The sequence below is a fragment of the Osmerus eperlanus genome, chromosome 27 (assembly GCF_963692335.1).
Source record: "Osmerus eperlanus chromosome 27, fOsmEpe2.1, whole genome shotgun sequence".
NCBI lineage: Eukaryota > Metazoa > Chordata > Actinopteri > Osmeriformes > Osmeridae > Osmerus > Osmerus eperlanus.
The window spans coordinates 1401567-1689924 of record NC_085044.1 but is presented as its reverse complement, the minus strand read 5'-3'; the positions used below and the strand labels follow the sequence as shown (position 1 = coordinate 1689924).

At 42.9% G+C, this 288358-nt stretch overlaps 2 protein-coding genes across 7 annotated transcripts in view; one reads left to right on the top strand and one right to left on the bottom strand.

Annotated features, from left to right (window-relative positions):
• Nucleotides 1–69351, top strand: part of opcml (opioid binding protein/cell adhesion molecule-like) — a 159259-nt gene extending 89908 nt beyond the window's left edge. For all 3 annotated transcript variants that reach the window (XM_062453095.1, XM_062453096.1, XM_062453094.1), the window contains 6 exons: nucleotides 29049–29284; nucleotides 39147–39272; nucleotides 66728–66862; nucleotides 67288–67408; nucleotides 68060–68211; nucleotides 68634–69351. In XM_062453095.1, the coding sequence (XP_062309079.1) occupies nucleotides 29049–29284; nucleotides 39147–39272; nucleotides 66728–66862; nucleotides 67288–67408; nucleotides 68060–68211; nucleotides 68634–68734 (871 nt within the window). In that variant the 3' untranslated portion in view covers nucleotides 68735–69351. The remainder of the gene's footprint in view (nucleotides 1–29048; nucleotides 29285–39146; nucleotides 39273–66727; nucleotides 66863–67287; nucleotides 67409–68059; nucleotides 68212–68633) is intronic.
• An 8235-nt stretch (nucleotides 69352–77586) lies between these two features.
• On the bottom strand, nucleotides 77587–261252 carry ntm (neurotrimin). 4 transcript variants are annotated; one of them, XM_062453236.1, is made up of 10 exons: nucleotides 261049–261252; nucleotides 134915–135005; nucleotides 101425–101657; nucleotides 93328–93453; nucleotides 85039–85167; nucleotides 84372–84492; nucleotides 83740–83891; nucleotides 83379–83414; nucleotides 80828–80884; nucleotides 77587–80448 (listed from the first exon to the last, which is right to left on the bottom strand). In XM_062453236.1, the coding sequence occupies exons 1-10, from the start codon at nucleotides 261107–261109 to the stop codon at nucleotides 80342–80344; spliced, it is 1113 nt and encodes a 370-aa protein (XP_062309220.1). In that variant the 5' UTR covers nucleotides 261110–261252; the 3' UTR covers nucleotides 77587–80341. The 4 variants fall into 4 exon arrangements, with proteins under 4 accessions (XP_062309220.1, XP_062309219.1, XP_062309221.1 ...); XM_062453235.1 differs by lacking the exon at nucleotides 261049–261252 and having other exon boundaries at nucleotides 134915–135557; XM_062453237.1 differs by lacking the exons at nucleotides 80828–80884; nucleotides 261049–261252 and having other exon boundaries at nucleotides 134915–135551.
• Nucleotides 261253–288358: the final 27106 nt, after the last annotated feature.

The window sequence follows — 288358 nt, the reverse complement described above, 5'->3', positions numbered from 1 at the left end:
TAGGAGCATAATGTATCAAGGAATATTTTAACTTGGGACATCTGGTTTGTATTTCACTGTAAATCCAAAGCAATTTACCCTATCAACCATACCAAATGATTACTTATTGCTTATATTCACCCATCCCTCTCTGTGAATTAGACTGCACATCAGAATATTGCTTGTTGTGGTTGTCATTCTTCTTCATGACCATGAATTCACACATTGTTTACGGCATCTCACGAGATTCGTTGTTTATCTTTCACGGACAATGACCAGGCGTTCAATATTTACTTATCTTGTCTGTAAGTCTGTTTAATATCTGCAGTTACGATTGGTATAACGACTCCTACGTGGAAGAAATGCTTCACGGTCCTGTTACAGCTGGATGTAACCCTTTAGATAAATAAAAGGTACAGACAAATGTGTGATGGTGCATTCAGGGCACCTGAGAACGATCTAAACACACGTCCATCGAAACCACAGAGGCCAGTCAGACCAATTAGAAGAGAAAATATGATAATATACAGTGTCACTTCATTACGAATATTTTTGAAAAACATTAATGATTTGTAACGTTCACCATACCCATCTATTACATGTGCATCATTTCTTTCTGTCCCGATACATGGGGGAATTTCATGTTTGTATGACTGTCTTTCACATTGACCTGTTACAAGGTTCTAATGGGTTTAGTCCTTGATGAATGGAAAACTAAAAACCATTACAATGATTAAATGCACATATCCTTTTGCCATATTGATTGTTATTGTAACAGTAACTAAAGCCTGTGTTGTTAGTAGTAATTCAAATCAGAGAGTATAGTCAATGGGATCATTATTTATGATTGCAATTAGCTCTCTCCCAGGAAATTAATCTATCTCCAAAGCCAATTTGTAATTGGCTTTGTGCATTATTCAGCTATGGTTTCTACTGCATTTATTTTCCTCCTGTATATTTTGGAATAATTGCAGGAGACATGGTTTCTAATTTGTGAAATGAAAACTGTATGAATGTTCTACAAAATTCACTTAGCAGCAAACCGATCGTTTTGTGAGGTATTTTGAGAACACTCCAGATTGGAGTGCACATTTAGAATTACTTTAGAAACACTGATAGTGTTACGAGAGTCAGATGGTTGAGCGGTTAGGGAATCGGGCTAGTAATCTGAAGGTTGCCAGTTCGATTCCCGTCCGTGCCAAATGACGTTGTGTCCAAGGCACTTCACCCTACTTGCCTCGGGGGAATGTCCCTGTACTTACTGTAAGTCGCTCTGGATAAGAGCGTCTGCTAAATGACTAAATGTAAATGTACATGCTGGTCCCAGGTGTAGAAAATAGAAAATAACCAGCCTGGTACAGAGGCCTTGATGTATGTGATATGGGAGTTTTTCCTTGTCTTCCTTGAGGGTTTAGGTTGGTTGAGGGGCAGTTCTATGGGTGTATGTGAAGCCCTCTGTGACATTGCTTGTAAAAAGGACTATACAAATCAATTTTGATTTTATGTATGTAATACAGGATCTAAAAGTTATTCTTTCTTTTAGATGAATCTGCATCTTAATGTAAGTTAACAGATCATTCCCTAATTGACCGTCTTGACATCTACACCTGACAACTGTCAGACAATATCCCTCATAACTTGTAATAAGTGCCATGATAATAACTTTGGAAACCAGCAAACCACAAAGCAGGCTGGTGTAGTTTCCTCTCATTTATATCACCTTTTTTTAGCTTTTTCATAGCAATTACAGTTAAGGAAAAGCTTCCAGATCCTGACTGCAGGCTTGAGGATATGAATAGCACCTTCTGATCTGATTCACAGCTGGTGGAAAACAAAAGGACGCAAAGGGAATTACGGTTCCACTTACAATCTCCCTTATTTCAAACTTTTGTTGTTTGAGAACCCATTGTACCTTGTTGAGAATGCACGGGCCTAGTTTAGGATCACTCGTGCTTATTGTAATTGTGTTGTTTGTCTGTTGTTCCTACTTATTGTTGTTTTGCCCTATTTGATGATTTTGTACAGCACTTTGGTCGGCATTGGCAGTTTTTAAATGTCTCTATAAATAAACTGACTTGACTTGACTAACATGGGTTAAAGCCCGATGTAGAAGACCCCAGGAGGAACCTGGATCTTGGGGGGAAAGGGGAATTAAATTGGTCAGATTAAGGAGCTCTGGGAAGTATAGACCTGGATACACCGCTGCTGATGCCTTTCACTCCAGGATCAGAGGAGCGCGAGCTACATAACATTTAAGTTCTTGTGAGGTAAGACTGCGAACCAGGTTAGGATTTACACTTTGATGCTACGCCTGGCTCCTCTCGTATAGGCTCCAGAGTAGACGTTATGGCACCGTAATACTATATTATTGAATAAATTACACCCAAATTGATATAAACTCGGAATAATTTTACCAAGCTTTCTTTGTTGGTAGAAAATATGCATACATTTTTTGATTTCTTTATTTAAAGGGACAACGCACATGAATCAACATGAGCACAGAGTTCAACATGTTAAGTCATCACATGCTACATTTAGTCATTTAGCAGACGCTCTTATCCAGAGCGACTTACAGTAAGTGCAGGGACATTCCCCCCCGAGGCAAGTAGGGTGAAGTGGAGATCCCATCTGTTACTGATACTGGAGATTGCACACTCATACACAGCAGTTTTGGTATTCCTGGCACAGGTAGAAGAACAAGTATGTGTTGCCTCTTGTATTGGGGGTCAGGTGGTTGAGCGGTGAGGGAGTGAGGCTAGTAATCTGAAGGTTGCAAGTTCGATTCCCGGCCGTGCCAAATGACGTTGTGTCCTTGGGCAAGGCACTTCACCCTACTTGCCTCAGGGGAATGTCCCTGTACTTACTGTAAGTCTCTCTGGATAAGAGTGTCTGCTAAATGACTAAATGTAAATGTAAATGTATTTAATTGACCCAAATTTCCCTGACTGAAAATCCTAGAAAAGCAAGTGACCCTGTAATGAACCACAATACAAACTAGAACATCTAGGTTGGATTCCACAGTGTGGATAGAAAGCGTAAATAGAAAGCCTTTTTTCGTCTTCAAACATACGTCAACCTCTATTATCGTGTGTTGTTGTGATCTTAAGGTGCATCTATAGGGTGTGTTCATTAATTCATGATCAATGTCAGGTTCAATCAGCAATGTGGAATCTCTTTCAACCAGGTATAGAAGTCGAAACATCTGAAGAAAGGGTTGTTGAGTTTTGTAAAACATCTTGTGATTGTGAAGCCATTTGTATGAGGTGTACTGGAGGAACATATCTCAAGACACAATTAGACTTGGATGTACGTTCATGATCACAGGAAGGGGTGAACTGCAGACAGGGACGAGAGCACATAGCCCAAGCTGTCTGCCTTTTCAAGAAATATGGATCGCTTGACTATCTGCATTACCTCTCACTGTGCTGTTGTGAGATAATGAGTGGTTATGCAATCTTAATTTTGATCATGGCATTTGTTTACACAGAGTCCATGTGCATCAGTCTGATGTGAATTCAGTACTGAACATATCTTTGAAGTTTGGGGGGGAAAACGAACTTTGATTCAGCATTAAAGAGCCACCAATTAAGATAATTAGCAATTTCCATCTGTCATGTCACACTCCCAATCTATAAAACATATTTTTCAGCAAATATTCCGAGAAGAAATGTCTGGAAAAGGATACCTTGGATGAGGTACAAAACAACAGTGTAAACAAATCTGAGTGGGCCTTGCTTTTAACCCACCTTTTCATCTCCGCAAAATGTATCTGCCCAACAATTAATGAGACTCTAGGCTCCTGGAAAGTTGGGATGAAATAAAACATATGACTTCAATGCCATTATTCTACATTTGCATTCCTTTGAAGATAAGAGGGTGTATGCTTCTACATTGCATATACTGGCTGGGAGTGCCGCGCAAATTATGACACCTCGTTCCACCTTTCCCTGGACAGATTGTATTGCCGCATTGATAGAAAGTGCAGTTTTATATATTTGAAGGACATGATTGCGACTCAATTTCAACGAACATTGTACCGTGACAATTTAACAATGCAGCCTATACAGAAAGCAGTTTGCAGCTAAACGTTAAAATATATAGTACTGACTTTGAGTCCTGCTCTCTCCTTCGCTGGCAGTTCGATGTCCCTCACTTGGCATTGGAAATAATGAGAGCCATAAAAGGCAGGTTGTTTACAGCAACCCCAACATCACCCTATGAAATGTATTGCTTTCGAGTGGAAGTGAGACTCAACCTTCAGCTGAGGTCAAAGGTATCATGTCCATCAAGGTTTAATTAGCAACGGATTTCTCCTTGTGGAGAGATAACAATGCAATGCTTAGGCAATCTGTTCATAATGCACAATCCTCAATCCATAATGTCAATCCTACTCAGTTACATTTTTTGATTTTGATGAATAATTGGTCGGGAAAGTCGCTTCGCAGTGGGTTCGTAGCTTTCCTAAGTCAATCCCATATTTCCCACCAGATAAATCTTGACGTTGTGATTGGTCGCTGTGAAGTAAAGAGATCACACAGAAGTGCCAAGAATGTAATTTATACCTTTTCTGACAAACCTTCTGCACGGTATTTGCAAGACTGTAATTTGGTTCTCTTTGCAGCCAGCAAATACCACTGCCACTCACATTTGAGGTTAAATTAATGCACATTCATACTTCCACTGGTTTTTAATGTAGATGCATGAACCAGGTTTTTAAAATAAATGATTTTCGGGCCATGGAGAGGTCAGTGTTGTGCTAATGAAAGTGTTCTTTAAACAATTAATGATGTCCTTGGAATTTGGGTAGTTTCCTAGATAATTATATTGTCATTGCCATTGCATTTCGTGTAAAAAACACATGATGGCAATTAAACCCAGACACCTACCCACCGTCATTATCTACCGTCGGCTCGTCCGACACCCTGCACATCGACGGCAGAGCAACTGCAACACAGTCGCAGCTTTGGTGGGAAAAAAAAAAGAATGGAAGAACAAAGATGAGAAACTTCTTATCGGCGCAACACAAGGTCCTTCCCCCCCCCCCCCCCCCCCCCCCTTCCTGGCAGCCGCGAGGATGCAGTTTGAAGTGGCCGCCCCCTGCCCCGACGTGTCAGTGTGAGGGATGGCTCCAGTCGACCTGCTGGGGGGATCTCTACACATCCGCCCAGAGAACGAACTCCGAGCTCTCTCTCTCTTCCTCAAGATGATCCCATCCATGGAGATCTAGACTTAAAGGAGAAGAGAGAGAGCGAGAGAGTGAGAGCAAGAGAGACAGAGAGAGAGAGAGAGAGAGAGAGAGAGAGAGAGAGAGAGAGAGAGGGAGAGGGAGAGGGAGAGGGAGAGGGAGAGGGAGAGGGAGAGGGAGAGAGAGAGAGAGAGAGAGGGAACTTCACGGGGAGAGAAAAATTGTTAGGGCTCCATTTTTTTCTTACCGTTCATGCAGTGCAGTCCTACAGACCTTGGTGTGTGTACTAGAGGAAGCCATGAATAAAAGATAGGAGTCTCCTTTTAGGAAGGAAACATGATAAATAATATGGTAATTTGCTGACAGGTGAGATGCTTTGGAAAGGTGCCCTCGATAGATTAATACCAGAACAGAGGCTGATAGTGGTTTAATTAATCATGGGGTGGCCAGTCTCTGTGCCCTTTGGTTATAGAGCCTGTATTGGAGGAGAATCTATGGCTGGGAAGGGGCAGGGGTGTGTGGTGTTGTCCTCAGTGGAGTGTATCACACACATTTGTCTGCCTAAGGGGGAAGCACATTTGTCCTGCAAATAATAGTGCTTCCGAACCGAAGCGGCACATCTGATAAAATTAGCAGCAGGGCAAGGGCAAGCTATGACACCTTCATGACTTGTCTTACTGTTTGCACCGAAAAACTTTGTCTGAATTTGCCCATCTCTGCTCTACATTCAGACTTTTGTCTCTTGCACAACCTTGCACTTACATTTCGTTGCACTGCACTGTTTTGCACTTTGCACAACTATTTAATCAGTGCTTCAGTGTATCTATTTATTGCCCTACGTATCCTTACAACGCACTCTTGGACTGGGAGGCTAGTCCTATTTTAAAAGCTGTTACTGTTTGTCCTTGAGAATTAACTATAAATGTGTATTTTTTTTAATTTTAATTAATGATATTTTTCATCCTTCCCAGAGCCACAGCACCTACATACATTATATACAGATACCAGTTTGGAGACACTGTAGAAGTGAATGTCTACATCCTAACTGAACTTTCTCTGTTGTCAGCAGTCAGGCACCATTGGTTTCCTGGGCCTGTGTTCTGAGAAATTAAATATTAATGCACGGCGGTTACATGAAAGTCACGGCAAGCATCAGATCTACTCGGATTCCAAAACAATAAGCACACGCCGCTTATCTGAAACAAGCAGGTTTTACAGTAAAATAACGTGACGTTCCACGAATATGAAATCCGAGGGCTGTGTCAAGACTATCTTTATTTCCGTCGCCTGATGCTCATTACTGCAGAGGCTTGGTGTGTTGTGCGGTGGTCACAGTTAATTTCCTGATTTGCGCTGAACAACAAAAGAAAGGGTATGTTTAGTATCGACGTGGGAGATGGTTAAACAAAACAAGTTGGCAGCATCCTAAATTATTTACATTCTTTAAAGTGTGCTTGTGTTTGAAGCTCGTCACAATAGGTGCTGGTTCTGGAACACCCGAACAAGAATGAGATCTGAATTCCGTTGCTTTATTCTCCTTCTGTGACTCAACACACTGTGTATGTTAGGATGGTTTACAGGGACAGGATAACGGTTGGAAGCTTCATCATGATGATAACATACTGTATGGGTAGATGTGCCTGAGGGCTGGTCCCCTGTGCAACATCACGCGTGTCCCGAGCCTGCAGACGTTTCTCATACATCGCACATATTACATGTCTTGTATCGATTGAAAAACAAATTTACACGTAGAGTGTATTGTTTTATCTCCTGTTCATATCGTTGTCAGAATACATGAATACAGCTGTGTTTTTTGTTGGTGTACATGTGGTAAGCTTTTGTGTGTTTTTTGGGGGGGATGAGTTTCCAAGCCAGATGAGACTGTGCCCAAGTCCACATGTGGCAGTGTCCTTGCTGCCTGTCCCAGTTGATGATGAGTTAACCGTATGAATGCATCTACAATTCACCCTGGTCCACTTTCAGCCAGCCTATTGGTTTGTTTGAAACCCATTTCCACATGGGGAATAGATGTGCCTGCGACCAGATGCTTCAATTTCAAGACCAAAAGACAAAAAAAAAGAAAAAAAAGAAAATTGGACTGAAATCATGCCTCCATCAACTTTGACATGTCAGTCTTACAGATATCGATTTCGAGGATGTCTACGACCTCTGAAGTACTTTTCGGAGCTTTGTAGAAACATGGTAAATATCATCAATCTCCGTGTTCAGCGTTGTACAAGGTTCCCAGCTGGTCTCCACTCTCTAATCAATGCTGATCTGATGGTCCAGAGCCATATGAAATCACATTCAATGAGTTTTCTTTCGCTTGACTGCAGCTGGATCCGAAACAACACAACTCTTCCATTTCTTTTGTTTATTCTGTCAATGCTTCACTTCAGACACTAGTCTGGAGTGATTTATATTATAATGTTTCTTATAACATGATCAAGTTGGTATTCAAACTGGTTGTTAGAATATTTAGAAAACCCTGGAATTTTGCGTTTTGTTCAAATAAATTAAATTCTCGTCAACATTTTGTATAGGTTGAATGTCAGTGAAGTTGTTCAATCAAGTAATTCACTGATAAAATGCTGTATGAAAAATACAGAAAACTATTGAGGTTCTTGTGTGTATTTCAACACACTGCTAGTAGTGTGTAGAGAGAGAGAGAGAGAGAGAGAGAGAGAGAGAGAGAGAGAGAGAGAGAGAGAGATGAGAGAGAGAGAGAGAGAGAGAGAGGGGGAGGGGGAGGGGGGGGGGAGGGGGAGGGGGAGAGGGAGAGGGAGAGGGAGAGGGAGAGGGAGAGAGAGACCACCTTTGGACGATCCTACAGGATATAGTTCTCCTTTCCATCTTAGGCATTAAACAGTTCTGTCTCTACACCAATAAAGGACAATAATAACCTAAAATCTGGTGAACAAGATTCTCACGGTCTCATACACAGGTCACAACCCACTTTTACAATGTAACTTTAAAAGATACCTAATGCTTGATTATTTTAAAAAGCACAATTCTTCACCAATCCCAATTTCGCATATAAACATTATAAGCTACTGTTTGAAATATGGACTCGACGGCCCTTGATTCAGTGCAATGACTGATGTGCAATGGTAGATTCTGACATTTTTATTTTATGCCTTCTTTTATGAGCCCTCCTCACGGTACTCTGCAGATGAAGTTATCATCGCTCAGCGTGACTAATTTATGAGAACCCCTCCAGGGTTGTGCCCCTCTGAACCTTTTCAAATTGAAAACTTACGAGTTTAAGTGGGTCATAAGGACGTTGTCTTGAGGAGAAGGACATTGTTTTTCAGAGACAGATGATGGATATCGACAGATAAAGATGCAAATTTGTGCAGGTTCACTGCAATTATTTCACCCAATAGTAGTTACGATGACAGAATTTATGAGAAAGTAGTTCTCATAAAACTATCATGTAACAGTATATTTAAATCTGCTGTACGGAATGTATGGCCGTTATTACAATTTTACGACGGAACCCTCTTTTAAGTGTCATGTTGACACTGGCTATTTTGGCAAGTTATTCACATGCTAGGCTAATACAGGTAGACTTATATTATCTTTTACTTCTAATTAAGTTTCATTTTCACACTGTAGCTGAGTTTTGTTAGGGGATTAAAAAAAAAAAGGCTGAGAATTATTTAACGTAAAAACATTGACTAATCAGTTACTCTCCGGTGCAAAAATCAATGTTGTGTCTCCAGAGTTTTGTTTGAAGGAGTCTAAACTAATCAGAACGGCTGTTTCCTGTGTCAGGGGTTGCTGGGTAGCACAGTGCTTTCGATTAGGAGACAGTGGCAAAGATAGATGATGGGAATATCACAGACCAAAGACATATTCAAGTCCATGTCTTTCCCCCAAAAAATGAAATGAGTGGTCAGATGGCTGAGCGGTTAGGGAGTCGGACTATTAATCAGAAGGTTACCGGTTCGATTCCCGGCTGTGCAAATGACGTTGTGTCCTTGGGCAAGGCACTTCACCCTACTTGCCTTGGGGAGAATGTCCTTGTACTTACTGTAAGTCGCTCTGGATAAGAGCGTCTGCGAAATGACTACATGTAAATGTAAATGAAAAACACATGAAAAAACTTTTGTAACCATAACATCCTTTTGTCAGAGGACTTCATTATGTTTACTTCATGTGAAACCCACTCAGCTTTACTAAGACACCATTTAAGATTGTCGGATTCCAGTTGGACAATTCTTAAGTTTTCATGAGATGAGCCGTGCAGTGACCATTCAAATTTGATAATAAAGTTTTGGCAGAGAGGTGACACTGAATGCAGATGTACTACTTGAATCGGCTAATAAAGTTTTGGCCTACATCAAAGCTGCTAGATGAAAAAGGAGCCCTAAAGACCATATTGACTGTAAATCCGTGCTTGGCACCTTAAAACAGATTTCTTTCTTTGGAACAAAGTGCTGTTGGGTTGTGGTCAAGTTTGGCTGATTGATTTCTAAAGCCCTATTTCACATGGATACTGTTGGAGATCTGTCTAATCTATCCTTAATTAGCGCCGCCTGTCACTGCTAGCGCTGAGTGAATTATAAGATGTCTTAAGTTGTACAAGTCTCATCACAATTATGGAAATATACTCACATGCGCTTGCACTTATGAGAGACACATCATTAAATAAAAAAACATTTGTGATATCTTATTTTATTTTATAAATGTATAGAGCAAAACCATGAAACTGCAGTTTTCTAAGTGCTGCTCTCTGCGGTTCCCATGAGATTTCAAATGGCGCAGGAGTTTAGAGCACTGCCATCTTAGAGGAATGTTATGCATTTTGTCACAAGCAACAATACCTTATTCAGACGTTTTAAAAACAGTACTTAGAATCCATTTAAATGTTTCATCCAGGAAGTGGAGAGTGTTTGTTTGTGTGCGATGTCTTTCACTGCAGAGTGATGAAATGTGTTTACAAAACGATGTGAGCCCCAATCGCCGGAGAACATATGTCTCCTCCATGACTTCAAAAGCCCTCCCTGTGTCGGTCTCTGTTAGTTGACCTTCTTTCATTTAGTGGCATCGTACTTAAATCACATTTGACAGGTTTCAAAAATGTACTCCAATGACCACTGAAGAGTATTAAAATAGGATTTCAGGCTGCTGAGGGTCGAGATCTCGTCGACAGCAGGTCTCAAGAGAGCTGCTGTCCTACTGACTGGGTCACTCAATATTGTCCACCAACTACAGTGTTTTGGCTCTGCAACACTTTAATAAATAATTACATTGGATAAGTTCTACAATCAGTCCAAGGTGTGTGTGTGGGAGGGGGAGAGGGAGATAGAGAGACAGATTATGCATATCTATCAATATATCCGTTGCATTTGTCTCATCTTGGCTACTGTGCGCCGGTCTAATGGACTATACACATTAGAAACTGGATAATTAAGCATAATGGGCAAAGTGAGCTAAGAGAGATTGAACGGTTTTCTCCATCTGTATTTGCCAAGAGCATTCCTGTCCATTATCGTTTCACAGTTGTGCAAGAGGGGGCAGATTCAGACTGAGAACTTGATGGCTCCATTCATATGCCCCCCCCCCCCCCCCCCCCCCCCCACACACACACACACACACACTATTCCTGTGACACATTTCAAGTTACAGCCAGAGGCTAAACTGTCTAGAATATTTGGCCTGTTCGGTTGATTGTTCACTGGAGAAGCTAACCGATTAGCCGCCAACCGCCATTCATTCCATTGTATCTGCTGTTCCACTGTGTACAGTCGAATGCTGAAAGTACATTGGTCATATTTGGTTTAACTATGGATTTTCTTCATTATCGGTAGTTGTCCTAGATAAAGGTGTGTTATTTCCTTGTGAGTTTAGAATATAGATGTGGACTCAAAGAGGACTTCCACATTGTTCACCATAACAAGTCAGCAGATTATCCAGCAGATTGTAGTGTGTAGTTACATTTAACAGGGAGAAAGACCAGTTCATTGTGGTTGTGCTGTACCAGTCCAACAAGACTGTTGTTCCTGCCTTCATGCATGAGGCCAGACTGTAGGGATTCAGCCAGGTTCTCTCACAGAGCACAGAGAACCTAACCTACACAATGCTCCCATTAACCCAGATCACTTACAAACGATAACACTTATTGTGCATCACTCCAGGGGAAAGGTTTCCCAGCACAACGATATCATGCAATTTTCTAAAGCATACAGATATCAATTATGTTTTACTCTACCTGAATGCCATTGCCCCCCCCCCCCCCCCAACACAAGCTTGTGTAATTAGCCCCAGTGTATATTGAATTGTTTACCAAATCCACTTGAACACATTCCATCGCGTGTTGTTGTATGATGGTAGAATGAATTCTGTCATTTAATCCTCCATCCCAGATCCTCTGGTGTAAGTGCCTGTAACGATGTGTGCACAGACACTCGGGAGAAAGGAATAAAAAGAAAAAAACGACAAAAAGGCTCTCAAAAGCTTTACCTCATCAATCTCACAATGCAAATGCTGTAGCGAATCCATCTGGGCCAGTTTAGCGGAAGTTACGCTGTCGGTTCGAATACAAACAAAGAGCATGATGGGCACTCGGCAGTGGAGACTGCTGTCGATCGGTGGTTGGGCCGTTTTAATGGCGATCTAGAGGTTGCAGGTTCGAATCCCCTTGGACGTTACTTCGGAAGTATCATCTACTACATAAATACATTATGTTAATGATGTGATTATTATGAACAATTATTGTTATTATTATCAATTAGAATGTGCAGGAATGTACAGGCTTACTTGTCGCGAAGGCAGCCGGTCAGTCAGTCCTACCTGACAGTGCTGAACAATAGATGTGTGGAGGCCTGGGCATTAACTTGTTCTTTGTGGTTGAGCAACTCTTTGATTGAGCATAGAAGAAGTTCTCAGAGGCGCTGTGTGGCTGAGTGGCAGTCTCGAAATGAGCACGCCACTGTGCGTCTGTTACCTCAGCTTCACCAGGTCTTCTGGCTTGTTGAAGTTTCTGTTTCTCCTCGCCTGAGAATGTATTTATCTGAGGGTTTTGTTGACAGTTCACATTTCTGTTTCAGACATTCTTTTTTTTCTGGGGAGTTTTTGATGTCTCACTTCAGACTCTGGGAAGTTTAATCCTTTGTTTTTAGGGGTTTGTGATTCAGGTTTAACTGGATGTTGGGATTGTCTACCATCCTCATGCCACTAGTTCAAACTAAAGCTTGGCTTTAGTTGATTCGACTCAAGTTAAGATTGTAAGGAGATGCCAATCCTTCAATCAAAACAATAAAAAACAAGGTGAAATTTGCCATTTCTCACAGCAGCATGGTCTGCTAATGGCCATTTGTCCTGGAGAAGTCTCAAGCCATACGGTTTAAGTCTGCAACTTACATTTAGTCATTTAGCAGACGCTCTTATCCAGAGCGACTTACAGTAAGTACGGGGACATTCCCCCGAGGCAAGTAGGGTGAATTGCCTTGCCCAAGGACACAACGTCCTTTTGCCCAGCCAGAATCGAACCGGCAACCTTCTGATTAATAGCGAGATTCCCTAACCGCTCAGCCATCTGTCTCCCTTCCACTTGTGCTTCCCAGTACACCACCTCTGAACCTGTAGGAGACACGCAGCACCAACCTGTTAACGGACCCTGCGATTACTCTCCTAGCACACGGTGGTTATGTTCCGCCCATTAACGCTAGCTTGGAAGGTATTCCAAATTTCAAACTGTCTCCAATCAACCCTCCCTGACCTTTCAACTGGCAGAAAATCCCCATGTATCTTTGTCCTGGCGATCGGTAGAAGAATAACAGGCCGGCAGATTCATTTCAGTTTCCCCGTAACCACAACACAGCGACGTTTAACGAGCGAGTATTGAAGACTTCAGGGAAGCTTTTATTTCCTCTGACATTGTTATTGCACAATGATGAGCCATTACCTGGACAACAAGCATTTGACTGCAGGTGGGTCCCAGACAGTAACAGTGGAAATCATCTGCAATTTGAAGTCTCCTAGGTAACCCGTAGGGGCACGAGAAATAGCTGTTGTTTCTGTTCCAGTAGTGGCATGGGCCTGGAATTAAAGAGAAAATGAGTTTTTTTTTTTTTTTTTTTTCTCGATTTCTCCCTAATGCCCTACAGCAGGGGTCAGGTATATCTGTTGCAGTATGGGTGTGTTTGTGTGTGTTCAGGGAGCGGAGGGGTAATAAGGGAATGTATTCTGTGTGGTTGTCATTCCCTTGGTATACAGTTGCATGGTATACAAAATGCATGTTTGTGTGTGTGAATCTTATACACACGCGTGTGTTACTCTCGTCAGTAACACACGCGTGTGTTACTCTCGTCCAACCAAGCACATTCATCTTTTTTTGTGGTTCAGAGGTATTGCCCGTTTTATCACAACAGCCTTAAGTGTGTTTGTGTGTGTAAGAGAGAAAGCATTATCGACACAAGCAGAAAGAATACCGTGCTCATGCTGTCATTCTCTTACACCATCCAACATTCTGTCTTTGTGACCAAAGGTTTTCTCTCTATGTACAAAGTTTCAAACTGATTTTTTTTTTTTTATAAGCTTATAAGTTTTTATAAGCCTTTTTTTTGTTACTTTGCTATTAAGCAGATATGATGTACAGTGCAATCTTAAGAATGGCCGATGAAAGACATTTCCAACCCAATTCCTACCTTCTATGAGTCTGTGGCGTGGGCATATGACTAACGTACTAACATGACTAACATTGTGTCCTTGGAAGGAGCAGACAAATGATGTGGGTTTAGGTTATTAGGATATAAACGCTAGGAATCATGTTAAACAGCTGCAGATGTAGTTGTTTTAGAGTGAAGTTCACGTAGCAAACGGGCGGAGGTGTTTCGCCCTGGAATATCCTCAACAGTCAGGTGGCTGAGCGGTTACGGAATCGGGATAGTAATTTGAAGGTTGCCAGCCTCGGGGGGGAATGTCCCTGTACTTGCTGTAAGTCGCTCTGGATAAGAGCGTCTGCTGAATGACTAAATGTAAATGTATTTCTAGTCTTTCTGTCTTTCTAGTCCCTCGATTTCAAAGTGTTCAAAACCTTCAATTTCAGTTCCCTGCTTCTGCGAGGATTTGACTTGATGCAGAGAAAAAGTCCTCCCTCTTCAAATTCCTAACAAGAGGTTTACCTGAGGATTTAGCTCGCCGCATCTTGGAAAATGGGCGCTGGGATGAGTCTCTGGAAGGGGCTGTTATTGAAATGTGGAGCTCAGCAGGGGGCCTACAGATCCTCTGACACCTGTGTGAGCGAGCATGCAGCGGCTGAAGCAACTGTTGTTTGTTTTGGAAAACCGTCGCGTGTCGCTGGCCTGACTCCTGGCAGGGGGTTTTCTTGGAGAAAAAAGACTAAATGAAGACTCTTTAACCTGCTGGAGGGGGAGGGGGAGGGGGAGGGGGGGGTAAGATGATCAGTAAGCCCAGGAGCTTCTCATGTCGAGAGGCCCGCATTAACATGCAAAGCATTCTGGGTAGGGAAGAAGACGCTGCGTTGTTGATTTCTATCGATGCGAGGTTGTGTGTGTGTGTGAGGTTCTGTGTGTGTGTGTGAGGTTGTGTGTGTTTGTCTCTGTGTGTGTGTGAGCCTGTATGTTTGTGTGTCTCCGTGTGTGTGTGAGAGGTTTTGTGTGTGTGTCTCCGTGTGTGTGTGAGAGGTTTTGTGTGTGTGTCTCTGTGTGTGTGTGAGAGGTTTTGTGTGTGTGTCTCCGTGTGTGTGTGAGAGGTTTTGTGTGTGTGTCTCCGTGTGTGTGTGAGAGGTTTTGTGTGTGTGTCTCCGTGTGTGTGTGTCAAGAAACGCTTGCTTTTCCACTGCTGGAACGGACTGCTTGGCCCAGCTGTGTATCTAGGACTGTTGTGACTGACAGCAAGACTGGAGACTCAGAGGCTGTGTGTGTGTGTGTGTGTGTGTCAGTGAGTATGTGTCAATGTTTGTGTGTATGTGTGACTTTTTGTAGAGGGAAGGGGGACATGAAGAGAGAATTTAGAATATGGTTAGTGAGCCAAATGTAATCAGGTTTTCATTTACATTTAGTCATTTAGCAGACGCTCTTATCCAGAGCGACTTACAGTAAGTACAGGGACATTCCCCCGAGGCAAGTAGGGTGAAGTGCCTTGCCAAAGGACACAACGTCATTTTTTGCACTGCCGGGAATCGGACTGGCAACCTTCAGATTACTAGCCCGATTCCCTAACCGCTCAGCCACCTGACTCCCAGAGCTAATATTAAATCTGCTTCTCCTTCCTGAGTGCATGTTCGAATAGATAAACAGATAAGTGACCCTCTGATGGCCCTTATTGTGTAACACTGGGCGTGAGTGGAATTGTGATATTTAAACGTTAACTTAAACTTTTTCATTCGGTTATAGTGACACATGTTTCATCTCTGACGCCGCGAGAGGAATATAGGATGCACAAATCAAGGTTGAACATTAGTGGTGTTACGAAGAGCCATGTATAACCAGCTTCACATGCAAATGTGAATAAATCAACGTTTAAACTGATATTAACTTTAACGTTGGTATGGTTTAAGTCCTGGAAAGGACGCTTTTCACTGCGGGCCAAAACTCAGAGAGGCTCAGATCATTTGGAAATTAAACCCTATCCAAAACAATTCCAAGAAAGACGAGAAATTCTTAATTCAAGCCACAATGCCACCGCCTCGCTATAAATCACATTTCCGATAACAGTGATGGTCGGATGCTTTTTTAAATTGTTCAGGGAAAATGTAAATATAATATTTCTGCTAACCAAACAATTATGAATCGATGTGGAGCGTGAATTCTGCTGCTGTCAGGGTTCTGTCTTGAATCCGTAGCTCTGTTCAGAGCTCACTTAAGATCAAAGCAGAAGGAAATGTATTCCTTAGAACTTATTTTCCTCATTAAAGAATTGTACATCTAAAAGCATTCTATATATCCCTGTTAGAAGGGTCAAGAAACATGTTTTTGATGGATGGCGTGAGATGAGATGTCGAAACGTTTGGCCCTATGGTATCTGCAAGCATCTTTTCAGAACATTTTGAATTGTTTTGTTTAATTTCTTGTTTAATTATTTTGTTGTATTTTTATATTTTCCTGCTCACATTAACACATGTTGAAATGAGTTGGGGATCAATACAGTTGGAAACAAGATCCATTTTTAATGGATTAAACTTTAACTGTTTAATCTATACAGTACATCTGTTTAATTTGCCACATCTCATTAAACTACTACTGTCCTAATGTTAAGCTATTCTTATTTGCTCTAAGCTATTGCAATTAGCACTTATAGTTAGATGCAAGCTGCATTTCATTGTTTTTTTACTGCATTGTGTACAATGACAATAAAGTTGAGTCTAATTTCATTCAATTTAATATAATAACATAAAAAATATACACAATAGTAAACCTCATCTTCTTTTGTATTTATTGAAGGAGAAAGAGGCTTATGCCAGATGACTTGTCATGTCACAGACGATGTGGTTTGTTGAACACAGAAGCTAATGCTTCATGCTGGGAGTTTCTTAGCAATTTGAGGTCATATTGTGTTCTTTCATCAGGACTGCATCTGTGATCTTCTTTGTCTTAGAATTCTTGCACAATGACAGCCATACTTTGTTTTGTTTTGATGTTTGGTCAGCTATTTGCTTCACACATCCCCTGGTGTGTGTGTGTGTATGTGTGTGTGGTTGTCTCTCTTTGTGTGTGTGTGTGTGTGGGGGGGGGCATTTTAGGCTGTGCACTTGATAGATTTCTTGTCACTTTCCAGTTCACCTCTTGCAGCCTCATTCTTCACTAGAAATGGGTAGGTCGTTAACGCCAGAAAAGGAAGACTGCTTTCCAGATAGCAGATGGGCAAATCTTCTTAGCATGCACTCCTGCCCTACCCAGTTAATTGAGTGAAATCTGTTATGTACAGTGTACAAGTGTTGCAGCCCATGCGCTCCCCTTGTAACGAAATCATGGATGCTGTGCTAAGCAACGGCTGGGGAAAAAAGGCTGAAAATGGTATCAATTAATATTCAGACAGATTATGTATCGCCCGTTTATAATTTTCTAGACCCCTCCCTTTCCTCTCCAGCTAATACTAAGGAGACAGAATTTGACAGCTAAGATACAATAGCTGCCCCCCACACACACACAACACCATTGTATGTTTTTGAGCAGTTGCCATGTTTTGACACAATGATATAAGACATTTAGCTATCTATAAATCTATAAAAACGTTAGATTGGTGATGTTGAGAGGAAGTATTATCTTTAATATCACCCTTTCATAGCACTGAAGGCTGCACCTTACAGATTGATTACATGAGGGTGATGCTGGAGGTGTAAGGGTTAATCACATGATGACATAATGAACCAACAGTCTATTAAATATACAGTGTAATGGATGATAACCACAACACATATATTCCACAGAAATACATATTTTCTCTGGTTTTCTCTAGTTTTCCTGGGAGTGTTTCCTTGTCTTCCTCCAGGGTCTTAGGTGGGTTTAGGTGCAGTTCTGTGGGCGTATGTGAAGCCCTCAGTGACACTGCTTGTAAAAAGGGCTATACACATTTTTCCGTCCTTAGTTTTATCGAATATCCTCAACTTTTCTCAGAGGGGATAAATCTCCACCTGCAATTTGCTGCCTTTAACGTTGTTTCTGTGGCCAGTGTGTCTGTAAGCTGCCCTGGCACAGTCTGAATCTCCGGTCCTCGTGGCCCGAGGCTCAGGCTGGCTGCTAGTTATCGCATCCCCTATCCTTTGCTAATTCAGATTCATGAAAGATAAAGAAAAAGCGATAATGTTGTACGGATGATGGACAGCTGTATCAAAACTCCATCAGGTTATCTCCCCTCGGGAACAAGCATCTCACTGCAGGGCCCGCTCGTAATACCGTCACATTCATGCGTGTTAGTGATGTGCCGATTGAAAGCTGAGAAGCCCTAGTGCTGTGAGAATGTCCGTGAAATAAGGTAAAGTCTGGAAACTAAAAACAACAGAGGTGTCAAGCCTGAATAAGGGAGTCACACATGCTCACCGTCGGGGGGGAAGAAAATTACTTTTATAAGAGTTTATTAACAGATGCTGTTGAAGAGGATGCCATCACAGAGTTTCTGACTCGGTGTTGATTAACTGTTTTTTCAAGTTAGAAGAGATGTCTTGGGATTTGTTTTGAGAAGATGGCGTAGGATATTTTCATATGGTACAAACAGTATCTGCATTTGAATGTTGAAGACACATGTTACAATAACTTACGAACTGTACAGTCATTTAGGAAAAACTGGATTTTTGGGATCCATTATTTGTGGATTCTATCGATGTTGTAAATTTCAGCGGAATTTGCTGAAACATACTTAAACAATTTTATGTGTTACATAAAAATCCATAATAATATACTGTACACTTCAAGGTCTGTTTTTACAGTGCCTTTAAAAATCTATTGAAGGACTATGGCAAAGTGGCTGATGATTTTGTGGACCTGGAGGGAAATGTGGAGACTGCCCATGTTTCAATTTGCCACATCCCAGAGAAACATACAACATCTACTTTAATCTGAATTGAAAATCCCCAAACATCATTTTTTTACCAACCAGGACAGGTAATGCTGTTTTCCCCCTCAGTGGGCACAGGTTTGGATGGACTGATAGTGTCAGCGACGAACAAAATGGAACATTTCAGTGCCCCCTGGCAGGATTCAGGGTCTAGAAAGTTCTAGTGGATAATTGTCACTATGGTCTCGTTTATTGCAGGAGTATCTTGTCTATCATGACTCGTATCTTAATTTTTTAATCTTTTAATGAGAATCTCAGAGTATAGATAATGAAGGTGAGATGTACTGTAAGCAACTGCATAACAAATCCGTCCTCCCTGTTAAAAATAAATTACAACAGAGTGAGAGCGGTGAATGTTTTGTTATGCTACAACAATCAAGTTCCTTTACAGGAGAAAGTGATCGTATGCAGTGACAGAGTTATCAACTTAACGGCATATCTTCTCAGAGTTTACTTAACTCAGTGCAGTCCCACTAGACCATGCGATATCCAGCGTACTTTTCACTCAACGCCAAACTGCTATTTCAAGGTTCTTCCAAGACACATGATCCCCTCTGCGCTCAACTGCATCCTTTGTTAGCACGCATACCAGCAGTGTTTAATGATCTTGGGATTGAGTTTGGGATTGTAAACATGCTTCCACACACCCTCAAAAACAAGCTCTTTTCTTTGGAACTCTCGCTGTGCGATTCTTTCTTTCTCCCTCCTCCCATCTTAGCGTAGGGTTGCCGTGCGGCTTACGTTTTCCCCAGGTAAACACCGGTGCACTGGGGTGCGGTAGACACCGGGGCACTGGGGGTTGGTAAACTCCGGTGCACTCAGGTGCGGTAGACACCGGTGCACTGGGGTGCGGTTTTTGGCCTTGTTCCCAACGACATCGCCCCACGCTGCGGTGAGTCATCTGGGGGGTGTGAGAACGGAGATCGGGTGGTCATGTGACCACATACACATTTATTGGCTGGCTGGCCTTCCTGCTTGTTGACAGGGAGGCTGATGGCTGTGTGTTTGGCAATGCCCTCCCTCCCCCCCCCCTTTCCCCCCTCCTCCCTCCCCCCTCTCTCCCAGGTCAATCATCCTCTTGACTAGTTAGCCATCAGTGTGGGCTAAGAGCTTCTGGGGGACTCTATTGTGACATGACATAAATGGAACACTATTGAATTGAAACTGCCTGATGGTTTTCACAAAAAAAGTGGATAGGGGAAAATGCATGTTGATTCGGTTAGAATAATTGCTCCCAATCAGATTTTTTTCCTTTCCCCATTGACGCGCCCAGTATGGGGGTTGTTGCTGAATCAGTTGTCACTCTCTCTGGAGGAGAGCAGGGAAATGGAGAGTGGAAAAGGTATTTTCAGAACGGCTAATCGTGTGTGAGGCATGGTGATGCTCCTCCGTGCATCATCATGCCGCTGGATCAAAACCGAAACCAGCTGTATGACACCGTACAAGGCATAACAACATCTGCTCAGTACCTAATATTTTAATGTTGTACTGTACTGTACTTTATGCAACAAAATAGTGGTAGCACGTTTCACTCTCTCGTGTTCTGTGGGTTTGTGGCAGGTTGTGTGGGTTGAAACGTGAAGGAGACCTGTGAAACTCTCCATGCACACGTTCATCAACACAACAAGACAAACCTTCCAGTCCATCTGTGCTCACATTCACACTTCCTATTTTAGGTTTTCATTATCCATTGTTTATCGTTTATATCCTGGTTTAAAGATTTAGTTCTAAAACGTTCAAAATAATATGCAGGTCCTCCCTCACACCTGAGCCCAAGTAATAAGTCTAACTAATACATTTGTGCTCTGAGGAAAATGTCTTCATGAATATGCATGCATAGCTTGTGAAAGCCACCTGGTTCCACTCACCTGCCCGAGAAAAAACATAATGGTGAACTTAAGCCCTGTGCCATTGAAAGCTGTTAGCTCAGTGTCTAGTTCAACTAGTGAATATATTTTAGATATACAATTCATGTATTGTTTTATCACCATGGTGGGCTTGTATTTATCATGTTCGTTTATCATCTGGTAAGTTGAAAGTTAGTGAAAGTTTCAGTTTACGGTTTGGTCAATGTGCAGTGCAGTTTATGTGTTTCTACACTGTATGTCTAATAATTCTGTCTAATACTGTGTGAAACTTGTGTCTGTAGGAGTTTGAAGGAAGAGAGTCAGTGTTGAGTCACCTGGCTTCAGATTTAGATCAACTAATATGAAAAACCAACATACATCTTTGCCTATTGTAATTTATCATCAGTAGTGGTATACGTTTATCTTCATAGTGTAGAATGGCCTAATTATGCCATTACAAATGGTAAACATTGCACTTGGTCAGACAACGGTGGATTACACACAATGACTACCACAAATCGCCACAGACTACATACCGCACACACTGTACAACTGGATCATCTTTTTCAGCATTGAACAAGACCCTGTATAAAAGATGATGTTTTGTGTATTTACAGCATATGAAAATGTGTTCTTGTCTTTTGGTGTCTGCGACTCTCACCAGAAGAAAGACTCAGATGCGAGCCCTGAGGCAATAACAAACAATAATCTACAGGCAGCGCTGATGGCTAGCCAGAAAGCTATGATCTTCTTTACAGCTGGTTTGTCAGGGAAGACAAAATAAGAAATCCTGCCAATGAGAAATGCATTTCTTTCCAGTATGCATCTCCACGATGTTCAGCTGTGTTTTGTCGGCAACATCGTAGCTGTGAAATATCCCATATCATTTTAAAATGTGTTAATTAAATTCCCATTCACTGACAGCAGTCATGGGGAGATTCGTGTAGAACTAAACAGTTCTTCTGGGAGTGTGTTTGCTAGCCGCTTCCTGGTACATTACAGCTACGTTCGGTTAGTTATTGCGAAAAGCATTCAGCTTCATCTGTAGGCTTCGTTCAGGATGACTGATAGTGAAGAAATGGGTTTTTCCAAAAAAATGAATGAAACTGCTGAACAGAAACTGTTCAGCAGCTTTCATACACATCTGACTTGTATGTGTTTAACAGTTGCTAGACCAACTGTAAGATTCTCATCTAAATGTTATCATCCAAAACAAAAATAAAAAGTAGCTCCTGTCTACAACTCCAGCTTATTGAAAATAACTGACAAGCAGACTGTCTCTGGCTGTGTCACTGTTTTCAAGAGTAAGATTGAAATGTAATATTTATAAGAAAAATAGTCTGTCGAAGGTCCATAACCACCCAATAAGGTAAAGTCGAAAATAAATTATGTTTTTTCTTTTCAGAGGTACAGAATTCCTTTCTAATGTATCTTAGATTGGATTTTCTGAGGTTAAATGCAGAATATTGAATTGAATGCATGAATGAGTGTCTTATCATTAGAGCTCCTTATTCATTTAGATGCCTGTTGCCTTTAAACCTCACTTTCGTTCTCCAGTGTGCATTGAAGCACATATAAGGCTCAAAGGCTGGGATAGTGCAATCAACTGTAATAATAGGGATAATCCTCTGTAATAGGGATTATTCAAAGAACATAAAAAGGCATTTGAGTGTGTTTCCTGCACAGTCGGTACGATACAATCCCACTCAGCAGGGCCCTCCCACGAAGACAAACGACAAAATCTCTTTAAGCTACATTAAAAAAACAAACAGTTGTTTCACTTCTGTGCTTTTGGAGTGGTGTCTTCGTGTGGTAGTCTCAAGAGTTGTATGCATGATTTAAGAATACCTAATTTTCTTCTTCCTTTTATTCATTTCCTCTTTAAATGCAAGTTGTTCACATTTCCTAACACACCAGGCCCGTTGAAGATGGGCTTGATCGTGTTGTTGTTGTTAGCTCTTTCTGTTGCCAAACACAGCACTCTAAACAAGCTACCGCTTCACCTTGAGGGGGCAGTTTCACTAGGACAGTAATGCATGGCATGAGCTCACTGCTTAATATTGCAACAGGGCACTATTATGTTTTGGTGCAGACCGCTAATGGAAGACAAGGGCTCGCCCAGTTTTCCTACTCGAAGGTCATCCTTTAAAACGGTTTTGTTTTCTAATATTGGGAGGGAGTCAGATGGCTGAGTGGTTAGGGAATCGGGATAGTAATCAGAAGGTTGCTAGTTCGATTCCCGGCTATGCAAACCAAATGATGTTGTGTCCTTGGGCAAGGCACTTCACCCTACTTGCTTCGGGGGGAATGTCCCTGTACTTACTGTAAGTCGCTCTGGATAAGAGCGTCTGCTAAATGACTAAAATGTAAATGTAATATTCAGAAAGATGGAGAGCGATCTAGAGAAAGAAAAAGAGATAGGAGAATGAACTTCCTCCAAACAGGAGAAACTTCTTATAGAACACTCAGTAAACATCAGACGAAATAAAAATAGTCTGGGGGGAGTCAGGTGGCTGAGAGGTTAGGGAATTGGGCTAGTAATCCGAAGGTTGCTGGTTCGATTCCCGGCCTGGAAAATGACGGTGTCCTTGGCCAAGACACTTCACCTACTTGCCTCGTTAATACTTGAAAAACACCATTGTTCTTCAAGTATTAACTCCTTCACTTCTGTTTATTTTCATTCACTTGTCTTTCTGCGCCTCCGATTCTTGACCCTTGTCAGTCCCGTGGGCATCAACAGTTATGACAAGCATAAAGACCAAACTTAGTACCCTAACAACTGTCCTCGCGTTTAACTGACGCAAAACTGAAAGATTGTGTTGGGTTCATGAATGAATGCAGATTGTTTGAATAATAAAAAATGTTTAGCATGTAAGGTGTTGAAGGCAAGACAGTTCTGTGGTGTGATCCTCAGCTGGGGAAGCTGTGAGGTGCGACTACTGAATGTTACAGAAGGGCCAGGATACAGTTAAATATGCGTGTTTCCCTTTAGATTCCGCTAGAAAGCGTTACGTTACGTTTCATGGGCAGTCTGACAGCGGACTGCAAGACAAGCTACAAGATCTTAAAATATATTCGCTAGTGAGAGAAATTGCATTCTCAGTGGGGAATTGCATTTGATCAGGTTGATAACCTATATCTATTAGTGTGCGTGTCTCGAAAGAAATTACAGAATAAACCTCACATTCATTATTTCTATGACTGTTTCACTTGCCAGGCATAGACTTGTATCGCGCCCAAACATAGCGGTCTTAACCAAGGACAACAAACACAATGCAAATCCATAGCTACTCAAACTGGCACCTAACACATGCTCAAAAGAAGCTATTGATAGCAGCCGCACTGCATAATCACAGTTCAGACTTATAACCAAATGTAAGGTAGTCATTGATCTTGGAAGCAGCTCAGTACATACAATATTGCAAAAGACAGAGTTGCCAATTAGCCATATTGACAATAACTGATTATTTTAAACAGAATCGAAGACTTTTGTTAGCAAACTGGTCTTTAATTTAACCTGATTATGCTTGTCTGGCGGCGTTACAAGCTTGCCCTGCCTACTTCCTGTGGGACTGGACACTCGTCAGAAAGCGCAAGGCCCTCTACGTCACAAGTGAACTTCCTGAAACCACAATTCAGAGTCAACACAGGGAACAACTGGCTCCAAGTCTACAATATTACAGTTGCGATTATCAACAAGATTTGTATTTACACAGGAAAGGTATTATAATTCACAGACACAGGAGAAGCGTTACTGGAAGGCGAGGTTTGGGGATGTTGATGACACATGACAACGTTTCCAACAGAAACCTATCACTGAGAAGCCACAGAAATATTACTCATGATTGAATTTTGGCCTGAGGCCATCTCTTCTCATGGACCTATCATATTTGTCTCCCCGGGTAAGGAGAGATCATTCACATGTCACCGATGTAATCGGCTCAAAAAAGTTGCTCCCGTACAGTGCTGCTGAAATGTAATGGCAGTCATCAATTCACCTCCAACCAGAAGCCTTGTGATTTATCTCTTTCTTGAACCTTGGTTCACGGATAGCGACAGTGATCTGCAATCACCAGGTCCTCTGCTTGGTACTTGTTGACCTAGTTTTCATATCTTAGAGGTGCCTTTGCAATTATTAACAGGGTGACACTCATGACATATAAGGTTTATCACAGGCATTGGAATATTCTTGCTGAAAGCATGAAGCTACCGTACACACATAAAATAACTTAACTAGTCTAACTTTACCAGGTGCCAAGTGACATGTAGCTTAACTTTGTTTTACTGTGTTACGACTGATTATCCGTAAATGATGAAACCGTAGCAACAGCAAGGCTGTTGTGTGTGCAGCACCGAGGGCCGAATGTCCCAAGGTCATTCAAGAGATCTCAGAGGACAAAGTTTTCTTTTTAGACGTAATTTTGAGACATCGTTTTCAGACTAACTCTGTCACAGATGCTATTACAGATTGACGTTGCATCTTTTTCTCTCTTCCAAGACATCAAACAATTGGATTTGCACTTGTCCATGAACAATGTTCAACGGTGTAGATTTCCCTGTAGTGCCATTAACCAGTGAAGCAGGTGGGAGTCAATCAGTTTGGAAAGTTTAAATGAAGGAGACCATGGAAAGCTGATACATAACTGACACTAGGGAAATGAAATTTTGACGACAGACAAATCAGTCTCTGCATTTTACTACATCAGACTCTATAGTGCCTGTTATAAACAAATGAACATAAATTGATGCTACTGTCACATCTAGTTGGTAATTCACTCCGGACGAAATAATACTGTTGGAGAGAGAGAAGCATTCAATTACAGCTTGAAATCCTAGAGTAAACAGTTTATTTTGTCACATACTGGAATGGAACCACAGTGACAGAGATGGGGTTAGTGTGTGAACACGACAGTGATCCTTAAAGTGCCATTATTATTATTTGTGCTTCATCCAGCCTATCTGCTGAGGTGAATGTTAATATGGTGCAGAAATAAAATAAAATACTTTCTCCACTTTTAACTTCATGTATACACGGTGCATATAGTGTATATGTATGTGTAAAGGCAAGGTAATCAGGAAGATCGCCTACTCCTTATGTACAAATGTTATAGCTTTGCAATTTCAGGAACACTTCATCACACAATAAAAGTATGTTTCACATTATAAATGATAGTTTTTCTTAGATTTTTGAGTTATACTATGCCAATGTTATGTGGCCCTGAGATATACTGTATGGGACATTAAGTGAAAGGGTTTTTTTGTCAAGGAAATGAACCTCCTGCTTGTCAGTCCGTTGAAATCCCAAACATAATTTCGGCCATTTTATCGACTCATTCCACACAAATTATTAGCCTTACGATTGTTGATCCAGATTGCGTGACTTTGCGAGTGTTTATTGAACATGTTAGGCCAGGTACTATATGCTTCGGTCTTGTGGTATCTATTTCCAGTCTGGTGTTTGAATTTAACAGTTCAGACCTCCTCGTAAGGAGAACTTATCATCAAGGGGCACATGGAGGTAGAGCATGCTCGAGCGGGCAGAATATTTTTGATGGAGGTCTCTGGATACAGAATTGATAGGGCCTTCTAAAAACCCGGTGGTTGTCCTCTTCACTTAAAAGGATTTATGGGTGTGCGAGTTCCCAGTCATTAGGGAGGGATGGAGGAGCAGAACTCGGAGGCTTAGCTTGAAGCGCTGCAGCCTGGACAATGAAGGAAACCCATTTCCCAAACCGACATGGTTGCATGTCATTAAAAACGACGCGTGTGAAGTTCAGATGAAATTGTGTTTGTGTGATAATACTTACAGTAGTTACATTTTACTGTATCGTTAAGCCATATATTTTGGCGTAATGTTGCGTGTTTCAACATGGGGATTCTCACGGGTGCAAAATAGTTTACAGTACTCCTTTAGTGTTGGACTAGGAACAGATTCCAAACCTGCATTAGATTAGTCAAGTCTGTGACAACAGAATACTTGGTCTGAGTTACAATATCACACTCTGACTGATCAGTCACAAACTTTGACCCTCACGGTTTCATTGGATTGGATAAGTACAGTGTAATCACAGGGAGTCAGGTGGCTGAGCGGTGAGGGAGTCGAGCTAGTAATCAGAAGGTCGCCGGTTCGATTCTTGCCGTGTAAAAATGACGTTGTGTCCTTGGGCAAGGCACTTCACCCTACTTGCCTCGGGGGAATGTCCCTGTACTTACTGTAAGTCGCTCTGGATAAGAGCGTCTGCTAAATGTAAATGTAATCATTTTGTTTGGACTCTGAGGGTTATACATGCCTTGTCTGTATTCCTAGAGCACCATCACCATGTCCTGACAGGGAACCTCTACTGTGCATCATACCTGATCTATATTTAATAAAACAACTTAAGTTAATTCTCTTCCAATGTGGAAATGAAAGCTTATATTCAGAGTTACAGCAGGATTAAATCACATTGTGGATGGTTTGTTTTATTGTCCATCACACTCGATTTAAAATACTCGACACGTCCATGCTTTTATTTGTTTCCGCTTGTTTTGACAGAAACCTGTTAAAAGCGTTGAATGTTTTTATTTTTTTATCCTGATTGAACAAGGTGAACAATGTCAAACTGACAGTTTGCTCAAAGCTATCTGTGGCTACCACATATGATCTTCGACACAGATTGCAAGCGATTCATTGGTTTTCATGTTCTTGCTACCATTATCTGATATAACACAGTAACATTCAGTGATTGTGTATACACATCCAATACCTTTGACCTTAGTTGTGAATAGAGGAATACTCAATGAATAATTCATACAATACAATTATTAGTACTGTAACATGATTTTGGCCTCATTTTCAGAGAATAGTAATATTCATGACACTCTCACCTACAAGTTCCCAAGTGGAATTTCTGATGAGGCAATTTAGATTTAGCACAAATGCAAGAAGGCATGTAAATGATTCACATGGCTTCAAGGACTTAGATGATTATTTGCTTTGACTATGAAAGAGCAAATATTTCATGGCAGTTTGTAATGTTTTGTTACTTAGATCAGTTCTAATGTTGACTGACTACTACTGTTTTCAAATAAATGATAGTTCAAAGAGGTAGAAGAGAGAGAAGTAGACAGAATAATTTGTGGTATTTTAACTTCTCAATGTGTTAGCGTCTCCTCAACTAGTTTAATAACGGATTACAAAGTTTACAAAGGTCAGCAAGCAAAAACATAGATTTAAGTTCTATGGGCGTATGTGAAGTACTTTGTGACATTGCTTGTCAAAATGACTCTACAAAAAGAAAAGTATATTTGAATCCCAGTTGTGTTTCAAGTTTTTTATTTTGTCTTTAGAGATAAAAACACTATCTAAACATAAAATAATCCACGATTAACCTGAGAATTACAGCAGTGTCCAAGGAGCGTTCCATGTCACACGTTTCTCAAGCCTTGGTAGCTCCCGTGGCATTATCTGATAGAGTGCACTGTACGGCTATATTTGAGCTACTGGTTCTCTCGTGTGGGCCTCTGCTTGGTATGCAGAGCCAATGGAAGGCTTATTATGAGCTTTATAATATTCCTTTACTGAAGTCCATTGGATTAAAGGTTAGGATGGAGGTTAGCATGCAATATTCTGGCCTGAATATAAATGAGATGTTTGTTACCTGGCTCCCTGCCAACAGAGGAACACAGAATAGGCTGTGTCTTATTTATTTGTATTCTTTAAATTGTGTAACAGGTTTGCCAAATGGCCTTGCCACTGGATAATAGGAAGGATATGCAAATGTGGGCGTCCAGTTGTAGTTGGCAATTGTCACAGGTGCTGACATTTAAAGCAGTGTTCTGTGATTGTGTCTGTCCATTCACGAAACGGCCTTGTTTGTGTGGTCCACAAACTGTATGCAGATTGTATGAAATGATGCCTTGAGATGTTACTATAAACAGACACAGATTTATGAGAAACCATAAACTGTGTTATAATAGCATATATACACCCCACCACTCTCTCCCTCCCCCTTGCTTTCCTACCGGATCTATACAAAGACATAATCATCATCAACTGTGAACTGAGCTAAATTTTATAAACGAAGACCAAAAAAATAAATTGACATGCACACTGCTATATCCTGTACAAAGCAGGGAATGACAGTGTATAAGTTTAAACCCATACTTTGATCTGGCTATTGTGCTGTGCCAAACCATTCGCTAAAATCAAACGAGAAATGTTCTGACAAACTCACGTCGGGTCTGACTACTGCATTTGCCACAGTGCAGTAGAAAAAAACTACATGCGACCTTGTTGCTGACAAAGATAGCTTGACGGCACCTGCTGCAATTTCTGTTAACCCAAGCAGCATGCTACCACTCAGAGACTCACAAGAAATGACTGTTATTCTACGGTTTCTCAAGTTACTAGCGTACATTTATGTCATGGATGTGGAAATGTAAATGCAGATTATGAAATCAGTGTCTTTATATTTTGTGTCCTTGTTGTCTTTCCTTCCCCCCCCCCCCCCCCCCCCCCCCCCACACACACACAGATGTACTGTCGACAGCAAGGTATCGCGCGTGGCTTGGCTGAACCGCACCACGATTCTGTTTGCCGGGAGAGAGAAGTGGTCTCTGGACCCCCGGGTGGTGCTCATGGAGAACACGGCTGTCACAGAGTACAGCATCCAGATCATGAACGTGAACGTTCACGACGAGGGCCCTTACGCCTGCTCGGTTCTCACCAACAAGAAACCCAAATCCTCCAAAGTTCACCTGATCGTCCAAGGTAAAATTACGTTTAGACATTTACATTTAGTCATTTAGCAGACGCTCTTATCCAGAGCGACTTACAGTAAGTACAGGGACATTCCCCCGAGGCAAGTAGGGTGAAGTGCCTTGCCAAAGGACACAAAGTCATTTTTAGCACGGCCGGGAATCGAACCGGCAATCTTATGATTACCAGCCCGATTCCCTAACTGCTCAGCCACCTGACAACCTATATTACTTTGTATTTTTGCGTTCAGAAGGTTCAATTAGGCTTTTGGGTCTTCAATTGTATCTCTGGCTCGTTAAGTGACTAGATTTGTTGCGTTTACAGACTCTGCATTTCTGTGATTGTGTTTGTTTGAACCCAGACAGAGTCTCGGTTCAGCTGACAGAGACATGAGCAAACTCGTTTACTTTCCCGCATCAGAATGTTGTAATTAAATGAAACTTGCCGAACGTGACTCGCGGTGATGAAATTAGGATTTAATCTTGGTTTAATTTCAGATGGTTGATAGATATTGATTCAAGACAGAGCGCTCTTCAAAATACCATGGATCACTGTAAGTGAAAGAGCTTGCTAAATCAGCTGTCGATACCAGAACTTGTTATCATTTACAGTGGAATCAATTTTCTTTCATGCTAAGTTTCCAAAAACAATTAACACCATTGCCCTCTAGATGTATTTTGGGGTCCGACCCTTGTGAACACTCAGAGTTGAGATATAATTAGAAATTGAGCTAAGTTAAGTAATTCAGAGTAATTTTCTGTTTTTTATTGTGCCTTTACAAAGCCAAAGTTGGGAGGGGGGAGGTTAACAAATCTTTGGGGAGAAAGACCACCCTTTTGGATTGTAAATAACTGTTGATTTCATTAAAGGATTTCTATGGTTTGAGGTAAACGGAAACACTTGACAATAGAACAAGTTTATCAGCAGTTCATTAACGTTATTGTTTTGAAGTCCTTACACTAATTACAGTGAACAAATACTGCATAATACAAACACAGCCTGGTTAGTTATTCTTACAAGATAAGGTAAACTAATTAGTTTGAGCTTACGTAACAATTAAATTATTAAAACTCCATGAGCGCAGATAAAATGAATGTTTTAAGTTATTTGCAAACACATTATCAATAGAGATATCTGCAGCTTAATGATTCTTTGTAGAATTGTTGTGAAATAAAAGTATTAAACAATGTTCCAGCTCTTCATCGGACGACCAAAAAGTGTCTGCCGTAAATACAGAAGAAAAACACGTGTACATAACACGTTATGTACCTAACCGTTTTTTTTCTCCATGTTTCTATAAAATAATCATATTTAGCAGACATTTGTATACAAAGAGACATACACAGTGGCAATTTAAACCTTCGATCTCTTCATCTGTAGTCAAATACTCTTCTCACTAAGCTGTATCCATCCACACAGAATCCTAAATAAACTTTGGTCATGGACATGATGGCACTTGCCAGGTACACTGTAACCCATAGAGCTGTGGAGGCAGTTCTGACTGTCTAAGTAACTCACCGGATATTTGACTCATGATTTCACATCAACTGGATACCCAGCACTCAAACAGTGCCGGCTTAAATATTTCATGCTATGTTTGGCCATGAAATCCTTTGATATGAAAGGTTTTGGGGTATTTTTGTTACTTGTTCACAATGGCACGATGGCTTTCTTTCTTTTTCTTTTCTTTTTTTGCCTTCCTGATGGAATTGGTTAGGAGCAGCAATAAAACAACATGTTGTTTTGTATCAAATAATGTGTACGTACAGTACACCAGACTGAGTTACATTTAGTCATTTAGCAGACGCTCTTATCCAGAGCGACTTGAGTTGAGCGAGTTGAAAGACAGTATTTCAAGACATTTCTTTGGCGATCTCCTGTGAATTGTGTTCTCTCCGGCTATCTTGTCCGCTTCGTCCTGGAGAACCTGAGATGTCATTTGATAGCTCTTGGGTCTATTTTAGTTGTGGATGACTCCAACCGCTATGCATATCTATGCGGAAACCAGTGTGCATGAAAAAATTGATACATTTGAAATATTGACTATTGAGGTTATTATGTAGAGGACAAAGAATTAAGTTGACTTTGTAGGAGAACCAGACAGGACACTCAAATGTGTATGTATACCAAGGCAAGACTCCGAGGCAAGGTTTCCCTTACACTTGTTTACAATAAGATAAAGAATATTTCATATTTACAAACGTATAAATTCTTTCCTTTCTCTGGGATGTAACTATGTCAGTCTCAATTTTCCAATTATAATGCACAATGCAACCAAAATCATGTTCAGGTTTCATTCCACTGTGTTGCTTTTCAAAATTATTGTGAACATTTAACTGATTACATGATTGTATGCAGACCTGTCAAATCAACTGTCTTGTTCAGAATGGAAGGCGTGCTAGTAAATGCTATAAAGTGTTCTTCAACCTGAATGCTAATTGTTTTTCAAAAACTGCAACTAACAAGGATTGATCACAGTATTTGCATTTGATGTTGTTGAATTGATAGGAAACGTTATTCTATTCTGTTTCGAGGAATGGCATTATGCAAAGCAATGAACATACCTTCATGATAATTCTGTTCTGTATGTGCCTTTCATTACACATAATAATCATTCTTATCTTCATGAGTGTTGTGAATGCTTTAGATGTATATGATATAGCTGTATACTTCTCAAGTAAATAGGGAGCATAATTATAATTCAGAATGTCCTTTTCCAAGCAGGAAGCCATTATTTCCCACACCGAGGTTGAATCTCTCAGAGTTGACTAGATATGTATCTGGCTGGAGTGCACTCTGCTTCGAGTTGGAAGTGGCACACATTCCAGTTCCCTGAAATTGCCCTGAGGTTGTTAGAGAATGGATTCAGTACCCTGCCAATGGAACGTACCTTTATGGCAAGAAAGATCAGGAAGTCTGTGGGGATTGTGGAGGTCTTTTGGTCCCTTCCGCACCCTCCAGCCATTCACCTCTGGACTGCTACTGAAATGGAGATCCATGTTAACTTGCACACAGAGAAGGACTCCAGAGGCAAGCATCAATCAGCCCAGTGACCTTGTCCACATGTCCCCACAGGAATCCTGGGCACCTGCTGCTGTGGTGTCACTACTGAGTCTTGACTTGAAACAACTGCAGTTCAAGATACCGTACCAAGAGGTGTCTGTTCCCCAGGAAGGTTGCCTGCTGAAGTTGGAAGGATTTTCTACATTCGGCTGTTAAGACTGGGATGTGGTCGCCTGTTTGTTATTTATTGGATTCAGTGTGTCAGTCTGAACACCGTTAGGAAATTAGATGTGCTCTGCATCCCACACGATGGATGCTCTGAGAATCCTGTATGTCCAGAACATAGACAAGCACTCAAATGTAACGTTTGTAGTCTTTACAATTTCCTATTGATATGCTATTGTATCAACCAGCCTGGCAGCTCTTGGGCCCTGTGGCAATGTTTGGCCTGAAATAATAATTTTCAGGGGTTGTTGAGCAGAAGTTGTTGGCCCAACTTCTTGTTTCGACTTGGATGCTAAAATGCTTATTTTTCCAGCACCGTTGGGATAGGGTTCCACATATCAATTCAGAGGAGGGAGAGACCAATAGTAAGTGACAGAGCAGATAATGTGAAAATTCTGCTATGGAAAGAAATCTCCTGCTACACCTTCAATTATCCCTTGAAATATTGTTACATTTGTTATGGATAATTAATAGGGATTATTAAAATGAAATGATGGTAATTGGTTATAATGCCATGGTTTTTAGATCAACACATATTCCTAATTTGATTTATTTCATTTATTGTGCAATTACAAGCCCATGCTGTGTAAACTGGTTAAATTCCAACTTTCTTACCCCTCAGTATTCATACGAACATGTATTGTACTGACACGGCCAGCCAATTTGGCTGTTGGGTGTTGATTTTCAATCCAAGCTTCGAGTTAATAAATTAGACTTCTTGTGTTGTTGTGAGATTGCAAGCAAAGGCTGTCCTGGTGTGGTTTGGCTATGAATAACCCTGCGAGCTATCAGAGGGAAACATTGCTATCACACCATTGCAGACAGTTACTCAGATGTGAGAGGAGAGAATGAAGGGGGATGGAGTTTGCGGTCCGGGCATCCTGGGGTGCCAGAAGTTTGCCTGCCTGGCCATATGTTCACCAAGATCCAATTGGGGGAGAGGAGAGTGTTACACATGGGAACGGTTCAAAACAGAGTCACACATCTGATGATTGCACCAAAATATGTGGGTCTATCCGTAAACTGAATTGGAAGATTTTTTGTTCTTTGAAAGTAGGTCACAAACTGATTTTTGAGTTTTTAAAAAGGAGATATCATCAAAGCTGTCAATCATAGCTGTCTGAACCGGGATAATCTGATTGGGTTAGCAATCGCAAGCAAGTTAATTTGACATACGTTTGAAATGTGTGTTATGGGTATTTCTCATGATTATCCACTGTATTTTTTTTCTCCAGATTTTAGATTTGCCTCACTTTATATTTTAACATGGCGAGAGGATTTTTCAGAAACCTCTTTTATTTCATTGTACTCTTATAATTTTTTTTTGTGTGTTATAGTAGTTTAGTTGACAGTTTGTACCATTAGCCTTAGTTTATTGATATACAGCCTTCAGCTCCTAGAACAGACACTACAACTTTACATTGCTCACACATTAGTTTGTGTCTTAAGTGACGCACAATTTATGCTCCTGTGTTTCATTTAGCGTTAGAGACCAGGGCCTGCGAGCACAGCACAGTATAGTACAGCAGGTGAAAGGGGACTTCACTAATCTGTTAGTCGTCTCGGGGTGTTGATGTCGACAGCGAACAGGCTTGGCCTGGACTGCAGGAAGCCCAGCGTGGTCTGATGCTACCCATATTAACCCTCCTGTGGTGGCACTTTCATGTTAATTAATTCCATGCTCCCTGCCTGTCCTAAAGGACCCTGCCCCCTTGTAGCTGACTGTAAATAAATAAATATAGATGTTGTCATCTAATGCTGTGTTTGATATTTTCGCCGACTTGAGGTCTTGTGCACATTACACGTTTTGAACTTCTATTTTGATGTTTATGGCCTGCAGGCCTTATTGACCTCAGCTCATTCAACTACTTTTGAGGAATACATAAAACCTACGTAAAATGAATGTATGGATTATTTGGACGATAACAAACTCGGATGAAACATATTGTGCTATTCATCACATTCGTGTAGGGATCTGTGAGAGGTAGAGTGTCCATCTGATGAAAGGGTACCTGAACTCAATTATAAACACATGCTCATCTCAACCAGCCATTTAGACATGGAACACCACACAGGTGTACAAGAGTTACATAAAACACCCAGAAATGCAGATTATCCATCGAAATGACAATCCGACTAATCGGAAGAAGAAAAAAAAATCAGTGAGAGAACATGTTGGACACACCAGGGCGGCGTTAGATCTCGTGGGTAACCCCTAGATTCTGGCTGCCTTTCCGATGCCCTCTCTGAAACCTATGGCTTTCTCCTAAGCGAAATGTCACAAACAATGTGATGAGTCGGAGGGCAAGAGTGATTCAATTCAATTATGAACCACTCCAAACACTGGATTATCCTCTTTGGTTTCTTCAAGTGCGCTGATGTGACTGTGCTTTTAGATTAGAGGCCCGAGCTCTCTTCACCATGAGGATTTGGCCTCTCAATTCAACGCACATTGGTCTAATAAGCTTCGCGAGTCATTATTGGGTGAAGGAGAAATCTCTTCTCCTTCTCTCGAAGCAAGTAATGAGGCATTTGAAATATTCAGGAAACATTATGAGAATAGAAATTGGAGAGTAGACCCCCATAAGCTTTGCTTCTATAACACATTAGAGAGGGACTTATTTTCCTGTCTCGACTGTTCGGGAAACAATTTCGTACCTGCTGAGCTCTGGGGATGTGACCTAATTCTTATAGCCTGCTTCTCCCATTCACATAATGACATGTTCAATATGAAAACATGTCTCATGTTCCTCTGCTCTTCCTGATGTTGTATACATGTTCTGGTTTGTGTTCGACCCAACATGTTAAAACTTGATGTATTCATTTACATTTAGTCATTTAGCAGACGCTCTTATCCAGAGCGACTTACAGTAAGTACAGGGACATTCTCCCCGAGGCAAGTAGGGTGAAGTGTCTTGCCCAAGGACGTGTCATTCGGCATGGCCGGGAATCGAACCAACAACTTTCTGATTAATAGCCCTCACCGCTCAGCCACCTGTATTCTCCAACATGTCCATCCAGTTTTAATACCAGCACAGACCGAACCCACCACTCACTGCGGCTGGAAGATGCAGTTCTCTAATACAATGGTGATAACTTTTAGAACTTTCTCCTCTACCTGTAATACGTTGTAAGCGGGTCAAATGACCCACTTAAACTGAGGCAGTGAAACCACATTTTATTCCCCTGCCATAAACACAGCCCCATTAATAATGGTATTATAGAAGAGGGGAAGTGGCAATTGCCATACAAATACACGACAATGTTCACTCTGCAGGTTACAACACAAACAACTTAGCTCCATAACCCCCTGGAGGTAACAGCTAAGCAATTACGATAAAGGCCACAAAATGAATCTATCGGCCATGTGAGATTTTAATATTGTGCGAATGTTTAGAGGTCTGTTTAGTTTCCATCCTCCAGGTTTCTGGTAACATCTCCCGTGGGCTTGTGAAAAGTCATGCGACATTCAAGACAAGCTTGTGCTAAAATGTTGTTGTTTTTGGCAAAGATGTTTTTCACATCTTGTGTGGATTTAACTTGACATAACTATTCTTGGAATATACATAATCCATCTTCAACGATTCTTCATACTTTTTGCAACTCGATGAGAGTTTGCAGTTAGATGGGTTAGTCACACAGGCTACACTGCAGTCACAAATGTAATAAGCAGTTCTTTAGCTCCCGTTGCAATTTTCTCCCCCTTTCAACGTGATAATATTTGAGAAAAGGCCTTATGAGTCCCAAATCGGATCTTGGCTGAGGTGTTTTGGAACTTGATAATAACGGGCAACTTTCTGAGTAAGCGCTGCTCAAGCGAACGTCTAATCGCTGATGCTCGCTAACATGTTCAGCCAAGTATCTGGTTTCCATACCAAGTACATTTTCTCAAAATAGTGTGTGTGTGTGTGTGTTGGGAGAAGGTTGTGTGTGTGTCTGGAGGAGGTTGTGTGTGTGTCTGGAGGAGGTTGTGAGTGTGTGTCTGGAGGAGGTTGTGTGTGTGTTGGGAGGCAGGGAGTCAGGTGGCTGAGCGGTGAGGGAATCGGGCTAGTAATCCGAAGGTTGCCAGTTCGATTCCCGGTCACGCCAACTGACGTTGTGTCCTTGGGCAAGGCACTTCACCCTACTTGCCTCGGGGGAATGTCCCTGTACTTACTGTAAGTCGCTCTGGATAAGAGCGTCTGCTAAATGACTAAATGTAATGTAAAATGTAAATGTTGGGAAGAGGTTGTGTGTGTGTTGGGAGTAGTTGCGAGCAACCCTGCTCTTCCTCCCAAATTAGCCTCTTCATCAGCGGCCTCCTCCACAATCTAATTGAATTCCAAAACCACCAAATTCCAAAAAGGCAATTAGTCAATCAGGCACGTTTATGTTTTAGCACACTATTCCATGATGACACTATAACACTTAACACAAAGTTAACAGTAAAGTTTCACTTCAATAGAGATATTGTCATCTTGACCCTAGAACACAGGGAGGCTCCGGGTGAACGCCCCTCGTCTTTGAACTGAGTATCCTGGCAGTTTAAAGGGAGGCACATCCCCCTGTTACCTTGTAGCAGCCAGCAGGTCGTCGGCATGGATTCATTCTTTCTTTCTTCCTACTTACCTTCAAGACCCTGTGTTGTATCCCTCCTCACAGGGTCAGTGTTTAGAGATGCAATAGCTCCATGAATGTGTCTCGGGTGCTCCACGGAATTCACAACAAGCTCCATGTTGGTGAGACCTCGAGGAGGTGCTGTGGTGTTTTCAGAACGAGGTGTGGGTTCGAAAGGCTCACTGACAAGTTATCTTTTTGATGTTTTAGTTCAGCTTTTAAATTAGTCATGAGAGAAGTTTGAACATCAATAATAGATTTGGAGGACATTGGCTGGAACAATGCCTTTGATGTGGATGGATGTCAATGGATCAAAATGGACAGAAACACAGTTTTTTTCACTCAGTGATGTCCCATAGTTCTCATAATCCCCCAAAAGATATTTTGCCAATACTAGCAAACTTGCCACTATTACAACAGTACAGCAACCCCAGAACTGTAATTCTAACAAAATTAGCATTTGCTGTCAATATGTAAACCAACACAAAAGATGGGTCTGTTTATAGCTCATGTGGAACATGAGGGTGGCAACATGCACCTTGATTTGAATATAATTTACTTTCATACCCTGCACCTTGTTAATGGATGGAAGCCAGTTGTTGTGCGAGAATTTTTTTAATATAATTTGTGTTAGCTTTCAATTTAGAGCTGCCATTTGTAACCCCAGGGAGAGAAGCAGAGCTCTGGGTAGAGATCAAGATCTGTTGAGCGCCCAGTGAGTAATTGGATAGTCGTTTATCCTCGTCATTCCTCGACAATACAGGAACTTAAGGTCTGTTAGATAGACATACATGTGCACCACACAGAGAGAACGCTCTACCGGAAAACATCCATATAGGCTACTGTACGGCCCTTTACTTACAGCACCTCCATCCTTTTCCCCCCAATTAATCACATGCAGCGCTCACATGAAAAGAGAAGCATGGACTCGCCAGTACAGGGGCCCATGTTTCAATCGCCTAGCAACCGACATTATCAAGCAAGAGGACTGTCACCTGTGTACCAAACAGACGCCGCTTCATTTATCTCTGTGGGAAGCCCCAGAACAAGGATGTGCACCCGGGGGCCTCCTGCTAATCCAGCCCTCGCTGCCCGCTATTCAGAGCCAGTTAGTCTGTTCTCCCTGCCTCAGATGTACGGCAGAAAACTTGGTTGCCAAAGGTCAGATGGGGTCCAAGTTTCTTTCTTTTTATATAATCAGGTTATTGCCTGATTATATAGCGGTTTGCCGAGTTTGGGGCAATCAGTGGTGCCAGAATCCTTAACCCCAACTGCTTATGCACTACTGGAGAATAGAACAACTTGATGTTGTTAGTTAGGACTCTAGTTGGGCAGTACAGTATAAGCCCATTAAATAAGCAGACAGTACATGAAGCACAAAAAACCTAGTCTAGCAACACTACGTCTGAGTATATGCACGTCATGAGAGGGTAGGAGAAAGTTCTTCAGTGGCATTTAAAAGTAGGTTGAACATTATGCCCCAAATTACCACAATTTGACATTAGCACTGCATGCTAATTAGAGCAGTAAATTCAAAGGTCAATGGGATGCAGAGCTGCGAATCACTCATTGTGTAATCTGCAGAGCCTGCCTGTATCTGTTATCTATCGTAATGATCATGATGTGTAGTAAAGTATCATTATTGACAATAATAACTTGAACTCCTGCTAAAATGTGCACGATTACAGTTGCTTTCTGTACACGACACGGGACACAACAACATTAAAATGTGTTTGAGCTTTTAAACATGAAGTTTAATCTTTTTTTATTATGTCAAATTTAGATATTACCCCGATACTGCATGAGCTGAATATTAATTCATTACTAGATACTACATTCATTATTTGATTTATAAGGATGGAAGACCCAATTATCCAGCATTTATGCGTAAATGTACTGCCTAACAAGTTAATTGAATGTGCATTGCTATTAGAAGTGCCATCACTTTTAGGGGAAGGGAACCTTGTTTGTTAGTCTACAAAAATACTGGAACCCTGTACGTATCGTTTTTCTGTAGTAATGTATGTTATTTTGTGTTCTCTTTCTTTAGTACCTGCTAAGATCACAAACATATCGACAGACGTCACGGTTAATGAAGGCAGTGATGTTACCCTCATGTGCTTGGCAGTTGGTCGTCCAGAACCCAACATTATCTGGAAACATCATTCTGCAAAAGGTAAGATGCTACCCTGTTTAAACTCTAGCATGAGTTTGCTCTTCAGAACATACTCCGAATCTGTTAATAGTTGCACAGACATGACAAATAGCTCCTGCACCCGCATCGTTAAAGAAAACTACCGTTTGTTTTTGTTTGTTTTTTTGCTATTTTGCTATTTTCTGTTATCTTTAGTCTTCCTAAATGATACATGATCAATCACGCGTTTAATTAAGAAACATGTTGGCTGTCATAGCCTTAACCTCATAAACAGATGTGTCAAAGGGATGACATTTTTATCTTGCTAAACTGTTTGTTGTCCCCCCCCATCCATTGCACACCTACCACTTGTTTCACATAATAATCGCCCACGCAAGCAACAGTTTGAATCTGAATAAGTACATGGCTTTGTCAGAGGATTCTACTGTGTTGAACCAGCTTATGATTACTCCTGGAGGTCTGATGTAACAATGTTTGCTGCTGTTCTATTCCGCTAGGGGCTTTAATCTTTTTGCAATAGTGACGTTTGATCAGATTCAACAGAGATAACTCACCTACAGTCTATTCGCTAAGCTCCAACCAACTCTTCTCCTGGTTTGGCTGTCGTCCAAAGACGTTTTTTAAAATATAGTTTGTTGCGCTGTGTGACAGCCTAGGGTGGTAAAACGTGCGTGTGTTGAATGTTATTATTGAAACCTCGGTTAACCTTACACCAAACGCTCCGGTGTGAGTCATGTGCTGCTTTGGTCCCGTCCCGCCCCCGTGTGATCGCACACAGCCCAGATGTTGCCCCCCCGGACGTCGCTAGCGGTGCCAATTTTCACAGTCGGACAGGTTTAAATACCTTAATACCGTGCGGATTCCAGGACTGACCCACAATATTTACCCTAAACTGTTATCTACCGCAAACTTAAATGTGAAATACGCTACGATCACTCTCACAAGACCGTTTGACATAAGAACTGGATGGAAGACGCAGATGGTGCCATTCATAGATTTGTTGTAATGATTAATTATATTGGAAATTAAACTTAAATGTGGACAGCACATTATCGTTGGAATGTTGATCTTGTCTCCTGAACTAACAATGATGGAGGCGAGGACTGTGTTGATACTGTAGGAGTTATTACCAAACTGCATGGATGGACAAGCGAAAGCAACAAAAGCTGCAAATATGAAGAGATGGAATCACTTCTGAAAACCAATATGTGGGCCTTTGAACAGAGAGGGAGGGAGTGTGTGTGAGTGTACGTGTTTGTGTTAATGCCAGCAGACTGGAAAGATGGCAGGTTATCTTACTTGACATTTATGTGAGTATAGCACTAATGAAAAGAAAGAAGAAGTGAGCAATGTTTGGGCCCTCTGGCCTTGCTATGAGGACGTAAATGTTTTTCTCCCAAGTGGCATTTATCCGGCTGGTTTTTCTCAAGTAGGTTTTCTTGTTTGTCACCTGCCATTAATGACCACTCTCCATATATTCATATATTCAAACATAACTTTTTTTTCACAAGTTAATTGGGTGTGCTTTGCCTTCGGCAAGGGCACAACCTTTGTTCTCTCACATATATATTATTATTATTATTATTATTATTCTTTTTTCCCCCCTAAAACTCAGTCAATATTTGGCCTACATAGACAAAGTAGGTGTCAAAAGTTTCGTCTTGGTAGCGATTGAGTTGCTTCTATTGGAATTTACGTTCCGTTGCATGGTTTAGGCTGAAGTTAAGTTTTTGTGGCGAAAAGTGAAGCTAACGGTGGCTAATTTGCTAGCCACAGTCACTGACGTTACTAACGTCACTACGTCACTAACGTCACCAAAACACGCGTGACTACCTTTGGCAGAACATTCGTTTCGCATCTGTTAACTTGGGGGATAGCTAGGCTAACTATAGCTTTACTGCAAGGCAGCTGCAGAAACGCCACAAGCAAAGAGGCCAGGGTGATAACTATTTACTCATTTTACTTTGTTATATGACACACAATTGTCATGTGTAATGTACAGTATAAGCTGATATTATTAAGGAAGTACATCTACTTTCGGAAACAGTAGTCTACTATTTCACTGAAGTATTAGCATCATGACATTAGCCTGTGTTGCCCGGGCAACACATACTAAAGTGGTCTATGATGTAGCGTTATCTGTTTTCAATCGTTAAAATAAACATTCCTCACATATACATTTTCGTTGTAGGGTTTATTCTGACATTAGTAAACGATTTGTTGGTGAAATTACCATTACCTGTGGTTACAAACCAGTGTAGCTCACTGCAACGCTGTAGCTTACGTGAGACACACTACAAAAACATCTACACTACACAGCTGTTTAGGAAGTCAAACGGCGACAGAACATGTTCGGCACTCCCCTTACTTAAATTAAAAGTCTATCTAACTACTAACCTGAACTTCATTGCCACAGCCTAAACGTTGTCAATCTGTTCATGAAAATAATTAATTTCAGCTTAAACCGTACAACGGAACGTTAAATCCAATTCAACCAACGCAATCGCTACCAAGACGAACACAGCAGTAGTCTAGTACTGTACTGTAGTAGTACAATTTACCGGGGCAGCTTCTCCACACAGGGCTATATCGCATTTTGCGTTGTTACTGACAATGATCGCTACCAGTGAGCTTTTCATGAATGAGCGATTTTCCACTAAATAAATGTCAAGCTTATTTACGTTTTGGGGGGCATATTTTCAGTTAGCAGATGGTACTGTTTGAATCGCGATTCCATCTTCTACTGCCGGGTAACGTCGTAGAATAATCTTCAAAGGGGGTTCTTCCAGGGTGATAACTATTTACTCATTTTACTTTGTGATGTGAAACACAATTGTGAAATGTACAATATTAGCTGATATTAAGGAAGTAGGCCCACATCTACTTTCGGAAACGGTAGTCTACTATTTCACTGAAGCATTAGCATGACATTAGCCTCTGTTTCCCGGGCAACACACACTACAGTGGTCTATGATGCATCTGTTTTCAATCGTTAAAATAAACATTTCTCACAAATACATTTTCGTTGTAGTATTTATTATGACATTACAAGTAAACGATTTGTTGGTGAAATTATCATTACCTGTGGTTTCAAACCAGTGTTGCTCACTGCAACGCTGTAGCCTACGCGAGACACACTACAAAAACATCTACACAGCTGTAGGAAGTCAAACGGCGACAGAACATGTTCGGCACTCCCCTTACTTAAATCAAAAGTCTTTCAATAGGTGAAACTATCTGACTACTAACTTGAACTTCATTGCCACAGCCTTAACTTTGTCAATCTGTTCATGAAAATAATTAATTTCAGCCTAAACCGTACAACGGAACGTTAAATCGAATTCAACCAACGCAATCGCTACCAAGACGAACACAGCAGTAGTCTAGTACTGTACTGTACAGTAGTAGTAGAATTTACCGGGGCAGCTTCTCCACACAGGGCTATATCGCATTTTGCGTTGTTACTGACAATGATCGCTACCAGTGAGCTTTTTATGAATGAGCGATTTTCCACTAAATAAATGTCAAGCTTATTTTGGGGGCATATTCAGTTAGCAGATGGTACTGTTTGAATCGCGATTCCATCTTCTACTGCCGGGTAACGTCGTAGAATAATCTTCAAAGGGGGTTCTTTATTCATGAATGAATGCAATGAGTAGGCTACATGCCTGAAAACATCACGAGAAGGGAAAAACTTAAAATTACGTTTAGTCATAGAGATTAGGTCAATTTTTACACCGGTCTGCCAAATATATTCGTTTTGATTCAACGATGAGGCTGCCTCTTGCAGGGGAAATGAGAAGACATCTATTTCATTCTACACTTCACTCGTATTTTCAGTTGTAAATGAGCAGCAAAAAAAAAAAATGCTTTTAAATCTATTTAATCTTTATAAATAATAAGTATGCATTTTCATATAAAATATACAGAAATAAGTTGTAAAAATGTCATTCAAAAACGGATCCCTGTGCAACCGACGCAAGCAAGCACACCCTACAATTTCCCCAGAAATTGTACCCTCTCTAGTTCTAGTTATTCTTTTATTCTACACATCTAGATGTACCGTAGAGCTTTCCTTAAATCAGTGTTCCTCAAGTGCATTATAGCATTCTCGATTCAGAAAGGGAATGCGAGGGAGCTGTTGCCATGGTAATTGGTAGTTATTATTCAACTGTATATATAATTTTAGATCTTCACAGTGACTGCTGTCATGAACATGGAGAGATCTACTTGAAGGGTTACTGGTGCAGAACATACTTCACCTTTCACAGCGAGGATGGCAAATGACAGGAAACCATCGCAGGATATTATTTTAAAAGTGCCCTGTCTCTTCTCTTACCAGAAAACGTGTTTGTTAAATACCGGAACAAGACTGATTTGAAGACAAAGTCTAATCATTTGTCCTCTCACACACCTTGCCCCTATTTGTTCTTCTGTAGAAGAAGTTCAGGATAAGGGTGAAGGGAGGCTGTAATCACTGAGGCCCTGTTGTCATCCAACTAATATATGTGCCTAATCAATCCCGGTTTCAGCTTGATTTAGTGCACTACAAGGCTGTGGCCCCACTTCAATTAATCTGGACACCGTGAATTATTCAACACTGTGCACTTAATCCTTGGCTGCTGGTTGCTAAAAGGATTATACAATGTATGCATGAATGAGAAGAAACACAGCGTTCAAAGGACATTGTAGTGAGCCAAATGGATCGGTTCAAGCCATTAAAATACATAATGTACATATGAATAGGTTACAAGTCCATATTACCTGGACTGTCAAAATCTAGTGGAAAACGGGTGAATACTGCGCATAGTGAGATATTTTAGGGTTTGAGTGTATGCGGTGTGTAGGCAGAGGCCTGCCAGCCTCGAAGTTCCTCTTCCATCTCGACGAGAGACAAACTGCCCTCTCCGTCTCTCTGATACATTGAATCACGAGAAACAACATTGACGTTGTGACAACCCTCGTCAATCACATTCCCGTCAGTCAAGTAGTCCATCAACCCCTTTTTTCTTATTCTTCATAGTCTGTATGTGTTGAGGGCGGTTAGGGTTGTTATAAAAGTTGTCGTTTGTGACTTGAAGCTCCTTGCCCTCTAATTTGGCAGTGTCAGGATGTGATTGACAGTCCCGTGTCACCCGTGATGGATGTCATCGCCTGTTGGCTGGTTTCTGATGAGAGGCAATCAGACTATCATGCAGGGGAAATGTATGGAGTACCATTTGCACACTTATGTCTGTCATGGAGAACAATATGGGAGGCTCACGTTGACATGGAAGTGATGGTGAAATCATTGGGGTGGAAATGGCTAACAGGCTCACTCAAAAAGTTTAGGAGAAGAGTTTTCCCACAGTGAAAGATGGCGGGTGGTAACACCACTGTAAGGAAAATCGATCATGCTCACATAAAATGACCGTTAGCATTTGTATTAGTATAGGTCAAGTTTAGTCTGTTACTGATAACTACTAACCCTAAATAATCTTGCAATAATTAACGATTCTACCAGCATTTTATAGTTGATAGTTGATAGTTTGATGTGGGTGTCTCTTGTTAATTGGCTTATAAGTTATTTGTTAATTGATTGGTTGAGTTATTTTCAAACCCCTCCCACTTGTTGTGTGGGAGGAAGTCTCTGAAGAAGATCAGAGATTAGGTGAAATAGGAAATAGACTTTGTCCTCAGTATTTTATTCTTATAAATGTATTCTTTTTGCCACTGTGCCACTTTTTGTTTTACCTTTTACTTATCTTGACACTGGCACTAAATGGAAATAAACACCTCTTTTTAGTGGACACTGGTTCTCACTGTACTATTTTACTTCAGTCAGTGTTACAGATTTTCAGTTGACAATTACAAAGATGACTACATTTTAGAAAACATACGTTTCGGTATTTCACCAAGAAATGACAAAATGTAAGACGATGCTTCGTAGCCGACAAAAGATGTTAACAGTGATACATTTCTAATGTATCACTGGCTAATGTATTATTGGCGCTTCAAGGTACTCAGGACACCTCCTCCTAACACTTCCGTGTCTCTCTCCGTGTCAGAGTTCACACGGTCCACGCAGAACGCACCGACGGGGGCGTGAAAACTATCAGAGGAGCTTCACGACAGCCGCTGCAGTACAGAGCGCCGGCTGGGCGCCGGCTGGGCGTCAGCTGAGCGCCGGCTGAGCGCCGGCTGAGGCTGAGAATAGGTGGAGCGGGTGTGATGAGAGTGTTAGGAGAAGGTAACAGGACAATGCAGCCTTAGTTGAATCAACTTTGTACTGAATTAGTGTCTCTAAATTAGCTTTTCAGTATCCTGCGCGATACTGTTGTTGTCAGTCAATGTCTAGAAGGAGGCTTGTCTTCTGTAGTGACTCGACAACGAAGGCCAACAACATGATAATATGTCTATTGGATGTATTTGTGGCCATGGGTTTAGTAAGTTCACCATGTGCTTTACTAAAAGCTCCCTTTTCGTCATAATAACTCAATTAGGTACAGCCGAAATGTCCCAAAGCCTTGCTGCAAAACATTATTTTTATAATGAGATAAGATGCCAGCTGTTCATTTTTTGTATGTATTTTTTTGCCAGTCCTTTTTCTTTTTCAAAGCATATGGAGCAAGATTGTATTTGTCAATAATTCATGAGAAATGTATGTGGGTATATTCATCTTAAATACATTAAACCTGCAATAATGTGAAAATAACATTCTACAGGGTAAACAGTCCATTCCAACTCCATTCAAAAGTCTGATTGTTCCTTCAGACACTGGACGACATTCTCTTCACTCAGACAGTTCTCTGCTGTTCACCGCCACTGAGAATTACATTTACATTTAATCATTTAGCAGACGCTCTTATCCAGAGCGACTTACAGTAAGTACAGGGACATTCCCCCGAGGCAAGTAGGGTGAAGTGCCTTGCCCAAGGACACAGTGTCATTTTTGCACGGCCGGGAATCGAACTGGCAACCTTCTGATTACTAGCCCGACTCCCTCACCGCTCAGCCACCTGACTCCCATTACAATTACAAAACTGTATTTAAATTGTGCGAATGTGAAAACGCTTTGACCTGTTACTGTCTTCTGAATTCTTCTAGCTCAGTTTCTCAGACTGTAACTGTGGGGAAAATGTAGGTGAGCACAATTATTAAATAATCCATGCAAACAAGATTTTGGGGGAAATAGAATCTTTTGCAAACAACATCCAATTGTGTTGGAACTTTTGTGTTAATAAGATGATGTACTGTAATCATGGTAGTGTGTCTATGTGTGAACACAAACTATGTAATTTATCACAATTTGTCATTTCAGTTACACTACTTACGCACAAAATACATAGGAGTGTGCCCTACTTTTAAACGATCTTTTAATGATTTTGAACTATGTTGAAAGCATATGACAGACCCCATTGATTTTCCTAATGAGATTCATGTACTGCTCAAAGTTAACTTTAATACCATTATGCAGCGTGTAAAATAGGATGTTTGAAACTAAAGCTTGTGCTCCACTTTCCAAAGAGCACACCTCCCCCTGGTAAATGATTCCCTGGTGCCAACAGAGCAGAGAAAATAAGCGAGTCTTCTGTTGTGGATGTTGTTTCCATAGCTCCTCAAGGCTGCATTGTGTCTTTGACGTGGAATTTTAAACATGTGGTACTTTTCAATTATCACAACTTTCCTCATCTTCTCTCGGTCTTCAAGAGTCGTATGTGCTAGTTACCATGCTGAGTCACGACTGCACAAAGACTGTGATGCAAGAAGATTAATACTGACTGTAGTGTGAATGAAATGGGTTGAGAGAGAGAGAGAGAGAGAGAGAGAGAGAGAGAGAGAGAGAGAGAGAGAGAGAGAGAGAGAGAGAGAGAGAGAGAGAGAGAGAGAGAGAGAGAGAGAGGAAGACCAGGAGACGTAGAGAGACAGGGTGAAAGAGAGACAGAAATAGACTGAGAGACAGAAAGAGAGAGACTGAGAGCTTGTTAAAACCAGAGAAGGAAGGAAAGAGAGAACATAAAGGGTCAAGGACTAAATTCTTAAAAGCTTCGGTTTCCCCCCAGAGGTGTCACTGCCAAGCCTGCTCTGTGTTTGATGCGCCAACCAGAAGACAGGTGCAAAGTGTTTCTGATGAGCTGGGCACCTCCTTATCCGGCATCATAAATCAACCGCAAACACGGTTAATTACTTACCAACTTTCATGTTTAATAACTGAGAGAGAGGAGAGAGGAGGATGAGGAAGGGGGATTGTTACTGCAGGCACATCAGTGTTTCCCCCCCTCCTCCTTTTTCTTTCCAAGTGAACGGAGAGAGGAGCAAGATCTTAGGATGAAAAGTGTGTCACCCCACACACACACACACACACCTCCGCACCTCACACACACACACACACACCTCCGCACCTTAGCCCCTCACACACACACCTCCGCACCTTAGCCCCTCACACACACACACACACACCTCCGCACCTCACACACACACACACACATCCACCTCCGCACCTCACACACACACACCTCCGCACCTTAGCCCCTCACACACACACACACACACCTCCGCACCTCACACACACACACACCTCCGCACCTTAGCCCCTCACACACACACACACCTCCGCACCTCACACACACACACACATCCACCTCCGCACCTTAGCCCCTCACACAGACACACACACATCCACCTCCGCACCTCACACACACAAACATCTCCCAGGCTCTTTATTATGGCTTAATAACATGTCATCTTCAAGTTATTCCTCAGAGTGAATTTCCGAATAAAATGTTGCTAGTTCATCACCGTGTGTCCCATTTCACAGTTGGAGTCAGAGAGGGGAATTTTTTATTTACTGTCAGTGGTAAACAATTGAATAATCGTCTCTTACAAATTTAACTTGTGGACATTATTTCTCAAGGAGGACTGCTTTCAAACGGACTTCTCCCCCTGTGCCTGTTCTCTCTGTAAATGCATTCATAAACTAAATAATTTTAACACTTGTCTGTATTAAGTGTGTCTGTGCTAAATACTGCACGTTCTAATCAGCAATGTACAGCCTTGAATATAACATGGCTCAGGGGCTCTTTTAGCAAAAGGCGAAAATGTTCAAACGTTTTGAGAAAAACTCAATCCTATATCTTCAGAAAGCTAGAATTTTTTTGGCATCTCTGATGTTCTGCTTTCAAGTAAGACGTCTGATTGGACAGGGCCCTCGCAGGAAAGGAAGCCCAGTGTAGATGTAACTACATGCGGTTCAACCAGCACTCATTGTTTTGAGGTTGGACATGGGGAGGGTTGCCATCCATCCTCCAGACCCAGGAGTCCCCTAAGTGAGCTAGGGAACACAGTCTTAGTCTCGACCGCAGGGTGTGAATCCATTAAGGCTCTTTTTTATCCAGTTACATGTCAATACTTTAATCCACCATTGGGCATCTTCCCAGCATAGAAACCACTGAAAAAGAAAACACAGTACCTTACCTCTTTAAACCCAACTACCGTGTTGTCTTGTGGTTGTGTTGTTTTAGACAGGCTTGCTAGGGAAAGACGTATGCATGAAGGATACATCTTACTAAACTTCAACCTGTTACAATAGCGCCCAAGGTGTGATTTGAAATAACATCTTGTTTTTCTGGGGGTTTTCTTGAGGACCTGCATCTGCTTGGAATTCAACATCTCCACTCGTTTTCGTCCTTGGTTTTCTTCATGGCTGCATCTAGCTTCCGTACATAGATGCACAAACTTAACAGAAATCGTGATGAGTGCATTTTTTCATCTAACTTCTATGTTTCTGGGTTCATTGTTGTTTGTAATCATTGTTTTTTTATGTCAGTTTTCTATTCTTTTTTATCCTTGAAAACGGGCACTTACGTGAGAATATTATCCATTTAAAGTGAGTTTCTTCAGAAACTGTATACAGGCCAGACAATATATTGTGCTACTCTATTCATGCAGAAAGTAGAAAAGGTACAAGTTGTTGTGTTCTTAATGAAAATCCAAACAAGGGAATGGCTATCAGCGAAGACTCATACAATTTGCATTCCATATTCCATTCAATCAATTACATTTGATTAGTCTAATATCAGACCATGATGAAAAGTAAAAGCCGTAATCTCCAGACCACTCATCCACAAACAGTATGTACACTTGTATAGACACTTCTATTCAAAGCGACATACAGGGGAAATTTGAACCTGGGACCTCTCGTGTTCTAAATGCTATAACCACTTAGCTATAACCAACCCGATTAAACTCTATTGAAGACAAAGACTTACTCAAAACATGTAGAAAAACACAGTTAAAAACATCTTCTTTTTTACAAAACACAAGTTTACTTTTTCCTCCAGCTGTAAATCCCACAAGTACAGAAGCTTGGTCTCTCCTGGCCTCCTCTCCTGGCTTCAACACAAGGTGTGGTGGAGCAGGGAACCAGACTGGAACCAGGCCTGGTTGGAACTGTTTAACAGTGCACCAGATGCAAAAACAGATGTGCTTTTTTAACGGCACTTATTAATAATGCATCCATCCCCTCCCCTGGATGAGTCTCCATGTCTGCTGGTGTTTAAGGAGTCAGTCTTGCCCTTTTATTGGATACCAAAAAAAATAAAAAGGTTTGGGATACATAGCTGGTTTCTTGGAGGCAACTTTATGAATTCATATAGGAATTTACTGTTCATGCTTTGTCACAGTGATGGCTTGATGGTTCCTGGGAATTAAAATTGTGATGAATTGTCATTGTCATTTATTTACACAAGGGCACCTTTTAACACATGAAATCAAAACAAAAAAACTGATTTGAAATACAGAACAACTGCGCCACGTGAAGCTAAGAAGCATTGATTGACTGTTTGTTTTCTAGAAGGTCATGCATTTTAAATGAACGAGAAGAGTGTTGAAATTGATGGAGGCATTCACCAACTGAATTATAAAGTCAGACTGGGTGGGCGAGGTGTGTGTGTGTGCGCCCAGAGTATTTATTCATCCCTTGGAACTTAGTGTAAGAAATGTTTAGCAGTCACTCATTGACCATGCGGACCATCTTATTACTAGATGGCATCACGTCAAAAAACGAACGATGCGAGGGTGGTTTGTTCAAATAGTTCTTGGAAGTTGACCATTGTTTCCTGTCAGGTCTGGGACTGAAAAACGGCCCGGGACTTTGAAACACAGACCGGCCCACAACCATGTATTATTATCATATATATTTATTTATTTTTGCATTATGCCGCGGCCGTTTGACTGGCTGTTCGGGAAATCTCCCGACGGCCAGTCCGAACCTGATTCCTGTACACAGAGGGATTTATAAAACAAGGGAGACGGTATCAGTGTACACACCTTGAACCATCAGAAAGTTATTTGATGACTTTGCTTTTTACTATGAGCACAGGAGTGAGATTGCAGCCAAATCAATTTGTCATCATACCCCTTCTGTTTGTGTGCCTTAGTTGGAAAGGGCCTCTAGAATGGATTGCTGAGTCAGCTGCAAAAATCATTTTTGCTGCCTGCTCCACAGTGTGTTTCTCTGCCTTCCTGCGAAACTATTTTATTTACATTTCTGGGACAATTACAGGCAGCGTCTATCTACTGGGTTTTGTTTAGTTTTCACATTATTTATCCAAACCTCACTGCAAGTGACTTCATTTAAAAGTGACTCAAATGGCTTCAACATAATTATAGAGTTATCTCGCCATAATTAGGCCATTGTGAAGAAAAGTGTAACCATTTTTCAATATACCACTTGTTATGCTCTGCTGAGGAAGCAAGATTTTTATCATCATATATCAAATTGAACTGCCCCCATTCTGTCAATGTCTAGAAAGCCTCGCCAAGAAAGTGGAAATAGTTTCTTGGCTGCAAATGGTCTTTCTTTCGTTCTTTTTTTTTTTTTGTAGCTCAGACAGCATTTGGGTCACAAGCAAGTGCAAATCCAAGCAAATGTAGTTTTTAAAGAAGACCCATTTAAAATAAACATAATGGTTCACCTCACTCTCCTGCTGTCTGCAACCTGACTGTTAAGATTGTTTCCGTTTTGTAGTTTGAAATTGTAAAACACCTCTGAACCACACAGTGCTGTTAGGTTTCATGTTTACATTGTTTACATAAAACTCCTAGAAATTAGGGAACTTGATGAAAACAAGGAAGGCTTAAATGTCTTAGTTTTTTTATAAGTGTTTCTTTATAATGCTCTGATTATGCTTCAAGTTTATTTCAGTTTGTAACAAGTTAAGGTACAGGTACATGAGCCTTTTTTAGTCCTCTTTTATGTGTTTTAAGTGAATTAGCCATTACAATTCAATTTTCTCAATACATCCAAAACACACATACTTTGGTAATTTCATCCAAATCACACATACACACATACTAACCCCTTTTGTAATTTCCTCTTTAGTCATTTAATCCAAAACACACATACTAACCCCTTTACTAATTTCATCCAAAACACACATACTAACCGCTTTGGTAATTTCATCCAAAACACACATGCTAACCCCTTTGCTAATTTAATCCAAAACACACATCCTAACCCCTTTGCTAATTTCATTCAAAACACACATACTAACCCCTTTGCTAATTTCATATAAAATAATAATTTCCTCTTTGGTAATTTCCTCCAAAACATGCATACTACCCCCTTTGCTAATTTCTCCTTTGTTCATCTCACCCAAAACACACATACTAACCCCTTTGCTAATTTCATCCAAAACACACATACTAACCCCTTTGGTCATTTCATCCAAAACACACATACTAACCCCTTTGGTAATTTTTCGGTCGTTTTCCATCCAAAACACACATGCTGACCCCTTTGGTCATTTCTTCCAAAACACACATACTAACCCCATTGGTCATTTCTTCCAAAACACACATGCTAACCCCTTTGGTCATTTCGTCCAAAACACACATGCTAACCCCTTTGCTAATTTCCCCTTTGGTCATCTCATCCAAAACACACATACTAACCCCTTTTGTTCATTTCATCCAAAACACACATACTAACCCCTTTGCTAATTTCCCCTTTGGTCGTTTTCCATCCAAAGCACACATACTAACCCCTTTGCTAATTTCTTCCAAAACACATACTAACCCCTTTGGTCATTTCTTCCAAAAAACACATACTAACCCCTTTGGGCATTTCTTCCAAAACTCACATGCTAACCCCTTTGGTCATTTCGTCCAAAACACACGCTATCCCCTTTGGTCATTTCTTCCAAAACACACATACTAACCCCTTTGGTAATTTTTCGGTCGTTTTCCATCCAAAACACACATACTAACCCCTTTGCTAATTTCATCCAAAACACACATACTAACCCCTTTGCTAATTTCATCCAAAACACACATACTTAACCATTTTGGTAATTTCGTCCAAAACACACATACTAACCCCATTGGTCATTTCTTCCAAAACACACATGCTAACCCCTTTGGTCATTTCGTCCAAAACACACATGCTAACCCCTTTGCTAATTTCCCCTTTGGTCATCTCATCCAAAACACACATACTAACCCCTTTTGTTCATTTCATCCAAAACACACATACTAACCCCTTTGCTAATTTCCCCTTTGGTCGTTTTCCATCCAAAGCACACATACTAACCCCTTTGCTAATTTCTTCCAAAACACATACTAACCCCTTTGGTCATTTCTTCCAAAAAACACATACTAACCCCTTTGGGCATTTCTTCCAAAACTCACATGCTAACCCCTTTGGTCATTTCGTCCAAAACACACGCTATCCCCTTTGGTCATTTCTTCCAAAACACACATACTAACCCCTTTGGTAATTTTTCGGTCGTTTTCCATCCAAAACACACATACTAACCCCTTTGCTAATTTCATCCAAAACACACATACTAACCCCTTTGCTAATTTCATCCAAAACACACATACTTAACCATTTTGGTAATTTCGTCCAAAACACACATACTAACCCCTTTGGTAAATTTACCAAAACACACATGCTAACCCCTTTGGTAATTTCTTCCAAAACACACATACTAACCCCTTTGGTAATTTCCTCTCTGGTAATTTCATCCAAAACACGCATACTACCCCCTTTGGTAATTTCTTCCAAAACACATACTAACCCCTTTGGTCATTTCTTCCAAAACACACATACTAACCCCATTGGTCATTTCTTCCAAAACACACATGCTGACCCCTTTGGTCATTTCGTCCAAAACACACATGCTAACCCCTTTGCTAATTTCCCCTTTGGTCATCTCATCCAAAACACACATACTAACCCCTTTTGTTCATTTCATCCAAAACACACATACTAACCCCTTTGCTAATTTCCCCTTTGGTCGTTTTCCATCCAAAGCACACATACTAACCCCTTTGCTAATTTCTTCCAAAACACATACTAACCCCTTTGGTCATTTCTTCCAAAAAACACATACTAACCCCTTTGGGCATTTCTTCCAAAACTCACATGCTAACCCCTTTGGTCATTTCGTCCAAAACACACGCTATCCCCTTTGGTCATTTCTTCCAAAACACACATACTAACCCCTTTGGTAATTTTTCGGTCGTTTTCCATCCAAAACACACATACTAACCCCTTTGCTAATTTCATCCAAAACACACATACTAACCCCTTTGCTAATTTCATCCAAAACACACTTACTTAACCATTTTGGTAATTTCGTCCAAAACACACATACTAACCCCTTTGGTAAATTTACCAAAACACACATGCTAACCCCTTTGGTAATTTCTTCCAAAACACACATACTAACCCCTTTGGTAATTTCCTCTCTGGTAATTTCATCCAAAACACGCATACTACCCCCTTTGGTAATTTCTTCCAAAACACATACTAACCCCTTTGGTCATTTCTTCCAAAACACACATACTAACCCCATTGGTCATTTCTTCCAAAACACACATGCTGACCCCTTTGGTCATTTCGTCCAAAACACACATGCTAACCCCTTTGCTAATTTCCCCTTTGGTCATCTCATCCAAAACACACATACTAACCCCTTTTGTTCATTTCATCCAAAACACACATACTAACCCCTTTGCTAATTTCCCCTTTGGTCGTTTTCCATCCAAAGCACACATACTAACCCCTTTGCTAATTTCTTCCAAAACACATACTAACCCCTTTGGTCATTTCTTCCAAAAAACACATACTAACCCCTTTGGGCATTTCTTCCAAAACTCACATGCTAACCCCTTTGGTCATTTCGTCCAAAACACACGCTATCCCCTTTGGTCATTTCTTCCAAAACACACATACTAACCCCTTTGGTAATTTTTCGGTCGTTTTCCATCCAAAACACACATACTAACCCCTTTGCTAATTTCATCCAAAACACACATACTAACCCCTTTGCTAATTTCATCCAAAACACACATACTAACCCCTTTGCTAATTTCATCCAAAACACACATACTTAACCATTTTGGTAATTTCGTCCAAAACACACATACTAACCCCTTTGGTAAATTTACCAAAACACACATGCTAACCCCTTTGGTAATTTCTTCCAAAACACACATACTAACCCCTTTGGTAATTTCCTCTCTGGTAATTTCATCCAAAACACGCATACTACCCCCTTTGGTAATTTCTTCCAAAACACATACTAACCCCTTTGGTCATTTCTTCCAAAACACACATACTAACCCCATTGGTCATTTCTTCCAAAACACACATGCTGACCCCTTTGGTCATTTCGTCAAAAACACACATGCTGACCCCTTTGGTCATTTTGTCAAAAACACACATGCTATCCCCTTTGGTCATTTCTTCCAAAACACACATACTAACCCCTTTGGTAATTTTTCGGTCGTTTTCCATCCAAAACACACACACTAACCCCTTTGCTAATTTCATCCACAACACACATACTAACCCCTTTGCTAATTTCATCTAAAACACACATACTAACCCCTTTGGTCATTTCATCCAAAACACACATACTAACTAACCCCTTTGCTAATTTCCCCTTGGGTCATTTCATCCAAAACACACATACTAACTAACCCCTTTGGTCATTTCATCCAAAACACACATACTAACCCCTTTGCTAATTTCATCCTTGAGAATCTCATAGTAATCTGAATATGCTATACTGGCAGTGTCAATTTCTCAAAACATTTTGATGTCAGTAATATTCATTATTTTCTTCCTCTTCTCCTAATTAACAATTCTGAAACCTAGGGCCAATGTAAAGAACATGAAAGGCTTGCTCTAAACCGTTAAAATTATATTACGAACCCTTCAGGGAATATTGTTAAATATTGTTTTAGGAGTAAAGAGGGAGACAATGACTTTCATTCAATTCATGTCTGGATTGTAGTTAGCTTCTGGCAACATGCAGCATGTTTGATGTGGGAATCTATAGTAGCATTATTTATGGTCTTTTCTCAGTAAAATCGCTCGTAGTCATTTATTTATACCATGTGTCTTTTAAGGTGTTATCTTCCAGAGATAAATAGCCTGACCATATCACTGTAGCAGAGTGGCCCGAGAGAGTCTTGTGTGTCAAGACTGTCTTAGATGTGCTGGGTAGATCAATGGATGATTATCAGTGGCCATTGATGTATTGTTAAACGCATAACCAAGAACACTGCATATTAAATATAACAGAATTATGTCCGGTGGTTATGCATGTAGCTTATGATAGCTCTGGTTAGCTCCAGAGCTGTAGTGAAAGCAACTTGGTTAATCAGCTACGGATACTGATAGGGCAGATAAAGGTCTACGCCTAGACAGCTTTATAAACATTTTTAGAAATTGCTCTCATGCCAATGTTTGAAAAATATTAATACAGTATTGATTATATGTTGTAAAAATTATGATTCCAGGTTGTAGAGGTGCTACATTAATGCAGGTGGTTTTTAGATATATTCCCATTAACACCATGGTGTTGACTGTGCTATAACTAGATTTCAGAAGAAGGGAAGCTAAATCAGACCAATTACTGTTCTTGTGTGCTGCAGCAGAAAGAACTGTTGTTTTTGAACCCCCTGCAACACAAAGCTCAAAAGTTCTCAACACACTGCACTAATTTTGACAAAATATTTAATGATTTTGGTGACAAATTTACCAAATATCACATGAATAAGACAGTTAAATTCTCCACCAAGCTGATAAGCCGACTTGGGTTTGGCACAGGGAATTTCCGGAAGTTCAGAGACTACCAGCCCGCATTTCTCTCTCATTTCTCTCCCGTGTGTTCTTGCTAAGCGAAAGCTCTCTCGGTGACAAGCCAGGGGTGACAGATGTCCTCTCCCTTCCGACGTCCTGATGCAGTCGCCCCCACCTCCTCAGCAGGTGACAGGGACTCTCAGGTCCATCTGAAAAGGGAACACACTGAGATGCTGTCAGACTTTTGTTATAAAAACGCAGGTTCCAGTCACTTACCTTGAAAGTCACAGCCTGTCAACCAGTTGAGGCTAAGCTACTAAAATTCTATGTTTTGTTTTGACTTCAAGTGGGAGACTTAATTGGGATGGTGATTATGCAGTTGAATATGGATTTCACTGTGGGTGCTTTTATTATTTGAAGAATTCAACGTTAAGTTACTTTTATATCCACAGTCCTGCTGAGGAGCCTGGTTGAAGACGTGTGGATTTGAGCCCACTCAGGTGTCGTCCTTTACCAGCAGTGTTGTGTGGTACACTGTGGATGACGTTCAATATTTACATTTAGTCATTTTAACAGACGCTCTTATCCAGAGCGACTTACAGTAAGTACAGGGACATTCCCCCCGAGGCAAGTAGGGTGAAGTGCCTTTCCCAAGGACACAACGTCATTTGGTTGGCATAGCCGGGAATCGAACTAGCAACCTTCTGATTACTAGCCCGATTCCCTAACCACTCAGCCATATGACTCCCCATACGGTTACAATATATATCTTGACTTGTAACTCTAACGAAACAAACAAGCCTATTCAACGTAAAGCACTCGGTTTGTGCTCTGCTGCGGTGCCGAATGCTTAAGAGTTGAAAGATGAAATTGCATTTCGACGGCCTTCTTAATGAGAGCCAACTGTACTCTTGTGCTTGCTTTCAGACACTCCTCTTGGTTCACTCAATAGTCTCTAACCTCCTTTCTCTCTCCCAGTCTAGCCACAACCATTACAATCCCACAGGCTTTGCTACAGTGTCCCTTAACTTCCCCTTTCTTGTAGAATTCAGAGGAAATAAAAAATGTTAATGAACAGTTCAATACACTGTACCTCTCTGGTCCCTGAAGCACTGGCTAATGGGTTGTGGTCTCGGGGGCCCTTCCACCATATTACCTCTCCTGCACCACGTCATTACAGAGTCCTGTTATGCTGCGTTTCACGCGCAATCACTCCTTTTTTTCCATGTTATTAAACCAGTCGCATACCTGATGAAGCCTGAACAGAACATGTTTTCCCAGATCGCATCATTCTCTACCTCTTATCTCAAATGTGTGACTTGGATCCCAGGGTGGGCCTTTCCACCCAGCAGGAGCGAGCCACCGCCAAGCCTCGGCGCTTGAACGCCTCGCTTGCGGGGTTCGTTATTAATTATCATCAGGTGCGATTAACTAGCTGATGCAACCACGTGTCCTGGGATTTCCACTTCCCCCCCCCTCTGGCGTGTTTGGGGCTCCCGGCTCGGTATCTGATAAGTACAGACCTTTTGGAGGGAAACGCAGTTGCCGCCAGCGCTCCCGTCGTCTTTAATTGTAGAATGCGACAAGCATGAAAGTACATTATTTAAAAATATATATGTATATATATACATACATCAGGCTGGAAGTGTCTGAAAATGTATGACGTTTAAAAATCCCAGGACTCAAATTGTTCAGTTACGTCTTCAGAGTCTCATGCAGCTTTGCCTGTTTTTTAGATTAGCCGTTTCCAAAAAACTTACCTGGGAGTTTGCCGGCGAGATACAAATGCTTCTGTGGTTCTGGAGCTTGATCAGGTCATTACCAGTAGTAGAAGAAGTAGTAGAGCTAGAAGCCTTTTCGGTTTGTAAATTGGTGGCTGCTTACGATATACAAACATCCCCCTTTGCTTATTCAAGAACACCACTGGCAAGCCTGTGACACTCACTCAAAAGGACCACACAAATTCTCAAGTGCCACAGCTGGGCTATAAATGTGAATAAATCATATTGATGTCTCCTATTCCTGGTACAAAAGGATGATTCCAAACATGTCTGACCACACTAGCGGAGGAGGAGGAAGAAAAGGAGAGGAGGTAAAATGGATGGCAGAGCACTCTGGAGGGTCTGTCAGGTGTCTCTCTCTCTCTTTCTCTCCTGCTGTTTACACCTCTGAGATGAACCCCTCCACAACAGCCTGGAGACAGACTTCCAATGATACGGTAATCACTCTCCCAGGCATCTCTGGGGGAGAGGCATTATATTAGAGTAATTGATTGGCAGTCAGTAATCAAAACCCAGTTGTAATTAGACCCTGTCTCGTCTATGACTGACTGTCCTAATGAAGATGTATTTATAAATACGCTGGGGCGATTTGTTGTGAGCCAGGCTGGAGCCTGGAGGAAGACCAAGGAAAGGTTTTGAGGATGATGATTGGTCAGCTTGAACAGTGTCACCATGGTGACCTATTACTTATCCACAAGCTGATTGGGCAAGGGGGAGGGTGGTGTGTGGTATGAGATATGATTCACCCCACCAGGGCATAGTAACCACCACTGTTTTATTGGCATTTTGAACAGTTGCTCAATACGCAATCAAAATCATTCTGCTTCTTTCTATATGTCATTAATGTCCCTTGATGTCACAATGTCATTAATCAAATAGACACTTGATTGTTTTTTTTTACCACTAATGACAAGAGAGACAAAGGAAAAGAAAAAATAACATGATAAATGTCACACAATATTATCAGTGTTTTAATGTTTCATGTCTGAAATGCACTTCACCAGTCGCCATCATCATATGGTGTGTGTGTGCGTGTATGGATGGTGACTTGCGATATGCCAATAGTAGAGAGATTCATCTTTAAAAGGGTGTTGCAACAACCACTTCACATACATCTGAATGGAAAGTTTGCCTTTTGGACAAATGATCAGACAAATGATGGGAAATCAGATCAATCTTTTTTTTTGCAGCATGCAGTAGTGATGCAGAGATGCAACACTAAATCAGATGAATACATTTTCAACATAGCATGCCATCATAATCTATCCTACCATCAAAGTACATTCACGTATTCTTTGTTCTACATATACATTATATTCTGTAGAACGAGACATAGGGGTAATGAACGCGAGTTAACACTTTGGCGTCATGGGATCCCCAGTCCTGCTTTGAAATATTTTGTCTCGCAGTGAAATGGGACTGACTGGTGCCCTCACATTACTTCAAGCATAACTACCCCCATATAATGTGTCAGCAGTCCTTTAATTGGTTTACGCAGACAAAAGTCATTGTCGCACTTTGAAAACCTATTATGAGCTATCCAGGGATGATTGCATATCACAATTAGATGTGTTGACAAACATTAATAATGGTCAATGGTTTATTATGAAATCATTAGCGCTCGGGAATCTCATTATGACCAGAATGTCATCCTGTAATGTTTTCATATTCGTTTCCTCATAACGGCAGTGACAGAGAGGTAGAACCACTGCAGGACATCGGTGTCTGTTAGTCAGCCAGGGAAGGGGAAGGGGAAAGGTCAGCGAGGGAGGAGTGAAACTACACAATGTTTCAGAGAAAGGGTTTTAATATGCCAAGAACCGTTTCAATGACAGACGCGGAGCGGAAATATCTTAAATCTGTTTATACCTTGCTCGCTCTGCTGGAACATGGCCTGGGTAAAGAGAGAGTGGTTCTCTCTCGTGTGGGTTCTCTGTGGGTTCCGTTGCCACAAACAAGCTCAGTCGAGCGTTCTTTAAAAGGGATGTTCTGTGAGAGCAGTGTGAAGAGAAAACCATGCATTAGTGATCTTTGAATCGTGCATCATTACATTTAGACATTTAGTCATTTAGCAGACGCTCTTATCCAGAGCGACTTAAAGTAAGTACAGAGACATTCCCCCGAGGCAAGTAGGGTGAAGTGCCTTGCCCAAGGACACAACGTCATTTGGCACGGCCGGGAATCGAACTGGCAACATTCAGATTACTAGCCTGATTCCCTAACCGCTCAGCCACCTGACTCCCTTCATGCTTCCATCATGCTCTTAAACAATACATCTAGGATTCTCCCCAGAACACTTTCAAGTCTTCATACATTGTAGAAATGTTTTTCATTGTCATAACTTCCACCAAACGTATGAAAATGAAGTCCTTCCACGGAGGCAGAGCAAGAGAGAGTTATTGAGACGTTGAAACCAGCCCTATTCATGACAAAAACATTCCCAGTTGGGACCTTTTGTAACTATTGAGCCTGTGTTTGCAGTGCTGATTGATGAGTTTGCCAGGTAGGCAGTAAACATACTTGAACACCTTGTTCCTTCTTCACAAAGCTGTACCGTAGCTCTTTGATGTGGCTTCAGACCACAGTACAATGGGCTAGATTTTTCTACGATTGCCATGACAACCCTGGAACCCTGTTGGACTTGCCGCACACAATGGCTCTGGATGGAAATGACTTGTTTCATCAAGAGTATATCAGAAGCTTAGAGTTGACATCTCAAGCCAGGCTTGAGCAGTTTGAAGCCTGCAGACGTTATTAGCGAGAACTCTTTATGTCAATTTTCAAGGCCCTTACTTTACAGTTGGTCTAACGTCAGGTGAAAGTGTGTGTGTGTGGGGGAGACAGAGTATACCAAGGACAGATGGCAGCTGGGTGAGGGTAGGATAGTGACCAGCTGGGTGAGGGTATGGTAGTGACCAGCTGGGTGAGGGTAGGATAGTGACCAGCTGGATGAGGGTAGGATAGTGACCAGCTGGATGATGGTAGGATAGTGACCAGCTGGATGATGGTAGGATAGTGACCAGCTGGGTGAGGGTAGGATAGTGACCAGCTGGGTGAGGGTAGGGTAGTGACCAGCTGGATGAGGGTAGGATAGTGACCAGCTGGGTGAGGGTAGGATAGTGACCAGCTGGGTGAGGGTAGGATAGTGACCAGCTGGATGAGGGTAGGATAGTGACCAGCTGGATGAGGGTAGGATAGTGACCAGCTGGATGAGGGTAGGATAGTGACCAGCTGGATGAGGGTAGGATAGTGACCAGCTGGATGAGGGTAGGATAGTGACCAGCTGGATGATGGTAGGATAGTGACCAGCTGGATGATGGTAGGATAGTGACCAGCTGGATGATGGTAGGATAGTGACCAGCTGGATGAGGGTAGGATAGTGACCAGCTGGGGAGCATAACACATAACACCGGTTGAGCTTTTAAGAGCATGCAGTCAAGTCGATACAGGAATCAGCAGTTTGGAACAGAAGGGTGGTGTGGTCCTTTTTGCAGGTACGGCAGAAATATGTTCCTCAGCTCTCAAAGCAGTCTGTTTTGAAGGTTCTTAGGGAGAACTTCTTTTCTTCAATATATTGGTTGATTCAAAGGCAAAATGGCTTTAGTACAAAGATGGTACACAAGTAGTTTCTAGTGTATGTATGTCTATAAATAGAATAATTAATACTAAATGTGATCATAAAGAATAATACATAAATTCAATGTGTGCTGTTGGTTCCGAGCAGTTTTGTGCATGCATGCCTGCAAACGCAGAAATTCATAACATCAACGAGAAAATTATAAATTAACTTGACTCACTTCAAAAGTGAGTGTGCAAGTATTGGGTCTGCACATACAGTACAATAAATAATGAGCATGGAATATGTAATCATTTTAAAAGTGTTCAAACCCAGGACTTTCAGAGCTTGGAATCTATATCGTACACAGTTTGAGAAGTTGCTGAATGTCCTCAGGCATTTATGCCTTTGTGACATATCTGATCACAGCAGCTTTTGTGAATGTGAGGTTCAGACAGTTACATTTACATTTAGTCATTTAGCAGACGCTCTTATCCAGAGCGACTTACAGTAAGTACAGGGACATTCCCCCCCGAAGCAAGTAGGGTGAAGTGCCTTGCCCAAGGACACAACGTCATTTGGCACGGCCGGGAATCGAACTGGCAACCTTCAGATTACTAGCCCGACTCCCTCACCGCTCAGCCATCTGACTCCCATCTGACTCCCAGTTGGGTTGGTTTAGACCAGGGGTGTCAAACTCATTTTAGTTAACCCTTGTGTTCTCCTCGGGTCGTTCTGACCCATCAGTCATTGTGACCCACCGTCGTATTGCGACAACTTTACCGCATACAAAAACAAAGTGAAGCATTTTCTTTTAACCGTCGGGCTGTCTCAGACCCCCCACATTGCGAAGGTTAAAAGAAAAGTATTTTTATTTGTTTTTGTATTGGGTAAAATTGGGTAAACACAATGATGGTTCGTTATGAACCTTTGGGTCATGTGACCCGAAGGCAGCACGAGGGTTAAGGGACCACATATTGCCCACTTTGATCTCAAGTGGGCCAGACCAGTAAAATCCTAGCATAATAACGCATACATAACGACAATATTTCTTGATGTTTAAATCATTGGTGAAGGTTTTTGATGATAAACCCTATTTTAAGGTCTTTCTACAATAAACTAGAAACATAAAGACCAAAAACTCAGACATCAGCCCACTGTTTATCTTCCTGGGCTCTCTGCTGATTCCCTTGCTTTGTGACGCGTTTGACGTCAAATGCGTCACAAAGCGAGCAGCGAGCGCTGCTGCCTGTGGCAATGAGCGCTTCTGCCTCTGGAGCAGACATCGCATTTACGCTGTTTTTGAAGCAAATAATGGATCGATTAAAAAAATTACAAAACGTTTGTACTTGTAAACCTGCATATTGTTAATAGACATTTGGATTCGGAATAGCAGTTACTTGCGATTTATATCTTTCTCATTTACAAACTTAGCAAAGACCGGATCCTGCCCGCGGGCCGTATGTTTGACACCCCTGGTTTAGACTGCCAGTCATTCGTCTTGGAATGCTTCAGATTAATAACTGACATGATAAACATTTAATAACCATAGTGGCTTATTCAGTCTACTGCATAGTTCAGTGGCAAAAGTAGAAGACTGTATAACAATAATCACAATTGAATAAGTAATTAGATTTAATTGACACATAACTTCAACCGTTTTTTATCAGCCGTAGCCTGTAACTGACACTGGAGGACAAAGATTAGCTACATTACAAAGTAAGATTGTTGTGCTGGTTTGATGCCAGGATTGAACTGTAAATCTTTTGAGTAGAACTTGGTTCCTTGCCTCAGTTAATTACTACATCAGAACAGGGAAATGCTGAGAATACCTCGTTGGGCGTTTATTTTTAACATCACTTTATTGTTTATGTTGCTGAGGGAGGGAGTGTATGTGTGTAATATTGCAACCCATGTTAATGTTCAGAAAACCAAAACCCCCAGCTCTTAGACAAGCATCAGCGCTTCAGACGAGCTCACCTGAATGTAACGTTGCGAGCCGCTAGTGTTGATGCTAATCATAATAATGTGGCCGGGCTCTCACAAGCCGCCAACGGACACTGCGCTACTATTAAAACGTTGGTGATTTTACTTGCAGATCACATACACTAGCTAGCAACCATTAGTATCACACAGGATATCTGTTCACTAGCACAAATGTGAGCAAATTCCTCTACCTCCTTACTTCCGAGATAATAGTTTTGAACAGTGATAAGGAAAACAAACTTCTTGGATAAACAGAAGATAACAGGCGTGTTCACCTCCTTCAGGTCCACTGGCAGATTAAAGGAGGATTCGATGCTTTGAGGTGTTTGACGCCGCTACACAATCTGGAACAATTGCAGGCAGTCAACCTTACCTCAAACAAACTAGGCCTGAAAATGCACTGGAATTGCACTGTGGAAGCAACATTGATGTTTCACAGTGTGGGAACAGCACAAATTAATGTTACTGTCATTGTCTGTTTATCATTTTAATTAACAGTATCAGAAGATGCATGCTGTTTCATTGGCCGCAAGTGGCATGTAAAGTCAGAAGGGGAATCTGCTACTGTTTTTAGTCCAAACTAAACTTTGCAGTGATCTTGTAACCAGAAAATGTTTAATGGATGTTTTATGAATTACGTTTTTTTATGAAGTGTGTAGCCTATAGCCTAAAGTCTGCGGGCATTTTCGTCACATATGACATGTACATTATGATGCATTATGTTTAGGTGCGTTACCTTAATATACCACCTACTACGTCAAGTTCAAGTCTTTTATTGTCTGATGCACAGAACAACACAGGGTCAGACTGGGCACTGAAATTCTTTGGACAAGACAACGCAACCTGGCATAACATGACATAAGTACTCAGAACATAGATTACACCTATGATAAGCTAACATATGATATAATAAACATCCTAAATATACAAAATAATAAACAATACAGTATACTAAAACTATAATACACATAATATCCTATACTAACCTTATAACCTATTCAAACCTAGAGAGAAGTAGGGTACAATTAGTGCAAATTGCTGATTGTGCAACCAGTTGCTGAGAGTGACAGTGTGTAAAGTGACTAGTGTGAGTGTCGACAGTGTATCAATGTCCATATCAATGTTCATTCAGAGTCATATAGGTAATCTGCAACCGCCAAGGCTCGTTCAGTTTTTTTGCATGTTTGATATAAAAAACATCAATCTGTAGATGGAGAGAAAAAAGATAGAGAAAAAGATACTACTGGAACAGCCTGTGTTGAAACATTTGTCCAACGTTAGTAACAATAGGCTAAACTATAGTTTCTACCATGGAACCTATTTTAATGCAGTGATCTGTCAAAAAAATGTGTAATCCACAGACCATTCTTATGCCTCGAAACTAAGAATTGTGATAATGACTTGCACAGCAGATTAGACGTCAGTTAACAGTGAATTAACAGTGGATTAATTACTGTATTTTTTAAATGTGCCTGATGAGAAATGTGGCCCTAATCCCATTAAGACAGTGCCAGTCATGCATTGACAAAACCAAGAGTCCAGAAAAGACATGCCAAAAAGCTACAATACATCTAAGAAATACCTGCTATTTCATAAGACATATGTTTTATGTATTGTATAGAAATGATTTCCAGTGCATGTACTTTCCACATCCTCAGATGGTGAGGAACTACAATGACGACCACCTCTGTGCTCTTAAACTACTGTGAAGGGTGCAACAGCCTTGGTTGCTAAGACAACTCGTTCTACAGCAGAAAACGTTTCAGCAACCATTAATTATTCTTAATTGCATACCCGAGTTGTTGAATTTTTATGCACTGTTGTGGGGAAAAAAGGAATATATATATATATGGTAGCGTTTGCGACGGGGTGATGTGCAGAACAAGGACCAGGGTGCGTGAAGCAGAGGATAATGCAAAAACAAAGTAAACTCTTCCAACATACAAAGTATTCATTGTCTCAGTGTGACAAAACCACGTCATCAGCTTGTCATGGCCGTATAGTGTGTTGACGTCTGTAGAAATATCTTTTGAATCAAATATGGTCAAGACAATAATCTTAAAAGAACATGATTAAAAACTTTGTAGAAGCCTATGAAATTGATTATACTAAGTGTATAACTCTCATTTGCCAATATAATACGTTGATTGACACATACATAATGAGTTGTCTTGTAGGGTGAATGTTTATAAGACAGAGCAATCTGACTGATTCAGCAGGTTATAAACACGTGTTTATTTGGCTTTGGCCCCCAGCCAGAGCATTGATTTGGCTGGGGTGAGGGCTAAAATACTACACACAGATTCTCCCTCAAAACTGGAACTATTTGAGAATAACCTTGACCATCACTCACACCAACATCGCCTGCAACCATAAAAAGTTAAAAAAAGTAATGGCCAATAACTCAGTTTCCAATTTTTTCTCTTCATAAATGTAGATATGCCTAATGAAAATTTTCAATTATCTGTAATTCCAGTCGCAATGGCCCCACCAGCCCACAGTTGAGTTAAAAGCTCCACACTGATCGGCCCAGAACCTTCTCACCAATCCCAAGTCAGCTGCTGGCAGAGCTGTGGGTCTGAGCTTGGGGAAAATATAATGAGATCTTGCTAATGTAGAGTTATTGTGGGAAGTGACATTTCCCACTGATTAGGTTTAGGTTATCTCTCAAGTAAAGATGTTTCTCTTTCCCTTTTTAGCCACATCATCACACCCAGGCGCATTCGCACACGCGTGCCTGTGCAATTAAACATAATTTATGATGTTTTTCATGAACACAGGCTTCTGATTAATCAATTAGTGCTTATAATTTCATTTCCCCCGTTTTCTATGCTTCAACGCGTCCAGTGGAAAGCAACATAAGGATCCATTTTCAATCAGATCTGTTTGTGAATGTAACCAATGTGGGAAAAGCCAGGGGTAGTTTTCCATCTTTCTCTTACCTTTTCTATGATGTCTTCTGTGTGATGTTCTTGCCTATGACTGATATACCTTTCGCCTTCTCGAGTAATGCAGTTTTTGTTCTTGGAAGGCATGCTGTTGATGCAGCCTAAGCAAAACATGTTCTATTTTTCAGGACATACGTTTGTCAACGAGGGAGAAGTGGTGGATTTGAAAGCGGTGACCAAGGAGCAGTCAGGGCATTATGAATGCATCTCCTCCAACGACATCTCTGCCCCTGATGTGAAGGCTGTCCAAGTCATCGTGAACTGTAAGAACCAAAACTGCACAGAATACACACACCACCAGCTTTTCTATGGTCTGAAATCTTGCCATGTTGTCAGAAATGTCAGGGAGATGTGCAGGACACCGATCTGTTCTGCATGTTTTTATTGGGGTTCTTCAGTGGAGGAACCCATGTGAGGTTCTTTAGCAGAGGAACCCATGTGAGGTTCTTTAGTGGAGGAACCCATGTGAGTGTGGGAGAACACACATCCTCCACAGAGGATGGCCCGTGAGAGAACCTACCTCAGCACCGATAGACTTCAAGCAGGAATTGAACTCTTTAACCTTCTAGAGGCGACAGTATAAACAACTCTGCCATAAAACAATATGTAACACACCCTACTCATCCTAGAGAACTCTTCAAATGATGAAAAATAAAATCCAACCCGCCTTGTGTGATGGTATTCACAGATCCACCCTCGATTTCCAAGGCCAGAAGTACGGGAGCCCCAGTGGGACAAAAAGGAGTATTACAGTGCGAGGCCTTGGCTGTGCCGAGAGCGGATTTTGAGTGGTACAAGGAGGAAAGGAGGTGAGTGTCTTTCTGTTCTATAACTCAGAGTTGAGGGGGGGGGAAGGGGGGAGACAGAAATACAGAGAGAGAGAGAGGGATCTTTTACTATTCAAAACATGGCTCATGACTACCAAGCATTATTATTCTCGCATAATTAGTTTGTCAATGGGGCTGTGTTGCTTGGACAACCTCTGAGCTAGTAGAGGAAGGGGGAGTTATAATGAACAAGCACGCTTTGCAAAGGAATATTGTTCCGAAATGAACCGGCGCAGTCCAGTGAGCCATGGTCATATTAGCGATGCAGCCACTGAGAAAACGTTAGATGTTTGTTGCAGACTTCCGCTTTGTGAAACTTGTTTCTTCTCAGTGACTCAGTACATTCAAGGTCACACGTGATGCTGCACATGTAACAGACTTGACCTTTTCAAGGACACATGGTTTTACGGGCTTTCAGACAGTGCAGTGCACCCACAGTTTTAATGAAGTTATATGGATGTATCTTATGAGGGCGGTTCCTGTAGACTTGGTAGGGTTTTGAACCCTGTATCTAGACCAAGTTGTTGGCATGACACTGCTACTAGTTTGTTTTTTCCTTTCCAGTGAGTCTTAGTTGAAGGTTGAGTGTTTTGACTAACTACAGGGTCTGTGACTTGAATGTGTCTCTTGCAGGCTCTCCAATGGACTGGATGGGGTGAAGATAGAGAACCAGGGTAAACAATCCATGCTGATTTTCTTTAACGTATCAGAAGAGGACTATGGAAACTACACGTGTGTTGCGAGGAACACGATGGGAATCACGAACGCCAGCATCATCCTCTACGGTCAGTCAAAGTTACTGCTTTACAACTTGGGAGTCAGGTGGCTGAGCGGTCAGGGAAGCGGGCTTGTAATCGGAAGGTTGCCAGTTTGATTCCCGGCCGTGCCAGATGACGTTGTGTCCTTGGGCAAGGCACTTCACCCTACTTGCCTCGGGGGGAATGTCCCTGTACTTACTGTAAGTCGCTCTGGATAAGAGCGTCTGCTAAATGACTAAATGTAAAATGTACAACTAACTGGATTAACAAAAACGTATGAATAAGCCCACATAGTATATACTATTTCACGTTGAATTTGTGTTGCAGAAATGTATTTGTCTTAGATCGTTTATACAACAGTTTATTGTAACAATCCCGTTTGTGTCAGTACCCTGTGTTGTGAGGCCTTGCTCTGTGGTTGATAGTGACCATGACTGTCTTTCCTCCAGGGCCAGGAGCCATGCATGACGTCAACAAGGCCGTCCTGTTCCCCCCCTGCTCTCTATGCCTTCTGCTGACTGTTACTTTGTTGTACCTGCTCAAGTTTTGACGCACCAACCTCAAGTTTCTCAGTGTGTCTATCCGCCACAGAGACAAACTTTTAGTCCCGCTAAGAAGACAGGAAATCGCGAGAACACCTTTTGGTTTGCACTTCTCTTTCTTTTCAGCTCTGCGTCTGATTTTGGATGGGCGGACGAGGAGCCGTTGCTAGGGGTGAGGGTGGGCTCGTAACTAAGGGAGCAGCTGTACTAGGAGGTTTGTTTCCTAACCTTTTTGTATGTTTGAAGGGAAGACAGGAGAAAAAAAAAAGTGATGTACTTCATAGTTGAATGATTTTTGCCCAATATTGAGGTGTAAATTCAGATTACTGGTGTGTCATGTCCTGTTAAATATCTGTAATATACCATGTTTTTTTTATTATGTTGACAAAATATGGAAAAAATGCAATGTGATTGTTCAATTTTACTGTATTTTTACAGTTGTATGCAACAAAGTAACAACCCCATTCACTATAAACGATGTTATGTAGAAAATAGTACTATAATTTGAGGCAAAATCATGCAGCAGTGACTACTGTGTTTCCCTGTGTTAAAACTGCTAAAGGCACTAATCAGACATTAGTCACAGTAGACATTTTTGAAGCAGTATTCACCATGAACAGCCAAGCTAAAGACAAATACATTTACATTACATTTAGCAGACGCTCTTATCCAGAGCGACTTACAGTAAGTACAGGGACATTCTCCCCGAGGCAAGTAGGGTGAAGTGCCTTGCCCAAGGACACAACGTCATTTGGCACGGCCGGGAATCGAACTGGCAACCTTCAGATTACTAGCCCGATTCCCTCACCGCTCAGCCACCTGACTCCCTGACAAATGGTTTTAAAGTAAGTGTTGGGACATACGAAGCAATCTGATGGTATAAATGAATGGAGTAATAGAATTAAAAGTAGGCATTTTCCATGTGTTTATCTTACTAATTGATCTTAAAAAGTATTGACATGATCATGATCTCATGCCTGTCCTTGATTTAGGGTCACTGTACAATGTAGGGCACAAAGATCTCAGCTCTAGTCAAAACATGTTATTCTGTCTTTAACAAGCACTGGTTTGTATTTTATTTATTTAAAAAGAAAAAAAACTTGAGGGTTGGTGATTATTACATCAGAAAAAGTTCGATTTTCAGTGTGTGTTATAGCTATGCCATCGGTTTCAAATGTGTTATTTTGACACGTGAAATGTAGTGAGACGCTCCTATTTTTGGTAAATTCTTTATTCACATTGTCGTAATTTATTTATTTCCCCTCTGCCAATCCTTCTTTTAAAAGTTTATTTTTTATGTAAATCATTTGAGCAAATTCCACATAAAGCCTAGTATGTCCCCCATTTACATTAAATGCACAAGCTAATTATTCGACTACTTCTAACCTCTGTCACTATGAACAAGAACAAGTCAAAACTGTAACTGGTTTGATTTAAGCAGCAATGTTCACTTTGTACTCAGCACTAAATTACAGCATATAAATATGGGCTTGTACTTTTTATTGTTGTTCAGATGTGATCTTTGTAATGACACATGTTTTGCAAAACCTGATGAACTGTATTACTTGTAATCGAAGGCTAGGGAGTCACCCTAGACTTCTGTATTGATCAGAGATTGTTGGAAATGCTATTGATGTCAGTAAGTTTGAGTCATTTCATTGTTTTAATCCCCTATTAAAATGTTAATGGTACCAGAGTGTATTTTAGCTACTTTATACATTTGTATTTGGTTAACATTTACATTAAGTGTACATCAACTACCTTGCGCTGTATAGCAGCAACATGTTGCTGCTATAAACTATGTTGATTAGTTTAGAGCGTATATTACTTCACACATTTTAAAAAGTCTCCAAACGTGATGTTAAAATGTGATTAGGTTACATAAAACACACTGATGTATCGGTCATGGTACGTAAACTGGATGACTGGCACTGCATTATTGACAAATGCGAAATTTAGTTTGGAACACGGTAGATTTGATTTAAAAAAGCATGGGGGGAAATCTAACTAATGAAAAGTTAGGTTGTAGACGACTTGAAACGCGAACACGTGTTTATCAAATGTGTATCACAGCCTCCGAGTTGATGAGAAAACCACTGTCCTGTTTTACCAAAAACTATTTTATTGTTTGAACGTTTAATCAAGGTAATTTTTAACGAGCGGCTCTATATTTCGGACGGTACACAAATTGCATTTGTTTGAATCCTAGAAGACTCCACGCATAACTCTGTCGACTATTTTGTTTTACAATGTGGCTACATTTGTATGCGCTGTAAAAACGTTGTTCGTGTAAATAAATAGCCTATGTGTTTTCTGAAATTAAACACTGAAAATGATCGTTCACGAGTCATAACAAGGGGATCGCCTCTTTGTTCTCTTGGCGATGACTCGTGAACGATCATTTACCTCAAAATACGAACATTTGAACCCTCTAGTCTAGTACGAAACATTACCATTTTCCATCTTGCCACGGTGATTTGGAGTGTTGTATAATGCAAGTCATTGCTGGTTGTCGAAGCACTTAGCATTATCCTGAAACTCTGGTAGACAGAAATATATTTAGTCATTTAGATTCACAAATGGTAGTTTGAGGTACTACATCTGTTAATAATTAAAATCATTGATCACATTCATATTACTGGCTACCAACACAAAGCTTTACATCCAAGAAAATGTAGGAACTAAGCTTGAGATTGGAAAATAGTATGTTAAGTAACAGCCTGATCAACCTAAATTTAAACTGCCACAGCAGTTACAAGATTATCATCTCAGGTACAGGCATGACATCCATACCACTGGCAAAATTAAAGTTGTTAGAAAATGTAATTTAAGACACATTAAAGGTGTTAGGAATGTTTATGCAATCCTCTTACAGCTGTGTGTCCTCTGTGGTAGGCTCACTAAACCACATCACCTTCTCGAGTGGAATGACAGATTTATTTGCAGTGTTGTGGGGTAGTGAGGGATTTTGAACACTTCTCAAATCGTTGGCGGTAAGGAGAGGAAGATGTTTTGTAGCATGTTATTAATTCACCACTGGCTATTAACTAGCACAGTCCACTTAGATTTACTTTTTTTGTTTAATTGTGTTCATTACGTGCAACACGTAAGTAAGTAACTAATTAGGGACATCACAACCTTGTCTCGATGACAGCTGTCGTGATGCAGACACCTCACAGCACAAACTATCCATTTGGGGAGAACTGACATGTTCACAATAACAAACTGAAAACTAATTACATGGCAAATCATTTTAAGCAGTCTGTTTTTTATCTGACAAAGTGAAACTGTGAATGTTCGGTTAAATGAGAAAAAGTTACATATCCAATTTATTTGAAGAGATACTGTACGTGAAAAACTTTATTAAATACTAATTACTTTTATTTTTGTTTTTTGTTAAAACCTTAAGTTTGATACCACGCTCAGCTTAACACATTTAATTCCAACAATTCTTTGCTAAAGGTTTTTTGTTTGGTTTTCTTCTTTGAAAAATACTGGCTACCCTAACGAAACATTTGAAGAAATTCCATTAAAGTTGTATTTTTGAAGTAGGCTGAAACTGAGGAGTTTGGTTCCTCTAAAGTGCAAGTAAGAAACGACTTAATTGTTGTGAACTGAACTATATAAGTACTAAGGATCTAGATTTGCACTTGGGGTGTCCGGGTAGCTCACCGGATAAGTGCATGTACCAGAAGGCTAAGGCCTTAGCACAGCGGCCTGGGATTGAATCTACCCCAGGACCCTTTGCTGCATGTCTGTGTCTCTCTCTCTGTGTCTCTCTCTCTGTGTCTCTCTCTCTGTGTCTCTCTCTCTGTGTCTCTCTCTCTGTGTCTCTCTCTCTGTGTCTCTCTCTCTGTGTCTCTCTCTGTGTCTCTCTCTGTGTCTCACTCTCTGTGTCTCACTCTCTGTGTCTCTCTCTCTGTGTCTCTCTCTCTGTGTCTCTCTCTCTGTGTCTCTCTCTCTGTCTCTCCCTCTCTCCTATATTTTCTATCCCTCTACACCGTCTCTATGAAGAAAAAATAAAAGCAGAAATTAAACAAGAACCTCTAATATTTGTTGTACACTTTTTTTTTTATCCATGCAATCTTCATCACTAATAAATCAAAACTTTTTTCAATAATTATGTCAGTCATGTGTTTGTCCCTTAGTAACTGTTGGGATGTCAGTAATGTGAAAACTTTCTTGTTTTCTTTCTCCACATATATGAACATTATGGACATTTGATAATAATTTAAAACAATATTTTTTGAGGTGATATTAACTGCCCAAGCTGCGATGGCCACAAGCACACTTGACAATTTCCTCAGAAATTGTACCCTCTCTAGTTTACAAATGTATTTTACGGTGGAGATCCAACACAATTGTAGTTATTTGTGTAAACAGAAATTCCCATGACTGTCTATTGTACCGTGTCCCACTGTTGACCTAGCTTCCATAACAAATCGCCAAATTACCCTTTCTAAACAATTACAGTACGTTGTGTACACAAACCCAACTCCTCCTTAAATGCTCATTCATTAATGTATTCTTTTCACATGCATTTGGCTTCATGCAAATTGTAGGCTTAATGTTGCTGCGTTTGGTCAACTGGGTCTCTCCTGTGTCTTTAGATAAAGAATTCTACATAGGTTACCAGCCGGGACATAAACACCAGAGGCAGCTGTTTACTTGGAAATTAGAATACGTTAGAATATGTTACACAAAGCATGATCATTCCCTGGATTCAATCCTTTGTGCTCTGAGCACATTCATTGGCCTTGAATAAAAGAATGAGGACCAAGGTAGGTAACTGTCACATCATTAATCATGTTTTCAGTTCTTCCCCAGTGGACCCTGTATGTACATCCTGCTTTTGTTTTTTTGCCTTCTCATATCACGACAAATACAGTAAGATACACAGATGTTTTGTATGATGCAGACTGTATTTTACTGTATATTATGTTGAGGTAGCAACATAGTGATTCAGTGGTAGATATATTTAGATTATTTTCTACTTTCCGTGCATCTTGGTTACTGCCATTGCAACAGCGAGAGAGCACATGAGTATATTTAGGCCTACTAGCCGCCAGTTAAGAGTATTCAGATTCAGCACATTGCTGACACTTCCACACATTACTTTTAACTAACACAGTGGTGAAAAAAACACATGAAAATCATGAGTGTAAACGGATCCTATTAAGGCAGGGAGGGGCTTGTCAAAGGTTAGTCACCGTCTTTATTCCACTAAGAGTCTTATTTAGACTTAGCTGATTTTTCAACACTTTGGCCGACTGGTTATTTTTAAATGTGCTGTAGATATACATCTGACTTTGACTTTCAGCAAGAAGCTAAAAATATTTTTTATCATTTCAATGGTTGCTACAAAGTTCTCACCTGTGCAGTAGAAGGGTTAATGTGCTTTCTCATAGGTGGAATTTAATTTGATATTTGTACTTCTTATTATCTTGGAAAGGGAATGTATTCTGCTAAATTAATTTCCATGTCAATATGAGATGTCAGTTGATCGTGCTAGTTAATTATGCCTAGCCATGCCTGCTAATTATTATACAATTTCAATCCACTTATTCCGCAGAGAATGTAGCTGTGTCCTGACCTTCAGAAGTGGTTTTGGCATAAGGAAATCACCCTGGTATAGATACCACCTCACAATAAAGCACAGAAACGGAATTCGAAGATACATTCATTTCTTAGTAATTTGGAATGTAGGTTTTTAATGTTTTTCCAATCGTTGTCATTAATTAATTGAAGTGTGGGAGTTTGATGTAGGCTACAGCATAGCCATTGTGATCTTTTATAAATTAGTGGAGCAAGCACATTTCTTGTGTTCAATGGCAAAAGGTCACATCTGAATACTGTACCTAAGACATGGCTCTTCTCGTCATACAACACTACACTCAAGTCAGACTCAGTTTACAGTCTTAAACTAAAACAGGACATCCTTTTGCATCCCTCATCTAAGTGTTGATATTGGAGAAGTGTGGCATAACTCTGAAGCTACTTTGCTTTGGGAGTACTGCATTGATCCCCTCTATAATTACTTCACCTCACAGATGCTAATACAAGGAAACTGACTTAAAAAAAAGTGCTTAACTGTTGTGGCACAGTTGACGTTGCAGGTGTCATTTTAGGGTCATTTAACTTTCACTTAAATTTCCTGTGCTTTTGCACCTGTGTCTTATCATACTATACAGACACACGTACACACAGTAAGCCTGTTTCAGTTATTTTTGAAACATACTGTATGACAAATCAAATTTTGGACCACACAGTCTTTTGAAATTTTGATTGTTTGATGGTCTGTTTGCTAAAATCTGGGGCTGCCAAACACAGGAGGAGCCTTTAAGACATCATTAGCACTCACCAAGAAAATAGACAGGCCTTTACCAGTCGCAGGAGAAGAAGAACAACTTGAAAGTACAAATATGAAAATCCTGATTCATCTAAGTGCGAACCCACTCTGTAATTATGAGAAAGAAACCCCACCCTGGTTCCTATCAGAACAGATGGTACTCTCTTTGGTTTTCTTAAAAAAGAGAAAAAAGCTTGACTGTGATCTTCTTACCCACAGTCAGCACCACACAGGTCTGCGATGAAATATTTAGCAGACCAATCAAAAAAATGTACCAGCCGTTAAGATTGTCTGCCTGTGTTGATAAGTAATAATGGGTATAAGGTGAAATCATTTCGAAACGAGGAGAGATTATTATCTTCATTATGACAGTATTTGCAGTAGTTTGATAGTCAACGCTGATAAACATTTAATTAGGTTGTATTATTATATCCATGTTCTAAGCCACAATTACTGTCAAACACATACCAAAAAACAATCATATGTGCAGTATGTTTTGATGCACTACGTAGATTCACAACCAGGCTAATACTTTAGGACTCAAAAGGCAGAGAATGACTACCTGTATTAATTCAATGGCTGTCAGCTGTGCTGTAGTGATTGAGAAGAGTTCATTGATCTCAAGTAAATACAAGCACGAGAACTACTAATTATCTGCAAACATATAGATGTGCACGACTCCACGTTTGAGTTTTTGTACATGTTGCTAACTACACTCTAATTTGAACTTTAATATTACTGGAAAACTGTCTGTGTTGAGGGACGAGTTCTCCCCACGCTCCCTCCCACCCCGAAGTCATTGCTAATTATGATCTACTTTGTTTCTTTCTTTTACATCGATATTCCGATTACCTCATTTGCAGAGGGTTAGCATGAATTAAATATTTGTTCAGAATTGGTTTGAAATTGCAGGATTGCAACTACAAAGACCCATTTTGAAATCCCATTTTTGTTACAATAGTATAAAAAAATTACAATTAAAATACTGTACATTGTGAATGCATACTCCTATATATAATATATACACAACACCCTTATCTGTACTATCCATGAATTTGAAGGAAATAAATATAATTTAGCCAAATCAGAAGCACAAGAAGCTCTCCATAGAAGCTGAATGTAGCAGCGGATATGCCCTTAAAACACACTGCTTTTTGCACTGCACAATACAATCTTGTAATATTTGTATTTTTTGTATTTTTATATTGTAAATTACTGCAACTTATATTTTATTGTATAGTTTATTTTAATCTAATTCCACTTAGTATTGCTAGTTATGTACCCTTAGTATAGTTAGTCCTCATATTTAAATGTTAGATTCCGATATATTTAATGTTTGCACCTTCCTGCCAAAGAAAATTCCTTGTCTGTGCAAACTTTCATGGCGAATAAAACCCATTCTGATTTGCCACCTAGGCCATGCACCCCTGCAGTGATTGCGCTAATTTCGTACTGGAACTGGTGCATGAAAGCGCTTTAAAATATCGTTCATAAACTATTCAGACACTTTTACGTTTGTCCCGTTCATGTGTTTTATACTTAATAAAAATGTATTCTGATTTAGTTTTTCGTCAACCTACACTACCCTAAGCCGTATCCGGCGTCCGCTAGACTAGAGCTAGCCTAGCTCTTTAGCAAACAATTCCACCAGCTAGCCTAATTCAATAACTCAGATTACATCAGCACGATTCGCTGTACTGCAGATAATGTAGGTATCTGCAGGTACAGAGGTTATGTTGTACGTTACATCATGTTTTAGTTGTTTTATTTAACTTAAATCGTTTTAAATTACCGTCTAGAGACACAAAACGAATACGTTATTTACTAGCCATGCCAGTTTTACCTGAACGTTGGGAGGTAGTTGCGACACATACATCTGATTGGTTGACAAACTTGATTGAGTTAAAGCTAGCTATATGACGCAGTTAAACTATTCTTACCAGCAAGGTGCAGCAATGTCACAGGAACGGACCAGTAGGAACCTGGGACATATGTATTCAAATCTTTACGAGATGGCAAACACAAGCAGCATGAAAAATTATCCATAAAATAAATACTTTACACCACAAATATTACTTGTTGACTAGCTTGAACATGCCACATCCAACAAATTCAAACCAAATACATTTGAGTTGGATCTGAATTTCACCATTCAAATTTGAGCAGAAACATTACATTTGGGGATCTGTTTTTTAATTTTATTCATATTTAAATTTTAAAGAGGTGAATTCAAAACCGACGAATTCGGTGGTGTTTACATTTCAATATTAAGTATTCAATGCCTTTTAAAATTCAAAACATTATGTCACTGAAACAAAATTGAGCCAAAAATAAATGGATAAATTGTTTGTCCAGCCAGTTGAGTTCAATGCATTCCACCAGACTTCTGTAATCCTGATAAAAATGTTAAATACATAGGCTACTGTGAATCTCAAACTTCCAATTATGCTGAAGTAGAACAAAATCATGTAAGAGATTACATTAGGGCTCAAAGATGGCTAAAACGAGGCATTTAGATACAACATTTTATTATTGTCAGTCTTAAATATGAACACACAATCGTCAAAAAAAAAATACATGTGAACCAATCTTTTACATTACAGGAGTCAAGTGAGTACCTTGAGTTGACTTGACCAATTGAGCAATTGTTTTATTAGGGAAATGTTTGTGCTAATCATTTGTGATGGATTAATAAGATCATGAAACTCCATCATGTACCTTTGCTAACCCCAAGTGGTTAAGACCCATCTCAACTCAGTGATATCTTAAAATTAAAAATAATTTATTCCCATTGCATATCAAACAAATATCACATCACATCACAAACAGCACTATACTATAGGGTAGGTACAATATAAGCTCAAACTAAATAAAATGATCGAAATAGGTATTTAGAGACGGATGAAGCAGATACTTCCTAGAAGCCCTGAATCCTTTCTGTACATCTGCTTTTGAAACTAAACAAAATTATTACAACTTGTATTGAATCTACCCATAGCATTTTCCTTCAACTTAAGTCCCAAGACAAAGAGAGTAGCTATAGCGTTAACCATCATATCTTAAAACAGACAATATCAGTTCAAATAGCATACTGTATGTGGTGCTGTGGCCAAAATACAAATCTTTTTATTTATTAACATATTTGTTTTAAGGGCTAAGCATTCTGTGCATTGCTGTATCTTCAGTGATATGCGTTAAGATGTTCTCGTTCCTAAACATCAACACTGGCCCCATCATGCAATATGTGAATTTTGATTAAAAAGACAGCATCTATCTTTATCGTAACCACCACTGCTTTGCAAAATCTGTGCCTCTGTATTCTTTTGTGAACCAGATACTCAGACCTGTACATTTGGACAAAGTACTGCATAGGTCTCAAAGCAATCACCCATTAAAGGGAAAGTTCACCCAACAGTCACTTTTACTTGAAACTGCTCACAACAAGGTCTGTGGACTATCTTGAGTAACCGGGTCATGATATCTGGAGAGAGACATTGCTGTCAGGTTTTTCCAAATGTATGTTTTGGGCGCTTTGAGCACCACAAGCAGAGTGCCATCTTGTTCCATTACATTAGAGAGATGGCAGACATCTCCAACCCCTGGAAACTCACAACAAAACAATCTAGATGGATAAACAGCACTACAAGTGAGAGGAAAAATATGTATTTTAGATTTTTGGGTGAACTGTCCCTTTAACCACAGCCAAGCATTTGTCAATGGTCTGTCACCGTTAAGTGTATGTTATTGATGAAATCCACAACTGTTGTGTTTGGTAATATTAAACCCAACACACAAACATTACATTGTTAAGAAGTAGATGATGGGAGATGAACATTCAGGTATCTGACGTACCCTAAATGGAACCTGTAGGATAGTGACGCCACCGCTCATCACGTGATCCGTGAAAACCCTTCTGAATATCGTTTTACGTTTACGTGGCAGTACGCGACACTGTAGGGAGTCTGTCTGGAGATACTGAATGCGTTTAAGACCTCACATTTCACTGTGGCACATGAGCGACAGTCTGGATGAAAGACTGCACAGTCTTAACGTTTCAAATGAGCATGTGTACTTGGCTGTTTAGCAGAACGAAGGGTTTTGCCAAGTCATGGACCTACAACTGCAGCAGGTGGTGTGTTCTTAAGGAGGATTAAGTAGACATACTTATATTGGGAGGTTCAAAACGGTTATATAAATGACTGCCCAATAACCCTCAAAGCCAGGTTATCAACTTACAAAACATCATTAAACAGTGTGGTAGCAGTCTAATTGCTGACGAAAAATGCAAAATATGCATAGTCAGTTCATAGATTGCGGTTGAACACAAACCAACTATAGGTTCTGTTTGAGAGCCAAAGAGTGGAGGACAAAGTCTGCAGTTAACAGTGACGTAGTCTTTGGGTTTTTCTAAACCAACGTTTGTCCCCATGTTTATAATGGACATGGCCTAACTCTGACACACAAATAGTTAAATTAGTAACCATTCACAAGTAACTACAAATAATGTAAATGACATGTCAATATGTTACAACTTAAGAATTATCACCCCGGTTGCTTTTACAAACGGTTGCATGGAAATATATTATTGAAGTTAGATGTTCACATAATAAAAACGCTCATCCATTCTTAACTAGTGGATATACTCAACACCATGAGTATAGCTGTGCCAGCTAAACAGGAATCAAACCAGGCTTGTGCCTAAATAATTACAACTTCATAATATTCCCTTCTTAAAAATAGGAATTAAACTAAGAATAGATTAGCTGAGAAAAAACTTAGAGGGGAAAAAACACAAATCATTGCAGAAAAAGAAACATTTTGACACGTCTTTTTTTCATGACCATAATTGTAATACTTACGTTATGATGGTACATGGAAAAACACATGTAAGGTCATTAGACCTCATGGGGACATCTGTGTTCTTTGCTTACCAATGTACATTTCAGATGCTTGATAATCACCTCACACACTTGCTATAACCTGGTCTCTCATTGAAACTTTGTGATACAAAATGTATAAACAGACTTTCAATAAGTGACACATTTTCAATAAGTGGCAAACCCTAAATCAAACAATTGAATCATACCATAACGGTAAAAAAAAAAAAAGAAAAAAAAAACACATTGTTAAATCTTCAGAAAAAAAAAAAAAGAAAAAGAAAGTGTATGTTACATACTTATTTTATTTAGCGCTTCGACATTATGTAGTAGTTCGGTTTTGCGATTCCACGCGAGAGAAAACACAATCTGCATGAAGACATCCCTCTTCAGACCCTCAGTAGGAAGAGCAGAAAGAGGACAAACACAACACAGTTGTACGTGTGCGTGTGCATTCCCAGAGCCCCGTTGTTTCCATCCTGAACTGTTCTCGGTCCTGCGAAAAAAAGAGAACCAAAATAATACTTGGCCAATTTTACGCAGTCAAGATTGATTTTTCCCATTCTCATGTTTAGACTAGGGGATAGATATATTGACTTGTATCCGCAGATAACAAATGATTTACTGTGTTAGTACTTTCCCAGTAGTCTATAAACCCTCACAAACACTGTCAAACCAAGGAGAAGAATACTCTCTCTTGTAGAATAAAAAACTATTCTCTCACACATCTATTCTCTTACACAACTACTCTCAATAACCTTAGATTTTAGAAGGGTTACGTTTTCTAAGTCAGTGATCTATTATTTTAATTATTCATTGGATGTTTAATCGTTAGATTTGGGTTAAGCGAGGTAATGGTCGTATTATTTACAAACCTGACTGTATTGCATAAGTTTCAGAGCTTGTCAAAGCTAAAGGAGAAGTTGACTCCTCTAGAAAAAAAGGAGACATTCATTTGCAATAAAGGTCAGTGGCAAATGGTGGTTACACCAAAATAAAAAGCAATTTTGCATTCAGCATTATATTGCCCATCATGGCTCCTTCATGTGATTCCTTAACAAATGCAATCCCACCGTAACCTAGCAACCCATCTTTAACCCCCTCCTCCAACTTAATATAGATGGGTGGCCAATATAATTCCACACAAAATTTCAAAAAGGTTGATGGTACATTTGCAAAACTAAACATGAACAGAATCTACATCAGTATTTATTAGTATCATCGAGATCTGTTGAGATAATCAATTCTTGTTAATAACCCCTTAAAGACTAAAGTTTTGGTGAACTCAAAACTAAAAAAGCGCATTCTCAAAGGTGTGATTTTACAGAAAGCTCCTTCTCACTAACAATAAATATCACACTTCGTTAATAGCGCTGCTTAAAGTGCTCCAAGCCCCAACACTGTTTGTTCAGGAACAGATTAATCCTGCAGCTTAATGTTTTAAGCAGGGGTACTTTAGGAGGCAAATTTGCATTGCAACGGCAGCTGTTATCGTCCCTCTTTTGCCGATACGCCTCGTTGACTTGACCTCTTATCATCATCTTATTGTACGATGAAACCTAGACTAGCTGAGTGTTCAGGTCAGCCTTAATTGCAGCTTGGTGTAAACAACCTAATCAACTGCAGGAGAAAAATAATCAGTCTGATAGTTATGGTGGGGCAAGAGGGGCTTTGCCCAAGCGTTTCTGAATGTGCTACAGAGACTGCAATGCTGGTCCCTTACCAAAACTAGATATTTAACGTGAAATAACAAAGCACATCTTCTATCTTTCTTGAGTTTCATGAGTCGGACGATTTCTCTCTTTCGTGACTTTGAAGGGGTCATGTGGTTCACATGGCTAAAGTCCTGTTAAAACAAATATTGCAGCAAACAGGCATTTTGCCTGAGACTGGATTATTTATAATTTTCGCTTTGAAGCTTGGAATACAATGACTTCTAATTTCCCTTGGATTTTATTGAGTTCACTATCTTTTCTTTTGGGACATGTATCCAATTATACTGCCACAGTGGATTAATCCTAATCCTGTATGTGGATAATTAGAATAATAGTGCATTCTAACAATCAAAATCAGAGCCAGTAAGTAAAGTTAAAGGGCCTGGTTTCACTTACTGCAAAAAAAAGAAAAAAAAATAGAAAACATCCAACTGTTTTATTTTGCATCTCAATTTGTGTTTGCTGTTGTTAGGAATACAACCTCACATGAGCCCAGGGTCTAGAACCTTCTCTGTTATCCTCTACAATGTCCAGGAGAGGGACTGCAGATGGCCGTACCAGTGGACGCTCCTCCTAACTACAACCATCACACCCCATAATGCCTACCAACACATCGTTTGTTAAGTATTTGGGGGATTTGGCGTAAAAAATCTTCCACTTTGAATGCCCACTCATCCAGTCAAATCCGTAATAATTGTATTTTACTGTATTGTTTCTCTGTATCTACGTTTCTGTAGCTTTGTACAGTAATGCGTTATTTTCTTATCTTGATTTGAGCTTTGTATCTTTGATAGCCATGTGGTTTTCCAGCATTGCGTTTGAGTTAGATGTGTGACACTGAACTAACATAAGTAACTACCACTACAAGGGACATTCAATACCTGATCTGCCTACTAGTAAACTTTCTACCAGTTAGGCTAACATCTATGGGTGTGGGCCTTGGCAAAAGTAACTGTATGGAGAGCATTCAGTAGCTCTCACTACAATCGCCATCATTCTGTGGTTTCTTCCCAGAAAACCAAATAACTTAGTTACTGTCGCCAAGACGCACATCAAAAGCACACGAACACAGATCCTGACTCACAAAAGGAGAGGTTGGGTGATTTTAATGGATACGTTTCAGACATTTCTAGGATTCACAGACACACAAGTCTCTACTCCCTACACACACACACACACACAACTATTTAACACACAACTCAAACAAATACATTAATATAGAGACAAAATACTTACACAGATGATGATCACATGCAACATTAAGCCATGCAAAAGACAAGACGGTTAAGGTTGATTGAAGAAAAATGGAAAACAGTTAGAAAAGCATTCCTGTTGATTTGGCCATTTCCACAAATGTTTAAATGAGATTCTTCTTCATCAGGAGAAACTAGGGATGCAACATTTCAGAGCAGTCTGAACTCTTTAAACAAAATCAGAAGCAAACAACTGTGTCCAAAAACAGCCGTGCTTCCCAGTGAGTATCTGCACATCTCATGTCTTCAGGCAGTGTGGTACAAATGATCTGGTCCATTTCCTTTACAGGATTACCAACCGAATATCTCTGCCACCTCGGTTTAAGAGGAGAGATGCTCAAAAGGTGCTCCACTGATTTGGGAACCAAATCTAGACTGGGAAAATGGCCGTGTTTATTCATGCTGTTAGTGTACGGTGAGCTCAGGAGTTTAAACACATGCAAGTCCGGAATACTAACCTTGCAATAGTGTTGAGCTAGTGGGCTCAATTACCTCTACAACAGAGTAAAGCAAATATATATATCGATATATATTAAAAAAGCAAAAAAAAACTCAAACATCAAATAAACCTTGGCAGCGTTCTTTGGGATGTCGTAAAAGGCCGGTGAATGCATTAATGGTCAGGCAAGTGTGGTCATTCTGATGTTGATGGTATCATCGATAACATCACCATCATAAATACCATTAAGATAGATTCATGTTCAGAACACATTGTATTCAAATACTGCTTGCAAAGTTAATACTGCTTATAATTGCCTTCTGTTATGTCTATTATACGCTTAGTGCCACTGCAGCTGGACTAGTAACACATGTACTCACCATACAAGAGAAATGTTGTGTTTGAGCTCCCCAGTGTGTTAATGGCGATGCAGGTGAAGTTGCCGTAATCTGATTCAGAGACGTTGAAAAACATCAGTTTGGAGAGATGCCCTAAGTCCTCAATCTCAATGCCATCAAAACCGTTTAGAATCCTAAAAAGGGGACATAAAACAATTATTAAGTTCTTTATTCTGACATTTTTACCTGCAGTAAAGGAACATTGGTATTTCCTTGCTGAAAGGAGTCCAGTACAGCCTTGTATTTATTCAGCTTGTAGAATATTTTATTAATCAGCACAGCATCAAGATACAGTGTACTGACTTTTTACTGGATTCATGATTGTCTTTGACAACTTTCATATTTTGATTAAATTAAGTGTTCACCAGATATGAGGCCTTGTTATTCCATCTCATGGAATATCAAACCGACCATATTGAATTTATGATCAATTATCCAGGCCGATAGTATGTTACAGATTACTTGAGGACGTCTTTAATGTCTCCCTCGATATATAAACATGACCCACAACTGTACTCTGCAGTATCATCACACATTTGACGATGAAATTAACACACATCTACAGTCATTGAGCAGTCTTGAAGCAAATACGCAAAATGAACACAGCCAATCACCTTCTGTCATCTCTGTACCACTCAAAGCTCGCCTCCGGCATCGCATCCGCCTCACACTCCAAAACTCCTTTCTGGCCGAGGGTCACCCCAACATCTCTGCCCTCTGACACGCTGGGGGCGTCTGGAAGAGCAGGAGGGCACAGGGGGGGGGCACGGTTGTCAGAGCAACATGGATGTGAACGATAGGGGAGGGTCACTAAGAGGGTCAATGTGTCAAAGGGAGGGGAGAAGATGGCGAATGACAGAACATTGTTTGTATTCCCTTCAGTCTGTTGACAAAGTGCTGCGGTTCATCAGTTTTTGAATGCTTATGTTGTTTTTTTATGTTTATGTATAATAAAGTACTTTATGTAAGCTTTGGAGATGGATAACCTGGTGCATGGTCTAAATCAGAGCATGTAGTGAAGTGAATAAATCAAAAACATGTCCACTCTTCCAACGTTAAACATATCATTTAGTTTGACTAAGCTTCTACTCTAAACAGACCTGTGATTATTAATGTATGACTAGTTACAATTACATACACACACTTACGTGATTGTTACTAAACAAAATCCTAAGATTCAAAACCGAAACCACAATCTGACTCGACTCCCTCCCTTGTATAAATGACTGAACCAGACATGACTGTACCACACAGACTGGAGGCGAGGCGAGGCTGACTCACAGTTCACCGTGATCTCCACGGTCTGGATGTCAGTGCCGATGTCGTTGATGGCCGTGCATATGTAGGTTCCGGCCTTCTGCCTGGTGATGGAGGGGATCTCCAGAACCTCCTCTTCCGATCCCAGGTCCCCTGAGGAGAGGTGAGGAGGGAGAGGTGAACAGGTTTCCTGTACGTAATCAATAACATGTACCGTACGTTAGATCTTTGGCCTCAACAAATGTTTCCAGGCTTATTTCCCACAGGAGAAGGGAACCAATGTGTATTGGCCATGCATCACCACTCATGTACCAGAACTGCAAACTGGGATGAAACAGCTTTGGAGACGATCATTTTTGCTAGCTCCAACAGCTTTTAACCAAGCCCAGATAATTAATTGATAAGCCAGCTACTTTAAGAAACAGGAAACCTTTTTCAGTGTCTGGCAGCTAACCAAGACCAAAGCTTAAGTCTCAATCAATTGCAGGTTAAACCGGAACATCTACAGTACAATGTTCTGTTGACGTGACGGGTGACAAAGAATCAATCTGTGAAAGATAAGACTGTGTTCCTCCAGTTAAATTCCAGATGCTACAAATCTAAATAATACCTCAAAACAGTCTCCCTCTAAAGATCCATTCAGTTCTTCCCACATGATTTGCTTTTATGGCCATTGTTTTCCTTTAAACACACGTAACAAACCCCACTCCTAGACTGCCACGATTCAGCAACCTAACATTTCCAGAGAAAGACACGACTGGCTGATTAGTGGGAGCGTTCGTGTAACCCTCTACTTCAACCATCATATCAGTGCCAAAACACTCGTGTTCCTGCGTCACTTTCTCTCACATGAAAAAAGTCTACTGACACATCCAGTCGACAAATCAAACACCAAAACCAAGAAAAAAAAGAAAGTGTGTACACTTTTCCCTTGTTTGATTTTAGCTTCGGGGGTAAAGCTAATCCTTCGTGTACAGCACTTAACGTCAAGTACGTGGGCATCCTTTCAGACAACATCAAGGGGGAACAGAAAAGGTCCGCTTCCCCTGTGCCACGGATGACAGTAATAGAATGCGCACGTATTCACTTTGTCAGGTTTCAGAGCGACAGCGACTCGCACCTGGGAGAGGGCTTGATGAGAGGAGTCGCTGCAGAGCTTGCATCAGCTGACAGGAAGCATCGGGAGATCTCCAGAACACACAGGTGCGCGAGTCCCCGCTCTCTCCGTCTCCCTCCCTCCCTCTCACTCCCCTCTCCCTCTCTCTTCTCTTACTCCCTTCTCTCTCTGTCTCCCTCCCTCTTTCTTCTCTCTCACTTCCCTCGCTCACCCCCTTCCTCTGTCTGTTCTTTCAAGGCTACCGTGTCAAATCCAGACACCCACTGCCTCTTAAAACTGGCGGTACTTCTTTTAGGAAGTATAAAGCCACCTGTCACCCCTGGAGGTTCTACGGTCAGGATGCCTCGTTCCACTCACAACAGAAGTTATTAAAATGATTTTTTGATCAGCTATGCTGGTTATACAAATCTTTAGAAATGCCCACACAACTGGTTCAATGCACAAAATACTTCAAGTATTTCTATGAACTCCACCATAATATTTATATATATATATATATATATATATATATATATATATATATATATATATATATATATATATATATATATATATATATAACTACTGAGTTTTAATGAAACTATTATGGAAGGATATGATTAAGAATTGTTACATTATGACTGTTGCTGCTTAATTTTCCTGCAAGTTTCGAACAACAGGGACAAGAGTTTGTTTGGGGTTAGTTACAGGGAGGTATTTAGACATATAGAGGTGCACGACACCATGCCAGACAACCACACACATAACAGCTAATGTACCAGCTTGTTAAGGTTGTGCACAAGGTTTTAATGTAAAAACTACAAAATAAAAACACAAATAAAATAAAAGGAGCTAGTAGGGGCCATGAATGTCAAGACTGGAAGAGGTGTTTACACCAAATCAATGTTCCCTGACGTTTTATTGCCAGTGTATAAAAACCCAGTGTATGGAAGCTTCTCCAACAGCTCTCTGTGTCTTGGAGGGGGGCAAAACCAGGCGTCAGTTTGAAGCTGTATGGCTTGCTTATTGCCCATGCTGGGCTTGTTTGCCCAACGCCTGCTGTGTCAGTAAAGCCAGTGAAAAGATGATGGGAGGTGCCTGAGGGCACAAGTTGACCATCGCAATTTTGCGCGTGGAGAGAGAACGAGAGATCGTTCTCTCAGTCGCGGCAGCGTTTACGAGACATAAACACGCCAAGCTCTCACACACGCGTACACAAACATACTCACCATCTCAAAGTGCTTAAGTATAGAAAGTTTGTTATGCCTGAACAACCATGTTTATAAAAACATGCCTATAGACAGTTTATATAGATAAGGCACATCGGTACAGATCAGGAATTAATTCCATTCTGGAGGAGTAAATGTATAATAATACACATAAGGTAAGAAGTCGTCGAATGATTGCTACACTTCCCTTTCAACAGAACTGGGGGGGAAACGTGGCACCTGTAGGGAACCCATCCATTCAAACCAGGACTGAGGGAGTGTTGTTAAAAGCACAACCTTCTTGTGCCTGTGCCCTCTGTGACACGTGACACACAGAACGAGAGAGGAGGCCACCAGGGAGAACAGAGAGAAAAAGAGAGAGATGGGGAGGGAGAGAGAGGAAGAGAGAATGAGAGGGAGAGAGAGAGGGATGAAAAGAAGAGAGGAGGAGAGTCCCCAGAGTACAGCTCAGCCCCCGCTGGCCTCTCTGTGGGACTTGGAGAGCCAGGTAGCACCCTGCCAATGGGACAGAGAGTGACGACAGTCAAAAAGGATTGAAAACGATAAAAAGATGGAAAGCGATAGGGAAATGTCTACACTGCACTCTCGTGTTCAAAGTTCAAGTCGTTTCACCTTTGATCCAGTTTTGTCCTCCATACAGGGTGCATGCATGTCCTCAACACATAACCTCAACAATATACCATGTTTCCTTCACAAGAAAAACTGAACGAGCCTTTAGAGAGAACATCTACAGATGACTTGGGGAGGTGTGGCACAGCTATTTACCCGATTATCTTGATAGAACTGAGAGGGAGGGGATATGAAAACCAGTGTGAGGAATTTAACGGATGGAATTGCTTTCAGGTGGGATTTGGCACTAACAAAGCCTGTTGCTTTATTGTTCACAAGCTCCTCCTCTCACCGTGGCATTTCACAGAGGGGTTGCTGCAGGTGGCAAATATGCAGATGTCGAATTTATACCGTGTTTTTTCCCCCTCGGTTGATTGTGAGCCTTGGAGATATAGCATTTTATAACGTGCTTTGAAGTCTCTGGTCTTCTTTGATGAAAACAAACAGAGAGGCATAAATATGGCTCGGGGTTTTCAGCGCTGAATGAACTGTAATAAGACAGTACTGTATCCATTCTCTCTTTTACTTAGACGGTTGCGACTGCGGAGAACTCGTTCTGACAGCTTCTCTTTGATTTGACCCTTCACCATCATCACGTCTCTTTTCTGAACTTACAATCCGATATGAAAACCATAGCTGTCACTAATGTTGGGGGGGTTACATATTCTTAGACATTTTTAGCTACATCGTGAGTTTCTATGAGTAACCTGTGGATGGTAAGAATGGAGAATTAATAAATATTCAAGTGAAACGAACCTCGTCACTCCTGACCTCTCTTCCGGTAACCAAGCATTTCTTGTCGCTCACACTTATTTCTCTGTGTTTAGACAGGTGCGTTCTCTCTAACATAGTTAGCAATCTTTGCTACTTTCAAGGCAACCATCTCTCTTTTACTGAAACTCCATCTTTTTCCCCATCCAACACAAAAGCTTTGCTCAGGTAGATGTACTGCATCAGGTGTGCATTACATTCCTGGCGAAACGCGCTATGGTTTGTGAACCTGTGGTGAAAACATTCAGGTATGTGAGCTGGCTAGGTAGTCACAGCTTCCTCTGAATGGATGGGAGCTGGTTGTATTTACAGACAAATTTATCACATGCATTACATTTATCAAATCCACATTTCCTCTCCCTGACCATGACAATCCAAGGTCGTAAAGGTTTCTAGCGAATAAACTTTCCTGCAAACTCTCCTCCACGAGAAACTAATCAAATGCCAGTGAGCTCCGCCAATTTACATTAAGCTCTCAGGCAACGCCAACATTACGACTTCAATGAATATTTCCAATCAAGTGTGCCGACTCGATTTTGGTGGGATTCCACGGCGACCATATCGCTACCCGTCATGTTTGTATATATTAATTTGATGTGGGTGTGACAGGGTTCCGCGTCCAGACCCTGACAGACGTGGCAGTCAGGTAGCGGAGCAGGGGGAGACGCGTGGAACTCCTCTCATCCAGAACCAGCCTCTGAGCGGTCTACCTGGGATACAGCCCCTCCCCTCATCCAGAACCAGCCTCTGAGCGGTCTACCTGGGATACAGCCCCTCCCCTCATCCAGAACCAGCCTCTGAGCGGTCTACCTGGGATACAGCCCCTCCCCTCATCCAGAACCAGCCTCTGAGCGGTCTACCTGGGATACAGCCCCTCCCCTCATCCAGAACCAGCCTCTGAGCGGTCTACCTGGGATACAGCCCCTCCCCTCATCCAGAACCAGCCTCTGAGCGGTCTATCTGGAATGCAGCCGTCAGCAGCAGGATAACACAAGAGCCCAGCCAGGGGTATCTAGGGAATCAGGTGACTGAGCGGTTAGGGAATCGGGCTAGTAATCACAAGGTTGCCGGTTCGATTCCCCACCGTGCAAAATGACGTTGTGTCCTTGGGCAAGGCACTTCACTCTACTTGCCTCGGGGGGAATGTCCCTGAACTTACTGTAAGTCGCTCTGGATAAGAGCGTCTGCTAAATGACTAAATGTAAATGTATACCATCAGTCCTCACAAACACACACACACACACACACATCTGATAGATCACAGCAACACACAAATACACACGCACCAGGCATATGCACATGCCTGATACACAACCGCAACACACACCACGCTCAAACTCCGCTCCACTGGCAAACATTTATTTATGTTTTCTTTTTTTTCTCCCCTGCCATGCTGAAAGACCTTGTAATAACTGGACCTGCACTGAACCCCCTCAAGCTACTGGAGAGAGAACAGGAAAGCTGGAACAGGTGTGGTAAGATTACAGCTCTGAGTGTTGGCTGTGCTGAAAAGTAGGTATACTTTTTGGTGGGGGGTTATGAGATATCACAAATACTTTTTGTTAAAAGATGCATTTCTTAACCTGAAGTAAACCTTTGGATCGGTTCATGCAATTCTATAGAGGAGTAGTATGTTGCAGGAGAGACTATTTATTTACATTTGTCTTTGGTTCTGTATTTACCCTGTGACCTTAAGTATTCTATAGGCCACCGCTGCTGTTTAGTTGGTTTTGATTTGAGCAGAGCAAAACTTTTCTTGCATTTCAAAAGCTTCTTTCAGTTGGGGATTGTTAAAATGTATGAAAAATATTAATATACATGTCAGAGCTTGTATTCTGATCGTGGAGAGCATTGAGAAAGGAAAATTAGATATTTTGATAAACGCAAAACCTCTGAAAGCAGTTTGATTTATATGGAAATGGTTTCCATGAGTTTTCCTGTTTTCTATTCAAATCCATTGCTTTTGATGTGGCAAACTATCAACTCCCACGAAGAACAAACTAGAACAAATCTAGAAGTTGTCTAATGTCCCAGAGTTGATTGGAACTTGAAATCATAAGGGAGGAGCAGTGAGTAATTCCATGCTATGTTTTAAGACAGCGTGGTTTGTTGTTAATTCCCTACGAATGGTTGGATATTAACGTCATACCTATGATTGTACGGGCATGTTTTCAGGTGGGCTGCGTCTTAATCTAAAACTTGTAATTCTATGGAAAAAAAAAGTAATGGATGTTTGAAGCACTAAATGCTGAAATTGATACGGTACACTCCCCTTACCATGACAGTGCAGAGCAACACGTTGCTAAATCTCCTTTCTCACTGTCAAATAGAGGCCTGTTATCATCCAGATTATGTAACAGCTCACCAAAGGATTCTTTTGACAGTGTGCGTGACTCAATCACTCCTAGAAAATTGAGCAAACAATGATGGATGGTACCTACAAATGTCCTAAGGTATGTAATAGAGAGAATACTCGGAAACGGCTTCAAGTGTCTCCTTCCCCAACGTGTGAACACCAAGCAAGCTCAGATGAGAAGGATGACCCCAGGAACAGGTAATGGAATTTTAATGGGGCGCACTTGTCCACAAAGAACCCACAATGTATGTACGGGGTATTATAAAGTAAATTTGCTGTTTCTGATTCTCCATATGCTGCATGTGTGGGGCGAGTGATGAGACTATCGAAGAGAATAACTGAATAAGCAGCTTTTGGTAATTAGACAGAATGGAATCTACTTATTTGTTCAGCTGGAACACCAAGCTCTGGTATCAAGGAGACAGGTTTGAACTTCCAGCTGTGGTGCTACACAGTGTTCCAATAGCTGTAATCTCTTTTATCCACAAAAGTGATCCCCTGTAAACTTGGAATACATAAATACGGGGAAGATAAATTGATTTGGGAACAAAAACTGGATGTTCTAAAATGAGCTTGATCCAAATATTTAAACCTATGGAGAATTCAGTTAAATTCCAATAGATCATTAATGTAAAACAACACACATGCAGCATGTTCTATGCTATGGTATTTCATGTAAAAAAAAATCAGTAGTCGTGAAATAGTGATTTTTACAAACCCTTTGACTCCAACCAGGGTATTCGCAAGGCACTCATCAGGCTACAACTGGCGGTTTTCATTCTCTTGGGGTCAATAACATGTATTATCATCTACTGATTGACACAAAGTGAGGTCGTAATTGCCTGGTAAACACATGCACGTCCTAGAATCTAGCCGAGGCAACCATTCTCTGTTGCCACGGGCACTGCTAGTGACAGTTGATCTTTTCAGCGCGGGCCTGCACAATTACGGCCTCTCCGCCAAAAACACCCGTCGCTTTTACAAATGGAAGCCCATCACAGGCCTCTCTTCCTCACTTATCTCCTTACAGACAGGGCAGTCACATCCTTGTCCTATTAACATTTCAATTCCCAGATGTTTGTAGGGACACAAAGGAGAGGGAGAGGAGACTGCTGGCTCACAACGGTCCTTTGGAGAGCGTTACTCGTTACGAATTCAAGACTCATTCAGCTGGTTAAGCGTGCGCATATCGGGAGGAGGACAGCCGTTCGTTTGTTTTTCACATTCTTCCACGGAGATCAGGAACTGTATTCAAATATATTGAATTTGGAGTTGAATAACAATCAACTCCAAGGTGGACATCATGGCTAAGCGCTCATCTGTAACAGTTGTCTATGCTCACAGATTTGAAGTACGTGAAACACTGCGTTTACCTCAGCCCACCGAAACATCTACTCAATTATCCAAATTAATTAGCCCAAACCCAGAGGTTAGTTTCTTCCCTTACATCTCATTACTCTGAAATAATGATTATGAGACAGGTAATGACAGGTAATGAGCTCTTTCAAAAGTAGAGTGATGCAGTTCACTGGAGGTCACTCGTGTCGGCAGAGAAACACGAGAGGTGAGTACAGTAAACAGTAGCAAAAGGTACACAAGCAAGACAGAAACTGAAATGGGTGTGAGAGGTAATGAGGAGTGAGCAATAAAGGTTAAGTTGAAGGTAAGAGAGAGAATGTGTGTGTGTGTGTGTGTTTGGGGAAGGCGGGGCTAAGTAAAAGATGCAAGTTGGAGTAACAGTCAAGAGGACATGACATGTCTAACATTGGTTTGGCTTCGGGTTCAGTCCTATCTGAGGGAGAGATCAGCTTCCAGCTGAGAGAGGGGTTCAGTCCTACCTGAGGGAGAGATCAGCTTCCAGCTGAGAGAGGGGTTCAGTCCTACCTGAGGGAGAGATCAGCTTCCAACTGAGAGAGGGGTTCAGTCCTACCTGAGGGAGAGATCAGCTTCCAGCTGAGAGAGGGGTTCAGTCCTACCTGAGGGAGAGATCAGCTTCCAGCTGAGAGAGGGGTTCAGCCCTACCTGAGGGAGAGATCAGCTGCCAACTGAGAGAGGGGTTCAGTCCTACCTGAGGGAGAGATCAGCTGCCAACTGAGAGAGGGGTTCAGTCCTACCTGAGGGAGAGATCAGCTGCCAACTGAGAGAGGGGTTCAGTCCTACCTGAGGGAGAGATCAGCTCCCAACTGAGAGAGGGGTTCAGCCCTACCTGAGGGAGAGATCAGCTGCCAACTGAGAGAGGGGTTCAGTCCTACCTGAGGGAGAGATCAGCTGCCAACTGAGAGAGGGGTCCGGTTTCCCACCAGCTTGACACATCAGGGTGACGTCCGCGCCTTCGTTGACCACGAGATCCTTCGACAAGTTGATGATTTGGGGTGGCACTGTGGGGAAGAATAGGCAAAATATACATTTACATTTAGTCATTTAGCAGACGCTCTTATCCAGAGCGACTTACAGTAAGTACAGGGACATTCCCAAGGACACAACGTCATTTTGCACTGCCGGGATTTGAACTGGCAACCTTCAGATTACTAGCCCGATTCCCTAACCGCTCAGTCACCTGACTCCTACCTATATGGCTCAGATACTTAGATAGACTGATCCTGGCACAAACGCGGTATAGATTAATACAACACATCAAGAACGCTTCTAGAGAGCAGAAGTGTACAAACGCATTCCTGTATAACTGTTCAGGCTTCCTCTGACTTACTGAGAGGTCAACGCTATCCTGCCTCAACCCAACCATCACCTCAATCAAAATATGATCGTGGCATAGGCTTGTTCACCTGGAGGGAATCTGGCTTATTAAACACTCCTTGCCTTTTGGCCTGGGTGCACATGGTTGCCCGCTAACCTGCAGTACACTTGCAGATACACTGGAAAAATCAAATCATACAGTAATGAACTCCAGGCGTTTCAAGGCAGAACTGAGATGTTATTACTTGCACAGCGTGACAGGAATCATACAGTCTGATGAGTCCTGATTTTCTCCTGACACCTTCATATGAGATGAAACCAAGAGTTTTAACCCTTAACTGTCATCTTTAGGCTTAAAATAACCGATTTCCTCTAAACAACAAAGCCTTCTTGACGATACATTTTTCTTTCAATGTCAAACATCGAGACTTTTGATAACCTTATTGTATTGGGGAGCCGGGAGGGGGGGGGGGGGGGGGGGGTAAAGAGACACGCTATTTGTTATTCATCAAAACTTTATCGGGGCCAAAACAGTGCCTTGTACTATTTATTTCTTTCCATCTCTTAGACTTGCTTTGGTGGTGGTTGGATACGACTGAGAAATGTGACCCTGGTCGGTGTCCAAATGTGAATAAGGTTTATCCACCGGTCCATACATATACTTTCACTATAGACGCAACAACTTCAATAATTCGCCTTCAAGAAACACGGAGGCATATGCTGCAATTCTAAAAAATCAGAAAGCACAAATATCACCCAGTCCTCGAGCCCAATTTAAGTGATTTTGAAGGAAGGTCCTGAGAGATGTTTTGTTAATGAAGCAAAACAAACTGAACAATTTACTATTATTATTTGCAGTGTAAATTTGTTCAGTTGTTGGTACTTGTAAGTGAAAATGTCCACAATTTCTCTGTTGCTTTGGATAAAAGCTTTGACTAAATGAATACAACTGAAGAAGGTCAGTTTATCAAAGGCATGTTCTATTTCTTTATCCATCATGAATGGAGGTTTCACATGAAGGACAGACAGGTCATTCACCACAAACAAAATCCAACATGTACTTTTTCATCCCTATTGACAGCAAGGTGACTCCCAAACAGAGCCTTCAAATGTTTTGAAAGATGTGTATATTTGTTGGTCCTCTAAATCAATGATTTCCATTTTTGAGAGAGAAACCAACAATATAATTATAATGGCAGCAGTAGCAATATCAAATTAACATGGATAACGTAGATTGCTGCAATCCTTTTGAATAAGCAGTTAAAGGGCTATGGCAAGGTCTTATCCTTTGGTATAATTTATCCTTGCAGAGCAACTTTCACAATGTGACCACCATATGTGGAGAAGGCTACAGTATCAGATTATAAAACAGATTATATACAGTCGGTACACTGTGTATAATGTATATGGACGTGTGATCGGTTTTACCTAAAAGCTGAGGTCATATTTAGCGTTTGTAAGCCTTTTGGAAGTGAAATGAATAAAAACGATTAAGTCTTATTAGAGAAAACCTTGAGTCTGTATCCGTCTGAAGAAAGAAATGCACATTGTGAGAAATTCAATTTCAAGTGAGCCAACATGAACACATTGTATTGTTCCTGAAAGGTTTTTCAGACGTTCAGTAAAAAGAAAGCATATATCCAAGAATAAAGGAGGATAATAACACCCCAGACTCAGGATTCATGTAAAGAAAGCTTGATAATGAATACAAAGTGGAATAAAAAAGTAGCTGTTAACTTTTCTTATCCTCCTCACATCCTGACGTTATCAATGTGCATTCTTCTGGCGAAAAACACAGAGCATAGCCACAAACTCCAATGAAGTTAACATCAAATAAATTCACCAACATCTTAATCTCCAGATATGTATAGTATAACTGTACTCACATAGCATATATGCAAATAGTATATACTTTATATAAACATTATCCAACTGTAAATACATCAAATGCTATTCTACTGCAAGTAAAAAACACTTGTAAACCACAATATCTGTCTTTCAAGCATCCATCATGCGCTTAAAGAGAAGAATGTGTGAAAGTTAACTATTATGAATGGTTAACTGAAGTCGATCCTCATCTCTCCGACAGCCTGTCAGATTGTGAAAAACGTTGCATTTTCAAAGCAACACGACACACCCTATGAACTAGATCTAACTGCTGCATCACTGTTTCAATCTTCTTATTGTCCCATAGGACTAGTTTCGCAGGACTCTCTGACATTAATAATGTATTACATGTTAACATAATCCCTGTTTCTACCCTTATAAATGACAAAGCACCCACAAAGTTAATTATTTAGATGTTATGTCTGCTTATTTGTTATTTCCCGTTACTGATTTTGACCTTGGGCCTTATCCTAGAGGCAACAATTTAGGTATTTGTGTTTGGGGAAATTTTAAACCTATGTCTCCAATGTTTTACTCTAGTTTGCTTAAATATTAATGTTTGACTCTTGAGGACATTATCATAAAACAACACTAAAGGAGATTGAAGGTGCTAACTTGATCATTCATCCCCTCCAAAATGAATTCAACAATGCCAAATTGGCATTACAATCGCAGTTGACTTCAGTTTGTCAACAAACATCACTAAATCTATTGAGACAGACAATAGTTCAATTACTTCAAACGTATTCAGCCTTTCAATGGAATTCTTCTATCTTTACCAACCACATTTTCCAGGCACGAGGATAACCGTTCATGTCTACAGAACCCATTTTTAAACCCAATAAAATGCTTACTGCAAGGGACTTTTCCTTTTATATTGCAGTCTGTCACACTGCCAGAAAAACATCCTGCATAGTGGGTTACCACTAGATTGGTATTCCATTGCTGCCATATTAGGTAAAGCATGTTAAATTGCATTTTAATAGAGCTGTACCCTCCTATCACTTTTGATGGGGTATTGCAAAGCTTCAAAGACTTCCCTGAGTCAACAGGCTGCCATGCTGAATTGAAATATTTTGCTATACAGTATGGCTGCCTAGTTCTAAGACTGAGGCTATCAATGGGTTCCTACACTGAGAGCTACAGGAGGAAAGATACAGTAATTACAAAGATTGAGATTTTCTAAAAACATCATGTGGGTTCTTCCTGACATTATGAAGTGTAGTCAGCAGTACATAATCTAATCTTACAAGGTTGTATTAACTCCTGAACAGTCTGACAAACGCTGGGTAGAACAGCTGACCGAACCGATAGCAATAAGTCGTTCCCATTCATTTACACCAATTACATAGTAGAAACTCCCCATTAAAACATGTCAGGAACTATTTTATTCATGTTGCCATTATACTCAGTTTCAGATCAAACTAGAAAAGAAGTGACAACAAGGAAGACACAAGCAACCACAAGAAAATCAACACAATTATTTTTATTTTTTTATAAATCAGACAATAGTGATCTCCAGCTGGACAACATTGTTGTGTCTCGTGTAAATGTCAGATGATTTGACATTCAAATTATGACCTCTTGAAGGCATTGATTTACATGCAAATTCTGTAATCAGGCAATGCAGATTAGCTGCATGTAATCTGATGCAGTGTGCCACCCACAGAAAACCAGTCTGGTTAACTCACAGAGCATGACACAGAAGTAATCCTACGTTTTACCAACACTCCTTCTCAATGTCGATCACACTGATGTATCTCAGACTTGACTTGTGAGAATGCAGCTTGCGTGGGAATAATACATGCACTATCTCAAATATAATCAATTACATTTACATTTAGTCATTTAGCAGACAATCTTATCCAGAGCGACTTACAGTAAGTACAGGGACATTCCCCCGAGGCAAGTAGGGTGAAGTGCCTTGCCCAAGGACACAACGTCAGCCACCTGACTCCCTATTAGTTCATCGTGAAATTATCATTCAGCAAGTCAGAGCTCTGCAGAGGTTAGTTTACGCTACTAATTGCAGTATTGTTACAGATTTATTTGACAGAATATGCACTGGGAAATACTACTGGTACAGTTGAATTGTGATTCCTTTTGATAATTAAAATTCTATTAATCTCTGATCTTGCGTTTCAAAAGTTGCTTGGGGGATAACTTTAGCATTTACCCGGTGCCCCTAAACGATGTAAAAAAGCAGAATAATGGGGGTGAGACTCCTTTCAAGTTAAGACAGGGAAAGGTACCATGAGCTGCAAACATGTAGGGAATCAGGTGGCTGAGTGGTTAGGGAATCGGGCTAGTAATCTGAAGGTTGCCAGTTCGATTCTGGCCGTGACGTGACGTTGTGTCCTTGGGCAAGGCACTTCACCCTACTTGCCTCAAGGGAGAATGTCCCTGTACTTACTGTACGTCGCTCTGGATAAGAGCGTCTGCTAAATGACTAAATGTAAATGTAATGTATATGTAAAGGCAAGGAAATTTGAATCAATCAGATATGCAACTTCAAATAACTTCTAGACTTGCCACCTAAATGTGGATGCTAGCAGGTACTGTACAGAACACAAAACAAAAATAAGCTTGCTCAAATACCCCGAGGCACACCTGCAACTACTCAAAGATACATTTCAAGTCTCCAAATCTCAAATCATTGACAAGTCTCTGGTGAGAGGAGCTAATTCCAGCCTCCAGGTTACTTCCGCCTAAGCTAACATGATCACAGCAGCGTAGGTGTACATGACAGCACACTGCCGGACCCATGCATCATCAGGAGAACTGCAAACACACAAAGGCCTTCGTCAGCTGTCCTGTGCGTTCAGCAGCGTAACTGTACCATTAAAAAGACACGTGACTATGTAACTGCCACTTACAGATCATCTTGTGCATAACATCATGTGCTTCTGGGTCATCTCCAAGGCGAATTTAAATGCCATCGCCAGATTCGAGCTTTCAACAGTAAATAAATGTTTGAATACATAACGCATGGGGTGTCTTTGATGTCTAAAACTAATTATGTTTCTCAGGTGATGCAACTGCTTGTCGTCTGACACAGAGATGCAGAGCGGTGACTGTGGTGCCTTGCGGTTGTGAAGCTGCAAACTCCTAATCCGCTGCAACACCTAGAGCAGAAGCCTCGCAGCATGCCATGTTGTAAAACGATGACGACATCGATCCCTGGAGACAAGTCAAAACTAGAAGTTTCATTAAATGTGCTCACCTTGAAAGCATTAAAAGGTATAGGCAATGAAAATGTCAGAGAGCACAAATGCCATCTCTGATTTGAGGTAGCGGCTTTGATTTACATGTAATTGAAAACAATTTGTGGATGATCTATTTGCCAAGGCAAACATTGCATTAATTTAATTAAGGTAATGTATTTCTTTATTACAAAGATAATTTCTCTATAGTCAAAAGGACAGGCAGCTTGATTGAATGGCCTGTGATTCACAGTATTTCAGACAGTTAGCATACAGCAAATTCCAAGCCAAATAATAAGGTATGATGTGCTAACAACAATCACTGACAGGTGTGTCATTTTGAAAGAAAATTATCTCACTGTATTATAATATGATATTAAGTGGCCAAGTTACTGTCATCCACCTGTAATCTGATGGGAAAAAATGACAGTGACAAATATTAATTGATATGAAAGGCAATGCTTCGTTTGGTGGGTGGGAAGGTAGGCTAGGCTCTCGCACGTTTCCAATTCTCTCCCGGAGAAAACATGTTTTGTGTGTGGGTTGTAAACACTCAAGATGAGATGCCTCTGTCACCCTCTTATCAATAGAACCTGCTACAAGGCTGCAAAGCAAGCTTCAATAAGATAGCAAATGATTTCATTCTTCACATCCTGTTTGAGAGAAATATGTGAGGCGTGAGATGGTGGCTTGAGAATGCAGAGCCGCTGTATGTCTGACCTTTTCTGTTGAAGTGTTCGGGCGTACTCCCAATCAACCGACTATTCTGTCTTCTTTGAGTTACCAAGGCAACGTTTCTTTTATCTATCTCTACAGGTTTTGTCCTGTCTTGGTTGAATGCTTAACTGTTCATAACTAATAGCCAAATGAAAGGGGGGGGGGAATGTAGGAACAGGCCTAGTTGGTAGCGTGTCTTTTTCACTGGCAGCAGGGAAGCAATCAAGAGGCTGTTAAATAACGAGGCCAACCCCCTATTGAGGCAGTTCCACTCACCGCCGGGTTAACACGTGACTCTCTGTACTTTTTAATCTGTCTTTTAATTAGAATTAACAAAAAAAAATAAAAAAATAACCACACACTTGTCTGATAGGACTTCAGTCAATTAACTACACAATGATCTGAGGATTCCAAGATGACAGATTTAGATAAAGATCAGCGATGTTGTACAGGCCGATGATACAGTCTGTATGGGGCTTCGCTATCACAGTATCTAATCACGAGAAGGGAAACGTGCTAAATGTGTGTTATTGGCTGGAAATGGTAATCTCCTTTCTTGTTTGTGTACAAACCCTGAACCAACAAACTACACTCCACAACCCACAATCTACCGGAGATGGAAACGATTTATTTCATGATTAGTTATTTGCTGATGAGCTTAAGCTGGAAAGGAACCCTAACGCCCACATATTAAGAGTCATCAGAATCCAAACAGACCCGGTTGGCAAATACAGTGACACACCATGCATTGCTTTATTATTCGATGTTATTCAGAAGTGAAATAATAAGGTGGACATCTGTAAACTTGCTTGAATGTTTTTTTGTTTAACTTTCATTTTGATCACAGAACGAGTCATCTTTTCTTATGAGTGACAGTGTCACTGAAATGAAGCAATTTAGCTTCGGCACTCCGCCACAACATCAGCCCTGCAGAGAGAACACCCCACGACATAAAGAACGAACAATCCCAGCTTTGTCTTCCAACTACCCCAAACTAAACATCGCCCACAGCGTCCGGGGGAAAAAGACAACAGCACACTGCATTCATTTGACTTTCACTGTCAAGACACATGGGAATTTATGAATAGACAAGCCATTAAAAGAAGCTGGGTAGAAAATTTGCCTTAAGACCCGGAGCACTCTGCCCCCTTAGCAGCTTGTTCCGCCCCCACGCTCCAATACTCCGAAATGACAGCGTCATCAATCAAATTCACTCAGGATCCACTGATTACAAAAAACACAGCATCACTGAGGACCAATATCATTGGTCACCCCTAATCAGACTATTATCCACTTCATCAGAACATATGGCTCAGAAAATCTTGTAATTAGGTTTAGTGGATTGAGACAAGGCCCTGTGCTGGTGAATTTAGTCTCAAAATTACATTTAAGAGTTTCACAGACCATGCAGTCATCCCCTAAGCCTAATAGAGAGAGACAGATATATATAGAGAAAGACAGAGAGACATAAATATATGTAGAGAGACATGGACAGACAGAGCGAAATATATAGAGAGACAGACAGAGCGACAGATAGAGAGAGACAGACAGACAGACAGAGAGAGAGAGACAGACAGACAGAGACAGACAGACAGAGCGACAGAGACAGACAGACAGAGCGACAGACAGACAGACAGAGTGACAGACAGAGCGACAGACAGACAGAGCGACAGATAGAGACAGACAGAGCGACAGATAGTGACAGACAGAGCGACAGACAGACAGAGATACAGACAGAGCGACAGACAGACAGAGATACAGACAGACAGACAGAGATACAGACAGACAGAGCGACAGACAGACAGACAGGCAGACAGGCAGAGACAACCCACGAGCGTGTTTGTTTACCTAGCACGAGCACGTGCACCGATGTGGTCCGCGGCCGGCTGCTCGTCTGGACGGCGCACACGTACTGGCCCTCGTCGCTCGTGTCCACGTCCTCGATCTTGATGGTGAACTCCTCCTGGCTGAAGGTCACCAGGCTCACCCTGGGGTCCACAGACCACTTGTCCTCGCCCGCGTACAGGATGCTGGAGCGGTTGAGCCAGGCGGTGTGAGTGACCACGTCCCCCTGCGGACACCTGCGGAGGGGGCGGAGGCACGGGGTGAGTGGACGTTAAGTGGTGGGACGACCGTGAGAGAGATGAAGCGCTAAAACGGCCACTGGGAGCTCATCACCGGGTATTGTGGGAGAACCATGTAGGCTGAGGCTTTTACCGCAGCTGCGTGGGTTCGAATCCGGACTGGGCCCTTTGCTGTATGTCTTCTCTTCCCTCTCTCTCCCTGCCTTTCCTGTCACACACTTAAAACTGTCCAATAAAGCCTGGGAAATGCCATCCTTCTCCATCCCCCGAAATCATCTTTCTATTCAAAACACTCGTCTGTCAGACGCAGAGTCTTCCCTGGACTGGAAGCTCTCCAAGACTGATCCAACAGCACAGCTTCTAACTCAGTCGAACCTCTACATTACATTACATTACATTTAGTCAGAACCTGATCTTATCCAGAGCGACTTACAGTAAGTACAAGGACATTCTCCCGAGGCAAGTAGGGTGAAGTGCCTTGCCCAAGGACACAACATCATTTGGCACGGCCAGGAATCGAACCGGCAAACTTCTGAGTAGTAGCCCGATTCCCTAACCGCTCAGCCATCTGAGGTGGACCGTTATTTACCCAGCTAAAGAAAAGACCTAACACGTTTCTCACAGGGAAGAACTGCGCCATCAAGCCATAAAATCAAATGCAGGGAAATGATAAAGGGAACATTTGGTGGAAGGTGAGAGCCGTTTGCTATGTCACAGCTTTTGTCCATGGCATCTGTCACTTGCGCTCCGCTGGTGATGCAGTAGTGGGGGATAATAGTCTGCCAGGGGAGTGTCTGGTGTCATGATGGAAAAAGAAGACAACAGCCTTTGTGTGTGAGTGTGTGTGTACGTGTATGGGTAGGTGTGTGTGTCTAGATGTGTGTGTGTAGGTGTATGTGTAGATGTGTGTGCGTGTGTGGAATCCATAGCAGGTGGCATGTCAGGGCTAGGGACCACACTGTGAAAGAGATGTCTGAAGAGTTAATATGCCACAATAAACTTGTCATCTGGGGAGTCCAGACATATTGCATGTGCTGGGAACTGATGACACAATATTGAAATACATGTCTTGCATAGTCTTGGTTTGTGACAGTGAAAATGCTATGCAAGAGTACTCTGAATTTACATCACAGTGTCTTCTCTGTTCCAAAAGGGACAATGTGTTCTTGGTTGACTCGCTTGGCGAGAAAAATCCAAAGGCTAATTATTTCCTCATGCTACCAATTACTTACAAATATTAATTACGTATCTAATGTAAATCCATGTACGGTGAACAAGCATGAAGCAAAGTGATTCTCAAACTTTGTCAGTGTGTCTGTAATAGCATTAGGAATCAGAGGACATTAAGAGAACCTACAAGGACAGTGCGTGTCCATGTTCCTGTGTGTGTGTGTGTGTGTGTATATGGGGGTGTGTGTGTATGGGTGTGTGTGTATGGGTGTGTGTGTGTTTGGTGTGTACACATTTGCCCATGAAAATTCAATCAATGGGTGACGTGACACTTTCTTGGAGGGGATCCCACAGAACACATACCCTCTCTGCTGATTGGCAGATGTGGTCCATGCCTTTCACTGTCCTCATTTGAGCCACTGTACCTCAACGGGAAAAGCACTTTCCCCAGAAAACACGAGCGACCCTCACAGACGCCACGATACAAGCCTGTCCCCCACAAGCCTGTCCCCCACAAGCCTGTCCCCCACAAGCCTGTCCCCCACAAACCTGTCCCCAACAAGCCTGTCCCCCACAAGCCTGTCCCCCACAAGCCTGTCCCCCACAAACCTGTCCCCCACAAGCCTGTCCCCCACAAGCCTGTCCCCCACAAGCCTGTCCCCCACAAACCTGTCCCCCACAAGCCTGTCCCCCACAAGCCTGTCCCCCACAAACCTGTCCCCCACAAGCCTGTCCCCCACAAGCCTGTCCCCCACAAGCCTGTCCCCCACAAGCCTGTCCCCCACAAACCTGTCCCCCACAAGCCTGTCCCCCACAAGCCTGTCCCCCACAAGCTCCCGCCAGCTCCTGGAACTCTCCGGTTGTTTTGGAACAACACTGTGGCGCTCTCAATGACAAACTTCTCGTCCTGTCCCTGCACTGGCCCAACGCTGGATTTCCCCCCACATCTCCACATGCTCTACTATAAAGAACGCCACTTTGGAACCATTCTCTGCTTCGCTGCACCCCTTGTGAGACCTATTGAGAACCACGATAAATACGAAAAAAGATGACTAATTTATCAGCCCAAAGTCCTTACCTCCTTGTTAGCTGCTGCATGTGCTCTTCATAAACCCCACGGCCCATATCCTGACGACTGCATGATGACTCTGGCCCGGTTCTGGTCCTCGAACTACTTTACTTCACATCCAGTAACCTACACCATCCCGAGGGATTCCAGGTAAGTAAATTTAGCCGATCCCGTCCCCCCCTCTTAGATGACAGAAGTAGTCGTCAAGGGCGCCCGTTACCAGGGGAACCAAAGAAACCAATCCCCTCGATGCAACAGAACGGCATTAAAAGAGTGTTCTCCCACTGGGATGCTGTTATGATATACTGCAGGGAATCCGTCAACGAAACATTATAATACCTTTCTGATGTGCCAAGAACACTGACTATTTTTATACTCCTGTTGAGGAAGAGCATGAGTGGGTGAACCAAGTATTCGTCCCCGTCCCCCCGCGCTCCCCTCTACTGTGTGACAGATATGTCCCGTGGTGACTGTAACCAAAAAACCTCCACCAGGATTTGTGGCTGGTGAGACCTCGGGGGGGTGCCTAGCAGAGGGTGCAAAAAGTCCAAGGTTGTAAGCGAGAGCCTCACAGTGCATTAGGAAGTCCCGGAGGGAGTTGAGCCTCGTCTAAAAATAGAAATGATGTCACCTCAAGTCAACCGTTTGGTCCAAGTGCCCCGCATCTGAATAATAATAATAATAATAATAATGTATTTAGAGCTAGAACTGTTATTTCTTCGTCTGGGAGTCTGAACATTTTACCAATAAGTAAGTAAGCTCACGAGGATCAGAAGTGAACAGGAGGAAAAGGTGCTGGATGATCTCAGCTGTTTCCCTTTGCCCTTCCATCACGTCCTTTGAGCAAAGGAAATATTTTGTGATCTGTGTCACCTTTAAAACATCATTTTACCCTTTTTCTTTATTTGCAGTGTGGGAACTCTTGGGTATAGAGCAAACGCACTGGAGTAAGGAGAGCCCTGGTATACTTTGGTAGTGTCGTTGTTGGCAAAAGCCCTGCTATTGGAAATGCTATGCAAGGTCGTCTGACTGAATGTACCCAAAACCCCTACAAAATCCCCCAGAATGCAACATAAAGAAATGAATAAATATTTCATACCACAGTATTTCTTCTTATCTCTGTTGCACAGACTGCGAGCCAATTTAATCCAAATAAAATGTCAAACCTCTCAATGCCATGAAAGGGGATTCACAGATTCGAGCGGAGGATGTGAAAATTAAGCACTGGAATAAACAACTTCAACCTCTTTCACTTTGCACTCTGATGCAGTAGTGTGTGTGTGGATCATTAAAAATACATGGTTGCTCTTCCTTCACAATTAGAAGGCTATGAGTGGAATTTGTTCACTGTGATGATTAATAGAGTTCATGTTTAATGCTTTCTTATCGTTTGGCTATGTCAGAAGCAATATTTGTCTAGAAAAGACAAAGATGAATTTAGGTTGGTTAATGTGTAGATAAAATGGTCTTCTCTCAACAGGAAGGCACAAAACCGTTTTTAATCTTATACATATTTTAGATTTCGCTGTTGGCGGTTCATGCTCATTCCTTTAAAACCTTTGTAAAGGTATTATATATCGAGAAATAAATGTTTTGACTTAGGTATAATTCTTTTTCAACAGTATTAAATGCTTACAAATAGATACCTTATTATGACATGATTTTAGAAAATGAACTCAGACTGCTTTTCAATCCAAGAGATGTGTGAAGGTGCTGGATAATACCTGTCAAATACCTAAATCTCATCCAAGGATGGTTTGCCCTAAAATATACAACAAGTTTTGTTGGCTAAAAACACATTGTGTAAGCTAATGAGGTCCTTCGAGAGCTGTTTAGCTACAGACATTCCAGTGCTGGTGAAATGTCAAATGTTATATTTTGGAGCGGCCTGCTACTTATCAGACTATTCTGTTCCTTTGCCTTCCTCCTCGTCTTATTCTGTGAAGCCGCTGCGAAATCAACTCAAGCTGGAGGGCAAGGGTCAAGGACCGAACAAGAATTGGGGGCGTTTTTTTCTCTTTTTATTTTATTTTGTTACCAGTTGTAGCTCTAAGTTAACAGTCAATTGAAACATTGCCTTTCAAATATAAATCATGCTAAGTAATCAAATGTTATTTGATTACTTAACATGGGAGTCACTGGGAGTCAGGTGGCTGAGCGGTGAGGGAATCGGGCTAGTAATCCGAAGGTTGCCAGTTCGATTCCCGGTCATGCCAACTGACGTTGTGTCCTTGGGCAAGGCACTTCACCCTACTTGCCTCGGGGGAATGTCCCTGTACTTACTGTAAGTCGCTCTGGATAAGAGCGTCTGCTAAATGACTAAATGTAAATGTTATGTGAGCACAGAATATGGCATATACTATACGTATTTTTTTGTAATAAAAATCAGGCCAACTAAGTAGGACATGGGATCGTTTCACCAGGCCATAACTGAGCTACTGAATGCACAAATTTAAGTACAATAAAATGATGGTCAGCTGTAAAACGATTCACTATAGAACACGAGTGTGTGTTCATACTGGGGTGAGAAGGCAGAGGAAAGGCTGGGCCGTCTTGTCCCCAGACGAGCCGCAGTTTGACCCTTCAATCACCAATCAGGAGACAACAACATTCACACATCCAGGATGTTTACAAGGTTACACACGTGCTCAAACGTGTGAAATAACACGTCAATCTAGGAACATAATCAACAAAATTCTGCTTGCCAATTCGTTTTTAACAACTGAAATGCTCGTTAGGTGAACCGTCTTGAGTTAGGACCAAAAATAGCTTAGTCTTAGCATATGACTAGATTAGAACCACAACAAAATGGTGAGATAGATACCGACTTGACTCTCAGAACTACGCTACCTCTGATCCTCGATCTTCAGCTTTTGTGTCAAGTTTGTGTCGGTTTGGATAAAACCTTGGACACCTTGGACATACACTTTGGGCAAACAGGGCTTACAGTCAGGTCATGATTGCTTTGTAACAAAGAGCATCCACTGTAATCTGTATCTACTGTACATGTCTTGGTTGTTTTAGCCATACAGTCCCTCAGTAAGAATAAAGAGCTATAGGATCATGTCCCCATGGCAACCAAGATGGCACAGCTGTGTCCCAGCTGTTTCTGAACACCAGCTTTGTCCCCGGGGTCTGGAAGGACACAACCATCTTCCCTGTTCCCAAAAGAGTTTGAATCCACATCTGAACATTTCCTGCATTTTCCCTCTCGATTTCCTGTCATACTTCACTGCTTATCCAATCGAAGCAGAGGTGCCCTAAATATATATATTTTAGAAAATAAAAAAGTCCAACAGTTCATGTTTCTCCTGAGAAAGCTGAATGGTTTGAACGACCACCAGAACCTTTTAACAGCAGTGTTTCGGTCACTCATCCAATCAGTCCTCACCCCCTTCAACATCCTCTCCTGAAAAACGTCCTCACCGAGAAAAGCAAGATAGAAAAAGCCGTCGAGCATGCAACCAAAATCACCGGCACCACTCAAACCCAACTCTCAGGCCTTTCCAGTCAGGCGGTAAAGAGGAAGGGAGTCTCCATCAGTAAGGACCCCTCACACTCCCTTCACCTCTCCTTTCAGCTACCATTGGGTTCCTCAAAAAACCTCTAGGCAGAAGAAGAAATTACAACCCCAAAAAACTTCCCGCTTCAATATCCATGTTAATCCAGTGTAAACGTAACGTGCTGTAATTTCACACGAGTATGTTGCATGGTGGATGTGAACCCCTTACCTAGAGCAGATTTCTATCAAAATACGATCGAGCATGTCCTGGCATAGCAACGCAGATCACACAGTCTAGCTTTTTCCCTGCATATGTTGGGTCATGTTTGTGATAAACAGAAGACTGCGTCGCGCTTAACAAGCTCAGAACGTGAAACCCCGTTATTAACCAGACCTTCCTCTCTGCACTTGATCCTGCCCCTAACAACAACACCAAAATATCTGAACAAACGCCTTGAACGCAACGCCTGCTGAAATGAAAAGATGTTCATAACAGACGGCTCCAATAGGGTAGCTCTCACGGCGCGAGCCTGACCCCATCGATTCCCTGCCAGTGACCGCGTCCTTAAACCCCCCGGCAAGGCAGTTTCTCTGTAGTTACTATGGTGATTGCTCCTGCACTCTCGGTGGGGGGGTGGGGGGGGGGTGGGGGGGGGGATGGACGAGCTGCCTTGACAGCTCTGGGGGGGAGGAAGACACCTCCGTCCCCCCCCACCCAATACATTGGCAGGTAATAAGAAGGCTCCAGCCACGGGGCGTCCAGGTGGCTAGCCTGGAAGAACTAGGTCCTAGGCCTTGTGGGAATCTTGACAACTGTGGGATGATGGCAAACAAGTCCTGTATACTTATAGGTCATCTATAAGCCCCCCCCCTGGTAAAATAAGATTTAAAGATCAGTAATAAGTTGCCAACGATACCAAATGACAATACATTTGTAAAACTGCACCAAAAAACAATTGTTGAACAAGTGTTAAATAGGAGGCCAGCACACACTAAACGTCTTCACTCCAACTTACAGCATGCGCTCCAGGATGGAAACAACACAAAACAGTTTATTCCAGCACATTCCAGGGGTCACGGAACTGAGCTAGCATGTTCCAGTCTCACAGGGAGCTTAAATGTAGTGACACTTGCTTGGGGAATTGGAGATTTGTCCCTAAAAGCTGTCTTCAATGCTTTCAGAGAAACTGAAATAGCAAGGAAACATCCACATCCCTGACCAACACACACAGTCACACACACACACACACACACACACACACACACACACACACACACAGTCCCCACTGTACCCCAAATCGACACATCAAAACAGGACAGTTAGCTCACATCCCTACAAATGGTCTGAAGCACACAAACACACACACAAACACACACACAAACACACACACAAACACACACACAAACACACAAACACACCACACAAACACACACACAAACACACACCACACAAACACACACACACCACACAAACGTTAAACACCACCCTGCAGATCAGGAGGGCTGCTTGGCCGGAAAGCTTATGGAAAGCTTATGGAAAGCTTATGGACGTGGCTGGAGGCTCACTGTTGGGACCAGGGATCTGAGAGTGTGTGTGTGTGTGTGTGTGTGGGACCAGGGGGCTGAGAGAGTGTGTGTGTGTGTGTGTGTGAGACCAGGGATCTGAGAGTGTGTGTGTGGGACCAGGGGGCTGAGTGTGTGTGTGTGTGTGTGTGTGGGACCAGGGGGCTGAGAGAGTGTGTGTGTGTGTGTGTGTGAGACCAGGGATCTGAGAGTGTGTGTGTGGGACCAGGGGGCTGAGTGTGTGTGTGTGTGTGTGTGTGGGACCAGGGGGCTGAGAGAGTGTGTGTGTGTGTGTGTGTGAGACCAGGGATCTGAGAGTGTGTGTGTGGGACCAGGGGGCTGAGAGTGTGTGTGTGTGTGTGTGTGGGACCAGGGGGCTGAGAGAGTGTGTGTGTGTGTGTGTGGGACCAGGGGGCTGAGAGAGTGTGTGTGTGTGTGTGTGTGAGACCAGGGGGCTGAGAGAGTGTGTGTGGGACCAGGGGGCTGAGAGAGTGTGTGTGTGTGTGTGTGGGACCAGGGGGCTGAGAGAGTGTGTGTGTGTGTGTGTGTGAGACCAGGGGGCTGAGAGAGTGTGTGTGGGACCAGGGGGCTGAGAGAGTGTGTGTGGGACCAGGGGGCTGAGAGAGTGTGTGTGGGACCAGGGGGCTGAGAGTGTGTGTGTGTGTGCGTGTGTGTGAGACCAGGGGGCTGAGAGAGTGTGTGTGTGCGTGTGTGTGAGACCAGGGGGCTGAGAGAGTGTGTGTGGGACCAGGGGGCTGAGAGAGTGTGTGTGTGTGTGTGTGAGACCAGGGGGCTGAGAGAGTGTGTGTGTGTGTGTGTGAGACCAGGGGGCTGAGAGAGTGTGTGTGTGTGTGTGTGTGTGAGCTTCAGTTAATTGAGCCCCGGACCCACAGCTGAGGCGGGGAGGGAAGAACGTGCATGACCCCCCCCCCCACACACACACACACACACACACACACCAGGGCCAGACCGCTGGGGAACACGCTCGTGCCTGCCTAGTATAAACGCACAGCACGTTGTGAGAGTAAATACTATAAATCAAACTTCCCAGTTTCACGAGGCTTGCTTCTCCATCCCATAATCGTCGCTTTACAAATCCAAGTTGATGAAACGTAACGTAAGCTGTATTTTTATGATCTCCCGCTATTAAGCGGCAACGTAAGACTTGTATTCACTTCCCCTGAGTTTGATAGTCGGTTCAGTTTATTTTTGTCGATACTTTTTAAGCCCCATGTATGTTAGGTTAACTTGCAGCACTTGGTTTTGCACGTTTAAACATCTGGTTAAGTCATCCTGAACAGGAAATACTAACAGGAAACAGCAGCAACAGAACTCACAGAATGAAGTTTTGTATTGTTTTTGTGTTGTTTTTCATTGGTTCACAGTTCAGGTTTTTACTCATGTTTGTTGATGATGGTTAACATACAGATGGCTCCTATTAGTATGCTTTGAGACATATTAAAACAAAAAAAGGAGCCAAAATAACTCAAATAAGTCTTCATTTGCTGGTGAATAGGTAAATGCAAAGGCACTAGAGGCTTGATTCTGTATTTAAACACACACACATACATAGATTTTGTGTGAACCCTATTGAAAGTTGAACATAAATAACTGCAATGTATAATTAAACGCATTCAAATGCTGCTTTAAGCCAATTTGCTCAAATATTGTGTCTTTTGTGCATACAATTGACAGTGGGTTGTGCACATGCACACACACCTCCACTAGCACCATAACATGTCAGAAAATCTGTTGCTGTAGAACAAACTTGTAATTGTGTTATAATTACATCCACCGCAAGCATGAAAGTCACCTTGTTACCATTTAAGTGAGGAAGGATGTGAAATAAATGGAAACGAATGGGATAAAAATAATAAATCAGCATGCAGTTAATGAACAATTAGGTAATTGGTTGGCTTTGGTCGGGCCTAAAAACCAAGTGTGACAGACCCGTCTACGGTCCCAGAATCTCCAGTTCAAGGGTCTGGCAGCTCTGGCAGAGCTTTCACTGCACTTCCCAAATTATCCCTGCAGCTGAATATCACCTTGTCTACCCGAGAACACACGCACCCGCAAATGAAGGTGTCCTTTGCAAATAATACACGTTAGGGTCCTCGGAAGGCATCAAGTCCGGGGCGTGTAGAGGTGGTGGGCTTGGAGAGGGATGGGTTAAAATTCCCAGCATGCTCTAGTAAACCTGGTCGTCAGGGACGCCAATCTTCATCAAGCTAAATTAGAGGCGTCATTGACCATACTCTGAAACGATTTCAAACGCTCAAGAATATTTTTAAAAAGGGTCACTGCATGACACCTGTCCTCGCACAAGCCCATCCAAACCCTCTCTTTTCAGACCGAACATTTGACTTAAGAACATACTCGATTTTACACGATGGGAGAGCAGCGTTTTACCCTCTGCAGAAGCACCGTTGGAGAAATCCAAAGGGGTGGATTTCTACATTGTGTTTTTGCCAGTTGTTCTAAATCCCCACTTCTCTCCCAGTTGGCACAGAGAAACAGGCAGAGCAAAAGGCTAAGCGGCTAGATGGGTCTAATGGCCTACCGATCCTATAAATAACCGACGCCCTGTTTCCTCTCCATCGATCACAAGAGCCTTGGCCAAGACCTGCCGGGGCCGAGTGTGTGTCGGACGGACTGACCTGTGTCCACGCCTGGCTGCCTCGCTCTCCTTCCTCCGGCTCCCCGTACATGATCTATCAAACCAGGGGCCCACACATCTTGGATAAAAATGACATGGCCTAATTGGTTGCTGTGAGAGGTTTGTCTTCATCTGGAGGTGACTGCGGGGCGGGAAGGTTTGCAGTGGACAAGGTTAACTAACTCTACTGCTTAGGAGGGAAAGGAAGGAGGGAAAGGAAGGAGGGAAAGGAAGGAGGGAGAAACGGGATTGAGAAGGTTGACAAACTCAACTGTCCTTCAGCTGTGTGAAAAAAGAAAAACGGTTTTCTGCACAGCAGTGTGCAAACTTGTACTTGAGAGTGCCACAATATGAAGTGATATACACACACACACACATATAAATATATATATATCTTCCCCATTGCATATAACAGCTTCAAGCAGCACATAAAATGTCTCTGATCACCTCTCAGGCAATTCCCATGAAGCCCTCAACTTAATTTGTGCCCAAAAGATGCGACGGTTGTATTTCCTGAGTTGACATCTTGATGTGCCGGCTCCAGGTCAGCTCCCAGGGTCGGACAGAGATTTAGAGGCCACCAGCGAGGTGACATTTATCTGATGCCTGCACACTGCCATTAGCATCGCTGGGGGTGGGAAGGGGCCAAGGTAACAGGGTTAAAGTCCACTTAAGCATCTTAAGAGTCCTTAATATTAGAAGGGAAAGCGAGGGAGGCGGGGAAGATTACCTCTCTGGAGCTTCTAGATACTTCTGAGAAATTTGAAAGGAAAGTAGACCTGGAGGAAGGAAGGTGTTGTTCTGTGTGATACCAAACAGACCGCGGTATGTTTTTGCCCTTGTATTTCATACAAAGAATCAAACAGTGTTTTCTTCTCAGTACATATAAAGTGGCATGCCAGATTGTAACCCCGAGAGTTTTTGAACTGCACTTTGAGAACTGGTTTAAAACTCTTGTCGTTTTGTAGTGTTTGTAATGTATGTCTCGTGGGTGTTCTGTGTTACACATTTTTATACGTTCTGTGCTGTGTTTTTTTTTATTCAAACTATATTCAATCTGTGAAGCCAAAGGCAAACATTTTCCAGAAATGGATAAGAAAGTTGTATCGTATAGAATGTTATTACTCTATGCCACCAAGGATAATGACATGGAAAATGTGTGCCACTTACAACGCATCACACTTCAAGGTGACACAATTTATTCTTGAAAAAGACATTTGAATGTCAGCAGTCCATAACCTACCTAGAAAATGAGGAGGATTACAATTTAAGATGTGGTTCCTTGCGCCCAAATATAAGGACTTTTCCCTCTGAAAAATAGGATCTTTCAATCAGAATAATCAGCACAGCAGTGCTCTTTTTGAGTCACAACCACACTGCAGTCATTAGCAAAAAGCAGCGCCAACAATGTTATCATTACAAATACAACATATTCTTACAGTTGCATCGTGGTAGGTGGTAGTGTTCAGGAACATACAATCACTATCTGCGATCTGCTCCCCTGTAGGTGGTTAATTAATATGCGTCTCATAGACTTAATTGCGAACAGCTTGAAATCTAAATGGTTTTGTGCACCGGGTTGACAATCAAGCATAATAAGTCAATAAGTAAATAGGGCCAGGGCGTAATCGTGTTATTAAGCGGTAAAACTTTACATTGAGGCGACATTTACAACTCCTCACAAATGTATTCTCATGACGAACCAATAACAGTAGCCTACCAACAACAAACTTCGTAACAACTTTGACCAGAGAGTTCTCATCCGTGCCTCCACTGACTTTATCCCGATAAAAGCACCGGAGCTAAGTTTTCTGGTTTCAATAAATCATCATCCTCCTGCTCTTGCTTGTCAGAAAGATTGTCAGTTACCTCCGTGATGGAAGCGTTCAGAATTTCTGCTCACGTGGTCAACAGATGGTTGTGAGGAACACGAGGGCTCTGCCAGATGTGTCTATCGGAGGATAACAGTCCTGAGGGCGTCTTCACAATGCAAATCGTGACCTACCGTTGACGCTTCAGGTTAGTGGAGACCAAGCACACAAACCTGTCCAAGACTAAAAGCTTTTGCATTCTGTTATAACTCTTGGAGTAAACTGCTGTTCTTTTGCAGCCTGTTTTTCTGACTGGAACAGTAACTTTGTAAAATAACACCAAACTGTTGACAGGTGATCCAAGGCCATGTCACCCCACTTTTGGGCATGTTGCCTACGTACAGTTACAAATACTTAAAACGCTTCGTAACGGAACATTTCTGGTCAAATAGCTTGTGATCACACTCCAGACGGTGCAAAAGGTGTTTACGTCAAGTTCTGGTTAGTGGTGAGAACATGTAATAAAAATAATAAGTACTTTAGGAACAAATGGTTTGGATCCTCAGACAACTGGAAGAACATATGTGAGTTACATCACACATTTCACCGGGCTCCCTCCCTCCCCCAACCGGCACTCTGAGGACTAATTATGTGATCTTGCCACTATGCAGCTCACGTAACCGCTTGAGGTGGGACTAGGTTTTGATAAATGACTGCTTTTTATTGGCTCCCTTTGCTACCTGACTGTTAAATAATGTAACTCAACCAGTGCCGCCACGCTAAGCGGAATTCACTTGGAGGTCGACTCTAAACAGAGGGGGGGGGGGGGGTCAAAGCCTCTGCGCAATTTGCAAGCGATGAATGTCAAAAGGGAATACGGAAAATGTTGTACCATATCAATTTCCCACTAGCCCTTTTAACCTTGTTGAATTGCCGATGCTTTTGTAATGCATATTTGCTGTTGTACTGCAGACACTATTGAAGGCACACCGTTTTTCTTTTCATTGCAAGCAGTTTTTAACACAAAGAGCTGTACCTAGCTCGACAATGATATTTAGTATCTCCGTACCCTCTTTGCATAAAAGTCAACAGGTAAAATGTTTCATACAATTATGATAAGACTTCTGACCCGCCTATAAACATCATAATTACAATCCCAAAAGTTAGAATGATTTGGTTTGAGGGCGTTTCTCGTCAATTCAACCATTTCCTCTCTCACCATCTTATGACAAAAAAACTGCAGAAAAGATTAAGTCTGCACGCTTTGAGAACAATATCAGAAGCCAACGCTGATATGACCAAATGATAGGTTGCGTTTGACTACAAGTCATTACCTCTTAGTCGTTTAACTGTAAATTCATTGGCTCGACGACCTCCCTATAATTTGTTTCACCCTTCCATCTCTTAATCAGGATGAATATGATGGAAAAGTTGGCTGGAAAAAAAGATGAAAGAGGCATTAAACGAGGATGCGATGGAGGGATGGAAGGAAGGGAGGGGGGAGCGACGTAATAATTGCTGGAGGAAAGTTTGAGGAGGGATTATGAGCAGGATTTTATGTAGAACGGTTGGATCTGCAATTGCTGCCTCATTCATTCTGATAATTGCTATTGCCGATAATGCATGAGCCCTGACATTCCTCTTTGCCCTTTCAATTTTTGGGGAAGAACTGGGAATTCAAGAACGACTTAAAAGCTGCAGTCTGGTACATATCACGTTGTAACGGATATCATGGTTCATAAGTGATAGCAAGGTTTTGACAATCCAGACGCAAATTGAAAACAGACAATACAAGTTCAGAAATTATGTAGGCCTATACAGATTCAACATCAGAGATCCACAATGTCCTTGGAGTGTTGCTACTGTACTTAACTCAGTCCTTTAAGCAGAAGAAAACCTACACAGCTTAAATAATTACAGTGTGCTATATCGTAAACAATCATTCGCTAAGAACATGGCCAGAGGCTAACATGATCATGCCTACAGGTGCTTCCGCGCAGGATGTGGGGTTAGCGACGTAACTTCATGTTTAACTATGGGGCCGTTTAGGAAATAATTCAGACTGTCTTTGGTAACACATGAAACACATTCACGTATGAAACGTTCACACACATTCATAGCACTGAAAACTCACATCCACATATGCTCGCATATAGCCTAAATAATTTTGTCAAACTTTCAATTTTTTAAATAAAAAATATATTTTTTCAACCTTTCAAAACTCCCCCAACCCCCACACGTGTAGTGAAAGGAGAGGGGAGAGGAGAACAGAGAAGCCTTTGGTTTTCCCTGACGAGTAGGCCTATCTATTTGATTTACGTTGCCAGTGCGACACGCGAATTACGTTAATATGTATCTGTTTTTATTTGTTCCCACGACCGTTTAACACTGCCAGGTTGTCAGGTGAAAGAATAAGGCTACAAATGTCATAGACACGTCTTAAGAACACATTGAAGCAAGTGATTAAGGTATTAAACAATTGTAATTACAGTCAAGTCTACTCCTGCCTTAATGATGGGGCAGTGATATTGATAAGCCTATTATCTAATGCATTTACATAGTCAGACATTTTTGCCAGGTTTCCTTCCTGCCTTTGGCAGCAGCTACTGTGTTGCTCTCAGCCTGGATTATATATTTAAATTCTCCTTATTCATTTAGTATTATTGTTTGCTCATCTTGTGTAAAATAATATCGCTAGATGATGAAAATGAAACCTGTCTCATAGCAAGTTTAACTTGTGTAATAACTTGCTTACTTAATACCTCTAAACTACAATGAAGTATAATTACATAGCAGTTACTATGCAACTGCAATGTTGTTACTATACATACTGCTATGTAGTTACAGGAAAATTAATATAACATCAAGGAAAGTTTCACCCAAGAATACCTTTCATCTCTCAAAACTACATGACCCTCATGATCCACTAAAGTATAGCGAGGACACACACACACACACACACACAAAGCAAACTTGGAACCTCATCTGTAAACGCATCGTCTCGGCCTCTTCTAGTCCTCTCCATTAATATCTATTCAGCTGCCAAGCACTCACAGTCCGGCCAAACAGCTGCCCTGGTCCAGGCTCATGACCTTGTGTGGGTTTAGTCTATATACACCAGGTCTAGATATTGATAATACCATATGCGTTTTAAATTAGTCTGGCAGCGATCAATACAATGCAATTGTCGGTCCTTTTACAGTGACTTCAGACCTGGACTGATGAACATCGATTCAGGCTCTGGGTGAAAAAAATAGAAAAAGACAAGGAAGTGAAGCGACGATGCCGTCAGCTCATGTAAACAACCTCTGGGTTGGGGAATATGCATATTAGTTATCGGAGGAAGGAGGTGAGGTAGCAGGGGGTTAAGCAACCAGGTGTAAGGTAATCAATACGATAGAAGCATTAAAGGGTGAGTTAGATAAAGCCACAGTGGTGGCTGAGGATACGTCTAACAGGGAGGCATCTAGATAACGCTGACTTTAATGAAAGGGAAAATGTTTCTTTAGTGTATCTCTCTGATATGATCACGCAACAGATTCAGCACTGAACTGAATTCTGCGTTACCAATTTAATGGTAAATAATGTACGCATATTTGCAGCACTCAACTCACACACCCACACTTGATGCTGTATGACTAAGCATCACTTAAAATAAAAATAGCACAAATAGCCATCAAAGGTCATCACTTCCAGATTACTATTCTGCAGAACAGCCATTACATTTTAAAGCTTTTCCATCACAACAACCACCCCCGAAACCTGTCCTTTTGAGGACCCACGACCACAGCGCTCTCTCTCCCTGTGTCTAGCAGTCTGACAGCAACTACATGGCCTCAATCCCATTTGTATGGGCGAAGCTGCTAACTTCTGCATCCCTTTCCGGTATGCCAAAGGGTTACCCTTGAGAAGTATCCATTTGTTTTGTATCGAGGCTGCCAACAAGTAGAAAGCAGCACTTATCTAAAACTCCATATCCCAAGTGCCCCAGGGGCACAAGTATCACCGTAAAGGATTGATTATGATTGGATAGAGAGCTGCACTTGCGTCAATGCTTCAGGGTCATTGGATCAAAGCTCGGGAGGGAAGCAGCTGTGCAGCCAATGAGGCGCGCCGGGGCTCAAGGGAGAGGAAGGCCTGGTGTGCGTGAACACAGGAAAGAAACATCACCCGCTTTGTACGAAATCAGTGACCATCAACTGTCAAGAAGAGCTGGTGACTGGCTTCTCCATACTGAACAAACACAGGCACACCGAGTACGTTTTCTGAAAATGACAATACGCCGAATTCGATAAGGTCATGTAAACTGCATGGTTTCCGTTTGGGTATTCTGAATTCGGCCATATTCTGAATGTGGCATTTTTCCGGTTTTTGGAATTTGTTGTGGACATGTGATTATGTGTGATCATAATTCTGGTTTTATGTAAAATGGGAATATCAGTTGAATCTTCATTTTCAGTATTCCACGTAAACAGAATCAGGAATGTTGTCTTTGTCTGAAAAAAGGCAAAAACCTGAAAATTCTGTGCAAGTAAACATGCTCACCGTTCTCCATACAACCCTTTTTAAAACACAGAAGTACATAGGGACCTGGGTCTCCATAGAGGGATGGTACTCAGACGCATGTTAATTCTCTTCTCCAACCTTGAGGAGAGGGGTGGCGGGCTGGCAGCTCCAGGGATCCCAAACAGCTCCTATAACCAGCCGGTCTGTCAGGCTGCCTGCCCCCCACCACACCAACCCAGCCCCCTCCGTCCCCCATCGGTCTGTCAGGCTGCCTGCCCCCCACTCCGTCCCCCATCGCTAGACCAGGTGGGAGATGGACGTCAGGGTTGTTCGTGTCCGTGAGACCTCGCGATAAAGCCCAGGCCACAGCAGACAGAGGTGACTATGCCGTGTTGCTAACCCTACGCTAGGGCGACATGCCAGCATAAATGAGATGGCGGGTGTACTTGCTACGCACAATGCCACTTCTTGTAATGTTGATATCCAAGCCCTGCACTACTGTGCTTCACAATACATGACCAACACTACTTCAAGCACATGGGAATGAGTCCCCCACTGGGTGTTGCAGTCACTAGCAATATGTGAGAGTCCTAGGGTGCTTTTAACCCTTTACAAGGAATACATACACCAAGTAGTTCACTATGTAATCAGATACAATCAAATCAACTTTGATTCTGTCCACTCACATCAATCAACTCGAGAAATTATACTTCATATATTAATATTATACTATATTAATATATTATATTAAGTCCCAACAGAGATTCTAAGCAGGTTACAAGGGCAAATCCTTGAAGAGATCCTGCATGTGAGCATTGTCGCATGGGCCATTTTGTTTGTTCTCAACAGCATAAGCCTCAGGTGACATCATTTTGACTTAAGCGGAGTGTTTTATTTTCAGATTGTCAGGTTATAGGCATTATGGGCTAGAATGCTGGGGGTTTATGAGCTTATGTTTTTGTGCTCTATAGTACATACACGTGGGAAAGGGAGAGTGATTGAGGAGGAGAGGGAGAGAGGGAAGGAGAGAGAGAGAGATGGAGATAAGGATTTTGTTTGAGAAACAGAGAGGAGAGAGGAAGAACGATTGATTTCACAGCCTACATTTGAAAGATTGCATTACAGATGCACTTATTGATATGCAATACCTCCTACATGGCTTCATTGTTTGGGCACGGATGAATTTCTGAGTGCCTCTGTTCCGGGGCTACATCCCTGTAAGGTTCAGAACAATGTAACAGTATCCAACAAACGACTCAGAGGAAAACACATTGGTGGACATTTTTCATGTCATGTTAACGTGTGTGAGCCATTATGAAAACATAAACCTTATAAAAAAAATAAAAATATACAGTCTCGTGACCGAACAGGAGCCTGGCAGTTGGAGGTTGCCCTCTGTTGGTTAATGTCTGTGAGGTGTGGAGGAAAGTATTCCTAACAGCCTACCCTAAAAGAAAAAATAGAGAAAGGATACATTCACAGGCTTAATTTTTCCCAAGGAACTTCAAGGACTGGATAATCAGGTTTCGCTCCTCTGTAAAGACGTTAGAAGCAAATAGCTGACCTCTTAGTGTCTCCTAAACACATATATGGTCATTTGTACCTTTATTCTCCTCTCTTAGTAGCTACTGTGTAAAATGAGCTCTGTGTCGAAGTTGTTTACATGGCAGAAACACATCTGGAGTCAGATAAACACACTCAACAACCCCATGACAAACTATTTCCCCAGAGTCGTAAGTTGTCTATAGGCTTGCTGAAAAGCAACAGCGATGCAACTATTGTTCAATTAAAATGTATTTTAGCATTGCTCATTCAGTAAAACAACATTTTTACTTCTCAAACTGTTCACATTTCCAGGTTAGTTGGCTGATGTACGCAATTTAAAGAATAAATTAATTTCAGCTATCCTGCCATGAACCAACATACCTGGAGAAAATAATGCTGCATCTTAATACAGTATATAATCCAAAGTGAGTTGTTTACTTCCCTGTCATGTGGATTTGATGTCCCCAAGAATCCCTCAGAGAAAGAGACATATTTACTCACTGCCACTTGCCTTTACATGTCTACGAGTGTTAATTAACTCATTGCCATGCCGTAATCATCATTGCTGTAGTTGTTGATTTACTGAAGTCACAAAGCAGAACCAAACAGGCTCACAACTGAAGCTCTCGTGTGGAATTGTGATTAAGACATATCCAAGCATATTAAGATTGATAATAATATCTCCTGTACTACAAATCTAAACGAATCGTAAAGAACCACATGGAAACGTATGGATAACGGTGAGCACAAAAATGGCCACATATTTAGCCATTTTGAGTCTGTCTTCAAGCTCTTTGGACATTTTGGAAAAACTTGAAAGGTATTCGTTCATTTCGAGCGTATTTTCCATGCACATCAAGACTTCAGATCTCTTCAGATCAGGATCAGGCAAAAACACTGGTGAGCTGACATGTAAAAAGACCTGCCAGACCAAGGAAGTAAAACATTAGTCAGAATACTATCAATATACTATCACACCCAGCAAAGAAACTCAGAAGGCGGACTGTGATTTGCAAACAACTCTCAAGCCGTAGTAACCAGTTTTAGTTGCGCTTGAAGACCGCTGGAACTAAGTACTGTGGACGGAACGTATCTTATCCTTCCTGATTCTAGAGTGAACTCAATTTGGCATATGCTGAAGAGGAAGCTGTAAAGTAAAATGCCCCAAACCAAGCGGTTGTTGAATATGGATGCCTCACAATCCTTGAAGTGACTCACTGGAAGAACACTTCCTGTCGAAGACATCCAGTTTCTAGTGATATGTCCATGGACTGCAGATATTAGACAGCCCTTGCATTGCATGCAAAGCATATACAATCTGCAAACATTAAATGGAACTGTTTCATTGGACATTGTCTAAAACGACTTTTAATACCCTACAATAGGGGAAATATGTTTCATCATTTCACAGTTTGTTCGACAAGCACACAAATACCCTCAAACTAAAACTGACATTTTACACCTTCTGGATATGACAATCTGTCATGCACAGTTCAAAAGCACAGAACCAGAACACCAAATAAAAAGTCAACGTCCAATGACTTTTGGAGCTTACTGTATAACATTTCTAGAAATACCACAAACTGCATTAGCCTTCAAATGTATTTACTTTGATCCTAGACCAATTGTAAAAGGAATGACAAACAACTGAGGATTGATGAACTGAACAAATTCCATTTGTGCGCTTCACCTCCCAGAGTGAATGGTTGCTTCATAAAGCGTTTGAAAATATGTACAAAATCATTGTAGTGCTTGAACCTTCCTCCCAGGCGCAAACTTCAATTGCTTTTGCTTTCGGACTTGAACCATTAAAACATGACAGGGGCTTATTAATTAAGAGTTATTAGAGGCTCAATTGCTTCAACTCAAACCTTTGATTTACCATTCATTTCATCAGTTTGAAGTGTTTCCATCAATTGGGTGAAATCACAGAGGACTATGAAGAAAAAAGAGAAAAAAAAATCATAAGAGGGAAGCCAAAACTATAGTTTTAACACAGGGAGAACATGAGCTTACCTTCATTTGATAACCTGCAACGCGCTGAAACTAATGTGAAGTGAAACTATCACCACTTTACAAGTTGGAACCCACATTTTGGAACAAAAATACGGTATATTCAGCCTATTTTCAGCCACATCTTAAAACGTGCCAATGCAATTAATCAGTCATCTCAGACTAAGTCCATCTCACACACAAATCAGTCCACCTCAGAATAGCTAGGCCCGTTTTTGCTGCTTGTCAGATTACGTTGGAGTGAGTACCAGCCTTCTATTTTAATTTATGTAATCAGGGCTCTTTGAAAAAGAAACCCTGACTGAATATTTGTTTTTTTCCTGTATAAATAAGGTCCAATAACAGGAAATCAGGCTGAAATATCAATGCTACACACTCAATCCCAAATTAATTTATTTATTGCAATTTCCATGGGCCTTGTCCTATCTTAATACAATGGCTGAATACATATCTACAGTTCCCGAATGAATTACAAATGCACTGTGAAGGTATTGACACTACAGTATATATCTGTAAGGAAAAACACTTGATTTACTGTAAAGGGAAAACTCGACTGTCTGCGACTGCCTTGGCAGATGAATCAGAAGATGCAATCAGAAAATACAGCTGTTTTTCAAACAGTATTTAAAGCGTCATCAACAGACTTGAATAGTAGGTTGATTTGTCCTTCACTGGCATGACGGCACTGCTAGTTATGTTTGCATGGAAAATGCCAAATGTGTGTCATCTGCACCGCAAGTGAAAGCAAATCAGTTATATTTATATATTTCCTTTATATAAACAAAAAAATCCACAACTTCCTAGTGGAAATGTATTTCATTTGTACAATCGAATGCAATTTCGTTCAGCTGAATGCCACCAGTCCACTCAATGCAAATTTAATAAAAGCCAATGACAAACAACACAGTGAATGTTAAATGCAAATATGACATTATTACCCAATGCCAGTTTCATACATACATATGAGAAATTGCGCTCAGATAGCCTATACTGTACATGAAGCTGTCTACAAGCACAGAGTAAACACTAATGATCTGCCATTCTCTGCCAATTAGCTTTGAGGTGATGAATCCAGAGAACTCTTTATATTAAGTTAAGTGAAGACACTTCTACAAGAAAATCATGAAAATTACTTCCCGGATGACCTCATCTCTGTGGGGGGGGGCCTTGCTAGATGAAGTATGTGTTGGGATTTTCTCTCCAAGATGACAGCACTCCCTAATAATTTCACAGAATATCATGTCTACAAATGTAAATTCTACCCTTTTATATGTCGACCCTTCATTTCATCCCATTAAGGCCCATAGGCTTGAAATGTAAGACAGAGCGCCCTGGCCTTGTTACATGAGGAGTGATACGGTCCTATAGCCTTGTTACATGGGAGTGATACGGTCCTACAGCCTTGTTACACAAGGAGTGATACAGTCCTTCAGCCTTGTTACACGAGGAGTGATACGGTCCTACAGCCTTGTTACACGAGGAGTGATACAGTCCTACAGCCTTGTTACACGAGGATTGATACGGTCCTATAGCCTTGTTACACGAGGAGTGATACGGTCCTACAGCCTTGTTACACGAGGAGTGATATGGTCCTACAGCCTTGTTACACGAGGAGTGATACGGTCTTACAGCGCGCAGGATGACACCAGGGGAGAGACCAGCCAGCGACAGGCCTTTTAAAGAAGATGAGAAGTCACTTCTGAATACAGGTCATGGATTGGCTCTAAAAGATCTACACGCAGTATACTTGTTTCAGAGCCCTCACAAACAAAGCAGGCTAGGGAAATGCAAGGATCAAACCATGTTTTGTTTTTTTACGATAGTACAGGCAGACAACTAAACTCAAACGCAATATGTGAGTTAGAAGGGCGAGTTCCTCCCCCACTCTGAGGTTACTTCCAATATGCAGAATGCAGTCTGACTCCATTGTACTCCAAAATATATCATTCTTCCCACAAAGCTCCACAACATCCTTCTGATAGGACCCGATTGCTGAAAAGCGTTCGCTTGTTATGCTTTTAGAGCAACAGACTTGAGCTTCCTCAGCCAGAGGCTTTGCCCTGCCCTAGCTGCTTGTCAAAACCAGTACTGTTCAGAAAGCAGTTGTTGGCCTTAATCGTATCTCTTAAGTGTTTTTTCCTCAACTTTGTTGCAACGAGTTTCCACAGTTATACTGTAGGTCGGTAGGTAAATTGTATCTAGGCAAGCTGAACTCAATTAGGGATTAAAAACACATTGGTTTCCCAACAAAAAATCGATTGAAGTTCAAAATGTCCACACTGAATCATTCTATATCCTATATTCCCAAAAAAAACCTGTCAGAACAATGATTGAAAAAGGCAGGGAACTTGCAAGCAGAATTACTGTATTATGCTAATAATTTATCATACTGAGACAACATTTCAGTTAATTCATTCATTTTCATCCTTGACGCAAGTGCTGTACCATATTTTGCATTTTTATAAAAATAAAAATAAAGTCCTTTGAGTGCCTTAATACTTTTCTAAGTGTGAAGGCACCCAGCTTTGCTATTTTTATGCAGTGTTAACGAGATCCAACTCCACTATATTTATCCATTTCCCTGTATGAGTTCCTGCTTTCTGGTACAGTGTTACAGGATTGTATGTGTCTCCAGCTTTCATGGCGTTGTGTTGGGTACACTACAGACGCCTTGGGTTGATCCTGTGCCCACACACATAGCTCCGGGCTTAAAATGGCACTTGCTGCTTCCTGTAGAGGCAGAGGCAGCCTGAGGCAGACACTGACAAGAGAAAATAAGAAATTGTATTGTATTTTTATTTGAAGTAGCTGAAACTCAATCCAAATGCCACATGCTATAACCCACTTGTTCCCAGTGAGTAAATAGCTGTAATGATGATACCATGTTGGAGAACGGGTGCTTATTTCTCTTTTGTCGACAGGCCACTGACAAGTAAGACAAAAGCTATGGGCCGTGAAGGGTAAGGGTGTTGTTTATTGGTGAGACGCAGAAAGTGCAGTTGGATTTGAAACAGGGCGATTGGCTAAGACAAGAAAGGTGGTTAGGTCGAGCAGGGCTCAGCTCTGCTGGGTTTGGCATTATCATACCTTATTAAAAGTGATGGCCTCTGCTTCTCTCAATTAAACAGGAAAAATAATAAATGAAGATATTGGATTGACTTTTCGACGCTTTCGCAAAGCACCTCGCAATATTTTTTTATTTGTTCCTATTCTATCTTTTCTAGATTTTGTTTTCTATGCCTTCTACATAGCTGTTGCTTGCCATGTGCTAACAGTTTTCGGTGTTTAGAATGACCTCATGTTTTTCTGTCTACTTATAAAGCAAATACAAGAGGCAGATGGGTCACGTCCCATCTATATTCTTGGTTGTGAACTCGCTTCAGATCCCTCAAGCTCACTGAGTTGAATGTTATGAAAGATAAAATCTAACTGCAATAGTTTACAGTCCCAAGACACTCTAATTTCAGTTCACTGGTCACTAGTCAAGTGAAGATGGTTTTCTTCTTCAATTATCATTGATATCAGCAAAGTCAGGCAGGCACTAATTGGCTTAGTGTATCTGGTCATGCTTAAAGCCCTGTAGCCATTGATCTCCAGTCTGTCTTTTGAAAAACATGTCAGGCGAATACACACGCACACACACACACGCTGAAAGACAGCTACAGGGTCAAAGGCATTGCGTATTTATCAAACGTGTATTTATCAAACATTCAACACAGAGAATTTTTAGCTCATCGAGGAGAGAAGATTTTTTTTTTTTATGTGAAAGCCATTATATTTCCATGGTCATTAAGTGGCAAATATATTTTATTTATCATACATAAATAATAATATAAATAATTACTGTACATGTATGCCCCCAAAAACATGGCAACAACGAATTGTACAATAATTGAGCAGCAAAGGTCTGTAATTGCACAAGTGTGCAAATAAGGGTCCTCGCTACACTGTAATGGCTTAATTGACCCTTACTTTCTTCCTTTAAGTACATTCGTTGAATACATGTATACTTCACATTAGAACAGCTTTAATTAGGCTTCTTGTTGTCATGTGAACTGGGTTTACAGTAGAAGAAAATAATCGTACCAAAAGCACAGCAACGAATACACCGGGAGCTGTCGTATTTACATTCTGAACTGGATTCACGCATTGAGTGGACTGTTTGCGACCAGCTTGGCTAAACTGGCGGTAGGACGTATGTTAGCCCTCACTACTGAGCAAGACTGAGCAAAAAGGGTTATTATGTACGCAGCCGCAGAAGCAGAAAGAAAAATAAAACACTTCACCTTCAAGAGGAAACCAAGCAGTGTCACATGGGTATACAGTACCTTGTTCAACTCAAATCGCCCATGAACTGGATTTTTCCATGATAGTTAATTTCCATTTGTGTTCAGGGGATGAAGTACGAATTACATTTTCTTATTGATGGATAGACTCACAACAAATAAGACCCCACCGCCCCCTTGTGTGTGGAGAAAGTACACACACACTCACACTCACACTCACACTCACACTCACACTCACACTCACACTCACACTCACACTCACACTCACACTCACACTCACACTCACACTCACACTCACACTCACACACACACACACACACACACACACACACACACACACACACACACACACACACACACAGAGATGCAACTTATAAATATTCAAAGTTCAGACCAGGCAGCGAGGATGAGCAGGTGAGAGACAATCCTTTGGCACATCCCAAATCACACCAACATTGGCTGTGGACCGGCAAAGATTTACATGAAGCAAGTTGGATCTGGCTGAGATGTTAGGAAACCTTCCTGATCTTCCATGGAAGAATACACAAACACACTCCGCCTTCACTGGTACCGTACCAGGCACAGAAGACCAAACCACACAGCTCTAAAACCCTTTGTTTTATAGTCTCTGGAAAAGAAAGAAAAAGAAAAAGCCTGTCCTTAGTTGTGGTGGAAAAACATAAAAAAGATAAAATCAAAATTGCATTTTCTTTCTACAATAAATGAGTAGCTGAGTTTTTGGATTCCGATGCGGAGAAACTCGAACTGAGTTATATATTTATATTTTTATAGATCTGAGAGCTTTCCATAGGGATTAAGTAGTGTTGATATACTGTATAAAATATAGTTTGTACATTAAGCTACACTGCTAGCCATAAGCACCCACAGGATCATTTAATAATAACACTGTTGTGCTGACATGTTAGTTAATGTGGGAATGTAGACAGTATTAGACAAAAACTGTTTAATCAACTGTTTTAACGGTAGTGTTTGTATTTTTTTACATTAAAACAAGGTTATGGCTGATACATGCTGATGGCAGAGTAAATAAATAGGAAAAAAAGAAAAAATATATGTACATATTAGTGAAGGAACTAAATTGGTCGGCTTGAACTCGTCAATAATCCCCGCAGAGGACAATCGATAAGAAAGGCTGAATGTTTAAAGCGTACTGAAATTCATCCCTTTCGACTCGACATCTTCAAAAGTTTGAAACATTCTGCCGAGCCACACTCCCTCCCCCCCACCCTCCCCCCCACCCTCCCCCCCACCCTCCCCTCCCCCCATGCAGAGGCTGCAGATCTGGCTCAGGAACTCCTGCTCATTGATTAGTGAACAAAGACGGCTTTCATCGGCAGGCGGCGTGGGACAGCACCGGAGGTTTCCATCCAGGAGACCTCGCTGATTAGAGGCGCGCGGCAGGAACACCTGGGTCTTCATCATCCTCATCAGACAACGACGTTTTTATCTGCCGTCGCCCGCCTCGAGGGCCTCTGTGATGTGGAAATTCCCAGATTGATTCTTCGGTTGTCAAATCTCGTCTTTGCCACCCAGCTTTCCCAGGGACTTGAAAGACACTTGACTCTACAAAAAGACTTTGCTGGCACGGACTGAGGGGACTAATTAGCTCAAATATGGCAGAGAGGAAGAAACCGCTCGTATACCTTAGCATAGTTTGCACCATTTTTTTTTTTATTACAGTGAAGTGTGTGTAATAGGAAATAAAATTCATAATTATTATTCTTATTATAATATAATACCACATAGAAGGAAGGGGGAGGGTGGATTTGAGGCCTTTCCAGAGTGCATAAAGGTGGAGGGGATAAACTTGACGCTCCAAGATGCACTTTGCACAACCTGAACTCTTAGTCCGACTATTTCTCAAGAGGGTTACAGCCTGTGCCATCTTCACACTGAAAACTGACTGGTTGCCAAAAAACGGCATGTACAGTTTAGCAACTATAAATCTTGAATTTACATGCCAATGTTTAGAATACATATTTCTGTAGGAGACAATAACGGGCGATCAGAACAGATTTACTGTTTATAACCCACATACGTGGTACTTTTCTTATAATATTTCACCAAAACTGTAGGTTACCACTGGCAATAATTGACAAACAGTAAACAAGACCAGCAACCAAGTATTCCAGGAACAATGTCTGAAACTGAATGTGGCATGTTTCTGCCTTTAACACATTCAATGCAAATATTTGGCCCAGATAGAGAATAATATCATATATGTGGATTTTACCAACACACAAACATAACCGCAGGCACAATATGTACATATATACAAGTTGTATCTCTCTTCGCTTCTGAATATAACCGAAGAACATGTACTCGAAACACGTCTACATATTTACAGTAATTTAAAAGCCTGATGCGTGAACTTCTCTATTCAGATATCACTAAAGTGGGACAATTTAACAATAGAATTCAGAGGTCACAGAAATCCATGTATACTGGAGGATTAGACTCAAGCGATCATGCATGAGCCTGTCATCAAGGCCAGTACCCAGCATTCAAAATTCTAACCCCGCACAGGTTAAAAAGATAAGACCCTCAGTATCTTACTCGTCTCCACAGTGTGGGGAATTCTCTAGCTTGCTAGTTGCCAAGAGAGCTGCATGTCAATGTCATTTTAGAGGAGATAATGTCTTAAATGCCATCCGGTTTCCTCTCATACACGGATGGACCCCAAACATTGCTCCTTAAGTGTCTGTGACACTTTCCTCAGGTGACCGTCGGGAATCCAAATTATCTTGTTGTGTGTGACTCTGGAGAGCAGTGATGGGCATGGTTATGGGCGGAAGTTTGCCGTTTTGATGTGTTCAACAAATTATAACATGAGTACGGCAGGAAGAGAGAAAACTTCGATCCATAACCTGCTTAATTATAGATGAGTGTGGAGCTCACAAGCAGGTGAACTGCTGCACCACCACTGCAGGTGGCTCTTTGTTGTCAGTGTGTGTGTACCATAAGTGTGTGTGTGTGTGTGTTCAACTACACCTACTCCCCCTACTGGGCCTCCTTATACTTTTTTAATAACCTATACTGCTGACACAATCCCATTCAATTACATGTCATATTATTTCCTTTGTCCCTATTGTGTTTTTACTATGGGTCTTCCTATATCGTCGTTGCATGATTGTTAACGTAACCGTAATGTAAAGTGTGGCTGTTTAATGTTGCTGTTTAAAGCAGAGAACAATGCACTGTTAGGGTATTTTGTGCAGACAGTGCAGCCCTTATTTTCAGGATTACCTTCCCGCCTGTCTCTCAGACTAGCCAATCCCCTGCTAATCTGAGTAGGTAAATACACTATGTGTGTGTGTGTGTAGACTTATGTGTGTGCATCTCAAGTTGTATACCTTTCTCCACACACTCCTGTGTGCCTTTCAAAAGTTATCATCCTACTGGTGAATGAGAGGCGAGCCCGTGAACCTCTTAAGCACATTATCCCCCCTCCCCCCCCTTCACCTTCCCCCCACTCATCCCCAAGGCAACAGGCCCACTAATACCTGGGCAGAAGTCCAGAACCCAGCTTAGAAAGATGGACTACCAGCTGCACATGCTCTCTTAACCCCTTACCTGCGCTAGGAGGACGCTCTGACACCCTTTCACCACGCTGACGTGGCAAATTGACACGCCTTTCTTTTTTTTACCGGCGTATTCTGCATCGTTGCCAGATCTTGCGCTTCGTTTAGCCTGCTTGAGGGTATTTTTAAACTGGCGTAGCGAACCGCCGCTAGATACACAAGGTTGGAAATGTAAGGTAGCTTCCAGACTTGACAGGAGGTATTTACAGCGAGTTATCAAGGCTGCCAATACTGTCGCTTCGTGATATCTTTTGGAGCAGTATCTAGAGCAGGGCTCCCCAGCACCAGAAAGCTTCTGTCCTGTAACTAGCCGGTTGACAAGCTGAACTCGATAATTTCTTATCAGGTCTGGAAACCAACAGTACAGCAACTCTCAAGGAACAGTTCAGATCTAAAGTGATACACTTTCTGGAATTGATCTCAATAATAATAATAATGATCTGCATAAAAAACAAGCCTGTCTGTCACATTTCAGACACAAACGTTGACGGTTGTTTTAGCTTTTGGAGCATGCACATCAATCTGCACAATCCACAATCCTTACAGTACATGATTTCTTAAAAGAAGAGAACATTTTTTACAAGGGTATTTTTCAAATCGCTCACACAATTACATTTGTTTCCTGGAAAGCAAAATGTGGTGAGCTGGTGGTGAAATCATAGGACAGCAAACCTTAGTGAATGTCCCAGAGTCGTGTAATCCACAGGACATATGAGATTATTTCAATCAACAATAAAGCAGACGTGTGCATGTAAGCAGCCCCCCCGGCACATATGGTCAATAGAGTCAATTATTTGCCAGAAAACCATTGTTTCCACATCCCCACCATTCATTTCATAATGGCTTTACGAAAGGGTTCCTTTATGACGAATGTTACCGTTTGTTCTGACAGCAGAAGTCGAACACTGGTGCCAGTTTTCTTAAAAGAAGAAAAGAAAAATGCAATTTATTCTAAGCAGTAACCAGGGCAGAGCCAAACCACTCCTCTGGACTGCATCAAAGGAATGATATCATGCAAAGGTGTCATGAGGTAGCTAGCCAATTATGACAGTGACCGTGTTTGGTCAACATGCCCCTGGGAATGACATAACCCCATTAAAGAACGTAACATTTCAAATTCCAAACCCTGAGGAGTTAATGACTTCAAAAGTTGGTGATTGGATTTTTTTTTTTGTGATTATCCTCTTTTTGCTCTTTGGCGGGGTGGGGTAATACCGCCTAGCGTCCAGTGTGTTTTTTGAGGGTGTGGTTTACTGTCGTATCTACAACCTCCTCAGTTAAAGACCTGTAGTGGATTTCAAGCCAGGGTTCAGATGGGGAGTACTTTGGCTCCCAGACAGATCTGGGAAAATGAAAGTCAGATGGCTGAGGCCATTGACACCTGCCCTGGCAGAGAAAAGCATCCATCTCACGGTCACAGCAAGGAAACAGACACCTCAGGTAATGCATCACTGATGGACAACACAAAACCAGTTCACCTTCCCATCAAAAATGAAACCGTATAAACCGTATAGTACATTAAGGATCACAGGAGAATCCAGTGTATTAGTACAGTGTGACAGCCTTTCAGACTCCACAGACCCATTCAAAAGAGCTGTGTTCTACATAACTGCATTCCCCTCCCCAAGTCTGTGTTGACCAATCCTCTCACAAGACAATCTGTGAAATTGCAGGAGATGACAGACACTGGCAGAGATGATGCAAGGTGAGGAAAAATGGAATTACAAAGGGAATCTTTAAAAATGTTCTGTGAAATCAAATGATCACCTTCTCAATCTTTCCCTCAGGGTAATTTGGGGAAGAAATTGAATATCCCTTTGAAGAAGGGTCTAACAGCTTTGTGGCTGACAAGGTTTGGCAAAGCAATGTTCATAGTCAGGAATGAAGAGCTGGCACCAAGTGTATACCCTTCACCACTGCAAGCACCAAAATACTCCACATCAATTATTTTAAAATCACTTTATAAAAACGAGTGTGGTACCCGACCACGCCACGCCACAGATCCGTACCACAGAACATTCTCACAGACGTCTAATCCCACCAGCTGGGTCAGGCAGCTGCCGATCAGCGAGGTGAGGGTGATATTGTACCACCCCTATTGAATGAGTCCCATGACTGCAAGGCCTGGGGGTGTCTGTCCACGCAGATAAGAGACTAAGACCACCCTTGGCGCAACCTCGTCACCATGGTGACATCCACAGCCGGTGTTAATCTCAACCTCTGTGCTGTCAGATTGCAACAGGCAAGGGGCCGAACACAAAATACCTCATAATTCATTTAGTGGTGCACATGCGCAAACATCAGAGTGAAACCTGGGACTGTGGAGGACTGCAGCTCCCCAGAGTCATTTAAACACTGAATTCGAGCTGCATTTGAAATGAGAACCGTTGAAAACAGACCAGAGTGGCAGACAGGGGCTGGTCTCCTTTTAAAAGGAGCTAGAGCGAGAGCGAGAGCGAGAGCGAGAGCGAGAGCGAGAGCGAGAGCGAGAGCGAGAGCGAGAGCGAGAGCGAGAGCGAGAGCGAGAGCGAGAGCGAGAGCGAGAGCGAGAGCGAGAGCGAGAGCGAGAGCGAGAGAGACTCTGGAAGATTGGAAAGCTTTGATTCAGTCCAGTAGCTGTGTTTTTGGGGAGGGTGAGAAAAAGAAACAGTCTAGACATCAACAAGAGGGACAAGTGCTTCAGGACCGAGAAAAGATTATATCAAAACATGTGAGGGATAGTACAGTTGGAAATCCCACGTCATTATTCATGTTCAGCCTTCCACAAAACTAGCCCAACTGACCGTTCAAAGGAAATAATAATCCGAAACGACTCTTCCAAGGACAAACGTTTTCATAAGCCACTCATTTCTCTATTCTTAAATCTCCTGCCTGACTGTACCAAACCCCCCAAAAATACAAAGAAATAGTGTAGATTTGATCTCAACTAAGAAAAAAGGATATGACAATAGGCGAGATGTCACATCCAGTAAAGAAAACATACAGTAGGTTTCTCAGAGCAAAACAGCTCCTGTTTTCACCTCCTCTTGTCATATGCTGTCAGGTCCAGGGACCCATTCCTGCATTGCTATTTTATAATGAAAGGAAAAAAATGACAATGGTATCGCTTTGCAGCAATAGGGTGAATGCAATAGACAATCACCTTCATGGTGGTGGAAATAAATAGTGTCATATTTCCCCAAACTATGACAGTGTTGGGAAGTATCTGAGAGGAGAAGGATGGTGTTTGGCCATGCCCCTTCTACAACATCGTTATGATCATGAAATGGATCAGGTCATGAGCTTTCCCCTCGTCTAGATCAGTGGTGTAGCCTCAACAACCAGAATCCATCTGAAGTACGAGTTATTTTTTGTGACTCACACCTCTCCTCCCGCTATCCATCGAGGGGAAAACAGCAGGACAACTGACATATGAAAATAGCTACTCTCAGCTTTCCTCAACTGAAGGCAACCCCACAATTAAGATTTGTTGACAGGATGAGCGACTCTATTCTCTAGTCTCCGAACTTGGATTATAGATCTGATGATAAAACTGTCAAGTGGTTCACCGAAGCCAGCTACAGTTCACTGTAGAAACACTGTGGACTGTACCTCGCTGTTCACAGGTGCTGAACTTGTATCACTTGTCCACTTAGACATCTTTCGCAATTTCGTCTTTCCTCTGCAAATCATGACATCCAAATCACTACCTCATTTGCATAATCCCTAATCATGCACACCTGATAGGCCGACTAACTGATGCTCTGTTGGTCATTCAGGAGCGAGTCTCGCCGGGTAATTGACCAATAATGGCACGCATCGATTACTAATAGGTTCTGAATTATTCATTACACTCTTCCGACCAACTGACGAAATTTAGGCAAACAACTGTAGGAGTGGGGAAGAATCTTCATATAGGAGAGAAAAGCATCTGCAAAGTCGAATCACAACAACGTCAGAGACACATTGCAAGGTTTTCAAAAGCCCAGCTCTGAAACAAGGACCTAATGTACGATACTGTAGGCAGGCTGCCACAATTGTTGTCACAATTGCATGTCTCTTCCTTCGTGAAATAGAAGTCTGGCCTCTTGACTCTCATGGACCTAACTGTGGACCTAACTGTAGTAATTTAGCAGACGCTCTTATCCAGAGCGACTTACAGCAAGTACAGGGACATTCCCCCCGAGGCAAGTAGGGTGAAGTGCCTTGCCCAAGGACACAACGTCATTTTTTTGGCACAGCCGGGAATCGAACTGGCAACCTTCTGATTACTAGCCCGATTCCCTAACCGTTCAGCCACCTGACTCATGAACGCACAGCTGGGTCCACAGATGCCTCTGATGCAGCCACATCTAATATTCAACTCAATTGCCAAGTATTACCTTAATGATGAATGAACAGGGTTCTGATTGTTGCATTTCGAATTAAGTCAATATATTGAACAGATATGATTCATTTGATTGAAGTGACATACTATTCATACGAGCGGAGAATGTACTAAATGTTTAAACATGAGTGGGTGACAGCACAGTGGTGTGACACTACTTTTGATCAGGAGTGCAAAGTAGGCCAGCCACATGGACATGATACTGAGAGATAAAATACTTTGATTTGAAACTCAAAATCTGAAACTCTGAAGACAAATATATGGTCTTGGTCATGTCCGAGAATCAGTAATCCAACAAATAATACATTAAAAATTAAAAAATATTGGACATAAAACTAAAAATGATTACAATGATCTTGAAGGCAAAATACTTCACAAGTCCTCATTATGCAATACAGATAAGTATTACCATTAGATTGCTGCTTGCCATTCACAAGGGCCTTTCTGAAAGGTCATTCTGAAGGCATAAAAGCCACTGTAATCAATTCAACAGGGGATCTTGAGTTTAATTGAGGTTGCTCAAAAATCATCCTTATTTTTTGGCTGGAGAAATTATCTTTAGGCCATGTTGTCCTGTCCGTAGGGGTCATCACTAAAACCAGGTCAGGATTGAACAGCTATGCATGACATAAATCAACAGTATTTGCGTGTGGTATCGGTGCTCCCAATTTAAACATACAATTTTAAAGTACCGTTATCCATTCCTCTATATTGCTGTTCCACTGACACGCCTAAGATTGTTTCCCAACGACCGCTACAGTATTTCTCATCTCTTTTTACCTCCCCTGAAGACTACAACATTTACATCCTCACTGCTTGTGTTGAGATTCACTGCCGTCATATGGGAACTTTCCTGTCCCTGAAGATTTGGACCGTGACCACCTTAGTTCAGCGCTGTTACACAACAATGATCATCAGGAGTTCCTTGTTAACAACTGTCAAGTGTTATTGCCTCAGAATGAAGTGTCTTCAAGGCTAATCCCCTGGAATCCACCTCAATGACACATGCACATGACGGTGAAAACCACCGAGTCGATGTATTTTCCCCTACATTAAACACGCTTTGGTTTGCGACTTTTAATTAGTAAAGCAAACTAGTTTCATGGGTTACTTTTCAAACGCTTGTAACCGGGAGAGAGAGAAAATGAGTAGGTATAACACTTACGTGAGGAAGACTGTCTCGCCTTGTCTGACGGTTATATTTTCCATCACTTTGTTATCGGGTTGGGAATCTCCTTGACTACGGACAGGTAGACCTGCAGGTAGAAGAAACAGAAGCCTAAACGTCAGAACCACTAGGCACTTCCAAGACACAGTCAAATATCCACAAACACCCATCTTCGTTGTAAAATCCCAGTGTCGACACACTACGCGTCCTTTATTTCAAAGCAAGCGCAAAGAGTGAACGGTCCGGTGGAGTGCGTGCGCGGTGTATAGTTAATTCAGTTCATCTGTTAATCCAAATCTTCTTTCCCAGGTGCAGTTCTGCAAGCGAAGATCCTGCGCAGTTCTATGCTCACAGAGCGGAGCTGTTTACCGTTCCTCCTCGAGAGGTCCAGCAGCTGCCTGTGAGAACGCACTCTCTCCCGTTCACTGTAAATTAACGGGTCTCAGTTGCCGTTTTGAACACCGTAGAGAGCAAGTGTAATTCTGACCTTGCAAAACTTTTAGCCAGACCAGTCTATTTATTTCTGATTGTGTGGTATAAAAAAACAACAACAACTGCGCAATGATTTTGTCTGAATAAGAAGCGGAGTTTCTAATGACTGGGTCAATGCATATCACGATCGGTGAGCAGTACGGTGTTGCACCTTCGTAGGTAAGGGAGCCTATGGGGATTTGCAGCACGCAGTCTATGCTACTGGGGGGGAACTGTTTCAGCTGCAGATCCATTTTTCATTCTAAAACAAAAACCGAATCCAAGGTTCATTGATTCCAAATTGTCCACATAACTACGCGCACGGCACTGCAATTTGAGTTTTTTTTAGAACCCCAAACAGAACTCAAATCCGGGGGGTGGTGGGATGGTGTGTGTGTGTGTGTGTGTGGGGGGGGGGGGGGGGGGGGGGGATAAAAAAATAGAAAAAAGGTTGCCATGGCAGCAGCGACGAATAGCTGTACAGATGTTACAGGGGCACGAGGAATGATACTTGTTAATTAAGAATTATTTGCTGGTGGCAATAATGGACTTATTTTTGTAAACATAAGACAAGCACATTCAGACCATCTTTTTGGTTGGATTAGCAGACGGCTGGGATGACGTTGTGGGATTTCAATAGTGAACAGTAAACGGTATATAGGCTACCAGAAGTTTATCCCACAAGAATAATGCTTTGCATTCGCTGTGGTTTATCATTACCTTAAGTGCCCCATGTCAATATATTGGCGGGAGTGTGTTATGTACAGTCAGTGTGTGTGAGAGAGAGTTCCCATTGCTATGATGGTGTCAGTGAGTAAGTACACTGTATATTGTACACAGAATTGCAATTGAAACAATTCAGCATATTAAAGGACTCACCACAAACAAACCAGGACACAAACAACCACCTATTGCTTTCTCAATCGACTCTAATCACCACCACCTGTGTCCATCAGTCACAAAGGCAAACAGCCAATAAAGAGGTAAGACGAGTTTGGTGACCAATCAGCTACTGATCAATGTAATGGGCAATTAGGACAGGCTAGGCATAATTTGTTGAATGGAGATGTGCTTGGACAAAAAGCAAAATGCCCAAATTAACTGGATTCATTTTCTCACTATTACAAAAAATAAAAATAAAAGGATGTTTAAATGTAAAAATAAATAAATAAACAGACATAAAGAGCACAGTTTAGTTATTTTAAGTGAATAATTTTTCATATAGCTTCAAGAAAACTATCACAAGATGATGCATGTTGAAATAGCCATTGTAAGTGATGTCAGATATACAGCAATACATTGGGCCCTTCCAAGACACTCAGAATCACTACCATTATACAAGTTGACTACGGTTGATAATTACCCATCCCATTCATCCGGAACAAAAGCAGGAAATTAGTCACAGGTACTAGAATCTTTTATACAGTATTCTGATATAACCAAGCCAACATCAAAAGGTTCAAGATTGTGCAGCTTGGCATGTCAAGCTCTGTTTCAAAACTCCTCAATGTTTTGCAAATATCAAAACTGCAGTTACGATTCTCTCCCTTCCTTTGTTTCTACACAGTACGGTTTTAAATCTTTAATCTCCGAGAGATTATAATCCAAGCGGCAATAGGGATCTCACACTGGGGATGTCAGTGACTCAGTTTTTACCCAGAGTTGGAACACCGAAAAAAGTCTGCTGTACGATTTAGCATTTACTTTAATACTGCATTAGAAAACATAATGAACTATGGATGCAAAGAGCCAAGTACTTCTTAAAGAAAAGTTGTACATTAACAAAGTATTAAAAAAGTATTTTCCAAAGATGACATACTGCTGAAATAGCTCAGAGCCTTCCCCTCGTTATTTCTAGTCTCGTTTTAGAATTCCTGCAAAGGAAACAACTAAAAGCTGTGCTGGAAAAGATGATCTCCAATTTCACGATTTTTTTTATATTTGGCCCTTCAAAGACTGCAGGGTAAACAAGAAAAAACGTCTTTATGATGTAATTACCGACGGTTAACACCAGATGTGGATGAAATGAGGCATGTTCAGCCAAGGGTTGAAGGAGCACCTTAGCAGGTCTGCTCTCTTACAGACGGCTCACAGATCCTGATGATCTGCCTCCACGTTTTAATGTGTGTTTGTCCAAAAGGGAATTGTGGGTAATGAGGTCTTGGTTGAGATACGCCTTCGAAACACCAGGACACAGAGGTTCCAGGGTTGGTGCTAAGGGAATCCTTGTTTTTATGGTTATTTTTAAATAGTTATGACTGAACTCTGAGAAGGACTGGGAGAGGCGTAAGAGGGAAGACAGTGTTTGTGGTTAACAGGAGGCTTTCACTGGAATGCACTGGTGAAGACAGCGAACCCCACCACATACAGAAAACATCCGTACAATATTCTAAAATAGGCCTGCATTGTTGGTCTACACAGGTAAACACACACAAACACACACACAATCTCACTTACGTACATATATCATACACACACACTCAGTAAAAGACACACACATACACACACACGTTACTGCAACTTATATTTTATTGTATAGTTTATTTTAATCTAATTCCACTATGTACCCTTAGTATAGTTAGTCCTCATATTTAAATTTTAGATTCCTATATGTTTAATGTTTGCACCTTCCAGCCAAAGCAAATTCCTTGTCTCTGCAAACTTTCATGGCGAATAAAACCCATTCTGATTCTGATTCTGACAAGGAATACATTCTCAAGCACCTAACTCTCCTGAACCAAGAGAATTCCAGCAGTCAACCAGAAACTGTCCTTTAGCATTCCGGGCTTGGGGTGAAAAGAAGTGACCATTACGCTCTAATAAAATGCTAAACACAGACGAAACTACTCATCACCCGTCAGTAATGCCCCACTGAAAGGCAGTTTAAGTGCACTTTGCAGTGACACATCCACATCGAACGCTTCGAGAAAACGAGCCGTGCAAAAAGGTAAAGTAAAAAAACACAGGAAGTTACATTTCCCATACTACTTATTTTCTCCTATACCTGACGGAGAGGGGGTGAGAAAGGAGGATGCAAAGCGATGCTCTGTGCAGAGTGACTCAGACTGCAGAAGCATGTTCTAGTAAGGAGGATGATGAAGGATCAGTGAAACGTCTGTATGTCTTGGATGCAGATGATCACAGCACAGTCTTCCTCTCAGCATCTGTAATGTGGTTAAACAGCCTGATACAGCTGGGGGCTAATGGAAGGAGATCATATTCATGAGAATTATGAGAACTGTGAGGGGGAGGTGTCTGTGTGTGGGAGGTGTTTGTGTGTGTTGTCGAGCAGGGGAGGAGGTGTGTGTGTGTGGTGGGGGCAGGAGGGTGTGTGTGTGTGTCTGATTGTTGTTGGGGGTAATCTTTCCGATGGCAAACACCACCCAGTGAACAGGCCCCCCTGCAGTGGCTCCCTCGACAGTGTGCACTTTAATAAACACATTCTGCTGTTCTAAGGGCTTCTGTAGTAAATCATGGTGAAAGTGTCATTTTGAGACGGGGGGATTCAAGCGACCATTCATTATATGGTTCCTTTTCTTTTCATTGATAAACTGTTTGGGGATGAAAACATTTTCCACCGGAGGGGAAGTGATGCTCGCTGTCAATCGTGACTCAACATTATAAACCACTTCTGTTGTATTAACAAAACTGTTATTTGCTGATTTCAATGCTATGCCTCTATGACAGGTTCAACATGTTATTTATTTATCTGTGCTGCTTCCCTACCAATGTCTATCACTGTGCTCTCATGAATCAAAAAGGACTATAATCTTATATAATTGGTTCAGCTACAATAAATGTGTTTTTACAATTGACAAAGTCTAAAAAGAGTGACCAATCCAATTACATCCTGGTTTAGTGGAAGATGAGTCACTCTTCCTGTTCTCGGCTCTGTCTGACTCTAACCTCCTTCTTTTCGAACATATTGCGATGGATAGGTCAAGTTTTCCTGTAGAAGTTAATAACAAACCTCCATATATAGCTAGCTTTATCTATACAATATACAGAATGTGTGTGTGGAGGAGTGCACATCTGGTTCACAGTGTTTCCACATGTAATCTCTCAACTTTGATGAGTCAATCCTCTTTAATGTGCTTTTGATTGAAAACCGCAACATCCCTCCCTAGCTGTTTCCTTTAATGGAGTCATCCCCTAGTTTGGTTGTTGTGAGCAGGTCAAATGAGCTCTCCAAAGACCGCCAGTAAGGAAGTGCAGTAGAGAAGTGGTCTAGGATGAGCGGGGGATTTCAGACAACTTTGGTGTTAAGCTCTAGAAAACAGGATCCAAGGTCAGTTTGAAAGAACCAAATATGGAGTCTGCTTTTCTCATGGTGCTGATGAGAATTGATTCATTTGCTACCAGTTGTGAATCTGTGAAGTGAACATATTGAGTTTTTCAGAGTTGGCATTCCACCATGCATACTGACACTTTTGTAAATCCCCCCATATTCTCAACTCCTTCCGAGAACTGAAGTATCACTTACATTTGCCTGCAACTCTGTTTTTCCATCCATACAGTTCTGTGATGGTAGACTGACTACATTGACACTAAATTGCGTTTAGAGGACGTTTTAGTGTAAAACGCAACAACCTCCCACTTGTGCTCTCTACCTAATCACCATGGAGACCCTACACAGTAAAATGGGGGGGAAGAGCAGTAATGAGCTCCTCCTTTGAGCTCAAAGTATCCACTTAAATAGACTTGTCGTGTAAAAAATATGCTTTAAGACAAATTAAAAACCAAACACATTACATTGTTTCTCCCACGCCCAACCGCTTCCCGAAATTATTTTGTTTCATTCACCTCTTCCACTGAGACAAAGGCCTTTTTAATTGCTTTTCACTATATACGTTGTCATTATAGCGACAAAATCATCAAAACTGAGAGATTGTGGGTTTTGCCTGTTATGAGATTGCACCACAGGAAGGAGAGAGAATGCGAGCGGCAAATGCTTGATCTCCAATCTACTCTGAACACCACGACCTCGTACCACACATTACCAATTACGGTTTCCTTTTCCGCGATTGTCAAAACACTCTTGGTAAGGAGGCAGAAAGTAGGAACCACGGCAAACTGGGGAGAAAAAAAACACTCAAGACATCTTGTTATTTCTTTATTTATCTGTTCCAGAGGTGTCTGTAGTATGAAACACAAACACATGCAAGACTAGCACAGTGACTGGCAGAGCCCTGCACTGGAAAACACACTTCCGCCCAGCGCACGCTTTTAAGGTCACTTCCCTGTCTTCAAATGCACAGATATGGAAAAGTACAGTGAACAGGGCAATGAAGTGACAAAACGTTCTAGTAGTTCTTTTTTTTGTTTTTTCTCCCACTGCTGAAAAATAAAATAAAAATATAGATAAGAACTCCATTAAAACCCCTAAAACATTCAGGGATAATGTTTTTTTTTTGCGGTTGACAAAGTGGCTCATGAGAGACAGGTGGGATTTACTACCGGGCCTGACATGGAAATGGAGGCGTTGCGTTGGAACTCACGGCCGCCATCACGGAGCCTTCCTGCGTGATGCACCAGTGGCACCACAGGCAAATGAGGTTACGGGAGAAGGGAATGGGATTGATTGACTCTCTCTGCTCTCTCTCTCTCTCTCTCTCTCGTCTCTCTCTCTCTCTCTCGCTCTCTCTCTCTCTCTCTCTCCTCTCTCTCTCTACTCTCCTCTCTCTCTCTCTCTCCTCTCTCTCTCTCTCCTTCTCTCTCTCTCTCTCTCTCTCTCTCTCTCTCTCTCCTTCTTCTCCTCTCTCTCTCCTCCTCTCTCTCTCCCTCCCCTCCCTCTCTCTCTCTCTCTCTCTCTGACAGATTTACAGATCCCCGCAGGATAGAAATACAGGAAGAGGGCTGTAAAACCTATCATCTGTGGGGGTGAATAACACACAGCTTGGAACAACTTGTTTGGCTTCAGGAAATCCACACACAACCCCTTTGATTTACCTGTCTTACTAGCCCCCCCTCCCCCCCACACACACAAACACACTAGTCTTAATACCCTCTCTCTCTCCATCTCTTCACCTCTGTCTCTCTCCGTTCGCAGAGGACGAACGAGGAGGAGATGGTGATATTTGTCTGGTGAAATTCGTCTCTTTTCATATCCTACTTAAATCCACAAGTTGGTTCTTTCGTCGGCTTTTGATCTACTGGGTCGTTCGCTAAGGATGATTCAATTTCGGGGGCAAATACAATATAATCTCCCTTATTGAGGTGTAATTGGCAAAGCAGAATGGGGAATCAGGAAATCTTCATATGAGTATCTAAGACCACTGTGTCATCTGAGTCTCCAAGCAAATAACACACAGTGGTCACACACACACCTGCCCTTGTCTACAGGCATCTTCCCTGGACTCATTTCACCTTGGGAATTCGAAGGAAACCAATAACAGGGAACGTATTGTCCTCTGGATGTTTTTTTAAATGAATTGCATCACCTTCCCAGATCTCCTGTTCTACTGTTCCACCCCTTCATTCATCATTATTTCAAAATGGAATTACAAGTTCGGGATCCTATCGCACTTTTCGTAAGGTAATGCGGATTGTAAGCCCTGGTTTATAACGAGAGCCTCAAACAGCAACAAGGGATCTGCATTTGCAGTATGTTCACCTTGGGTGTGTTGTTACTGTAGACAGCTATACTGTACTGAAGACAGCTATACTGTACTGAAGACAGCTCTACTGTACTGTAGAGACAGCTGTACTATACTGTACTGAAGACAGCTCTACTGTACTGTACTGTACTGTAGACAGCTGTATTATACTGTACTGTAGACAGCTATACTGTACTGAAGACAGCTCTACTGTACTGTACTGTAGACAGCTGTACTATACTGTACTGTAGACAGCTATACTATACTGTACTGAAGACAGCTCTACTGTACTGTACTGTAGACAGCTATACTGTACTGTAGACAGCTGTACTATACTGTAATGTAGACAGCTATACTGTACTGTAGACAGCTATACTGTACTGTAGACAGCTCTACTGTACTGTACTATAGACAGCTGTATTATACTGTGCTGTACTGTAGACAGCTGAACTATACTGTACTGTAGACAGCTCTACTGTACTGTACTGTACTATAGACAGCTCTACTGTAACTGTAGACAGCTGTACTATACTGTACTGTAGACAGCTGTGCTGTACTGTACTGTAGACAGCTGTACTATATTGTACTGTACTGTAGACAGCTCTACTGTACTGTGCTGTAGACAGCTGTACTATACTGTACTGTAGACAACTCTACTGTATTGTACTGTACTGTAGACAGCTGTATTATACTGTACTGTACTGTAGACAGTTGTACTGTACTGTACTGTAGACAGCTCTACTGTACTGTGCTGTAGACAGCTGTACTATACTGTACTGTGCTGTAGACAGCTGTACTATACTGTGCTGTACTGTACTGTAAACAGCTCTACTGTACTGTACTGTAAACAGCTCTCCTGTACTGTACTGTAGACAGCTGTACTGTACAGAGCTGTACACAGCTCTACTGTACAGTGTTGTTTCTTTCCTGGCAGAGACTGCAAAGAACAAAACTCGACGCCGCAATGCCTCCTATCCCCCACTGTGTCCTCCTCCTGCAGTGGCAGGTTTCCGGCACATTCTATAATATCGGGGAGAAAAAAAAAATATGTTGAAGGAACATCAATCATTTCAAAATGAAGTTGTACACCGTTGATCGGCCACAACGCTACAAGATAGCACGAAAAAAAGTACCTGGAAACAATATTTATCTTTCTGCCATGTCATTAAATATTAACCTACAGTGGGAGGTTTGTTCATGAGCGGAATGCGTTGATGTAAAGTCAATCTGAGAATCTATTCAGCTAACCTTTTTGGGGTCTACTGTAATGCTTTGCCCAAGAGATATGAACAAAAGGATAAGGCATTCTTAACCCTCGTGCTGCCTTCGGGTCACATGACCCAAAGGTTCATAACGAACCATTGTTGTGTTTACCCAATTTTACCCAATACAAAAACAAATAAAAATTATTTTCTTTTAACCATTCCAATGTGGGGGGTCTGAGACAGCCCGACAGTTAAAAGAAAATGCTTCACTTTGTTTTTGTATGAGGTAAATTTGTCGCAATACGACGGTGGGTCACAAGGGTTAATTATTTGATTGAATGAATGTTAAATATCATAAAAAAAACATGTCAAATATAGTCTTTTACAGCTATTTGCAAGATTACAAAGAAACAGGGGACAACTTTTTAGAAGAAACGCAAAAAACATCTGTATGAAAATGTAATCAATAAAACATTGTCAAAACGGCTGTTGATTGTATGAGTCACTGAGAAAATGCAACATTGAATTTCTCAAGCTTTCATTCAGAATAATCTAATTAATTCAAGGCCAGCTGAACATCAAATTATTCTCCAAAGATTGAGCTACATTAGGCTTGGTCGTTAGGCCTCTTGTAAATAAAAGGATACTATGTAATTAAGATGAAAACATTTGCATCTCGTTATGCTTCAGTCAAATTAGTTAAGAATTGTCTTTCTGCAAACGAAAATTATATGAATCTTTATGATTAATTCCAATTTTCCAATATTTTCCATTTTTGAAATATTCTATGAGCAGGAGGACGATGGAAACTGCAATGCAGCCAAGAGTGAGCTGTGTGTCTGTTAAAAACGATCAATACTTTAATTTCCCTTCCATTCATCGCAATTTCTTAAAAGCTTGTGTTAGAAACGATATTCTCCACATTTGTTCCTCCTGTACTTCCCTTATTGACTTCTCCTTTCTTTACTTGTACCACATAATAAGCACATTCAAGTGCTGCAGTGGTTGAAAAGAGAAACGTCTTTAGCTAAAATCCATCTATATTATTAAGAGCCAGTTGCCATAACTCCATAAAGTCCTTCTCAGAAGAAGTGCAAGAAACTTGCTCTGGAGAACCTTTGAAAGAATAATACGTTGATAAACACACACTATGTACAGCATGCTGCAGGTAATCTTTACATGCCTACTCTCTAAAGTATGCACTTACACGTCGATAAACACACACTATGTACAGCATGCTGCAGGTAATCTTTACATGCCTACTCTCTAAAGTATGCACTTACACGTCGATAAACACACACTATGTACAGCATGCTGCAGGTAATCTTTACATGCCTACACTCATGCCTAACGTCAATCGGCACAAAAAGCAACTTTACAAACATCCCATTTGGTTCTCTCAATCTGGATTGATAGATCGATGTGACTTACTTAGACCCAGTAACATTAAAGGTATCAGTAGAATATTTATTGGACCAATCTCTTTTCTCTTTAGCCTTGCAAACATATTTTAAATGACTGTAATAGAATCATGACCTACTTTCCTACTGAGTTTTAACTGTGGCTGCAAACACACTTCTACATTAAATTGACACCTTCCACTGAAGACACGCTCCACTGCGCTTCACTGTTTTAGTCTGTTATATTTCGTCCTTGCTCAAATGTACAACTTGAAGAGAGGAATTGTAATTGAAAAGGAAACAATATAAATAAAGACACACACCCTCAAGCTATATCATTTCCTTAATCTCCCATGCAGAGGCTAATCCAGAAGCTACCGTACAATGGTTTCTGTTTGAAACTTGTGGGCAACGTTTAAGATGCTTAAAAGCATTATAATTACCGTGGAAAATCTGTGTCTGTTTATCATGTTTCTGCCATAAATTAAATATACTGCCCCCAACAGGAGGACGAACAGACAGAAATATCAACTAATCACCCACAACAAAACCAGTTTCTGTTTTACATTATCAACCCAAAATATTTGCTTATTTTTGCAAATATTTAGGACTCCTGGTGGTCAAAAAGGTCAAAGTTGTACACCAACAATCCCTGTGTTTTGAGCTAACCTCCTCCCCCCACTTCGACATGCGCCAACACACACCATTGCAACACAGTCACTGGGGAACTGCATACAGTGGTGTGCTGTCTCTGACCTCCTGTCTGAAGTGAGGCCAACATTCAGCCAGGGGTGAGGCGCAGCTTAACACCCTCTGCAGATGGGACCAATCCATACTGCACAGAGCACAAGCTGGCCGGGGCTGATTCTGTCCCGGCCTCGGGGCCGGCTTCGGGGCCGGCTTCGGCTCACAAATGGCCACTCCTCGGCCACGGCCAATCCGTCCTTTGTGGAGTCGGCAGCGGTCAACGCCAAGGAGCGAGGCTTGAGATGCTGCATTCAGCTCAGGATGAAGAATCAGGTGGGAGGTTGTGTTTGTTTGGTCGGAGGAGGATGGATGGAGGGGGGAGATAGAGGAAAGGAGGATGGAGGGGAGGAGGAGGAGAGGAGGAGGATGGAGGGGGAGATAGAGGAGAGGAGGAGGATGGAGGGGAGATAGAGGAGAGGATGGAGGGGAGATAGAGGAGAGGATGGAGGGGAGGGGAGGAGAGGATGGAGGGGGAGATAGAGGAGAGGATGGAGGGGAGGGGAGGAGAGGATGGAGGGGAGGGGAGGAGGATGGAGGGGGAGATAGAGGAGAGGATGGAGGGGAGATAGAGGAGAGGATGGAGGGGAGAGGAGGAGGATGGAGGGGGAGATAGAGGAGGGGATGGAGGGGAGAGGAGGAGGATGGAGGGGGAGATAGAGGAGGGGATGGAGGGGAGGGGAGGAGGATGGAGGGGGAGATAGAGGAGGGGATGGAGGGGGAGATAGAGGAGAGGATGGAGGGGAGAGGAGGAGGATGGAGGGGGAGATAGAGGAGGGGATGGAGGGGAGGGGAGGAGGATGGAGGGGGAGATAGAGGAGAGGATGGAGGGGGAGATAGAGGAGGGGAGGAGGATGGAGGGGAGATAGAGGAGAGGATGGAGGGGAGATAGAGGAGAGGATGGAGGGGAGGGGAGGAGGATGGAAAGGGGGGAAGCTTTGAGATAAATTGGGATTAAACAATGCGATTACAGTTTCTGTGTAGCCATGCCTTACGAGTGCATCTACATGCGATGTGTACATCCTCCTCCTCCATTGCCTTCAATGTGAAATGTTTAGAAATCTGCCCTTTTGTCATTCTTTAAATCAAATCATTCCCACGATAACTATTTTACAGTTAACCACGACCCGCAGTCAGACTACTGAATAGTGAAGTCTGAATAGTTTCTGTGGCTTCGATTCTGAAGCCTTTTCAGACGGGCATTTATTCAGTGCAGTGTACAATGTGCTCAAACCCACTCCATATGCAGGCAAACATACAGTACACATCATTACAAAAGGTTATGTTGACCTGATTATGCTGGAATGGTTTCAGCCATATGTGCAACGATAACTACAACCATTCTCTGATAAACGCAATGACATAAACTGACAGCTTGACAAACGCTAATAGGACTCTGTTGAAGGGTACTGGACAAACAGAACATCGCAATAATACCTAATGACTTTCAACAATCTCTCTCCACAGCTTAACACAAGACAGTTCACGGACTGTTTTCAATGACACAATAATAAATCACAGCAGTTTTAGGATAATCCCTGAAATACAAACAATATAAACAACCGATGACGCGCGCAGATACGCCATCGCTAATCAAAACGCTCCACACGCTAACGAGGATTAGCGGAACAAGCTCATTCCGTCACCTATGGAGCACGGAGGAGGCGTTGCGAGGCGTGCGAACTGTAGGCCGCTGTGGGGGCAGGACACACATCCAGGAGTGATGGCCAGGCTGCGGGGGCAGGACACACACAGCAGAGATAACAGGCAGGCTGTCCTCTCCTCTAATAATGCACGGACTTCATCCCCGGCAGAACCGGAGCTGACACTGACGCCGGACGCTTACCCGCTTCAGGCTTGGGGAACAAGGAAGACTTCGAGCTCGACGAGGGGACAGCAACGACTGTCGGTAACTGATTGCATCTTGTCACAACACCATTTTTTGGGGTTTGTTTTGTTTTGACTGGAAATAAGAGAGAGAGAGAGAGGGGAAGACAACCTGTTCTTGCTGCCCTCGCTTTCTCGGCCCGCTAAACATGAGTCCTCATCACCTTGACCTGTTTTTCCCACGTGTTTCTGGGTGCACTTCCGGGGTGGATGGTGAGGAACGAGGGGAGGATGTAGGCTGGGTGATGTTCAATTAAAAGAAACACAGAGTCAGCAGTTTTTTCCTGAGTAGTAAATCCCTAACAACAAAGTCAGGCCAAGGTGAGGAGCAGCTCACTAAACTCGTAGATCAGAGTCAAGGCTGTACTGATCAGATCACAGATCCCCCCTCCCCCCTCCTTCCCCCCTCCCCCCCCCCCTCCCCCCTCCTCCCCCCTCCTCCCCCCTTCCTCATCCAGACATCATTCTAGGCTGTTACCTGACACACTTTCGATAAACAGCTTCTAGAATCACAGCAAAACCAACTGATAACTGAAAAGAAATCGATCCCTGCTCCTGCATGAAGCTCCTCTTGCCTGCCCCCCCCCCCCCACCCCCTCTTAGCCCCAAACCTTCACTTTCTACGAAAAACATCAGTTAATTTTCTGAAAGGGACATAAATATAAGTATCTCTCTCTCGGTCTCGCTCTAATGGTCCGAACAGTAGATCGGGTGCTTTGAAGTGATCAAAGGGAGCAATGTCGTGTGTGTGAGCGAGCGAGCAGGCGTGGGGGGGGCCGTGATGAAGGCCGGGGGCCAAGGCTGACTGAGGCCACAGAGGCCGGGGTGAAACCGTTCCTCTGGAAGGGGCTTAGCAGAGCGTTTCAGCCCCACAGACACTGGCCATACCATGGCCAGTGTCACAGCAATTGAATTGGATATTCATCCTCCCCAAAATCCCCCCCCCCATCCCCCCCCACCCTCCCTGCGTTTCCTAGCATCCATTTCCTGTCACTCTAACAGGCAGAGGTGCGAGCCCTCTCCACTGCTCCAAGCCACAGCCCATTAACTGAAACATGAAACTCTGTCTCGCTCTCCGGGTAATCAGCGGAGCAGCCGAGAGCAGCAGAGAGCGAAGGTGAGTTATGGGAGTTGACACAGATTGAATTTTGGTAGTCTGAGTGAATTTGCTGTTTTTCCATGTTAACATCACCATCCCTGGATACTGTAACCACACTACATTACTGTACGCATAGGGGGTCTTTGTCAATTAAACTACTATCCAATGATGAAAATAATCTGCGTTTTACTCGATTTGATGCTAAGATTTGTGGGGTGGATTGTCCAACTAGCTGTAGCGTATGTCTGTGGCACAGCTTGTTCATTAGTGTACTGTACCATGAACGAATGCTTATTGAGAACAACAATAACTGGATCCAGAGAGCTAGGTAACGATGCATGTCTAGACCTGTACTCTGTCAATGTGCCCTTATAATGTCCATGTTTTATAATGTCCATGATTTCTATTGTCCATGTTTAGCTCTGAATCTAAAAAGCCTTCCTGAACATAAAACATATTTTCTACTGCATTTCGTACACAAAATAATGACATTGTTCAGTCACATGAAATCCTTGTAAATCATGAGTGCTTTTGAATAAGGTTCTAAATACAGGTAGTAACTTTGTTGTGGCTTTTTAATAACAACTTATCAGAGCAGCACCGAAGGACGACGCACTTTCCGCAATCACTGAAGCCTCCGGAACATTTACACATAGAAATCTCCAGGGAAGAAACCAGCACTGGCAACCACCGAGTTCACCAAACAACCTCAAGCTAACTGAACGTTGACAATATTGATGGGTGTACAACACCCAACAGCGAACAATAATCAGTTGCTACATTCAACCTATGGTTGGCATGGAAGCCTGTGACCTACAGCGTGATTACAGCCCCCACACACACACACACAGACACACACACAATGGTTTATTCATATCAGCCCAAGGGTTTATGACTCACTCCTGCCCTCTTGCATGGTTGTTATGATCCACTGCCAGCCAGATCAATCTACAGCACAGAACCAGTGAGAGAGCGGTTAGCTCCCAATCATGTTCTACTGATTTATGTCATAAGACAACAAGAGTAACCCCAGGGCATCCGGGAGAGATTGTGTTTGCTCCGTGGCTGATGCTACTGGAAATAAGAAAATAATGAACAGCACATATATAATTTTGTTATCGTTAATTCGATAGTGAACTGTTAAGGCCACACACAGACACACACGCGAGGGCGCACCTACACACACACACACACACACACACACACACACACACACACACACACACACACACACACACACACACACACACACACACACACCAAGGCTGGAGGTCAGCGCCTCCTTATGGTTCTAACGACAGTGACATGGAAGGGGTTTCTTTATTCATGGTGCGTCAGCAGTGGGCGAACGAGGAGACGCAGGGAGAGAGGGCTCTCCAGGAACCCCCCTCCTGTCAGGGAGGAGCAGAGGGCCATCTAGATAAATAAGCAGCATTAAAGTGTGAAGAGCAGGGGAGAAGAGGAGGGGAAGAGAGTTGGAGAGACTGAGAGGACGAGGGTGCAGAGGAGAGAGAGAGAGAGAGAGAGAGAGAGAGAGAGAGAGAGAGAGAGAGAGAGAGAGAGAGAGAGAGAGAGAGAGAGAGAGAGAGATGCGTCACCGTACTAGTGATTGATTTAATGGTAATGAATCTAAACAGCTTTAATAGATGCCATTACGTTTTAGTTTTTGGCTGCAAGATTTAAGTCATGTCTTCAACCAGATAAGTAAAAGCTTAATATCGTATAATTGAATGATTATTCAATAACAGGATGCAGTAAACTTACTGAACCTGAGCCAGAACAGAGGATCGCTGTTCATCTCCAAAACCATCAAAAGGGATGTTGGACAGACAAATCACGTGTAAGATAATACATACCCTTGTTTTATACCATCGCTTCCTATCAAATCAGATTTTTCTACCCTCCATATTCAATTACATACTGCATGAATCAATATAAATAACGATTAGGAATTTTTTTTCCATCTGCTTGGCATGTAATTACAGGCCCAGTGGCTGGGTGAAGGCAGACAACGTCAGAGGAAGTGCCTCTCACCACATCCTGTTGTGAAGTCGATGGCCCTTCCAAGGACAAAACAAGAAAAAGAATCACACACCCCTCCCAAAAAAAACATCTTCCTTTATTGAAATTTATGTACGTGTTCAACTACAGAGCTGCAGAGTCTGACAATATGGTCTCTGACGGCTGAAAAATAGGAACTCTTAAGTTTCCCTCTGCCCTCGTCGCCAAAACGGCCAAACGGGTCAATAACCCATCATTACAGAGTTTCACACTCTGCTGCTCGCAAATTGACTGCCTGAAGGTCCATTTGAGGGATTAAGGAAAAAAAGGGTAATGCCATTGCCCAAGACGAGACAACATTGCTCATCTTCTCCACCCTCTTAAACACTCGGGGCTCGTTCCGAGTGTCGGGGTATCGCACCGCGGGACGGCGAGACCGGGAGATCGGGAGAGGACCTAATCCTGTCACAAAGGGGCATTGTAAGGAAGTAAGCGAGTCGGACATTTGCTTCAATCAATTTCCCGAGAAGGATTGGGCTGCAGAGGGGAGCGAGACCTTCTGCATGGAAACACCGCAACCCACACCAGGGCCAGAACTGTCTCCTATGAACCGGCTGGTTTCATCTTGACCAAAGAAGGTAGTTTGTCTCTGTCTCGATGGCCTCATGGAGAGTCAGTGACAACAAATAAGAATGTGTTCTTAAATGATTCTGCCTGGTTAAATAAAGGTTAAATAAAAAATAAAACAGTGGTTAACATGAGTGAATCATTTGTGTATTAAAGAGCAAACCCTTGCTTAGGTGTTAGACTGTATTTCAGACTGTACCACATACAATATCCTTAAAAAAATATATATATCCAGAATACATTTGTGACATCATTCTTAAGAACCATAAGCAGATCTAGTATTTCGGAGAATTAGCAGATTGCTGAATTTTGTCTGCCCTAACAGCAATTTACAAGGTTATTAGCGGTAGCTAGGGGTTTTGATTTTCAGCAGCATGCCCAGTGGGATAGTTCAGGGGCTTACAGTTTGTGCATAATGTCAATCGATTTTATTTGTCTTATTGGAAACCGGATGTGAAATTGCCTTCTCTTTACCTTGGTGCAGTCCATTTTTGTTAGCAGACAACCATGATATTTGCTTCTGGGGCAGTTATTCCACCTCACAGTGGGCAGTAAAAGTGAGTCAGACCATATCCCATTTCCCCCAAACACACATCGGGAAACAGACAAGACGTTTGCACTGCAGGCAAGAAAACATATGGTGGACTGCTTGTTCTTTTCTGTAAACAATGCCTCTTTGTCACGGACGCCGTGTTATTCTTAAGATTTAACCACTTAACAATGACGTTTCCGATGCTGTTAATGCATCGATCAACAACGTTTATCGCTATTCAAAAGCAATGCCTTATCTTATATATGCTAATGAAACCCTTCTAATTTGCATAATTTGACAGATGAAGCTGGTTTTGAGAAGGGACGTAATCAAGCATCATTATAGTCCCTCGTACAAGTCGGAGTGAAACAGAGTGTGTTTACAAGCCCGGGGATTTACACTGCTACCCCCCCCCCCCTGCTACCCCCCCCCCCCCCCCCCCGCCCCCCCCCCCAGTGGGAGGAGTCGAGCTCGGCAGAAGACCGTCCGACAGCTGATCAAGAAGTTGCAAGTTTGAATCCTGGTTGTGGGATTTCTCTCACAAAGCATGTCCTAGGTGGGCTTAAAATGCTGGACAAGCTGGTGTAATCTCAAGTTGATGTGCTCGTTCTGTTCTTGCCTGTTAAATATTACAACGTGAATCATGGCAAGCATTCACATGGATCAAGAAGGCTCAACAGGAAAGCATGGACTATCTAGACCATACTGTACCATTATTTTACTACAGGGAGGTTACTAAGCTGGGCTTTCAAAGAGCTACTGCACAGCTGCATCAAGAAGACAAACGGCCAAAACAAAGTTCCGATCCATCTCGTTTGTGATGAGGCCAAACTGCCCGCAGCCCTGAAAGAGGATGTGTTGACGAGGGTAGGAAAAGAAAGGGAGGAAATAAGAAAAATCACAAATATTTCATTCAACAGTGAAGCCCCGCCAGGATTGAAAAGAAAAATAATGTCAGTCAATACAGCTATAACGCTGCAGCACATCCCCTGGGTAGGAAGGAAAAGGGGACGTGAAGGATGGGCAGAGAGGGGAAGGGACTGCTCTGATTTGCCGATATGGTTTTATTATCTCTTTGAGACCTGAACAGGGCGGCTGGCCGTCTGGCTAGGCCCAACTGCTTCTGGGACTAATGGAATTCCAACAGGGGAGTCTCATCTCTCAGTTTTGATGGCTGGCTGACAGCACCTGATGGATCGGCTGAGCTGAAGGCCTGGTTGACAGTTGTGCCCGGCTGATGAATTGTGAAATGAGACAGACACACAAAAGCTGTGGGCAGCTTGGACTGGGGGGGGCCGCCCTCCCTTCGGTCGACTGGTGTGTTTCTCTACGACAGCCGACACCACCTCCTCCACATCCATCTTCTCCCTGACTTCCTCCTGTTGCTAGCATGATGCCGTTTTCTCTTCTTACCGCGACGGAGGGACGTGGCTTTTCGAATACAGGGACGTGGACTTTGAAGTGTTTTAACAACAGATTGAAATCATCCATCATGTGCCCGACAGAGGAAGGTTACTGTATATAAGATCAAACCATAATAATATATATATGGGGTGTGATATGGTCTGTGTAACTGTGAAAAAAAAAAAAAAACAGGTTGGAAAATAGAAGAACTCATAATCTGGGTTAAGACGTATCATTAGACTATTATTTTGAGATGTTCTTCCAGTGTCAGATGTAATAGCTCAAGCCATGTTCACACTGACGAGAGCCTTGGGACCCAACTGACGGGTCCAAAATCTCTGACCTGGAAAACGAATCTCAACTCCGTCTGATCCTCATCTATGATATTGGAGACATGTTCACAGGGCTGAGGCAGGGGAGGAGAGGCAGGGGAGGAGAGGCAGAGGAGGAGAGGCAGAGGAGGAGAGGCAGGGGAGGAGAGGCAGGGGAGGAGAGGCAGGGGAGGAGAGGCAGGGGAGGAGAGGCAGAGGAGGAGAGGCAGGGGAGGAGAGGCAGGGGAGGAGAGGCAGGGGAGGAGAGGCAGAGGAGGAGCGGCAGAGGAGGAGAGGCAGGGGAGGAGAGGCAGGGGAGGAGAGGCAGAGGAGGAGAGGCAGGGGAGGAGAGGCAGAGGAGGAGAGGCAGAAGAGGAGAGGCAGGGGAGGAGAGGCAGGGGAGGAGAGGCAGAGGAGGAGAGGCAGGGAAGGAGAGGCAGAGGAGGAGAGGCAGGGGAGGAGAGGCAGGGGAGGAGAGGCAGGGGAGGAGAGGCAGAGGAGGAGAGGCAGGAGAGGAGAGGCAGGAGAGGAGAGGCAGAGGAGGAGAGGCAGGGGAGGAGAGGCAGGGGAGGAGAGGCAGAGGAGGAGAGGCAGGGGAGGAGAGGCAGAGGAGGAGAGGCAGAGGAGGAGAGACAGAGGAGGAGAGGCAGGGGAGAGGCAGGGGAGGGGGAAATCTGGGCCCTCGGCTGCCATTAAGACCATTTTTACCTTTCATAATCATAAAAAAAACTGTCATTTAACAATTTGACGCCGTCGCTTTTTTTGCCTGGTGGAGCAGATGGCAGCCAGAGAGTTTCCACTGCACCCTGTAAAAAAAAAACACAGATAAAATAAAAGTGGGAGAGGCGCACGAGAGGGAGATGAGGGTGGAGCAGAGAGATGAGCGAGCCCGTGGATGACATCATGAAGGATCACTTGTATGCACTGTGGCCTCCCTCTCCGCTGTCCTGGCGGTCTCCTAGCGGTTGTGTTTGTAAAGAACAGACGAGCGGATGCCAGCGTGTAACCCGCATCCCGGCTGAGTGTCAGGGGGGGAAGTCGTGGGGACTCGGGGCTTCTCGATCGTGTCAGTTTGTTCCCCATCTGGAGGACTGAACACACTCGCTTCAAGAGCTCCTGTTACTGTTGCTGTGGGTTTTTCTCCTCCCTTTTCAATCCTCCACGACGACGAAATACTCCCAGAGACTTTCTGTTGGTTCTTATGTTTCTTTTTTTTCCGCGAGGTACACGGCCGTAATACCGTCTACTTTTCTCTCGAGATATCAGGGACATGAACAGACATTTTAATAATATACTTAATACGTGAAACAGATGTGTGTTAATCACATTCAAGGCAAACAAGCACAAGCTATTTAGCTTCTGAAAACAATCTAAAAAGTTGAGCGAAGGTCAGAGAATGGCCTGGAATGTAAAAATGATTTGACCTTGTGTTCCAACAAGCCAGGGTTGTAGGCCTGGCTTGAAAAGAGGGAGGTTGGATGTACATCAGACACAGATCCTAGATTTAGGATCCATTCATCTGCTGCCTCTTCACTTTATTGATGTAGACGCTGCATTCAAGGACCCGCAACGCTATTTGCTTCTGCAAGGTCCAAAAGTGTTTAGGAGAAATTAAGGATGTGACCTTTATACTGCATGAAAAGAACACTGTGTGGAAATATTTCCTATCTAATAATGTGTTATGAAAACTGCTCTGGCGTGCAAGATAGATGTGAAACACCCAAGGTCTTTCTCCCAGTTTCATCCGCAACCTGTGATAAACAATGTTAGTTCCTTGAGCTAAATATCACCCGTAGGTAGAATACTATCATCAGCTGGACAGGTGCTGTGCAGGGGAGGAGAATTCTCACCAATGTTGTATAAATAATCATGCATGAAGACTAGATTCTAGACAACTCTGAACCGAGTCAGACTTGTTTCCTTGCTGGCAAGAATACATTTATTGGACTTTCCTTGTGCCCGATGACTCAGTGCACTTCTTTTTAAAGATTTACCGAACAATAGCCTGTCCTGTTCTCCTCTGTCATACACCGTGACTGATTTACAATGTGTGTGAAGGGTGAATGTGAATGAGGATGTTTTTAAAATGCGAGGGCTATACAATTCTAACAAAGCACAAGTATTTGAGGAAGTATACATGCATCAGTTAACCATGTTTCATTACCAGATGTGACATAATTAGGTTCTCAGCAGGGATGCTTAACTGGAGAGTTCAAATCTGAAGGAAACATATGTGCACCATGTATATTTCCACATTCCAGTTCTGCTTACTCGTCCCTTCCCCCCATTCTGTTCTGCTGGATTGCAAAGACCAAACTCTAAGGGTCGTGTTTTCTCCCAGCGATCTTCCTGAAGCAGAGCCAGTCTGTCTGTCTACCCAACAATGCTATCTCGCTACATTTATCTCCCCTGGGCCTGGTATCAGATGTTGCCGTGTTCACCTTGAACCGTCACGTACGGTCACCACCCACAGAGGGATCGCTCTCACCCTGGGTTCAGCATCAGTCGTCCGGCGGCCGTGTCAGATTGAAAAGAAACGGGAAATGACATCATTAAAATCATCTGGGCTACTCTGGGGTTCAAAGGTCATTTCCAGTTACCATGGTGTGGCTTTTCAACTCGTGTGAATTGTTGACTTAAAAAAAAAATATATATATATATAAAAAAAAATATATATATATATATATATATATATATACTTTGCTTTCTGTCAGTAACGGCGTTAAAGGCTTTTGACATACTCATACAAGAGAGGTTAATAGCAGGAAGTTCAATGTGTGGCTGGCTAATGCAAATTTTATGCATGGGGAATACAGCTTTTTGGACGACAGTTCAATTATTGTAGTTGATGGTATGGGAATCCGACCCTTTCATCTGCATGCCAACGAGACCATATTAACTCTGACCGGCATACCTCAAGCGTCAGGGGCCTGAACCAAATGCTTTGCAAAATATATTCCTAATGGATTAGGAGTCGTCCGTATGGCCTGTCCTGCCTCGCGGCCTCGCGGCCTCGCAGCCCCGCGTCCCTGATCGATGCTGCGGCTGCGACAGGAAGGGGGAGGGATGGCGGGTCCCATCATATGAGAATGATATCTTCATAAGAGGATTTGTTAGATCGTGTTTCTCTCTGGGACCGTGCGGTAGGGACAGGGGACGCTCCGCTGACACACAACCTCTGCCTGTGTGACGTTAATGAGCGTAGATCCTCTGGGAAGGAAAACTGAGGTCAGGTACGAAGTGCGTCGAGTACCCTGAGGCATGATGGGAGACGAACAAAACTGATGAGTCATGCTTGCGAGAAAAGAGTGTCTGGATGTCCTGAAATATGTACATAGGGTTGGAATGCACACACACACACACACACAGGCAAGCATAGGCACACACACACAGGCACACACAGGCACACACAGCTCCATAGATGAGGCTTGGCATCAGGAAGCAGATTAAACTTCTGGTGTCTCTCCACACAGCCGCAGCTCCTCAGATGAAATGAAGAGGGGACTCTTCCTGTTTGGAACTTAATACCTAATCCTCACAGTGCTGCATAGTCTCTCCCTCACAGTCTCCCTCTCTCTTGCCCACATCAACACAGTGTGTCCTCCACAACAGTGTTCCCTCTCTGTAAAAAAAAACAAACCCCCTAACAACAGCAGCCCTACATTGTGTGCCTGAGAGTGCTTACATATTTAGAAACATTCACATATGGTGGTATAACCAATTAATTCAGTTTAGAGTCAGGTGTTCCAGCGTTTGTGTTTGCCTGGAAAGTGTCGGGGTTCAAACCACAGTATGGCTAACCCCCCCCCACATTCAAAATCTCACCCCAGAGGGATCAATTAAAAACCATGATGCATAATCTGTCATAGAGAAAAGGGGGGGGGGGGAGGGTGGAGAAACTGGATATTCATGAAGAGAAAAAAAAGGGGGGATGGGGTTGGTGTGAGAAATAAAGTTTGTCGCCACCACTCTCTATGGTACAGCCCAAGAAACGAACACCTTCGCATCCTGTGCAGCACAGGGAAGGAACAAACAGCAGCAAATCTCACTGAAGTAAACCCCAGTCGACACTTTACTCAAAATGGACCCCAACAATTTGCATAACAGCCTTGGTTTGTGTGTTGACAGATGTGGGCTGACACAAGAAAAGAAAAAATCTTGACGGCGGAATAAAATAAAAATACACACAAAGAAAAAATAAAACTGTGAAACGTAAGGCTCCAGAAAGATCTCGGGGGAAATTAGTTGTTGTTACACCATAACTATTATATTCCAGACTCTCTGGATAGCCAACTTGCTCAACAACAAGATGGTGTTATTGTGATGGAACCGAAAAAGCCAATTCCATGTCAAGGAAAGCTGTTTTGGTGATAATCAGAAGGTATGGAGACTGATTTAGCCAATTAAGAAAAATGTATCAAGTGAAGAGCCCACACAATGCCCTTATCAGCATTTATTTGATTTATGAATGTTAAGATTGACTCGAATTACGATCCTGAAAGAAAATCACTTCAGCTCCAGATGGGTATTGTTTGAACACAATAGTATTTGAAGGAATGAAAGATAAAATAACGAATGTGATATTACATTGCCTTTAGTCCTCTTAACAAGTGAGAGAATTTACTGTAAAAACTGAAAAGATAAAGTCAGTCAGTCTAATAGCTGTAAGAGAAGCCAAATCATTTTTTATTTAATTCTAACCAGGGGCCATGATGAATAGAATATGTATTTAAATAACCTGGGAGAAAACAAAATGCAGAGGACAGATCGGTCTCTCTCTGATCATCTCTAATGGCGGTACGACACAAGCCGATAGGAATGCTAAACAGGAATCGATTACTGACCCCCACACACACACACACACACACACACACACACACACACACACACACACACACACACACACACACACACACACACACACACACACACACACACACACACACACACACACACAACAAACAGATCCCTTGGAAGCATACCCTTCTCATGATCATTAGGGCTGTGGTGTAATTGTCAAGTAGTCAAAGCAAATCATTTCGATTTCGAGTCAGAGTCCATTCTCTCACACCCATCTCATTTGTGTCATTAGGGGCTTTAATAAAACCCGGAGCTGTCTGTCTGCAGCTATTCTGAGTCCGCTCGTCTGGCTCCCAGCCGTCGCTGCTTAGCATGCAGTGTCTGTGACGCATGTTGTATGCATCTCGGTTCTGTCGCTGATCTCCGAGGCTCCCTCTATCTTGGCTAATTGACTGTAATGAAATTGCTGGAGACAATCTTGAGAGCAGGCTCAATTGATAAAAGGGAATTATAGGAGAATTATTTTTTTATTTTGAAGAAATAGATTCTCGGTGAGGCTTCCAGTTTGAAATCCTGGGATGTGAATTCTGTCTCTTTGGAAACTGGAAAGGGCCTCTTGCATTGGTGGACACTTATGGAGCGTGATTTTTAAGATATTAAATACGCTGGCATTGAAAAAGCATTTCTTCAATCAGCGTGTTCAGAGCAAGTGTTTTTCATTACCAGAGACTATTTGGATTATGTTCAGGTTACCTTGCAATACAAAAGAAATCTCTCATTCCCAATTCCTCATTAAATGTTTATCAAGAATTTGGCGGCCTTATTTCAAATAGAGATTACAAATATCGAATACAAAATACAGTTACCCAACATCCACTTGCTATCCACCCTTTAGTGTGGATTTGATCTCCTAGATTTTCTTTGAAGATGTTGACAGGTCATACTGTGCAAACAAATGTCATTCAGCAGGGTTGCAGAAAGGAGAGATGTGTTCTGGCTCCAGAAGAGAGAAACAGCTTGTTTGGGGTAGCAATGTGCAGAATGGAAAATGTAGAGCTTTTTTCAAAATGTGCATAGAGCCCTCTGCTGTTCAGACGGCTCTGCTCTCTGTTCATAAAGAATTGACAAATATGAAGTTGACCCACATAAGAATCTATGCTATAAATAAAGTATGCACACTCTCTCTCTCTCTCTCTCTCTCTCTCTCTCTCTCTCTCTCTCTCTCTCTCTCTCTCTCTCTCTCTCTCTCTCTCTCTCTCTCTCTCTCTCTCTCTCTCTCTCTCTCTCTCTCTCTCTCTCTCTCTCTCTCTCTCTCTCTCTCTCTCTCTCTCTCTCTCTCTCTCTCTTGGCATCTTTATATTTCTATCCACACACACAGTCCATATACGATCTATCTATTCCTAGAAACACCGTCTCTCAAACCACTCAGGAAGCACTGAACAAAATGGCCGTACAAATTCCTCTCTGTATCACAGCCTCCCGCCTCTGTCTCTGGGCGTCACGTCACTCCCATCTCCACGACTAACTCGAAAAACACCCTAGCCCCATAACCTCATCAGCGGCTCTGTAAAGGACTCAAACCCCTCCGGTCGGAGGTTCAGACTCCCAGGAAACCTAACGAGAGACCAGGTGCGGCCGGGATCAACCCGGCAGCCAGTATTTACATTTCATTTCTCATTCACCTGCGGTAACGCCGGCGAACAAGGTCAAGCCACCGGGATGAGGTCGCCATCGTCTCCTGTCCCTCGGACATCTGTGGTGCGGTTGGCGAGGGCCGCGGCCAGCTGTGCCGACCCAAGAAACCCCCCCCCCCCAGGGACCCCAGGCTCGCCGCGGTGCCCCAGCAGAATCCAATAACATCCCAGGCTGTCACCACATCACAATATCACAGAGCCATTGTGCAAGCTGTTCCTCACCAACACCTGTGCACCAGGCAGCTCTGGGAACACAGGAAGGGGTGAAGTGCTGGGGTATAAACCATGCAGTGTCAAACCACTCAGGGAAGGTTCGGAGGGAGTGTGCTGCTTTTCACTCGGGCTGTGGACGCCTCTGGGGGTTTATGAGCACAAGCTACTGGGAATCGTGAACTTAGTGGTTTGAATATCAACCTGCCGTTGCTGTAAATAGAGGTTTACTATACAATCGTGTCTTTGTGTCACCTTTCACATCTATGCTACTTACCTCACCACCGGTGACATAATTGGGTTAGCTGTGTTTCGTAATATCAGTCAATTGACGCCATCAGCGCTTTCAGCCATTCAGATGCAACATCGTCACAATTGAAGTGTCTACTTAAAGGCTCACGTCAAGTCACAGATGAAAGATAGACATTCTGCTTTCCTAGTGTCCCACTTTCCTTGTTAGGTGTGCTATCGTCCTGTTAGGCAAACATGCCACGGTGTCATAAACAGAACAGATGATCTTCTAGTGTCTGCGTGTAATGGTAATGACGATGCTTCAAACAGCAGTCATTCCGGACATTTCTGACATCACTGTTTTATTTAAGGAACAATAACTACATCACAAAATAGGCGGGCCTGAATCCACCAGGGAGAGTATTGTTGATCACAAAAGCGTATTTTAAACATGTCTAGACTGGCAGAAGCTGTGTTGGAAGTAGTGTGGTTCTGAGGTGGACAGGATGAGTTGAGAAAGTACCTCTGTTAGGCTGTGGATCACTGACAACTGACTCGAAAACGGACGGAAAAAAACAAACTGTTGTCAATCAAAATTGTTTGGGGGGCGAGAGGAAGATGTAAATGACTGGTGAGGAAAACACCTTTCAGACATGCCACGAACGGCCGGCTTGTGTACACATTACAGTTCTGTATTCTCTGGACACAGTCATTCAGAAACAATTAGCACCATTCAAACACTCAACACTTCGACATTCAAGGAGGAACGCTGCTCTTCTTCATGCGTAACCAAACAGGAGAGAGGAGCGAACACGTCTGTTGTTTGTTGAAGGGGAACATTTCACAACCCACAATGTCCACTGACACACACGGCGACTGTGATGACAAGCTGTGTAATCAGGAGCAGGATATTTTCTAGGTTGCGTGTGGCTATTTCAGACGGTGAGTTGACAGTTATACAAGACTCTGGCCACCAGGCATCCATTCAGGAAGGGAGACGATGCTTTTCTAACTCTCAGAAACGGTTGGGTTTGAAAAGGGCAGTGCTGTAAGCATGTGAACAACAAAAAAGCCATTTGAAATCGTTCATCTTTGATTTGAGGACACAAATGAAACAAACAAAAAAAACTCCCATTGCAGCTTGAACTAAACTACAGTACTTAGCTTTTGAGAGTGTTAAGGGATGTAATTTCAAGGACGCTAGTTAGAGTGATGGAGATGGCGGTGTGATCCACTATTATCTGTCCTTTTTTCTTCATAATGCAGCTCCTCCTTCTGCCCCATCGATTTGCGGCCAGTGCTTGTTGTCATTAAATCAATAGTTTTTTTTTCTTCTCCTCCCAAGAAGAGAAATGATTTGTGTATGAACTGACCCTGCCCTCACTGTCTTGTTTTGGCGCTTGAAGGAGGAAGGTTGTACAACAAGCGCATATCTTCCTGTTCGCTTTTACCGTATCAGGCTTGTGTGGAGACAAATACCAAACAGGAATCTGAATCGAGATGCCACTCAATAGGACAGTTGGACTCAAATAGAATGGCGTTGAATGAAATATACCATAAATATTGGTAGCATAGCATAGCTTCGGTATGTCTGGTAACATAAATCCATAATACTTTCAATCTGCTCCTTAGTACAGTGCTTCTGGATTCTCGAACTTGCTAGGCAGTGTGGTTTAGTCTGTGGGACTCTGATCTGATCTCCTGGATCTGTGTGTGATGTCCTTGATCTCCAGCTTCACTTCCTGGTTAGTCGCTCCTCATCCTCACAGGCCCCTGATGGGAGTGGCACTGTCGTCACATGGCGTTAGAAGACACATGGATTATAATATATACTGATTTGGCCCATGGGGGAATCGAACCCCGATCGACGTCATGCCGGACTAACTGTCGACGTCCATTCTTCGGATGAACATTGATTTCGAGCAAGCGTGCAGAGTGAATCTATCAGAGTACATTTTTTATGTTAAATAAATGCGGATGTATGTAAAGTCCGACCTTGGAGGTATTTCTCTGCATCGGGTAGAGAGAGTTAATGACAGGGATTATGAAACTGGAAGGTTGGGTCCTCATTAATGAATGTGACCACGACAAAGTGTTTCATCGGCCACACAAATGTCATTCACCAAACCATGGAATATTAAATACAATAGCTATGGATCCAGATCATCCATGACTCCTGCAGCTGCAGTTTCGCACACTGTACGCCCTCTGGTTGATATGGATAAATGATGCCTGTGAAATGTTCTGACAATAAACAGTGACGGGATCTGCCGCAGTTAAAGAAACGCTCTTCTGCCACCAAGTGGGCAGTCAGACACACAGTCGGCCGGTAAACACACGCACAAGCTGATGTGCCAACATGCCAGCGGAACACGTGAGTCTGAAGCGACACAGGCACAAAGACACACCTGCAACTCACTTGCACACACAGGCCTTCCTCGACACAACTAAGTCCCCTCGCAGACAGATGAAGGCAAAGACAAAAACACGCACACACACACCAAAAAATCTAATTTAGCTGAATCATTATACCAATTCAACCTTTTCAACCTTTAATTCCGGCAGTTTTAAGCACTCGCCGAAGCAACCCCCTGCGCAGTCAATCTCGGGTCACGACAGACCGTCACAAAGGAGAACAAGGCACACAATGAAAACTACACTGCCTATTGTCTGACCACCATAAACTTTCCCTTCCATTGTCTGCCGGGGTACGGTGGACCCTCCACCTTCTGACACCGCCTCCCTATCCTCACCGCCTCCATATCCTCACACTTTTTAATTAGTCCATCCTGAGGGACCTCGTATCAGTGATGGACTATTCTCTTAATGAGCCCGTTATTAAGCTGTTTTACTCTGGGGCGATGGTTAGCCAGACACCTCTGGCACCAGCTGATTACACCTAAACCTCACCTCGTGTCAATTGCCCTTCCTCCAAATGAACCCCCCCCCCCCCTCCTTTATTTGACATTTAGCCCCAGAAGAATACAGCGCGAGTAGTCATAATAACGAACGAAGGGACCGAAAGGGGAAAAAAATAAAAATAATGAACATTAGGTGGAGGAGTAATGGGGTTTTGTGGCTGCAGCCAGTGTGAAGCCCAGCGTTAACAAGGACTAGGCCTTCTCCTTCAGGGTCCCTGGAGGAAATTATCTGGAGGAACGAGGAAGTCAATTGAAAGTGTGTGGGAGTGTGGGTACTTGTGGCTGGGTGGTGCCTCTGGGTCATACCTGGTGAGGGGGCATTTGTAAAGAGACGATCTTGGTTTCTGGAAAAGTGCAATTTACAACCCCACAGCACGACTCAGATGGAGAGTGGAGAAACTATTGGTTTTAGGAGAAGGACGCAGTCAATGTTATCATCGCAGTCGATGTTATCATCGCTGTCCAACTCTGTCAGATGAAACATGCAGGGTTATTCATCCGACTTGCTTCGTGTCACACTGCCTGGTAAGTATTACGTAAAGCATCTCGAAACAACAATATTACAGTTACAGTTCATAATTGTCAAGAAAAACAAAGATCAAAATGGACCAGAGACATTTACATTTAGTCATTTAGCAGACGCTCTTATCCAGAGCGACTTACAGTAAGTACAGGGACATTCTCCCCCCAGGCAAGTAGGATGAAGTGCCTTGCCCAAGGACACAACGTCATTTGGCACGGCCGGGAATCGAACTGCCAACCTTCAGATTACTAGTTGCTTCCCTAACCGCTCAGCCACCTGACTCCTGACTCCTCCTGACATTTGAGCTGCAGTTCCAATCTGACCCAATTAGAAGTTGAGTGAAACCCAACTTGACTGAATAGAAGAAGAAGAGACTTTGAACCTCTGCTAACTGTCAGCTCAGCTCTGGCCTGATAGATGCTTATAGTCCACAATCCATTGAACTTCACTAACTGATTCTCCGATAGTTTCTCCATTAGTACAGAGAGTGTCAAGGGGTCCGCCATAAATCATTGTGGAGTGCATTGTCTATTCTCACTCAGCATATTCCTGTTTCAAACCGCGCGGCGAGTCAGCCAGGAATCATTAAAGACGTGTTTTTTTGCAATTGAGAAGAGAACATAAAGACCGGTAAAGAGAATCATCAGTGTGTGTTCCAAGGTACGTGGGGTTTGTACACGTACAGTAACGCGATGCAAAATAGCAGTTTGGGTACAGAGAGATGGTCACACAACTTCCTGATGGGGAACATTAGTTCTGAATACTGGCTGGACCAGACAGTTGGCTTTTCTGATGAAGATAAAACATAAGACAAATCTCTTGGCCTCGTCATTAAAATTATGGCTCTAGCAGTTGGTTATCTGTATAACTCACCGCCTAAAGGTAAATGGCATTGATGTTAATCATAATGAGAATCTGCTAATGCCTAGATTATTGGAAGTTGCGATGGTTTTTAAATAGTATGAAGTGCATGAAGCAAAACTCAAGCTGGTCTTTACAAGCTAGTAGTCAAAGATATGTTATGAATGTTGGAGCTACTGGAACAAGTATAATATACATCCAGCTATCGTTTGCACGATAATCAATTCAAGGTTAGGTGTGAGGTTAGGGAGTCAGGTGGCTGAGCGGTGAGGGAATCGGGCCAGTTCGATTCCCGGTCATGCCAAATGACGCCGTGTCCTTGGGCAAGACACTTCACCCTACTTGCCTCGGGGGAATGTCCCTGTACTCACTGTAAGTCGCTCTGGATAAGAGCGTCTGCTAAATGACTAAACGTAAACGTAAGGTGATTTTAAAAACTACTGGCAGGTTACTGTTTTTTGCTGATTGTATTTCGAAGCGCTTGGCAATTCCAAAAGCAGCATGGAGATAGTTTTTAGTATCTGAAATAGTTGCAGTGTTCTGAATCGTCGACAGAGAACGCTTACATCTACGTGACTCAGGTGTGATCCACAACAGGCCCAGGGTGTTAATCATTAACCCACAGATTTATTTTAACAATGTAGTCGGGGTAATTGGAGCATATCATAGCCTTTACTAACATACTGTAATGCAATATATGAGTCATGAGGAGAAGAATAGGGCAATCTCTCTCACACAATCATCTGTGGCCTTTCCCAAACATGAACAGTAGATGGAGCTGATGAACTATTAAATCAAGTACCTCTCTTCCTTGCGGTATTTATTTTCCCCTCACAACCTTTACCTTCTAATGTCCAGAAAACAGTGATGTCTGGGTGTCCAGACATCCCCCATTCACTCACCCCTTAAAAATACAAAATAAATCAGGAGTCAGGTGGCTGAGCGGTTAGGGAATCGGGCTAGTAATCAGAAAGTCGCCGGTTCGATTCCCGGCCGGGTCAAATGACGTTGTGTCCTTGGGCAAGGCACTTCACCCTACTTGCCTCGGGGGAATGTCCCTGTACTTACTGTAAGTCGCTCTGGATAAGAGCGTCTGCTAAATGACTAAATGTAAATGTAAATCAAAGTAACACTCAGCTGTGATGTGCAGCTTCCCAAACTGGCATTTTCTTAAATGTTGGTGAGTTTTCAAAAGGGTATAAAAGGCTTTGACAGCCCACTGCGCACAGTGGAAGGCCACGATGGGGAGAGCTCTGGAAAAGAGGCTCCTTTCTACACTGCCTCGCCTCACTTTGCCGTGTTCAATACCGCCTCCTTTTCACCCTAGTGGTCTGTCAAAACAGCCCCTCTGCCGCCCGTTTGAGCATCTCTCCATCGCCTTCGTCAAATCCTCTTCGGTTGGCGCGTCCGCTCCATACTAAAATCGATTTGAAATTACAGGTGATTGACGGCTGGACCATTTGTGGCTCTTCTCTTTTCCTTTCAGGAAGTGAACTTGAATTGTTGAGGTGAGCATCAGTGTGTCTCCTGTTATGGAATGAGAACTTCCTTTTCATCTATATTTGAGTGCGATACACAATGGTAAAAGTTAAAGGTAAAAAAAAAAACAATGGTTGAGAGGTTACATGGTGGAGGTTGGTGTCTGGAGGTGGCGATTTGAGAGTTTCCTAAGACACCTGTGAGAGAGACATCTGAATTTGAGTATTTATTTAGCTCTGATTAAATACAATAACAAAGCACCTGTATAGACCCTCTCCACAAGCCACTAGCGTGTTTTCGATCATGTAAACGTACAAAATGCATACGGTATGACAAAGCAGAAACATAACATACATCTGATCCTCTATCAATGCTGAGTGCTGATTAACAGACTGAATCCTCTATGTTCTGATTGAACTTTTTGATCAACCCAGACAAGACTGTGTAAACCTGCTTGAGTTGAGCTTTCAATAAATAATTCCTTTACAAGGGGACTGGATAGAAGGTTTAACTTTTACAGAATTGGTGCTGGCCATTCCGTTCCAATCACTCAACGGCAGCGTGCTGGTAAGATGAGCCGATGGCTACGTCCTAAAGTCAGGTCTGTATTGACATCTGCTGAGAGCTGTTGAGTGATGAAGGCCAGCATGATGCATGTGTCATTAAGAGTGAACACCCTCCATTAAACGGAGTGATTCCAGCCAGCTTTAGTGATCAGAGATGATAATGGAGGTGCATATGAGGGGAGATAGAGGGAGCGAGCAAGAGAGAGAGAGATGGAGATAAAGAGAGAGGGAGAGGCTGAGAAAGAAAGAGAGGGAGCAAGAGAAAGAGAGAGAGATTGAGAGAAATGGAGAGAGAGAGATAGGCTGAGAAAGAAAGAGAGGGAACAAGAGAGAAAATGGAGAGAGAGAGAGATGGAGAGAGAGAGTCCCACCTACCCAGTCCATTAACCCTCCGCTCAACCTGAAAACTCCACAGCACATTCCAACGCTGTTGCTAAGCTACAAAGGTAGACAGGCAGAGAGTCTTCTTGGCAGAACAAACAGCTGAAGGAGAGAGACCCTGTATTTATGCTGCTATTCTCGACAATGAACCGGACAAGCGTCGGTTTCTGTTGTTAGAGAAGCTGGCAAACAGTTTACGGCCTGAACTGGCGGAGGGTTCGCGTTTGGCGTCGAACAGTAGCCTACCTACTTTCGATTTAGCTGTGGAGAGACTAGGTTTGCTGGTATCCCAATGGTTCAAAGCAAATGTACACAGCTTGGTGACTGTACTGTACATCCGTGGGAGAATAGTTTGGATGTGCTTTTCAGGTTCTCTCACAGCCAAAGACACCCTGAGCTTGTCCTTATCTGAACGACATCCCGGCTTTGGTAGCAGAGGAGAGTTGGACATATTGAAATGTTAATTGAATCCCTAATATCCTGGTTGTAATTATGCATAATAGTGAAGGTTGAAGGTCTTAAATGTATTCTCCCCGTCTTTCCCCTGGGATGCCCGGCAAGCCAGGCCTGAACAGTTCAGTTCCCACCAGTGTGCCTATTATCCTGTTAATGAGGTCAAAACTAGGGTCGTGAGTGTATAGTTTTACAGTGCTTTCTAACGTTTTACAAGTCCCCGCCGAAAATGTTTTCATTAAGTTCGCTTAGGTTTCTGCGAGATATACACTCAGGGCGTCGAGCGGACTAATAAAGGGGAACAAACCCGTCTGGTGCCATTCTTCTTCAAATGCCCTTGGGTTAAGCCCAGTCAGTCAGTAGTAATGCCCTGTATATTCCTTTAGGTGGCGGTATGGCACTACTTTCCATGAAAGCCAGCCGAATGTGGACAGAGATGCAGCTCTCAGCTCAAGACATTAGCATTCAGACGCTGTCTGCATTACGGCATGCGGACACAGCCAGGCACAGTACGATATATCACGGCACTGTGAATCCGTAACGGTTTTTTAAGACTTCTAAAAGCATATTTCGGACATCTCGCAAGCATAGAGTTTCTTTTAACTTCGGCTAAATCTCAGAATCACAGCCACACCAAAACGCTCACGCTAAACCCTAAGTCACTCACAGATTGAATACGACTCAGAGCACAGAAAAAGCAAGGAAGGGAACCTGACAATCGCTCCTGAAAAAGACGAGTCATTTCCTATATAGATGATCCGCACTATGTTTTTTTTTTGTAATAGGCCTACCGCTTGCCCTGCACATTAATCCACAGCATAATAGACAGCAAGGTGTTGGGATCAGCTTTCTTGGTTTATCCCTAATGCAGCCACAACGCTTCACTGGTCTGAAGTCAGCCTTTGGGAACATAAGACCATGTGTAGGTTTAGATTGACCTCTCAGCGTGTGGGGAGGTTGGAGGACACAGCGAGAGAATAAACTGCTTCGATTCACCCCTCGAAAGTCTCAAAATGGGAACACTCAAAGGCGGTAGTTACCCCGTGCGGGACAGCAGAAACTAGGGGACTCTGTAAGGGATCAATTTGCTCCCCAGAGACCTGCAGGCTATCCACGTCTAAATGTGGAGTGAAAAAGTGGCGAAATGTGGTGTATTTGACACTTCAGACAGAGAGGAGGCATATGAGAGGCAGAGTGGAGCATTAGGCAGGGCGGGGGAGGCGGGGGGAGAGAGGGGGTGGACATGAGACTGAAGGTTTAATGACACATCCAGAATCTCAGCCCATCCAGAAACATGCATTGTTTAGCTCCCAACAAACTCGATTGAAATTGATCTGGAAGGACCAGATGGGGCTAAGGCTGGCATGGATGCCTGCCCTATGCATATATTTATCAGTTTCCACCATATTCTTTTGAATTCACAGGGTTTGTCAACATGCCCACGAGTCAGCGCTCATACCTTCAGACCTCACTCTGCTAGGCCTGTAGTTAAAGGTCAGGTTTATCTTCAGAGGAGGCCAGGCCACTTGGGACAGTTTCAGGAAGTCATCCGGTGTGTGTGAACACAGGCAGAACCAGAAAGAGGTCCTCTACTCAGACATGGTTGCCCAAGTGCAGGGTGTTTATCAGGAGGGTGAAGAGAGGAGTTTGTTTGTACCTTTCTGTATTTCTCTAAAGAGATCACGCTGTACATGTGTGTGTGTGTGTGTGTTTCTGAATGTCTGTGTTTCTGAATGTGTGTGTGTTCCGGAGTGTGTTTGTGTGCATGCATGGTTTTGTTGAAGCCCTTTCCACGGCATACATAATAAGTAACCCCTCTCAAAGACTGAAGAATATTACTGATTCACTGTTCTCTTCAGAGAGATTCTTGGCAAGCTAATTGGGTTGGTGGATTTGGGAAACCTCTCAATCTCTCTCCATTGCCTACTCTACAGCCTGACTTAGCAAGGCATTAGTCCACTCTCCTCTGCAGAGGCAAGTAGGGAGAGAGAGAGATGGGAGTGAGAGAGGTAGACAGATACAAGAGAGAGAGAGAGAGAGAGAGAGAGAGAGAGAGAGAGACACAGAGGGAGAAAGAGAGGCGAGAGAGAGAGAGAGAGAAAGAGAGAGAGAGAGAGACGAGAGAGAGAGAGAGAGAGAGAGAGAGAGAGAGAGAGAGACACAGAGGGAGAAAGAGAGGCGAGAGAGAGAGAGAGAAAGAAAGAGGCGAGAGAGAGAGAGACGAGAGAGAGAGAGAGAGAGAGAGAGAGAGAGAGAGAGAGAGACACAGAGGGAGAAAGAGAGGCGAGAGAGAGAGAGAGAGAGAGAGAAAGAGGCAAGAGAGAGAGAGACGAGAGAGAGAGAGAGAGAGAGAGAGAGAGAGAGAGAGAGAGAGACGAGAGAGAGAGAGACGAGAGAGAGAGAGACGAGAGAGAGACGGGACAGAGAAAGCGTGGCGCGGGCTCTGAAATCAGCAGGCCGCCTCACAAGCCTCCACAGGCCCTCTCTCTCCCAGCAGGCCGCGGGCCCCGGCTGGAGACCAATGGAAAATCCATGAATTTGTTGTTGTTTTTTCTCTCCCCGTGGCGTCGGTCCGGGCCAGTCACCTCCACAGGACGAAGACAGGAGAAGGGGGGGAGGGTCACGCACGAGTCAGCACAGCCCGGCCAATCACGTTGAACCAGGAAGGCAGTACTCTCAATCGATCTGGTGGTCCCGCTCAAGTGACTGTGTAGACTGTGTGATTGTTTTCTGCAGAATGTTGTTGCTGAGTGCTTGCTGCAGTGGTGTCATGGTAAGGTGTGGTATTCAGTCTGAGAGGTACAGTTGGTGAGTCCGTTTTACAGCACAATGTGCCGATTTGCCAGCAACGCCTTTTTTGGATCGGGGAGGATTCAGAAATGGTCTCCCTGCAGGGTTATGATTGCAAGGCCAGCGCCTTGCATGGCAGCCTCCGTCAGGGTGAATGGGTGAATGACAGGCGAAAGACGTAAAGCTCTTTGAGTGCCGCTAAGGTAGAAAAGAGCTATTCCGCTGGGACGGCCATCTTGTTTTGGTTCATCTCCCAGTCCTCTTAAATATCAATAGACATTTACTCACAGTTCCTCATGAATCCTAATTAGCTCCAAATCAACTTAATCTGAAATTAACCATCCCCAGAGAGGTGTTCTGATTTCTCAACACGTGACATGAAAAGAGAATCGCGTTTAAAAGAAGGCGCCACTTTATATTTCTGTCTTGCTGTTTTCAGAAAGACTTCCTGAACGCCTGCACAGACTAGCAGACACACACAATCACACAGACAAGCACACAGACAAGCACACACACACAGACAGACAAGCACACACACACAGACAGACAAGCACACACACACACAGACAAGCACACACGCACGCACATCCAAATCATAACACGTACACACACTCTCCCATCTCCCCACCCAGTCCCACACTACACCCAGCAGATCCCTTCAGCTTTTTCAAGTGGCTTCTTTAAACCTTTACAACTGTGTGCAATACAACCTCCTTATTTAAACCTCACGCAAGGACATCACCCAGGCTCCCACTGCCCACAGGAAGAGAGGCTAGCAGAGACGCATGTACCAGGGTCCCACTGCCCACAGGAAGAGAGGCTAGCAGAGACGCATGACTCTACTGAGGCAGGCAGGCAGGCAGAGAGGAGGAAGCTGGGCCCCTGACTCTACTGAGGCAGACTGAGGCAGAGAGGAGGAAGGCTTACAGGAAGCTGGTTGCTGGCGGAAAACACAGAAAACAAGAGATTGAATAAAGATACCCACACAGGATGTTAATCTGCTCCGCGTCATGCTGGGCTGGAGTCACAGTGGTGTCCATGAGTGAAGAAGGGGAAGGTCGTTTTCTTATATTCTCAGACAGGTTTATCTGCTAAAAGCACGGTGGTTCACCTGCATCTTTTCATGGCTTTGATCAGCGATATCACACATTGTGCACCGACAGCAAGTTTATCTACAACGTGTTTTATGCCAAATGGTTTCAGGAACATCTGTACAAGCGTGTACAGGCATAAAGGAGTCCAACTAACAGAATAAGATGAAGAGCTCTCTATTCTGAGATTAGTCTGCTCAATGCTATTGTGGCCCAAAAAAAAGTGATGTTCAGTATCTCACTCAAGCAGATGATGGAGCACATACCCACAAAATTAACTATAGACTCAATCATATTAGAGAGACTTGGGAAATAATATATACAGCATGGCCAGGTATTTGATTCTCACAATTTCAACCACCTACAGTATGATTCATTTATTGTAAAGTACCGCAGTGGAATTGGACTATGCTGACGAGCATATGACTAAAAATAAAATGTAGAAGCTAATGGAGTATAATGTCTAACTGCAAACTCTCATGTCGTTGTCCCATTAGGATAAAGCAATTAGCACATAATGGTCCATGCAGCGGTCTGGTGCATTAGCTAGGCGTGTGATTCTGATCTGTGGCACCAAGACGGATCAATCATCGTCTGCACGCACCATCCTTCAGGGTTACTGACGCTCCTTTTTAACATTGTCATTCCTTTTCATGGTCTGTTTCTCTAAATCTCTTTATAGTTTTCCTTTTCCCAAAAATTCTAATTGAATTCAAAACAAAGATAAAGTTTAATGGGTTGGACACAACCAGCTAATGCAAGCAATAAGGAGGGGGGTGGGGGGTGGGAGGAGGGGGGAAGGGGCGGAAGGGGGTATAGAGCAGAGGAGAGATGTGAATGTGAGTTAGTTTGTCTGTTGCCTTTGGCGTGCACGAGGTTGCTCTTTACTGAAAAAATCAATTACACTCCATTTTGTTATGGCTTGAAATATGGGAACAACCAAACACTCCCCACAATGCACTCTGAAAGATATAGTCTGGATAGTCTAAAGCTCAAGCACTAATGGACATCTGATACAGGCTTTATATCATTCAAATGTGGTGTATAGTCTCTGGCACACTTCACTAGACTGGCAATGGACTCAATTTTTCCGATTTGGGATTTGTTTAGTTTTTTACCGATAAGGCCAATGCCAAGTGAGAACGGTTTAGATATGATTATGTTCTCTCTGGAGGAAAAAAAAATCACCTTTTTGTATTTTATTTGATGGTTTCAAATGTTTTAATATTTTCATTAATCCAACCAAGTGTGTTCTACCAGGGAAATATTCTCCTTTCTTAAAGCCTAAACGAAAGCCATGGAGTAGGAGACAAAGGTATCTCATTCCAACACTGTGTATCAACGACAGGCCCACGGTCACAGGGTCCACACTCAATTTGAAATGTGACAAATCTGCTTTTAATTTCCCTCTAATTAATTTCCCAACTCAAATGGACCCAAAAGCGGGAGAGTCGGACTGAGAGTCAAATGAGTCGGATTCATTCAACTGAAGCGTATGGCTCCTCTGGGGGTGTTTAGGGTAGCCTCAGTGGGCACACAGCTCGCCGGGAGATGAGGAAACCCTGCGGACTACATGTTCCTGCACGGACGTGCTCTGTTTCAGTCTGTTTATGTGTGTGTGTGTGTGTGTGTGTGTGAGTCTTGGGTACGTGGGTGATTCTGTGTGTGTGTATGTTTAGGAGTGTTACGTGAAGTATACTGTTTGAATATGTGTGTGTGTGTGTGTGTGTGTATGTATGAGATACGCCATGGTCATCATCAACTATGATGGACGTGAAGACGTGTGTGTGTGTCTGGGGATGACACTCATAATGGTCACTCACTGTCATGGCTACTAAGAAGAACCTTTAGCTGAAGACAAATTGACAATTTGAATTGATTCCAAGGCAGTGGTAGATAATATTGACTACAAGGATCCTTATCAATCAGACCCAGACTGCATTTGGTCACATTTTCTGTCTGAAAGATGTCTCCCCTCACCACATATTCCCATCAGGACCATCCATTGCAGAGCTTTGTACCTCCTGTGGACAGTTATGTTAACAACTTCTAATCCAGGGTGAACTGACTGTTAACTGAAAACAGTGGTCAGTACTGCAACATAGTGAGAATATATCACGGTATGGTCACAAAACACTGTCACACATTTAGCTCCAGCCTAATTAGTTACACAACCTGCTGTCTAATAGATAACACACTCTATTCCAACAGGTAAACAAAGCATTGTTTCGACATAATTGTTTCAATCACAAATAACAATGTGCTAATTGATCTCCAGGGTTTGTGAGTGTTTTTTTTATAATTCAAACAGCCTCGCTGTCACTGTAAATATGCCTGAATCAAGCAGTGCCTTTTAAAAGGTTTCTCTTTCATTTGAACATCCGTGAATACTGTTTTTTCTTTTCTTTTTTCTCTGCACCCTTGGCTGACTTAATTATCAGTTAGTGTTACTTTGCTTACAAGATATTTAGAAATTGTCATCGGACGTTTTAAGCTGTCAAACAACTACACATGAATAAATCATTATTTTGTTGACTATTATCTTGTCAAGCTAAAAAGAAAATCTATATATATATATATACACATTTTAAGGGAGAGTATGGCTCAGTTCAGAGTATTGAACAGAGCTTTGGATTAAAGTGTCTGCTAAAAAACACATTATTATGTTGGCACACACCAACAGTGGGACAACTACCATCAGATAACTGCTGGGTCATGTCTCATAACCCGCTTTGCAGTCTTTTCAGATTTAAATCATCTTACAGACACTCACAATTTAAATATGATATATCAAACACATATTCTTTCACAAAAATATATTCTTTAACTACGCCATCCAAGGAAAGGTTGCTCCATTTTAAAAAGAAGTTTCTGAAGTCCCAACAAAACAAAAATAAATGAACCGAGTAGGAGGCAGTTGGATTTAAAGAGCTTCCTCTGCTATCTGTGATTGGACAGGAGGGCTGGGTTAGTCCAGGGACGATGGATTGCTGCGATGGAGTCATGGTGAAAGCCATACAGGTTGTTTAAAGCACCATTCAGATGTAATCTGGGAGATTTCAGACTGGATTTATGCCTCCCTTATTGCCTGGACTTCTCACTCGCGGCGTTTGGTAAACGGCACTGAGTTATTGTGTCAGGAGGCAGACTTCTCCTCACCCTCTCTCTCTCTCCCTCACTGTCCTTCCCGCTCTCTTTCTCCCTCACTGTCCTTCCTTGTCTCTCTCTCTCTGCTAACCCTCCCTCTCCCCCTACTTTCCTCCCTCCTCCTCCTCCTCCTTTCCCTACCTCCTCTCCCCCTCTCCCTCTCTACTCCCCCTCCTCTCATACGTACTTGGAAGGGGCCGAGTGCTGGGCAGTCTGAACTGTGCCTTGCATTTAATTACTGACTCCATTTTCACCACCACTCCACCTGCAGTGGATTAAAGTGAGGCTAACATGCTAACACAAACGCTTGGGTAATTACGTGTTTTGGTAGATTCACAAAATCAGTTTTTCCAGACCTCACACCCTCTTACATCATGACAGATCTGATTGTCACAGGCAATCTATTTCTTTCTTTCAGTTAAGTGTAGTACTCCATCACGTTCCGAAGGGATTAACATTGGCAGGAACAGGGATAATTTTAACTTCATAAAATCACTTCAAACATTAAGGGGAGTTAACTATCTAGCGGACCATGTTGTGGTTCAAGAGGAGTCCTACAGCGTCTCAAGTATTTCCGGGTCAGGGGTCTGGGAGACCTGCCAGTGACTCTCTGAAGCAGGAACGGGATGTGTACAGCTTAGTGGTTAGAGCATTTGACGGCAGATCAAGAGGTTTTAGGTTTTGGATAAAAACGTTAAATTACCTAATTATTATTATTATTAATACGTTCACACGTTGTACAATCCTCCTGTACAATACTGGATAGGAAACAGGAACCTGACTTCTCCCTCAGTCCCATCATCACCTGGCCTCCCTCAGAATGGAGATAGTTGTCGAATCGACTTGTGAAATAATATTTTCTTACCAACTTTCCCCCCTGTGCATTACAGCATTGGTGGAATTTTTATTTAGTCTGAGACCAAAAGGTTAGAATGAAAACATTTGCATAACGTCAACAATTTTTGTGTAATGAGGATTGTTCGTCACAATAAGGGTATGACAGCACACAACCAAGAAAGAACTCAACTTTCCTTTAAAGATTTATTTTTAATCAATAAGGGTCATGAAAATCAAAGGGAGAAATTCTGCATTGTTAACAGTGAACCATCATTGCTGCATAATTGCACGGTGGAAGCTGACATCTTGGAACTCGTTGATGAAAATACATCAGCACGAGAATGCTTGCCAAGTTGTGTTTCTCTCGTCTTTGAAGGATGATAACCTCCACTACGTCTGTTATAGAAATCCTTTTCAGTAGAATTATGTGTTTGTAGAATAAGTTTATGGAGTTGACAACTTTAAAAAGCTCCAATAGGAAGCTGTGTGTGGTTGCCAAGCACAATGATTCTGCTTTAGGTTTTTTTTTAACTTATTTCCAAAGATTTCTTTTTAAGAAGACTTGAGAAAAGATTTCAAACACAACCGTCAAAGTCTTCACGCACGTCGTCATGACAACCGCTCGGAACTAATTTCCGTCCTGGCATTTCAGCATCGAACGACATATTTCTTCAAATCAACCTCCCAACGAAAGCCCCATCGTTGTGAGAGATCATCAGGTAGACTTGGCTCACGTCCTCAACTCTCCCTGCACAGGTCAGATTTGCTACATTTAAACGGACAAAAGTGGGAATTGGAAAACAATAATAATAATAAGCTAAATTGAGAATCCACTGTACAAACTAGAGGCCTTCACAACAGCGACGCCATTAACGTCCCGATGTAATTGACCACAGCAGGCTCCCCTGCTTGCTTGGCACTATAATCAAAACACTGACTCGTGCCCACACAGCCTTAAGTAAAAACTCAAGGTTTTTTATTACCTAACCAGCAACCTTTAAACACTCCATGAATTCATGCTCAATCTCATCCACTGCTGGGTATAAAGGTGATATGTTTCCCGCCGTAATGTGATTAATAAAGGGGAGAAGTGCGAGAGCAACTGAAAGTGATGGATGCACGGTGGCCTTCTCTCTCCCCGTGAGTAAAATACCAAATAGTTGTGTCTGTTTTGGAGTTGGAAAACATTGTTTTACTATCTACAGTACAAGTTAATGTTGTGTTGCGTCATGGAATACAGTTAAAATCAACATAACTTTACTACAACTAATACAAACTCTGTAAGAATTTTTGGTGAAACTGCAGCATGTTGACCGTAGACGGTTTTTCCCTGCTGGCATTAACAACTTTACCAGCTCAAAGCCTTGTGTTGCTTTTCAGATATGGGGAAAGCACAGAACATGCACGTCACTTTCCACACGTTAATATACTGAGATGAGTTTTGGTCTTCAAAGACGCAGAGGACAGCAAGAGAGGGACACACATCTTCATTTGGGACTGGATATTGGCAGGCATTCACTGCTTAATATCCTTAAGTTAAGAAGTAATGTCAACACTGAACCCTGGCTGAGGACTTGCTTTTACAGCAGAGTCCTCTTCCCTCTCCTCTTCTTCATGTGGCAATTTAGACACCCTTGAGGCATGACCTCATTTTTGTGTCACATATATTTGGGTACATTTACAGCCGTGTCCTTCAGCCCATTGCTTTGAGATAGTTAACGACTTGTCGTCGATGTAAAATACACTCTTCATGCCTTCTCTCGACTAGTATTTCTTCCCTCACGGTTTCACAGTGGAAAACCTATTCCCCCCCACTAACAGTGTTTACATTTTTCTGCTACCGCTCTTGCGCGTTGTTGGAATGTACCGAATGTGTGGAAAGGGATATGAAATTAGCTGAACAGTGCTGGCAATAAAATGTGATAAATATTCTTAGAGATGAGATCATCAAACGGCTTCGAACACTGCATGTCTAATTAGAGGAGTGTCATTAATCATATGGTTCCTGGGCTGTTTTGGAGTAATGAGATTCCAAAAGTGAAATTTATTAAGCTGGGTTGGCACTAAGCACTCTGTTTATTACCCAGAATTCCTGACATAACTCAGCAGCCAATGACTGGTCCCCGCTGCGGGCATTATGGGTAAAATTGGACCCTCTGAAAATTGAGTTTTCGTTTTTCTCCTCCGTTTCTGACATAAATCACCCCTCTTCTCTTTGTTTTACGCTGCCCACCTATTTCCATTCATGAGACATCAATGTGCATTGTTGAACACAAAGGATCCCTCGCCCAGGCATTCTGACGTTACGCAATGTTAATTACGCTGCAGCTGATAAAAGTGTGGCAATATCATAGCCTCACATCAAATGTTTTATGCTAATTACGTATTCCCAAGATTGCTTTATAATCGGCACTACAATAAGTTTAATCAAACTTATCACCACCACATTTTACACGCCTACTGATTCATCATGTGAATCAGCTCTCCTCCGCGACCCTAAAGATGTTTGACGAATCCACCTTAGACCCGGCGTATTACAGTAGGAGGGCTGAGAAAGTACAAAAACAAGTCATATTTGAAAATATTTTTCAAATCAGTTGCCAATACAACTATGGGGACTACGGTGGAATCTGTTAAATACACATGATGCAACATGATAGAATTGTGTAAGCGTGTAATGATCTGTTTCTTTATGACAAGAAAACATGGTCGCTGTTGTGATTACTGTGAGGGTGAGTTTGAGGGGCCGTTTAGGAATAGTTTTCATACTATTAAAAACTCACATCCACATATGTGAAATGGTTGCATTGACACATATGAAACGCATTCACAACCTTTCCCACCAAGAATCCACTTACATAACTTAAAAAAAAGAGGTTAGGTGATTCCAGAACTGAATGTTGCATTAGTTGTAGTTCCCTGAGAATGGAAGACTATAAAATCTTAACCTTGCTAAAATAAGTGAGTCTAGGACCTTTCTGTTTTGTTCTAAACGTTTAACAAAGACTCAACAAAGCTCATTTTAGAGTTATTGATTGTAATGTGTTTCACGAGAACAACAATAGATAACAATCATAAGTAAGCAGAAGCTCTCTATTACAGGAAAAAAAATACGTCTTTGGTTCCTTAATGGCCACCAATGTAAAGAACTTTCCACATTACAAAGGTTTAAAAGTTCGTGAGTGATGTATGTGGACCTTTGTTTGCCTCTGTTGGTCTTGCAGGTACTGGAGTATGTCACCATTAAAGCCTCATGCTGTTTTCTCCATCCTCACCATTTAATTAAGCACCATTGATCTGTGTAGACTACAAGCAGTTCATATAACTTCGTTTTTTGTAGGTGCGCTTCTACTTGGTTTCTGTGAAAGATTTGTACTGAAAAGACATGAATTTGGATTAATCTTGCATTTAAGTACCTACCCTCTAAAAGAATGCAATCTATTTGATTTATTCTCTTCTTGCTACTGAGTGCCTTAGTCTATACAGAGCTCATAAAAAACATCTATTTTATTAGTAAATGCCAGTATCCAAGCAAGTGTCCTTGTGCACTGTTAATTGGGCATCTTATTAAACTTTTTAATACATTGCTGATAATATATCACTGTCTCTCTATACCCAGATTTTAGGAGAAAAATGATCGAGAAACTAAGTGTTTCTGGTGTTTCAATTTACTGGTTGCACATGTTGCGGCTATTCTGAAAATTTCTTATTACAGTTACCGGCAGCACATTATATTGACTGTATTATCTTTAAGCATAAATGGATTACGAACAGCATGTTGTAATGTAAAGTACAAGAATGAGAACTATAGCATTCTCTAAATCTGGCCAAATAGGCCACTTCGATCTAATTAAAGTATGCAGATGTGGAAAAACACTCACGCAGGATCCTACATCATCCCTGAGCGGGAGTGACCATCAGCGCATGTCTGAGTTGAATTTTGCTTTAACATTTCAGCCAGACAGTAAAAAATTCAATGAATTCACGAAATAACAGATTAGTCGGCTGAAACTCCTCTTCAGTTGAGCATCCGGTAGATTTTTTACTGTCAGATGCTCATCTCTTAAGTTCTCTTTGTCATCTCCGGTCAAAAGAAGAGGAGGAAAAGCAATTTGCGTTCAAACTATGAGATAATGACCCCCCACTCAACAAAATGATCGCCTATGACTATTACTTTAATGGACAAATGCATTTGCATTGACATTTCAAATTTGCACGCAAGATGTAATTTCACGAGTTTATTTCAGGACGGCCATCCATTCAACATGGGTTTAGGTGGTCTTCAGAACATCACGACGTATGGTTTATATGGGAAACAGTGAATGTTTTCCTCTGTGTACAAATATTGGACTTCCCACTGCTCAACTTCTGTTTGTACAAGTCCAGAAACAAGACACAAAGCCCTGCTTTATAGCCTTGACGTGGGTTAAGATAGACCGTCAGGAAGTATGTGAACCAACAGACATATTTCCCAGTGCATACGTCTGAACTGAATACATACATACTGATGGGAACAGCGAAGCTTTCTCTGAACAAAGCGTTTATTTAGCGTTAAGCAGCAATGGTGGGTTTGTCATTAGCATGTGGGACATTCCATATCTCCACCATCTCTCGCGGCTGTGTCGATGTACAGTCTTCCTATGAATAGATCACACTCGTCCGTCAGCGATTTATTATCTCCATCACCGGACAGTCACAGTGTCGCAGAACCCACAGTGAACCACGAGCCAACGTTCACCATGCCTGACCCCCTCCAGGACGAGGGTGTGCTGCATAGCCTACCGTGCACCCGCAGACAGCATGCACACATGTTGTGGGTTGATAGCATTGAAATCACTGACAAATAATGAGAACAATTTGACAGACCCGCCAAGTACCCCTACAGACAAATCGCGTACACTCAAACATAAATGTCCCTTAAATGTCAACAAGGCGTTATAGCGTGCGACTGGGCTTTGAGGCTTGTTTCATTGTCAACCTCCTTCGTTTTTTCTTTTTTTTCTTTCCCCTTTCAAGTGTCTGACAAATGTCTTTGACTAACTGATGCACTGACGTTGTCAAAGTGCTCAGAGGGCATACCATGGTTTTGTGTCTAAACTTTGAATCCATTCCCGGCAAAGCAATGTTGCTGCTTTCTGGCGGGGGTTTTTACACGTCAACATTTTCGGGAGTCAGGTGGCTGCGCGGTTAGAGAATCGGGCTAGTAATCAGAAGGTCGCTGGTTCGATTCCCGGCCGTGCAAAAATGAAGTTGTGTCCTTGGGCAAGGCACTTCACCCTACTTGCCTCGGGGGGGAATGTCCCTGTACTTACTGTAAGTCACTCTGGATAAGAGCGTCTGCTAAATGTAAATGTAAACATTTTAATTCTGTTTTGTATCATCTATATTGTATACCATGGTCTCCCTTAACTACGGCTATGGATGTGGTCTGTAATTTTCATGGGAAACCTGGAAGAAGGTACAAGAGGAACAAGGAAACACAGCCTAGCTCTCTACACAAACGACATGAACACCCTGCTCTTCAAGGTGTAACACATGACCAACTCCTGATTACAGAGAAGATATTTTAAAGTCGATTAACTGAACAGGTTTGTCTGCAGGCAGCATGGGAAGAGAGGAAAAGGAGAAAATTGGAAAAAGAAAAATGACAGTGTGACATTAGCCAGAAATCTCACTCATCATTTCAACATGTCTTCACCCACTGTCACGCACATCGTGATGACTTGAGAAGGACAGAAAATAGATGTGACGCAGTATGTGTGAGCCTAACCAACCAATGCATAAAGTGGTCTAAAGTGTTCTACTGGTCAGCATTTATCCAACCTGGCATTTCGTTTCAGCTAGGCCTACTGTAGCGTGTCTAAATTCATGGTGAATTATGAATAGGTCTCTCGATCACTGCAGCATTGCAAATCTCGTCTTTCTGTCAACATGTTTTCAATTCTTCTCTTGCCTCTACTTTAGAGACGCCACAGGATTTCACTGAAATGTTTTGCCTGGTATTTAGAGGGCTGTTTAGTATTCAGATGGACCTTCCTCCACCCCTAGTCAGTTCTGCTTTCTCCTCTTGTCTGTCTTCATGCAGAGTGAGCACCTGTTCTGTACCACAACCTAAACTGAGTGATTGTGGTTTTAAAGGTAGCATTGGTCTCAATTAGCTGTGTGTGTGTTAGTGTGTGTGTTAGTGTGTGTGTGTTAGTGTGTGTGAGTGGGCACGTATAAGCCTCTATGTGTAAGCGCTAGTGTGTGTAAGTGTGCATGTGTGCGTGTGTGAGCGAGTGTATGCGATTATCCACCGCCAGTAATCTGGTGACAATTCGCCCAATTAGCTTTCTGCCATTATGATCATTTCTGAATCATTTCAGTGGCATTGCCTCACGCATCAGCATAATGGTGTAGCCAATGGGGCCTTTTGTATGTAAATGAAAAAGTTCTCTCAGTGTACTATGCCAACAGCACGGTAATCCGGTTTGGTGTGTCTGGGTTGTTGCGAAATATCTTCATCGTGTCTAGATGCCGGTGAGAAAAATAATGCTAAAAGCTCGTAAACGCAGTTTTACTAGTTCTACTCTTTGTACGACTGGCTACATGACGAGCCTCGGCAGCAGTGGTTACAAGTACTACGGGCTCACGGACAGAACAAACTGCTCACAACCAGAAGGAATATCACGCCGAAGATAGGGCCTTTCTGTGGCAGGGAACACAACAACACTATCAGCCTCGACAGAGGACGACAATGAAGAGAGCTGATAAAAAAGAGCGATGGGAAATTGAGTAAGTGAGAGGGAGAGAGAGAGAGAGAGAGAGGGAGAGAGCGAGGAGGGGGGGAGGGAGGGAGGGGAATAAAGCAAGAGAGGAATAGAGGGAGAGAGGGAGAGAGGCTTCTGTGGCAGGTGAAGATATGGGATTGTTTAGAGAAATGGAGGCTTTACATTGACATTTAGTCATTTAGCAGACGCTCTTATCCAGAGTGATTTACAGTAAGTACAGGGAAATTCCCCCCCGAGGCAAATAGGGTGAAGTGCCTTGCCCAAGGACACAACGTCATTTGGCATGGCCGGGAATCGAACCAGTGACCTTCTGATTACTAGCCTGATTCTCTAACCGCTCAGCCACCTGACTCCCTCCCTGACGCTTTATCAACAGTGGTTTTGCCACCCAGCCTTGTGCAGGCTCAGTTCTTTCCTCGAATGCCCATTTTTCCTGGTTCTCCAAGCATCCATCAGCTGCCACATATATATTATTTACGTTTGTTCAGGGCCATACAAATTTGATCCCGAGTGGAGTCCTTCCTACCCTGAACCCTTCTCAACCGTCTAAAAATGATCTGGAAAGGATTCTGACTTTTGGGCTCCAGTGTATCGACTACCAATACCCTGATGGAGTTATGTTGCACTGCAAGCTCATTTCGTTAGGAGGGACCTGATAAGACTAGTCTGAAATAGGGCCCCAGCTAATGACTTTTCCCCCCCATCTCATACGACCTTGGGTAGAAGGAGGCAATTACACCGCCAGGCCTCCACCTCTCCATCACTCGGTCGTGATTCAGAGCTCCTGTTGTTTGGAAAGTAGGATATGTCCCATCCTCCAGGTGAAACGACAGAGTCGTCAAAACTTCCTCGGAGCGGGAGGATGAAAACGAGCACTCAGTCATCCGTCAACACTCCCGACCCAGGCTGAACGTTTTAAACGTTGCTGTTTATAACCCTGCTATATGGGTTTGACAGGGATACCAAAGTCAACCTGTCGGATTTACTTGGAGGGAGTGCGTTGTCAGGGTTTGCGTACTTACTACCAGTTGACGGAATAAAACCGTTTCAGATGGAAAACAGGTAGAACATGGACCAAAGTTTATACTCTGGGGAATTTCCATTCCATTTTCATGGCATTCGATGAATACAAATTAGAATTTGTCCCACTGGATCGCGGAATACAGTCGGACGATGAAAAGCTGCTGCTGAAGATTTATTAAAGTGAGAAATTATAATTTTTTAAGAGATGCCTTAAAATTGCCTGGCCCCGTCACGCACCAACTAATTTCTCTGACTGGAACGTGTATTTTAAAATTATACGATAAATAATAAAATAAAAACTGGCACACTTTCTTTTGTTAAATTATCGATTGTTCCCATTTCAAAACCACACTGCTGAACATACATGTTACTGTAGTAAGAGCCAAAACACTTAGACACTGAAGATTACACCACATCAGACGGACCTGTCAATAAATGTAAAAAACGATGGAAATTATCAAAAAGCTATCTCTCAAAAGAATATCTGCAGAATAAATCACAGTGCTCAAGGTATTGTATCCCCAAAGGCAATCATTTTCCTTTGATTCCCTTTCTTCATGCAGCCTACATCATGTTATTATTTGATGCAATCTTTCAAACAATTAAAAACTGCACTTATCATCATTAATCATTTTACCAGCAACATCACCGCAGGTGTGGATTTGCACAAGAATGCATCACACACAGAAATTAAAGAACTGAATGAAGTTGTCACACAGACACATTGGGTAAAACTGAAAATGAATCAAGATAGTAATCAACGGTAAATGATGCAGTTGTTTCTGTTTCTGAAAACCGGAATGCTTTGACTTATTAATCAAGAATCATAAAATCATTTTGCCAACACAGGAAACAGAAACAGCAAAAGACAAGCTAGACCAATCAAAAGACGTTACAGTGCAACGATCCTTCTGGGGCTCCCTGGATAAGTGTGCGTACCATGATGCCCCACCACAGCTGCCTGGGTTCGAATCCAGCCCTGGCCATTTGCTGCATTCTGTCTCACTCTGTTTCTCTCACTCTCTGTCTCACTCTCTGTCTCACTCTGTTTCTCTCACTCTCTGTCTCACTCTCTGTCTCACTCTCTGTCTATCTCTCTGTCTATCTCTCTGTCTCTCTCTCTCTCTCTCTCTCTCTCTCTCTCTCTCTCTCTCTCTCTCTCTCACTCTCTGTTTCTCTCTCTCTGTCTTGGTCCATCTTTATTTATCAACCTCACGATGAGGTTGTCAAAGCCCAGCCCTGGAGGACATCACTAGCGGCTATCTTGGTCCCCTTGTGCAGAAGCTGCCAGATCATTAGCACCATGTGTCCACCCAGAGCCTCACCAGGGAAGATCCAGCCCAGTAATAATTGCGCTGATGAGGAGCTGATATGCCATTTGCACTCAATTACACTGTGTGACACAGACCACCAATGAGACAAGCACAAGCGCCAGGTTGGTAACTGCCTTTAAATGCCAGTGAATACTTTGTTGTCTGGGAAATGACTCCATCGCGTCGGGGGGAAGATGCACGACAACAACTAGCAGATTACAGTAATGGTAAGTAAGTACAACGCAAATAACTTGCTTACAGTTAATGTCTCTGGTCACTGTCTTGTCTGCGGTACGTGGAGCCAGTGTAAGCCTTTCAAGACATTGCATTTACAAAAGTTTGAAGCGTGTTTATCTAACACACTACCTGGCAAAAAGTATGTGGACACCTGACGACACGCCTATGAGCGTGTTAGACCCTGTCTCAAAACCATGGGGGTTGAGATGGTTCAGGCCCTCATTTTAGGTCACACCAGCTGCCCCTCTTCTGGGAAGGATGCCCACAAGATATTGTCCTCTATGCACAAAGTGAGATCCATACAGAAATGTTTTCTCAAGTCTGGTGTGATAAAACTGGACTGGTCTGCACAGATCCCTAACCTAAGCACCATTAAACACATTTGGGGTGAATTCCAACACCATCTGCAAGCCAGGTCTAATTACCCAGCATCAATACTCGACCTACCAAGGCTCATGTGGCTTAATGGGAGCAAGCCCTCGTTAAATGTTCCACTGTCTATTGGTGTATAGAGACATAGTGGAACCAATTCCATCTTAATGCCCATCCTTTTGTAATGAAAGGTTCAGGAAGAAGGTGTCTATATACTGAGCAGTGTCTACATACTATTACGATACATACTACGATTTTGATACCATTGAAAATATCCCAGACAGTTGCTTGCAAAACAGATTTATACATTTAATAGACGACAACTGCTTGCAAATATCCTCAAATGAGCAACATAATATTAGTGGCTTCCCATTGAAAATAGAATTCAAGTATAGAGGTGTACAAGGCAACCTTAAGTGCGCTATCCAGACATAGGCTATTCAAATTACATTTCAATTAAAAAACCACACTGGTAGCGGTGGAGGCAGGCAAAATGGTGTGCAGTGCTACATCTTTGTGTGTTTTTAATTGGGCAAAATAAAGCTGTAATCAGCATGAAGAAGCAAATACTCTACCGGCTGCTGTCAGAAGAATGACTTAGCCTGAGGTGGTCCACTTTCAAACGGTTGGAGCAATTTGTTTCACTTACCTAGAAAGAACAACAAAAGAAAGAGAAATGCATCACGCTAGGAATTCAAAGTATGAACGGCATAAGCGGGACAAAAAAAATCAACATTAAAATCCCTCATATTCATCAGGGGTAGCAGAGAACAAGGTGAGCAGAAACCTCAAACGTGCGGATTTAAGTTAATTTCACACGTACAGTCTCCAAAGACTTGCAATTCACTGGAAATATGCGTCCATGTTGACGACCTGAGTACAAATGAACTTAAATGAAGGACAAACCGATAAATACTTTGGATTTTTCTTTTTTATAATTGAAAATTGTGCGGAGTTAGAGCAAAACATACATGGGTGATTGGTCAGTGACAAGTCAAGAATGCTTTCCCTGTTGAAGCTCCTGGTTGGAGGCATGATCATTATAGCTCATGTGAGCTACAAGTCTCACATATTTTTCATGCCATAACATCTCGCTGTGCAGACACAAACGTGTGTCTGCCTAATTTGCATGCAGGCTGAGTGTCCAGTGTTCGTCCTGCAGGAATTGTCTGTGAAAATGGTCTCTGCTATCGAAGGAGAAAGGCTTTGCAACACTGAATGCCACACAAATGACTGCACATACTGGTGTTACCCTAATAAGATGCTTCTCTCTACATCGAAGGGTTTCTTCAAAAGGAAATATGGAATTATTATTCACTTTTTCTACAAAGGCATCCCTAAAAAAAGATTTAAACATATTATATATATATTTTTAAGTAGCACATGTAGCCTGTGTCTGGTGTTTTAGCAGACTGATGCAGTGGTAGAGGTTACACTTCACCTGTTACATGTCATTTTACAGTCATCTTCTCACGTGGCTCCCTTGGGCTCTCTAATCTACTTGTCAGTTTTGTCTAACGTGTCCCATCTCCTCTAGGTCCACACATCACCCGGCAGCGAGTTACGCCGAGGTCAGCTTGAGGTAAAAGCATATTTTATGCCAACCATTTACATATAAGGGCTGGTGAACAAGGAGTGGGTGGTGTTGTGGGTGGTGTTGTGTGGCTTCATTGTAATGGGATGTTTGCAACACCGACTGTACCTTGTGGGCTGGTGGTGGGGAAGGCGGGTAAAGCTGCATTGTGATACTTTTCTACTGACCTTAAACGTTGTTAATATTTTAAATGCTGGGTATGTTACAGAAAATATTCTTTGGAATGGTGGACGTCATGGGTAATAGGGTGTTTCAGCACTAGACATCATGCATTAAAATTCACATCCATCTGGGCGGGGTGAAATGATTTGAATAATAATGGTGAATAATGTTTATGCTTAACAGAACTTGAACATATGTTCCATTACAGGTCTCCAGAATGATGCGATACCTCATTAGCATAGACAATTTATAGCGCAAACTAACATGACAAAGTAAATATTGACTTTGGGCCCATTTTTTTTTACCACGTTTATGAAGCCACCTCTGAAACCAAATGTGAGGATTTTTACCTCAGCAATGATTCAACGCTTCGTTTTTTGCGTTGAATATGTATCTCAGGAACAAGTAGATTATACAGTGTTGTACAGAAAACTACAGGAAGGGAAAATAGAAGACGGCATATGACTCACAACAAATAGAAGCTGAAAAAAATCGAAATCCCCTTAACGAGTCATCGCACATTATTCATGGCCAGAGACAAAGGCCTTGGTACAAAATAAACAACCCTGCCAAAAATTGCCCGTCTCGTATTAAGTCACAGACCCAACTCCCCTCAAGGCTTCCTCTGATGTTTGGATCAAAAGAGTTCAGTTCCAAGGACATACCTTTGTGGCATAGATGTACAGCACCCGGTGATTGTAAAAGACTTTCAGGGCCACCACTGGCAGACAGATCACAAATACAATGCATATTGGCCTCATTACATAGATCTCTGTTGAAAGGAGTCTGAAAATTAATTTCATGCCTGATTTAAAACACCCTGGCGGTTGACTGCACCTATGGCTGATATTGTAAACATACGCCCTCTTAATCTGGGGCCTGAATCTTTCTCCCTCCCCGCAAGAAGAGAAAAAAAGGATTTCAAAGGAAACTTGGAATCCAGGTGCTAAGCCGGCTTGCAGCTTGATCCTGATGAGCTGTTCCCGGCTGACCATTTGTCATCTCGTGGTGTAGAGATTGGAGTCACCTACCTTGTCGAGGAGCTACAGAGACCAGTTCGCTCACAATCTACATATTTGCAGAAGTGCGGGAGGGGGGTTGGGGTCCAATGTAAAAACTGCATTGCAGTTGAACTACGAAGAAGATAACCCTGGTTGTTGTGATAAAAACTAGTATTTGCTTGGCATCTTTTTAGAGGGTTCCGCAACTCAATTTAATTCAAATGAAGTCTGTGTTTTTAAAGAGCAGATGGGAGCCTAGACTGGTGAGGTTATGAAAACGTCTTGAAGTTATTGATATCACAAAGAAACTCTGCCACGCAAGCTTGATGTTTTACTCAGCGATAGACAACAAAGTTTGACGGTGCAGTTTATGTGGTGCCAACGTGGGTGTTCCACACTCACTTTAGAAAAGTTTCAGCGAGTAAAATCTAATCAGAGCAAATATACTTTTAAATTGGCCAGTCTTACCCTATGAACTTTAATACGACATACACCTCTTAGTTTAAGGCGAAGGTGGTCTTATAATTTAAGGGAAGATCCATTAGTGTCCCAAAGATACTAGATTACATACATTCTCAATGATAGGTCTCTGATGAAGCCATTTTTGTTTATTGATAAATAAATCGTCACAAGTAGAATCATCACCAGTTTTTTTAAATATGCTTTTCATATATAACCTCCATGCTACAACTCAATTTGTTGACCATCAAGCAACACCATTTTTACTGTTCTTTCTCTTGTCTTGCATGAATGACAAAATCATATTCCGTCGCTTAAAAAAAAATCTATATAGCTTCAACATCTAAACTGCATTCAGCAAAGCATTAATGTGACAAATGTTTGTCATGTGTGTCATTGTTTTCTAAAAAGACAATCTGAAGGAACACTCTCCACCTAAGCCTCATGCTAATGTCTAAGGTATGATATTTTACCCTCTCCCTAGCTACTTCAGTGTGACATTTCAGTAAGATAGGTTTCTGAATGTGGGGCTCAATAAGGACTGTCTGGGAACAGCCAGCCTGCTACTGGCTTGGAAAAGATTATTTGGCCACACTATATTTGTACATGGAGAAAACCCAATTAAAAAAAAACAAGTTTGAGTCAAACTGTATGAAGGCATGAATGTAATATCTCAAATCAGACTTTCCCATTGCTATTCATGTCAGGACGTACAACAACAGGTTACTAATTTGACCAAACCTGAGCAGACCATATCTACGTTACAACCCGTCCTTAACTTAGGGAGTCAGGTGGCTGAGCGGTGAGGGTGTCGGGCTAGTAATCTGAAGGTTGCCAGTTCGATTCCCGGCCGTGCCAAATGACGTTGTGTCCTTGGGCAAGGCACTTCACCCTACTTGCCTCTGGGGGAATGTCCCTGTACTTACTGTAAGTCGCTCTGGATAAGAGTGTCTGCTAAATGACTAAATGTAGCTTAGGTGTTACCTGCATGTAGCCCCGGACCACCATGGCAAAAGGAAGCTCAAAGTTCACAGACTGATTACATCACGTGCTTGTATCTCCAACAAAAAAATTCCATTGTGTTTTCAATTGCACTCCCATTGATGCTACTTGATGTTCCCCTCAGGGAAGCCACATTAACTTCAATTAAGAACTATTAGGCTTGGATGTGCAATTGCTCTATACAAATTAAAAGGCAATTTCACAAAGAGAACCAGCAGGCTTACAATGTGCACATTCATATATTGAGTGTGCCTTCCCTTGTTTGTGCTGTTTTTCTTCCAAGAACTGGTGATTCTCCAAAACCAATAGCTGCTTTTGGCGTTTCCTTCATGGCGTTTCCTTCGCGTCTGCAAGGTCATACTTAAAATTTGCTTTGTTGGTCTTTGTGATTGAACTATTATTATGGAGCTTTTGAATTTGTGTTTTTTTTCTTTCTCCCTAACATTTCCCTAGAGTCATTGTAAAATGATGGTGGTCAAACCTATATTGTGGACTATGTTCAAGAACAACTGAACAAGGAGTGTAATTACAATCCTCGTGGTTTAAGCTGTACTGTTAATTAACAGAGGAAATAAAGAGTAAGCCTGCAAATCATCTCAATGGGTATAAACAATCTATGTGACATTTAAACAGGTTATATGTCACCTTTTTATAGAATATTTCTAGAGCAAGTTTGGTGGTGGATTAGTGGTGGAAGTCGACGGAATCTGATGCCAATTTACTCTCTGAAATGTCCTTCCGAACAAAATGAGATCATTTCTCAAATAGCACTGAGCTTACGGTTACTTGGAGGCTGTAGACGGTTTCTCACAGAAAAAAAAGAAAAAAAATAGTTTTTCAAAGACGGTTTCTTTTTCTCATAGTCTCTCCTATTCCCACCTTCTAACTTCCTTTTTGTGTGAACGTTATAAGATGCTGAGGGGGCTTGTAACTGGATGGAGCTTCGTAAGTGAAAATCCAGAGGTAGGTAGGACATCTCCACAGAGCCCGCTTCTTGAGACTGGAAAGTGAGGCAGAGATTTAACGATACCTCAGGAACCACAGAAAAAAAAGTCAAGTCAATTTCACAGATGGATTACAAACACATGCACCCTGCCTTACACATTATGTAGACATTACGGTGCCTTGCTCATCGCCTACCGCACCGAAAAAGCCTTGAAACCGAAAGCCCAGACATAAAACTAACAAATGCAGTTTCTGGGCTGGATAAATCTGTTGGTTTCTAGCTTCTTTCGCTACCTAGAGAGACTTCTGACCTTCTGGCTTGTGTTCTAGAAGCCGAGTGCCAGTTTCACCACAGGAGCCTGCCAACAAGCCAGGGAGGTGACTGAGCCCCTGGATTTGAAAACCTGGCTTTCTTCCTCAACACTGCAATGTCTCATAATCCCTCTTCCCAGGGTGCATTGCAAGAGCAAGCCTCCGGCAAAAGTAGTGCGTTGGCTCCAAACAATGTCACCAACAGATATCATCAGCTAATCAACTGTAGCACTGTGGTTTCTGGAGTCGTCCTTGTATCAGCTAGAAAATTTGAATTTTAAGCCTTGATATGGTGCACTACAAAAACAGCTGGTGGAATATATTATGTTTGCATGTAGCAACTCTTTTTCTAAATCAATCTTTCTATAGTCTCTTGGTGTGCATTATAAAATGGATGGCAGGTCATGTAGGTAATTGGATTTGACATTTTCCAAATCCTTCAGTCAATAGATTTGGCTCCCATACAGAGAGAGGTGATACAAGACATTGTAAAACAAACTTTAAATCATTTCATGTGTTTCCTTTTTTATCCATTTAGTTATAGTTGTCATTTGTAATGTCAAACATTAAATATAATTGAATAGGTTATCCATTATTAGCGGAAAACAAGTTCTGAAAACAATTTGACATTTAGAGATCTGAATATGTGAATCCCTCTGCTGTCTACTGATTGAATGATCCTTAATAATAAGTGTTCTGTTTTTATTGCCAGTGAGCTTCCACACTTGGCTCGTGTCACTGCAAGAAATGAAAGCACTCATGAAGAAAAAAAAAAGTATATATACAATTTGTAAAACAATGGAAATGTCAGGAAAGTGATTATGAGAAGTGATTCGTATTACTTTTGTCTCATGGTACTCAAGGTTCTTTTCTTTGTTTTTATAGATGCAGGAAATGACCCAGGCTGGAACCGAACCCAGGCCCCTGGGGTAAGGCCTTAACCTATGTGGTTCACGCTCTACCCACTGAGCCACTGGGGTGTCCCAAGTATTCAAGATGCTACCACACGGTCAATCGTTTAAGTCCATCATTCCATCCACTACAGTCATTCACTGACAAGAAAACGTGTTGTTCAACACGTCAAAAGGAACACATTTAAATGTTCACATTCACACACTGCAGCTTTGAGTGACCTTGCACATGCCTTCAGAGTCAACTACATTGTAAGGTAGCATCCACAATAATCATTGGCTTCGTGATTGGAGCACAATATTACTTTTCCAATTTCGGCTTCAAACTGAGTATAATAACCACATCCAGCCAATTATCTGCGTTTTGTCGTACTATGTATTCTTTTAGAGTTTCTATAGTTTCTATTGTCAAGATACTTTTGTCTCAGTTAGAACTTATTTTCTTTGGCAATTATTTTGTATAAAGAAGTGGCAAAGACAATAACCCTTTAGCTTTAAAACATGTTTGCTTCAAGATTTTTGTCACACTCTATTAGTTATGATGACGTTTCTGTGGTTGTGTGAAAACAGAAAAAACAGCTCCAGCATTTGTCTTTCTAGACCTTTCAAAATGACTCCTCTTAGCTCCCGTTCTGTATTTCGTTATTCCGTCTGTGGTCACGCTGGATGATTTAGGCCATTAAACTGGACTGAATAGGATTGTTGCAACTGGTCAGTGAACAACAATCAATGTTCCCAATGCAGTGAGACTCCTGAAAGCAATATGGGAAGTTTCAGTAGCAAGCACTGTGGCTTTACAGGGTTGTGCAGAGACTAATGGGGGCCATTTATTTTCTTTATTTGTCTCGAGGCTATTTGCCACCAGGATAACAAAGCCTTGATTATGAGCAACAGTTCACAAGACGACTCTGGTCTCTTCCCTTCTGTCTCCGAGGCCACGTTTAGCTGTCAGACTGAGAGTCTGAGAAGTGTTCATCTGCTTTAAATCTAATCAATAAGAGATTTATACACCTCATAATGATGGCCGTTTTGACACAATCTTACTTCTGCATCCAGTTTTTCTTTCATCTGTTAGTGTTCCTTACCTCAGAGCTCATCTGTTAGTGTTCCTTACCTCAGAGCTCATCTGTTAGTGTTCCTTACCTCAGAGCTCATCTGGGGCAAAACGATTGGAATGCTGATGATTGTATTAAAGGCAGAGATATTTAGTAGGTGCCCTGAACCAATCCAATGCATTTTTTAACAGGCTCCAATCAGTATGACGATGTTTGGGCAAATGGAATTATTTTCTAATATGCTGTGCAGATAACACTCTTCCAAAAAGAATGATCAATAATTAAGCAGAGCTACATTTCCATATTAATTACTTTTTATTGATCAGATTCAACCCAAGTAATTATCTTGTTAGATGTTTTCCAAGAGATAACCCCTCCTTGTTTCTCCTTTTTTGAAGAGGAGAGAAACAAGACAGTAATTGCAGAGGGTAAAAATCTTAAGCCCTTAAAACATCCACATTTCAGAAGTGCGCGCGAAAACAGAACGGCTTCACTGTAACTTGACACATAACAAACCATTACATAAGGATCTCCTTCTGAAGGTCACTTTAAGGAAAAATCTCAATACTCTTTTTAAAATCTTTATTCAACCAGGCGAGTCTAGAGAAACTCATTCTTATTAACAAGGGCAGCCTGGCGATGAATGATCTACCGCGGTCTGTCAAGGGCTTTCTGAGGATATGCTGTGATGTGGGTTTGGGAATTAACTTGTCTAAGACTGGGCTTGTGTTAGCCTGATTGTGGGTCGCTTACTCATCACAGCACTGTGAGAAACATGACACAATTTCAACCTTTTCAAGCCTTGACTGAGTGAGAAATTGTTCTCTGTACTAATCGATCATTCCTTACTTTAAAAAATTAAAGTTTTAACTCAATTTCCCCTTTGAGGTTCACATGGCACTTGCGACAGGAAATGACCTTCAAACCAGTGGGATGATGATGAATAAAAATTTAAAAAAACTCTTCAATTATTCATGACACTTTATTCTGCAACATTACCATCTACATTTTTTCTTCTTTATTTTGCGAGAAGAGGTGGCTAACTATGTTCTTGGATGGCAGTTTATGAACTTGTATTATTCATCACACTGGGACAATGTCCCCATGCCCACTCTAATGCAGGGAAACCAAGCCAGAGAATGTAATTACATGACAAATATTTTAATATGCACTTGGTGGAGCCTGGACTGCTCAAGCCTCTTCCCCTCCCACCAACATACACACACTTCACACAACACAAACACGACTCGTGTTGTGTGTTAGCAACCTCATTTGGCAGGTTGCACACAACAATGTTAGTGTTTTACCTCCACAGCACAGTAATCTGCCGCTCAACACGATGGAAACAGATTACTGTGCTGGGGAGGTAAGACACTAACTGCTTTACCGTGTTCAAACCGCACTGGGAAGATCAAAAGGGTACAGTGAGGGCTAGCGAGATTTCCTTCCCTTTGGCACGATCAGTCCCATGAGATGGGATTACTCACTTCTGAGTGTGGTATCAAACCCTGGATTACACTTGGATAAAACACGCTTAGGATCACCCACTTCCCTGACTGCCTCCTCAATCTTCCCGGTGCTAAAACGTCAATCCTGATCTAGTCTGGCAGAGTTTCAAGTGAGTGGGCTTCAGAGACGAGACGAGTGCAGTTTCACTTTCTGTGTTGTTCAGCACTCTACACGGTTCCGGGGAGCAATCAACTCAGAACTTTATCATCAACCTTAGTCGAGTAAATTGGAATTCACTAGATCTCCGAAAACACGCTGGGAGGTAAGAAAATAACACAAGCAACACGTTTGTGTCTTTGCGTAGCCGTTTAGCAAGCATCGGATAGCTCCCGAAAAGAGCAGAGCTGTGTCAGCCTCACTGCGCAAACAAACCGATTTTGTTTGCGCAAACCGAGGCCGGGTTTTTAGGCGGGCCCGCCTAAAAACCCGGCCTCGGAATCCCACAGGCCTCGATACAGAACAACAAACAACCGTCGCTTCAACTCTGCCCTGAGCAGCCCTGGCTGATGACTCCAGGGACCCTTGGATAGCGAGCGGTCGACCTGATAAGCTTCATCTTTGGTGTCATTACTCTGATCATGACAATAATAATAACAGCAGTAATATGGTTTTATGATCCACCCCTCATCCTCCCATCTGCCCTGCTTCTCCTCGGGTACTGGCGCTGGGAGTGACTCCATATGAACTCTCTCCCTTCCGCCATCTGCTCTCTCTCCACTAATCCCTCGTTCATTATCTGTCTTTGTTTTTCCACCTCGCTCGCCCACCCTGTCTCTCTATTGCGCCTCTTTATTTCTCTATTTCAAACGCCCCCACCCCCCCTCCTCTTCTCCCTTCACACGTAATGGGCCTGCATCTCGTTTATCTTTTGCCAGTTCAGGAAGCCGAGAGCATCAATGCTACCCTTGGCCAAGCACGACTATTGAGTCTCTGCATTATGATATAGTCTCCTGTGTGGAGATGTACAGAATGAAAAACCACCTGCTTCTGTAACGCTTCAAAAATCCAACACACCGAATTGAACTTTGAACTCTGAAGCATGGCCGATCTTCCTCAGGTAAATCGATAGCCTTCACCACTAAATTACGTACCGCAGGTCAATGTGTTCGCTCTCTTAAAGCTGCAGATCTCAATCAGTCCGAGATGAGAAACTAAGCAAACACAATGAGAGAAGTAAACCAAATAATGCTGCAGCTGAAAAACCTCAATTTAAATAATGTAAAAAAAACTAAAGTGATTTGGGAGTTTCGGAATCAAACACCCGAAGTATCCATCCCTTTTTGTAATATATTGTTTGTTCACAAACTGCTGTTTTTCCCAAAGTTATGTTAATATCCTACATGTTTAATGGAGACTAGCTGTGTTAACACAGCCTGCACTTGGCTACAATGTTTCCTCTTCAACAACTGAGCACAGAGAGTACACTTTTAATGAGCAAATCACAAGGGAAACTGCTCAAATCACAACACTAGCCATGGATGGCAAACCGCAACTACAATGTCTCTATTAAGGCCAGGTGATGCGCGTGCTGCATTCCAAACATCGAACGTGAGCAAATGTCTTTAATGAGAGTGGAAGAGGAGCGTCCGGCTTTATTGACAGTTGAAACGATTTGTGTTCCCAATCCCCAACAGCTGAGAGGGAGGGGAAGAGTATGGATGGAAACATCCAACAAGAGAAACTTTGCCATTTGTAGGACACTGATATATTTTACAGATAATCAGAATTATTTTGTTTTTTTTTGTTTTGTTTTTTGTCTGTTCATTAAAGTGCGAGAAAAAAACAAAAACAAGCATTGAACAGAATAACGTTAAATAGTTAAATCTATATCCCTGTTGTGGCCTTAATGTTGAAGAGGAATTTAAGAAACACATTTTTTGTTTCAATAAAGTAACATTCAAACTGAAACATGTCAAGGTGGCTGGTCTGTACCCTTGAAAAATGTCTGGAAAACAAAACTTGACATTAGCCACCTAACCTACTTCCATGAACGTTTCACGAAACAAATATTAACTAGATGAGGTGTGAAGGGGTTGGACTCAAGTGGCTCTGAAGCCTCTGTTCAGTTAGCAGGACGTCCCTGAGGGAGACACACACACACACACACAAGGTGAAGCGAGATGACAGAGAGTGATTTTCCTTCATCTGCCAAGTGCATGGGACGTCACCGTGGAGACCAGGCTAGCCTTCAACGCGCGGGTTTACAAAGACTGAGAACACAGAGAGAAGGGGGGGTACCCTGGGGTGTTGCACGTTCGAGGGCAAGGCGAATGTATCTTCCAGCTCCACGTGTTTAAATATGTATGCGGGGAACTGTGTACACGTGTGTGCGTGTCATATCCTCTACAGGACTTTCAGAGCAGTGAGGTTTAGGTGTCGATTGTCATAGGTGCTGTAAAGATACCCTGCATCTGTTGGTATTATGTGTCATACACTCAGTGTGATAAAACATGTTTATATCCATAACGTACAGCACAATTGCCTTATAATCTTTTTTTTGATAGAGCTAGACTATATTTGCCTACCTCAGTAACAGATGTGGAGGTAAAAAGAAGGGTTAATATAAAAAAGGACTAGTATTTTTGAATGATCAAATAGTGGGAGACTGCTTGGAAGTACATTCCTTTTCCAGAACATCATTTGATCTTCTCTACATTGCCACAGAGGTATACTGGAATTGCTTTCCTCTCCACAGCAGTCTCTCACATTTACTTAGCCTCCGACCTAGTTCCTCAATGCACCAAGAAGAACGATTCACAGCGTGAGTTCTCAAGGATCCACTGTGTCCCACAAATTTTTCCTCAAATGCAATTTCTACACCATCAAATATTCCAAGTTGTCTCTGGGCTGAATCACTTGAAAGCAAAAAAAAAAACTGTCGTGATTGAGCTATTTTCTCCCTCAGTAAAAGCCTGAGAGCCTTCCGGGCTGAGACCCTCTACAGAGTATCCTGTGCCCCCAACGGAAATGGAATAGACGGTAGCTTTGTGCATTATTAAACGCCTTTGAACCTGATGTCATTGCATAAAGGAGGGGAGGGGCAGTTGGTGGCTGTCAGACAAGGTTTGGAGAGGGTCGTTGATGTGAACACCAAACGTACAGTTTGCGCTGAACAGATGCATTTACGGGCAGACAGAGATAACCCTGTACTTCTTGTTTACAAATCATTATCGTAACTGTATTACATTTACATTTAGTCATTTAGCAGACGCTCTTAATCAGAGCGACTTACAGTAAGTACAGGGACATTCCCCCCGAGGCAAGTAGGGTGAAGTGCCTTGCCCAAGGACACAATGTCATTCAGCAGGGAATCGAACCGGTAACCTTCAGATTACTAGCCCAACTCCCTAACCGCTCAGCCACCTGACTCCTTACTGTATCCGGAAATGTTCAACAGCCGGCTCACTGGCGAGCCTGATGGTAAGGATTAAGTTGAAATCACATGGATGAGTTCAGGACTAAAGCAAGCGTGAAGTCGCTTCATTCAGTATATACGTCAGAATCACATCAAAACTCAAAGGGCCCCCAAACTATAAAGCAGATTGACGAAATACTGTAGCACCCAAACAATGTCCTTAAGGTTGTGTAGCACATAGCTGTTGTGCGTTTCGGTGTCACTAATCTTACACTTAATCCCATAGCATAAGTGACATAGGCACAAGTAATAGAGACCTACACTGAATGTTGCAGTCTGTTGTCAAACACACCCAATGCACATTAACACATTGAAAATGCTGCTTTTCTACATTGAGGCAAACAAAAAGATGCTGACTATGCACACATAGAAAGAAATACTTGCAATCTAAAAGCAGTCAATCAAAAGCTCTTAAAGTTATGCATTTCTTCACCCCAGGAGCATATCTACACCTTATTCCTAAATGTATATAGAAATTTGATGTAAATTGCTAAATTGTACTTTCGTCGAAAAGCTGGAATACCTGTCCGATTCTCTCTCTCCCCCCTCATACTAATCATCAAAAAGCTGACAAACCTTAAAGTTCAACAATCCTACACTGAGTAAACAGAGAGAACGGAAGCCGTGTCATCACTTGTGGAAGCAAATTAACTAGCAGTACCTAACCTTAAAATCTCATACATTTTTCCCGTAGGCCTAAGGATTAAAATTAATCGGCCAAAAAGAGACTGTTTTAACACAGGCTTAGGCCCTTAATACGTTTTGTTGTAAAAGCTACTTTTCTTTAAGTAGGTTGGGCCGTTACCTTGAAGCACATACGTGCCGACAGCAAGTAAAAGGCAAACAGATCGCTAGCTTTTAGAAGAATGGAAATCCAATTCGGGCACATGCCTTCGACATCTCCACTGGCTACACTTGCACTGTCAGTTTAATCATCTGAACTGATTACGGACATGCCTTCTAAAAGAGCTCAGCTTTACAGACAAAAGGATTAAAAACGTAAGCCTGGGCTAAACACAGATTTTAATATGTCACGTTTACTAAATTGGTATGGGAATCCCTTAGGAACCGGAAGTCTTAAAAGTCACTTTCATAGGTGACTTTGGACAACAACAGACTTCAGCTCTCCATGGTAATACATCTCCAGTATGTATATTATACACATCTCGGACAAATGGCTACAATGCATGTTTGAAATGTCACAACTTGGATTCAACATTAATTAGTATGTAGAATATCATAAATAAATATGAACGTTTTCATCTGTTAATCTGAGAGTGCTGATATAACATGCAGTAGACTATAGACAGGCTGACCTGTTTCTAATACCCAGCGGACCAGAGCTCACAGTTCAATGTTTTCAGAACTCTGCCCCAAGCAGATAACCGAGTTTGGTACGGTAAATATACAGGAAGAAGTGCGTGGAGGGGGTTGATGGCTGTAGATAACGCTTCGAGATCTCATGCACACACAAGACAGCATCCATACACTCTATTTTCCATGACATACTTGCTGAAGGGGGGAGGGAGTAATCTGATTTGGAAGTGAGCCGCGTGTTGCGTTTCATTCGCGTTAGCGCCCCTGGCTACTGTGAGTGGTGTGTCAGTTGCAAAAGATAAAACGCTGGCATATTTCGTCAGGGTTGGTACCTTACTACAGGAAAAGCAAAACCTACCTGCAACATCTTTCTAAATCATCAAATGTTCCCCGTGAAAGAGGGGAACATGTGTAATACCTGCCAACCTCATGTGAATGAGACCTGTGACTGGATCGCACAGTAATTTCTGTTGACGAGACTTATCATATCATCGCTTAACGAAATCAGCTCATAAACAGCACTAGACTCAACACTAGACTACAAATTCACGGTGTATAGTTGTGATCTGTGGGCTTCAGTACAGTGCAGTTAGCCTTTTTCCTCCACGGCTTTAATAATGGATGTCTTTGTAATACACAAGCCCCAACACTGTGCCAGATGAGCTTCTGGCCCCAATCACAGATTCTTGGAGGGTTAGCTTAGTAAATGCGTGCCCTTGCCAAAACTGCAAATCTTTGTTTCCTGCTTCAGGAAGACACAAACAGAAGCTGGAAATGGGGGATCCCCCTAAATTCCATTCTCATTCTTGGGTTGCAGGTTTTGAGGGGTTTATAATGTACAAAATATATCTCCTTTCTCCCTGGGATGGGTGTACAAGCAAAGCAATGACAGTGAGAAGGTTTCGGCAGTGTGTGTGTGTGTGTGTTGGGGGGGGGGCGGTAGAGTTCGGAGGGGAGAACACATTTTCCCGGGGGGAACGGCAATGCTTTTAATTTGGGCTGCGCTGAGGTTTCTGTGAAAACAGCCTGCTGTTTTGGCCTTGTCACATCAAGCCCATTTTCATCTCGGTTCTGACAGGGATGCCTCTTGGTGGGCCTGGTAAACCAAAACTAAGCGGTGAAGCTGCCATCGGTCTCACTACACAAGTGTTTGTTTAGCTCCGATTCCACTGCTGCACTGACATGTCTCACTGTCTAATAAGAACATCATTCCTGTGGGATTTAAGTATCTTTGTGAGAGAAATGCAAGCGGTAAAACCATGCCAAAAGAACCCTTTATAACCCACGTTTACTACGAGAGAATTGATGCCATGGACCAAAAGCTCCTGTGTAATAAAAACCAATCTCTTGAAGGTGTGCTAGGACCAAGTAAGGTGGCCTGTTCACGGTGAATAGGCAATACACACCGGAGAATCACACTATTGAAAGTGATGCTGCAAGCTTTTGTTCAGAGACATCATTTCCATTTGCGGGGAGTGAAGCTTGTACACAGCGTGCATTTGTACTAGTACTTGCAAGTTCTGTCAAGGGAAAATAACTGTCAGGATCGTCTTTATTCTTACTTTAGTGGAGCAATACCAAAGTCTGTCAAAAGAATCGCTTCACAAGACAATAGACCTGAAGTGTTTTCCCACATTACTGTCAATAAAATGTAAGCTCACACACCAAAGAATATTACTATGCATTTGTTCAGTAACTGAAGCACACAATGGGTGTACATACATAAGTAAAGACAGCCTTGCTTCTGTCTGGTGGGGGAGACATTGCTTCTATTCATGTCTGTTACACAAAACATTACCCCCCCCTAATTTATAAGTTACTTTGTTTGATGCCTGTTTTCCAGTATCTATTGATTGGCAGTCAGGCTTGTATTTCTGATAGCGTGTGTGTGTGTGTGAGAGAGAGCGAGACAGAGAGAGAAAGAGAGACATAGAGAGAGAGAGAGAGAGAGAGAGAGAGAGAGAGAGAGATAGAGAGAGAGAGAGAGAGAGAGAGAGAGAGAGAGAGAGAGAGAGAGAGAGAGAGAGAGAGAGAGAGAGAGAGAGAGAGAGAGAGAGAGAGAGAGAGAGAGAAAAGAGACATACAGAGAGAAAGAGAGAGAGAGAAAAGAAAATCATTACTACTGCAAAGGATGTTTCTTTGTTGTGTTTGTTCCAGCTTTACAAGCAAACAAAACGACACATTTGTATTTTGGGACAATGGCAGCAAATACACAACTCACAGTGACTAGATCCTCCAAGTTGCCCGTCTACTTTTCTTAATAAACATAGGGAACTGAATTTGTCATCTTTAATTTGAATTTCTCTACAGGCCTTTTAATTCCTTGTATGCATCTACAGACGTTCCAAAACCGAATCAGAGCCCCAAAACTTAAGACTTCGCGTTGTGAGGGCCACTCATAAATCCAGAATCACTGCCAGGTCATTATTATGGATGGTGTGATCTCTACTAAACTTTTCAGTAACGCCCTCAAGGCAAACTAAGGTGGGGAAAAAAGTTTGACATCGCCTAGCGTTCTGGCAGCCTTGCACACCCCCACCAGGTATATCCTGTCAGCAGCGAAGGAAACGTCTGCCTCAGTCAACACACACAGAGGTCACGTCCCTCGGTTGAACAACAGACACCGGCGTTGATAAACACCTGCATTATTCCAGAACAATAATAAATAATAAAAACAGTATATTCCTCCGCCTTAGGTTTAATCTCTTCAACTGGGGCTTTGAAGTCTAATCAGAATTGGCAATGCATCTTCACCTCAGTCCGCTAAGGTCGACCTCAGCATTCCGTCGAGGAAGAACAGCACTTACGGCACTCAAGGTGTAATTGTCTTGGGGAGCAGTGCTCTGTCATATTGGGTCATTCGTTAAAACGTGTTGGGTAATTCAAAATATATGGCCCTAATTTAATCCTTTCCCAGGCAAAGTATGGGCGCCGACCTCATTTACAGAAGGGAACTCGAGGATAGAAAACACTGGCTCTACATCAAATAGGGAGTGTAAGGTGTCCGGCAAGATTGATTCAGACCTGAGCGTAATAACACACGCCTCAGCCTCGCAGGCAGAGGTTGGCGTCTGGCCTATCAGCCACCGACTGACCGATAATTACACGTTTGTAATTACCTCTGCCTGGTAACAGATCGTAAGTTATGTTGGTCAAACTGAAATGCGTGCCTCGCGTTTGCTTAAACACACCACCGGTCGAGTACGTGCTTCACCGTGGACAGAGAACATTTGAATATCTACAATTTTGTGTCGAGGCATGAAGACCTAAGAGTGGTTCTCCTCCAACACACGTTATGAACACAACTACCACAGCAACATACAGTACATTAGCATGCCACAGTACCCACTACTAGTAATATTCACTAGGAGTGATGATGATATGAAAGAAGGTCAGGACACACAAACGGATTCAATGTAGAAAAATACCTTCCTTACTCTGACACACAAATGCACTTTTGAAGAGGTTGTCTGTCCAAGGACAAGCACACGACTTGGTGTACAGGTTTGTGTGTTCGCATTAAGCACAGCAACTAATTAAATGTTATCCTCCACACCGCCACCAACTCAACTACTGTACATGACCAGGGGAAGACACCAACCAATGGGATGAGTTCTGTTCTCAAACAGTTTCGGGGGAGAAAGCTGTTATTCCCCTGAAGACAAGAATATTTCTTTATATCTACTCACAGTAACCGCTTTACAAATTATTCTCATTTATGATGAGGAAGGAAAACGATCGAAGGATGTTCCTTTTGACAAGAGGTACGATTTCAATTAAAGGCACCAAAGAAAAAGTGTTTCAACTGGCCCTGAATTGACTTGACCGTGATGGAAAGAAATCCTTGTCTCTCTTTCACACAATGGAAATGGAGATGAGAGAGCAGGTCTCCTTACATGTTCCACAGTAGACATCTGTCAAGAAGGCGTGTGCTTGAGTGTGTGTGTGTGTGTGTGTGCGTGGGCGTGTGTGTGTGTGTGTGCATTTGAGTTGAACGGTCTGTCTGCGAGTCCTGGCACTGTCATTACACACAGAAAGGTCACGCTCAACTAACAAACAATGTACAGTAGGGTACATGTGGAGTTGGCCCTGCTTCGAGAAAATCCTTCTGTGTGTCTCAGACACAATGGTTAAAGGAAAATGATTGTGCTTTCAACCACAGCTTCAGTCGTCACCAAACAGTTTTCCAACAAAGAGAACATAGCATTGAAATGCTGTGCAAGAAGCTTCGTTTGATTGCTTGGCTCGATGAAATGTCGTCTTATTTGCCTCTGTGTGTGTACTGTGTGAGATACATCTCAATACGCTACAAGCAATAACCAAGGATTGACACAATTCTGGTCTCAGGGACCAAGCTGTCAAATTAATCCCTTGATATTGACCCACATCAAACTGTATAAAAACCAATAAAAGTGGAAGAGTCAGAACCGGATTACAAAGATGACAGTTAACCCTCGAACACACTCACAAACACAAGCAGTGAGGAACACCTTTGTGTTTTCTTGTGGAGTGAATTAGAACTTCATATCCGGGGAGTGAATCAAATGACTCATTACTCATAGTCATCATTAAAAGAAAAACGTTGTGCTGCCTGCGTTATCCCCTCAAAGGACATTCCACTTCTGTCGAGGAAGAGTACACACATTATGTACTTATTGTTGTTCCGAATCTGTATTTCAGATGGAGGAGGTTGAAGATCTGAACCCGGGTTTGCTAATTATATGTAAATTATTTGGACCAGCAGGGTTCCTTTCATCACTACATTATGTATTTGTTTACCCGGAGAGCGTCATTCCGAGTATGGCATTGTGATCTTGATGCTGCGTCTCTCAGAGAAGGATCGAGACGGGGAGATGGAAACGTCTTTGAAGGGAACAAGCCGCTTTCAGACACAGCAGGGCCGCGCGCGATTAACAAGAGCACAGCTCCCAGACCAAAAAAGTCAGCTGACAGTCAGATAAGTGGCTTGAGGATGGCAAAGAGAAGAACGGCGAGATAGAAAAGTGAAGGTAATGGAAGCGGTGCTATTACATTCGTTAGCTCGCTTCCCCGTAGCTCCCCATTGCGTTGGATGGTTGAAAAACCTAGGGGAATAGCATTGATTGTCATGCCTGGCAATGTATCAGCTGGGCTATACGCATTGCATATTAATACCCCGGAATGACATTCAAGGCGATGTGAGAAGAATCGTACACCTTCAGGACCTCAGAGCAACAAATTGCAGGAAACACGTAGGCCTATCTGACACACGTCCATTAATATTACGCAGAATTAGTAACACTGTCACTGAACGACGCTTCTGTGAAATGATTCAGGTGTCACACACAGTTTCCTTGACATGAAAGGGCTTTCACAGGTAAATATGCAGAGGAAATTAGGTTCCGAGGTAAAATTTGCAACCATAATATGAGTGAATCTACAAGGCGAAGGCTAAGCAACTCTATTTTATCACCAAACACTGTTTTCAGTATGAAGTACACAGCCAAGGCCAGCGTGAGAGTAATTGTTTTTCTATTGTTGTGCGGCTACATTTCCACATGTTTTGGAGGAAAATTAAAATGAGCTTTTGGCCTGCCGGTAAATGAGAAGCTTAATTTTGTATGGGCCCCTGATAATGCTCCTTTTGAAATAATAATAATAATAATAACTTGAGATCTTTAAAAACGTATTGTCATAAATTACCCATGCTTCCTACAGAAGCTGGAGCATGGCTCATGGCATGAGCTTTTCCCTACAGTTTGGCGTATTAGGGTGTTGTTCGACATGAAGAGCGCATCTGTTGCTCGTTGAACATCTGGATACATTTGCATATTAATGAATAATTATGTTAATTTGATTGCCAGTGGCCCCTCCATTGCGATGGATTAAAGATCTGCCTGTAAGAAGAGCTCTGATGAACTTTTTCTCTCTCTCCTTATATCTCTTACGATGGTGTTTAAGATCGATTTTGAGTTTGGCGAAAAGAGCGGGAAACAAATTAAACGGTCTTTGATGTGTCGAGTGACTTGAAGAATGATAGATGGCAAAATTAATTGAATAAACTGTGACGGGAGCAATTAAACTTAGCAACAGTGCCCATCATTTGGGCCTCACAGTGTTCATTGTTGGGCTTGTGGTAGCTATTCCACAGTGAACAACATCCAGCAGTTGTTGATCACGGCTACTTTCATGCCAGCGTGATGCTGCCTACAGCCCTCTCATCTGCAGCATGAAGAGACACAACACCCCTGCTGGGGTATTGAACCAAGACATGTTCAGGCAACTACATGTGCTTGTAAACGGATCAATACTTTTTCAAACGGTGTTGCGATAGAGTCACTTCTTGTCAGCGGACATTGATATGCTGTATTGTAAATCACACAAGCTTTCACATCAACATTTCAAGTCAATACAATTAACTTTGACTTTAGACAGGACATACAAGGGAGTCAGGTGGCTGAGCGGTGAGGGAGTCGGGCTAGTAATCCGAAGGTTGCCAGTTCGATTCCCGGTCATGCCAACTGACGTTGTGTCCTTGGGCAAGGCGCTTCACCCTACTTGCCTCGGGGGAATGTCCCTGTACTTACTGTAAGTCGCTCTGGATAAGAGTGTCTGCTAAATGACTAAATGTAAATACAAGCCTTCTCTGATGATGTTCTGGAACTTACAAAACCTTATGTTGAATTGTGCATCTACTTTCCCCAAAATGTTATTTCTGTGCAACCTTTATTAACATCACATCAAAAACATTATCTACATAACTTATTTATGTGTGTATGTGTCTTTGAGTGTGTGTGTGTCTGTGAGCATTCGAGTGAGGAACAATGCCATTGCTGCACCGAACGAAACATGTTTACTTTGATCCTGTGCACTAAGGACTTTCAATTTTGCGTTGTTTATAGGCAGAAAATCAAAGCAGCTCTACGAAGTACAAACTTTGCGTTTTTTAAAGAGCGGGCTCAGAGGAGTACAGAAATAGTCCTGAATTAAAGAAAATAGATCACTATAAACAAGCCCCCCCCCCCCTCACACACACACACACACACACACCACTGTACCTTGTATTCGCTAGTTTTGCAAGGTCATGTCGTTTTGTACCCCGTAATCATTGCCCATGGCAATCTCACACATCAACACATGCTCAGGGTGCTTCTCTTGTCAAATATACTCTAGGTGGTCACTAGGAAATCTGATCCAACAGATTATGCCTAATCTCAGAGCACAGCAGTTGTTCTCTCTCTTGCTGTCTCTTGCGCTCTCTTGCTCTCTCTCTAACTCTCTCTCTCTCTCTACAGACCAAAGACGGCTGTATTTCAGCGCCCGAAGCCAGATTTGTAAGTGGGTCTGGTTAGGTTTCTAAACCTACTCCTTTAAGTGTTGCGGGTACTTCTTACCTTGGAGAAGATTATTTTCTGCTTTAGAGACAGCATGGGGCAACAGCACCAGGGCAAGGTTTCAACAAGTTGGTATCTCAGATTGACAGACATGGCATGGTGAAGCTATTTTAAAACCTTTACGAGTGGCCCGTTTGAGGTCTGACAGGAAGGTTTAGCATGTCTGGTCACGGTACAAGTTAGATTTACCAGGGCTGGTCAAGTTAATGTCAGCCTCTTTTCAGTAGTCAGTCATCTCTGATGAATGTCGTGCAGAGTAATAAACTGAAAAAACTGTCAACAAAACAATAATGGCATTTACTGTCAGGACCAGAGTGGTTCAGATAGTGGGGCGAGCCCTAGCAGAATTTCTCTTTGGCTGTTATGTTTTTCTATTTCCATCCTCTCAGCCAAACCGATAACGCCGTGTTCCTTTCAAACCAACTGAAAATGAGACAGAAAACATGGATTCCCTCCTCCCTCCCCCCCGGCCACCTCGATATCCACTCCAACACAACTCTGTCACCAAGCAGCCTCATCGACACCTCTCTCTACACCGAGAGCGCGTGTGTGTGTAACCCTCTCTGTGCATGTGTGTACATTGTTCCGTGCCCCTGTCACGTTGGTGTGATGCGAAGGGGCCTAATCCCCCTCTCAACAGCCAGGCTGTGGGGTGTCTTCACCCCCCCCCCCCCCTTAGACCCAGATAAGTATATCAGCCCAGCCATGGAGATGGACCCTGGGCCAACCCAGAACACAACCTGCTTTCCTCATCAATCAATATGACAAGGCCAGCTAGGGAGGAGACCTGCACACACACACCCATCAGTAAACACACACACACACTCTCACAAACATACCCACAAACACTAACACACCCATCAGCAAACACACACACACACACACACACATCAGTAAACACACACACACACTCTCACAAACATACCCACAAACACAAACACACCCATCAGCAAACACACACACACACACACACACATCAGTAAACACACACACTCTCACAAACATACCCACAAACACAAACACACCCATCAGCAAACACACACACACACACACACACCCATCAGTAAACACACACACACACACACACCCATCAGTAAACACACACACACACACACACACACACACCCATCAGCAAACACACACACACACACAAACACACCCATCAGCAAACACACACACACACACACACATCAGTAAACACACACACACACACACACACCCATCAGTAAACACACACACACACACCCATCAGCAAACACACACACACACACACACCCATCAGTAAACACACACACACACACACACACATCAGTAAACACACACACACACACACACACACATCAGTAAACACACACACACCCCTTTCCCTCCCTCTGACCTCACTCCTGCCGGCGCTGCGGCAGCACAGCCGCTGCCTGGGGAGAAATGCTGTCAGAGGGGGACTGGGGGCCCCCGGAGGCTGCTGGCCTCACCCCAGAGAGTGAGGCTGAAGGGGAGCGGGGGGGGGGGGGGGGGAGGCCATCACTGTGGCATGCTGGGAGGATGACACAGCAGGGGGGGGGGGTGATAGAGAGAGGGAGTGAGAGCGAGAGAGAGGGGTTGAAAGAGGGGGAGAGAGAGCGGGTGAAAGAGAGAGAGAGAGAGAGAGAGAGAGAGAGAGAGAGAGAGAGAGAGAGAGAGAGAGAGAGAGAGAGAGAGAGAGAGAGAGAGAGAGGGAATGAGAGAGAGAGAGGGAATGAGAGAGAGAGAGGGAATGAGAAAGAGGGAAAGAGGGGGTATGAGAGAGAGAGGGAATGAGGCAGAGAGAGCGAGTGGGGAGCGGAGGGAGGAGGGTCCCAGCTAACAAAAATCTTCCTGCCGCAGGATGCAGGTAGATTCCCCACTTCCTGTCCCAGAAAGTGACGGTGGCTCATGGTGCACCTCATCATACAGAGATAACAAGACAACGTCACACAGGGCTTATCTCTCCTCCTGCTCTCTGGGAGGAGAGATAGCAGCGTGAGGCTGGAAGAGAGGCCACAACAGCCAGCGTGTTTGTCCATGTACGATACCTGCTGGAGAACCACCTCGGCAATCCGCGTTTTGATAGGTACATATCAAAGATGGACAATGTGTTTACTGTATATTTGTAAAGGCAGCGCTCTACTTGAAAGTGCACCCAATGACGTGAGTGAAAATACACACACACACACAACCTTAACAGCACCAGGCCATCAAGACAGCAGTGTGTGTCGGGTGCACCTATAAACTGTCAATGATATATAAAGCTAATGTGGTGAAAGGGAGAAACCAGCTAATCAACTATACATCAAAAGAGAGGGAGAGAGAGAGGGACAGCTAGTCAGCTCTACACAGGGAGAGAGAGTGTAACAGACAGTAAGGGAGAGATTCAAATTTTCGATGTGAAAAAACTCACTAGGTCATCTCAGACATATGCCAGGCAGACTCCCAGAATATGTGGCAATGTTTTAACTATAGCGCTAGCATCCAGTTTAAGTATGTAAAGTAAACACACACACACACACTAATGAGCAACACACAACAGGAGCAATAATAACACAGTTTCTTAGCACACACCCATACAGTAGACTGATGGCACACACACACACACACTATCTGAACAAACAAATCTGAAGGCATACCTGTGATTTGCCAAACATAGCAATCGTGTTTCTAGTGCACAGCTGATATCATAAGCCCTACAGCAACAGCAAATGGGCACTAATCTAACAATCACCACTACAGTTGGCTAGCAAGATAATGCTCAAGCCAATAATCCTTTTGTATCCGGGTTAATTATTCAGATTCATTTTGGAGGGATTTTGCTTATTATTCGCCTCTGAGCGGAACTCTCAATACCACAGATAATCAGAGTGCTAAAACTTGTTCTGCCAGACAGATGTTTTAGTTCACACACACGTTTGTGGTTGAATGTCTTTAGCAGATAAATAACTGTTGAAGAATTGTATTCCATATTGTCCGATTGATTAGAAACATCAATGTGTGTTTGCTCACACAGTGCAAGAAAACAAGATTTCTGTTTGGCCAATATCTAGCTATTCCTTTTAGTCTGAAGAAGGAACTTAGAGCATTTTGTGATTTATGAAACCTCGGGTCATTTTTTATGAATCAATTTTTTTCTTCTGAATATTGGATTCACGTCTCACAAGACAAGCCTACTGGCTGGGCAAAAGATTGCAAAAACAGTGTCTGCAAAATATGGCCCCCCCAAAAAATGGATTTAGAAAACCCATTTCATCATGTAGTTTGGTTTGGATGCTTTTCGTAGCATGCGGCACCTACTCTGCGGGAGTTCAGCCCCAAGCCGAGGTGGCATCAGTCTTTTTTTAGCGGAACAGAGTCCCCAATAATCGGACCCCTCTGTTCCCTCCAAGTGTTGAATGTTGATATTGATTTCCTTTCCAGCGAATCTGCTTTTCAGAGGGTAAGATAAAAGTGTTTCTCCATGGTTGTGCCCTACTGAAAGAACTTATTTCTGTCTCCTTTGTTCTACGACTAACAGACAGACATAATGACTATATATGCATCCAATAGCTTAATGTCCTTCCACCTACTAATCCGTTACTATTTTCCTATTGAAGCCAGAATTTGAAGAGATCATAAAAGACTGATTACCTTGTACATTTCATCAGAGTCAAGCGGTGCGGTTTAAAGAAACAGAAAAGACTCAAAGATATGACTTTTCCTTTGAAACCTTTTGTGACTTTAACCAAGGTCTATTATGGCACTTCCTCAGCACTGTGCATTACAGTCTCAGAGTGTATGATTCAAAGAAGTCCGGTGCAGTTTCATAACACAAGTGATCGGTTTAGCAATGGAATCATTGGACAGCAAACAGAACCTGGTAAATTTGTTGCACTCAAATGAATTGGACGGATTCAGTCATTTTGTTATAATCAAATCCTCAGAGTGAAACAATACACCTGGAGCATGTAAACACACACACACACACACAGTCAAATCTGCCACATTTAGGATAGAAGATCCCTAAACCAGAGGCTAAGATAGGAGACGAGAGGATAGGTCAGGTGGACGCTAAATCTGAACAACAGAACTATAATATCAATACTAAATCTGACAATGGTTCAAGAGTACCTACCCTTCAGTCCTTCTTAACTCAATAATATTCACCTAAATGTGCTAAGAATCGTATGGGTCTGGCAGAACATGGTGGGTCTGACGCAACGGCAATTCACCAACGCCCGAGGGAGACATTTCGGTCATTACAGAACATTTTTGTCATATTTCATTAGATGACGTGACGTGGCATGACATCAGTAAAGACCGACCTGAGAAAATATCTCCCGTCAGCGTCAACAAACATTCTGAGAAGCCTTCTAAGAAACATTCCTTGAAACACACACACAGAGAGACCCACCTTGAGACAGCAGGGGTATTTTGTATTAAGCAACCGCTTTAGTGGCTGCAAGACCTCAAGAGAATACAGTGACATTGATTTGGCTTGTCGCTTTGGGAATGCCCTTGGCACGGCATTTCTGGCTATTCAGCAAAATCTTACGCAGTGGCGCAATTCCGTGACAAGGTGAGGCAACCGGATGACTGTTTAAGGCCAACAGCCCCTTCAGTCGTCTCTTTGGGCAGCGTTCAGCGAGAAATGGTGGGCTGAACAGGCAGGTGGTTAAATTCAACTGTCGGGGAAATATACTGTCTGGGAAATCCACTATTAAAGCTAAACAAGGTCTTGTTATTTTTGAAGGACAGCCGCAGCTAGCATGGTTCGCTTGTGGCCCTTCGCAATTAACATTTGAGAGACAAGTTCTGCCCGAGCAGGGAACACAGAGACAGTATCTTTTGGCTCTGAAGACGAAAACTACATCTGAGGAAAACATGAAAAGGAAAAGTGAAGTTGATTGAAATGTTCTTCTTCTTATTGCTATTGTAGGGGAAAGCCTTAGAAGGTGAAATTAAACACAAACTTAAAAACTCGAAAATTAATACAAAAACAGTAATAGGCTATTAGTAATGATACAGTTTCTGTAAATTATGGTACACGATATAGTCACGGCCACCAGTTATAACCTCAAGACAGCGCTGGTACATGGGATAGAACGTGTCATTAAAATTGACAGTCGGCCCACTCTACAGATAAAAATATCTGGTGACCTACAATCTCCCTGACAGACAACAGGAGAATGCTTCCATAAAAATGGAAAGCATTGTTCTCCCATTTTACACTCGTTCGAGACACGTAGACAGTATTTTAACGGTCAGTACAAACACCAAAACAGCCTATTTAATCATGTAAAAAGTGGCCACGTTACCAGTTAATTTGGACTTTCTAAAAGGCATGGATCATTCAGATTCATTGAGATGTGAACGTTGTGGGAATGCTTCTCTGAATGCTCTGCTCCGTGAAAGAATACACTTTGCAGAAGTTAGTCAAGCAGTAAAGGTTATGTGTGTCGTGTTAAAAATGAGTCAGAAGGTTTTCTGGTCAAGGTAGGTGAGCATATAGTATTCTAAAGGCACGTCCAGCACAGTTCTGTTCATTAATCTCCTACAGCAAACATCAGCACACTGAGTGTTAGACTAAAGTAATGGACACAGACCAGGATAGGGAAGCAGTCAGGATTGATCAGGACAAATATAAAAGGCCACCTTGATAATTAAGATACAGTTGATTAAGCCTCCAGGAGTTTCCAAGGTTACATCCTCACAGGCATCCTCACAGGCATCCTCTCACATTTACATTTAGTCATTTAGCAGACGCTCTTATCCAGAGCGACTTACAGTAAGTACAGGGACATTCCCCCTGAGGCAAGTAGGGTGAAGTGCCTTGCCCAAGGACACAACGTCATTTGGCACGGCCAGGAATCGAACTGGCAACCTTCAGATTACTAGCCCGATTCCCTAACCACTCAGCCACCTGACTCCCATTAACTCCCATTAACATTTCTACCAGGTCTTGCTTTAGTCTGATCCGGTGTTTTGGCCTTAGTGTGGCGATAATCCCTCGCTCTCTCCACAACGCCGGACGGATGGAAGAGAGGAGAGAAGAAGACGTCAGTTGTCCTCGTTAACGTCACAACAACCTGCTCCTCCTGATGAACTCCCCTCTCATGACGACATTCAGCAGAACGAGGAGAAATACGTGAGGTTGAAAGGAAGCCATCATTCCTTCAGGCAGCAGAGATAAGGATTCTAACTGCGGCGAAGGCGGGTGAGGGAGGCACAAGGAACAATGTAACATAGATGTAACATTGTGTGTGTGTGTGAGGGTGTGTGTGTGTGTGAGGGTGTGTGTGTGTGAGGGTGTGTGGTATTCAGCCCTAACCAGTGGGTGCTTTACAATAGGACTAAAATTACCCTGCTAAGTTGGGTGAGGGCGGGTAGATGACTTAACGATCATACCCTCCCCACTCACCCTCCCCAACTGCCTGGTGTTGCCTCTCGTCCTGTTATCCCACACAGCAGGGTTCCTGTTGCCCAGGAACCGGCCAGACCCTCAGAGAGAAGCCCCCGGAATCACAGCACCCGGGTAACATGCACCCTCATCACACATGACTCCCACAGACGTACACACACACACACACACACACCTCTGAGCAAATAAAGGTGTCTCAAAAGCCCTCTCCCACATGGCAGGTGTCAAGGTTCCCCGGGGAGGGTTGGTGTGTGTGTGTGTGTGTGTGTGTGTGTGTGTGTGTGTGTGTGTGTGTGTGTGTGTGTGTGTGTGTGTGTGGGGGGGGGGGGGGTAGAGCGACATTGTCCCTTTTGTCCTGGCATCGTTGATTGATAGGAAGGGAGATTCAGAGCTACCCGACGGACATCACGCACACAAAAGCCGTCAACAAACAAAAGGCCAGATGGAGATGTAGGAGTGGGACACTACCTGGGACTCTCATGCAGATGATTCAGGTGAAGAAGAGCTGGCAGAGGTTCAGCGTCACTGCTGGTGATTTCTGCTGCATGATGCGGGGTTAACAACCTCGACCAGCCTTCCTGGTCGCAAATCCAGAACTGATAATGTTTCATCTTGGCACGGCTCCAGAGTCTGTGAAATGTATACTTAAGAAGTTTTTCCCGACTAGTGTCAGTTCCCTGATCATTTCTAACCGTGATTTCTCATCTCCATTTGGAACGGTCTGATCCGACATCTTTACAATCGTGCATATGTTTCACCAAAACACACACGCAAGCACAAACACACACACCATGCACACACGCAAGCACAAACACACAAACACACACAGCGGCCTTGTGGTGTGTCTCATTCACACTGCTTCATCTCTTATGTATTCTTGTAATCATGAGTCACGTCCTTCCTGTTTCTCCACAATCCGTCAGAGAACATCTACATTTCATCTTCCATCAAGGAGATTCAATATGAAACACTTGGAATATTCACCTTCAAGTGGGACTTGTTCAGATAGTCGAGATACATCTTTTGACCGAACCACGTCAGTTTGTCAACTTAAAAAGTATTGTTTCACAAAACCCAGAACAATTATATTTGGTTCACGATTGTGTTCACATTCAGCCTCACGGCTGATGTGTGTGTGTGTGTGTGTGTGGTGTATGTGCTCGTACAACTGGGTCAGTTAAATTAACAAAAAGCTGACTATGCTTATGGTTCCAAACAAACCCAACACATTCTATAAATCAAGTACAGCATATCGATCTATAGCCTTGACTGTACTGAACATGGAATAAAAAAACAAAAAAAATAAGTAAATATTAGAAAGAATACGCTGAACTTTAAACTCTAGTAAACTTGACACGGAAGTTATTTCGAAGGACTTGACAAAGAATAATACAGCTTCTTGGTTCTAGACAGGAGGAGCTGATTCACTAAATCATTCATGTCATCTGACCGTGGAATCTTCCTACACAGCGCTGTAAAGAAACACCACGGCCACAAAGTGCTAGATTTCCCCTGGGGTACCTCACCCCCCCGAACCACAGAACGATACTTCAACGTAGCCCGTTTCACAACCAACACTCACCGAATCAAACTTCTTATTCAAGTTTAAAAACTAGACTACTAAAGGTTTTTTTAAATCTCAGCTTGTCAAGCAGCTATCAAGGTATTCAGAATGTATTTGATTGTTATATTTCCCTCGCACAACACAACAACTCCAAAAAAAACAAAAATGTCAGCAGTGAAAATGACAGAACAAGCAACTGCCTTCAGGAGGCACAAATGCACTTATACCTTCAGTTATGAGATGAAGGAAGCTGGTGATGGATAGTTCCATCTACCTAATATACTTTGAAAAAGAAAACAGATGCTTACTGCAGAAGCCTGATTTCCTTGTTTACCTTTTTTTCTGCATTGCAGAAATGCACAAGGTACCTGCAGGCTAGTTCAATTATCATGACACATTACCTGATTCAATATTGGCACAAAATGTTCATCATTTCATATTCCTCCATTAGATCTCATGATGATGTGTCTGTTTTCGCACCCGTCCTCGACCAGGCCTGATTGCTCTGAGTGGGTTGGTGATATTTTTTCCCTGACACCGACATAATCAAGGTTTAGACATTCTCTGCTCAAGCCAGCTTATCTCTCTAACAGTAACTGACGTTATCAATGGATCCACAAGTGCCCAGGTAAGAGATGAGTGCAGCTACTGGTGCCTACCCCCAAGTGGGAGGCTAGCGGTTGATAAATCTATTCTACCAACTTTTCCTTCATCCAAGCAGACTGGACTAAACATACACGACACTCACACTACCCAAATGTTCACCACAAACACCTCAGTGAAACACTATGCTCGAAAAAACACAAATCACCCCTGAATAACTCCACAACAACTCAGACATCTAAGAAGAATTAACAAGAAAAGGTTCTTGTAGAATGAGAGATAAATTTGTCCCCTTTTTGCCCAAGCTCCACCTGTTTTGGGGAGCTTTGCATTTACATAATCCTTACGGAGTAAACAAATATCTTGATGAATATTGGGCCCCTACTTGAGGCGTGTCTGGAGCTGGTCTCTATTAGCCAGGGCGCAGCGCCCCACTGAGGGCTGACAGCTGGGGGCTCCAGGGCTGGCAGGGTTAGCAGTGGGTGGCCGGACGGCCTCCGCCCAGATACGTTTACTATGACAGATGAAATGCGGCAGAGAAGGCAACACCAGGGGGCGGGAGGAGGAGGGAGGGGTGGGGTGGGTGTGTGTAGGTGTGTGGGATTTGGGGGTGTGTGGATGTGTGTGTGGAGGAGTGTGTGTGTGTGTGTGGAGGAGTATGTGTGTGTGTGGGGGGGGAGGTTGCAGGGGGGAGATTGAGCACGTGTCGGTATAGGGAGGATAGTGTGGACAGAAAGAGGAAGGACAACAGAAAGAGGAAGGACAGCTAGAAAAACACAGAGAGGAGGTGAGTGAGAGAGAGAGAAAGAGGGAGGGAGAGAGAGAGATTGAGAGAGGGAGGACGGGAGGGAGGGAGGGAGGGAGGGAGGGAGGGAGGGAAAGGAAACCTGAGAGAGAAAGAGAGATGGTTGGTGCAGAGGTGTGGTGTGGGTGTGTCTGTAGAGAGTACGAGAGAAAGCGAGAGAGATGGAGAGGGAGAGAGAGAGAGACAGAGAGAGGGAGAGAGAGACAGAGAGAGGGAGAGAGAGACAGAGAGAGAGAGAGAGAGAGAGAGAGAGAGAGAGAGAGAGAGAGAGAGAGAGAGAGAGAGAGAGAGAGAGAGAGAGAGAGGGAGGGAGCATGTGTTCACATGTGTAGCAGCCTCTACCTGTGAACAACGAGAGACAGCAGTGTGCTTCTGCTCTCACTCAGATCCACCTGTCCTCCACCTCCTCTCCTCCACCTCCTCTCCTCCACCACCTCTCCTCCACCTCCTCTCCTCCACCTCCTCTCCTCCACCTCCTCTCCTCCACCTCCTCTCCTCCACCTCCTCTCCTCCACCACCTCTCCTCCACCTCCTCTCCTCCACCTCCTCTCACTCAGATCCACCTGTCCTCCACCTCCTCTCCTCAACTCATTTGCCACTTCCAGCACGGAGAAACACATGTTGACACATCGTGGTGTCAGGGTGATGACTGCTCAGCTGTGTTTGAAGATCAAGTCATGTGATCATATTTCCCTGCAAGGCAGGGGGAGGGGAGGATGAAGTGAGGGGGTGAGGAGACTGATGTGGTTGTGGAACCGCAGTTAACGTGTCCAACTTTGATTTGGATTATTTTGAGGTTTGGAACAAATAAATAAAAAATAGACCTTGTTAAGATTCCATAAATAAATAACAATATGACACCTGCTGTTTGTGTGTGTGCTGGTCTGCTTGAGCAAGGAAAACGAGAGAGAGAGGGAGAGAGAGAAAGGGAGAGAGAGAGGAAGAGAGAGAAAGAGAGAGAGGAAGAGAGTGTAAGTGAGAGACAGAGAGAGAGAAAAAGAGACAGAGACAGATCGAGACAGAGAGACAAAGAGAAAGAGAGAACGAAAGAAAGAAAGAGCTGATGTTTTGTTGTCGTCGTTGTCAGTCTGGTCCATGCCTGTGGAGGCTGAACTACAGGGTGATTTCTCACTCCCGGGATACGATGCCATCCATTCCCGTCAGCTAGACCCTTTGGTGCACCTTGCCACCAAGCTAGCAAGACCAATCGTGTCATATACAGTCATGTGACCCCCCCCTCCCCCTCCAGTCCAAGCTGTCCTCCACGTTTTGATTGATGGCTGCCCTTCAGTCTTCCCTGCCTCTGATGTTCCAATGCCCCTCTCTAATTCATCCTGTCTCTGTCACTGCCCCCCACACACACACACACACTCGTTCCTCTCATTAATCTAGCGCTGGCCGTGGTACGCAGACTCCCCTGCAACACTTCCTGGTCCTCGCCGTCGCTAGGCTAATCGCCGGGCACCCAGTCGCTCACCTCAGCTACTCATCATCAGATCTGCTGCTTCTCAACGCGGAGAGAAGCCCAGTCCTTTCCTGCAGCTCCATTTGTCAGCCGTCCGATGGATTTAAGATGGGGTTGGGTATGTGTGTGTGTGTGTGTGTTTGTGTGAGCGGGTGCATTTTGTGTGTGTGTGTGTGTGTGTGTGTGGGGGAGGGGGTGAGTGTATGTCTATGTATGGGGGTGTGTACTGTATGTGTGTGTGAGTATGAGTATGTATGGGTGTGTGTGTGTGTGTTGGGGGGAGGGGGTGAGTGTATGTCTATGTATGGGGGTGTGTACTGTATGTGTGTGTGAGTATGAGTATGTATGGGTGTGTGTGTGTGTGTGGGGGAGGGGGTGAGTGTATGTCTATGTATGGGGGTGTGTACTGTATGTGTGTGTGAGTATGAGTATGTATGGGTGTGTGTGTGTGTGTGTGGGGGAGGGGGTGAGTGTATGTCTATGTATGGGGGTGTGTACTGTATGTGTGTGTGAGTATGAGTATGTATGGGTGTGTGTGTGTGTGTGTGTTGGGGGGTGAGTATGTGTATGTATGGGTGTGTGTGTGTGGGGGGGGGGGGAGTGTATGGGTATGTGTGTGCGTGTGTGTCTGTAAGCTCACTAAGCATATGTTGGACCCAGACCCAGGGCCTCTATGACTTCCGTCCCCCGGGGCAGATAGGCTAGTTCTTCTTGTTATGACAGATTATCCCAGTGAGGTTTAAATCAGCCTGTAATGGGGCTGTTACCAGGCAGCTCTAGTAATCCATCTGGCCTTCGCCACCACCGCGCCTCCAGCCCTGCTCATCTGCTCCGACCAGGAGACACCCACATGCAAGCGTTACCACCCCCCCCCTACACACACACACTCCTGCCCCCCCCCCCTACACACACACACTCCTGCCCCCCCCCTACACACACACACTCCTGCCCCCCCCCCCTACACACACACACTCCTGCCCCCCCCCCCCCAGCCCCGACCAAGGCGAGGGTGTTCCAGATGTCCCCGAGGTCTGAGGTGGAATGTGGACAAAGACGGCATGCCCGAACAAATTTACAGCCTCGGGGTTCATCAAATGTTTGCTCCTCAGCCATTTCACATCTCTGTGGTTTGTGTGCCCCGCGATGGATCGGCCGGCACTGAGATTCATGGCTGTCCGCTGAGGAGACCCCTGGCGGAGAGCCAGAGGCCCTGGACGAGCTCTCCTTTCTCAGACCGGTTAAATGTTGAACTAACATCACAGTCTATAAATCCCAAATAGTATCTGGGCAGTGTGGGGGAAGATAAAAACCAGCAGAGTTAAAAGGATGTTAGGATTGCTAACACCTGTGGGGCAGAATTTTACAACCATGACCGTGGCCCTTTGTGTCCCTGAGCAATCTGAATCGGTTCAGTCACAACAAAAGAGCGGACAGAAGCACTTTGCGGTCTGCCAAACCGCCGTTATGGAGGCCTTTGTTTCTGGCAAATGACTTGATTCACAATGACCGACTTTCTGTGTCTTCACCGGTTCCTCCCCCTAATATGCCACAAGGCTGAATGCACATCACCCTGCCTTTCTCTGCACATAACATACACTCTTTATAGAGTACAGTGCGTTTCACTGTTGCTCTGGAGAAACGCCATATTTCACAAGCAACAAAGTACCCTTTCTTAATGCACTTTGTACAATAGAAATCTACACGCACAAACCCCTGCAAAAAAAGACTATGCAACTATAACCTTGATGCAAAACAATGACTACGAAGCGTATACCTTATATTGATCAAGTCATGCATTTGTGGAAGGTTTAACATTAAGGAAACAAGTTATGTACAATTGTTATTTCAGCATCACCTCTGCACAAAGGCAAAAAGCTGCTATTCACTTGTTCTAACATGAGTTCTATGGTACTTTTGTTTAATTTCAACCAACTTTTAATGCCCTGAATAAAGTACTGACTTGGACTTTTAGTTTAACAATTTCAAAACTACTCCTCAGTTCATTACACACAAATGGATTTCTAATGGATATGTACTTGTACTTAGACTTAGTATGGGAATCAATAATTCAAGCCCACTAACCTCTTAAATATCTGGTGATAAACAGGCGTATATACTCTCTTATCCATCTCTCAATTTTCCGTCCCCCACCTAATTCAAAGTAAGACATCTTTGCATGTTTTCAGGTTAGTAATCCCCATTAGGATGATGTAAGCAGTTAATCACTGCATATTTTTAGACTACTCAGTCTCCCGAGCCATTGTGATAGAAAGGCTATTTGAAGATGCTACACACATAAAAAGGTAGTTCACCGTGACACCGTGCTGTCTCCTGTTTGTAATTCCAAGAAGACAAACTCAGAGGACATGTGAAGTATGAGAAAAACAAGTCACCGTGATTCTGATGGCTGTTTGGGCCTTGAAATCCATCTAGGGAATACACTGGTATCTTAATACGGTTGCATTACTTAGCCGCTTAACATTTGATGCAGAGTTCTGAAATTAGAATTTGGATTTGACTTACATCTTCAGTAAACTATATTAGCTAAGTTGCAGACGCAAATTCCCATATTAATCAATTTGTGCTGCATATCTCAACATTTAAAAAAATCCTAGCATTGAACCTTTAGTGAGGCTAATTCAATTATACAGATTGTGTTCAAGGTTCAGTGAACTTAGTTTCAGCTGTCTTCACAACGAAGACAAAGAAGACAAACAATACCGAAGGCCACAGTTGCATTTGGAGCACAGACTCACAAACAACAAACAAACCCAACCGCTAAGTCGTCATTAAGCCAGCACACGAGACAAAACAAAAAAACAGCAAAACAAAATAAACACGACTTGGAAAACAACTCCAAGCTGAGGAGGAGAAACAGAACCGTGCGGAGTAGTTGGAGGTCAATTAGCTATGCTAAATAGGTTGGGCATCAGTACACTCCCCGCTCCTGCTCTATATTCCACGCCAGTTCTGGCAGCTGATCTGGAAAGCTCCCTGCGTCTCCGAGGATAATATTAGCTGTCTGTCTGGAGGGATTGGGGCGGGGTTTTATAGATATATATCTTTCCTTATTTTCTTATCCTCAACGGCTTAATGGAGAGAAGAGAGACCATATTCTCCCCTTCCTCGTCCACGGACACCTGCCTTTAGCGAGAGGTGTAGAAAACAAATGGTCGGAGGCTGAAATGGGATAGTGGAAAGGTCAACGGCATGTCACACAGTCAATCTATCAGACAGCCGTGAGGTACTAGTTCAATCCCCACCGCAACACCTCCTGCATTCTTACTGAGGGGGTCCCAAAAGAAGACACGGACTAAACACTGGATTATGGCCTTCCCATTAATGTGTCAAGGCGCAGTGATGGGCTGTCTGACACAGGGGGAGCCGGCGAAGGTCTCAAAGTGCTCTGAAAGTGCTTCTGTGGGACTGTATTGTTTCGACTGTTACAAAGCTTCATGGGCATCTACTGACAAGACTACAGTCCAACCACCAAGAGGGAATGAGCAACCGAAAAGCAATCACTTACAGGTTACGAACACCGAGAGAAGGAAGATGTGGACGAACTGACGACGCTGTGAGCGCCGAGGGGGGTGCGGGATTATGTCGAGAATGGATTGTGTAGAATCTGAACAAACACAGCAATTGAGTCAATTGACGGTAAATGGGCAGATTTAAAAGGTTTCGTAATCAGTGTTGGTCCTGAAACAAAGGCAAGTCCCATGTTCCCCCATCAGGGAACAGACACTGCCCCTCACGTTCAGAAGGAAACCTTTTTAAAATTGATTCCGTAATCATACATCAACTGGATGCAGAGCATATTCCCCCAACAGCCACAGTAAGTGGGGAGGAAAAATTAGCTATTACCTTGTTTTCCATTTTTTTTTTTTTTTCCATAAATCAGTGGTACAATATGCTCAAGTTTGGGGACTCGTCTTCGATTTGGGGCAATTTATCCAAGTGATGGGTGGAATTGGTTTCTCCTGTCAACTTGCCTTACGCATTTATATTCATCATTACCAGCCATGTTCTCCGTAGATTTCCCCAGATCACAGGTGTCAGAATGCTCTGTTGACTTGATGCAAATGGAGCATTAGGAGAAGCACGCAAGGATTCCTATTCCTGCGAGTAAATAGTGCCTTTTTTCTGGGTTGGGGGGAGGGTTGGGAGATAGAGGGTGCAGTTAGATTCCACTGGGAGGAAGACCACATAGAATAGTGAAAGAAATTTTCCAAACACCTTTGCTCTTATCATATAGCTCCATCTTTCACAGCGATGGGCCATGCGGTGCGGAGTGGGGAGGAGGAGCAGGGTGGGATATCGCTGGGCAACAGCGGCAGTTTAACAGCAGCAGCGATGGCGCGGCAACCTTCCATTCTCTGTCCTTTGACGGACAAGGCAGTCCTGTCAGCTTCCACTGTCAGACAGCGACGGAAACCTTTTGTTGACGCTAGCTAGTCGGGGGGGTACAGTTTGTGTGGGAATGTCAAGTGTCCTGTACGTCAACCTTCAAATGGGGCTGAACAGGGTAGGGGGGTCTTGACGTGAAATCATCTTTTATTTATGGCGCACTATGAAAGAAAACACGATGGGTATCTTAGATCTTAGTAGATTTGCTCTGATATTATGGACTGACCTTTTCAGCAAACCTGGTTTCTGAAAAGTGGAAATGGACGACTGTTCGACTATTACAAACCATTCCCCTAACTAGTGTCATCCTCCAAGACAAAGAGATTAAGAAGAAAATAATCCATCGTTATCTATATCAACCATGTTTAAGAGTACCCACATCTTACTCAGGACATGGGTAGGCCAACACATGAAAATACAGCTCTATGCCAGAGATATGATGTAACCTAACTAACTTGGTTCTCATCTGTTCAACTGTTTAAAGTGATGTAACACCATTGTAATCCATACTAAAGTTCCTTTATAGACTGAATACAGCGACAGATGTTGCAGTATGCAAATCAAGGTGATACCGTGTCCCACTAGAGTAGAATAACCTCATGGAGGAAAAATGTCAAGAAAGCACCTTCAACTCTGATGACACCTTCTAGGAAATGTGTGTGTGTTTTGGTAATACATAAAACATGAGTACAACAGGTGAATAAAGTTGAATTAACATTCTCAACAGGTCATGGAAATGAATCTCTTCGCTGAGAGTAAAGTTTAAATAAAGTAAATCAAGTTTTCCCTTGTTTGCTATGCAAATTGTGCTGTGTCAGATAGGGATATGTATTGAGTTAGAGGGAGAATTCCAGAACACAGGAGTCAGGTGGCTGAGCGGTGAGGGAATCGGGCTAGTAATCCGAAGGTTGCCAGTTCGATTCCCGGTCATGCCAACTGACGTTGTGTCCTTGGGCAAGGCACTTCACCGTACTTGCCTCGGGGGAATGTCCCTGTACTTACTGTAAGTCGCTCTGGATAAGAGCGTCTGCTAAATGACTAAATGTAAATGTAAATGTAGAACACCTTCAAAGCATTCCAGACTGAAATTAAGCCAATAAGAAATGATTTGACAAAGATGGTTAAAGTGAGCCATTGGAAGGGAAAGCACAATCTCACTTCTCACTGAAGAAACGTGTTTTATTCTCCATCAACAGGGCACCAGGCAACATCAAATACTGTCATTTAAATAAGTTAATCAATAACAATTGTTCTGCAGTCCTAAACGAGAATTGGTACTTAATTACATTTGAGGTCAAGCAGTTCCACTGTACTTGCCAAGAAAATATCGTAATTTGACAAAAATATAACTGTAAAAATGGCTTGAAAATGGCTTCAAAAATAAAATCTGCATTTTCACTGATAAAGTAACTGCTATTACTCTAGTGCTACAGCTAAATTATTAACATTTAAATATAGGCAAAACTGATCAAAACATGATGACTAATTGTTATTTTTCAATGTATTTGTATAAAAAAATTATCCTGTGCTGTATAATACTACATGCACAGTATGCAGTATCTATCTGTATGGATAATCACACAAGATAATTCATTTGAATCGTGAAGAGTTTCATAGAGATTAAGATAGCTATCTTTAATGTGATGTGATGGGATGTACTGTAGTGCAGATTATCATAAAGACTGTAAAATCAGCAATCAGATTGATAGCTGATGTATAAATTGACCTAAGGTACACGTATTCAGACTCAAGCAAAAATCTATATTTATATACACACAGAATCAACCAGCTATAGTTTCCTGTACATGACTTCTTCATATCAGAAAGGGTCTAACATTCCATTGTTCACTGGCTTTCTTTTTTCTAGTTTTCCTGCCTTTGGGAATATTCTATGTGCACAGATTTAACCAAGTTGTTATCTGTAGAGAACACATTTAACAGTCAGGCCTTACATTGCCATACAGACTAGGACAAGTTAAAATTGGATGTTATTTGGCACTTTAGGAAGTAATACCACAGTATTTTCTTATGATGACGGTATTATCACAGCTTTTAGAAGGGGGATTTGACATGTGTACAATGTCTTTTTCTCAAGGGATTACTTTCATATCACACTTATCTCAGTCCCTTTCAGTAAATCCCTCTTGTTTCACACAGATACAGTTGTCAAAGTATTTTGGGTTTTGCATCAACTGCCCTAACGACTATTAGCTGTTCAAATGCTAGACGGAGCTTGCATAAACAGATGGGTCAGATGGCTGAGCGGTTAGGGAGTTGGGCTAGTAATCAGAAGGTTGTTGGTTCGATTCCCTGCCGTGCAAAATGACGTTGTGTCCTTGGGCAAGGCACTTCACCCTACTTGCCTCGGGGGGAATGTCCCTGTACTTACTGTAAGTCGCTCTGGATAAGAGCGTCTGCTAAATGTAAATGTAAACAGCTGTTTAACATGGTTTACGAGGGGTCTGAACTGCATGAACACAGTCTCGACGTCTGTAGAGGGTACACATAAGTCTGCAACCCTCAAAACATAATCTTCTCCAGCTACTAATAATACTCCTGAAACAGTAAAAATCTGGAGATGACTCCCTGCAGAGGAGCCACAGTGCACCCGCTCACATCCAATTTCTCTTCTCTTGTTTGTGGTCATGGGAGTCATTTTTCACCTTTTTTTGTAATAATATATATATTTTTCCCCTCTCCAAAGGTTTTTTGTATTTTATTTTTTTGGGCCAAGCACACTAGAACTCATCAGAAATCCTGACTCCTGTTGCGGACACATCAATCACTGATCCCTTCTGTTCTGCCGAGGGGAGTGGAAATGGTTCCACAGCTCCACAAAATCAAGTAGGGTGTGCGGTGTGTGTGGTGGGGCGATGGGTGGTGTTGATATCTTCCCTGTGTACCTCGCGGTGCGGCTCTTTGATGAAGACAGAGCCCAGTTTGGAGGGGAGAGGGGTGTGCTCTGTATTCTGAAGAGGGCTGCCGTGTCAAAATGTCTTGAAGACTCTGCCCGTAGCTGCAAGAGGATGATTATAAGGGTGATGAGTGAGACAGCGAAGACCATTTTGTATTTTTAGTATAGAGAGGGCATCCGTGACATTTCAGAAGATGTGTGTTCGCGTTTCTCTGGAAATGGTGTGTGCACTGTGCCATTACAAAAAGCTATGAACCTTAGTATTGTTTCTCAAATATACGTATTCTTCAGATCCTTTTGTCGAAAACTAAGGGCCATCGAAATGCTCACACTTGTTTTGGATTTTCATCATATAGGATTATGACCTCTGGCTATATTTTCTAATGAAACCAACATGAAGAACAACTGAAGCAATTACTGGCAAGCAATGATGACACTGAAGCTTGTGCTTGATCTAATTAGAGCAACATGGGTACAATATAATTGTGACAGCTAATTGTGGAGGTGTGCGTGTGTGCATCTGTGTGCATGCTTGTGAACAGAGACAGAGAGAGATATGGAGAATAAAAAGAAAGATTAGTATAGAAAAAGAAATAGATCTAAAGATATGATGTGTTATTTATACCATGATCAAGACATATCAGCGTGCACACAAAGTCTCCTAACTTTGTAACTAAGAGCAAAACTGCTAAACCCAAACCCTGGTGTTCCTCACGCTGTCTGCTTGGCTGCCGCCCCCTGTAAGACACGACTGGGTGCGTGTCTCCCCAGAGGATTGGGAACCCATTGAAGGATCCCTTGAGAGGTGCAAATGAACTCTGCAGTTACCCCAAATACAACATATGCCTCAGGGTTTCTTTATTATTTTTTTACTTTTTGGATTTCAAGTCTCATTCTTTCTCTTTGTTATTTGTCCCTAATTAAGCTCTTGAGGTGCCTACTGCAGCCATTACTGAGACAAGTTGACAGTGGATTTAATATTCTCTCAAAAATCTTCAAACATTTTTTTCAGATGGCTTTGGGGGAGGTGGGAAATGAGTCATACACAATCCATACACATCAAAACCCTCTATGAGAGAATATTTGTATGTATACGTTTTTTGGAATTCCCACAAAAATCTGGAGCCTACTTCCTCTATTACTCACGTAGCAATGACTAAAATCCCACTGCATCCGAGGTATTTGACAACCTCATTGAAAAGTGAAGAAGTTGAACTTGACATCGCCATTTCAAGGCAATGCAACCAGTGAAAAGCTTCATCGATCCCTAGTTTCAAACTCCTATTTTGATAAATAAATCCACTGCATAAGAATAACACACTCTCCAACCGATTTCAGGGATGTTATCTGACTGATTATCTGATGCACCGTGAAATCCCATTTGACCTGACAGTACAATCTTCTTTGAATAAAATCCATTCAGTATATTACCGCCATCTGCCATTGTGATAAAACAATCTTAATACTAAATCTGGTCTTGGTGTGACTGTGCACCAAACAAATGAAATAAATGACAGACTATATTGACAAAGGGACAGTGTCTCCTGACTGGTGTCAAACTAATATTACGGACTGCGGTCTTACGCTATATGTATTTCTAGATATATCCTTGAACAACGCACATCTCCTGGCACAAAGTAAGTTATCATTTAATTGCCTTTTTACAGTGATTAAGAACTTCTTCTCAACCGTGTCGGTTTATGCACTTGTCTAACATCCACAGGTTAAATAATCACGTTAGCCAAAGCACAGCCACTGTCAGGGGCGAGAATAGTTCCCACTCTGCCCTCTCAATCCTCCCAGAAACCAAAAAGAAACAGTAAAATGCCCTCTTCGTGTTGCATAACAACTTCACAACAACTAACATCTTCACAACAACTATTCCACTGCTGCTTTCCTGCGGTGAGACACTCCTATTTCCAGAGCTCACTGCAACTATCGAAGCCAAAAAAAAAGCAAAAGCAAAAATAATTTGCTTAAGAATCAATAGTAATTAGGCTGTACAGAGTGCTTCCATCTATTATCCATTGACAGCGAGACTGTGTCAAATTAAGTTACAGAAATCTGGCTTGACTGGTGCGAAGCCTTCTACATCCCAGGGTCAAATCCTGAACAGGTTCCTCCTCATCCTGTCCTTCCTCCGGGCCCTCTGGTCTTTCTATATTTCTCGAGCCAAATGCCTTCAAGACATATCTGTCCTGCTTACATCCTCCACTCCTCCAACACACTCTTTTCTCACTCAGATGCTCAATAATTCCCTTTTAGACGGGATATCAAGGACTGTGAGGTGTTTCTGTCTCATTACCTCTACTGGGGAGGGAAAGCTAACACCAGGAAGTATACAGTACTGTTGATCCACTGTGGTGTCCGTCGTTAGGATGAAGTGAGGCTTTTGTTCTTATGGTTCGCGTGTGTGCCAAGCCGGGAAAGACGAGAACAAGAACTGATACTGTTCTTTGTAGAACTTCAGCTTTATCTCCCTCATGTCATCATTAATGCCATTTGCTGCCAGTTGGATTGATGTATTTAGCTGATCAGAGCGCTTATACTCTCTTTGGAGTTACGAACATGAAAAAGAATGGGGGAGGGCGTCTTTTAAGGAGCACCCTGAGGTAAACATGAATCTTTTCGATTGGAATCTTTAGAATATTTCAGCATCGCACTCGCAAGTACAGTTATAAAAATAGTACGCTTAATTTCATGCGAATGCAAACAATATCAAAGCTTATTGTTCTCGATATGTGTGGAAATGTATTTCATTCATATTGTCAAAGGAATAGTGATGTTCTGATGATTGCATCATGGAGTGCTTAACCAGTACCACCCAAGGCCAGAGAGGTGTGAAAGAATCCAGCCGAAAATCATAAAAAAAACATCTAATTAAAGCGAATAAAAAAAACTTTAAGAACAAGCAGTGAGAGGCGGTGGAGTCATGGTATTATGAGTAGTTGCCAGGTGTGAATCTTAACATCTCATCACAAATTCTGAACATATCCAAAGGGAACCTATTATAAGGGAAGAGAGAGTGTGTGTGTGTGTGGGGGGGGGGTCACTTAACTTCTTGAGGAAATGTGGATACTTTCTTATAGATCCACGAAAAACACCAAAGCAAGTAAGCTTAGTAAAACGAGTAAGAACTTAAGGCATGCTTAATAAGGACCAAATCAATAAAGCACAGGTAAAGTGCACTGCCATTTCCATCGAGATAAACAACTGTGACATTCAAACTCCTTTTACATCTTCCCATTAAGCATCATCTTTCTGTTGTTTTGATGTTTGTTTTCAGACCAGATATTTTTAAGTTAGATCTGATTAAAATGTTGTAGTCATGCTGGCTCTAGATATTTAGGTTGAAGCTATGTGAGCACTTTCAATGGGACTAGGCCTATTTTAGAAAACAATACAATCTATACATTCATCATTTGGTCGATAATCCATCTGCATGCGACGATCACCAAACAAAACAAGAAGATTACTTGTGGACATGATCTTCTGGAAGTCATGAAACACGTCAACAGGGACAATATGAAGATGATTAGCAAATAAAATATCCAAAAACCTAATGCACTCATCTCAGACATATTCTGTTTGAAGGGCTGTGGTCACTGTTCTCTATTCCTCCACAGTGCCATCCAAGACGGTCTGACCTGCTTCAGTGCCTTGAACCAGGCGACCGACCATGAAAGCAAATGAGGAAGAGAAGCTTCAACTGCTAATCAACTCAGATCTGCATAAGCACAGAGGCAAGTCTTGGCTGTATAAATTTGACAAGCCCCACTGACCCGGAGAATTAACTGTAATTGGTGTTGTGTGAGAGCTTTGGGAGAACCAGCTACACATCCTAAAAGATTTGGGGTCCTCTCCTACTAGGAAACACACATTTCCTAGTATATATATTTTTTTTTTAATCTCCAGTACATATAAATGAAACCTATTTCTGAGGCATTGTACAGCCAACTTGCATTTCACTATTCAGGAAACACAAAAACGTAAAACCTCGACTATTTCAGAGTCTACAGTATTAGTAGTCAACACACAGTAGCCGTTTTAAATATGCACACCCGTTTCCTCAAGAGTGGCCAAGGAAAATACCAAGAAAAAGAAAGGGAATGAGAGAGAGAAGTTCACATATCTTTGGAATTAGTATATTACAATATAATACTATTAATGGTGCCCTGACTCTTGAAGTTCACCCACAAGGATTCATGAATTTAGAATGCCCAAAAATCCCTCTCAAAGTCGAAGGAGGAAAATGTGGACACACACTTGTTCAAAGGAGTGCTACTCTGAAGCAGCCAATATTGCCAGCTGCAATAGACAAATGGCCATTAGTCCTATAATAGTGGCTTGATAACCATCTGTATTTTGTTTTTCCTTCATATCACAGTTTGTCTTAAATCCTCAAGAGCACAACACTGGTTTCTAATCAGTCTTTTCTTGCAGCCTGATGAACATGACCAGATAAACCCTTCCGCAATCTCTGAGTTATCAAATGTATTTTATCTTATTAAACAGTTTGTGATTCTTCCCCTTGTGCGTGGCAGATTCTCTTTATTCCAAGCTTAGAGACTTTAAAAATGATATTCAGCGTAATGTAAATATCCCATTCAGTGCACATGAACTCCAAACTGAAACTAGGAAAAGATTTAAAATGTAAATAAGGAAAATCCTTCACAAACAATCCGATTAAAAATCGCTGAAATATCTTTCTCACAGCCCTTTAGTGTCCCTGAGTATTGTAGAGCCAGCACAATGGAAACAAAATGTTGAAAGCACGACTGTACACACAATAAAAGTTAATGTGAGCCTGAGCAATCTGTATTCTGGGTACAGACATATAATATAGGTGATCAAGCCAAAACCGTGTCTGGGAACTACTTCATCAACTTCAGAGTTCCGATGAAAGGCTTACAATGGTATAATAACACACAATAACGATGTAAAAACCTTCAAAACATCTTGTTGTGTTGTTCAGAGTTGAATATCAAACAGTGCTAATTACTCAGAGAAGAAAACACATTAAGAAGTGAGTTGAGACATATTACCATGCCAATTTCTTTACAAAAAACACCTATTAAAGTAGACTTTCCTAGGCCTACCATACAAAAAACATCCATGTCTGACATCACATGTTTATATCAACCCTGAGGTCCGAACACAAGTATTTCGCTTAAGAGTCTTGATGATACAGTATGGCCAAAACACCCAGACAAGTTCCCTGCTCTGACGCCTACGCTTTGTCCAACCTACCTCCTCAATTTGACTCTGTCCGATTTGTGCCATTTCGGTGTTGTGCCGTCCACATGATAAAGTTCTGCTTTTGTAAGTGTTTCAGCAATGTATTGCCGCAAAATAAATCAAGATTTCCTCATAAACTCCTGAAACATTGTATTATCCGCAGCCGCAAAGAAATGCCAATAAACATCTTTGCAAACATGTTTGAGGTTCATCCTAAGTGAATGAGAATACAGATGGTCTTTAGTTTAACATCTGTGAGGTGTCAAGGATGCATCTTGAATATCTCTGCACCGCAGCTTGGTGGCAGCTCTCAGGGGCTGGAAGGGAATTTACACTGTTCTCCTGTCTTCCATTAAGCAAAGCTTTTGTTAATTTTTCTTCTCTGCATGTGTATATGCCTCAACCAAACAGAAAGTAATCCTGTCTGATATTGAGGATCCAAGGTTAAAGGCCCCGTCACACCATAACGTTCTGGTCGACATTCTATGATGTTAAAGGAAATGTTGATAATCGTCCATGGTCGCTGGTATAGCGCTGGTATAGCGCCAGAAGAGCGTTGTGTGGACGCTGGTGACGCTGGTAATCAGCGGTGATCGGCGGAGAACGCTGGTCCAAAAAAAAAGTTTTGAACATGCACAAAAGTTCTCATGGCGACCAGCGTTCTTCAACGTTTAATGTTAAACGCTGGATAACGCTGAAAAATGTTTGTGGAACGTTTGACTAATGTTGCACATGTTTGGCTATCGTTAGTTCATGTATCACAGTCGTTACCCTAGCGTTACTTGGTTGTTATTCATCGTTTAATTTGAAGTGAACAACTCACTCGCTAGTAGCAGAAGCCCCCCTCGCACCCTTATGTCGTCTAGGCGGCATGATGTTTACTGTTCAAAACAACTGAATCCACTGATTATCCAGTGTTTTATACCCATTTGGTCATAAAACCCACATGCCAGCAAAAAGCTACTCTGTCGTTATTCAAACGTTAGTCACACGCTCAACACGCTCGTCTAACATTGACTAATCGCTACTCTGTCGTTATTCACAGGCCAGTGGCACGTCGTCACACGCTAATAGTTTTCAGAGGTGTCTTACTTGGTCGCTGTTACACGCTCCTCATGCGTAAGTCCCTCGCTAGTCATGCGTTAGTCCCACCCTAGTCATGCGTTAGTCACACGCCAGATGTGTCCACCTCGCCCTAGAACGCTCGAAATTGAACGACTAGAACGTTCAGAGAACTTTGACCAGAACGTTATGGTGTGACGGGGCCTTTACATTGTCTGGTCATAAACTGCTCAGCTAAAGCCATATTATAGAGAAATACATTGAATCAGATGTATAAAGGTGTTTTTGAAAACTATGGTAGATTACTATGGTAGACAACAAGAAACTATGGTAGTTTGACCCTATCTACATTAAGGAATTCAGAGCTCACAAACCTAGCCCAACTGTTGAGCAAATGAGAATTATACCTTCAAGTACAGTACTTGAATTTACTCACTCCAAATTACTGTGACAGAGAACGATTGTTTTTTAGAACACTTTTAGAAACCCCCGCACGTGTTTATTAGGTAGTACGCACCCTTGAGCTCCATTTCAAAGACACATTTCCATGGGGATTCATTCAATTTGCAGCAATTACTGGGAAGGAATATGCAGACTAAATGTGACCCAGCTTCTGTCAGTAAACACAAAAGAATGCTTATGTCACAATCCCTTCAAGGTGTGGATCAGGGTGTGACAGAGCTAAGATAAGGGTCCTGGAAGGTTGTGGCTTCAAAACAACCAGAGGAGGGGTATCCCAGTAGCTCACTGGCTGGTGAGTGTGTGCGCCATGTAGGCTAAAGCCTTACTGCAGCGGCCTGGGTTCGAATCCGGCCTAGGCCCTTTGCTGCATGTCTTCCCTTCTTTCTCTGTCTCTCTCTCTGTCTGTCTGTCTGTCTGTCTGTCTCTCTCTCTGTCTCTCTCTCTCTGTCTCTCTGTCTGTCTGTCTGTCTCTCTCTCTCTGGCTCTCTCTCTCTGGCTCCCTGCCTTTCTTGTCACTTCAAAAATATATTGTAAACTTTTTAAAGAACTGGCGGAGCCATGCAACACCCCGCTCAGAAGAAAAGTATTCACCACAGACCCACCTTTGCCTGGCCGCAGACCCACTTAAAACAGCGACAGACATCAATCTTATTACAGCTCGCCAGCCGCCCTTGTTCCCATAACGTTGTTTCCCAGTGATTCGTTGTGTGTGAATTTACATTTTACCTCGGAAAGAGATGTACTTCACATCGTCCTATCACGAGCGCTCTTTCGCCTCCGCATTTTGATCCTTTGTTTGGTTTGTTTTGCGTGTGCGTTCAGGAGGAGGAACCTGTAAAAGTCACAGTATACCCACCTACCAAGACACCGTTGAAACCAACCACCCGCATTCACTGAGGCCGCAAAATAAACACTATAGTTGAATGTACTGCAGACAGAAACGAAATGCAACATCCATTAAAGTGTTGTTTGTGAGTGTTATCTGTGATACAACGGGTTGGTACCTCAAACAGAAAGCAAAATCCCTCTCCTCTTTAAGAAGTGCATGCACACAAAACATCTTTAAGGGGCAGCAATCTCAAAAAGTCTGTCCGATTACAATGTTTTACCCACGTGGCAGGTTCCAATCCTCACAATCTCAATTTGCCAGGGTTCTGAGAGGTGGAGGGATATTTTACTGAAGATCTGCTATGCTAGCGAAGATGAGATTTTCCTCAATGGTATTCCTCCTTCCACTGATATAATTACATTTTTTCTAGGCCACTGAAATATATTGTCTTTTTTTTTTCTCTCACGCAGAAAGTACAGAAACTTCTCTTTTTTTTCAGTTGAGAGGAAAAGAGGGAGGAGAGGGTGTTGGAGTCAGGGGGTCACCCAGGTATTCATTTATCTTGTCAGCTCTGCAGGGCATGATGTGGAGAGGCAAGGTCGATACTTCAGAATCCACCCTATATTCAAATAACATTACCCGTGGAAAACCAGAATGCTAGTTCCTGTCTCCATTCAGGTGGATGTGAGTGACAGAGAATGTCATGTACCTTATAAGAGGACAGTTGAGATGCATGAATTACTATCTTTCACCCACCTCAGCCCAGACACAGGGGGTTTCTCTACATTAAGCACTGACAGCCTTTTTGTGACACATACGGTGCACACAAGATCAATATATCATTTCGCTGTGAGATTACTACCTGTTGTGTGTTGCATGGCTCAGCCTCAAAATCTAACACTGTTGAGAGTTGCAAAAAGCATGTAATGGTTTATACGAACGGAACATGAAATTCTCATTCAGAGATTCACCATGACGTGCAAAGGATCTGAAACAAAACTACCAATTACCGGACTGAAAATGTCGATTGTCAAAGTCTTCAGCGCTCAGCTTTAAGTTCGTTAGTTCACTGTTCGTTTGTTAATCTCGAAACTTTTAATCGTCTGTGAGACCCACAACCTTGACAATTATTTCCCTGTTTGTTAGTAGTTTAGTTTAAACATAGACGCCTTGCAGAATATGGGTGCCTGGAAACAAAAGTTGCAGTGAAAAGTGGTTATGCTCCAATGTACATTGTTTTAACTGTGATTAGGTTTTAATTTCCTGAGTAGCAGTTAGTTAGCACACCAGGGCCAAACATTCCCCCGGGCTTCATGTAATATCGCTACTCAACAGTTTATTGTATTAGCTGTAACCACCACTATTGGCACAAAGAAAATCCAAACCAAATTAGTTGAACAGGGATACTATTTGGTGTGTCTTAAAAAGGGGAGGCACATTAAGTAGACATCACACAGGCTACATAACTGCCAACTCTGGGTGAGAGTTCCATTAACTTGGAAGGGCTGGATCCATGTTGCAGTGAAAGATTCACTTTCATTATGCGGCTACATCAACATCTATCTGCCGTTGGTATTCACGGCACCGTTTTTGTTCGGGGTGCAACATTAAAGTAAGAAATCCAGTCTCAATTGATTCTTTTGATATCTCTGTTTTTGTCTGAGGGCGGTGTTCACACTAGCTAGCAGTCTTTCAAGAAGCTTTTCAAGAACTGCCCTGCGAAATCTTTCAGAGCTGGGTGACTGATTAGGTTTTAACACCCATTAAGAGCTGCAGGAGCACTGATGTCACATTTCACTGTCACTCCCCTTGCTTTCGGACCTCCGTTGATGACGACCTGTTAAGAAGCAGAAACAGGGACACTACTACATCTATAACATTGGGTATTTATAAAGTGCACTTTATTGCTTCGTGTTTGATAAAGACACCCATGTTCGAATTTCTTTGAATAAAGTTGTGGCGTTGTCGGGCAGGTCCTAACTTGAGATGCAATATAGAGAGAACAGCACATTTTCAACACAGAGACATCTTGTAGGTAGACAGTACTGTATTATACAGGATTCTTAGGCATCCAAGCTGAAAAAACGCTGCAGTTCTAATGTGTTTGTTTGAAAAAAGGACTGAGAACATGTACTAAAGGTAAACAAGATACTACGGCAATACAACAGGATACAAGACATACTGAAGTAGAAATTAACCTACAACAACAAAGTAATAATTTTATCAAAATGACCTTAACTGGTGTTTACGTACTCCAGTTACAGTCACAAACATACTGTAAGAAATATGAGTGCTTTAGTCCCAAGAAAGGATTTTTCCTTGCGCAATGCTGCTCGCAGCTTTTTGTTTGTTTAATCAACATAATTATGTTAAATCATGATGATGCGTTCATGTTTGTCAAACTTTTTAATATACCGCAATTAAGCGCATTTCCAACCCAAAGTATTAAATACTGTTGACTCGCTTTCCTTTGAGAACCAAGACTACAACTTACTGTATCAAACAGTTCAGTAGAAAAGCAAAGAGAAAAATAGTGGCACCATCAACTGCCTCTAGCGGTCTCTGATGGTGCAGAATGTTCTCTGTTCTAATTATGACAAGGAAGAAGAAAATCAAAGAGAGATTGCCTCTGTCATAACATTTATATCTCCTTCGCCTCTTCTCCCAAGGTTGACGTTCACCATCTTGGAGGCTACCCTGCGAACTAGCCTATTCATAACACAGGTGATCACAATCGGACTTTCTGACAACAAAGGTTCATTCTGCGCTGTCATTTTTGTGATTCATCTCTCGGGCTGAAATCTTGGGAGGGAGGGAGGGAGGGAGGGAGAATATGGGTTGTGTTCCTGGAGTCTTTGCTCAAAGCACAAGCTATCAAATTCCGAAAAGAGGCCATCTCCCAAAGCATTGAAAAGCCCCACCTGGGTAAGACTTCACCAAGAAAGGCGCACCTAAAAATCTAACTGCAATCAAGTGCTACAAACCTGATGCTGAACCATCATGTAAAATTGCCATACTTGCTTGTCTGGTCCATGAGCCCCTTGAAGATCTGCTCTTTTGCTCAATGATCACTCAGCGGAGAGGGGGAGTGTTGAGAGCTGAGGGGAATCACACAGCAGACAGCGATGCCAGCAATGAGACGCTGTCTGCTGTGACCTCACAGACCCCAGGGAGTAACCGCCAATTTCCACAAGGTCAACAGTTGAGGAAATAACTGGGGCTTCGCTCAGAGTGCAAAGCAGGACAACTGTGCTCAATCACTCTCCCAGCCTCGTCTCCAGAGCCGCATCACTGCCGCTCCGACGATCAGGGATGCATCTTTACCACGAAATGTTTTCAATACAAGAACAGCCTCAGAAACTCAGTCAGAAACGACGCCACGATCTACGGGGGAGATTGAAATCCAGCAGCTGCGTGCCAAAAGCAAAATATTCAGCTTGTCTCTATATGATAGTAATTGAAAACCGCAGGGACTTTCACATTGGAGTTTCACAAACCTGTTTCTCCTTCGCCCAGCCTTCCACATATCTGACAATAAGCAAATGTCAGGTCATGAAACACCTCAGGTGGCTTGTAACTCCCAGCACCTTATAGATTCAACGTTGCCCTTGCGCCGTCGTTCTAGCGCTGTCCACATCAGTCAGGAGGAGATCAGCCCTGTCTTCTGACAAATATCAATTACAGGCTCGACTGGGGCCAATTGCAGAGGTTTGGAGTCCTGTGGGATCTCATTGTGGATTGGATTGCCCGATTTCCCACCGATAGATAGGAATCTATACCAGCGCAGCCTGTCCATCTTAATGGTGGTTCTGTCTAGGCCCTGACACATCTTTTACAGCAGTTTGACCCTGATTGACAAGGCCTGATCCTTAATTCCCCCTCCTGTGAACCCACAAGGCTTGAGCTTTTGGACAGATGACAGTGGAACTCTGAGACGCTGGAACCTGTGTTTACATCGCAATCTAGTTTGTTGCTCCGTGGTGTTGGTTTGATGCAACACCGTTCATTGTAAAGCTGTTTGTCTTTTACATGGTAATACGGTGGAATTAAGGCAAGGCACTTTATTTATATAACTCATTTCACACGAGGCAGACTTGATGTGTTTCACATAAAAACATCTTATACAATAAAACCGGATTTTAAAAAATTAAACTAAACTTCCATTCAAATTTAAATTAAAGAATACATGAATAAGTAAATTACAAATAAATAACCACTCGTGTGTCGTGTAAAATGTTCATGTACCATCCTTTTACAAGTTCTTTCAGCACCACGCATGTGGAGATGGTGTACAGAGAACGTGTTCTGAGTCTCGGTGATAAGAGGAACAGAGGCGTGTTCCGGAATTCAAGCGTCAGTTGTTTCACAGATTAACCAAACAACTGAGGAAGGTTGGCTGAGGGTGGAAGTGGAACATGGATCTCATGTTCCATTCAGCAACGAATGAGCCTTTTCTACACTACCACCCAGTCTCTCCTTCCTCTGCCCCTCCCTCTACCCTCCCCACTGGTAGTTCCTCGGGGTTTCTTGATAATATATGCAGAATGAGCTTGTTTAATTTGAGTTTTTTAATGAATAATTGATTGGGCAAAGCATTAGGAAAGGTTATAGACTCAAACATTGAATGCTTTTTAGACTGACTTTGCCAGACAGCTACAGACTCGCCGCCGATAGAACATGATAGGGGAAATTAGTATTCTATTATTGCTGTAGAAAAGACTGTAAAGACTTTAAATGGGAAAGCTGTTACCATATCTTTTGCACTCAGATACCAGTCTAATGAATCTCACGGAAGTACTTCAAGCTTGTTGCAAAACATTCACCCAAGATTTGTTAAAAATCAATTATGGGCAATTATCAGCTGCAATTACAGCTAATTATTGGCAATTATCTCAAAATTCTAACAAACTCTGAATGAAAATCATAACAAATTTCCCCTGTAAGGTGAAAGTCAGGTCCACTTCAAAACCAGGCCAGTCTATCATTCCCTGGGGCTCTTGTCCCCAAACATATTTTCTCAGAGAACAAAAAGGGGAAGAAAAAAAAGAAGAAAAAAAAATTAAGAAAAAAGACAAGAGGCAGCCAAGATATTCTGTATGATGAATGAACACAGCGTGCCACGACAGCCACAACAGGCAGAATGGCCTCTTCTGGAGGTGAGGAAATATTACTTTTCTGTTCTTCCACCATACCTTTGGGTGCAAAATTTCTTTTGTTTCTTTTGATGCGCTTACGAGAACACTTCTGCACTCTAGAGCAAGCAGCAGAGTCGCAGTACCAGAACAGCCTCTCGTTCTCCCCGCTTAGCAACAGTCTACTGAGGCTCTATGCATGCTAATTAACAACGGATTATTTTGTTAGTGTGTTTACTTGGCAGGTTTAAAATAACTGTTTGCCAGATTATACGGTTGATGTGGAAACTGCAAACGTATATAGATGGTTGACTATATTAAGTTGATTTTATAAACATTGCATTGTCATCAGCGATTTTCGACCTAGCAACATTCCTGTCCAAAAAGTGATATATGTAGAAATCTGAGTTAAAGGTTAATGAGTGAGAAGTTTGTGTTAATACAAATTTAGACAGCACAGTATAAATAGGCAGCTCCATCCTATTGAACAGCAGCAAACAACTGATGAACACAGCGGGGTTCAACGAATGTAGAGCTAACGAAAACCGTTAGCTTGAGACACCTTATTCCTAAACAGAAGAATATTATTCCACAGTCAGCTTAGAGTACAAACAATCAACCAGTTAAAATATTCAACCCCACAGGGTGGATCCATAAAAAAAAAAACGCTACTATAGACATTTTCCTGTGGCTGTTGTCCTGTTCCCACCATCCCACCTTCTCCCACTGGTTCTGCTACTGTTTCTACCATCTGCCTGGGAGAATGATGGATACGGTCCCTCCCTGCCAGCGATGTCAAGACAAAGTCGCACGTTAGGTTGAAAAGGTTGTCAGGGCCTAGTCTTCAGGAGTGGGTTGAAAAAGTTGTTGAGAAGCAGTTTCAAGTTGAGCTGAAGTTGGGTTTCTCAAGAAGGGAGTTGTGAAGTAGAACCCCACTGCCAGAGATTAACTGTCTGTATCGGTCAATGAATCTTTCATGCCAAACTCCACCTCTATTCTACCTGACTGAACTTGTGATGTTTTAAGTTTGCTGTCCTTGGCTCTGGTTCCACTATCCAGCCGGGTTCCTCTATTATGCTATGTTTATTGATGTATCCTTAATTAAATATATATCAAATAGCCTTCTTGAACACACACTCTTCTATGTTCTATATAATGCAGATGCCTCACATAATGTAGGCCTACATATGGCTTTTTGAGACTTTCTATGATCATGTATGATCACAACCTCATAACTTAATTAATGGGGCAGTTCTGCAGATATACAATCAAAATACAGCAGGTGAAAAAGCCTTTCAAATTCAATTCAAATGTCCACGGCAGCACAAGTAAAACACAGTTCATTAATCAGCTACGATCTGAATCAGGGGCAATCGACATGGAGAGAATAAACTTGGGATGTCTTCAGGCCCCATCTTCTTCCCAAACACGAAGATTGATACGAGACAAACGGAGGGATCTATGTAGGTAAAGAGATTCAGAAAGATGTTTGACACCAAAGAGCAGACTTCACTGACTTCAAGACCCCAGCCTGCTATGACACATCAATCACTGCCGTTTTGCTGCAGGTGTGATTTATAATCCCTTCAGGGATTATTTTCCTTCGCAACCTCACTGTGAGCAGGCTGTGGGGTCGTCTTTCCATGTTTTGGCCATAAACCTGTCTGGAAAACAGATGAGCAATGCAATTGCGTATGATGTTGCACTTATGATACAATGCCGTTTTTGTTTGCTCTGCACTGTGTAATGCTGTAGCTGATGTTATTGAGATGCTGTTATTGTTGCACTGGTAAATACATAGGGCCTACCATTCCTCGACTCTAACCTCCAAAATACTATATAACTATGCACTTCTGATTCTTGATCTTCCGCTATACTTCCTATACGCATGTCTGCATGTCGCTTTGGATTGTTGTGGATAAGAAGTCTGCTCTCCTCAGAAGGATTACCAAAAATAGAGTCGTAGACGGAATGTCTTTCAAAGTCAAGTTGGCTTGATGGTTTATTCAGAACAGCAGCAATGATACAAGAAGATACAAAAAGCAATCACATTTCCCTGGACATCTCATTATATAGACAGATATGAGGCACAATCCCCCGCCCTGCATGACACTATTACACAACCTTCTAGAAGGTTCTTCCCACAGTTTGGTCAAGGCCAACCTGTCCTTAACAACCCCAAACATGCGTGCACATCCCCTGGCTCCTAAAGCCTCAAGCCAAATTTACACGGAAATAAATCGCGAAAAGAGGCATTGTCAAAAGTCATCAAAACAGCAGTTGGACCACAGAAAACTGCCCTGGAACAAGTTGATCCCACAGGCAACAAGACTGTGGTTATCTACACTGCAGTAGTCTGCCTCCAGCTAAGTTCCTTTCCCCACGTTGAAACAGCTCTACTATAGGAGCTGATTTAAGGCAATCTGGAGGCAGCAGACACAGCCTAATACTCTTCACGAACATGATAGCAGCACAAGGCGTCAGATGTGAAGGGGGACGATGGTATAAACATGAATCCTCAGACATCCCACACGTGGGTTCTGGCACGCAGGGTCACATTGGGACCAAAAAAGGATACCTTCTATCAATCCACCTTATTTTTCAGTGACAGGACAAACAAAATATGACTTCGCCAGAAACGATTGATCCAGTGCTACAATAAATCGAAGACTGTTCTGGTCTAGATGTTTCTAGTCCAGGCATGATAGTTTTACTCGATGGCCCAGGATATATTTCCAATATATATTATTACCTCCACAGTTAAACCTGCATTTTAGACATGATTTAAAGACCTCATTACCTCCAATCAGTAAATGCATTTTCCTTCACAAGGCTTTCTAGTTCCACATAATTTACAGCAACATATGTCAACATGCACTAACATCAATGTGCTCTCCAATTCAGTGCTTGTTTGGAAGGTTAAATTGACCCATTTATTTAATTTTAGTAACACATCTAAATGGCACAGGGAGTGTGTTGTGAGTATGTGTGAGTGAGTGTGTGTGTGTGTGTGTGTGTGTGTGTGTGTGTGTGTGTGTGTGTGTGTGTGTGCGTGCGTGTGTGTGTATGTATGTGCACAAGGGGGGTTCACTTCAAAGTTCACTATACAGATTACAACGTCATAAACATTTTACCCATAGATCGAGATGTAATCTGCATCACTAACATGATTACCAATACTCGCATCGAGTGAGGCATTTTTACATTTACCAAAATGTTGCAGGAATCTACAGGATTTAGGTGTGTTTGTCACCAGTGTAGCATACGTCTGTGCGATTCATCCTTGTCCAACACTTGGAAAAACAAATGGCCTTCATCTTGATGAACTAAGCTTTGTGTTTTTATTTTGATTGTATTCGCAGTATCCAAATAAATATGTCTACAACTAAATTGGATCCATTTGATTCACACAAAAAGATTCCCCCTCGAAGCCTTGTACCTTGACTCGGAGACTGGCAAGCTGCAGTCACATGGCAACGTCATGCTTTCAACACCTATTAGTTGAACTTGCCAGATCAAAGTAAGGACGTTTAAAATGAATTCAGCCTCAACAAACACCCAGCTCCTCAAGGGGGATTCATCCTATCCGTCTTGGAATATATTATAATATCATACAGTTAAACCTCCCCAGACATAACGGGAGAGGGCGGGCGGAGAGAAAGAAAGCAGATATGCGACGACTGTCATTCTTCTTAAACCCTTGTGTTATCTTCGGGTCATTCTGACCCATCAGTCATTGTGACCCAAAGTCGTATTGCGACAACTTTACCGCATACGAAAACTAATTGAAGAATTTTCTTTTAACCGTTTCAGACCCCCCACATTGCGAAGGTTAAAAGAAAAATTATTTTTATTTGTTTTTGCATTGGGTAAAATTGGGTAAACACAACGATGGTTCGTTATGAACCTTTGGGTCATGTGACCCGAAGGCAGCACGAGGGTTAAGAGCACTCCCTCTCACTTTCTTCACATCTTACCAGTGCCGGATGCATCCGGTCTCGCCTTGATGGTTTGGCAGCCACCCACCTTGTTTTGACCTTTCCATTAATAACAAGCTTACAGTGAAGGATTGCGGTGGTCAATCTGGAAAGCTCTTTGGCTTCATGTCCAGGGAAACTCTTGTCTATACCCTTGTAGCTACGGGTAGAGTGACAAAATTAGCTATTCTCCGAAGATCTCCCTGAAGTTTGGTAATCCTCAACAGAGTTGTGGAGGGTACAGGAGGAGGAGGGCTGCTAATAAAAAAGAGATTGAACTGAGGAAGACTGGGAGATGGAGAGGGAGGATGTGAGGATAGATTCACAGTTACCCTGTTCAGTGGAGGTTCACAGTCTTGAGAAAATTTGCTTTGTTAGTGTTTTTTTTTTTTTATGAGAACAATATTTTAACCAGTGTTTGGTCTCAGCACCTTCATATGTTATGTCTGCTCACTATTTACTGGGCTCATATTCTCCTAACCTCAGTTCAAATAAGGGAAACCAATTTGTCCATCTCTGTTCATCTCTGAGGCCTCAGCTCTGAGCCTTATGGTGTGTCACGATAACCTCTCCTGCATGTAATCCACTTTAGCGTGTGACAAGTCACTCAATACCTGCCACACTTCCAATACCACGGACAGAGCACACATAAGACAGAAAATATCTAAATATAATATACATATAAGAAGAAGAAAAAAAGGATCAGTCGACAAATGTTGAAATGTCAACATATGTAGAGGTTTGAAAATGGTAGTCATTCACGTTATACCAACCTCCGGTGAGCCAACTTTGAAATCTTTCTGCTGACTGAGCATATCCCTTTTGTCCCAAAGCAATTCCAACCGTTATTTCAACGATATCTTCATTACATGAAAGCTAGCCTACACCTTTCACACTCTAATTTATTGCAAGGTGCAATGTGGGGATGTGTTAACATTTGCATATTGTACATCAAGATATTAGATTTTGTTTTATAAAAAAAAGCTGTTTTATCGTTTTGTTCCCAGTTTGGTGAGACCTCCTCACAATCGCCTACTGAAAGGTGAATTGCTACTTTGCGCCACTGAATACTGCCAGGGTTTATCTATGGCAACCAAACATTACGTCTCACATAACAACTTAACGGACAGCAGTCCCCGTCACAATGTTGCAGCGGCTCCTTCCTGACACGTTGAAGCTCTCGTTTCTACGGACAACGACTTGTTAACCCTTTATCGTTACAGTGTTGAGATAAACAGGGAGAAAAAAAAGAAGATAATTGATCACTGAGGAGAGCGGGAGTGTGGAACTGGGGGTGGTGCAGTAGCACATCTTTAAATTGTCAGAGTGCCTCAGCCCAACAAGTGTGGCTGATGACAAGAAAATGTTCATTGAGTGGAGACTCTTTTCCCTACTATGAATCCAGAGAGATTGTTGATAAATATATCAGACCGTGTCTCTAGTGACAGGAGATAATCATGCCGACTAGTGGATATGAAATAGTTTTCTTCGTTCTAATTATGGCCGAGAAAACAATGGCATCGGATTATTAAATGGAAACAACAAGAGTTTTTCTGTGGAAAATCTCAACCCCCAGGGGAGACCAGGCCCCACCAGGCCCCCCCAGGCCCCCCCAGGCCCCCCCAGGCCCCCCCAGGCCACGCCTGCTCTGGTCGTGTTCGGTTGGCAGCCCAATTCGGAGCCTCTTTCCACTCCAGGGTGCTGGGATGAGGGACCGTGCGCAACAGCATGGAGCACAGCAATCACAACTTCCGCTCTGTGTCCATTTCTTCCCATTTCCCTCCCCCCACCACCTCCTCCCTCCCCTCCCTCCACCACCACCACCTCCCTCCACCCACTATGTTGACCACTCATGTTGCTCATTCTTATTTTTATAAATATTTTATATTTAAATTGTTTTATTCTTAGATTGTTTAGTTCTTAGGAATAGTTAAACTTCTGTACCTTTACTTAATTTAAGATTCGTATATGTTTAGTGTTTGCACCTCCCTGCCACAGTAAATTCCGTGTTTGTATAACATAAGCTACATGGCGAATAAAGCGAATTCTGATTCTCCACCCCTTCGTGGCCAGGGCCCTCAGCCCAGAACCAATCTCCATCGCTCCTCGCATTTCCTGCTGCTGCAAAAACATCCACGAAAAAAAAGTCGCTTTTACTTTTTCTTTATGACTGAAGAGGTTTGCATTCTCCTGACTCTGAACGAATAAATCCTTGCATCAAACACAGGGACGGAAATGAAGAAAAAAATAAGTATTAGATTGGTAGGGGATTTGACAAGGAAAATGCTTTCTTTTCAAAATCTCTTTCATATGGAGCCTAAAGGATTTGCAACAGCAAATATATAAAGTGCACTTGAGACTAACTTTCCCCCTTGCACCGACACAAGGCGAATTGACCAAGAAAGCTTTTCTTTTATACATATATCAAAGAGGATTCCTATATTGCCCTAATAAAGAAAGAAGAAAAATCCCATCATATATAACCTAGTAATTACTTTTCAAAGTCATGTGGCACAAAAAAAGATCAATAATCTTAAATTTTCAGAAGCATTAAGAAACAAATGGTAGTTCCTTTAGGACATTGCTCTTGGCCTTTGTGTCATTACTCTTTATTATAGAAGACCCCGGCTATATCGAAGCACAGAGAGGGTTTGTGGCGTGTAGCACAGGAGAGTGGAATGGAATAGCATAATGTCATAGAAGACGCCTACTGTAGCTGTTGATCAAGCGACACAGATGGATATTGTGTGAGAAATGCAGCCAGGTACAATAGCATCGATGGCTTTTTATCAAAACCTGTCACTCGGAATCCATCTGCTGATAATAACCAACAATGTCAAGCAGCTTACAGATCAAGGTTGGTTCCCTTCGCTTTTTCCAACTATCCTTCACCTGACAAGTGACGGCAGCTGCAATTCACTCCCTCCCTCCTCAAGGTGAAAACGGAGGCTTGGATCAACCTTTTTCACCTCTCCTCTGGAGAACGAGGCAGGCTTTCATACGGAGGGCTTGCCAAGTGCACAACGGACGCTGTTTACCAGTCTATCAAGGGTTTAGAGGCTGTTCGGATCCATCTTCCCACTCAGAGTGAATTAGCTCTGCGGTTGAGGTGTCGGAAACAGCAAATTTCAGTGCTTTTTTTTCTGTGTGTGTCTGCATGTGTGTAAGTGTGACTGTGTGTAAGTCTGTCTGCATGAGTGTGTGCGCACGTGTGTGTTTGTGCCAGGTGCTCTAGGGACACACTGGTAAACCACGCCATGCATAAAAAGCCTTGAGACTGTCAGTCTTAAGTGTTCTCTTCAGACTGACACATTGACATGTGGAAGGAGGCAATTCTGTACAACCTTTTAAATAATTCACCTTTTTAACCCGACGGACAGAACTTCAAAGTGCACAAAATGTATTATCACATTGTCATTTTCCCCATCAGTCTACGCACCAAAACTCGACAACTGACAAATGATAAGCTTGAAAACATCTCAATGGCATTAGCATGCACACACCTGACTATATTTACAAGCAAAATGATGTTAGCTACTTGGCACAACATCGACTTCCTTAAAGCTGTGACCTCTTTGCATCATCCATCAACTATTGGCATCTTATTAGCTGATATGATGAACACTGAATTTCAGTGGTAGACTAGACGCTGCTCCTTCTTACTCTGGGGCAGTGTGGGATACCGAAGACCACTCAGTCTGGACTCGCCTCCTCTGGGTCTCATCAGTCTCCCCTGACAGGCATTAGGACACTGAATTGCAGCAAGCAATCAAGAGTAATGCTAGCATAGAGGCAAATTTGTAGGAAGGATATGAAGACACCAAATTCATATATTCACAATACAGAATGATTCTCAAATAGCTCTTTATGCTTTGCATTAAAATGTGTCAACAATGAAATGTCAACAAAGGTCATACATAAATGTCTGATATGTCTAAAGTTCTTTTTTTCCTTCTCCTCGCTTCCTGCCTGATTTTTAAACGACAATCTTCATTCTCAACGTGCAATCACCTTTACCGTCTTTAGTTATGCTTTGTGTCCAGCACTTTGAACTGAAGGCTAGCCTGAAAATCTCCAATTCCAAGGTAAGAGCAGGTTCTGATATCTTCATGAAATCTTTATACAGTCCCAATCCCCATAGCGATCATCAAGACCAACCCCTTCATGATCTCCTGACATGGTCTGAGCAATAAACACGCGTTAAGAGCAGAGCTCATCAGGTTTAGTCATATTTGAAATTTAAAGCTACTTTGCGTTTAATCCATTCAACCCCCAACCCCCCTCCCCCCCTCCCCTCCAGGGTCTGTGGGGACTGTGTGTCAGTCAGGTGGAAGCTTGCCGTAGATGAATGGGTTTATCAGACTGAAGGCAATCATTCAGGGATGACATTGAATATCCCTGAATCAAAGTGCTGTTGACACAGCTAAGTCCGGACAAAGCTTCTTCTTTTATTTTTTATTTTAAACCAGGGACAGTTCAGGCACCTAGTTTTGCATGGCAGGTCACCTTAACCCTGACATGCTACACAAACAGACTTCCAACAAACAGGAAATTGAAAAAAAAGAAAGAAAACCGAACTGATTTGCATAATCTCCTTTGACGTGGGGGTGATGAGGAGGGGGGAGTAATGCTGCCGACAAGCACCTAAATGCTGTTTTGAGCTGAAGTTTGCTCAGGGGGGAAAAAAAAGTGCTTACTCCTCGAGTCAGACGAGGGCAGATTAGATTTGCAGAGCAGAAGTCTGCTCATCTGTGTGTCCTGTAATAGGATTAGGCCGGTCAGCTACCTCCTGCGGTCACTGACAGACAGTCTTGCTGGTTCGCAGAGCTAATTTCAATACCAACACAAGCCGGGAGTGGGGGGGAGGGCGGGTTGGTAGTTTGTTTTCCCTCCATTTCTAGAAGGGGAGTGGTTAAAGATGGGGCTTTCAACCTCGGCTATCAGTGTTTATTTCCTCGTAGATGTCAATGTGAGGCGTTGCACCGACTAAGTCAGACAGTGTTTCCAGATGTAGAGCGTCTTACCCTGGTTTTACCACGTTCATAAATAAGTTATGTACCTGGCCTCTACCTTGGGGTCTCGCTGTGTTAGGCTTGATGGGGATGACCACAGCTTAGCATGTTTATTTAATGAGTGGAACACCTTGAGGGTAACCGGGTTCTTCATTAACGGCATGTTGGATGAAAAACATGAGGGCGTCTGTGTCAGATGCTACCCGTTGGACTGTTCAGAGAACAGGAAGTCTTGTTGGTTCAACATGCAGATAAATAAATGTTTGAGGGACGGCTCTTCAAGGGAGTTTGCATGCAAATGGCGAGGGAGTCAGGTGGCTGAGCGGTTAGGGAATCGGGCTAGAGATCTGAAGGTTTCCAGTTCGATTCCCTGCCGTGCCAAATGACGTTGTGTCCTTGGGCAAGGCACTTCACCCTACTTGCCTCAGGGGGAATGTCCCTGTACTTACTGTAAGTCGCTCTGGATAAGAGCGTCTGCTAAATGACTAAATGTAAACGTAGGGATCGTTCCCGGTGAAATTGGCCGACAAATTGTCTTGGCCAATCAGCTTCTCTTTTCTGATAGTAAGATCCTTTGAGAAATAGTCATCATCCCAATGTGTAGTTTACAATGTGAGTGCCTGCATGTACCGGCGAGTGAATCCCATTTTGTAAGCAACTCCAGGCCAAACAGAGGCGAGACCTAAGCATGTCTTACATGTTCTTAAGCAGTTGTCTGACCCCAGGGAGAATGGGGAGGGGGGCAGGGAGGGAGGTACCGTGAGAGAGGAGAGAGAGGGAGATACATTCATCTTGTATCGAGAGAGAGAGAGAGAGAGAGAGAGAGAGAGAGAGAGAGAGAGAGAGAGAGAGAGAGAGAGAGAGAGAGAGAGAGAGAGAGAGAGAGAGAGAGAGAGAAACTCAAGGCTTTCTAAAGTAGATCACAAGAACACATTCCTCTTCCAGCTCTCCAGGTGCACTAGAACACAATGCTTGATGCCGTTTTCTACTCGAGCAACAGGGATGACAGAAATCAATCCCATCAGTACTTCTGCAGGCGAGGAAATAAAGCTCTTCTATACGTTGACTCCATCTCATTCTGTTGTGATTTCCACAGAGACTCAGAACACAAAAGCCCATGTTATGGAGTATATGAATGGTGTTTCTTTGACCATTATTAATATTCACCATAAAAGTAGTGATGGTTGTTGTTTAATGTAAAAAACAACTCAATATTCTCTTACAGCATACACTGTAATATATGTAAACTAATTCCTCCAATGTATCTTATCTTATTCGGTTCAAAAATGTCACAAACAGTTGAATTGTTAGAATTGCCACAGCAAACAAACACAGTGCTCAGTCACATTGCTCCAGTCCTGCAGTAAGACTGCCAAACTCATTTCGAGCCACTTCACCGCAGAACATTAGGGGTACCGAGGTCAACCTAATGCTGAAGTTGTAATTAGAAAAAGAAAACCTCTCTTCCATTCCTGCTTCTCTCACCCTCCACCCTTCTCTCCCAACCTCCACCTCACTCTGGTACCTTTTAAAAAGGATAATCTCATTTCTACCTCCAACATTTGTTACCCTGGCCTGTCCACCCACCCCACCATCCAAGCCCCTCCCGCCCGCCCCCACCATATCTTTCCTCATCTTAGAGTGAGCCGTGCACTGTAGGCAATCATTCAGATATGCAAACACCCATCCACACACAGAGGCTAAAACGAAGAGGTGTGGATGGAGAGAAAGAGCGAGGGAGAGAGAGAGAGAGGCAGAGAGAGAAACAGAGAGAGAGAGAGAGAGAGGCAGAGAGTAAGAGAGAGACAGAGAGGCAGAGAGAGACAGAGAGAGAGAGGCAGAGGCAGAGAGACAGAGAGAGACAGAGACAGAGACAGAGACAGAGACAGAGAGAGAGAGAGACAGAGACAGAGAGAGACAGAGAGAGAGAGAGGGGATATAAAAAAGGTATAGAAAGTGACAAGAAAGAGAAAGGAGTAAGGATTTTCCACCTGCGGTGAGCGCCCATGCAAAGCATCGCTGAGTAAACTAATTGAATATCGACGCTCTGACTGACTGCTACCTGTGACATTGGCCTGGAAACAAACCCCACGATTTACTGCCAAGCAATTAGGAAGAGACACCATCTATTCTATTCACTTGATGGATACAGCTTTTTTTTTGTCTTTTTACTATTTCAATAAAACAGGTTTTGGTGCGTGCAATCAGGATTTAATTTATTTCAGAAACTCCACAAATACTCCTCCTTGACAACTTTGCAGGACAGACGATTGACTTTTCATCCTTGCAGGGAAATGAGGTGTTCTACACTACCTCCCTCCTGTGATTTTGTTCAAAGAAGCTTTGGCATGTAAGCCCAAAGTGATGAAATGATTCATGATAATGTGTAGGTGGGTGAACTACTTTGGAGAAATCTAAAGTATAACCCTCCCCTTAGGCTGATTGGTAGGGAAGGTGTGGGGGGGGATTTATCTACAATCCACATTTAAGCAACAGTTAATCATCATCACAAATCAAGCATTTCTTTCCGTGGTGGAACAGAAAGTCTACACAGTGTGATTAACACAAGAGCTCAGATCGAGGCTTCCTCTCCCAAGTGAAATCATTTGCTTGAAATGTTGTTTCTCAAAACCTCTGAAACTCTCCTCAAAAGAGCCGCGCTGCTTCGACACCAGAAGGAGTTAAAAAGGAGAAGGAGGTACTAGAGCAGTGTGGTTGTCGTTCAGGGGCCACACTGCAGTGGGTCTCAACACCTGTATGTAACGAGACCAGAGAGAACGGAGGGATCCTGAGAGGAGAAGCCACGACTGCAGCCCTGGACGGTGAGAAAATGACCTGCCATGTCTTGAGTCTCACCTCCTGAAACACTTCTGGTGCTCTGTCTCACGCACACACATCTACACACACAGACCGACAGAGACACACAAATTACACGCACACAGACATCCCCACAAACAAAATACACACAGTGGAAATGTGTGTGAGGACACAATCAGAATCAGAATGGGTTTTATTCACCATGAAAGTTTGCACAGACAAGGAATTTGCTTTGGCAGGAAGGTGCAAACATTAAACATATAGGAATCTAAAATGTAAATATGAGGACTAACTATACTAAGGGTACATAACTAGCAATACTAAGTGGAATTAGATTAAAATAAACTATACAATAAAATATAAAATAAAATATATAAAAATTAAAAACAAACAGCAGTACTATCTGGAGTAATTGACTGTTATCGACAGAAGTCAAGATTAAAGCTTAGTCTGCAGCCAGACCTGTCTTGTAGGCAACAACATCGATCTGGAAATAATCCATGCACCCACTATTGAACAGTACTGAAAACACAGCCTTTACTTCAGTTCACAATTAACTACCATGTGTTGATCTAAAAAGTCAAATTTGTAAGATTTTCAGATGCTTTGGAACTTGTCGATACAGCGCACCCTTTTGCTAAATTCAGTAGCGTATAGTATACGTATAATCTTTAACCAGATTCAGAACATATTGATAATAAAACAGCGCAAGTTTAAACAAATCACAGTAGGCATGACTAGAAAAATATGTGAAGGATATCAAGTACCCCTGCGATGATGTCCCTTGATAAGATTAATCAACGACTTCCAAATGACTTCCAAGAGACCACACCTTACAAAAGTATTCAGACCCCCAACCAATTCTCTCATATTACTAAATTACAAATGGTACTGAAACGTAATTGGTTTTATCACACATAGCACATCCTCAGTTGTTAATAAAGGCTGCCCCACCCACATCTGAAAGCAAACCTACAACGCTGGTTTGACATGACTCGACCTCCAGATCCAGAAGCACTAGCGGCTTGAAACGTTGGTGTTCCACCCGTATCCTACCTGAGACGGCTTTGGAAACACCTCGTAAAGTTTTGCAGTTCGAACAGAAGAAAAGGTCAGCTATGCCTGAAAGCGTCTTCCCAGATAATGAGACCTGTCTAAGGCTCTGACTCTTCACGCCAGGTGAGATCCAACTCACCTGGAGTGTGACAGAGTGGACAGAGATCAAATTAGTGGTCCAGTACAGCCGGCCTGTTCCTCTGGTTTCACTTCATGAAAGATCTCATGTGATTTGACTTCTGCGCTGAATTGCAGATAGTTATCAAATGAATGTTACAGAATATAGACTCCCAACAATGGACACTGCCAGTTCACTGAATGGACTGCCACCCGATAAATGTAATATTAATCTGATAACTTTAGCTACTCGGGGAGACACTATAAAAAGCTGAAGTAATGACCTTTGTTTTCATAAACACTTTAGACGCAATTTTAATCGCTGGCAAGCGCAAAGCCTTCACTGGACGTCGTGTCTTACACTGAGCTGCAGCGACAGGTTCATTTTCTGCTTCCTTCCCTTTATAGGAGCAACAAAACACCCAGGGAAGCTCCTTCTGTTGGCCCGTCTCCCCCACACAAACACCACATTCATCGCAACGACTTCCCCCCCTAATGTTCACCATTCATCTTCTAAAGCAGAGCAGCTCCGAAATTGTCCAGCTCACAGACTCTCTGAACTTACTTTACCCTCAGTGGTAGGAACACTGATTTGAAGTCGACTGTGTTCTTATACATAACCTTGACAGAGAAATACAGACGCAATTCAATCCTGAAGCTGGGTGAAGTGGTGGGGGCTTGGCCATGTTTGGAACAGCAAGGAGTTTGCGATGTTTCCCAAAGTAGGGGTCCTATTTTTCAACATGCCATTCATCTTTCTTGGGAATCTAACTAGTGCTATTGTGAACTACAAAAGGCAAAAAGGATTTCAACAACTGTAGCTGTAAAACTGGCTAAATCCCCAATGTCCTTACCTGTCGTAATCTACTAAACATGGGTGGAACAGGAATGCCTCTAATGCATCTCTTAATTAAATCTGGATGATCAGGCCATGCATCATGACGCGCGGAAATAAATCTGGTTGAGATTGACAGTGAATCCCTCTCGCGGTGGTAATCACACCCATGTGCCAGGAACAGACTGTAAAAATCAATCAGGTTTATGCATACGAATACTGGGCCTCTCGGAGCGATTGCGCAAATTGCTTTACAGTGTCTCATAATTGGTTATGCAGAAAAACGGGAAATGGAGGGGAAGCATCAGTCATCGATATCTTCTTTTCTTTTTGACGTGGTGCATTTTGAAGGCGCCGTGGTGAAAGAAACTAGTATTTTAACTCGGGCCGTACGGAGAGAGAGAGAGAGAGAGAGAGAGAGAGAGAGAGAGAGAGAGAGAGAGAGAGAGAGAGAGAGAGAGAGAGAGAGAGAGAGAGAGAGAGAGAGAGAGAGAGGGAGAGATTGTGTGAGGGCGAAAATCCATTCTGAGGCTCCAGCAGAGATTCGATGCAAAGTAATGAATGTCAATGTGTGTGTTTGGAATTGCAACAGTGCTTTTGCCCTCAGTCCAAGTTGTGTGTGTTCTGATTTTAATATTCAATTTTAGTTAGATAGCAAGATCTCATATAGCCTAAACATTTTTATTTATTATTCAAGCCAAATCCAACAACAGGTTAAAAGGTAAATAGTTTTGAGTAAAAGAACGAGTGAAGCGCCTCATCGCATGCTAATAAGAATTATTTTTTTCCTGCTCACTATACTTAGTGGCACAGCAAAAATAATAAACTTCTAAAGAACCTGCCATCTGGAGAGAGAGATAGAGAGTCGGGGGGGTTGAAAAGGAACACTGGAATATGCTAAGAGTCAGGAGTGATTCATTTCACTCTTTCCAGCTCCCTGGATTTCCTGATTTAGATATTATTTTAACCTCGGTGACCCGCCACCACAACACCATGTCAGTCTATTGATAATCCACTGTGGGTTTACCTTTTGTAGAACATCTCTCACATACTGATGCACTCGCCAGCCCTATCTGCTCTGTGTGGGGGTGTTTACGTAGGGAAGGAGGAATCATTTCACCGTTTATGATAAGGCCCGTCTGAATGGGTTTCAGCTAACAGCGGCTGATAATAGAGACTGGGGGAAACACATCGCAGGAGAGAAAATGGACACACAGAAGCTACAAGCCAATCAACTTAAATAAACTCCTTGAGGAAGCCGGACAGCTGTTATCCTTGGAGCAAACATGCCCATGTCACTCTCTCTATTGAGCGAGAAAGACAAACCAAAGGCCACTCCTCCGGCACCTTGGCACCTTGGAGACTGAGACAGAAGGAACCACAGCCGTGAGAGTCCGTCTCTCTGTGGCCCCACGATAACGTCCCCTTTAGGGAGGCCTTGTACCCCAACCTGAAGGCCACCCCCCCCCCCCCCCCCCCCCTCCGTTCAGACTCTTCAAGAGTTACTCCCGTCTTGTCTCATTCCATTTCTTTCTCTTTTTTCATGCATTATTAAAGCGCTTTCCCTTCTTTTTTTGGACAGTTTTAAGTCACAGTGTGACAGGGAAGGCAGGGAGAGAGAGCAAGAGAGAGACAGAGAGAGAGAGTCAGAAAGAGAGAGGGAGTCAGAGAGGGAGTGAGGAGGGACATGCAGCAAGATGCACGGGCCAGATTCAAACCCAAGCCCCTGTGGTGTGGTAAGGCCTCAGCCTACATGATACGCACACTCACCCAGTGAGCTACCGGGGCACCCCCCCAGTCTTGTATTTGATCCAATAAATCTGGATGCCTGGTTCTATATTTTTTTTTTCTTTCTGAGCTTAAGTGATTGCTAAACCACACAGACGCCACAGTCATTCTCAAACACAAAGTCGATGTCATTGCTGACAGCTTCACTTCACCTACCGAGATATCCATGCAGACAGAAAACGTATTTTCAAAAAACTTTGTTACACCTTTAACTCTGGTTAAGTATGTAGAATCTCACAAAGGTTCGGTACACGACACTTTCATTAGTGTCGGGTGAGCCAACTGAAGTAACATCAGGAGTCTATGCCTTAAGATATCATGATTTATCTTGGTTATACAAATGCATCCACTTGCAGCTGGTAATGAGATACTAAAATACAAGACAAGGAGATGACAGATTTATGATAAGAGTCACATTTCCCAAGCTGCAGAAGCTAGATCTTATTGCGTTGGCTCCACAGACCCGGTGTGCAAGTCAGAGTGTGTACCAGATCAAAATAACAGATGAGGGAGAGGTTTGCCTCTGTGCTGCAATGACATCCAGAGGTATGCTGGGGAGAGAAAAAAAGATCTTTGTTGAAAGGTTTGAAGTTTAAGGGTGGATATGCTACTGTTTGAGGACAGATGTTGACTTGGATGAGGTAGTTAAAACTGACAGCCACTCCAGACCCTTGCGCTCACATGCTCTTTCTCTCTACATGAGATTTTATTGTTTGAAGTCTCTTCTACAAGAAGCTGAAAATACACTAATTCACTATACCCCCAGACGCTAAGAAAACAGTCCAGAAATAGCCTGTCCAGAAATACCTTCACAGGACTATCATTGTCGATGGTTCGGGTACAATCCCAGCATATATTTTTGTCTTTGTGAAGTGTTTCCCCTGGAAAGTGTACTACATCCATGTTCCATACTGACATGGGTTGTCTTGGGGCAGATTGCAAAATACTAAGGGAAATATGAAATATATTCAATTCAATGTCAAGTGAAGTTTGAAGAATTGGAAAACATGTTTTCACTTTGGCATTAGCAATCACTTTACCATACTTAAATGCAAAAAAGAATTCTCAAAAGGGATTGTATCAACTGGGATGTTACCAAGCATGTTACATCGTATTGTATCATTCAATTTATATTTTATTCATTTAACAGGTGTGTGTGGCATACAAATACTGTACCGTATAACTGTCAAGCCAAAATACAACTACCCTTAGATTTGTCTCAGACTGATTGACACATCGGCTGAACTTGACCAATTATGGAGGATAAACAAGTGCCAACATTTCTGGAGACGGGACCTTTAACTGCCCTGCTTCCCGGTTGCTGTTCATGTTGCCCTTTTACTTGAGAGGGCAAACAACTGCTATTTGAAAGGAAGTGAGAGAAACTATTTCAAACTGTGTGATTTTGGTGGTCTACTGCTGATAAAACCTGCTATTTTCTCAAAAATCAGGACAGAACTTGTGTAGAAAAGATGGAAGCCTTGTAGTGATAAAATAATGGCCGAATTGCCGTTTTCTCGAACAGTTTAATTGCTCCTACTTTCCAGTTGATGTCTCCACACATAAAAATGAAAAAAAAAATGACATCTGCAAGAATTCTTAACTGGTAAGGATGGCTCATTGAAATCAGGCTTCGGCTTTCTGAAGGGAAACCATTATTTTTTCTAATTATCTTCACCCAAACAATTCCATGATTTAGGGCAGGTTTCCAACAAGGAAGAAAGACTTCACACTTTGCAACAATGTCTTTGTGGTCTGTATGAATGATGTGCTATACAAAACCTATAAAAAAACGTTTTCAGGGAACCACAACAATGGGATTGTGATTAATGAGGAACATTTGTTTCTGTATTGACCTCAAAAGACCATTAAGATTGCCACTGAAGCGTTTAACATTAATTATAAGGGGCCCCCATAAGCTTCCATGAAATTCAATGAGCACCCACAAGTCTGAAGTAACACCAGAGGGTTTGCAGACAAGTTTTCTGCTGAATCACCATCCATATTAAACCGTCTTTTGGTTTGTTCTGAATAAAAACGAATGAAATCTTCTTAATATTATCATACACCCCTTGCTATTCACGCATTGAAACAGTACAGTGCAACATTAGCTGACAAGCTAAAAAAAAAAAAAGAATTAACGTCTGTATTTTAAAACTACAGGAAACAATCTGCCAGATTTAAGGCCCTCTACCCAGCTTCGCCCTACAATAGTCCTGTCAAGTATTGTGTTCATGGTTCATGAATCTAATGCGTCTGTGAACGTCAACAAGGAAAGCTTTTTAAGAAGTCATCGGACCGATCTCACTTCAGACGATGGAAATAACGTCATCAAGAAACACAACCAACCTATTTCAGACCTGCGCACAAAGTAACTCATTATTTGCTACATTTGCTAGAATCCTGGCATTTCCCAACTTACTGGGCCTGTTTGTCGTTAGCATCGAGGCTCAGAGCGGGAGCTCATCCTTAGCTTTGTGAAACCTGATGAGAAAACCAAGCTAGAGTGACAGCGCTCTCGTAAGCCCTCACACACTGAATAAGAGCGTTAGCAAACGTCATTAGAGCTCATCTTCGACAGCTGCTGTTCAATTTGTGATTAAACGCTACTATTATTAGCGTCTGTTCAACATACCTAGAGACCTGACTGATGATTCACTATGATCACATGGCACGCTTCGTCTCTGAAGTTATATCTGGGTACACTTTCTTACGAATGCTTCACTATCAATATCAGTGTCTGTAATTTAGCCTATTATAGTCAAGTGGAGGGTTGTCCAGTCATAACTACAAAACCAATATATTCATCAAACCGAAAGGTCATCTCCTATTTTGTGTCGATGACTTCAAAATCACTTAATTATCAACGCAAAGAGAGAGAGAGACGGAGAGAAATCATGCGTGGGCAAAAAAAGGAAACAATCAAAAGGTTTTATATACTGTACATTGGCCTACAATACAAACAACAACAAACAACAACCTCATAAAATCCTTATTGATATACACACAAAAAAAAGCCCAACAGCTTTACAAAGACACTCTCCCGGATAACTAGTATAGAGTCGATCGCCAAGAGCTTTCCAGCACAATTAGTGATAGCACTAATTGAAATGTCGCCTCTTCTTCTCTCTGAACCCGGTCTTCGAGTGAACAGCAACTCAGGCAGGGCCCCAGTAATCACACTCTGGGGGGATTACTGACCCAGCTGACGGCTAACTCCACCATCTGCTACGTGATAAGTTGCAAACCACCCGCAATGATGCAGAAGGCTGTCTGTAAAACGAGACGCAACCTAACCAACCAAAAAACAAAGATATTTACGGGTGCATCGCACCCTTAAATGTTTAGATTTGTGGCATCTTCATGTAAATGTTGACACAAAAAAGTCTGGAAAGTGTGATAGAAATACTACAATATTCGTGGGAAACGGTGGGACACTTGAGGCTAAAACTGATAACACGAGGGACGTGAGGAATGGAACTGTATACATTTGAATATGTATACACTACAGCCAGTCTCTTCACATAGATGGAAATGCACCAGGCTTGAGAGCACTGTTTATTGTCTTTGGAGTATCAATGACAGAGTTGTAACAGCCAGGGAGGGGCCTCCATGTGGTCAGTGGTGCAGAGGGAGAGAGGCAGAGAGAGAGAGAGAGAGAGAGAGAGAGAGAGAGAGGCAGAGAGAGAGAGAGAGAGCAGAGAGAGAGGCAGAGAGAGAGAGAGAGAGAGAGAGAGAGAGAGAGAGAGAGAGAGAGAGAGAGAGAGAGAGAGAGAGAGAGAGAGATAGAGAGAGAGAGAGAGAGAGAGAGAGAGAGAGAGAGAGAGAGAGAGAGAGGCAGAGAGAGAGGTCTCTACTCGTATCTCTCACAGTCCTTTCAGCAGTGAGGTCACTGGTCATCTGGGTCTGAAGGAGAAACCCTCCATCTCCTCTGTCCCCCCCCCCCCCCCCTGCATGCAGCTCAGCCAAGCCACCCTTATACGCAGGCAGGGACTGCTAGCACCTGAGAGAGATGAGATTCAAGAGGCAGGATGATACTAGAGCCGTAACTTGTGAGACATGATTTCCACTCACAAATGAGAGGGCATTATGATAGTCTGAACATGTATTCCTCAAACAGCTGAGGGACATGTTGGGTCGGTTAAGTGGATAGCATTGCTTGAGGTGAATCTCATACGACTCTGTTGGTTTAATAACAACTAAACATGAGTCAATTGGACAATCCTCACAAAACACACACACACATCCTTTTGGGGGTTGAAAAAAAGAAGAAAATTGTCGTCTGGTTTTTCCTCAAGTGTATTTCATCCCACTCAGTCGACATCCTCTGGCGCCCTGTCAGGCAGAGCATATGCATGCAGGAACTATTTCCAATGCCTCTTTGTCAGGAACACTGGTTACATAGACTGAGCCGGTGCAGAGTGCCAGCGCTGACGATGGCGGCATTCCTCTGCCACAACAGGCCCCGTGAAAGACCGGGGGCCTGAAGTCGTAGTGTGGGTTCCTGGGCTGATTATTAATCAGCCTCGCCGCTCTGAAAAAACCAAGGGCCTAGTCACGTGGCCACTTCACTGGGGGGACTTGGCAGAGAGGGACAGAGTCAGAGTGGGAAGAAAGCCTCTTCTGTTCGCCTCCCCTGTAATTTTATGTGATTGAAAGTATTGTTGCGACATAATAACGGGCCAATGTCGGACTTGCAGGCGATGTTTGAGCCAACTGCCACTGAGGATTGGTAAGTGCAGCACACTGATTCCGATGAGGGACAGCAATTAAAGGAGGTTTCAGACGGCTGTTCCAGTTAGGAGCTGTGTAGTGTGAAGTGAGTGATTGTGATAATTTGTCAGTTGCCTTCGCGCCAAGAAGAGCAGAAAAAAAAGTTTGTCTCGCCTACACTGTACTCTTTGTGAGGTTGCGTTTCCTTCAAAGTATCAACGTTAAGTATTTGTAGTAATCTACCATTTACAATAAATATTCCCAAATATGATTAGTTGGCAGTTGGGAGTTGGCAACTATAGTTACTGTATGCAGCCTTGATCTTATTCAATGGCTTCCCCTTTTGGTGGTCCGACACTGGTCATGGGAAAAGTCCCTGCCTGACCAACACACTAGTAACTCAGCCAAAAAATAAATACACTGCAGTAAGTGACTTGAGTAAGTCAACACTGCGATGATAAATCGTTTCTCCGTGCAGTGAAAAATGAGCAAATATGATAACAATGACCTCTAATCTATAATTTGCTCCTTCAGGAAATGAGCAGGCCCTCTTGTTATTTTGACGAAATGGGCAAAGTGGCAATTTCACATCTGGGTAGTAACCGATGTCAATTATTCACGCTCGTCAGCTGCCTCTAATGCGCCTAATTTGCTTAATAACATATCATGCTGAGAAGCACCGAGGAGAAGTCATTTAAAAAAATGAAGCTGCAGTTCTCGATTCATAACATAAGCGGACCTTCATGCATAGAAAGATGACACTTGAAGGTCCTACATGCACAGATCAGTAAACAAGAATCCCAAGTAAACTGTCCTAGTGTACAGTATTACTCATGTAGTACTAATGTACTGTAGTACTAATGTGTTCCTAAGATGTTAGGACCCATAAAACTCTATTTCTTACCTCTATATATTGACTGATCAAATATGATACTGTCCTGTAAACCCCATAGAAACAATAAACTTTTTATTTTTATTTTTTACACAATATCCAAATTGACTCCTAAATCAATTCTGCACCGAAAAAAGTAAGAGTAATATTCTCCACATCACATTTGTGATCCTTTAGTCTCATATTTATGTGTTTGGTTCCTTTTCAAGATTCCTGTGTCCCACTATCTGTTCAGTGCAACATGGAGATTGGCAGAGCCACATCTCACAGCCAGGCATCTCCAACCATCTCCTCAGGTTCCAACCTCCCAGCTTCGTCTAACCTTCACACGGCAACAAAGAGACGACAGTCTCTACACGTCAGCAACAATCTCCATGTCTTTTGTCCAAGCAGCCCTCGCCCGCCACCCCACCCACCCCCCGTCCATGCCCCATCCCACACACTACTCTCTCTCTCTCGGTCGGTAGTCCAGCAACAGCTGTTGCTCCAAATTGCGATGTAACCACCAATAATTCCTGCCTTTGGCGGAGTCAGGCTGGTGGAGGAAGAGGAGGCAGGCTGGTGGAGGGAGGAAGGAAGGGGAGGCAGGCTGGTGGAGGGAGGGAGGGGAGGCAGGCTGCTGGAGGGAGGGAGGGAGGGGAGGCAGGCTGGTGGAGGGAGGGGAGGCAGGCTGATGGAGGGAGGAAGGAAGGGGAGGCAGGCTGGTGGAGCGAGGGAGGGGAGGCAGGCTGCTGGAGGGAGGGGAGGCAGGCTGGTGGAGGGAGGGGAGGCAGGCTGGTGGAGGAAGAGGAGGCAGGCTGGTGGAGGGAGGGGAGGCAGGCTGGTGGAGGAAGAGGAGGCAGGCTGGTGGAGGGAGGGGAGGCAGGCTGGTGGAGGAAGGAAGGGGAGGCAGGCTGATGGAGGGAGGGGAGGCAGGCTGGTGGAGGGAGGAAGGAAGGGGAGGCAGGCTGGTGGAGGGAGGGGAGGCAGGCTGGTGGAGGGAGGGAGGGGAGGCTGGTGGAGGGAGGGGAGGCAGGCTGGTGGAGGGAGGGAGGGGAGGCTGGTGGAGGGAGGGGAGGCAGGCTGGTGGAGGAAGGAAGGGGAGGCAGGCTGATGGAGGGAGGGGAGGCAGGCTGGTGGAGGGAGGAAGGAAGGGGAGGCAGGCTGGTGGAGGGAGGGGAGGCAGGCTGGTGGAGGGAGGGAGGGGAGGCTGGTGGAGGGAGGGGAGGCAGGCTGGTGGAGGGAGGGAGGGGAGGCTGGTGGAGGGAGGGGAGGCAGGCTGGTGGAGGGAGGGAGGGGAGGCTGGTGGAGGGAGGGGAGGCAGGCTGGTGGAGGGAGGGAGGGGAGGCTGGTGGAGGGAGGGGATGCAGGCTGGTGGAGGGAGGGAGGGGATGCAGGCTGGTGGAGGGAGGGAGGGGATGCAGGCTGGTGGAGGAAGAGGAGGCAGGCTGGTGGAGGGAGGGAGGGGATGCAGGCTGGTGGAGGGAGGGGATGCAGGCTGGTGGAGGGAGGGAGGGGATGCAGGCTGGTGGAGGGAGGGAGGGGATGCAGGCTGGTGGAGGGAGGGAGGGGATGCAGGCTGGTGGAGGGAGGGAGGGGATGCAGGCTGGTGGAGGGAGGGAGGGGATGCAGGCTGGTGGAGGGAGGGAGGGGATGCAGGCTGGTGGAGGGAGGGAGGGGATGCAGGCTGGTGGAGGGAGGGAGGGGATGCAGGCTGGTGGAGGAAGAGGAGGCAGGCTGGTGGAGGGAGGGAGGGGATGCAGGCTGGTGGAGGGAGGGAGGGAGGGAGGGGATGCAGGCTGGTGGAGGGATGACCAGGGGGCACAAAGGACAGGCCAGTGAGGGGCTTGGCGGGAACGCCGCAAGGATATGTGCTGCATCCCGGCAACGCTCAGAACAGACAAATAGAGAGGGGGGGGGGGGGGGGAGAGAGAGAGAGAGAGAGAGAGAGAGAGAGAGAGAGAGAGAGAGAGAGAGAGAGAGAGAGAGAGAGAGAGAGAGAGAGAGAGAGAGAAAGTGACAGCAAAGAGAGAAGAAAGGAGAGGGGAGAGACAACAGAGAGAGGGGGGCAAACAAGCCTATCCTCATGAGTTCTGCCACCAGTCCTCTCTGATGTAATGTACTCAGCTCTCTACACAAAGCGGTTGGGGAGCAGGCAATATGGGATTAGTTATTTTTAACAAGCCTAGCGGTCCTTAAGAAATCGTGGGTCTCTTCTATGATTAACAGTTGAGGCCAGTGCACTGGGAAAGCAATTCAACGACTTAATTTACAAATTTTGTACGTTTTTGATTGCAAAAAAACGTTGCGCAACTTTCAAAAGAGTTGCGCAACTTTCAAAAGAGTTTGATAGGGATCATTTTCAACCTGACCTGTTATAGTTAACCCAAGTAATGATAACTAAACTAGTTCTATATAGGCTACAAAATAAATATATAAAACAAAATCCATAGCCTATAGGAAACCTCACGGGGTTGTCCTTGAGATGTTGGCTTTAGATATTGCACTACGACATGCCATGTATTGATGAACGTAAAACAATTAAAAACAAGAACCATCCTCGGGTGAAGACGGTTTAACTTCGATGACCTTAACATGTTGCCAATCCGGATTAACTAACCTACTCAATCTATTATATGCCGACCTCCTGTCCGACTGAAAATATAGGCGATGTCAAGATGCTCAGAGTGGACTGACCAAAGCCAAGTTGGCACAGAATTTAACATACTATTCCGTTCAACGTACAAAAATGCAATAATCTATTTCAGAGAGTTGCACTGATGATATGAGAAAAGTTGCGTTACAAACACACTGGTACCTTTCAGGGTAACTATTTGGTGCAACCGAATAATGCCAATTGCGTTTCACCAATTTCACCTTGGTTAAAGCGTTATGGTATGTGGTTTAATGCCAATTTTTAAACCCATGCAATTTAAAAGGACAACATCACGTGTGATATTAAAATAAAGGAACAAAAATAACACGCGTGAGTAAGATATCCCATTCCGAAATATTAAAATCACATACCTTGTTGCATCAGAAGAAATGTCATTCCGACCAGCATAAACCAAAACACGGGGTTCTTCATGGTGATTGGTTTGACGGGTCTTTTCGGTGTGGAAGTGCGTTGTTGGTCAGAAATAGACGTCAAAAGGAATATCTCCGAAAAGTGAGGAGAAGCGGAGGGATGTTCCCACAACGTGTCTGTCCTTCTATCTAACTGTAATGCGGCCACCAACGCAAGCACTACAGAAGTCCCTCCTTCACCGATGTATTGGTCGTAATTTGTGAGTGGCTGCTTGCTAGGCTTGTGGTGCGAAGCGCCGCCGCTGTCCAAGAACCCGCTGCTATTCCATTAACGAAGTCAGCAACAGTAGACCGCTTCTTTTTCGTTTTACAACAACGGGGTCCGCGTTTTCTACTGAGAAGTATATCTATATGGGTGCATGCAATCAACGGCAGGATTTGTTTGGAAACAATGAATATTTGTTCTTGATTAGGTTCAGCTTGGTTGATTTTGTTTAACTATTTGATTTGGTTCAGAGAATACAATGTTGTATCTTCTACACTGGGAAAAGCAATAGGCTACATTTAAGACATGTACTTTATATTCATGTCGAATAAACATGAGAGGAATACATTTAGATGTTTCGGGGGTTGCCTACGCGGAAAAGATAGTAATTTGACAGTAGCACAGTTGATTTTGCACCCAAGCACTTATAAGCTGCAACAGTATACAATGACGGTTATAGCGCAATAACAATAAAAACGCAGTTCCTCTGGCAGTTGGCTGTTTGGAATCATATTTTTGCTGCATGACTCTTGTTGGTATTGGGTCCAATGAGTTTGTGCTGGCAACACTTCACTTCAGAGTTCAGCCTAATTCTGTAAGCAGTCACAACATCCTTTAGCTACCTCTAGATGTTATGAACGCAGAGCGGTAGAACGCAATATATATCACTTTTCAATTGCTCTGGTACAGGGCAGTCGATCTGGATAATTACGAAGTAAACTGTTTGGTCAGCCCCATTATTTTTGCAACGTCCAGACTGATTTGTTGTCATCTTTTGACCGCACGACGGCCAACTCAATTAGTATCAACTTAGATTCGTCTGTGATGTTGTCGTACCCTCAGAACAGTTTCCAAAGGCAACGCTTAAGATCAAGACAGCTCTGCCTCTCCCTGGCGCATTGCCTAACCTGATTCAAATAAATTATACTTGCAGGATAGTAACTTTAAAATGTTCTGGAAGTTCTTAATAGCCTATTAAATCTGGTATAGACAGAACAATATCCTGTTTTCCTAGTTGTAGATCAGCCAGGATCCGGATGGGCTAATTATCCATGTCATTAAATATCTGTTACATCTTAGAAGGTTCCTCCTTCTCCCGACCACTAGGGGCAGTGCCTCATGGATTTGGTTGGGGTTCAATCTAGGTTGATACAGTATTATATACAGGGGCGTAGCCACGACATTATTTCTGGGGGGGGCAGCTCTGGCCAGTCTTTTATTTGGGGTGGCACTTGATTGTCAAAAACTACTATTTTAAAACTCACACACTGCATCACTCAGAGCAGCAGTTTTCTAACGGTATCCAGTGGTTAGCTGCTAGTCTCCATTGAAGCGCTGTCAGAATGCAGGTACGTTGGTTTGTGTCTTGCGCTGTTGATGGGGGCGTGGCCCAACATGTTGCGAATATGGGGCTTGTAGCATAAGTGACAAATGCCAATATAAGACTTTAGATTTTATTTAAATTTTTATATTCATTTCAGCTTTATACCGTTTCTGTCCAGGAAGGTAAAAAAAAAAAACTTTTGTTTTTGTGATGTTGGGGGAGGGGGGCCGGCAGGGTGGCCATTCTCTGACCAATGGTGGCCGTGGCCCCCCCTGGCCACCACGTGGCTACGCCCCTGATATTAAAACAATATCGTACAGTATATTGGACCTTGGTTTCGATCCAATCACGAGGAAGAATAAGAATCATGTTTAATGAATAATGAGACAAACTCGACGCACTGAGATTTGTTCATGTCACTCTCACCTTCTCTTCCCAGAGGAAGGGTATTAAGTACAACCAGGTAAAAGATTCTTACCACAAGCAGTTAGGGTCCTGAACTCCCATAACTGTTAGCCTTTTATTGCCAGTGTCCTCTTGGTTTAATGGTAGTAATGTGACAGGCTGGGTTTGAAACCTCTCAGGTTAGTCTCCAAGGTAGCGTCTTCCTAGAAGGCTAGGGCAGAGGGGGATCAATACTGCACAAGTGGTTGGAAAAACCATTCTGCTATTACGATGATGCAGACCTTAAAACCACAAATATAGATGTCTGAGAATGACTGAGTCTCCTAATCGGACAGGGAGATCCCGCCTTGGCGCAAACACCATGCGCTCCCTGTCGTGCAGAAGCAGACCTCCTAGGAATAAAATAAAAAAAGTGGGCTCCATAAATGACATCATGTTTTAAAGATAGCCTTACATGTTCATATCCACACAGCTTTAGAGCCAAGGCAAGATCGATTAAATTCCCATTGTGGGGGTCATGTATCACAATGGTATAATGTTCAGCACCCATACCCCTGCCTCTGGTTACAGTATACAGTGGGTAGGAATGATCTTCATTCCAAAAAAGACATTAAAATAATTCCATGTTCACAAACATCTCACTCTCTATATATACACAAATATATATAGACACACATGCACACATATATACATGTATATATATATGGGTATATATATTTATACCAACAAGTTGATCTGAGCGAGACACCATCAACTGCATTCCAGATGTACTGATGTTTCCACCGCTAAGAGCAGTGCTTTTATACTTCATCTGGTTGATGTGGAGAGGATTCACTTTGATGACATGTACCTTCCTGTGATCTTTCTGCTCAGTCGTTTTCCTGAAAAGGCCCAGGAGTCATGACTATCTCCAGGGAACAGGAGCAGGTCACAGGACACAAGGAAAAATTGGTGTCTTGGGTGGAAAGGCAAAGCAAGTAGCCCGAGGCTGTTTGTTTAACCTATGTTTTCCCCCCATGTTGGCGATTACAGAAGGTAGCGTCACCGAAAGTAAATGTTTTTTTTTATATAAATGCGGGGGGAAAAAAATCTTTAAGAAACCCAACCGAGAGTGACTGCAGTCAAGTTCGGTGAAGTGCAACTGTGAGTCAAGTCCACATGTCGATGAAATCCCCGGATCAATTGTAAAAATCGGAGTCAAATCCCTCAAGGAATGGGACGACTGCTCTGCAGAAAATGAGACATACTTGCAAAATTGATTATTTGACAATCCTGCTTAGCGCATTTGTGCCAAGGCAAACCACTAGGATTATTACAATATATTCACAACAGGAATAGTCTGTCAGCCTGGAGGGGTTTTGTTATTCCAGAGCAGTAACTGGCAGAGCAGTAACATTCATTGAGAGATGTAGTGGAAATTTAAAAGTACATGGTCTGTGTGGACTTGGTCTGTGGTGTGGGCTTGGTCTGTGGGGTGGACTTGGTCTGTGGGGTGGACTTGGTCTGTGGGGTGGACTTGGTCTGTGGGGTGGACTTGGTCTGTTGTGTGGACTTGGTCTGTGGTGTGGGCTTGGTCTGTGGTGTGGACTTGGTCTGTGGTGTGGGCTTGGTCTGTGGTGTGGACTTGGTCTGTGGTGTGGCAACGACCTGTGTGGACTTGGCTGCTGTTTGGACTCCACAGAAAGAGGAAAGAGAGAGGACAAGAGTGTTAGAATCACGCTGCAGGTGATGAACTAAGACCACATGGGTAGGAGGCAGAGAGTTTAGAGTGTGTCTTCTCCCTAAGTCAGCCTTCACCGATCGGAACCTCTGACCTGTGTGTGTGGGATGATCCTAAGGCCTGGGAAATTGATATAACTCAGTGGTAGAGCATTTCACTGTGGGTCAAGAGGTTGCAGGCTCAATTCCCCCCTTTCCCTATGTTCGATTCGGATAAAATGGTCTGCTAAATGAGAACATTAATATTCTAACAGGCACTGCCCAGTTCTGGTGGCATATTCCAAGAGTCTTTTGCCACAGAGCATTCTTCACTTCACCTACAACTTCCATGAAACTGACAAGTTATCGTCTTGTCTGCCCCCGCAGGGCAGGAGAAAAAATATGATTCCAATAAAAAGTCTGTATGAACACGAAGGACATTAACGCTGTTCTGTAAATGAGGGAAAACTCCAGAAAAAGATTATTATGCAGTGAAAGAGGACCACGGTGGATGCTGACGCTTGAGGGACCAGGAAGGGATGGAGGCATATTTAATACTAGTAGTTTCATGCATTTTTATTCACCGTGGGACACCGGTTGTATTGCATACAAAAGCGCCTCAGGTTTTATTAATCCACATCTAAATCCCAGTGTCAGTTCTCTTACTGTGGGTCTGCAGAGAAGTCCATTCTGTCACAGAGAGGAGAGGGAGGAGGGCGAGAGGAGAGGAGGAGAGGGAGGAAGAGGTGGAGGAGGGGGAGGAGGAGATGAGAGAGAGAGGGGAACACTGAGTGGTACTGGAATGAAAAAAGGATTTAGAAGACAGAGAAGCCCCATCATGCAACGTTGGACTGCATAAGTGTACTGCCAATGGTGGGGGGGGTGTGTGTGTGTGTGTGTGTGTGTGTGTGTGTGTGTGTGTGTGTGTGTGTGTGTGTGTGTGTGTGTGTGTGTGCGTGCGTGCGTGTGTGTGTGTGTGTAAAAATACGGAGGAGTCAGATGGCTGAGCGGTGAGGGAGTCGGGCTAGTAATCTGAAGGTTGCCAGTTCGATTCCCAGCCGTGCCAAATGATGTGTCCTTGGGCAAGGCACTTCACCCTACTTGCTTCGGGGGGAATGTCCCTGTACTTACTGTAAGTCGCTCTGGATAAGAGCATCTGCTAAATGACTAAATGTAAATGTAATGTAAATGTGTAGACTCTGAATGTAGATGAAGTCCTGATTCCCGGTTGACGAGCTGGTGGGCGCCATGCCTCCAGTCTGCCATCCCCACCACCTGGGCCAAGATGAATCATTTTCACGGCGTCGTGTTTCCGTCGAGGCAGAGGGGACAAATGACCTGACATTTCTGACATTTATTTGAGTCTGACTTTCGCGTGATAATCAGCCCCGGCAATCTTATAGATATATATCACAAAAACAACGACATAAATCCACACGGAATGGGAGCAAGGGGAGGAACACAAACCAGGCCCTGAATCTAGGAGGACAAAGAAGCTGCTTGAATTAAATGAAAAGTATGACAGCGTAAGTATGACAGCGTAAGGCAAATACATTGGAACATATCCTTCCATTAACCCCTGAAACACGTTCCCCACGGAACAACACACTAAACCTTATATTGTCTGACAGCTGGAATGTAAATATTGTAGTGTACCTGTGTCTGTGTGTTGAAATACATGCACCATCTAACTCTTCAACTATACCCCCACTTACACCATACTCTATTCATATCAATAATTAATGTCCCTCTCTAAGTTCAACAGTGTTACTACTCCATAGAGACCTGGCTTAGGGGCGAATAGTGTTAGAGAGCGCATAATAGGTTGCTGAATCGTAACACTAATTGCACATCTGTGAAGCTGTGAGATAATCTCAGCATTATAAAAACCTTTTGCTGACTATGAATTAGTGAGGGGAAAAAAGGGGTATTGTGTGTAGTTTATGAAACAGTGTAAGTTTAGAGGTCGCTTCCCTCTCCTTCCTCCATCCTTGAATTCCATTTACTCCTCTCCATCCCTCTCTCTCTTTCTCTTCATCACCTGTTCTCATCAGCTCTCATTTTTTTCTCTCCATCCTCTGCCAAGCACAGACGCCTAAAGAATTAATCTGACACCAGTGCGAAGCAACCTTAACCAATGACAACGGCGAAGATCCTCAAAAGTTCACCACTTATCACCCATCGGCTGATTGTCTGCAATGACAGGGATTGCTAGTGATGGATAACACTAGCTTGCGATACTGTTATACGGTTGAATATCAAGTGAGAAGGTGACTATGGTGTGACGAGTCTTCGCAGTAGCAAGACCACTTTTTTACGTGTGTAATTACTGCCCTCTGCTGGATAAAGGGCAAAACAACAGACCTCGATGCATTTTTAAAAAGAGGCTGTTTGATTGATTTTAAAATGCACACTCTCATCCTTCTGAAAACATCATCTAACATATGATTTCTAAATAACAGCCAGAAGTAAAAGTCTGAGTATGGTTTTGACTGTGTTGCATACAGCAGGCACTAAGTGTATCATGTATAGCTTGAAACAGACCCTTTCCTCCCCGTGTCTAACACCAGGATATGTTGATCTAGCAGCTGAGTTGCAGCGGTCACTCTCCAGCTCAGTGCTCAGGGATCGGGCTTGTTTCCTGCCTGACAGCCTCAGTACATCATGATGGATGGGAAAACCGTCTGACCTGGGTGAAAGCTGGGGCATCACTGCCCCCTTCTGGACTGGGTGTAGAACTGCATCTACACAGCATATCGATCTCAACAGTAACCAGAATGTGGATGGAATCTGTTTGACTGTTTTCATTCACAAGTATGGTTAAAAAAAAATTATGTTAGATGTCATTCTTAGAAGTTATTCATGAGACGAAGTAAGTGTAACTAGAGAGGGTACAATTTCTGGGGAAATTGTAGGGTGTGCTTGCTTGCGTCGGTTGCACAGGGGTCCGTTTTTGGATGACATTTTTACAACTGATATTTCTGTATATTTTATATAAAAATGCATACTTATTATTTATAAAGATTACATAGATTTAAAAGATTTTTTTTGCTGCTCATTTACAACTGAAAATACGAGTGAAGTGTAGAATGAAATAGATGTCTTCTCATTTCCCCTGCAAGAGGCAGCCTCATCGTTGAATCAAAACGAATAAATTTGGCAGACCGGTGTAAAAATTGACGTAATCTCTATGACTTAAACGTCCTTTTAAGTTTTTCCCTTCTCGTGATATTTTAAGGCATTCAGTCTACTCATATTGCATCCATTCATTAATAAAGAACCCCCTTTGAAGATTATTCTAGACGTTACCGGCAGTAGAAGATGGAATCGCGATTCAAACAGTACCATCTGCTAACTGAAAATATGCCCTCAAAAACGTAAATAAGCTTGACATTTATTTAGTGGAAAATCGCTTTCATAAAAAGCTCACTGGTAGCGATCATTGTCAGTAACAACGCCAAGTGCGATATAGCCCTGTGTGGAGAAGCTACCCCGGTAAATTGTACAGTACAGTAGACTACTGCTGTGTTCATCTTGGTAGCGATTGCGTTGGTTGAATTTGATTTAACGTTCCGTTGTACGGTTTAGCCTGAAATTAATTATTTTCATGAACAGATTGACAAAGTTTAGGCTGTGAAGTTAGGCAATGAAGTTAAGGTTAGTAGTTAGATAGACTTTTGATTTAAGTAAGGGGAGTGCCGAACATGTTCTGTCGCCGTTTGACTTTTTACAGCTGTGTAGATGTTTTTGTAGTGTTTCGCGTAGGCTACAGCGTTGCAGTGAGCTACAGTACACTGGTTTGAAACCACAGGTAATGGTAATTTCACCAACAAATCGTTTACTAATGTCAGAATAAACCCTACAACGAAAATGTATATGTGAGGAATGTTTATTTTAACGATTGAAAACAGATAACGCTACATCATAGACCACTGTAGTATGTGTTGCCCGGGCAACACAGGCTAATGTCATGATGCTAATACTTCAGTGAAATAGTAGACTACTGTTTCCGAAAGTAGATGTACTTCCTTAATAATATCAGCTTATATTGTACATTACACATCACAACTGTGTGTCATATCACAAAGTAAAATGAGTAAATAGTTATCACCCTGGCCTCTTTGCTTGTGGCGTTTCTGCAGCTGCCTTGCAGTAAAGCTATAGTTAGCCTAGCTATCCCCCAAGTTAACAGATGCGAAACGAATGTTCTGCCAAAGGTAGTCACGCGTGTTTTCGTGACGTTAGTGACGTAGTGACGTTAGTAACGTCAGTGACTGTGGCTAGCAAATTAGCCAACGTTAGCTTCACTTTTCGCCACAAAAACGTAACTTGAGCCTAAACCATGCAACGGAACGTAAATCCCAATAGAAGCAACTCAATCGCTACCAAGACTAAACTTTTGACACCTAGGTTGTCTATGTAGGCCAAATATTGACTGAGTTTTAGGGGGGCAAAAAGAATAATAATAAAATATATGTGAGAGAACAAAGGTTGTGCTCTCGCCGAAGGCTTGAGCACACCCAATTATATACACCCAGTTTTAGGTATATGTCTATTGTATGCACCTTCCTGCCAAAGCAAATTCCTTGCCTGTGCAAACTTTCATGGCGAATAAATCCCATTCTGATTCTGATTCTGATATTATAGCTGTAAGCTCAAAGCTAACATCAACATCATTCAAAAAGTATAAAGTTGTATTTTGTCACATAAATTTGACTTTTAAATAAATTTTTATGGAAAGGGTACTCAATTATGCATGTGCTCAATAACGTTTATTATTTTTATCCCCTCTACAGTCCATTATGTAATGTAAAAGGACATGTTTTTTGGTGGTGTATATTTAGAAAAAGGCTTGCTAAGATTGAAACATTTTCCTAGTTTTTGCACTTTCTGGGATTGTAGCCATTATTCTTTAAAGTATTATTTAAAACTACTTTGAAATAGTTGGTAATAGTCAGAAATAGGTTAAAAGCAAAAGCAAGACTACCATTTATTATTTTCAAAATGGCAAACTTATTTATTTTTCTTCTTTGAGCACCACTTTCTTAAAGCAGACATACCTTTAGGACCCCTGTGATTTTAGTTTAGTCCCTCAGAACGCCTGTTGTTAAATCCTCTAAGCCTCCATTAGGTTTAGATTTTTTATTTATGTATTTATTTTTCACAGTAATGGCAGACATGGCAAAAGTACACACATCCTTCACTCAAGTAGAAGGATGTGTAGAAGTACTCATGTTTAAAAAGAGTCATGTAAAAGTTAAAGTTCTCACTACACTTCTCAAATATTTTTTCAACTTTTCAAAACTTTATCTTTTTCAAAACTGTTTTTCGCTTATGGCTTTTTTTCCATCCATCCATCCATTCATCATCTGCCGCTTTTCCGGGTGTTGGGTCGCAGGGGCAGCAACCTAAGTAGGGAGGCCCAGGCTTCCCTCTCCCTGGCCACTTCCACCAGCTCTTCCTGGCGGACCCCGAGGCGTTCCCAGGCCAGCCGAGAGATATAGTCCCTCCAGCGTGTCCTGGGTCTTCCCCGGGGCCTCTTCCCAGTGGGACGTGCCCAGAACACCTCACCAGGGAGGCGTCCAGGAGGCATCCTTATCAGATGCCCGAGCCACCTCAACTGGCCCCTCTCGACGCGGAGGAGCAGCGGTTCTACTCTGAGCCCCTCCCGGATGACCGAGCTTCTCACCCTATCTCTGAGGGAGAGCCCGGACACCCCGTGGAGAAAACTCATTTCGGCCGCTTGTATTCGCGATTTTGTTCTTTCGGTCACTACCCACAGTTCGTGACCATAGGTGAGGGTAGGTTCAGGTGGATCGGTGCGGCGGATTGGTGCGGATCGGATCGGTAAATATTTTTTTTCAACCAAAAAACCTTAAAAAAAAAAAAAACAGTAACAAAGTATTTGTACTTCGAAGTATTTACAAAGTTAATAACTAAATATTTGTACTTCGTTACTTCCCATCTCTGAGTAATGGAGGATGTTTTCAACAACTCTGTTGATCTCTCCAGTAGCCTTTGGCGGGCCTCAACTGAATCTGTTTGAAAGTGGCTGCAAAAGAGTTGATGTACAAGGATGCCACTGGGAGGAAGCAATTCAGCATTCCTGTGAAGCTGTTTCATGGGTTTTAATCAGCAGAATCAAAGCGAGGGGCTTCTAAGGGAGTTCATGAGTGTATAGTTATCCTTCTGTCCTGCTGGTTTTAACCCTCGTGCTGCCTTCGGGTCACATGACCCAAAGGTTCATAACGAACCATCGTTGTGTTTACCCAATTTTACCCAATACAAAAACAAATTAAAATAATTTTCTTTTAACCTTCGCAATGTGGGGGGTCTGAGACAGCCCGACGGTTAAAAGAAAATGCTTCACTTTGTCTTTGTATGCGGTAAATCTGTCGCAATACGACGGTGGGTCACAATGACTGATGGGTCAGAATGACCCGAAGATAACACAAGGGTTAAACAGTAGGGTGTCCCCTCTCTGTAGCCACAGAGCTACCACTGGATGGTCTGCACCACCTGTACCCAGAGACCAGCTATCAGATGATCATTTTCATGGGAGGGGTTGGAAGGTTTAAGTTAAATATACAGTATTTTTGTTCCATTTTCCATTTGTCTTTGTGGTGGCAAAACAAGTGATCACGGTTGACACCCAAACGAACAGAAACATTGTTTCTATTGATACAGTAAACGGCTAATCCTCAGAGCAACCGACAAGGCGGGGTTTGAAAACCAGAGATCTTAGGTTTAACTTTTCATTGTGTTACCGTCGTGTTTGAATTAGGCTACCTTCCATTATTATAATCACCTTGTCCTTGGCCGTGTAGAATGTTTCACAGTCTCTGCGTGTAATCTCATTATGGCACTGGGATTACAATAATGCGTTTGATGAAAGCCCCTGGAAGACTTTACCACAAGATCTCAAGGCCATCTCGCTGATATTATTCCCTCATGTCGTCTTGGTCTTAACCACTACAGGCCAAATGCTAAGTCTCTTTTCTCCTGTCCCTCATCAAATATGTCTGCATGCGTGTCGCTCGTAGGCACCCAATCAAACGTATGGATCTTAATCTTCACAGGGGGATGAAACTTGGAGGAACAAAATCAGGATGATTAGCTTATGATTAGTTCTCCTGCCCTTCAGGTCGCTGGTCCACAGCTCCCGCAATGCCATTGTCTCTTTCCCCTCAAGATTTCCGACATCCATTCGAGATTACAGGAAAGGCTTAGATAGTCGCCCTAACCCTGCTAGTCCTGTCCTCATTGTCTCGTACAGGGTGAGATATGTGACATGGATCACAGGGGGGCAGAGAGAGGGGGGGGTCTACTGGAGGTGAGGGTCCACAGCTTAAAGGTCCTGCTGAACCCAGACTTGAGATACAGATTTTTCTTTTCTCAGGCAGATGGACACAAAGCTTGGCAGAAATCTTGAGTAACCTCAACGAAAAGGATTTAAGAATGGAACTTGGTGGATATCAAGTCCTTCTGGCCTTTTTGTGTGTTATTATAACTTGAACTGCACTTGCATTCACAATATGCTAAATATAAATGCTAATATCTCGGTCATATCACAACCTGTCTCAAAGCTTTCAGGCACAGAGATTTATACATATTTTCAGTAGTTTTTAAATTACACATCCCGGATTTAAATATTTAGCCTTCTGGGAAGGACTTTTATTGCGGACGACTCCAGCAAATTCAGTAACTCTGACGGTAACTCTGACTCTTCCAAGGATAATCTCTCTCACTCTCTTTCTTTGAATAATCAGAATGCAAAATATCATTGATATTATAGAACAAGCAATAGGCAACCATGGAAAAAATCATGTAAATACATTTTTTTTTTACTGCAACATAATTATGGTATACTGTCCTTTAATCCTCATGCACTCACAACTAGGTATCTTAGCATTCAAACCTGACAAACAGCCTAAACCCTTGTGTTATCTTCGGGTCATTGTGACCCTTCAGTCATTGTGACCCCCCCACGTGCTGCGACCACTTTACCTCATACAAAAATAAAGTGAAGCATTTTCTTTTAACCGTCGGGCTGTCTCACACCCCCCACAGCGCAACGGTTAAAATAAATGCTTTTTATTTTTTTTTGTATTGGGTAAAGTTGTCGCAGCACAAGTATGGGTCGTTGTGGACCTTCGGGCCATTGTGACCCGAAGGCAGCACAAGGGTTAAGTTCTCACTGTTGAGTTGGGGTGCTGCTTGCAGTACTCCTATGTCTCCACAAGAGGTCCTCGTGTTCCCATTCATGGCAAGTACAACTGAGCATGTCACAAAACACAAAGGATCTTGCATTTGCAAAATGAAGACATTTGAATTACATTTGTATCAATACTTGTTATAACTTAGATAAGTTCTGTTGGAATAATAAACAAAATCCCTTTAATCATCTGAATGTTGATCCCAAACATCTGTAGTATGACTCGATGACAAAAGTCAATTAATAATTTGGTCTCCTAACCCCGGCAAGTTCCTCAAATCCTTTTAATGAATAGTTTAACAGTTATGAATTAAGGCTGTAACAACCACACATGTATATCCTGGTCTGCAGTGTCACTGTCTAAATGTCTAGGAGTAGACATATTGAGTATTTCACCAGCTGAACTAGGTCATCCAAGATCACCTTATCTTTCTCGAGACCTCTGCTTTAAGGCCAACAGTTTAGATCTCACCCCACCACTCATCCTATGGAACACGTACACACCCAGGATGAAGCTGTTCTCGTATCTTATACATGCCGTCTTAAATCTTATGGTTCCACTTGACATATAGATGAACAAAATATCCAGTGTTTCTTCCTAGATAGAAAGATAAGACTATCCTTGTGATAGGCAGCCTTTAAAGTGCCAGCTCTGTTATCCTGCAACTGGAGATCTCTTATGTTGATATTTTGAGCATGGTCCAGTTTATCCGTCTGGCTGAAGAACTCAGTTTATTTGAACACATGCATTTTGGCTGATGTTCAAACATCCTGTCAGGATCACGGAGGACTGAGGGATCTTCGACTGTGACTGAGGCCATTCTTGAATGTTCAAGACAGATGTGTTTTTTACAGGGCATCCAATTCACAATTTAGGGGCATTGACATCATGCATCCTTCACAAATCGTCTCCTGTAAAAAAATGTTTCTCTCCAACCATAGATGGATTGTCCAAACTAAGCAGGAGCAAGTCTGTTGTGTATTAGTGGTCCCCTGTCGGAGGGCTGACCCAAGGCAACCCTTCCTAGCCTCTCAATCCTGACGGAAGCAGATAAGTGGTGAGTTGATGTTGTGTTGTGGCTCATTGTGACTAATTTACAATGAGAGAAAGAGGCATATATGAGGATTTACAAAATAACCTCTCCAAAATAATTTAGGTTATTTGCATTTTTAACCCTAACCCATATAGAGAGACAGAGACATATAGAGAGACAGAGACATATAGAGACACAGAGAGAGAGGGAGCGAGCGAGAGACAGAGAGACAGAGAGAGAGATCTGGAAACAAAGCTGGACAGAGAGGTGGGGGGGGGGGGTTAGGGTTGGGGGGGGTTGACAGATCAGCTGGGGGGTTTAGGGAGTCAGGGCAGAGGTGCATTAGAGAGAGAGCTCTGCCCTGAGAGCACTTAACTGGCTAAGAATGCAAGGAGGAGAGAGGGGAGGAGAGAGGGGAGGAGAGAGGGGTACAGGCAGCCCCCCCCCTCCCCCTCACCCCATATCCTCTGTATGTAGTACAAAGGCCGGTCAAAGAGGGACTGTGTGGTTTTATACTGCTCGTCTCCGACAAGGAAAGAGCTTTCTCAGGCGCCGAAAGGCATTGTATTGAAATGATCCGTTTCCACCAGAACCCATACGGTCCCATTAGGAGGGGTTGGAGACAGCATGCGGGCGGCATTCTGGTTCCAAGTCCTAATCCCAGGCTTGAGGAGCACCAGGCAGCCTGGCTGGCCGTTTGTTCAGGCTCTGCGTGGACGGAAGTCGGCTATGAGGGTGAAGCCACCTCTCTACATCGCCTGCCCTCCACCTCCCTCTCCATCACCATCTCTCCACCTCCATATCATCCACTCTCTTTCATCCTCCTCCACCCTCTCCCCTCCTCCTCCATCGCCTCCCCTCATCCTCCACCCTCTCTCCTCCTTCACCCTCTCTCCTCCTCCACCCTCTCCCCTCCTCCACCCTCTCTCCTCCTCCACCCTCTCTCCTCCTCCACCCTCTCCCCTCCTCCACCCTCTCTCCTCCTCCAGCCTCTCTCCTCCTCCACCCTCTCTCCTCCTCCACCCTCTCCCCTCATGACGGACAGCTCGGCTCGTCCCTGTGCGAGCCGTCCGTATCGACTCCCCCTCCAAGGCCTAATTCCATTAATCAGTGCAATTTCCCTGTGGGCAGTGGTTTATTTTCGTCATCAAATGTTTGATGAAATCTTTAGACGCGGCGTATTAGCGGCCCAATCCCGACAAATAGCTGATTGTGTTAACAAGTCACAAGCTGCGCCCAGGCTGCGCTCTGCTCTAATTTGAAAGGGAGTGAGGTGATAACGGGATGTGTCATCCTTTTGTGGGCACGCATTAATGCTGCTGGCCGAGAATGCAACTGACGGGGAAATCGACAATCCTTCCAAATGGAGCAAAACAGGAAGAGGAGGGGGAGGAGAGGAGGGAGGGGAGAGGAGGAGGGGGAGGAGAGGAGGGAGGAAGGAGGGGGGGGAGGAAGGAGGGGGAGGAGGAAGGAGGGGGAGGAGAGGAGGAGGGGGGGGACAGGAGGGAGGAAGGAGGAGGGGGGGAGAGGAGGAGGGGGAGGAGAGGAGAGGAGGGAGGAAGGAAGGAGGGGGAGAAAGGAAGGGGGGGGAGGAGAGGAGAGGAGGGAGGAAGGAAGGAGGGGGGGGAGAGGGGGAGGAGGAGTGAGGAAGGAGGAGGGGGGGGAGGAGGAGGGGGAGAGGGTGGTGCAGAAAAAAGAAAAACATTGACTTGCAAGCTGTGAAGCGACGGTGGGCTTTATTCCATTACCAGTCCTGATGGGGAGGGCTTAATGCATTGCCTACCGTGGTTTGAGATCTGCATTTTAGTTCCCTATTCTTCCCCAGCTGCTATTAGAGTGGAACCACATGTTACCTACACCGGCCAAGTTCTTGAAAGTTTTTTTTATTTGAGTTTTTTCCAGCTGAGCTATATGGAAAAGTTTAACATGCATGTAGGCTCGGTAACAATCACAACTGTTTAAAAAATGACATTTCCAATAGGGTGTGAAAAATGCTTCTGGTATTGATATTTTAGATGCATTCAAGTCTTAAAAATAAATAAAATTGCAAGCACCAGCAAATTCACAAGTATATCATCTACAGACGTCTACATGTATATTAGCTGCACTGCTTCCAATCACTATGTAAATTGGACGCACATATATCTGTACTGTTTATGATGAAGTCCAACCATGCAGCAATAGCAATACCATGTTTCCTCCAAATCTATTTAATGTAGATTTTGCTTCATCCTATAAGGGCCCTGTTTGTACAGCCACCTCAAGGATTTCCAATGTATACACTTGTGCCTTATTTCCCTACAAGAGCCATCTTTCATAATAACCAATTGTTTTGTACCTCACGAAGGACAACCAAACCCAGGTCAAAATAAAGCAATCTACAGCCACCCACACCAACATTTCATCACAGCCCTATATTGAGTGGTTTTCAAATACACTATATTCTAGGTGATAGGTCTTCAGAAATGAAGAGACAAAGACATATGCACAGGTCCTGCCCTTAATTTATACATGCTTCTGCATTTACAGGAGGAGAGAGGGAGGGAAGGGGGGGGGCGAGCGAGTTGTTGTCGATGCTTCGGTATTCACTTCCTCCTTCGCTCACCTCGCAGTGAAAGAGGCAACAGCTGTTCATTTGATGCCGCCAGCACCTTCGTTGACCCCATCTCCGCCTGCACGGCGACTGAGACCGAGGAGAAATTAGTTTTATTATCTGCTCCCTGCCGCATCCAGTCTAGCTGTGATTCCGCCCAGATTCTGTCCATTACGGGGGACCCTCTGTCTTATTAGTCTCAACACACTCGCTAACATGCCAAATCACTGCTTCGTTTGGCCGCGGAGAGAGAGAGAGCCTGCTTTCAGTGAGAAACAGACAAGACACACAGAACCCGGACCTGACGACAGATGTGGCTTTGGAGGTGTGAGCAGAAAAGTACTGCGTGTATTTGAACCGAATGAGTCCATGTTGAGTCAAGTTGTGAGGTTTAATATTAAACCTGGCTTTGTTTTGCTGTTACCCTGAAAGACGTGTTTGAATCTAGTCAACAGCGTTCCTGCTCGTTCTGTCTGCTTTGAAAGGAAACTAACTGCTGCTGTCCAGATGTGTGGAGGCGAGAGCCGGACAAGCACTGTTGCGAGTCTACAACCTAAAATGATGGGATAATGTAGCAAATCTGTACCTCTTACGGTATCATCATTATAAAATGTGTTTACTTTTTGTTTGATATATTATCTCCCTCTCTTTTAAAACACACAATGTTTGTTTGGATCCCAAAATCTCCATCCATTAATGCAATTGACTGCCGTCAACAACAACAAAAAAGCAGAAATAGGTGATTTCACCTCAACAGTTAGATTTTTTTATTTGATATATTCAGTCCCCAACACAATGACAGCCTCAGTGACATTGATTACCTGATGCAGGGTGTCCCTAATCCCAGAGTTCTCTTAAGAGTCACCTGGTCTGACAAATGGGTCCTTGTAAAGGAGTATAATGTGTTCTTAAATTATTTTATTGACGGAGAGGGGGAGATGGACTCAGCAGGTAACCATACAAACTGATGAAGCCAACTGTGAAAGGGTCAATTTGGGCTCCATTTTCCATTTCTTTATTGTCTGCGTTTAAACTCCAGCTGCGGGTCTCTGTGGGAGGCTTCCAGAAAACTTCAACGCCTAGTTGCATTTAACACTCTCTCTGGCTCCTTGCGGTGAAGTAGTAAATTGTTTTTAATTGCCAAGGCGCTGGCGTTCGCTAAGGCAGGCTGACGTGGTTTCAGTCCCGCCTCCCGCCGCTCTGCCTCAGTGCGAACGGGACTCACTGTGTGGCCAGTATGTTTCACATAAGTCGCTTTTATGAAGCTCTTTCAATTGCTTATGGGTGTTTAATGGGGATGATTGATATTTTGGTATTAATACCGCACAGCTATATTTGTCAGAAATAGTGATTGTGGAGAGAGTAGTTTCAGAGTAGTATGACAGGGTGTGTATGACCATGGATATCATGTTGAATCTTGTACTTGATTGGTAATGACATCTTATGATATGTATTTATATATTTGTTGATAATCCATAAGCACTCAATTACACTGAAAAAGTATTCAGACCCAATAATGGGAGACCATTTTACAAAATGTTACTTTGGAATGGGATTCTGCTTGACATTTATTTTTATTTATATATATATATATATATATATATATATATATATATATATATATATATACTGAAGTTTAAATCAATTATTCGAAGGTGAAATGTAAAAAAAGAAAAAGTATTCAAATTTTTGGTAAAGCTACTGTGCAGCAGCTTCTAGTCTTTTGGCGTACGTACAGGACTGTGCACAAGTCTTAGCCATAGCTTAGAATCCCAATTTTTTTAATAGTGACCCGGACTCTCAAGACTCAAAGAGCATTCTAAAGAAGTACGAGATGAAGTCATTCACATGCATGTTACTAGGAAACAAAATACCATCCAAGAGTTTGGATATCAGAGTAAACACACTAGGATCAATAACCAGGAAGTGGAAGCTCCTTCACACTGCAGAGGAAACAGACTGAAAACTGTAAGCTCAAACCAGACAACGCCACGCGGGAGAAACCAACAATCACCGTGAAGGAGCTGAGGAGGTCAGTGTCTGGGAGAGGAGTACTGGTGCGCCAGGCAGACATGTCCAGAGCTTGGCTTAGCACTGGCATGGTGGGAGGGTGCAAAGGCAGAAGATACTACTCAACTCAAGTACCATCTGTAAGCGTGGGGGGTTTGCCAGAAAGCACCGACCGGCTGTGGAGGTTTTGTGATGAGCAGGGGATTAGGATTCACTACATCATGAGTTTGAGAGGACGACAAAATCAATCCCCACTTCTTTTTAAGAAAATTATTTGTTATGGTCGCATCCTCAGTTATAAAACAAAAGCTGTCCCATTTGAATGCGAAACCTCTGCCCGTGGATCAGATTGATGTTTTTGGCCCAATCCCAAAGAGCTCTGTGGTGCAGACCTGAGACTGCCCATGACTGCAGACGCATCGTCCCTGTGCCAGGTGAAGCCAGGTGGAGGCAGGTGGAGACAGGTGGAGACAGGTGGAGGCAGGTGGAGGCAGGTGGAGGCAGGTGGAGGCAGGTGAAGCAAGGTGGAGGCAGGTGGAGGCAGGTGGAGGCAGGCGGAGGCAGGTGGAGGCAGGTGGAGACAGGTGGAGGCAGGCGAAGGCAGGCGGAGGCAGGTGGAGGCAGGTGGAGGCAGGTGGAGACAGGCGAAGGCAGGTGGAGGCAGGTGGAGACAGGCGAAGGCAGGTGGAGGCAGGCGGAGACAGGTGAAGGCAGGCGGAGACAGGTGGAGGCAGGTGGAGACAGGTGGAGGCAGGTGGAGGCAGGTGGAGACAGGTGGAGGCAGGTGGAGGCAGGTGGAGACAGGTGGAGACAGGTGGAGGCAGGTGGAGGCAGGTGGAGGCAGGTGGAGGCAGGTGGAGACAGGTGGAGGCAGGCGGAGGCAGGTGGACAGGTGGAGGCAGGTGGAGGCAGGTGGAGACAGGTGGAGACAGGTGGAGGCAGGTGGAGACAGGTGGAGGCAGGCGGAGGCAGGTGGAGGCAGGCAGAGGCAGGCAGAGGCAGGCGGAGGCAGGCAGAGGCAGGTGGAGACAGGCGGAGACAGGTGGAGACAGGTGGAGGCAGGTGGAGACAGGTGGAGGCAGGTGGAGGCAGGTGGAGGCAGGTGGAGACAGGTGGAGACAGGTGGAGGCAGGTGGAGACAGGTGGAGGCAGGTGGAGACAGGTGGAGGCAGGTGGAGGCAGGTGGAGGCAGGTGGAGACAGGTGGAGGCAGGTGGAAGCAGGTGGAGACAGGTGGAGGCAGGTGAAGCCAGGCGGAGGCAGGTGGAAGCAGGCGGAGGCACCAACAGGCTGTGGAGATTCTACTCATCACCGTGGATTGAGAATCTTGGTAATTATGGTCCACAAGCATTGCCTGACCAACCTCAACAATCTGGAGCACATCTGCCTAGAAACATCTGCAATAACCACTCAGACACTGTGCAAAGCTGGTACATGATCACACCCCGAAAGACCACACTAGGATGGCAGCAAAAGGAGAGTCTACTGTTAAATACTATGTTTCATTTCTGTTTTATTTTTATTACAAATATTTCCCAGCATAAAACCAATGTCAATTTACAAGAATGTATGTGTTTTTAAGGTAAATTATCAAACTGAACGAAATTCCGATGTATCATTTGCAATTCATTAGTCATTAATAGAAGATCATTGGTAAGAGGGATGGAAACTTCAGCAAGGCAGTTCATATCTTAACACATTTGGAGCATAACAATGGGATGTATAAAAATATATAAATAGTATACCTAGCCTATATCCTAAAGTATGTATATTTATGTATAAATGCAAACAATGTCTTAAATCAAACAACTACGTAAAACCTTGCTGCTCCAGTCTGTCTGTTTAAAGAAGGAGGATACTGAATGAACGTTGCCTCTGTTCGACTCGCCTCTAAGCCTCCAGATAATCCCCCTCCCCCCACACCGGAGCACAGACACAACCCAACACCATTCCAGACGGTCTGTCGATCAGAACTAGGACATTTCCACCTGAAAGCAGAAAGCAAATGCGGAAAAAGTGGATGCCTTTTTTTTTCTCTCTCTTTCAAATCAAACATCGATAAAACTTTGACTAACTAATTGTACTGCGGTTTTCTGACCTCCAACTAAGTGCATGAAAGCCTCCTTCAAATGACAGGTTAAATTGTATTACCAGTAACATTTTAAAGGTCTATGTGGGCACTCTGCTTTAATAAAGCAGTCCGCAATTTGTAAATGACTCCTCTTTTAGACTACATTAAGGAAGTTGAGCGAGGAACATTTTGTCATCGGATTGGGAGCCAATGGGCACGTAATCAGGAAGTCCGGAATGCGCTTGTCACCACTGAAGGGGATAATTAATGAGATTGCCTTATGAACTGGTTAATTACTGACTGTTGGCCCCCCTGATTCTCCCCAAAGTGGAAAATTTGTTCCTCAGCCTCCATTAGTTCTTGATTGTTAGAGTAGAGTAGAAAGGGGCACAGAGAGACAGAGAGAGAGAAAGGGAGAGAGCAAAAGAAAAGCATAAATGCACACTCAATTATGCGCTAACTAGGGGTTCCATTTACTAATGGGAAACAAGTTGGTAATTAATGTTGGCAATGATGAAGCCTTTTATGAGAGAAAGTCAAAGCGCTGAGGAACTAACAACACGCTCGTCTCTGCAAACACAAAATAACATCCACACAGACGGCTCATTTTCGGAAATTGCCGTTTCACTGTCTGCAATATGGAGTCTTTAACAGCTGCAATGGTTAGTTAAATACAACATGAAACATTTCCTAATGCATTTTTATGATATTTACGTGAGTTTATTCTGTATACTGGATGTACTTGGATCAGTAGTTCAGTAATATATATTGGTAATATCGTAATATTTTACAGCTTTGTACAATATTGTTGTACAAGATGATACAATATTGTAAAGTTTTGTAACATAGGCCCTGGCAAATGATGGATTTGGAAATATCAAGTCTCATGCTAGCCCAAAATCACCTCACTAAAATATTAATAAACAGTTAATACCTAATGCTTTTCATATAGACAACAGAAAACATATTCCCACCTCTATCCCAGTCCTTATACAGGGACAGACCGGTGGCCCCGGTCACAGTCACGTTGGGTCAGGTCATTCATGACACACTGGGACAAAACACTCTCAGTCTCAGTTTCCACACAGCTCCTTGTTCTCCTGTTTGTTCATCTGCTGAGTAGCAGCCAGGCTGTGAGGAGAGGGCTTAGCCAAAGGCTGAAGGCCCAGGCAGGAGACAGGAAGGCTGGGGAGCGCCAGGACTTTTCCTCCTAGGTTTCCTCGCTGAAGCGGGGGTAATCTTCCCAGCGTGGGCCCTTGTTCTCCCTCTTGGGACCTGGGACTGTATATGCTGCTTGGTGTGTGTGCGCGCGCGCGTTTGTGTAAACGTATGCGCTTGTCTGCACGTGAGTTCTGAGTGTGTGTATGGTGTGTGTGTGTGTGTGTGTGTATGGTGTGTTTGCGTGCCTGGTGTGTGTGTGTGTGTGTGTATGCGTGTGTGTGTGCCGATGCTTGTGTGCCCTGAGGTTGTGAATAGGGGTGATCCCAGGCACCTCAAGGAGTGTGTGTGATACTAATTATAACGACCCGCCCCCGCCCCCCATGTCAGTGGATGGATCTGCTGACCCGAGGTAACCCATCCTTTCTGTCGGTAACAAAAGAGGGACTGAAAGGGTCATGAGATCACACATGTTTAAATGAACTGGGAGGGTGCTCTCATTCATGTGATCCCCACCGCGGCGAGGGGAAACAACAGGCTGGTAGTGTGGGTGATGCACAGTGGCTAAGTGTATTGATAGCCACTGGGGTGATCAGAACAAATGTTTATGTTGTTAATGAGCACTGACACAATCATATTCTACTCTTTTTTTTACATAGTCAGAATGGGGTTCTGTCTAAACCAAAAACACATTTATCCTGGAGGGATTGTATTTGGGAAGTATCGATGCAAACTCTTTTAACAAAAGTTAGAAGAGTTTCTACTATACACACCCGACCATACTATCACACAACTGGTCCCTTCAATGATGTCTAATATTAAAATATCTTAAAACAGACACATCAAGCCCTTGTATACATTTCTGAGCATCGTAAGGGCCCTATAGTAGAAGAGTACTGAGACTTTTGAGTTAGAGGAATGACAGTTTCTCGTCCTGCTGTCGCCCCCCGCGCCCTGTCAGATCTCTGGAAGATGCTCTCCACCTCTCCTCCCTCCTCCTCCTCTTCCGCTGTCCCTAACCACCTCCCTCCCTGCTCCTCTCTTTCCTCATCCTCCCTCCTCTGCTACCCTCCTCCCTCCCTGTGGATTAAGTGGCTCTTGCTCGAGGCGCTTGCTGGCGCTGAGAAAAGTCCTCGCTCCCTCGCCCCCCCGCGTCTTCGCTGCCTCTGCCCCTCGCCCCCCCCGCGTCCTCGCTGCCTCTGCCCCTCGCCCCCTCGCGTCCTCGCTGCCTCTGCCCCTCGCCCCCCCGCGTCCTCGCTGCCTCTGCCCCTCGCCCCCCCGCGTCCTCGCTGCCTCTGCCCCTCGCCCCCCCGCGTCCTCGCTGCCTCTGCCCCTCGCCCCCCCGCGTCCTCGCTGCCTCTGCCTCTCCCCCCCCCTCTTCTTCTTGCTCACTTAGGAGGAGAAACTGACCAGCGAGAACTCAATTAGTGACATGTCTCCCTCCGTCGGGGGTCGATACGGCTGGTTGTTCAGAGGACCTCGCAGATCACGCCGGCTATGCAGAGTGAGAGAGACAGACAGAGGTGAGAAAAGAGAGAGCGAAAGCAGAATCTGCCCCCCACACAGATTTGCTTAATTGAGTTTGAATCCCACAATTACAGAGTAATAATGCCGTTTCAATGGGCTGGTGAGAGATAGGCGGTCGCCAGGGAAGTTGCACTGTACTGTGTCTGGTGCTGCCGGCCTGCCCTCTCTTTGTGTGTGTGTGTGTTTTCCATGAGAGAAAGGAAAGAGCGCGCGAGAGAGAGTGTGTTAGGAAGGGAGTGTGTGAAAGTGGTGAATTTCCAGCGGACTTTGGTTAAGCAGAGATTATCGAGTCCTCGATAGGACCCCCAGGAGACTGCAGGATCAACAATGACAGAATTAATGGGCAAGGCGTGATGAGAATGTCATCGCGGCTGGGGAGCGCTGGTGGCCTTTGAGCAGTCGTCCGTAACCGACGTGATTGTGCTCTCCTGAGCACTCCGACAAGCCTTCACTTGTTTATTTGTTTGTGTTCGTTGAATGTGTTTCAGGGTGTTAGTCAGTGGGTGAGGAGTGAGTCAAGGTCGTCTTTAATAACCACAACTCTGCTTCTTCTGCCGTGCGCGTTTGGTAAAAATCTACAATGTCGTATGCAAAACCTTGGTTTAGCAGCATGCTAAAATCCTCTGTCAGTGTGTACTTACAAGGTCAAACCGACAGCATTACATTAGTTACTGTAGAAATAACCATTCTACTTGGCTGCATGAACAGCTCCATGGACATTGAAAATCACATTTTATGCAACATTTTGTAATGTTGTATTCAATGTTCCCGATCTGCTCTTTACGCAACGTTGCTTAGTTGCTGTCACCAGATCCAGATAAATGACACCCAATGATTGGGATTATGACACACAAGCTTGACGGGTAGATCTAGGGTAAAACACATACCGTATCTCTACAATGTTTTCTAGTCAGGTGGCTGAGCGGTTAGGTAATCAGGCTATTAATCAGAAGGTTGCCGGTTCGATTCCTAGCCATTTAAAATGACGTGTCCTTGGGCAAGGCACTTCACCCTACTTGCTTCGGGGGGAATCTCCCTGTACTTTCTGTAAGTCGCTCTGGATAAGAGCGTCTGCTAAATGACTAAATGTAAATGTAGTACTACCAAGACGGACCATGTATTCAGCTACGATACAAACACAGTCTTCCCAAGCACACAAGCAGCTCCTGTGTTGACAGACATCTGTGGACTTATAAGCACCCAGCCATCAATCATTATTAGCAATAATGATGTGTCCATTTTGACACTCCAGAATCAAGTCTCAGCAAACAGCCCTTGAGAGTGGAAGCACATTGAGGGAGATGGCTTTTTCCCTGATATAATTTGTGGCCACAAATTACAAAACAGAGGCAGGTATAATGCGTGAAGTCAAGTTTGGTGAGGGAGAAAATGGAAAAATTTAGGGCTGTGTGCCACTCTAATGGATATCCTTGTAGCCTGGAGAAAATTGGGGCCAATAATGTGTCCTTAATGTCTGCCAGCAGTGTTTCAAGGAAAGTATCAGAAGAAATGTCCCCTGCCATTTCTACAAGCAATCACTTAATGGGACGGGCAAATCTTGACAAAATGGACATGCACTGCTCTATTTCTGGGCTTGACAGATGGAATGAGTCTGCAACAGCTCTTGTGAGAGAGAGAAATAAAATAGGTGGAGAGAAAGAGAGAGACAGAGAGAGAGAAAGAGAGAGACAGAGAGAGAGACAGAAAGAGAGAGACAGAGCGAGAGAGAAAGAGAGAGACAGAGAGAGAGAAAGAGAGAGAAAGAGAGAGACAGAGAGAGAGAGAGAGAGAGAGAGAGAGAGAGAGAGAGAGGGTGTGGCGTAATATTCAATTAAGACAATTGAATATCGTCTTAAATGTACTAGAATATGGATTCCCTCCCCCCTGGTATGGAGGCAATATCCATACTATATCCAAAGGATATTACTAATGAGAATGGCCGAAAACAATACAAACAAAAGCTTCTAAAAAACAACCCAGAGACACTATATGCCGACTCCTACAAAATTGGAGATGTCAGCAACCTAATCTTCTACAGTGACCAGCCCCTCGCCTGGCACAGTGCTATTAAAGCGCACTACCCCTCAACAAAAAAAGAAGGGATTTGCAATGGCTGGAAACTAAGAATAAGAGATGAGGAAGAACCAGAGAAAGACATAGCCCACATTAACCTGTACAAAACTGGAACAATAATAGTGCAAGGAAAAGACATCAAACAATTCCAACAAGACTTTTTAAATATTAAAGAGAAGGCACAACAGGAGAAGACTGAGAACATCCCCCTCATCCTGGCTGGGGCAGACTGTGCAGACGATGCCCCCCCTCCTGAAGGCCTTATAGAGACCACACAGACTCCCGTGGAAGTCGACGCCAGTGACGAGAGGATGTCTAAACTCTGCGCCTCTTTAATGGACATGAGAGAGAGATTCACGGGACTAGAAATTGAACTTGTTGAAATGAGAGAACTCATCAACACACTACAAACATCACAGACAAAAAACAATGAAAAACAGAGAAAAGTGCCTGTAAGCAATCACCAAGAAGCAGAGGAAAGAAGGGACGACCTCAAGAGAGAAGTGTCTGCACTAAGGATAGAAATGAAAGAACTACAGGAAGAAAGGTTGAGCTATCAGGCCCAGCTGACGGCAATGAGAGAAGAGATAAGAGAGCTGAGGCAAGAAAAAGAGCCAAGAACAAACCAACCCACCTCTGACCTTGACAATAACCTCGACAATATGGGACAAATCAATCTGGACCAACTGAACTCCGCCTCTTGCATAGAACACAACAACCATACCGAGGCCACACCACCTACAGAGAACACACACATTCCAGAAATAGTGCTCCTAATCGACTCGAATGGGAAGTACATAGAAGAAAAAAAGCTCTTCCCGAAACACAAAGTTACAAAACTCTGGTGTCCAAACATCCAGGGTGCCCTTCACCTGCTGAATGAAGAAAAGATAGGATCCCCCAGTCACATAATTATTCATACGGGTACTAACGACTTAAGAATACTGCAAGATAAAGTGGCCACTGCACTTAAAGGTGTGATAGAGAAAGCCACACACACTTTCCCTAACTCAAGAGTAGTGATCTCTACGCTGCTACCAAGAAAAGACTTCCACCCTGCCACCATCCAGAGGATTAATGCCAGCATATCCAGAGACTGTGCACTCAAGCCTAACGTCCAACTGGCCCACCACCCCACACTTGATCTTGACTGTCTGTATGACCAAGTACACCTTTACAAATCAGTCATCCCTACCTTCGCCAAGACACTCAAAGATGTAGCGCTCAATCGAAACCCCAACAACTCCCATAGGAGAAGCATAAGGTCACACAGCCCAACCAGAGCAAGGAGAAGTCTTGCTGGAGCTACAACCAGAGCAAGGAGAAGTCTTCCTGGAGCTACAACCAGAGGAGCTGCACACAGAGGACCTACGGCCAGAAACCCCCCCACAAGACTACAGCACCACCAGACAGACAGACAGACTCCATCAGGACCAGAATACCTACCGTCACAGAGTCCCCACCTCCCGATCCATTCTACCCAAACCAACCCTGGTCAGCCCCAATATCCTCCCCCCCTGAACCTACCTGATCCTCCCCAGTGCACCCTCTACAACCCATCCACAGAACAACAAGAGCCCAATCCTGGCCGCCATAGCTACGCTCAAGCTGTGAGTAGAGAAACACACCAAGCCCCATCATCCTGCGAGATGAGGAACATTCAACAGATGCTCAGCATGCTCTGCCAGCATCTTATAGCATAATAACAACAAAATATTAGAAATACTTTATGAATTACAAAGCTTTTACTATATCATGCTGGAATATACAAGGACTGAGGTCCTCTACTTTTGGCCTTAAGAGCAGAAACCCAGATTTTAGTAAAGAAGTAAAAAACATAGACATAATTATCCTACAGGAAACTTGGAGTAGAGGCGATGAACCTACTGGTTGCCCCCTAGGTTATAAAGAACTAATAATCCCATCCACTAAATTACCAAGAGTTAGACAGGGAAGGGACTCAGGAGGTATACTCATTTGGTATAAATCAGACCTAAGTCATGGCATTAAATTTATCAAAAAAGGAACATTTCACATTTGGATTGAAATAGATTGCAAAATACTCTCAAATGAGAGAAATGTCTTCTTATGTGCCATCTATATACCCCCAGTAGAATCCCCCTATTTTAAAGAAGAGAGCTTCTCCATATTAGAAGAAGAGATAAGCAACTTCCAAAGCCAGGGAAATGTAATGCTTTGTGGTGACCTAAACTCCAGAACTGGAGAACAACCAGACATCCTTTGCAACCAAGGGGATAAGCATCTACCTGGTGGAGACAGCCTCAGCTTCCCTAGGTGCCCAGTGAGACTCAACTACGACAAAATAACTAACAGAAACGGGTCTCAACTACTACAACTGTGTCGCACCCTTGGTCTCTATATAGTCAATGGTAGGCTAAGAGGGGACTCTTACGGAAGGTACACCTTCAGCTCATCTATTGGCAGTAGTACTGTGGACTACTGTATCACAGACCTCAGCCCAGAGTCTCTCAGAGCATTCACAGTAAGCCCATCCACCCCCCTATCAGACCACAGCAAAATCACACTGTATATGAACAAAGAATTAATTAATCAAGAATCATCTAAAACAAGCAATCTACATAGCATTAGTAATCGTTACCGATGGCGGAAAGATAGCCAAGAAACCTATCAGGATGCTATCCACCAGCCACAAGTACAATCTCTATTGGATAATTTCTTAAACAAAACATTCCCCTGTAATAGTGAAGGTGTCAATGTAGCAATAGAGAACATAAACAACATATTTGATATATCTGCCTCTCTATCTAATCTTAAAACCTCAAACAAAAACCCCAAAAAGGCCAATAATTATAAAGAAAAATGGTTTGACGAAGAATGTAAAAGCATGAGGAAGATACTGAGAAATGTATCTAACCAGAAACACAGAGACCCAGATAACCAGGCACTACGCCATCAC

Bases quoted from the DNA above. Each gene is read 5' to 3' on its own strand.
- ntm (XM_062453235.1), bottom strand. From the start codon at position 135,087: ATGGGTGTTTGTGGATATTTGACTGTGTCTTGGAAGTGCCTAGTGGTT. The intron at 93,454-101,424 runs GTAAACAAACAC...TCTTCCCCACAG, and splicing joins GGTGCACGTGCTCGTGCTAG to TGCCACCCCAAATCATCAAC. The intron at 83,892-84,371 runs GTGATTGGCTGT...TCCCCTTTTTAG, and splicing joins TGGTACAGAGATGACAGAAG to GATTCTAAACGGTTTTGATG.